The sequence below is a fragment of the Loxodonta africana genome, chromosome 6 (assembly GCF_030014295.1).
Source record: "Loxodonta africana isolate mLoxAfr1 chromosome 6, mLoxAfr1.hap2, whole genome shotgun sequence".
In the NCBI taxonomy this organism is placed as follows: domain Eukaryota; kingdom Metazoa; phylum Chordata; class Mammalia; order Proboscidea; family Elephantidae; genus Loxodonta; species Loxodonta africana.
The window spans coordinates 11,430,605-11,669,377 of record NC_087347.1 but is presented as its reverse complement, the minus strand read 5'-3'; the positions used below and the strand labels follow the sequence as shown (position 1 = coordinate 11,669,377).

The 238,773-nt window shown below is 42.2% G+C and overlaps 4 protein-coding genes and 1 non-coding gene across 7 annotated transcripts; 3 read left to right on the top strand and 2 right to left on the bottom strand.

Moving 5' to 3' along the window:
* Window positions 1-34,062: 34,062 nt before the first annotated feature.
* On the top strand, window positions 34,063-43,277 carry SPATA3 (spermatogenesis associated 3). The gene is made up of 3 exons (XM_023557710.2): window positions 34,063-34,479; window positions 40,643-40,866; window positions 43,141-43,277. Exons 1-3 carry the CDS (start codon window positions 34,099-34,101, stop codon window positions 43,244-43,246), a joined length of 711 nt encoding a protein of 236 aa, XP_023413478.2. The 5' UTR covers window positions 34,063-34,098; the 3' UTR covers window positions 43,247-43,277.
* Window positions 43,278-96,918: 53,641 nt separating this feature from the next.
* C6H2orf72 (chromosome 6 C2orf72 homolog) lies at window positions 96,919-108,219 on the top strand. Its single transcript, XM_064286561.1, has 3 exons — window positions 96,919-97,528; window positions 100,851-100,964; window positions 103,785-108,219. The coding sequence occupies exons 1-3, from the start codon at window positions 96,919-96,921 to the stop codon at window positions 103,919-103,921; spliced, it is 861 nt and encodes a 286-aa protein (XP_064142631.1). The 3' UTR covers window positions 103,922-108,219.
* Window positions 108,220-115,552: 7,333 nt separating this feature from the next.
* Window positions 115,553-228,177, top strand: PSMD1 (proteasome 26S subunit, non-ATPase 1). 2 transcript variants are annotated; one of them, XM_064286559.1, is made up of 25 exons: window positions 115,553-115,684; window positions 121,073-121,116; window positions 122,349-122,422; window positions 122,604-122,773; window positions 126,214-126,419; window positions 128,357-128,500; window positions 131,064-131,290; window positions 138,268-138,328; window positions 139,809-139,937; window positions 141,056-141,144; window positions 141,594-141,672; window positions 142,189-142,362; window positions 144,243-144,354; window positions 144,914-145,110; window positions 149,440-149,535; window positions 150,706-150,770; window positions 189,095-189,209; window positions 192,436-192,552; window positions 201,271-201,373; window positions 208,282-208,451; window positions 216,086-216,178; window positions 217,538-217,624; window positions 218,598-218,744; window positions 225,827-225,982; window positions 227,948-228,177. In XM_064286559.1, the coding sequence occupies exons 1-24, from the start codon at window positions 115,669-115,671 to the stop codon at window positions 225,971-225,973; spliced, it is 2,862 nt and encodes a 953-aa protein (XP_064142629.1). In that variant the 5' UTR covers window positions 115,553-115,668; the 3' UTR covers window positions 225,974-225,982; window positions 227,948-228,177. The 2 variants fall into 2 exon arrangements, with proteins under 2 accessions (XP_064142629.1, XP_064142628.1); XM_064286558.1 differs by having other exon boundaries at window positions 138,202-138,328.
* Window positions 157,433-174,386, bottom strand: HTR2B (5-hydroxytryptamine receptor 2B). Of its 2 annotated transcripts, XM_064286560.1 has the most exons (4): window positions 173,845-174,386; window positions 172,321-173,000; window positions 162,600-162,800; window positions 157,433-158,720 (listed from the first exon to the last, which is right to left on the bottom strand). In XM_064286560.1, the coding sequence occupies exons 2-4, from the start codon at window positions 172,667-172,669 to the stop codon at window positions 157,837-157,839; spliced, it is 1,434 nt and encodes a 477-aa protein (XP_064142630.1). In that variant the 5' UTR covers window positions 172,670-173,000; window positions 173,845-174,386; the 3' UTR covers window positions 157,433-157,836. The 2 variants fall into 2 exon arrangements, with proteins under 2 accessions (XP_064142630.1, XP_023413531.1); XM_023557763.2 differs by having other exon boundaries at window positions 172,321-174,386.
* Window positions 228,178-228,757: 580 nt separating the features above from the next.
* LOC111752766 (U6 spliceosomal RNA) lies at window positions 228,758-228,862 on the bottom strand. Its single transcript, XR_002787682.1, has one exon. It is a non-coding gene; the product is annotated as a U6 spliceosomal RNA (small nuclear RNA).
* Window positions 228,863-238,773: the final 9,911 nt, after the last annotated feature.

Genomic DNA, 238,773 nt, shown 5'->3' with positions numbered 1-238,773 from the left:
TAGTGGACGTACCTGATGGCACAGTGGTTAAGAACTCGGGCTGCCAACCAAAAAGTCAGCAGTTCGAGTCCATCAGCCACTTCTTGGAAACCCTATGGGGCAGTTCTACTATATCCTACAGGGTTGCTATGAGTTGGAATCGACACAACGGCAACGGGTTTGTGGACGAACCTTGCAAGTGACCCTCCTGTCTCCTTGTATGAATGTGTTCATTGTCTCCCAGCAAACGCCAAAAAAATCCTGAACCTCATTCTCCGGGACAAACCCTTTAACACCTTGTCTTAGCTATCTAGTGCTGCTATAACAGAAATACCACAAGTGGATGGCTTTAACAAAGAGGAGTTTATTCTCTCACAGTCAAGGAGGCTAGAAGTCCAAATTCACGTGCCATCTCCAGGGGAGTCTTTCTCTCTCTGTCGGCTCTGGGGGAAGGTCCTTGTCATTAATCTTCCCCTGGTCTAGGAGCTTCTCAGCACAGGGACCCTGAGGCTCCTGGCTCTTGTTTCGTGGTGGTATGAGGTCCCATGTCTCTCTGCTCACTTCTCTCTTTTATATCTCAAAAGAAATTGGCTGAAGACACAACCTAATCTTATAGACTGAAAACCACAGTCTTCAGTATGGATTGCACCTCAACATAAAGAAAACAAAAATCCTCACAACTGGACCAATGAGCAACATCATGATAAACAGAGAAAAGATTGAAGTTGTCAAGGGTTTCATTTTACTTGGATCCACAATCAACACCCATGGAAGCAGGAGTCAAGAAATCAAAAGACACAGTGCACTGGGCAAATCTGCTGCAAAGGACCTTTTTAAAGTGTTGAAGAGCAAAGATGTCACCTTGAAGACTAAGGTGCGCCTGACCCAAGCCATGGTATTTTCAGTTGCATCATATGCATGTGGAAGCTGGACAATGAATAAGGTAGACCGAAGAAGAATTGACACCTTTGAATTGTTGTGTTGGCAAAGAATATTGAATATACCATGGACTGCCAAAAGAACAAACAAATCTGTCTTGGAAGAAGTATAACCAGAATGCTCCTTAGAACCAACAATGGCGAGACTGCGTCTTACATACTTTGGACATGTTGTCAGGAGGGATCAGTCCCTGGAGAAGGACATCATGCTTGGCAGAGTACAGGGTCAGTGGAAAAGAGGAAGACCCTCAACGAGGTGGATTGAAACAGTGGCTGCAGCAATGAGCTCAAGCATAACAACGATTTTAAGGATGGCACAAGACCGGGCAGTGTTTTGTTCTGTTGTGCACAGGGGTCGCTATGAGTCGGAACCGACTCGACGGCACCTGACAACAACAATCTTATAAACTGAGTCCTGCCTCATTAACATAACTACCATTAATCCCACCTCATTCATGCCATAGAGGTGGGATTTACAACACGTAGTAAAATCACATCAGATCACAAAATGGCTGACAGTCACACAATTCTGGGAATCATGGCCTAGCCAAGCTGGTATGCATTTTGGGGGACACAATTCACCCCGTGACACACCACCCCCAACATCTCCATGCCAGCCTTCCCCCTCTGACGGCCACCTCCTCCTGGCTTCCTTCTAGTGCCTGATTCCATCCAACAATTCTTTTTTTGTTGTTAAACAGAAACTCTGTACCCACAAAGTAGTAACTCCCCAACTCCTGGTAAGTAACCCTAATCTATTTTCTGTCTCTATGCATTGGCCTCTTCTAGATATTTCATGTAAGCGGGACCATACTCTATTTGTCCTTTTGTGACTGACTTAGGGAACCCTGGTGGCATAGTGGTTAAGTGCTACAGCTGCTAACTAAAAGGTGGGCAGTTTGAATCTACCAGGTGCTCCTTGGAAGCCCTGTGGGGCAGTTCTACTCTGTCCTAGAGGGTCACTATGAGTTGGAATCGACTCAACAGCAATGGGTTTTTTTGTTTATTTAACTTATTGAATCCCTGGTCAAACCCCAGAAGTCTGGAGGTGAAGGAAAGAAATTTGCTTTCCGAGGGGAGTTGGAGGGGTCTGGAGTCCAGTAAATGTTGCTCATTAGCTCAGAGGGAAATGCAGTCGGAAGCTGCCAGGGCTGCACGCAGGAGACTTAATGTTCACAGTGAAAACAAAAATGCCACGTGTGTGCACCAGGCCCCAGCAATGACTCAGCAATGATGTAATGCTTTTGCCGGAGGTTGGGACACTCTTTCAAGAGAATAAAAAGACTTAATTAAACGCTTCGTCACACACCTACATTGAGCTGTTCATCATGACTCTGCAGGCCCAGGCAGGGTCCCAAAGGTGCTGAGGAAGGCTCACCCCTTCCCTCAGGACACCAGCAGCCCCCACCATTATCGTGTAAGCCCCCCTGCAGATGCAGCGGGGAATTAAGACAATCCCAGCCACAAAGTGCTCTCTGCCTGGAAAGGAAGGCAGGCACCTGACCAGATAAGGATCCCCCATCTCCTCCTGCATAAACAGGAACAAGTATCATTACTGTGTCAGTGGGAGCTGACCTCTCTCCCCCAGCCAGGTGCTAAAGGGAGGGCTTTTTGCCTGCTGGCTGCAGCCTCAGGCTCCCCTTTGTTTTTTTGTTTTGTGTTGTGTATTGTACTTAGGTGAAAGTTTACAGAGCAAATTAGTTTCTCGTTCAATAATTTATCCACAAATTGTTTTCCGACACTGGTTCTAATCCTGCGATGTCAATGCTCTGCCCTTCTCCGCCCTGGGTCCCTCGTTTCCATTTGTCCAATCTTCCTGTCCCTTCCCACCTTCTCGTCTTTGCTTTTGGGTCAGATATTGCCCATTTGGTCTCACTGACATGATTAACAGGCTCCCCTTTGTGATGGCCTATCCCTTTGTGGGCAGAGATGGAAACTAAGGTGATCTATGAAAAAAAGGCAAGGTTGGGGGGTGGTGAGGGGCGAGGAAAGTCCGACTCCGACTCCAAGCGACCCTATAGGGCAGAGTAGAACTGCCCCCATAGTGTTTCCAAGGACCACCCGGTGGATTCAAACTGCTTACTTTTTGGTTAGCACTTAAGCACTACACCACCAAGGTTTCTACCAAAAGGGGAGGGGGTGGGATTGGGTGGTTGTTATGAGAGAAAGAGACTGAGCGAGAGAGAGAGAGAGAGAGAGAGAGAGTTGTGGGAGCAGCTGCCTTCTACAAGAAGCATATTTAGACGGCCAGTGCTGCTGGCTGGGAAGATTCCCACCATGTGCTCTGCATTAAGAAGGCACTCCTGAAGAGCGAGCCAGCTTCTCCAACAAACCACTGACACACAAAGGAGTTCATCCCGACTCATGGTGGTTAAAAAACAGAGGGAGGCCATTGCAGAATGCAGTGCACGGCCTCAGTTGGATCCTGATTCAAACCAACCAGCTGTAAAAAAAATACTTGTGAGACGCTGGGGAAACTCAGACACGGACTGGGTGGTAGATGACACAGAAGACTGACTTGGCTGCGCTCAGGTTGTGCATCTTCCTTCCCTGGTCTGTACCACCATGGCGTTGATGGTTGTGGGACTATGTTACTAAAGTTACTCCTTCCTGTTTTATGAATGTGCGTGGAAAATGGAAAACATAATGTGGCTATGGAACCTGGAACAAGTAGTAGGAAATAAACTTAGCCCAGGTGAGACAAAGATGGAAATCATTAGGCGTGCCAAAGCAGCAAGCCTTGAGCCCCAGGCAGCTGCGCTTGGACTTCAGCAGCCAACCCTGTGTTCAAATGTTTAGGAGAGAACATAACTAAGACGCACACACGAAAGGGTAGACACTGCATCTAAGTTGTAAGGTGTAATTAGGGGTCTGATTATATTTTTAGCTCAAAGGAATAAAACCTGGTCCACACTCTTGAGCCCCTTCCCAATAAAACTAAGTCTCTTAAGGAGCCCTGGTGGTACAACCGCTAAGCGCTCAGCTGCTGTCCAAATGGCTGGCAGTTTGAACCCACCCAGCAGCTCCGCAGGAGAAAGGCCTGGCAATCTGCTCCTGTAAAGATCACAGCCTAGAACACCCTGTGGGGCAGCTTTACTCTGCCACATGGGGTCACTACGAGTTAAAATTGACTTAACAGCACACAATAAAAACAACAACAACAAAAAAACACCCAAGTCTGCTGCTCAACATTATGTTTTGGTGCTGTATTCTACTACCATTGTGTTCAACTTCAACTAGCCTTCCCAGTTCTAGCCCAGACTGGATGCCGCAACCAGTGAAGTCTTCCTAAAATACAAACCTGACCCTGGCCCTGGCCCTGGCCCTGGCCCTGGCCCTGTCCAGGCAGAAAGTCTCTGAATCCATAGTTAGAGTGAAGGAGTCCAGCTTCCCCAAGCCAAGGAAGCTTTGGTGTCTGCTAATCTCCCCATATCAACGTCCATGGAAGTAGCAGTCAAGAAATCAAAGGACACATTGCATTGGGTAAATCTGCTGCAAAAGACCTCTTTAAAGTGTTAAAAAGCAAAGATGTAGTCTTGAGGACTAAGGTGCTCTTGACCCAAGCCATGGTGTTTTCAATTGCCTCATACGCACGTGAAAGCTAGACAATGAATAAGGAAGACCAAAGAAGAATTGATGCCTTTAAGTTATGGTATTCGCAAAGAATATTGAATATACTATGGACTGCCAAAAGAATCAACAAATCTGTCCTGGAAGAAGTACAACCAGAATGTTCCTTAGAAGTGAGGATGGCAAGACTTCCTCCCACATACTTTGGACATGTTATCAGGAGGGATCAGTCCCTGGAGAAGGACCTCATGCTTGGTAGAGTAGAGGGTCAGTGAAAAAGAGGAAGACCCTCAAGGAGATGGATTGACACAGTGGCTGCAACAATGGGCTCAAACATAGCAACGATTGTGAGGATGGCGCAGGACCGGGCAGGGTTTTGTTTTGTCGTACATGGGGTCGCTGTGAGTCGGAACAGACTTGATGGCACCTAACAACAACAAAACTCCCCAAGTCTCAACTCTCATAACAAAAACTACACAAAAAATGAAACCTTCCCTTCTTAATGTGAAATAATGTTTTTCTCACACCTAAGTAGAGATTAAATGACATTCGATAATCTAAGTAGAACAGGATATCCTGTTCTCTGGCATGGGGATGGCCAAAGCCTTCCCAAGTTTTCTATGAATTCCCAGGGCAGGGGTGGCTGACATCCCCAGAGCCCCTCCGCCTGCCAGCCTCTGCTTTTCCCTTGGTACCTCTGGCCACCGTGCTTGTCAGTCTCTTCCCAGATTTCCACAAAGACACCCTGCCCACAAGGCAGTGGTGAGCGCCATGGGCATTTCTGAAGTTGGGGGTTGCAAGGAAACTGGAGGATTCATGGAAACACAAACTGGGGATTGTCAGTCAGGCATCCCCACAGCTGAAATGGCCTTCAGCAACCCCGTCAGTGGGGACAACCTCAGATCCTCCACCTGGCAGGCCCCTCTCACTCCACTGCTTTCCTGGCACCTCCTTCTTTTCTCTCTTGCCTCACACAAAGCAGTCAAAGGCCCTGAGTTGTGGCCAAGGCTCGCATTGACACCCAACGCCTCAAGTCCCATCTTCTGCCCTAACAGTTTTCCAGGTGTTTCACCAGGTAAGAGGACAGGTGCCATTCATTTCAATGACATTATTTCTACTCTGTTTCAACTGGGCCTTGGGGAATTAGGGAGATGGCTGGGCTCACACTTGGGATATAGCGGTTCTGGGGAATGTGTACCCCAGAGAAGCCAGCTACGAGATGGCCAGAGGGGACAAGGGAGAGACAGCTGCCTGAGGTGAGCAGCCACAACCAGGGAGGTTTTGTGACTCCTGGAATGTTCCTCAGGGCTTCTGTGATAGCAGAATAATGGCCTCCAGAGGTGTCCACATCCTAATCCCCAGAACCTGTGAGTACGTTAGGTTACATGCAAAGGAGAATTAAGGTTGCAGATGAAATTAAGGTTGCTAATCATTTGATCTGATCTAAAAATAGGGAGATTATACTGATTATCCAAATGGACCCTGTTATAGATTGAATTGTGTCACCCCAAAATGTGTGTCAACTTGGCTAGGCCACGATTCCCAATATTGTGTGGTTGTCCTCCATTTTGTGATCCGATGTAATTTTCCTGTATGTTGTAAATATTAACCTCTATGATGTTAATGAGTCAGGATTAGAGGCAGTTAAGTTAATGAAGCAGGACGCAATCTACAGGATTAGGTTGTATCTTGAGCCAATTTCTTTTGAAAAACAGGAGAGAGAGAAGTGAGCAGAGAGGAGAGGGACCTCCTACCACCAAGCAAGAAGAGCCAGGAGCGGAGCACATCTTTTGGACCCTGGGTCTCTGGGCTGAGAAGCATCTAGACCAGGGGAAGACTGATGACAAGATCTTCCACCAGAGCCAACGCAGAGAGAAAGCCTTCCCCTGGAGCTGGTGCCCTGAATTAGGACTTCTAGCCCTAGACTATGAGAGAATAAATGTCTGTTTGTTAAAGCCACCTACTTGTGGTATTTCTGTTATAGCAGCACGAGGTAACTAAGACAAAAAACTAAGACAGGCCCCATGTAATGACAAAGGTCCTTAAAAGTGGAAGAGGGAAACAGAAGAAGTCAGAGTGATGTGATGTAAAGGGTTTTCATGCTTTGGAGATGAAGGAGGGGACCACAAGTCAAGGAATGTGGGTGGCCTCTAGAAGCTGGAAAAGACAAGGAAATGATTCACCCCTAGAGCCTCCAGAAAGGAATGCAGCCCTGCCAACAACTTGATTTTAGCCCAGGAAGACCTGTGTCAGACTTCTGACCTATAGAACTCCAAGAGAATAAATTTGTGTTGTTTTAAGCCACAAAGTTTTAGTGATTTGTCAAGGTAGCAACAGGGAACAAATACAGCTCCCCAGACATTACAAAGGAAGAGAACCTGGTAAAGTCTGCATATCCTGGGCTCCTGGGATGGGGCCTCAGATGATTATACTGAAGATATCACCCAGGAAGCTGAAGGATTACTCAGCTGAAGGCATCACCCAGGAAGGACAAGATTATCTAGGAAGCTGCAGAAGCTGGAAACATCCGGGTTACATAGCTGCCCAGCACAGTCCTAATTAAGGACCATGAGTGCGTGTTAAGTGTGAGGTCTGCACGTGGCCAAAAAGAGAGGGCTGTGTTTCCTCAGGTCTCCTGGAGCTATCTTCCTTCAGAGATTTTCCAGGGTAGTTCCTCAGATATAAAGCATTTGGCTGCTGCTAACAAAAGGTCGGTGGTTGAAACTCACCAACCACTCCACGGAAGAAAGATGTGGCAGTCTGCTCCTGTAAAGATTTACAGCCTTGGAACACCTATGGGGCAGTTCTACTCTGTCCTATAGGGTCACTATGAATTGGAATTGACTTGACAGCAGTGGGTTTGGTCAGTGGGTTTATGTATGTGTCCTGGTTATCTAGTGCTGCTACAACAGAAATACCAAAAGCGGATGGCTTCAAGAAACAGAAGTTTATTCTCTCACAATCTAGTAGCCTACGAGTCCAAACTCAGGATGCCAGCTCCAGGAGAAGGTTTTTTCTCTCTGTCGGCTCTGGAGGAAGGTCCTTGTCATCAGTCTTCCCCTGTCAAGGAGCTTCTCAGCACGGGGACCCCGGGTCCAAAGGGCGCACTATTCTCCTGGCTCTTGTTTGTTGGTGGTATGAGGTCCACATGACTCTCTGCTTGCTTCTCTCTTTTATATTTCAAAAGAGTTTGGCTCAAGACACAATCCTATCTTATAGATTGAGTCCTGCCTCACTAACATGACTGCCGCTAATCCCATCTCATCAACATCACAGAGATAGGATTTACAACATGTGGGAATATTACATCAGATGACAAAATGGTGCACAATCACACGATACTGGGAATCATGACCTAGCCAAACTGATACACGTATTTTTTTTGGAAACAATTTACTCCATGACAGTATGTATATACACCCTCTTTTGCTAAACCACTTGAAAGTTGGTTGCAGACACAGGTGACTTTCACCCATAAATAGTTCAGGCTGCATCTCTTAAGATAAAATCTCTTACGTAACCACGATACCATCATCGCACCCAAGAAATTTAACATGGACACAATAATATTATGTAATTGCTTTTTTTGTCATTGTTAGGTGTCATCAAGTCGATTCAATGTTATCTAATAGGCAGTCCTTATCCAAATTTCCTTAAATGTCTCCAAAATGTCAAGTATATTGTTGTTGTTGTTAGGTACTGTCAGATCAGTTCCAACTCTTAGTGACCCTATGTACAACACGATGAAACACTGCCCAGTCCTGTGCCATCCTCGTAATCGTTATGTTTGAGCCCCTTGTTGCAGCCACTGTGTGACTCCATCTCTTCAACGGTCTTCCTCTTTAAACACATGTATACATACATATATATTTTTAAAATTATTATCCTGATACAATCACAGTTCACACATTGTATTTGACTGTTTAATATATTTTTATCTAGAGTTGTCTTTCCTGACACCGGTATTTTTGAAGTCTTATGGGCTGTTCCGCAGTCTCTATTTGCCTAATTACTTGCTAATGACATAATTCAGATTAAATATTTTTAGCAAGAATATTACATTGGTGATGTTGTGTCCTTTCTAATGTATCACATTGGGAGGCATATAATGTTTGTCCCATTATTTGTGATGCTAATTTTGTTTGTTTAGTTAAAGTGATGTCCAAAAGATCTCTCCATTGTAGTTGATACATAATCTTTGAGGTGATACTTCGATACTGTGTAAATAGCCTGTAGCCAACAGCCTTCCCCCAGTGGCTTTAGCATCCATTGAAGATAGCGCCCGAATTGGTTATTTTGGGGTAGAGGAAGGCATCACAAAAAGTGGATTATCTAATTCTGTCATTTCTTCTTTATTTATTAGCTGGCATTCTCCTGCAAAGACAAACTAAAATCTGGATAACTGTCATAAATCACATTTAAAACATCAAGACATCTTCTACTGGAAATATAGCAGTAAATACAATGTACTATGAAAGGATCATAACGTTTCACAAAATAGTAATTATCATGTTTGTGGTCACCACTTCTCTTCCTTGTCTTCACTCGTTTTTCCCACCAATTGCTCCATTTATTGCTTTGTTCCTGGCACTGTGTTAACAGCTTTATGTATATCAGATCATTAATTACTCACAACTTCTTTTTTTTACTCTATGAGGTAGGTGGTATTAGTCCCGTTGCAGATGAGGAAATTGAAACACAGAAAGTTACTGGCACCAAATGGGAAGCTCCTGTCCAAAAGCAGGACGAGAAGGCAGAAAGAGACAAGAACTGGATGAATGGACACAGGGAACCTGGGGTGGAAAGGGGGAGAATGCTGTCATATTGTGGGCATTGGAACCAATGTCACAAAACAACGTGTGTATAAATTTTTGAATGAGAAATTAACTTTAGCTGTGAACTTCCACCTAAAGCACAATTAAAAAGTGTCTGATCTGGGATTTGAACCCAGATTGGTTATGTTCTTGCCCGCTCCATTTCTAAACCACTGTGTTATCCTTTTTGGATACAAATAAAACAGTTACAGTAATAATAATGCTTTATTTTTGTTGATTCCTAGAGAACACTTCGTCCTTGTCCCCAAGTGTGAACAATGCATAGTAAGAAGGCCAGAGGAAGTGCACCAAAATAGTGCCTATGGAATTACCTATTGTTTTTATTTTTTCTCCTTATACTTATCTGTATTTCCCAGACATTTCTACAAGGAACATGTCTGGTTTTGTGATTTAAAAAAAAATTTTTTTTTTTTTTGTGCTTTTTAAAGAGAAAAATATTTAGCAAATATCTAGATGTCAGATTCAGAAAGGCTCTTCCTAGGAGTCGTCTGTCTCTACCAAAGCCGGATCACCGGGACCCATGGCACCAGCCTAAGTGTATGTGCTAGCAAGTGACAATGCAGCAATATCAACCAGACTCCTTCCAAACCAGCCAGGGAAAGGAATCCAATTCAACTGATGGCCCATTTTCCCAGAGTCCTAATCACAGAGGCGGGCTTTGTGCAAGACTCCAGACAGCTATCAAGGACACCAAAGACTGGGCCCTGGGCCTCAAGGAGTTTACAAAGTAACAGCAAGACAAAATACACACAGGAAACAATTTTCGAGAAGTACAAGATAAGAAATGCTTGATGGCAGAATAAGAACAGTGACCATAAATTGAGAAAGTCAGATGGAGTAAAGATTACTGGGCAAGAGGCTTTAAGAAATTTCTAGAAAGGGAAGTCGAATCACAAAGAAGTCATTACTCCAAGAGTTTCATGAAGATTCTGAACCTTTGTAACTTTCTCTGTTTCTTATTTTTGTTACTCCATGCCTGTTTCCCTACAGTCTTCAGCAGAAGGGGGCGTGGGGGTGGATGGGAAATGCATTTAAAAAGGAATAAGAAGAGTTGCTAGGGAAATTGAATCCCAATTCAAAACCACGCATTAATTCAGAATGACAAAAAGCATCATAAGGCAGTTGCAACATGTAAAGAGCTTGGGAGTTGTCACTCCCACGTTCATGAGAAGAAAAAACCTGAGCAAACTGAAAATCAACAGCTTTCTTTAGATCCATCAGAGAATAGAGGTCATAGGGCAAACAGCCACCCCCAAAACTGGAGAAACAGGAAAATACAGAGAATCACAGCTTACCGGGAGCAGAAGCTGCTGCTGCTGCTGGAGCTAGTAACTGGTAGGAACACTTAATCAGGAAATGGATGAATTGCTGGAGGCTGTTAGTGGACTTCCTTGAGAGTTAAAAACTCCTGGGGCCAATCTTAGGGAGGCCTCAACAATTTTGCAGGTTTTACCTCCAGGAGCCTTACCAGGTTCTCACTGTGAAAGACTGGAGAAAAATCCCAGTGCTTAGGGCAGGGGAAGAGGGAAAGTAACTATTTTGAAATACTCCCAGGGGAAAAGTAACCATTTTGAAAGTCCAGAGCCTTCTGTTCTCCTTAATAAAGATCTACCATCAAGAAAAATTACTTTATAAGAGCTTTATCCTATCTAGGGGAAGGATAATTAGACAACTCCAGCCTGTTCTAGACTTCCTGTCTCATGTAATGGGAGGGAGAAAAAAAGGCTAAGGAACGTTTCTGAAGATCACAGCCCAAGGACTCAGTCCTGCTAATACAACTGAGATTTAATCATAAAACTATAGAATGCTTCCCTTCCCCAAAACCTTACCACCACAGGGTTCCAGGGTAATAACAGTGGATTACAACTGAGAAACCTGCAAGATGCGGACTTAATTTAAGAAGAAGCTCTTAGGGAAACCCAAAGACACTGAGTGGGGGGGGAGGGGGAATCAGGAAACTAGAGGACATTGAAGATTCTGCAGCTAGAGCAAACAGTAAAAACAGCTCAGTTCCCAGTCAGATTAACATAAAACCACACTAAAAGCCTGATTACCTCACATCCTATTACCAGATACACTATGTCCGGCGTCAACAAAAAATTATAAGACATGCTAGAAGGCAACAAAAAACACGGTCTGAAAAGACAAAGCCTAAGCATCAGAATCAGATTCAGATAGGACACAGATTTCGGAACTGTCAGAGCAGGAATTTATTAATATGCTAAGGGTGTTAATGGGAAACGTGGACAACCTGTAAGAAAAGAAGAAGAATATAAGCAGAGAGATGGCAACTCTAAGAATCAAAAGGAAATGCTACAAATCAAAAACACTGCAACAGAAGTGAAGGAAGACTTTGATGAGTTCATGTGTAGACTGGATATGGCTGAGGAAAGAATCAGTGAGCTTGAAGATATGTCAATAGACACTTCCAAAACTGAAATACAAAGAGGAAAAATTAATTAAAAAAAAAAACAAAACAGAATACCAAAGAACTGTGGGACAATTACAAAAGGTATAACATGTGTAATGGAGCATTGGTGGTGCAGTGGTTAAGCGTTTCACTGCTGTATTAGCCCTCTATTGCTGCTATGACAGAAATAACACATGTGGATGGCTTTAACAAAGAGAAGTTTATTCTCTCACAGTTTAGCAGGCCAGAAGTTCGAATTCAGGGCACCAGCTTCCGGGGAAGGCTTTCTCTCTCTTTGTTGGCTCTGGAGGAAGGTCTTTGTCATCAATCATCCCTTGGTCTAGGAACTTCTCTGCACAGGAATTCCAGGTCCAAAGGACGCGTTCTGCTCCTGGTGCTGCTTTCTTGGTGGTATGAGGTCTCCCATGTCTCTCTACTCACTTCTCTCTTTTATATCTCAAAGGAAATTGAGATAAAACACAATCTAGTCTTGTAGATTGAGTCCTGCCTCATTAACTTAACCACTGCTAATCCCATCTCATTAACATCATAGAGATAGGATTTACAACACATAGGAAAATCACATCAGATGACAAAATGATGGACAATCACACGATATTCGGAATCATGGACTAGCCAAATGACAGATATTTTGGGGGGACACAATTCAATCCATGACAACTGCTAACCAAAAGGTCAGCAGTTGGAGTCCACCAGCCACTCCTTGGAAACCCTATGGGGCAGTTCTACTCTGACCTATAGGGTTGCTATGAGTTGGAATCGACTTGACAGCAATGGGTTTGGGGTTTTTTGGTTTAATATCAGAAGGAGAAGAAAGAGCGAAAGGTTCAGAAGAAATATTTGCTGTAATAATGGCTGAGAATTTTCCAAAATTAATGACACCAAACCACAGATCCAGGAAACTCAGAGAACACCATGCAGAACACATACCAATTTTTTTTGTTGTTTTTATCTACATTAGTCCTATCATATCAAACTGCAGGAGATCAAAGACAAAGAAAATTACATTGGACTTCTCGTCAGACACTATGTAAGCAAGAAGAGAGTGGAGTGAAATATTTTAAGTGTTGAAGGGAAAAAAAAAAAAACTAGAATTCTGTATCCAATGAAATTGTCCTTCAAAAGTAAAGGAGAAATAAAGCCTCTAAGAGAAACAAAAATTGAAGGAATTTGTCAACAGTAGGTACCACCCATCTGTCAGTTTATCATATTGTGGTTGCTTGCATGTTGCTACAATGCTGGAAGCTATGTCACCAAGACTTCAAAGACCAGTAGGGTCACCTATGGTAAACCCTGGTTTCAGTGGAACTCCCAGACTAAGACAGACTAAGAAGAAAGGCCTGGCAATCTACTTCCAAAAATTATCCAATGAAAACCTTATGAATCACAACGGAGTATTGTCCCACATAGTGTTGGAAGCCACTCAATGTACATAATGGCCACAACAATGGATTTGTGCATCAGGGTTGTATCCTTTCACCATACCTATTCAATTTGTATGCTGAGCAAATAATACGAGAAGCTGGACTATATGAAGAAGAATGGGGCATCAGGATTGGAGGAAGACTCATTAACAACCTGCGTTATGCAGATGACACAACCTTGCTTGCTGGAAATGAAAAGGACTTGAAGCACTTACTGATGAAGATCAAAGACCACAGCCTTCAGTACGGATTGCACCTCAACATAAAGAAAACAAACTCCTCACAACAGGACCAATAAGCAACATCATGCTAAATGGAGAAAAGATTGAAGTTGTCAAGGATTTCATTTTACTTGGATCCACAATCAACACCCATGGAAGCAGGAGTCAAGAAATCAAAAGACACAGTGCATTGGGCAAATCTGCTGCAAAGGACCTCTTTAAAGTGTTGAAAAACAAAGATGTCACCTTGAAGACTAAGGTGAGCCTGACCCAAGCCATGGTATTTTCAATTGCATCATATGCATGTGAAAGCTGGACAATGAATAAGGAAGACTGAAGAAGAATTGACACCTTTGAACTGTGGTGCTGGCGAAGAATATTGAATATACCATGGACTGCCAAAAGAACGAACAAATCTGTCTTGGAAGAAGTGCAACTGGAATTCTCCTTAGAAGCAAGGATGGCGAGACTGCGTCTTACATACTTTGGACATGTTGTCAGGAGGGATCAGTCCCTGGAGAAGAACATCATGCTTGGCAAAGTACAGGGTCAGCGGAAAAGTGGAAGACCCTCAACGAGGTAGACTGGCACAGTGCCTGCAACAATGAGCTCGAGCATAACAATGATTGGGAGGATGGCACAGGACTGGGCAGTGTTTCGTTCTGTTGTGCATAGGGTTGCTGTGAGTGAGAACTGACTTGACAACAGCTAACAACAACAACAACATAACCATGAAGATGGTGCAGGAACAGGCAAAGTTTCATTTTGTTACATATAAGGTCACCAGGAGTTGGAGTCAACTCATTGGCAACTAGAAACAAAAACAAGGGACTGGTTAAAAAAAACTGAGACATCCATGCAACAGATGACTACGCAGCTGTAAGCAAGAATGAGGAAGAACTTTATGAAATACATTATGTGAAATAAAACAAAGTACAGACAAGTGTGTATGGTAGACTATTGTTTATGTGAACATAAAAACAAAAATAAAAGACCATTTATCCTTTTTCCTTGTAGATATATAGACTATCTGCAGAAGAATATCTCTGGAAGAATACATAAGTTGGAAACATAGTTGATTCTAGGAAAAGGAAGCAGGAACCTGGAGGCAGGGATGGGATGGGAGGGACATCTACTCTCAAGGGCATACCTTTTTTGCATCTTCGAGCCTTGTATCAGCAGGGTCTGTGTTAGCTTCTTTCTCACCCTGACCAAGGCTGCAGCAATATCAAGAGCAGGGGTGGAAAGCATCTTGACAAAGGGAGAGATCCTCACAGGCAGGAATCACCTCTGGTGGTGGCCTGGGGGCATCTGTGGGCACACGGGTACTTTTCAAAAGTACCAACACATCTCCTCTGGCTTAAGAGACAGGGAGTCACAAAGGAGAAGGTGACTCATGTGGTCTGGGAGGGAGGGGCTAGACCAAATAGTGACAGCCCCAGGGCCCCACTGAGAACCCACAGTGACACACATGCCACCACACTGGGGGAAGCTGTAACACCCCAGCCCTGCATTCAAGGCTGCCCAGGGCCTGACTCCAGGACACATTTCAAGCACTTCCTGCCTCTGTTCTCCACAGGAGAACTGAAATTTGGCTGTCAGAATTAGACGCTCAATCACATAAAAGGCTCCCGGGTGGTGTCTGTTAGACTTCTAGGGGACTAGCATGGGCTGGACACATGGGCAATCAAACACTGAGCCAAACCCCAGGACCCAGCGGCTCCATGGAAGAAAGGCCCGCTGATCTGCTAAAGATTACAGCCAAGGTCACAACTCTGTGGAGCGGTTCTACTCTGTAACACATTCAGTCGCTATGAGGCTCACAAATATTCAGTATAGTGACTACAACCCACTGCTGTAGAGTCAATTCCGACTCACAGCCACCCTATAGGACAGAGTAGAACTGCCCTATAGGGTTTCCTAGGCTGTCATCTTTAAGGGCGCAGCAATGGCTGGTGCATTTGAACAGCCCGCCTTTTGGTTAGTAGTGAGCGTTTAACCACTGCTCCACCAGGGCTCTTTACAGTGACTATACTGGAAGAATATACTATACTTCCGTTACTGTAGAATATACTACAACATCGAAGAAATCTCCAACAGTACACAGAAATTATCGTTCCAGCTCTATAATGTCAAACTTCTAAAATCTGACTGCTACATTTTTTAAATAAAATTGCCACAATAACTGGATAAATTTTAGATTGATGGCTTTATCCCAGAAGTCAACTTTCGGCCATCTAGCGGTCAACACGTGTGTGTGCGCATGCGCGCGCAGGTGTGGAACACACCTTTACCTTCCTGCCTCCAACCGGACCTTTCCTACCCTGAACCTCTGTCCTCTTCCACCTAAATTCTATCCACCCTTTAAAGTGGTCCTACAAATGCCCCTCCTCTGTCCAGCCTTTCCTGATCCACCAGGAGCAATCTTTCCACTTCCAAACATCTGTGGTGCTTTACGTGGCATAAGGATAACATGAGATAAGACCTAAACTGGTTAATTAATGTTAATATCTGCTTGGCTGCCAACCCCGAAAAATAGCCATAATTAAAATCCGTATGGGAAACTGCTTTGGACCTCTGCATGTGAACTCCGTGGGCAGTGGCTTGGTTTCTTCAGGAGTTGGGAGGGGGCTTGAGGTTGAGGCACGAAGAAAGCATTTGCTTTGATTCTTGGCCATGGTGGAAAATGACATGCATCAAGCACTTTTCATACACAGGAAGTGGTAATTCTCACCCTCTCTGGTCTCTAGCTGTGACTCACTGGGTCCCTCAGCCCCACGCCTCCATGCTACTAGCACCCTGGGCAACATGGTAAGGTACTTGGCCGAAAAATCCCCCAGGGTGTGGTTGTGAGAAGGGCTGCTCTCACCCTGCATGAGGTTTTGTTGTGATGCCTGGATTCCACAGGCCTGGGCCACGTTCCATTGGCCACACACAGATCAATGTAGATTTACAAAGGGCCATACAGGTCCTCAGTCCCATTGACTATTTCACACCCTTCCCCCTGGTTCATAACGCTACTATCTTCCACCTCTGTTTTTCTGTATTTCTCTAGGACATTGTGGGGGCGGTAGTTGTTTAGTGGTAGGATTCTCACCTTCCAAAGAAAGTAAGCCTCTCTTCCAAGATGCCTTTGGGTAGACCTCAACATCCAACCTTTCAGTTAGCAGCCACGGCCATTAACCGTAAAAAAAAAAAAAAAAAAAATTTTTTTTTTTCTCACTCAGGGACCCCATGCATAATAAAGTACAAAGCAAATATGTATTTTTCTCTAAAAGAAAAGATACAAGTAGTAAATAGAAGAGATAAAAGAAACCCTGTAACATTAAATATGAACCGGAAATAGTAGTTTGAACTCATGACTTACAAAAAAAAGAATTAATGTCCTGGTTCTGTCCACTGAAGGGCCTAGAAGCAATGACATGCCTGTAGCAATGAGCACACATAACAAACACTAGGTTCCTGTTTTCTAAATACCCTTCACCATCAAAAGGAAGCAGGGCTCCTTGGAGAAAAGGTTGATTTCTGGGTTTGAGGCTAGAAATGTACATGAATCTGGAACACCTTATTGCACCAGAAAGCAAAAAAGTACTAAAAAGTAAATACGATCACGTCAAAAGAACTCGGAAACTGACCTAAAGGGCTTCCCCTGGTCCAATGTAGGACAAATTGAATATCAAAAGGAACAATGATAGTATAGTTTATAACTTTTTTCTTTTTTTTAATCTGTGAGTCCACAGTGATTTAAAAAGGGGCGGGGGGTGGAATTCTTACAGAAAAATGCCAACCAGTAAATGTAGGGGAAAAATTTTTAAAAACCACCGCTTTGCAATTTCCAATGTAATACTTGATTCAGTCAAGTATCAACAATGATTGCTGACTATGCGACAAATTTAGAAAAAGAAAAACCAAACCAGTTGCCGTCAATTGCGACTCATGGCAACCTCATGTATGTCGAAGTAGAACAGTGCTCCAGAGGGTTTTCAATGACTTGATTTTTTAGAAGTAAATTGCCAGGCCTTTCTTCCAAGGTGCCTCTAAGTGGACTTGAACCGCCAACCTTCCGGTTAGCAGCCAAGTGCTTAACTGTTTGCACCACCCAGGGACTCCACTTAAAGGGGAAATGGAGAGAGGCTTGGTGATCAAACTCAGCATCACCAAGAGTGGGACCACCTGACATTATTTGCCTCCTGATGCGATGTAATGAGAAGGACACAATATCACCTATGTAGTTGTCATGGATTGAACTGTGTCCCACAAAAATATGTGTCAACCTGGTTAGGCCATGATTCCCAGTATTCTGTGGTTGTCCTCCATTTTGTGATTATAACTTTATGTTAAAGAGGATTAGGGTGGGATTGTAAAACCCTTACTAAGGTCACATCCCTGATCCAATGTAAAGGGAGTTTCCCTGAGGTGTGGCCTGCATCACCTTTTATCTTACAAGAGATGAAAGGGAAGCAAGCAGAGAGTAGGAACCTCATACCACCAAGAAAGCCGTGGTGGGAGCAGAGTGCGTGTCCTTTGGACCTGGGGTTATCGCGGGGAGAAGCTCCTAGTCCAGGGGAAGGTTGAAGACAAAGAGCTTCCTCCAGAGCTGACAGAGAGAGAGAAAGCCTTGCCCTAGAGCTGATGCCCTGAATTTGGACTTCTAGCCTGCTAGACTGTGAGAAAATAAATTTCTTTGTTAAAGCCATCCACTTGTGGTATTTGTTATAGCAGCATTAGATAACTAAGACAGCAGTATTCTTGCCAGTAATATGACGCCTGAATGTGGAAACAACCAGACTTGTCTAGTATGTGGACATTCCATAAGACAACTTGGCTGTACTCTTCAAAAAAGCTGTCATGAAAAGAAACAAATAGCAATAACAACAAGGTGAGGAACCATTTTATATTAAAAAAGACTAAAGAGACACAACAAATATTCTACATGAACTTTGGTTGGATACTGGATAGGAAAAAAACACCCAGCTGTAAAAGATGTTTAAAGGAAAATCAAAGAGATCTAAATAGAGATGGTGTATTAGACACTATTAAGGTTGCGATAATGGTATTGTGGTTTTGTTGGAGAATGTCCTTATTAGGAGAATGGTGAGATATCTGACTGAAACGTCTCCATGTCAGCACTTGTTTTCAAATGGGTCAGCAAAATCAATGTGAAAACAGACAGAGGGAGAGGGCAAACATGGCAAGTTGTTAACAGCTGGAGAATTGAGGGGTAGGTGTAGATGGGTTCATTTTCCTCTTCTTTCAACTCTTCTACAGGTTGGAAAATTTCCAAAATAAAACATTTTATAGGGGACGAATGGCAGGGTAGACAGAGAGGGTTGTGATAGAGCCTGCTGCCAGACCCAAGTGGCCTGCCACCCATGCAGGAAATTTAGCATGGCTTCCAAAACCCCAATAGATTATTCACCCCTAAAAAAATAAAAGTTTCTGTCAAGTCGATTCCAGTTCATGACGCTCCATGTGTGTCAGGGTAGAACTGTGCACCACAGGGTTTTCAATGGCTGACTTTTCAGAAATAGATAGCCAGGCCTTTCTTCCGAGATCCCTCCAACCATCCAGTCAGCAGCCAAGTGCCCAACCGTTTGTGCCACCCAGGGAATCTCCCTTTTTAAGTCTCTCTAAAAGGGGGAAGGACTATATTTCACTTTCCTTGACTTCCTTTCCCCAAGTCCCCACTTAGCACCTGGTCAAATCCCTACCACTTGCCAACACTCCGAACCCCACACCCTCTGGAAAGTTGAACGAATGGAAAGCATACCTGGCAAGCACTGAGTCCAATGACAGGTGGGGAGGGACCATCTCCCAAAGCCCCAGGCACGGGGGACCTCCCCCCAAGTTCAGGGCCAATGAGGCCTCAGGCTGGCCCGGTCGGTCATGTACTCTGGTGTGTGTGCTCAGAGGGAAGGAGCCCATCTACTGTGCCTGGGGTTTCTCCATTCTTACCATCTAGGACACCTGGGCTGTTACAAAGGGACTTCAGACCCTTCTAGGGAAGCCTCTCTCTTCCTTTCCAGCATCATCTGGTTCTAAATTGCATTCATTCATTCACTCATTTGCTCAATTACTTGACCGGTATTTCTTGAACATAAGGTAAAGGCAGTTTAGTGGTAAAATTCTCACCTTCCCTGCAGGAGACCCAGGTTCGATTCCTGGCCAATACACTTCATGTGCAGCCACCACCGTCCATGTTGCTGTGATGCTGAACAGGTTTCAATGGAGCTTCCAGACTAAGATGGATTAGGAAGAAAGGCCTGGCAATCTACTTCCAAAAACAAGCCAATGAAAACCCTATGGATCACAATGGAACATCATCCGATCCACAACCGATCATGAGGATGGCACAGGACAGGGCAGTATTTCATTCTGTTGTGCACGGTGAGAATGCTGTGAGTCAGGGCCAACTCGATAGCACCTCACAGCATTATTTCTTGAGCAGCAACAATGCATCAAGCATTTAGGCACTAGGGACAGTGTACCAAACAAGCAGCTACAGTTTCCGTCCTCAGGATGCTCACAGATAAATTGCAACTGTGACAGGTGCCATGAAGGGGAGAGACAAGGTGCCATCAGAGCTGATAATGGGGGAACTGGCTGAAGGGATATCCGAGTGACAAGAGGAAACACAATTGACCGGATTGCTGATGGGTAGATTTGGGGGGTTAGGAGAAGGAGGTGTCAAGGGACATGACCTGGTTCCTGACCTGTGTAACTGGCCCACGGTGGAGGCAGGGGTGGCAAACATCCACACAGGATGCTGGACCTGCTGGCCAGGCACACAGAGGAGAGCCCGCACTGCTCCTGTGAGTTTGAGCAACCTGCAGATCGGTGGTGATGGAGGCCATGTGTGTGCCAGAGCCTGCCTTGTCTTCTGGAAGTTTCCGCAAGGCCCAGAAAGACACACATAAAGGCCTTTAAACCCGAACAGTTCTTTTTTATTTTGTTCTTCTTTGTTCTCAAAAACAGACTCTGGGCAGCATCCCACATCCCTCTGCTTGCTGGCCAGGAGCACTGTATTTTCTTTCTCTCCTGACAGCAAGGTAGGGGGTGGGATGGGGCGGAGGGAGTAGGCCGAGGACACAGTCTCTCACACGCAAGATTCTCTGAATTTGCTACCCGAGAAGCGCCAGAGAGTTCTATAGAGGGCTGGAGTTCATTTCATTTATCCATATTTGGTTAAAGGAAACTGCAGTATTTGCTTGGAAGAAACCATTTGGGAAGCCGATAAGGCTGTGTTTAGAACAAAGAGAAGCATCCATTCACTCCAGGGGAAGAGGTGGTGGAGTTAGACAAGGCACTGGACAATGGGACCTTCTCAGTTACACCCTCATCCCCATCACTCACAGTCTCCTAAAATCAGGAAATTCTTGGTGCAAGGGCATTTTATGTGGAACTTGTCAGTGAGCCCAACTCCTGTTTCCAGGTGGGCATGGAGCAATACAGGCACCTGTAGAAGAAGGGGGTTAGCAGAACACAGGGGTTGAGACGTGCACGCGTGGCCTGTGGCTGTCGTAACAAATTACCACGAATGTGGTCACTTAAAACAACAGCAATTGATTCTCTCCCAGTTCTTCAGGTGAGCAGCTAGAAATTGAGGTGTCAGCAGGGCCGCACTCCCTTTGAAGGATCCAGGGGAGGATCCCTCCTTGCCTCTTCCAACTTGTGGTGTCTTTCAGCAATTCTTAGCTTGCGCCTGCATCTCTCCAATCTCAGCCTCCATCTTCACGTCTCTGCGTCTCTTCCTCCGGGTGCATCTTATAGGGATACTTATCATTGGATTTAGGGTCCATGTGGACAATTCAGGATAATCCCTTCATCCCAAGATCCTTAATGACCTAATGACACCTGCAAAGACCTTTTCTGCAAAAAAGGCCACATTCACAGGTCCCAGGAATTAGGACATGGACATATACCTAGGGGCCCCCACTCAACCCACTAGAGGATGAGGCTTTCATAGACCGTGGGGGTGGGAGGCAGCGGTTAAGTTTTCTTCTCTTCTGACTTGGTGCTGGTGCTTTGCGGTGAGGGCCATTCAGACTGGAACTGGCTCAGAAACCCCTCATTGCCTCAGGCTCTCACTGCCTCAGTGCAGAGCGGCTTGGGGCTGGCTTCTCGAGAAGGGAACAGACTTTCTGGGAAATGCTGGTGGGCCCCAACCCCCCTCCCACCTTTGCAAATGGAAGCCCTCTTCAGGGTCTATTTCTAAGCCCCCTGCTTTGAGATCCCAGGCCCCTTGGTCCTTGACCTTTCTTGTCTAAACCCCACGACAAACATTCACTGGCTGCCCGCTTAGTGCCAGACCCAGGGCTCATGAAAACTTACTTAGCAATTATTCCCACACTACTTCATGATGGTTTGGGCATTCTAGCCTAGGACAGGTTCTGTGAAGTCCCAGATTCCTGGGGGGAGAGTGAGAGGCTCAAAAGTCAGTGTTATTGTTGTTAGCTGCTGTCGAGTTGGCCCCCAACTCATGACAACCCCATGCACAACGGAACAAAATGCTGCCCACTCCCACACCATCCCCACAATTGGTTGTAGACTGGACCATTGTGATCCATAGGGTTTTCATCGGCTGGTTTTTGGAAGTAGATTGCCAGACCTTTCTTCCTAGTCCATCTTAGTCTGGAAAGCTCCACTGAAACTCATTCAGCATCATGCCAACACACAGACCACCACTGACTGATGGGTGGTGGCTATGCGAGGTGCATTGGTCAGGATTTGAACCCAGGACACCAGCATGGAAGGCAAGAATTCCACCACCGAACCACCAATATCCTCCAAAAGTCAGTGTAAAAAGTTAAATCCGTCTAATCAAAATCATCCTCAAAGATCCCTTTGAAACCACCAAGACCCAGGACCTGGAGCTCAGAAGAAAGAACCAGCTTGCTCCCTTGCGTTGCAGCTGGGACCTGGCTTGCCCTGGGGCAGTCTAGTTTGAAGATGGGGAGTTTGAGGGGAAAGGAAGATAGGCTGAAGAGATTTTTCTCTTTTCTTTTTTCACTTCCAGATTTTATAGTTGGTGTTCCTAACCTGGTCACACAGTGGGTAAAAGCTCAACTGCTAACCAAAAGGCCAGCTGCACCTTGGAAACCCTCTGGGGCAGGTCTGTTCTGTCCTATATGGTCGCTATGAGTCAGAATCTACTCAACAGCAAACAGGTTTAGTTTTTTGGTTTGGTTCCTAGGTTAGGGGCATGTGTGCAGTACCTCACTGCCTGTTACCTTCTCCTGGATAGGCCAACCAGGCCACAAGCCTCCTGAAGGCAGGAAGAACCCTCCTCTCCACCCTTCGCTCCCCATGAGTGGGCCACAGAGTAGCCTGTGTGAGACTGGACAGAGCAGGTGCCAGAAAAAGTCACTGTGGGAAGGAGGGAGGCAGGAAGAGTGGTGTCTGACACTGTGGGTCTCACTAGTCCAAGCGACTCGTTAAGGAATTTTCCCAGAGATGGTTCTCACCGAAAGGAATCCTGGGGCCCCCTGTTTGGAGAGGCTGTTCTCACCTCAGTGCCCAGGTCAGGTGCCTTCCCTCTGGGCCAAACATTGATCCAAGCCAGTTGTGGAGTGTCCTGTTACGAACCCCTGGGCTGGTGGTCATGGGTAGAGAGGAACTGTGCCCAGTGCCGGACACGTAGCACACACAGTAAAACACACACTAGGTGCTCATTAAATGCTCCATGTCAGAGAACTCCCAGATCTGCCAATCTCAGTCTGGGCCAAGGATCCCCCACCTCTGCTCCCTCCAAGCCCCTCTTCCTGACCCCTCCCTCCAGGCTCTTTGAAAAGTCGGGTTCTCCACCTGGTTCTCTCTGCCCTCCTCACTTCCAGGCTGGACCCATCTTGAGCCTCTTCCCTGCCCTCTTCTAGCCAGAGGCCCAAGGACTTGAATTCCTTCTTCCCAGACCTTTCTCTGTCCAGGCCTGTGGATCCCATCACTTCCAGGACTCTCAGAATAATTACATTCTCCCCAAGAGCCCCCCCTAGACAGAACCAAGGGAGGTTGGCTTCCCCTGACTCCTCCTTGCCCAGCCCCAGTGCCCAGTGGGTGGGAGTGGGGCTCCCTGTCCCCTCCCACTTTCCCCACCCACCCCCACCCCCATTCCTCAGCCTCCACCCCCCACCGCCCGCCCCCCATCCCATCCCCATTTGCCACCCCCTACCTCCCATTCACCAACCCCCACCCCCACCACCTATCCCCCATCAGGGGCCTAGCTACAGAAAATAGCACCTATGGCAATTAGTTGTAAATTGCTGAATGATCTTTCACAGCTGGTGATGGAAACTGTGATGGCCGATAAAAACTGCTGGTTAGCGCCCCTTCTCACATGGTGCCCAGGGTAGGCGCCCCTGCCTGCTGTGCCTTAGTTCTGCCTCTGCCCCCCCATCCCCCACTCCTGCATTACTGCCAGCCTGGACTGGGGGAAGAAACAAGCCCTGGATTTAGGTCCCATAAAATCAAAAACCAGTTGCCGTAGAATGGATTCCAACTCATGGCGACCCCATGTGTGTCAGAGTAGAACTGTGCTCCGTAGGGTTTTCAGTGGCTGACTTTTCAGGAATAGGTCATCAGGCCTTTCTTCCCAAGTGCCTCTTGGTAGACTTGAACCTCCAACCTTTTGTTTAGCAGCTGAGCACATTAACCTTTGCATCACCCAGGGACTCCAGGGGCTCATAACCCTGCTTTTCTTCCCTTTAGCTTAACGCCCTGTGAAAACATAGTACTGGTCTACCTGCTCATCGTTCCTCCACTAGAACATTAACTCCAGGAGGGCAGGGACTTCATCCTCAGAGCCCAGTCTGGTGCCCGGCACAAGGACCGGCTCAGGATGCATTTGTTGGTTGAATGGAAAGCATCTCCATTGTTTCAGCACACACTGTGACAACGTGTGGATTGTCAAGCTCAGCTAGTAGACAATTTCTGAGCATTCCCACACAACTGCCGGCTACCCTTGGTTTCTCTCTCACTGCTAACCTTCCCTCTGGGGTAGCCCTCCTCACTTTTCCACTCTGTCCTGGCATCTACCCAGAGTTGAGTGTCCGAGAGCAGGCGCTGGGTCCCTCTCAGCCCCTGAGCGAATGTGAGCTGAGTCACGGAGGAGACACCTCGGGTCTACTTGAAGAAAGGAAATGAGGACACAGTGGTGCTCAGGGGACCAGCCCCGAGGACCCACCCAAAGTCACAGCAGTTCTGGCTTTGCAGAGGAAAGGGAAGCGGGGGGTGCTTTGGTTCCAACTTTACACACAGCTCTTTCTGCATGTCTCCCAGCCTCTGAGGCGTGAGGAGAGAAAGGACTCCACAAGGCCACCTGGATCCGAGGGGACTCATTTTTGTTCTGTTCCCTCTCCCCTGGCGCTACGCTCCCTGGCGTCCAGACCTGCAGCCCGGCAGCGCCATCTGGTGGCCCGAGCGTTGCCAGAGTCGGGAGTCGCCCACCAGGCCAGGATAGGGTGGGACGGAAGATCTGACCACCCAGAGGAGTCCAAGGGAACACCATGCACACCTCTAACGAATCCCTCCTGCGTGAGGCAGGACTTCGGTTGGTTTCCCTTTTCTCTTTATTTCAAAAATGTCATAGAAAATACAGGTAAACCAAAAGAAAACAAAAATCCCTCATCTAGATAAAATGCAGGACTCCCAGTTATATTTGAGTTTCAGATTAACAGTGAATAATTGCATGAGATATACTTGTTCTAAAAATGACTTGTTGCAGTGGTTACCAGAGGTGGGAGGAAGGCGGAAGGGGGAGTCACTGCTTAGGGGGTGCTGAGTTTCTGTTAATGGTGGTAGAATAATCTGGAAAAGAATAGTGGTGATGGTTGTACAACACGGTGTATGTAATTAATGCCACTGCATTGCACACGTGAAAATGGTTGAATTGGCAGATGTTTCGTGATACACATATCAGCCTCTAGAAGGGCTGGGCTTCAAAGAACCCCAGGGTATGGCTCGATCTAGCCTGTGTCCCCCTCTCTAAGATCCCAGGGAAGCTGGTCACCCTACCACCTCTCTGCTCCTCTGTCTGTGCTGTGGCTTCAGTGTCCCCAGGGGCCTAACCTGGCCTAGTGGGACCCTTTGTCAATGGCACCTTAGTCCTAACCTTTTTGTGAGAGGGACTGTCCGCTATGTCAGACAAGTAAGTCCAAGACTCCTGAGAATTCTGTCCAACTGTGGGTTGAACTGACGGTGATGAACACAGCTCTGTCCATTGCAGGCCTTGGGCGGCTTTGCCCGCAGTCAATGGGGACAGAGCAGGAGAGGGACACACTTTTCCTCCCTTACCAAAACCCAAACCCATTGCCATCGAGTTGATTCCAACCCATAGCGACCCTATAGGACAGAGTACAACTGCCCTATAGGGTTTCCAAGGAGCAGCTGGTGGATTCGAACTGCTGACCTTTTGGTTAGCAGCCGAGCTTTTAACCACTGTGCTGCCAGGGCTCCTCCTTCCTTACAGTTCAGTGCAAACCTATGTTTGGGGAGTCCAGGACCTGTATCTCTCCCTCCATTCTGGGGAAGTACCCATTACTCCCTGGTTCAAGACTTTTTAGTAAAAGCTGATTTAGAAAGAATAGGTCAGCCATGGTGACCTAAGTCTTGGGACCCACAAACTCAGGTCCACCTGTGGGAAGGCTGACCACTGTGGTGAAGTTGGTGGGTCTGACTCCTGCATGAAGGTCAAGCATCATTCTTCAACACAATGACAGGGACTGCTAGAAAAGGGCCACCTAGCAGCTCCTGGCTCTGACCATTCGGATTTGCCCACTCGTTTGCTTACCAACAGTGTCCAGAGAAGAGGGAGGGGAGTCTCTCTGGGCAAGACTGACGAACCAGGAGAGGGATGAACGATCCCCTCAACGGTCCCTTCTGGTTCTGCAAAGCTAAAACATTCTGCCTTCACCCAGTCTTCCCGAAGCTCCAATGGCCTATGGCTCCTGGAGTTTTTAGCAAGATTCTAGCTCTGAATTTTCTGGTTGACAGCTTGCTTTTTGGAGTCCTTTATTTTTATATTTTTAAAAATAATTTTGAACAATCTGGTAAAGCTTATTTTTCAGAACTCACAAGGGAACAAGGTTCCCCACTGTTCATTTCCCAGTTACTGTAGCTGTGGCTGTGCAGACAGGCCTTACCTCCTGGTACCTCCAATCCACCTCCCCAGGCTATGAGCTCCCCCCTGAGCTGGGTGGCTAAGAAGGTATTTTTGTGGTTTGTTTTTGTTTGGGGATTTTTGTTTTTCTGAGAGCTTTCTTGACATTTCTACAGGCCTCTGGTACCCATAGAAGGCTGGAGAACCAGAAAACATCTCCAGTCACCCTATTAGTTCATAACAGCCCAGGGCATTGGTGCCCAGGTCACCTGGAGATGGGCTAAGCCGAGCCGGCCTGGCTTGCCTCCCTGGCGCAACCACCCAGAAGTGGGTCGCTTCGTCCTGCGCTGCTTTTTAAATGCTAAGGGTTCACAAGCACTCCCACAATTGCACAAAATTCCATTTTACTTAGAGGCTTGAGCATAAAAACCTACCATGGGATAAAAGGATATGCGTCCCGTTGACTTCACAAACATGAAGTGATCGAGAAGCTGAACAGCAGCGGCGTCCCTATGCTGGAAGATACCCAGGGAATCGCGGGGCAGAGGCCCCGGGCGGCAAGAAGAGGTAGGGCGTGTGGGTAGGTATTGTGACATGCTCCGGGGAAGGGCAGCTTGTTCCCTTGGCCAACGGAGGCCTGGGCCCAAAGGGGCAAGAGGGCCAGACCGGGCATGGAGCAGCAGCCCGGGGCCCAGCCCTCCAGGGCCCCGCGGGAGGAGAAAGTCGAGGCACAGCAGGCTGTCCTGGACCAGTCCATCGACGGCCACGGGCACGTGCTGCTGATGAACGAGCTCTGGGAGCAGGAGGAAGACTCCCTGGGGCAGGCGCCAGGCCAGCAGCCGCGACTCGCCGGGCCCTCGTCCATCCGAGCCACCAGCGGCCACAGCAGCTCCGGCGGCCACGCCAGCCGGCGGTCCAAGCGATCGGGCGACAGCTCCGGGTACCGCGCCGACAGCCCGGCCGCCAAGTCCCTGTGCGCGGTGCGTGCCAAGCGCTCCACCAGGAAGCGGGGGCGCGCCCGGAGCAAGGAGGCCGACTCCGCCGGGCGCGAGGTGGCTCCTGCCGTGACACCGACCTCGACCTCCTATGCGCCAGAGTGCGGCGCGGCGCGGCTCCTGGGCCCAATGCAGCTGGCGGCGGGGCCCGAGCGCTGCGCGCAGCTGCTGCTGGTGCTGTGCCGCGCGGCCACGCTGCGCTCTCAGCTGCCGCGTCTGCAGCGCCTCCTGCGGCCGCTGGGCGCCCGGGACCGCCGCCCGCCCGCCGCGCTCCTCGCCATCATCGTACAACCCCGGCGCGACGAGGAGGCCGAGGCGCGCCGCCGCATGGAGACCCTGCTCTGGAGCGTCTTCGCGCCGCACAGACCCGTCGTCGAGGTACACACGGCTGTGTTCTGCCCCGGCCGCCTCGAGGGCACTCTGGAGGTCCAGCGCGCCCCCAGCCTGACGCACGAGGTCGCGGCGCCGGGCTGTGGCCGCCTAGTGAATCGGCAGACCCAGACGGATGGTGAGGGGCCTGAGGGGCGTGCGTCCCCGGGTGGGAAACCCTCCGATACTAGTCCTCTCCCCTCCGCCTGCTCCTCCCCTGAGAGCAGACACATTCCCGCCGCCCCCTTCGCCTGGTGCCTCCACTCACAACGTTTTGGGTGGAGATGAAGTAGATAGCACAACCCTGGGTGTTTTTTTCGGCGGGGGTGGGGGAGGCAATCTCAGCACCAAAAGAGCTTGAATTAATTCATAAACCTACACCCTTGGCCGGCTTAACTTGGATATCGTTGCCAACTACTCCGAATCATGTTTTTGTAAGGGTGCAGATTCTGGAGGCTGTGGGCCGGGGCACACCTCTTCCTCTCCACATCTCTTATTTCTTGCTGGATTCTTCAGCCTTCTCTGCGATAGTAATTATAATAAAAACATGCCTCCTGTGAGCCAGGAACTGTTCTAAGGGCTTTCACGTCTCATCCACACAACCACCCATTGAGGAAGGTACTCCAGAATTCTTGCTTGGAACACTTGAGTTCTTTCCTACCAAGGGAGCCAGGCCTGCAGCCCCGAGGAGGTTTAGACTGTGGATCTAAGGGCCCTGGTCACTGGGGTCTTAAATGAGCAACAACTGGCTCTGTCTCCAGCAGCCCCTTCCCAGCTCCGTCCCTCTGAGCACAGCACTAGGGTAGGAGGAAGTGCTCTAAGCAGGGGAGTCCAAACAGGTTACTTGAGGATCTGCAGCTCTCCTGCTGGGGTCCAGAGCAAGTCGTCCTCTCTATGGACCAGTTTCCCTTCTGACACATGAGGGTGAAGGGCCAGTGGTGTCTGAGCTGCCATCCAGCTCTAAGATACTTAGCTTCAGGACAAATGGTGACATACTTATTCTGGGTGCCCTGGACACATTAGGAGCACCCAAACCATCAGGGGACCTGGTGCATATAGATTTTAAACTACCCCGCTCCCCAAACCTCTATCCTGACCACCTGACTTCACGTTCCCTTCCCCTCATTGCCATCAAGTAGATTCTGAGTCATAGCAGCCCTATAGGACAGAGTGGAACTGCCCCATAGGGTTTCCTGGGCTGTCATCTTTACATTTTGTTCTGCTGCTATTCAAAGACTACAGCCTTCAGTATGGATTACACCTCAACATAAAGAAAACAAAAATCCTCACAACTGGACCAGTGAACAATATCATGATAAATGGAGAAAATACTGAAGTTATCAAGGATTTCATTTTACTTGGATCTACCATCAAAGTCCATGGAAGCAGCAGTCAAGAAATCAAATGGACATATTGCACAGGGCAATTCTGCTGCAAAAGACCTCTTTAAAGTATTCAAAAGCAAAGATGTCACTTTGAGGACTAAGGTGCTCCTGACCTACGCCATGGTATTTTCAGTTGCCTTATATGCATGCAAAAGCTGGACAATGAACAAGGAAGACCACAGAAGAACAGATGCCTTAGAATTATGGTGTTGGTGAAGAACGTTGAATGTACTGTGGACTGCCAGAAGAAGGAACAAATCTTTCTTGGAAGAAGTACAGCCAGAATGCTCCTTAGAAGCAAGGATGACAAGACTTCATCTCACGTACTTTGGACACGTTATCAGAAGGGACCAGTCCTTGGAGAAGGACATCCTACGAGGTAGACGGTCAGCGAAAAAGAGGAAGATCCTCAATGAGATGGATTGACACAATGGCTGCAAGAATGAACTCAAGCATAACAACAATTGTGAGGATAGCGCAGGACTGTTGTACATACAGTCAGAATTGGCTTGACAACATCAAACAAAAACAACAATCTTTAGCACTTGGCTGCTAACCGAAAGATCGGCAGTTCGAACCCACCAGCCGCTCAGAGGGAGAAAAGACCTGGCGATCTGTTCCTGCTAGAAAGTTTCCACTGCTCCTTCTGCCTTCTGACTTGAGCCCAAGATTGCCTTCTGACTTGAGCCCAAGTCTGAATCCTCTAGAATATGGCCCAACCCACTGTCCCGGGCTTGGGGGCCCCACACTGCTGCTGGTGCCCCAGCTCTAGCCAACCACAAGTACCTAGGGCTCGCCTCTCCTCCTTCCCTGCCTTTTCTGCAATTCAAGCAGGTTGTGCTCATCCCTGCTCGGAACTTCCGCCCTCCTTGATCTCGGAAGTCTGGGACGTGGGGAATGGGAGAAGACAAAACCAAATCCATTGCATTCAAGTTGATTCCAACTTATAACACCCCTATAGGGCAGAGTAGAACTGCTCCATAGGGTTTCCAAGGCTATAAATCTTTATGGACACAGACTGCCACGTCTTTCTCCCGTTGAGCAGCTGATGGGTTCAAACCACCAACCTTCTGGTTAGCAGCTGAGCGCTTAACCATTGCATTAGCAGGGCTCTGGAGAGAAGATGAAGATAGACTAATTCTAACACTGCAGAATGTGATAAATGCTTACAGACAGGCACTCTGGGCCTCAGAGCAGGAGCTTCCAGCCAGGGAGCTGACAGGCTTTCAAGGAAATGGATCGATTGAGAGGATTGTGATGATGGGAAATGTTTGGACAGAGATGGGGAGCGAGGCTGGTGGAAGGAAACCACTTGCCAGCCAGTCGATCCTGACTCGTGGTAACCTCATGTGTGTCAGAGCAGTGCTGTGCTCCGTAGGGTTTTCAGTGGTTGATTTTTGTGAAGCAAATCGCCAGGCCTTTCTTCCAAGGCACTCTGGGTGGGTTCAGACTGCCAGCATTTCAGTTAGTAGTGCAATGCTTAACGTTTGCCCCACCCAGGGACTCCCGATGGAGGGGAAGGGCCTCTGCAAAGGTACGGAGGCAGGAGAGTTAGGCGCATTCGCAAGCCCTAGGTACTTGTGGTTGGCTAGAGCTGGGGCACCAGCAGCAGTGTGGGGCCCACAAGCCCGGGACAGTGGGTTGGGCCATATTCTAGAGGATTCAGACTTGGGCTCAAGTCAGAAGGCAGAAGGAGCAGTGGAAACTTTCTAGCAGAGAACTATTGCTGTTCGTTCTTCCTCATTCTTCAGGGGCAACCTCTCACCCACCAGTGCTCTCTCCCCATTGCTTGAGATCACCCTTAGTATAAACCAAAAAACCAAACCCGTTGCCATCAAGTCGATTTCGACTCATAGTGACCCTATGGGACAGAATAAAACTGCCCCATAGGGTTTCCAAGGAGCAAATGGCAGATTCCAACTGCCAACCTTTTGGTTAGCAGCTGAGCTCTTGACTACTGTCCCACCACGGCTCCACCCTGAATATGTTGTTGTTGTTAAGTGCTGTCAAATCAGTTCTGACTCGTAGCGGCCCTGTGCACAACAGAACGAAACACTGCCCAGTCTGTGCCATCCTGACAATCGTTGCTATGCTTGAGCCCATTGTTACAGCCACTGTTTCAGTCCATATCATTGAGGTTCTTCCTCTTTTTCTCTGATCCTCTACCTTACCAAGCATGATGTCCTTCTCTAGGGACTGATCCCTCCTCATAACATGTCCAGAGTATGTGAGACATAGTCTTACCATCCTTGCTGCTAAGGAACATTCTGGCTGTACTTCTTCTAAGACAGATTTGTTCCTTTTTCTGGCAGTCTGTGATATATTCAATATTCTTCGCCAACACCGTAATTCAAAGGCATCAATTCTTCTTCACTCTTCCTTAGTCATTGTCCAGCTTTCACACGCGTATGAGGTGACTGAAAACACCATGGCTTGGGTCAGGCGCACCTTAGTACAGGATCCACAAATAGTGTCTCCACAGCCAGAGGAACCCCCACAGGTCCCCTCACTCCTCCTCCCTAAGCCTGACCCTTGGGCTCTCCATCACTCTTCCAGAGAGCAGGGACCTGTTTTCTGTGCCTTGTTTGATCCCTTGATGTGATATGGGGTGTTTCTTTCATTGCTCTCAGGAAATCTATCAATGTGTGTCTGTCCCTTCTGACTCATTTAAACCAGTGGTTCTCAACAGGGGACAATTGTGCTTGCTCCCCTAGGGGCCACTTGGCAATGTCTGGAGACATTTTTGGGGAGGGTGCTAGGATATCAAGAGATTAGAGGCTATTCAACAGCCCACAATGCACGGGGCAGCCCTCATCCCCCAGCAAAGAATTATCCGGCCCCAAATGTCAGTAGTCTCTTTCGAGAAACCCTGATTTAAACCAAGGTGAGATCCTCAGTCAAAGCCCATTGGTGCCTGAACAAAGAATTTTGCAGAGATGAGTGCTTTAGGTGTTCCAACCTGTCTAATGAATATGGACTGGCTTTCTGGCTTGGGTATCCAGTCTCTTTGATTCTAAGTCAATCCCCACCCTAGCACCCAGGAACCCATTGCTCTTGATTTCAGGGAATTACTAAGATTGGAATACTCACTCCTTGGAGCTCCTTAGGCTAGAAGGTCAACCAAATACAATCCAACTTTATTAATCTGAGTTTCCCTTTACTTCTAATCCTTCGTGCCTTCTTTTCAATCCTCTCACTCAAGGTATTCATTGATTTTAAAGCCTGTAGAATTGTCTTGATTCGCTATTGCCTTGTGGTCAAAAGAACCCTGAACTGGAATTTAGCCCTGTCAATGCCCCCAACCAGCTGTGACTTCAGAAAAATAATTTAACTTTTCCGATTCTCAGTTTCCTCATCTGTGAAAAGATGATGATTAAGGTCTTTCAGGTTCTTGAATCCCTAAAATAACTTGTTGCCGTCAAATTGATTCCGACTCATAGCAACCCTATAGGGAACCGCCCCATAAGTTTCCAAGGAGCTCCTGATGGATTCGAACTGCCAATCTTTGGATAAGCAGCAAACCCTTAACCACTACGCCACCAGGGTTTCCAATCCCTAAAATATATCCTGTCATTTCACAATTGACATCGGGCCTATGGCCTCACTCTGGGGAACTCATCTGAGCCCACTTTGTCTAGCTAAAACTAGTTGCCATGGAGCCAATTCTGACTCACGGTGACCCCGAGTATGTCAGAGTAGCACTGTGCTCCACAGGGTTTTCTTGGCTGCAGTCTTTTATGGAAGCAGGTTGCCAGGCCTTTCTTTTGCAGAGCCACTGGGTGGGTTTGAACCGCCAATCTTTAGCAGACAAGCACAAACTATTCGCGCCACCCAGGGGCCGTCTTCATCTAGCTAGGTGTGTCCTAAAGGTTATTCTGGGGCAGAGGGCATCATCCCAAGGCTGCCGTTCATGGAGTTGGTGTCCTATACTCACCTTCACAGTGAAGCCCGAGTTTTCCAACATGAGCACATTTCATGTGGCAAAGTGTGAAGATTAAGGTTGCCTTTTAAAAATACTTTTTCCTCTTCTGTCCTAAAATACAAAAATCATGTTGTTAACTTAGAGAAAACTTTCTAGTTCCCTGCATAACCCAACCAGCTTGGCATGTGAGAGGGAGTCTATTGTTGTAAATGTAATGAGTTTCAGGTTTTTTTTTTTCTGAACAGCTCTTACATTCTTGGAGAAAATTCATTGTTTAATGCAACAGTTATAAAAGTTGGGACACCCCCCCCCCAAAAAAAAACTCCCCAACCAGAAGGGGGGGATTGTCCAGGTGTTGGAGGAAAGAGGAAACTGCTTAGCACAGGAAAACCTTTCTGGGGGAAGGAAACAGCCCAGATAATAGAAGGCTATAGAAGGTGAGCCCTTCCACGGGCCCCCAAATCTTCAGGAAATTTACCTAAATCTCACAAAGTACACGGTGAACGTAGATTTTGTTGTATGTAGGGACCAGTGACAGAGTTAATACCACATCCAGAGTGTCCTGGAGGGAAACAGATAAAACCATAGAAGTGCCTACAGGTGGGCATTCCAGCTGCAGAATCAGGGGAGGAAAGGGGCCTGGCCTGTCACCCCAGATCTGGGAGGGGCAAGGTGGCAGTGGCTGCCCTCTGCCTATCACAGCAGCTTGGGAGGAAGAAGGACCCAGGTGATGTGTGCAGAGAAGTCTGTCCCCAGAGGCCTGGCATAGGAGCCACCCAGCATTTGTGACCTCACAGGAGGACTATGAGTGACTGCTCTCTGTAGGGCCCGGGTCTAGGGAGGCCAGAGCCTTCCCCCCTAGGGCAGAGGGCGGGCGGCCCCTCTAGGAGGGAGCCAGGAGATTAGGCGGTCCCATGTAGGTCCACATTTAGAGCCATCATGAAGAAGGGCAAGAGGAAGAAGTCAGATACCAGACGCCGTGGTTCCACCTCACAGCATCCCAGCTCCGAGTCCACCCCACCGCAGCATCCCAGCTACGACTCTGCGCCACAGCCGCCCAGCTCAGAATCCACCCCGCCGCATGCTAGCTCGGACACCAACTCACAGCCTACCAGCTCAGAGTCCTGCCCTCAGAATCCTGAGTCCAGCGCTCTTCCAGCTCCCGAGATCAGCCACCCCACTCAGTGCCTTTTACCTTTGGACAACAGCACAAAAGTTGCCTCTCCATCCGGGAAGCCAGGTGGGCTGCCTTCTAGCTTAAGCAGGTGTAGCCTTCCTGTGACGGAGTCCAGGGCCACCCCAGAGACTGGTTCTTGTAGGGTAGTGATGCATGGTTAAGAGTATTCCAGAAATGTGCTTGTGGAGTGTGAGGGTTTTTGTTTTTACGTAAGAGGTCAGGATCCCTGGCCTCTTTCATTCCTCCCCACCCTCAGAGTTATTGAAGAAGGCAGCTGCATGTACATATTAGTATTTAACTTGGCTCCATGGTAAGACTAGCTCGTTAAAAATCAGCAGTGCCATGTGGCTGCTAAAAAAAATTAAAAGCAAGGGTGCATTAATAGGAGTATATGGTTTAGAGCAAAGGAGGTGGTCATAGTGCTTTATTCTGTTTTCGTCAGGCTATCTTCGTGAGCTGAAAAAGATGGCTAACAAAGTAGCCCAAAGAAAACAGCCCAGTCTGTTGGGGGATGAGGGAACAGGGGAGAGGCAAGGACCATTTTGCGTCTGTGAGTTAACTGAAGGATGTCTGTCCGTCAGGGGCAGGTGTGAGTAGACTTGTTCTGTGCTGTCCCCAGAGGTCTGACTAAGGGCTCGTGGATAGGGTTGCCAGATAAAATACAGAACAACAGTTATATCTGAATCCCAACAAATGTTATTTTTTACCACGTCCCCTGCAACATCGGAAAACTTACTGGTTGTTTATCTGAAATTCAAATTTAACTGAGTGTCCCGTGTTTTCATGAGCTACCTCGGACAATCCTACCTCTATCAGACACTACAGGCAGGCAGATTTCTGCTCAACATGAAAAAAAACTTTCCAACACTTAGCTCTTTCTGAAAATGGAATGGCTGTCTGGGAAAAGTGGTTCCCCAACTTCGTGGGTAGCCAAGCAGACTGTGAACAAGCACCAGATGGTGTAGAGGGAATTCAGATGGCGTCCAGAAGGTGGACTGGTGACTATTATTAACAATAGCAATAGCTAACATTTATCACCCAGCGTTTATTATGTACTGAGCATTCAGCTAAGCTGTCTATGTTATTCTTCTCATTTAGCAATCCTATAAAGGAAGTACTATTATCATCTTCAAGAAGCCCTGGTGATGCAGTGGTTAAGCGCTTGGCTGCTACCCGGAAGGTCGGCAGTTCAAACCCACCAGCCGCTGCACAGAGAAAGATGTGGCAGTCTTCCACAAAGATTTACAGCCTTGGAAATCCTATGTGGCAGCTCTACTCTGTCCTATAGGGTCACTATGAGTCAGAATGGACTCAGCAGAAACAAGTTTGTTACCATCTCTATTTTATAGATGTGGAAACTGAGACTCAGAGAAGTCAAACAATTTGCTCAGAAGAGTAGCGCTGAGAGGGGAACTCGGTCTATCCTGACTTCAGCATCCTTGCTCTTAGCCAGGCCCAGACCTTCAGAACCTGAGAGGTCTGGTGGTCTTCCCGAGAGGAAGAACATCCTTCCCTGGGCTTCTCCTGGATCCACCGTGAGCCAGTGCCTGTGGCTGGGTGGCCCTGCACCAGCCACAGTCCCTGGGCCACGGCATCTCCCTCTGGGATGGCGTGAGCATAAAATAAGTGGGAGATGCAAGTGCTAAACCCAAGACATCACTGTGATTGTAGTAATTCTGTGCCTGGGAATCAATTCCTTCTCGACACACGGTAACAGTTTTGAGTGTTATGTATTACATATTTTATATACTATGATCATCTACTGCTGAGATAAGCATTTCTGGGTTACAGCCTTCAGAAATGGTATCTGTAGAAAGTGAATTATTTAATGAATGCATGTGGCTGTCACCCCCTGGAGAAGAGTACAGAGGTGAAAACTAACCATGTTCGGCTTATTGAAGAGGCAAAGCAAGAAACAGTGGCTCATTAGGGGTTCCCGTGAACCCCCGCACCTCTTCCTCTGCCAAAGGACTTTTCCCCCTTTGAGCCGGAGTAGAACGGAATGTTGGAGAAAAAGGAGGAAGGCCTGGAAATGAAGGACTCCATTCGTCTTCCGCAAGAAGTGTTGGCAAGGATGTGGACAGATTGGAACCCTCATACACAACTGGTAGAAATTTTACAATAACACAGCCACTTTGGAAAACAGTCTGGCATGTCTGCTGTTGTTGGGTGCCGTAGAGTCAATTCTGACTCATAGTGACCCCATGTGACAGAGTGAGCTTCCCATAGTGTTTTTTTTTGGCTATAATCTTTATGGCAGCAGATTGCCAGGTCTTCCTCCTACGGAGCCGCTGGGTGGGTTCAAACTGCTAATCTTTTGGTTAGCAGCCAAACGCTTAACCATTATGCCACCAGGGCTCCTTAGAGCTACCATGTGACCTAGTAATTCCACTCCTAGGTATACACCCCAAGAGAAGTGAAGACGCACCCCCACACAAAAACTTGTGCCAGAATGTTCATATTAGCATTATTCAAAAATACCCAAAAAGTAGAAACAACCCAAATGTTCATCGGCTGATGAATAGATAAACAAAATGTGGTCTCTCCGTACATTGGGAGTCCTTGGATGGCACAAATGGCTAAGCACCCAGCTACTAACTGAAAAGTTGGTGGTTCAAACCTACCCAGGGGCACCTTGGAAGAAAGGTCTGGTCATCTGCCTGATGACCTTGAAAACCCCAAGCAGCACAGTTCTGCACTGCAGCACATGGAGTCGCCATGAGTCCGAGTAGCCCTATGGTAACTGGTTGGAATCCATACAGTGGAACGCTACTTGGCAATAAAAAGAAATGAAGTACTGATGCTTGCTGCGACCTAGGGGAACCTGAAACACATTATGCTGAGTGAAAGAAGCCAGTTACCAAAAACACACATGTTACATGATTCTGTTTATGTGAAGCGTCCAGAACAGGCAAATGAATAGAGACAGAAAGTAAGGTTAGTGGTTGCCTAGAGCTGGGTGTAGGGAATGACTGCTTACTGGGTACAGAGTTTCTTTTTGGAGTGATGAACATGTGAAATACGTGGTGGCTGCATAACTTTGTGAATATACTAAAAATGCTGAAATGTACACTTTAAAAGGCTGCATTGGGGTATGCAAATAGTATCTCATCTTTTTTTTAATTTAATTTAAAGGAAACTCTTGCCTTTAAAACCCTCTCCTTCCCTAAAAGAGCACACCTGCCCAGGGGCAAGGACTACAAGGCAGGAAGGAACAGGAAAGCTGGTAACAGGGAACCCAACGTCGAGAAGGGAGAGTGTTGACGTGTTGTGGGGTTGTTAACCAATGTCATAAAACAATATGTGTACTGTTTAATGAGAAACTAGTTTGTTCTGTAAACCTAAAGTACGATTAAAAAAAAAAACCTTCCTTCTACATTGTAAGAAAAGCACCTGGCAAGGGCAGGTCTAAGCAGGAAGTATGCCAAATCTGCTGGGTTGGCCACTGGTTTCGTGGAGCTTAAAAAACCGGTTGCCTTGACTCAGGAAAAGTCATACTCACCCAGTGCCGTCGAGTCGATTCCAACTCATAGCGACACTACAGGACAGAGTAGAACTGCCCCATAGAGTTTCCAAGGAGCACCTGGCAGATTCGAACTGCCACCCTTTGGTTAGCAGCCGTAGCACTTAACCATATGCCACCAGGGTTTCTGGAAAAGTCATAGATGCTGCCTAATCACAGTCAAATACCTTGAGGGACCAAGTTACAGGGGCTGAGGACTGGGGACCATAGTCTCAATTGGCATAACATAGTTCATAAAAAACGTTCTAGATCCTACGTTGTTGAGTACTGTCTGGGGTCTTAAAAGCTTGAGAGTGGCCATCTAAGACACATCCCATCTGGAGCAAAGGAGAATTAAAAAAACCAAAGATGTAAGGAAAATATTAACCCAAAGGATTAATGGACCACACAAACCACAGCCTCCACCAGCCTGAGCCCAGAAGAACTAGATGGTGCCTGGCTACCATCCCCATCCACTCTGACAGGGATCACAATAGAGGGTCCTGGGCAGAGTGGAAGAAAAATGTAGAAGAAAATTCAAATTCACAAAAAAAGACCAGATTTACTGGTCTGACAGAGACTGGAGGAACCCCCAAGACTATGGCCCCTGGACACCCTGCTTACTCAGAACTGAAGCTGCTCCCGAAGTCCACCTTTCAGCCAAAGATTAGACAGGCCTATAAAACAAACAATAACACACACGAGGAACGTGCTTCTTAGTTCAGTCAAGTTTACAAGACCAAATGGACAATACCTGCCCAAAAGCAAAGACAAGAAGGCAGGAAGGGACAGGAAAACTGGACAAATGTACACGGGAAACTCAGGGTATAGGGGAAAGGGGGACAGTGCTGACATATTGCAGAGATTGTAACCAATGTCACAAGACAATTTGTATAAATTTTTGAATGAGAAATTAATTTATGGTATAAAGTTTCACCTAAAGCACAATACAAAAATTTTTTTTAAAAGAAAGTTTTATGGTAATAGTTGGAGACTTCAAGACACCATTTTCAATAATGGGTAGAATATTTATTAAGAAGATCAATAAAAAGAGAGGCTTCTACGACACTATCAGCCAACCAGATGTAACAGACATGCAGAAAACACCCACTGAACAACAGCACAATACCCATTCTTTTCCAGCGGACATGGATTATTTTCGAGGAGAGACCAAATGTTAAGTCACAAAACAAGTCTCGATAAGTTTTAAACTATTGAAATCATACGAAGTGTCTTCTCCAACCACGGTGGCATAAGACCAGAAATCCAGAACGAAAGGAAAACTGAATATTTCACAAATACGTGGAAATTAAACAACTCACTATTAAACAGCCAGTAGGTCAAAGAAGAAACCACATGGAGATTAGAAAATACTTGAAGATGAATGAAAACGAAAGCACGACATATCAAAACTTATAAGATACAGTGAAGGCAGTGCTCAAAGAGAACTATAAATGCCTACATTAAAAAAGATCTCCAATCAATAACCCAGCTTTACACCTTGAGGAACTGGGGGAGAGGGGAACGGTTGCCACTGAGTCGATTCCAAGTCATGAGAGTAGAAGTGGGCTCCGTAGGGTTCTCAATGCTGATTTTTCAGACATAGATCACCAGGCCTTTCTTCCAAGGTGCCTCTGGGTGGACTCACACCTCCAACCTTTCAATTAGCAGCTGAGCACACCACCCAGGGACTCCCTCACAGAGCTTAGAGCTGGAAGAATCTGTAGTTCCATCGAGGATCCAGGACAGAAATAGCTGCATAAGGAGAGAATTATCTGGCCAAAATCCCCTTGCCTAACAGGAGATGGCACCATCTCCCAGTTCTCTGCTTGAATTGATTCCAGAAACCAAAAACCAAACCTGTTGGGGCTGAGTTGATTCCAGTTCATAATCACCCTATAGGATGGAGCAGTACTGCCCCATAGGGTTCCCAAGGAGTGGCTGGTGGATTCAAACTGCCAACATTTTCGTTAGCAGCCAAATGCTTAACCACTGAGCCACATGGGAGATAGGTTTGAGGAAGTATTTCAAGGTATATAAACTAGAGCAGTGCTTGTCTTCTGGGTGAATCAAAGAACACTGGATAAATGGAACAAGGCAGCCCTGAAACAATTTTAGGACTCCCAGGGTGGCGTCTCATGGGATAAGCTGTCACCTGCTACGTCACTTCCTGTGAATTCTGTGGGAAGAGCCATGAACTGAGAGTGAGAAATCCTGAGATGAAGTCTACTTTGGCAGTCTGCTTGCTGTAAGGGAAGCAAATAACAACAAAAAAACGGTTGTCATCCAGTCGACTCCTGAGTCGTGGTGACCCCCATATCTGTCAGAGTAGAACTATGTTCCATAGCGTTTTCAGTGGCCATGGTCTTTCAGGAGCAGATCACCAGGTCTTTCTTCCTCCTGGGTGGACTTGAAGCTCCAGTCTTTCAGTTAGCGGCCAAGAGTTTAATCGTTTGCACCACACCCCTTAGTCTTTGAGCCTCAGTTTCCTTATTTGTAAAGTGAGAATAATAGCTTACTTCACAGGATCGTTCTGACAGTTAAATGAGATTGATAGTGACGTGGATGATGAGCACCAGACACGAGTAAGCTATTACGTTCTTCGTCTTCCCAGGTAGCTCCAGCCCCACAGAACCACCATTTTCCCAGTCAGTCCTCTCTACTGTTCGTTAAGAGAACATTTTGTTGGAGACCTGCCTTCCTTGAGTCCTTGATGGTTCCTTTAACGAGTCCAGGGTTGCCCCGTTAGTCCTATCATTACAACGCCTCAGCCTTCCCTGTCTGTCTTCCTGGCTCTCCCCTAGAGCCTCTGGGAGCCAGGTGGCCGCTCATCTCTCTCCTTTTCTGTCCACCCAGGGCCTCTGACCCATGTGGGCCCGCACACCTGCTTCTGCGTCCCCTGCCCAGGCAGCTCTGCTTGCTGGCGTCGTCTGGGGCAGTGCCACAGCCGCATCTTCGATGTCCTGATGCCTCGGGACTGGCATCTCCTCCCGGGGAGAGGAATCCCAAGCCTCCTCACTTTCTACAGGTTCCAAGCATGTGGGGGGCTGGAGCCTCAGGGTGTACATTTCCACCTTATGAACAGTCGTGTGCAACTTCCTCCTGGGAACCCCAAGCCCAGAAGGAAAGCCTTTGTTCAGAGGGGCCTGCATCCTGGAGTTTGGGAGGCAGAGCCTTTTCTGACAGGGACCCACCGCCCAGGGTGCCCCACCTGCACAGAGAGGTGCTAATTGTCTTCCTTACTTGGGAATCGCTTCTTTTAGGGGTTTCTAATTTCTCTTCTCCATAGGAGCCCCTCCTTTCTTCAGAGCACCCTCCTTCACGGCCCTTGAAAAATTCTCTCTCAGGAGCTTTGTGATTGGATGCCCTGTTTGGCCATTTGCCTCCTTCCACAGAGCACACCATGGCTGAGGGCTTCGGACTCTTGACCTGTGTGACTTCCCCTGAGTCTAGTGTTAAAAAGCCATTATAATGCCCATGCCCGCTCTGCGTCATAGCGAGTCCTCCACTCCTTCAGGGTTTCTCAGGCCATTTCCAGGAGGCCTGTGGAAGCCCCCATCATGTCATCTACAGTATCTGCCCTTCTTTTCCTCTTCCACAAAGCCACCAGTGGCTGCCGTTGGCCTTCCTGAGAAGGCCCCTGTCTAGGCCAGAAAACAGACAGATGTCACTCTGCTCTTCAGTGGTGCTAGGTCTTGTGCAAAGATGAAGCAGGGTCTCTGCTTACCTCCAGTTCTGAGCTCCCCAACTCATCCGGACCCTGAAGCAGCTCCACAGTACTCAGAGCTTCACAAATCTCCACAGAGGAGGCCCTTCCACTTGGGATCTCATACTCCTAACCCAGGAGCAGAACCCACCCTTTCTCCCCATCCTCATCCTCCTCTTCTTCCCTGCCTCTCCCCCACCAAGTGCCCTCTCTCTCACATATATGAAGAGAAGCAAACAGACACCGGGATGTGGCCAGAGTCAAAAATGGTCCATTACCTAGAAAGTCACCCAAATACTCTTATTACCGAGTACATCCCATCAAGGAAGGGCTGCCTGCCCTCACCATTACTGACTTTAACTCGTTCCTCCCACCCACTCTGAATAGGATACTAGGTGAGGCACTATGAGGGAAACCAGAACAGGACACATTTACCCTTAAAATCTGATAGGCTACAAGGTCAGTTAAGACGTGTACATGAGAAACTAAGACGAAGAGCAGAAAATGATATGTGTCCTATAGGAGCTGGTCAAAGACTTTCAGAAAAAGAGAGTGGACACTTCTGAACAGGGGTCTTTGAACCGGTTCATTTGGGTTCAAACCCCTGCTGAGAATTTGCATTTCTAACAAGTTCCCAGGTGATGCTTATGCTGATGGTTAGGGATCAGTTCTGAGAATCACTAGGAAAGCAGTGGTTCTCAGAGTTCATTATACCTAAGAATCACCTGGGGATCTTGTTAAACTGTAGATTCAGTATATCTGGGGTGGAAGGAAATGCCAATTCTGAGCAGAGGTTCAAGCCACCACGAACCAACTTGAAGCCCTGCTTCCGAATGGGCTTGCAGGTAGACTTTGCATCAACGATGGTGCTTGAACTCAGCCTAAAAGGATCCTGGGGTCCTCTATGGCCTAAAAAGAGAGAACATTTTTAGGTGGAGGAAAACTGCAAAAGCAAGGCTCAGAATTGGGCAAGTGAGGAGGAAGGGATAGAGATAAGACATGTAGTCTTATTTCTGTTCAAATTGAAGCACCTGCCTCCAAAGCCTTTACGTTTCTCAGTGGAGTGTAATGTTGGCATTTGGTTTTAAATACATAGCCCCATCAAATGAGAATCCCTACTCTCATAGGATTTTTGTCAAAATGGATATGGCTTTTTTTTTTTTTTTTTCCAAATGCTTTCCTCCCAGTTACTGACACAGTCGTGGATTTCCCTGGCCTGTGTGGTGGGCGTCATACATTAGTCCCTCAGGCTCCTCATCTCTGGAGTCGGACGGTAGGACCTACCTCACAGGGTTGTTGTGAGGGGTCCAACACAGGGCCTGGCACACAGTGGCTGCTCAGGGCCTCACCACTTTCATAACTTGTCCCCCCTCAGAGTGTCTAGGCACGCTGTACCCCAGCTAGCTCATTCAGATCCTGGGGGTCTTGTGGTCAGAGTTTGTCAATAGGGGTGGTGAGAGTGAAAGTACTCCCTTAAGGAGGATGGGTGGAGGAGATGGGTGTCCCTGCAACCCCATGGGGACCCCACAATTCCAGCTTTCCCCTGACCAGAGAACAAGCACTCAGGCCTGATGGGCTTTCTGCTTTGCTTTACAGAAGGTCTGGAAGAAAACATTCAGTCTCTCGCAATTCACGCGCTCCAAGCTCTCGGGACCGCTGCTGTAGCTCTGGGAGCCCTGGGAGCTGCCTACTACACCATTGAATTCTTGTGAGCAAGCCCTGGCCCCTGGTCCGCCAGGTGTGTGCACCCCTCTGTACCCACTGCCCTTTCCAGAAGTAGTCCTTAAGCCCCCTGACATACTGTCCCCATAGCACAAGGCCGAGGAAACATTTGTCCCCTCTCTGAAAGGAGGTGGTCCTTACAGATGGACCAAGCCCCCCCAGCCTCTCAAGGAAAGCGAGGGCCAGTGGGAGCACAGTGACTCACTCCTGACCTCCGGGTCCGTCTAGCATGGCTCTCAGACAATGCCAGACCCATTATTAGGATTGTCAAGGTAGACCCCCTCCTGACCCCCACTGACGCAGTATCCTAGTTACGGGTATACCAGTTGCTGTCAAGTCAACTGCAGCTCAGGGCGACCCCATGTGTCCAGAGTAGAACTGTGCTCCATAGGGTTTTCAATGGTTGATTTTTTGGAAGGAGATCGCCAGGCCTTTCTTCTGAGGTGCATCTGGGTGGACTTGACCCTCCAAACTTTCAGTTAGCAGCTGAGCATGGTAACTGTGTGCACCACGCAGGGACTTGTGAACCTCCTCAACATAGCTTTGTTCTCATCTGGGGAATAACTCCTCTGCCCCCTTAGGGTAGCTCCCTTAAGCCAAGGATTTGACCTTGGTTCCATTCCCTGGGTGCTCAAGGTTTTGGCGCTTAAAATCTGTTCTGAGGCTGTCAGCGGCTTCTTCCAGACTCCTCTCGGACAGTGCCTAGGCTGCAGGGTCCTCTCCCCACACCACTCTTGTATGCTGGAGTCTGAGGGTCTGAGTAAGGCATCACCACTGGGGGACAGGGGAGGCTTCCAGAAGTTTAGACACTGGGGCCTGGGCACAAGTCTCCTAGTGTCTCCCACCCGACTCCCCAACCCCACACACATACCCATGTAGTGAATTGGCATAGCTGTCTCGTTTCGGCACCGACCGTGCGCCCAGCCCCATGCCAGGTGCTGGTAGGGGTACTGGCACAGTGCGGATGGACAGCCATGTCCACCGGCCAGCCAAGGCTGGGTGGGAGTTGAAGATTTGGCAAAGTGTATGGATCTGGGCTGGCAGTTCCCAGGCAAAGGACAATGACAGGTCTTTCAGATGGAGACCCAGGCCAGAGGCAGAGTCCTTTTGGGAAAGTGTCTGTTTATTAAATCACTCATTCATTATGTATTGAGCACCTACTGTGTGCTACAGAAGTTACCAAAGCAGACAAGGGTTTCTCTCCTGAGCAAGCCCACATTCTAGTGGGTACAGGCAATTCCCACGTCAAGAAATAAACAGGATTTTTTGATTTCTGGTAAGGGTTACCAAGGAAATAATGACTGGCCGGTTAAAGAGCAGTCAGGCAGACAGGGGAGGTACGAGAAGCAGTGGAAGCTACTTAGGTAGATAGGTCATGAAGGCCTCTCTGAGGAGGTGGCATTTGTGCTGAGCTCTTAGGGAAGGAGGAGCCAGGCCTGTGAGAATCTGAGGGAAGTGTGTTCTGTGCAGTGGGAACAGCAGATACAATGGCCCTGAGGCAGGAAGGAACCTGACATATGGGAGGGCCAGAGAAGGGGCCAGTATGGCTGGATCTTGGTGAGGGAGGGGTCAAGATGGTGCTAAAGGGGAAGGCAAGGGCCAGGTCAGGCAGGGCTTTGGGGTTTCCATTATGTTCTGGAAGCCATTGAAGCAGGGCAATAGCAGACCCTTATATAGAGCTTCCCATGTGTCGGCCACTGTTCTTGGTGCTTTGTACCATATTAACTCATTCATCCTCCCATCACAGGGAGTCTCTCAAGATGATGATTTAGATTTCAAAATGATCACAACACTTGTTGGGTAGAGAATGGTTGGGGCAGGTGGGGGGAAGTGGCACACAGGTGATGGGAAGGCCAGGAGACCAGGTAGGAGACACTTATTCTAGTCTAGACAGGTGAAGAAGGGGCTTGGGCCAGGGGGATGGCTCTGGAAGGAGAAGTGGACAGGCATATCATGGAGGTAGTATAGAATAATCTATCTTGCTGATAGATTGGTCGGAATGATGAGGGAAAGGGAAGACTCAAGGCCAACTCCAAGGTTAAGATGTCAGTCCCAGAGGAGGAGCTAGTTACAGGAAGGGATGGAAATCAAAGGTTCTGTTTTGTTGTTAATATTGAGGTGTTAGACAAATGGGGGACAGTGGTGGCTTAGTGGTAGAATTCTCGCCTTTGGTGCAGGAGACCCAGGTTCAATTCCAAGCCAGTGCACCTCATGCACAGCTACCACCTGTCTGTCAGTGGAGGCTTGCGTGTTGCTAGGATGCTAAACAGGTTTCAGCAGAGCTTCCAGACTCAGACAGACTAGGAAGAAAGACCTGGCAATCTACTTCCAAGTATTAGCCAATGAAAACCCTATGGATCACACAGTCTGATCCCATTGGGCGTGGGGTCACCATGGGTCAGGGCTGACTCTATGGCACCTAGCAACAGCAGACAACCAAATGGAGATGTCAGGTAGGCAAAAGGATACATGGAGCTCACCAGAAAGGTGGGACCTTAGGTATAAACGTAGGAGTCATTAGCAATACCTGATATTTAAATCCACAGGCCTTGCGTGAGCTGACTTAGGGAGAGAAAGCAGGGATAGAGAAGAGGGTGGGACCAACGCCTGGAAGTTGCCAGCACTTTGGAAGTCTGATAGTGAAGGAAAGTACCCACGAAGACACCTCTGTGGGCCTCCTTTGGGGCTAGGCAAGCATGCAGGGTTCCAGTAAGGTCCCAGAGGTAAGGAGAACAGGCAGGATCCGGTCAGCAAGTGGTGTCCACAGTTAGGGAAAAGGAACAAAGGGCCAGGTCTCTCGGTGGGAGGGGCTGGTAAGCAGGGCTGTGACCTCTGGTCCTAAGGACACAGGTGCTTCCTGCCTCTTTGTCCTTCTGTTCCCTTGAGAGTGGACAGATATGCACGTCCCCACCCTGGGCCAGGACCCAGCTTTTTCTGTAGAGCGGGGTTCCATCCCCATCTCCTCCTGGCTACATGGCCCCCCAGCATGCTCCCCGACTTCCTGCCTCTGGTCTCTCTTGCTCATGTTCCCCCATCTTCAATCACAGCTCTCAGCAAAACCCTTTCAAGTACAAAAATTGTTCACACTCCAAGAAAAATCCCTTAGCAGCCGTAGCTCATAACCAATCACCAGAGTTTCCATTAGCTTGATAAAAAAAAAAAAAGTCAATGAAATTTCCCTACCTGCCCCCCGACCTTGTTGTCAGTGTATGTTAAGGTGCTTTGTAAGCTGGGAAGTGCCTACCAGTGGCTACACTCTGATGTCTCTTTTTGAATTAAGGTTGTAAAGTGAAAGTATGAGTTGGTAGAAGGTTGTCAGATGCCAACTGGACATACTAAGACTTGATTTGATAAGTGTATAAATCAGGCTACTTGAGGCTTCGAATTACAGAAAACCTAATTCCAAATGGTGTAAGGAGGTTATCTCATATCACAGGAACAGTTGGGAGTGCCAGGGCTGGTGAATTCAACAGTGACAACAGGGACTAAGGACTGTTGGAGCTTTCTGCTCTGTCACCCTTGGCAGACGGCGGGCCAGTTTCCCTTGTGGGCAAGATGGCTGGAGGAGCTCCCAGAATTACCTCCTCATACACCCACAGCCAAGGCAGGGAAAAGGCCACCTCTTCCTTGCCTTTCTTCGTAAGAGTTAAGAAATTTTTCCCAGAAGCCCCCTCCCCCAGCAGATTTGCCCTCTGTGTCTCATTGATGTGACATGTCCCCGAATTGGGTCTCATGCCCCTTCTTAAACAAATTACTAGCAAAGGGAGTTGAATTATCAGGAGTAGATTAGACCATCCTTGGAAACCTTATGGGGCAGTTCTACCCTGTCCTATAGGATCGCTATGAGTTGGAATTGACTCGATGGCAGTGGGTTAGATTAGACCAGTCTAGATCTACTTCCAAGATCCCTGGGTGACACAAATAGTTTGTGTTCCACAACTAACCTAAAGGTTGGCAGTTCAAACCTACCCAGTGGCACCACAGAATAAAGGCCTGGCAATGTGTTTCCATAAAGATTACAGCCAAGAAAACCCTACAGAGCAGCTCTTCTCCATAACCTTAGGGTTGCATGAGTTGGAATCAAGCATGGCAACAGGTTTGGTTTTTGGGTTTTTCTTAGATTACCTCCACACTCCACCCCAAGGGCTGGATCTGGGGTAGCTTCCCTCCAGCACAAGGCCAGGCAAAGGAGGGGCACATCCTAACAAAATGGGGCCCCTACTAGCAAGGAAGAAGTGAGAATGGATTAGGGAAAGGGACAACTACGACAGGCAAGAGTATTTCTCAAGGGTGATATGGTAGCTGGGTGCTGGATGAACTTGAATGGACAGACCTTAAGGGCTTAGAGTTCAGGGAAGTGCTGTAGCCATCAGGAGTGCCCTGAAATGGGTGTGAGGGTGTGAGGGAGGTACAATTTGGGGACCACTGAGCCATCCTAAGCTTTATAGACTCAGCTCTTAGTCCCTGTGGAAGGGAAACAAGGGCCGTTTGGTGTCTTGCTCTGTCCAGAGAATGAAGAACCATCTGAGGACAGTGGCAATGCACGCTCCTCTCTGGGGAAAGATGCTTCTAGAATTTTCTTTCCTGTCCCTCACGCTCCACCAGCTGATGGGCTAAGAGCACAGGGCTTCTTCCCCGCTCCATTTGAGCAATGAAGGTAGTGAAACTCTTTGCTATGGCCTAGCTTTTGGTGACGAGGCTCCATCTTAGCTGCTGGGGGCAGGAAAGCAAACAGGGAAGGCGCTAGTATGCCAGGCACTTTGCATAAGCATTACTGCCTGAAGGGAAAGACAAAGTCTCACGTGGCTGTGTGTGGCTGTGTTCAGCTACAAGGAAGAATGGACATGAAGAATAGAAGGTCTTTGAATCTTAAATCATTACTTTTTCTGCAGAAGGCTCTTACGATGACATATCTGCTGACCCCACACCCATGAGGCTGTTAAACGCAAAGCCACCAGAGGTCTCTGGTCATGCAGTATTATCCCAGCTAATGGCTCTGTCCTTGTTTGTCTTACAGATCCAGTGACCATCAAGGATCTAACTTGTCACCAAAATAAAAATTAAAAAAAAAAAAGGAGTTCTGTTTTTTTAGTGTGTTTTACTCAGACTCGAAGTGGGACTTGGGAGATGGGCAGGGAAGCAAATATGGGGCCTGGCGACATTCACCAACAAGTAAACCAGAAGCTGGAGTCTCTCGTTCCTGTCCAAGGCCACAGCCTGAGGTGAGGCAACTTGCTTGGCACACACTGAAAGAGCAAATGATTTGTTTTCAATTTTCGCCACTCTAAAAACAGGAATGATAAAACCGAATTTAATACCTAACGCAATTTGGGAGCCACACTTCCACCGGATGGAAATCACAGTTCACTGGAGCAGGAGGAATGCTCTGGCTGGTTTCCAGACCTGGGCCTGGGAGCACAGAGGCCCGTGCCCAGAGCGCTCTGTCTCGAGGAAATGCCTTCATGGAGCTTAGCTTGTGACGGGAAGGAAGGTCAGAAACAGGACAAGGCAAGTGGCAGGACTTGCAGCCTTGGGGTTAGTCCTAGGGATTTAGCTACAGCCAGCCAGAGCCTGGTTTAGACAGAGGTCCCCAGGCCATGGAAAATTCCACTGCTTCAAGCAGCTTGTTTGACAGTCACCTTAGCTTTACATTAACATCGTGGTTCCCTTGCTTGACACACCTGTAGCTTTACACTAACATCCTGGCTCCCCTTTCCTTAACTACTGCCTGGAACTAAATGAAATTGGCTAAAGCTGGTTTAGGCTCCATACTGACACCCCGGGTGAACTTTCAGCTTTAAGTGCCTAATGCATATTAACTTTCCTGCCTCTGATTGGAGTTTAACTGCCATTTTTGAATATGCGATACAAGAAGTTATATGTAAACCCCACTGCGCCTGCGTGGTATGATTAAGACTGTTGCTAACGTAACTTGTATGAACTTTCTGCTTATAAACCCCATAAACGTAATCTTCCTATCAGCCTCACTGAGCAGTCTTGGAGGCCCCAGCTCTGACTGTTCCTTTCCTTGGCAACGAAATAAAGCTGCCTTTCTGATCTCCCACCTTGGCCCCTTGTATATTAGCTGTGATGAGTTACACCGAGCAGGACCCGGAGTTCCCAGTAACATAGTGGGTTTTTAAATCTAGCTTCTGAGCAACCAAGCATAGGTCTTAGTTCAAAATGATCCCAGGAAACATCAGGAGGGGAGAGAGGGTGAAACAGGGTCAGGAAGACAGCCGATGCAGGGTGCAGTGATCATGGAGGGCAACTGAAGCTCAGTCCTACTGGGAGAACCCTGGGAAGCTGGAACACAGGCCTCAGAGTCATCCCACCTGACGGGGAGAGCTGGTCATTGGTTGGGAGAGCTGGTGACACAATGGTTAAAGCACTCAGCAGCAAACTAAAAGGTCAGCGATTCAACCCCACCAGCCGCTCTGCGGGAGAAAGATGTAGCAGTCTGTTTCCATGAAGGTTTCAGCCTTGGAAACCCTATGGGGCAGTTCTACTCTGTCCTGTAGGGTTGCTATGAGTCGGAATCCACTTGATGGCAGTGAGTTTGGTTTTTCATTGGTTGAGGGCTGCTGGGCAAGTGGTTAAATCCTGCACTAGAGAGGACGCCCTCAGAGAAGATATGCAGATGTTGGTGGTTGGGAGCCAATGAAGCAGTAATACAAGGGAATAAGGGTGGGGTGAGGACAGTCTGAACTGCTGTAAGCCACTGACCCAGGCAACCTGCTATGCCTCCATGGGAGAGCCCTTGGGGAGGTGGGGAGCTGGGATTGAGCAGTAGTCCAGGCCCATTACCAGGAACCCCAGAGCAGGGCCTAGACAGGCAGCAATGAGAACCAGTAACCGGTAACTAGATGGACAGCTGCTGTGGAGTTGATTCTGACTCATGGTGTCTCCATGTATGTCACACTAGAATTGTTACCCATAAGGGATTTTGTTGTTGTGTTTTTGTTTTTTATTGTGGTGAAATACATACACACTGAAACATCCATAGGGTTTTCAATGGCTGATTTTTAGGAAGTAGATCACCAGGCCTTTCTACAGAGGTACCTCTGGGTGGACTCAAACCTCCAACCTTTAGGTTAGCAGCTGAGCGTGTTAACCATTTGCACTACCCAGGGACTCCTCAGCATTTAAAGAGCATGCTAAAAATAAAAATCCTTGTCCCCACCCCATTCCTCCGATTCTGAGTGAAGACCAGCTACCCACCACCTGTCAATCTCAGGATTTCCTGTCCTAAACGGGTACTGCTGGATTGGGGGGCCACCCCTGGGTTGATCAGAACCTTCTCTGGTAAGCCAGCCTCCCGAGGAATGCTGACTTTCGGGTTCGGGTGAGGTGGTGCTGCTGTCTTGTTCTGTAGGTCAGGATGAAGGGACCCAGAGACACGGTGGAGGGGACCAGGGACCCCTTGGTTACTACCTCTGGATGAACTGGCTCCTCTGACGGAAGAGATATGGCTCCTTTTTCTGGTTAATTCATTCCATCTCTTTTGTTTGCAAATGTCAGACAGCCTAACCCAGACTGGCCTACGCAAGAGAATTTATTGGCTCCGTAAAAATCAAGGGAGAGTTCCGGTTCAGATATGGCTTGGTCTAGCTGGCAGGGCAGGTCCCCAGGACCCATTTCTCTTGATTCGTCCTTGCAGCCTTGGTTCCATCCTCAAGCGGGCACCTCCCACAAGGTGGCAAGATGGCGGTGGAACAGCCTCCCTGCTCCTAAGCTCAAGTCTGGAGGGAAGGGGAGCCTGCCTCTCTCTCAGCAGCCCCAGCAAAAGGCAACCTGGTTCCAGTTAGGTCACATTTCCCTCCCGAAGTCCATTGCTATGCCCAGAAAATGCAATGTCCTAATTGGCCAGGCTGCACAGACACCTTCGGAACTGAGGGTAAAGTCCACGGAAAGTGTGAAGTAAAGCACAAATAAGTTCAAGTATACAGGGTTTATTTGGGCAGTTATTCTGTACGCATACAGGAAGGCCGTTTTGTTTCTATAAAACGAATGACTCAATGAAGGCTAGTTACCACGGCGCTTTTAAGACAAAGAGGAGAAACCAGTAAAAATTAACTATTGCCTAGTGACGAAAGAGTTTTAATTCTCCTGGAATCAATTTCTGGCTTTCATGGAGATGGGGGTGACCCACATGGGCTATTGCCCTTGGGTGTCTTTTTGAAACAAGAGCTCTGAGGGAAAAACTGGCTCCCGAAGTCAATTTTGAGTCAAACAACGGTCTAGATAAACTAGTCAGACCGTTTTGCTCTGGACGTTGTGCTTTTTTGAAGAATTTAGTCTGTTTTGGGAAACTGACTCCAAAGATCAGATTGAGAGCTACGTTTCAGGTAAATCAGTAATTATTATTATTATTATTTTATAATTTTTATTGTGCTTTAAGTGAAAGTTTACAAATCAAGTCAGCCTCTCACACAAAAACCCATATACACCTTGCTACACACTCCCAATTACTCTCCCCCAGATGAGACAGCCCGCTCTCTCCCTCCACTCTCTCTTTTCGTGTCCATTTCGCCAGCTTCTAATCCCCTCCACACTCTCATCTCCCCTCCAGGTAGGAGATGCCAACATAGTCTCAAGTGTCCACCTGATCCAAGAAGCTCACTCCTCACCAGCATCCCTCTCCAACCCATTGTCCAGTCCAATCCATGTCTGAAGAGTTGGCTTCAGGAATATTTCCTGTCCTGGGCCAACAGAAGGTCTGGGGGTCATGACGACCGGGGTCCTTCTAGTCTCAGTCAGACCATTAAGTCTGGTCTTATGAGAATTTGGGGTTTGCCTCCCACTGCTCTCCTGCTTCCTCAGGAGTTCTCTGTTGTGTTCCCTGTCAGGGCAGTCATTGGTTGTAGCCAAGCACCATCTAGTTCTTCTGGTCTCAGGCTGATGTAGTCTCTGGTTTATGTGGCCCTTTCTGTCTTTTGGGCTCGTAATCACCTTGTGTCCTTGGTGTTCTTCATTCTCCTTTGATCCAGGTGGCTTGAGACCAATTGATGCATCTTAGATGGCTGCTTGCTAGCGTTTAAGACCCCAGACGCCACTCTTCAAAGTGGGATGCGGAATGTTTTCTTAACAGATTTTATTATGCCAACTGACTTAGTTGTCCCCTGAAACCAAGGTCCCCAGACCCCTGCCCCTGCTACGCTGGCCTTCAAAGCATTCAGTTTCTTCAAGAAACTGCTTTTGGTTTAGTCCAATTGTGGTGACCTCCCCTGTATTGTGTGCTGTCTTTCCCATCACCTAAAGTAGTTCTTATCTACTATCAAGTTAGTGAATGCCCCTCTCCCACCCTCGCCCCTCTCGTAACCACAGAAGAATGTTTTCTTCTCAGTTTAAAGTATTTCTCAAGTTTTTATAATAGTGGTCTTATACAATATTTGTCCTTTTGCAACTGACAAATTTCACTCAGCATACTGCCTTCCAGGTTCCTCCATGTTATGAAATGTTTCACAGATTCCTCACTGTTCTTTATCGATGCATAGTATCCCATTGTGTGAATATACCATAATTTATTTATCCATTCATCCATTGATGGGCATCTTAGTTGCTTCCATCTTTTTGTTATTATAAACAGTGCTGCAATAAACATGGGTGTGCATATATCTGTTTGTGTAGAGGCTCTTATATCTCTAGGATATATTCCAAGGAGTGGGATTGCGGGATCCTATGGCAGTTATACTTCTTTTTAAGGAAGTGCCAAATGGATTTCCAAAGTGGTTGTACCATTTGACATTCCCACCAGCACTGTAAAGTGTTCCAATCTCTCCACAGCCTCTCCAACATTTATTATTTTGTGTTTTTTGGATTAATGCCAGCCTTGTTGGAGTGAGATGAAATCTCATTGTAGTTTTGATCTGTATTTCTCTAATGGCTAATGATCGTGAACATTTCCTCATATATCTGTTAGCTACCTGAATGTCTTCTTTAGTGAAGTGTCTATTCATATCTTTTGCCCATTTTTTAATTGAGTTATTTGTCTTTTTGCAGTTGAGTTTTTGCAGTATCATGTAGATTTTAGAGATCAGGTGCTGATCAGAATTGTCATAGCTAAAAACTTTTTCCCAGTCTGTACGTAGACTTTTTACTCTTTTGGTGAATTCTTTGGATGAGCACAGGTGTTTGATTTTTAGGACCTCCCAGTTATCTAGTTTTTCTTCTACATTCTTAATAATGTTTTGTATACTGTTTATGCCATGTATGAGGGCTCCTAATGTTGTCCCTATTTTTTCTTCCATGATCTTTATCATTTTAGATTTTATTTTTAGGTCTTTGATCCATTTTGAGTTAGTTTTTGTGCATGGAGTGTGGTATGGGTCTTGTTTCATTTTTTTGCAGATGGATATCCAGTTATGCCAGCACCATTTATTAAAAAGGCTGTCTTTTCCCCATTTAACTGTTTTGGGGCTTTTGTCAAATATCAGCTGCTTATATGTGGATGGATTTATGTCTGGATTCTCAATTCTGTTCCATTGGTCCATGTTATCTGTTGTACCAGTACTAGGCTGTTTTGACTACTGTGGCGGTATAATAGGTTCTAAAATCAGGTAAAGTAAGGCCTCCCACTTTGTTCTTCTTTTTCAGTAATGCCTTATTTATCCAGGGCCTCTTTCCCTTCCATATGAAGTTGGTGATTTGTTTCTCCATCTCACTAAAGAATGTCGTTGGGATTTGGATTGAAATTGCATTAAATGTATAGATCGCTTTTGGTAGAATAGACATTTTTATAATGTTAAGTCTTCCTATCCACGAGCAAGGTATGTTCTTTCGCTAATATAAGTCTCTTTTGGTTTCTTGCAGAAGTGTACTGTAGTTTTCCTTGCATAAGTCTTTTACATCTCTGGTAAGATTTTTCCTAAGTATCTTATCTTCTTAGGGGCTACTATAAATGGCATTGATTTGGTGATTTCCTCTTCAATGTTCTTTTTGTTGGTGTAGAGGAATCCAACTGATTTTTGTATGTTTATCTTGTATCCCAATATTCTGCTGAACTCTTCTATTAGTTTCAGTAGTTTTCTGGAGGATTCCTTAGGGTTTTCTGTGTATGAGATCATGTCATCTGCAAATAGAGATACTTTGACTTCTTCCTTGCCAATCTGGATGCCCTTATTTCTTTATCTAGCTTAATTGCTCTGGCTAGGACCTCCAATGCAATGTTGAATAAGAGTGGTGATAAAGGGCATCCTTGTCTGGTTCCCGATCTCAGTGGGAATGTTATCAGGCTCTCTCCATTTAGGGTGATTTTGGCTGTTGGCTTTGTATAGATGCCCCTTATTATGTTGAGGAATTTTCCTTCTGTTCCTATTTTGCTGAGAGTTTTTATCACAAATGAGTGTTGTACTTTGTCAGATGCCTTTTCACAGTAATTATTTTAATTAGTCTTCAAGACAATATCATATGAAATGCCTGTCTAATGTTTGTAGTCAAACCGTCACCCTGTTGCTATGCAGAAAATTATGTATCTTGAAGAAACAAGATTCTCAGAGGAGCTTGACCTCACGCCTTGAGTCAGCCTTTTGGGAAACCAAGAAGTTCCTCCAATGTGGCCTTGCCCTGCACTTACTCTGATTTGAAATCATAGAATCAGAGTGTCTGAGCGGAAGAAGACAAACTTCTAATACTGAATTTGTATGAAAATTTATGAGCAGAAGAAGGAAATATGTGAGGACTCCCTAAAACTGAGGCACATGGCCTGACTAAAATGGCTGACAGAGGTTTAGCTTAGACTCCATTTTGTCTTAGGCTCCACTTCTACTTCTGAAAAAGTGACCCAGGACTGTTAAAAGGTAAACCAGGGAGGGGTAGCTTGCCCTCAGGGAGAACACTTGTTAGGTGCCCTCTAGTAGGATCTGACTCATAGCGACCCTATACACAACGGAACGAAACACTGCACCATTCTTACAATAGTTGTTATGCTTGAGCCTATTGTTGCAGCCACCGTGTCAATCCACCTCGTTGACGGTCTTCCTCTTTTCTGCCGACCCTGTACATTACCAAGGATGATGTCCTTCTCCAGGGACCGATCCCTCCTGACAACACATCCAAAATATGTAAGACGCAGTCTTGCCATCCTTGCTTCTAAGGAGCATTCTGGCTGTACTTCTTCCAAGACAGATTTGTTCGTTCTTTTGGCGGTCCATGCTGTATTCAATATTCTTCACCAACACTACAATTCAAAGACGTCAATTCTTCTTCAGTCTTCCTTATTCCTTGTCCAGCTTTCACATGCATATGATGTGATTGCAAATACCATGGCTTGGGTCAGGCACACCTTAGTTTTCAAGGTGACATCTTTGCTTTTCAACACTTTAAAGAGTTCTTTCACAGCAGATTTACCCAATGCAATGCGTCTTTTGATTTCTTGACTGCTGCTTCTGTGGGTTTTGATTATGGATCCAAGTAAAATGAAATTTTGGACAACTTCAGTCTTTTCTCCCCTTATCACGATGTGGCTTATTGGTCCAGTTGTGAGGATTTTTGTTTTCTTTGTGTTGAGGTTCAATCCATACTGAAGGCTGTGGTCTTGTCTTTGATCTTCATTAATAAGTGTTTCAAGTGCTCTTCAATTTCAGCAGGCAAGGTTGTGTCATCTGCATAACGAAGGTTGTTAAAGAAGTCTTCCAGCAATCCTGATGCCCTGTTCTTTTTCATATAGTTCAGCTTCTCAGACTATTTGCTCAGCATACAATTGCATAGGTGTGGTGAAATGATACAACCCTGACACACACCTTTCCTGACTTTCAACCACCCAGTATGCCCTTGTTCTGTCTGAACAACCGCCTCTTGATCTATGTACAGGTTCTTCATGAGCACAATTAAGTGTTCTGGAATTCCCATTCTTTCCAATGTTATCCATAATTTGTTATGATCCACACAGTCAAATGCCTTTGCATAGTCAATAAAACACAGGTAAACATCCTTCTGGTATTCTCTGCTTCCAGCCAGGATCCATCTGACATCAGCAATGATATCCCTGGTTCCAAGTTCTCTTCTGAATCCAGTCTGAATTTCTGGCAGTTCCCTGTCGATATACTGCTACAGCCGCTTTTGAATGCTCTTCAGTAAAATTTTGCTTGCGTGTGATTTTAATGACATTGTTCGATAATTTCTCCATTCAGTTGGATCACCATTCTAGGCAATAGGCATAAATATGGGTCTTTTCCAGTTAGTTGGCCAGGAAGCTGTCTTCCATATTTCTTGGCATAGACGAGTGAGCACTTGCAGCACTGCCTCCGTTTGTTGAAACATCTCGATTAAACATCTTGATTGATATTCCGCCAACTCCTGGAGCCTTGTTCTTCACAATGCCTTCACTGCAGCTTAGACTCCTTTCTTCAGTACCATCAGTTCCTAATCATATGCTACCTCTTGAAATGGTTGAATGTCAACTAATTCTTTTTGGTATGAGTCTGTGTATTCCTTCCATCTTCTTTTGATGTTTCCTGCATCGTTTAATATTTTCCCCATAGAATACTTCACTATTGCAACTTGAGGCTTGAATTTTTTCTTCAGTTCTTTCAGCTTGAGAAACGCTGAGCCTGTTCTTCCCTTTTTGGTTTTCTATCTCCAGCTCTTTGCACATGTCATTATAATATTTTCCTTTGTCTTCTGGAGCCGCCCTTTGAAATCTTCTGTTCAGTTCCTTTACTTCATCACTTCTTCCTTTTGCTTTAGCTGCTCTACATTCATGAGCAAGTTTCAGAGTCTCCTCTTACATCCGTCTTGGTCTCTTCTTTCTTTCCTGTCTTTTCAATGACCTCTTGCTTTCTTCATGTATGACGTTCTTGATGTCACTTTACAACTCATATGGTCTTCAGTTATTAGTGTTCAACGCATCAAATCTATTCTTGAGATGGTCTCTAAACTCAGGTGCGATATACTCAAGGTCATACTTTGTCTCTCGTGGACTTTCTCTGATTTTCTTCAGTTTCAGCTTGAACTTGCATATGAGCAATTGATGGTCTGTTCCACAGTCAGCCTCTGGCCTTGTTCTGACTGATGATATTGAGCTTTTCCATTATTTCTTTTCACAGATGTAGTTGATTTGATTTCTGTGTGTTCCATCTGGCGAGGTCCGTGTGTATAGTTGTCGTTTATGTTGGTAAAAAAAGGTATTTGCAATGAAGAAGTCATTGGTCTTGCAAAATTCTATCATTCAGTCTTTGACATTGTTTCTATTACCAAGGCCACATTTTCCAACTACCAATCCTTCTTTGTTTCCAACTTTCGTATTCCAATCACCGGTAGTTATCAATGCATCCTGATTGCATGTTCTATCAGTTTTAGACTGCAGAAGCTGGTAAAAAGCTTCAATTTCCTCATCTTTGGCCCTAGTGGTCGGTGCATAAATTTGAATAATAGCTCTTGTAGGCGTATGAAGGAAATCCAGGTGGTGTAGTGGTTAAGTGCTACGGTTGCTAACCAAGAGGTCGGCAGTTCGAATCTGCCAGGTGCTCCTCGGAAACTCTATGGGGCAGTTCTACTCTGTCCTATAGGGTCGCTATGAGTCGGAATGAACTTGACAGCAGTGGTTTTGGGTTTAGTGGAGGCGTATGAATATTATCCTATCACTGACAGCATTGTACTTCAGGATAGATGTTGAAACGTTCTTTTTGATGATGAATGTAACACCATTCCTCTTCAAGCTGTCATCCCCAGCATAGTAGACTATATGATTGTCTGATTCAAAATGGCCAATACAAGTCCATTTCTGCTCACTAATGCCTAGAAGAATGAACAAACCTGTCTTGGAGGAAGTACAACCAGAATGCTCCTTGGAAGCAAGGATGGCGAGAATGCGTCGTACATACTTTGGACATGTTGTCAGGATGGATCAGTCCCTGGAGAAGGACATATGCTTGGCAAAGTACAGGGTCAGCGGAAGAGAGGAATACCCTCAACAAGGTGGATTGACACAGTGGCTGCAACAATGAGCTCAAGCATAACAATGATTGTAAGGATGGCACAGGACCAGGCAGTGTTTTGTTCTCTTGTGCATGGGGTCGCTATTAGTCAGAACTGACATGACGGCATCTAACAACAACAGCAAAAATGCCTAGGATATCAATGTTTATGCATTCTGTTTCACTTTTGACGATTTCCAATTCTCCTAGATTCATACTTCCTACATTCCAGGTTCCAATTATTAATGGATGTTTGCAACTGTTTCTTCTCATTTTGAGTCATGCCACATCAGCAAATGAAGGTCCCAAAAGCTTTAGTCCATTCACGTCATTAAGGTTGACTCTACTTTGAGGAGGCAGCTCTTCCCCAGTCATCTTTTGAGTGCCTCCAACCTGGGGGGCTCATCTTCTGGCACTGTATCTCAGGCAATGTTCTGCTGCTATTCGTAAGGTTTTCACTGGCTAGTGCTTTTCAGTAGACTACCAGGTCCTTCTTCCTACTCTGTCTTAGTCTGGAAGCTCAGCTGAAACCTGTCCTCCATGGGTGACCCTGCTGGTATCTGAATACTGGTGACATAGCTTCCAGCATCACAGCAACACACAAGTCCCCACAGTAAGACAAACTGACAGACACGTGGGAAGAACACTTAATGTGTTTTAAATAGATTTACTGAAGACCTCAACAGGAGGGGTCCATCCTGTATTATCTTGCTAATCATGTATTCTCTAATGGAAACTTGGTTGTCTGCAGTGTGATGAATTGCTTTTGTGTGGCCTTTCTCGCCACTTGGATGGGACTGTGCAATTAAGATAATTGTGGCCCAACGAGGGGGTTGGTCAGTTTTACTACCCTGCTAGGATTAAAAGAGGGCCAGTTCCAGAGCACAGAGAGGATCCCACCACCACTAGGGAGGAAGAGCCGGGAGCAAAGCATGTCCTTTAGACCCAGGATCCCTGTACTGAGAAGCTCCTGGAACCAAGAGACCAAGAGAGAGAAAGAAAGAGAGAGAGAGCTGTAACACTGAAGATGGCAAGAAGCAGTGAGAGAAACGGTGGCAAAGGTTGCAGTGGGTTTCCCAGCCCACTGAGCAAGAAAGCTGACTGCCTTTGGCCAAGAGTAGGATACCTCTGGGCACTTGGTGGAGTTAGGTTTGCCAATCCACAGAGGTAGAGCTGAGCACCTTTGGCCAAGGCTTACTGGCCAAGTGGGGTGCCTTGGGGTACTTATTGGCAGAGCTAAAAGAGCTTTGTAACACTTGCCTGCGCATGGCAGAACCCGAGGGACCAGAGAAAGGTGTGCCCATGGGCATAACTGAAAAGAGGCTGTCCTGATCAAAGAACTGTATCCTGAACGTTCGTGAACCTGAATTATAAGCTGTTACTTAATAATCATCATAACTCTGAGGATTGTCTATGAGTTCTGTGTGGCCATTGCAATGAATTATAAATTATTGAACCCAGCAGAGAAGTAGAGAATGCTGTGGGAAGGATGGTTGGTGTCAGAAATGGTAAAGATGGTAGAGAGAGGAAGCACGTCGGACCTCTGCATCCTGGGAATCAGCCTTGAGCTATTGATCAATCAGCCTTGGGCTGCTGATTTTGATTCTCGTGCCCCCTTGTGAAGTTAGAGGAGGTCAGACACTGCCCCTGTGCCATTTTTATATTGTGACATGTAAATTTTTCTATACCTTCTGTTTCCCATAGACAAAATTTGTGTGCTCTTTATGGATATATGTTTTTGTGTGGTGGATTCAACTATACTAGTTTGAATGATCTCTCTCCAACTGACAGTGAGTTTATGTTGGCAATTTCTTGTTAAGATTCCTGGCAAATGCATGGGCAATGCACTTTGAGAACTTTAAGATTACCTTTAGATTTTCATAGTAATGATGCTGATAAATATTGGAAAGATAATGTTAAATTGTTACACATTGTAAAGCAAGAGTCAGAAGAAAAGTTACTGGTCCAGTACTCAAGGTGGGGTTGATCATATCTAAGAGCTTTAATTCCTGCTTTTTTTTTTTTTTTTTGGTATAGTCAAATTGGAAAAAATCTTTAAGAAATTTATTAATCACTATGGACACAACAGAAACCCTGGTGGCATAGTTTTTAAGTGCTATGGCTGCTAACCAAACTGACTCAACGGCAATGGGTTTTTTATGGGACAAATAGCAGACAAAGTTGCTAATGGGTTGGGAACACAAGAGTGATCTCTGATTTCATTAGTCAAGGTGGCATTAGATAACAGCATATCTTTCGATTTTTTATTAGCCCAAGAAAGCGAAGTCTATGCTTCAGCAAATACCTTTTGCTGCATTTGGATAAATAACACAAGAGAAATAGAACAAGATATACATAGAATTAGACAGCAAGCTACTTAATTACACACTATAACAACCCCACAAATACCAGATTTATTTGGTTGGTTACCATAGTAATAAGTACATGGGCTAGACCACTGTTACGAGGAATAGTAATATTTTTAGTCTGCATCCTGGTAGTATTAAATTAGGCATAATAAAACTTATCTTCTATTGTCTTACTTAAAAGTAAGTTAAAAGAAACGCTCAGGCTAAAATGTTGATGTACATCGATTTTGTTCATTTCTGCAATGTGATTGATGGAAATGTCTCTCTCACTTAAGATCCTGATGAAGAACCAGATGGCATCTAGTAGAAAACTGGCCTGCCATGGCTGCCATCTAGAAGCTTGGCTAAGTTCAGGGTTTGATCATCAATACGTTATCTCCAATCAAAAAGAGAGAGTAACTTAGGAGTTAAAATTAGACCCATTATTCCCTGTCCTTAAGTATAAACAATGTGATCCAGCTGGAGTGATAAGGACTCACAGAACACATCAACTGGGCCCTGAGGTACAAAAACAATAGCTAGGACAATCTTGGAAAACATCTTTTACAAAACCTTTCACGTAAGCAAATTCTTGGAGCACAAAAGGCCCGTATATTTTTGTCTTAGTTATCTAGTGCTGCTATTACAGAAATACCACAAGTGGATGGCTTTAACAAAAATAAATTTATTTCTTCACAGTAAAGTAGGCTAAAAGTCCAAATTCAGGGTGTCAGCTTCAGGGGAAGGCTTTCTCTCTCTGTCAGCTTTCTCATCAATCTTCCCCCAGACTAGGGGCTTCTCCACACAGGGACCCCGGGTCCAAAGGACACGCTCTGCTGCCGGCACTACTTTCCTGGTGGTATGAGGTCCCCAACTCTCTGCTTGCTTCCCTTTCCTTTTATCTCTTGAGAGATAAAAGGTGGTGCAGGCCACATTCCAGGGAAACTCCCTTTACATTGGATCAGGGAGGTGACCTAAGTAAGGGTGATGTTACAATCCCACCCTAATCCTCTTAACATAAAATTATAATCACAGAATGGAGGACAACCACAGAAGCTGGGAATCACAGCCTAATCAAGTTGATACACACATTTTTGGGGGAGACATAATCCAAGCTGTGACAGTTTCCCACTCTTACCTTTGTCTATTAACATTTGGTAAATAACAAGATTTGTTGGACCAATGAAGGCCCTCCTGACTGTCATTAATAAACCTTATACCAATGATTATTAAGAAAGACAATTCAAAACGTAGAATCATGATGATTTAGCAGTTTCTAGCCAATCTGTGGAAAGATGAAGCTTTTAATGATTTTACACATTTGCAATCTCAGTATGGACACAGTGGTTAAAAATTCAGCTGCTAACCAAAAGGTCAGCAGTTCGAATCCACCAGCTGCTCCTTGGAAATGCTACGGGGCAGTTCTACTCTGTCCTATGGTGTCACTGTGAGTCAGAATTGATTCAATGGCAACGGGTTTGGTTTTGGTTGAATGTCAATATTTACTGACAGTTCTATAACATTCTTTAGACTCAGGCAGACATAGCTCTGGCAGCATGCTTGCCCATTTCCCACTTTTGCCTCTTGGAACATATGCAGAATAAAATCTTGCTTTACTATAACTTTGTGGCGATTTTACTCTAGGACACTAATCTCAACATGATTGAAATCATGCCCTCGTTCCCCAGATCAGCTGACATCAGGTCATTAGGTGGTTTCTGTGGCCCCCATTCCCCTCAAATTGCCTAAAGCCAAAGTCTTTGCACAAAATAAACTTCAAACAGCGGCATGGCTATCACAGTCGTCCTATCCCAGAGGGAGTTTGCGACTTTATGGTTACCTGTCTCCACATTATTTTTATCTATTCTTAGATGCATTTCACATTGATCAGGGACCTTTTCAACGTTCCTAGACACTCAGAGGAATTTGTCAGTTTGGGCCTCAGTTTCTGTCTTTTAACAACTGAAAGTGGAGAAGGGTTGGTTCTAAAACAGTAATTTTGGTTACTTGTTATCAGAAAGGAGCTTTGGTGGTGCAGTGGCTAAGAGTTTGGCTGCTAACCAAAAGGTCGGCAGTTCAAATACACCAGCTGCTCCTTGGAAAACCTGTGGGTGACAGTTCTACTCTGTCCTATAGGGTCACTATGAATTGGAATTGACTGGACAGCAACAAGTTTGGTTTGGTTATCAAAAAGAAACAAGAATGGACGCTAGGCAGTTAAAAATGGCAGACACTCACTCCAGGTGGACTGGCCCTGCAGTGGGGGGCCTGATGCTAACCTGTTGCTCATTTTATTACCAGTGATTAAGCACTGGGCTGTTAACCAAAATGTCAGTTGTCCAAACTCACCAGCAGCTCCTAGGGAGGAAGATGTGGCGGTCTGCTTCCATAAAAGATTACAGCCTTGGAAACCCTATGGGGCAGTTCTACTCTGTCCTTCAGGGTCGCTATGAGGTGGAATCCAGTCAACAGCAACAGATTTGGTTTGGTTCAGGTTTTGGTTAATTAATATCAGAAATAAAATCAAGAGTAATAAGACAGAATTTGGTAAAATGTAGAAGTGGTTTTGAAAGTGTGAATGGATAGAAGACTCAGAAGCAAATGAGGAGAGCTGTTACACTGGAGACTGTGGAGATGGCATGACGCAAAAGCAGAGGACTGGCAGCAGCAAAACCAGGAGACTAGCACGAGACAGCACTGGAGCCAACCTGTGGAGTGAGAGAGCTAAGTGCCTTTGCAAAGGAGGCTTCCTGGTGGAGTGGGGTGCCTCCAGGCACTTATCAGTAGAGCTAAAGAGCTTTGGAACACTTGCCCCAGCAGGGAAGAGACAGGCAGTGAGGCCTAAGGGACCGAGAGGCCTAGAAACCAGGAAGCTGAAGAGACAAGAAAAGCAGGAAGCCAAGTTGCCTCAGTCTCAAAGGGTATGGCCACGACCTCTGGGGGCTCAAAGGGTGGAGCTACAGCCTCTGGTGCTTCTAAGGGTGAAGTCGTCGCTACTCAGATGGACCAGGAGAATGGTGTGCCTAAAGCTGAGGTGGACCTGGAAGGCAGAGCTCAAGCCCAGGGGTGAGGGGCCTCCACTCAGAATCCAGAGAGTGTGGCCAATACCTAGAGTCTGGAAGGCAGGGCCACTGTGTAAATTGTTTCAGAGAATTATTGTTGTTGTTGTTAGGTGCCATCGAGTCAGTTCCAACTCAGTGACCCTATGGACCGTGGAACGAAACACTGCCCAGTCCTGTGCCATGCTCAAAATCCTTGTTATGTTTGAACCCATCATAGCAGCCACTGTGTCAATCCATCTCCTTGAGGGTCTTCCTCTTTCTCACTGACCCTCTTCTTTACCAAGCATGATGTCATTCTCCAGGGACTGATCCCTCCTGATAATATGTCCAAAGTATGTGAGATGAAGTCTTGCCAACCTTACTTCTAAGGAGCATTCTGGCTGTACTTCCAAAACGGATTTGTTTGTTCTTTCGGCAGTCCTTGGTATATTCAAGATTCTTTGCCAACGCCACAGTTCAAAGGCATCAATTCTTCTTCAGTCTTCCTTATTCATTGTCTAGTTTTCACATGCATATGATGCAACTGAAAACACTATGGCTTGGGTGAGGTGCATCTAAGTCTTCAAGGTGACATCTTTGTCTCTCAACACTTTAAAGAGGCCCTTTGCAGCAGATTTGCCCAATGCAATGCGTTTTTTGATTTCTTGACTGCTGCTTCCACGGGTGTTGATTGTGGATCCAACTAAAATGAAATCCTTGACAACATCAGTCTTTTCTCCGTTTATCATGATGCGGCTTATTGGTCCAGTTGTGAGGATTTTTGTTTTCTTTATGTTGAGGTTTAATCCATACTGAAGGCTGTGGTCTTTGATCTTCATTAGTAAGTGCTTCAAGTCCTCTTCACTTTCAGCAAGCAATGTTGTGTTATCTGCATAGTGAAGGTTGTTAATGAGTCTTCCTTTCAATCCTAATGCCCCATTCTTCTTCATATAGTCCAGCTTCTTGTATTATTTGCTCAGCATACAGATTGAATAGGTATAGTGAAAGGATACAACCCTGACACACACCTTTCCTGACTTTAAACCACTCAGTATCCCCTTTTTCTGTCGGAACAACTGCCTCTTGAGCTATGTAAAGGTTCCTCTTGAGCACAATTAAGTGTTCTGGAATTCCCATTCTTCCCAATGTTATCCATAATCTGTTATGACCCACACAGTCGAATGCCTTTGCATAGTCAATAAAACACAAGGAAACATCCTTCTGGTATTCTCTGCTTTCAGCCAGGATCCATCTGATATCAGCAACGATATCCCTGGTTCCACGTCCTCTTCTCAATCCAGCCTGAATTTCTGGCAGTTCCCTGTCGATAGGAAACCCTGGTGGCGTAGTGGTTAAGTACTACGGCTGCTAACCAAGAGGTTGGCAGTTCAAATCCACCAGGCGCTCCTTAGAAACTCTATGGCACAGTTCTACTCTGTCCTCTAGGGTCACTATGAGTCGGAATCGACTCGACGGCAGTGGGTTTGGCTTTTGGTTTTCCCTGTCGATATACCGCAGCAGCTGCTTTTGAATGATCTTTAGCAAAATTTTGCTTGCGTGTGATATTAACAATACTGTTCAATAATTTCCACATTTAGTTGACTCACCTTTCTTGGGAATAGGCATAAATATGGGTCTCTCCCAGTTGGTTGGCCAGGTAGCTGTCTTACAAATTTCTTGGCATAGACAAATGAGCACTTCCAGCACTGCGTCCGTTTGTTGAAACATCTCAATTGATATTCCATGAATTCCTGGAGCCTTGTTCTTCACCAATGCTTTCAGTGCAGCTTGGACTTCTTCCTTCAGTACCATCAGTTCCTGATCATATGCTACCTCTTGAAGTGGTTCAACATCGACTAATTCTTTTTGGTATGAGTCTGTGTATTCCTTCCATCTTCTTTTGATGCTTCCTGCATCATTTAATATCTTCCCCATAGAATCCTTCACTATTGCAACTCAAGGCTTGAATTTTTTCTTCAGTTCTTTCACCTTGAGAAACACTGGGCCTGTTCTTCCCTTTTGCTCTCTATCCTCCAGCTCTTTGCACATGTCATTATAATACTTTCCTTTGTCTTCTGGAGCTGCCCTTTGAAATCTTCTCTTCAGTTATTTTACTTCATCATTTCTTCCTTTTGCTTTAGCTGCTTGACATTCGAGAGCAAGTTTCAGAGTCTCCTCTGACATACATCTTGGTCTTTTCTTTCCTGTCATTTCAATGACTTCTTACTTTCTTCATGTATGATGTCCTTGATGTCATTCTACAACTCGTCTGGTCTTCAGTCATTAGTGTTCAACACATCAGCATCAAATCTATTCTTGAGATGGCCTCTAAATTCAGGTTGGATATACTCAAGGTCATACTTTGTCTCTCGTGGACTTTCTCTGATTTTCTTCAGTTTCAATTTGAACTTGGGTATGAGCAATTGATGGTCTGTTCCACAGTCAGCCCTTGGCCTTGTTCTGACTGATGATATTGAGATTTTCCATTGTCTCTTTCCACAGATGTAGTTGATTTGATTCTTGTGTGTTCCATCTGGTGAGGTCCATGTGTGTAGTTGTCATTTATGCTCATGAAAAAAAGTTATTTGCAATGAAGAAGTCATTGACCTTGCAAAATTCTGCTATGTGATTTTCGGCATCATTACTATCACCAAGGACATATTTTCCAAATACCAATCCTTCTTCTTTGTTTCCAACTTTCAAATTCTAGTCACCAGTAATTATCAATGCATCCTGATTGCATGTTTGATCAATTTCAGACTGCAGAAGGTGATAAAAATCTTCAATTTCTTCATCTTTGGCCTTAGTGGTTGGTGAGTAAATTTGAATAATAGTCCTTTAACTGGTCGTCCTTGTAGGCATATGGATATTATCCTATCATTGACAGCATTGTACTTCAGAATAGATCTTGAAATGTTCTTTTTGAGGATGAATGCAACACCATTCCTCTTCAAGTTGCCATTCCCAGCATAGTAGACTATATAATTGTCTGATTCAAAATGCCCAATACCAGTCCATTGCAGCTCAGTAATGCCTAGGATATCGATGTTTATGAGTTTCATTTAATTTTTTGACAATTTCCAATTTTCCTAGGTTCATACTTCATACATTTCAGGTTTCAATTATTAATGGATGTTTGCACCTGTTTCTTCTCATTTTGAGTCGTGCCACATCAGCAAATGAAGGTTCTGAAAGCTATACTCCATCCACATCGTTAAGGTCAAATAGAGGATTATTTTCAAGCCTTGAGGGCTAATGTAACGTGTTTTGCTGACTCGCTTCGTGCCTTTTGTCCTTTCTTTCCCTCTAATTTCTCCCGTTTGTAATGGAAATGTCTAGCTTGTGCCTATTCTGCCACTGTACTTTGGAAGCAGATAACTCGTACTTTAGATTTCACAGATGAAGAGTAATTTTTGGATTTTGGACTTGGAGTTGAATTAAGACATTTATTTCTTATTTTTTTTTATGATATGATGGGGTGAATCTGTTTTACATGTGACAAGGACATTAATTTTGGGGGGCCAAAGGGTAGAATGTCATGGATTGAATTGTGTTCCCCCAAAATATCTGTCAGCTTGTCTAGGTCATGATCCCCGGTATCGTCCACCATTTTGTCATCTGATGGGATTTTCCTAAGTATTATAAATCCTGTCTCTATGGTGTTGATGAAATGAGATTAGTGGCAGTTATGTAAACTCAATCTGCAAGATTAATCTACAATTTAAGCCAATCTCTGCTGAGATATAAAAGAGAAGTGAGCAGAGAGACAGGGGGACCTCATACCACCAAGAAAGCAGTGCTGGGAGCAGAGCATGTCCTTTGGACCCAAGGTTCCTGCAAAGAGAAGCTCCTAGTCCAGGGGAAGATTGATGACAAGGACCTTCCTCCAGAGCTGAGAGAGGGAGAAAGCTTTCACCTGGAGCTGATGCCCTGAGTTTGGACTTCTAGCCTACTGGACTGTGAGAGAATAAATTTCTCTTTTTTAAAGCCACCTACTTTGGGCATTTCTGTTATAGCTGCACTAGATAACTAAGACAGGTAATTTTTTGGTCTAGTTTGTAGGTTGATCTTAGAATAAACTCACCTGAAATGATGTCCCAATGCATAGGAGTAGCTGGGGCGGGGGGCTGCCTGGGGGCTGAAGCTGCACTTCTGGACCACCGGATCTTTGATTCCAGGTGCACTCACAGGACCTGCAGAAGAATTGGGACCCCAACCTCACTGAGTCCTGGGCTTTTCTGATACTCCCTGGTCTTCATCCTCCCAGAACGACACATCTCACTGGTTGCTCAGAGGCCTCGGCCAGATAACAGGGAGAAGGACTAGTGTATGGTTAGGGGTGGCAGCCAGAGAGGGGTGTTGGCCAAACACCCCCTGTCCTTCTCACTGTGACTTCTAGGGGGCACACTCTGCAATGGATGTCTGTACTGGGGGCTGAAGCCTCTGGTGAGCCCCTTGCTTTCTCTCAGCGTTCTCTTCAGAGTAGGAGAGCTAACTAGAGGTGGGACCGAAGGGAATAGGAGCAAACCACATAGGTGAGTGCTTTTGACTGATAGGGCAGCTACAGGTCCCAAACGAGGTAGGAAGGGATGGAAAGGGGAGCCCACCTGGGTGTGGGACCAAATACCATATAAACACTAAGCAGATGCTCCCACCTCAACCCCACCCTTTGGACTACTCTGCCACTCCCCACAAGGCCATATCGCTGAGGCACGGGGAAGCAGAAGAGACTGAAACAGAAGCCCTTGGAACTGGGAATCAGGTTGCCTGTTTACCTCATGCAAACCAGCTCCCTGGAAACCTCCAGGGGAGAGGTGAGTCAACACACACTTCCCAGAATCCTCCATTCTCTTGACCAAGGCGCCTTCTCCACCCCCTCCTCAGGCTGCAGAAGGGGAATGTAAAGTGTGTCTTTTTGTACCCCCCACCCCCAGCACTATTCACACAGAGGGGCAAGCACAGAAAGACTATTCATGGCTTCATCCTTGGCACCCTACTGAAAGCTTCCTGGAAATGCAAATTCATCCAAAGCGGATTCTTCTTTTCAAACACTTTAGAGTTACACATTCCCACTGACCAAGACTTTCTGGGCTGGAGTTTCCTTAAAAATAGTATTTGCCTTTAAAGAAGAAGCTTGAGAAATGAGGGGATGTGGAACATCCAGCTGTGATGTCAGCCCTCAGCCTTGAGGACCAAAGGAGGGAGCCCAGTTGGGGGTGCACAGATGTGAAGCCCCCACTTTTGCTGCCTGTGCCCCACCCCCGCCTTGCCCTTGCATCCTTCATTCTTTCATTCAGTAACCCCCTTCTTAGGCACTGGGTGACTGGGGACTCAACAACAACAGAGTCATCACCCACCAGAAACTCAAATCCAGTGAGCTGAACAGCTTCTAAATGAGCCAACTCCCTCTGCCCACCCCACCCTCATATCTGCGGGGCTCCTAGGCTTCCCTGCTCCTCTCACCTGGCAGGACCAGTTTTCTCACCGTATTGACTCAAGGACTGAGGCCCCCTCCCCAGAGGGGCAGACCCCCACCTGGATGGCTGTTATGTCAGTAAGCATTGGGCACTTTTTCAAGCATCTTATTTCTGTGTAGAAGTCCCTAGGTGGCACAAACAGTTAAGGTGCTCAGCTGCTAACCGAAAAACTGGTGATTCAAGTCTACCCAGAGGCACCTCAGAAGAAAGGCCTGGAGATCTACTTCCAAAAACTCAGCCACTGAAAACCTTATACCCGTTAACCCATTGTCGTTGAGTCGATTCTGACTCATAGCAACCCTGTAGAAAAGAGTAGAGCAGCCCCATAGGGTTTCCAAGGAGCAGCTGGTGGATTTGAACTGCTGACCTTTGTTGTAGGGAAAAAAATCACAAAGTTTAGTAAAGAAAAGTTTCATTCGGCATATATTCAAAAAGGCAAAAGTGGGAAGAGGACAAACATGCTGCTAGAGCCACGTCTGCCTGCGTCTAAGGAAGTTACAGAATAGAGAGAAGTCGGAAAGCTGACAAGTATGCTGCCACAGCCATGTCTGCCCAAGTCCAAGAACATTACAGAATTGTCAGCATATGTTAACATTACAAATAGGCAAACCTTTTCACAGATTGGCTAGAAACTGTGATCCTACATTTTGAATTGCCTTTCTTAACAATCATTGGTAAAGGTTTCGGTAAAGACAGTCAGGAGGGTCTTCACTGGTCCAACAAATTTCTATTCACTAAGTGTTTATAGAAAAAGAAAAAAGTGCAAAGTCTTTTGTGTTCTGTTTGATTGAATTACGTGAGAGGTTCCCTAAAAGATATTTTCCAAGATTATCTTAGCTATTGTCTTTATACCTCAGGGTCTAGTTGATGTGTCCTTGTGAGTCCCTGTGAGCCCAGCTCTAGCCAGGTCACATTCTCCATGATTGAGGACAGGGAATAATGATTCCAATATTTATTTTCTAAATCACCTTTTAGGTAGCAGCTGAGCTCTTAGCTACTGTACCACCAGTGTTATCCGAAACCAGTCCTGCCTGGTGTGGCTCCTTGTCAATAAAGATACACCCAGGTGAGGAGGGAGGAAGAGCGTTTCTTGCAAGCACACAGGCAAGGAGCAAGGAGGTGTATACCTCAAATCAAGCTCCCCGAACAAAGGGAAGCTGAAGCTTTTTTTTTTTTTTTTCTGGTTCAAAAGTATAGATTTTAATTTTTTTTATTGTGCTTTAAGTGAAAAGTTTACAAACCAAGTCAGTCTCTCATATAAAAACTTACCTACACCTTGCATATACTCCTAGTTGCCCTCCCTCTAATGAGGCAGCACACTACTTCCCTCCACTCTATATTTTCGTGTCCATTCAGCCAGCTTCTGTCCCTCTCTTCCCTCTCATCTCTTCTCCAGACAGGAGCTGCCCACATAATCTCATGTGTCTACTTGATCCAAGGAGCTCACTCTTCACCAGTATCATTTTCTATCCCATAGTCCAGTCCAATCCCTGTCTGAATGGTTCCTGTCTTGGGCTAAGAGAAAGTCTGGGGACCATGACCTCTAGGGTCTTTCTGGTCTCAGTTGGACCACTAAGTCTGGTCTTTTTACAAGAATTTGAGGTCTGCATCCCACTGCTCTCCTGCTCCCTCAGGGGTTCTCTGTTGTGTTCCCTTTCTGGGCAGTCATTGGTTGTAGCCACATACCATCTAGTTCTGGTCTCAGGATGATGTAGTCTCTGGTTTATGTGACCCTTTTTGTCTCTTGGGCTCATAATTACCTTGTGTCTTTGGTGTTCTTCATTCTCCTTTGCTCCAGGTGGGTTGAGACCAATTGATGCATCTTAGATGGCCAGGTATGTTCCATTTCATTGGAAATTGTCAAAAATGAAATGGAAGCCATAAACATCAATATCCTAGGTATTGGTGAGTGGAAATGGACTGGTATAGGCCATTTTGAATAGGACAATTATACAGTCTACTATGCTGGGAATGACAACTTGAAGAGGAATGGTGTTGCATTCATCGTCAAAAAGAACGTTTTGAGATCTATCCTGAAGTACAATGCTGTCAGTGATAGGATAATACTCATATGCCTACAAGGAAGACCAGTTAATACGACTACTGTTCAAATTTACTCACCAACCACTAAGGCCAAAGATGAAGAAAATTGAAGATTTTTGTCACCTTCTGCAGTCTGAAGTTGATCGAACACACAATCAGGATGCATTGATAATTACTGGTGATTAGAATGCAAAAGTTGAAACCAAAAAGGAGGATCGGTAGTTGGAAAATATGGCCTTGGTTGTAGAACCAATGCCAGAGATCAAATGATAGAATTTTGCAAGACAAGCAACTTCATTGCAAATACCTTCTTTCACCAACATAAACGGCGACTATACACATGGACCTCGCCAGATAGAACAAAGAGGAATCAAATTGACTACAGCTATGGAAAGAAATGGTGGAAAAGCTCAATATCATCAGTCAGAACAAGGCCAGGGGCCTTGACTGTGGAACAGACCATCAATTGCTCATATGGAAGTTCAAGCTGAAACTGAAGAAAATCACAGCAAGTCCACAAGAGACAAAATATGACCTTGAGTTTAGAGACCTGAATTTAGAGACCATCTGAAGAATAGATTTGCCACATTGAACACTAGTGACTGAAGACCAGACGAGTTGTGGAATGACATCAAGGCCATCATACATGAAGAAAGCAAGAGGTCGTTGAAAAGACAGGAAAGAAAGAAAAGACCAAGGTGGATATCAGAGGAGACTCTGAAACTTGCTCCCATGAATGTCGAGCAGCTAAAGCAAAAGGAAGAAATGATGAAGTAAAAGAACTGAACAGAAGATTTCAAAAGGCAGCTAGAGAAGGCAAAGTTAAGTATTATAATGACATATGCAAAGAGTTGGAGATAGAAAACCAAAAGGGAAGAACACACTCAGCATTTCTCAAGCTGAAAGAACTGAAGAAAAAATTCAAGCCTCGAGTTGCAATAGTGAAGGATTCCATGGGGAAAATATTAAACGACGCAGAAGCATCAAAAGAAGGTGGAAGGAATACACAGAGACATTATACCAAAAAGAATTAGTTGATGTTCAATCATTTCAAGAGGTAGCATATGATCAGGAACTGATGGTACTGAAGGGAGAAGTCCAAGCTGCTCTGAAGGCATGGGGAAAAACAAGGCTCCAGGAATTGAAGAAATATCAATTGAGATATTTCAACAAATGGATGCAGCTCTATGCCAAGAAATATGGAAGACAGCTACCTGCCCAAGTGACTGGAAGAGATCCATGTTTATGCCTATTCCCAAGAAAGTTGATCCAAATGAATGCGGAAATTATAGAGCAATATCATTAATATCACACACAAGCAAAATTTTGCTGAAGATAATTCAAAAATGGTTGCAGCAGTATATCATCAATGAACTTCCAGAAATTCAGGCAGGATTCAGAAGAGGACATGGAACCAGGGATATCATTGCTGATGTCAGATGGATCCTGGCTGAAAGCAGAGAATACCGGAAGGACATTTACCTGTGTTTTATTGACTATGCAAAGCATTCGACTGTGCGGATCATAAAAAACTATGGATAACATTGGAAAGAATGGGAATTCCAGAACACTTAATTGTGCTCATGAGGAACATTTACATAGATCAAGAGGCAGTTGTTTGGACAGAACAAGGGGATACTGGGTGGTTTAAAGTCAGGAAAGGTGTGTGCCAGGGTTGTATCCTTTCACCATGCCTATTCAATCTGTATGCTGAGCAAATAATACGAGAAGCTGGACTATACGAAGAAGAACAGGGCATCAGGATCGGAGGAAGACTCATTAACAACCTGCATTACGCAGATGACAGAACCTTGCTTGCTGAAAGTGAAGACACTTGAAGCACTTACTAATGAAGATCAAAGACCACAGCCTTCAGTATGGATTACACCTCAACATAAAGAAAACAAAAATCCTCACAACTGGACCAATGAGCAACATCACGATAAATGGAGAAAAGATTGAAGTTGTCAAGGATTTCATTTTAGTTGGATCCACAATCAACAGCCATGGAAGCAGCAGTCAAGAAATCAAACGACGCATTGCATCGGGTAAATCTGTTGCAAAAGACCCCTTTAAAGTGTTGAAAAGCAAGATGTCACCTTGAAAACTAAGGTGCACCTGACCCAAGCCATGGTATTTTCAATCACATCATATGCATCTGAAAGCTGGACAAGGAATAAGGAAGACCAAAGAAGAGTTGACGCCTTTGAATTGTGGTGTTGGCGAAGAATATTGAATATACCATGGACTGCCTAAAGAACGAACAAATCTGTCTTGGAAGAAGTATAACCAGAATGCTCCTTAGAAGCAAGGATGGTGAGACTGCGTCTTACATACTTTGGACATGTTGCCAGGAGGGATCAGTCCCTGGAGAAGGACATGTTGTCAGGAGGGATCAGTCCCTGGAGAAGGACATCCCGCTTGGCAAAGTAGAGGGTCAGCAGAAAAGAGGAAGACCATCAAAGAGGTGAATTGACACAGTGGCTGCAACAATGAGCTCAAGCATAACAATTGTAAGGATGGCGCAGGACCGGGCAGTGTTTCGCTCTGGTGTGCATATGGTTGCTCTGAGTCGGAACTGACTCGACAGCACCTCACAACAACTACAACAACTGGTTTTGCTTCTCTAGTGAACCCAGCCTAAGGCAGTCGGTCCGTTGACACAATTAAAATACAGAAAGATGATAGTTAAAAGTAACATTTACTTCAGTAAATGTAATATTTACTTAAGTTGGTAACTATTTTCTGGTTATGTAAGATAATGTTCTTATTCTTTGAAAATACACAGCGAAGTTTTTAGGGATGAAGGGGCCATGGTATATGCCACCTTCCTTCAAAAAAGAGGGAAGGAGGGAGAGAGAGGTGGAGAGTTGACATGATAAGGCCACTACCACCAGTAGTTGATTCTGACTCATGGTGACCCCATTTGTGTCACAGTAGAACTGTGCTCCGTAAGGTTTTTTTTAATTTATGTAAAAATATAGATAATGCAATATTTGCCAATTCAATATTTTCCTAATGTATAATTCAGTAAGATCAATTACATCACTTATGTCGTGCAACCATCACCAATATCCATTGTGGTATTTTCCATCAACGTAAACAAACCCACTGCTTCCTAAACAATGATTTCCACTTCTCCCCTCCCACCCACTAGAAAACTCAGATCTCTATACCCTTGCCTGTTCTAGATATTTCTTATTAATGAGATCATACAATATTTGTTCTTTTGTGATTGATTTATTCCACTCAGCATAATGTTTTCAAGTTTCATCCACGTCATGGCATATATCAGGACTTCATTTCTCTTTATGTCGGGACTTCATTTCTCTTTATAGCAGAGTAATATTCCATTGTATGGATATACCACACTTTGTTTAACCATTCGTCTGTTGGTGGGCATTTGGGTTGTTTGCATCTTTTGGCTATTGTGAATAATGCTGCAATGAACATAGGCTGTGATGGTCGACGAATCCCAAGATCGGCAGGTAAGCTGCTAGCTCAGGTCCCAAGAACCAAAGATCAGAAGAACAAGAGGCAGCTACAGGATCCAGAGAGGGCAAAAGCCAGAACATCCACTTACATTCGGATGCAGGCTACACGCCCAAGGAAACTCCCTTTCAACTGATTGGCTACTCACAGCAGATCCCATCATGGGGGTGATCATATATAAGCCTTGAAAATTATGGCCCAGCCAAGTTGACACACAATCTTAACCATCACAGCCACTAACATCCTTTACAGCATTTTTCCCCTTCAGTACAGGATCTAGTCTAGTACCAGGTATTGTATTTAGTTGTCATTTCTCTTTCTTTCCTTTAATCTAGAACATTTCCACAGCCTTTCTTTTATGAAGCTGATATTTTTGAAGACTACGGGCCCCCTCCTCCCGCTTTTTAAAAATAGATTTGGTTTCTCTGATGTTTCCAATAGTTAAATTGAGATTCTGCATTTCAGCCTGGGCTACTATATGAATGCTATGTCTTTCTCAGGGCATTAGTGGACAAGGCGTCTATCTGCCCTGCACGTGGCCAAGGTATTGTCCAAGTTCTTTGCTGTATAGCTATTTCTCCCTTGAAACAACTAAGCAATCTATGGGGAGACACTTTGTTATTGTTGTTAGTTGCCATCAAGTCAACTCCAACTCATGGCCACCCCATGTACCGGCAGCCCCCGGGTTATGAACGGCCAACTTACATACAACCCGTACGTAGGAACCAACTCCCGGAAAGCCTATTACATTAAAAATTCTAGGTACACACACTGGTTCATAATAACAAACAGGGGCTGCTTTATGACATGCAACAAAACACATTATTATTACTATATTATTATGTTAAAGATGTTTTAGTGTATCCGGAAGTATTTCTTTAACGTTTTTTTATACAGAAAGGTACACTATATACTAAGACAAACATTTGACTGTCATTAGATGTGAACCGTACCTAACTGTTCCACCTTACACACAAATTCGCCTTAAAGACAGAGTTAAGAGTGGAACTCATTTGTAATCCAGGGACCGCCTGTGTAAGAGAAAGAAGCATTGCCTAGTCCTGCACCATTCTCACAGTCGGTAAGTTTGAGCCCATTGTTGCAGCCACCATGTCAATTCATCTCATTGAGGGTTTCCCTCATTTTCACTGACCATCTATTTTACCAAACATGATGTTGTTTTCTAGTAATTGGTCTTTCCTAATGATGCGTCTAAAGTAAGCAAGACGAAGTCTCACCGACCTTGCTTCTAAGGCACGTTCTGGCTGTACTTCCTCCAAGACTGATTTGTTCCTTCTTCTGGGGGTTCACAGTATATTCAATATTCTTCACCAACACCACAATTCAAAGGCTCCAATTCTTCTTCAACCTTCCTTTTTTATTGCCCAACTTTCACATGCATGTGAGACAATTGGAATGACCATGGCTTGGGTTAGGCGAACCCTAGTCATCAAAGGGACATCTTTGCTTTTCAAGAGGTCTTTTGCAACAGATTTTCCCAATGCAATATGTTCTTTGTTTTCATGACTGCTGCTTCCAGGGCCACTGACTGTTGATCCAAATAGAATGAAATCCTTGACACCTTCAACTTCTTTGCCATTTATCATGATGTTATTTATTGGTCCAGTTGTGAGAATTTTTGTTTGGTTTTCTTTTTTTTTTTTTTAATTATACTTTAGATGAAGGTTTTGGAAACCCTGGTGACGTAGTGGTTAAAAGCTACAGATGCTAATCAAAAGGTCAGCAGTTCGAATTCATCAGGTGCTCCTTGGAAACTCCATGGGGCAGTTCTGTTTGTTCAGTTGTATAGGGTTGTTATGAGTCAGAATCAACTAGACGTCAGTGGGTTTGGTTTTTCATTTTTAGACAAAGGTTTACAGAACAAACTAGTTTCTCATCAAACAGTGCACACATTGTTCTCTGACACTGGTTAACAACCCCACAACATGTCAGCACTCTCCCTTCTGAACACCAGGTTCCCTATTACCAGATTTCCTGTTCCCTCCTGCCTTCCAGTCCCTGCCCCAGAGCTGGTACGCCCCTTTAGTCTTGTTTTGTTCCATGGGCCTATTCAATCGGCCCCTGAAGGGTGAACCTCAAGAGTGACCTCATTACTGTGCTGAAAGTGTGTCTGGTGGCCATATTCCCAGGGTTCCTCCAGTCTCTGTCAGGCCAGCAATTCTGGTCTTTCTTTTTGAGTTAGAATTTTGTTCTACATTTTTCTCCAGCTCTGTCTGGGACCCTCTATTGTAGTCCCTGTCAGAGCGGTCAGTGGTGGTAGCCGGGCACCATCTCGTTGTACTGGATTCAGTCTCGTGGAGGCCGTGGCAGATGTGGTCCATTAGTCATTTGGACTAATCTTTCCCTTGTATCGTTGGTTTTCTTCATTCCCCTTCCTCCCAAAGGGGTGAGACCAGTGGAGTATCCCTAGGTGGCCGTTCACAGGCTTTTAAGACCCCAGGCGCTACTCACCACAGTAGAATGTAGAATATATTCTTCATAAACTATGTTATGCCAATAGAGCTAGATATTCCTGAGATCATGGTCCCCACAGCCCTCAGCCCAGCAATTCGGTCCCTCAGGGAGTTTGGATGTGTCTGTGGAGCTACAGTGACCTTGCCCTGTACAGGTCGTGCTAGCTTCCCCAGTATTGTGTACTATCTTACCCTTCTCCAAAGTTTCCACTTATCTATTGTCTATTAAGTGTTTACCATCCCCACCTTTCCCCTCTCTCATAACCATCAAAGATTGTTTCTTTTTGTATGTAAACCTTTTCACGAGTATTTATAGTAGTGGTCTCATACAATATTTGTCCTTTTGTGATTGACTTATTGCACTCAGCATAATGCCCACCAGATTCATCTACGTTATGAGATGCTTCACAGATTCATCATTGTTCTTTATCATTGCATAATACTCCATTCTGTGTATGTGCCGGTTTGTTTAACCATTCATCTGTTGATGGGCATCTAGGTTGTTTCCATTTTTTGCTACTGTGAACAATGCTGCAATGAACATGAGTGTGTATGTGTGTATTCGTGTGACAACTCTTATTTCTCTAGAATATATTCCTAGGAGTGGGATTGCTGGATCATATGGTATTTCTATTTCTAGTTTTCTAAGGAAGTGCCATATCGTTTTCCAAAATGGTTGTATCATTTTGCATTCCAGCCAGCGGTGCATAAGAGTTCCAATCTCCCTGCAGCCTCTCCAACATTTGTTATTTCGGGTTTTATTGATTCACGACAGTAATGCCAGGGCGAGATGGTATGTCATTATGGTTTTGATTTGCCTTTCTCCAACAGCTAGTGATCGTGAGCATTTACTCCAGTGTCTGTTGGCTGCTTGAATGTCTTCTTTGGTGAAGTGTCTGTTAATTTCCTTTGCCCATTTTTTAATTGGATTATTTGTACCAGTACCAGGCTGTTTTGACTGATTTCCTTTTCATCATTCTTTTTATTGGTGTATAGGAATCCAACTGGTTTTTGTATGTTTAGCTTGTATCCTGCTACTCTGCTGAATCGTTCTCTTAGTTCCAATAGTTTTCTCGTGGAGTCTTTTGGGTTTTCTATGTATAGCATCATATCATCCAGAAATAGGGAGAGTTTAACTTCTTCGTTACCAATTTGGATGCCCTTTATTTCTGTTTCCTGCCTTATTGTTCTAGCTAGGACTTCCAACACAATGTTAAATAGGCGTGGTGATAAAGGGCATCCTTGTCTTGTTCCTGTTCTCAAGAGGAATATTTTCAGCCTCTCTCTATTAAGAATGAAGTTTGCCATTGGGTTTTGCATAGATGCCCTTTATTATATTGAGAAATTTCCCTTCTACACCTATTTTATTGAGAGTTTTTATCAGGAATGGGTGTTGTACTTTGTTGAATGTCTTTTCTGAATCAGTTGAGATGATTATGTGATTCTTATCTTTCTTTTTATTTATGTGGTGGATTACGTTGATTGATTTTCTAATGTTGAACCATCCTTGCATACGTGCTATGAATCTCACTTGGTCGTGGTATATTATTTTTTTGATATGATGCTGAATTTTATTGGCTAGAATTTTGTTGAGAATTTTTGCATCTATATTCATGAGAGATATTGGTCTGTAGTTTTCTTTTTTTTGTGGTATCTTTGCCTAGTTTTGGTGTCAAGGTTATGCTGGCTTCATAGAATGAGTTCAGAAGTATGACTTACTTTTCTATCTTGTCGTGGATTGAATTATTAAAAAAAAAAAAAACCCAAAACTGTGTGTATCAACTTGGTTAGGCCATGATTCCCAGTATTGTGTGGTTGTCCTCCATTTTGTGATTGTAATTTTATATTAAGATGATTAGGGTGGGATTGTAACATCACCCTTACTCAGGTCACTTCCCTGATCCAAAGTAAAGGGAGTTTCCCTAGGGTGTGGCCTGCACCACCTTTTATCTCTTAAAAGATAAAAGGAAAGAGAAGCAAGCAAAGAGTTGGGGACCTCATACCACCAAGAAGCACTGGGAGTGGAACACATCCTTTAGACCTGGAGTTCCTACGCAGAGAAGCTCCTGGTCCAGAGGAAGACTGACAAGAAAGGCCTTCCTCCAGAACTGACAGAGAGAGAAAACCTCCCCCTGGAGCTGACACCCAGAATTTGGGCTTCTAGCCTGCTAGACTGTGAGAAAATAAGTTTCTCTTCTTGCAGCCATCCATTTGTGGTATATCTGTTATAGCAACACTAGATGACCAAGACATATGTTCTGAAATAATTTGAGTAGTACTGGTGTAAGCTCTTCTCTGAATGTTTGGTAGAATTCTCTAGTAAAGCCATCTGGGACAGGGCTTTTTTGTTGTTGGGAGTTTTTGGGTTCTTTTTAATTACCTTTTCAATCTCTTCTCTTGTTATGGGTCAGCTCAGATTTTCAATATCATTTTGTGTTAGCTTGGGTAGGTAGTGTGTTCCTAGAAATTTGTCCATTTCCTCTAGGTTTTCAAATTTGTTGGAGTATAGTTTTTCATAATACTCTGTTATGATCCTTTTTATTTCAGTTGGGTCTGTTGTAAAGTTCCCCATTTCATATCTTATTTGGGTTATTTGCATCCTGTCCTGTTTTTCTTTTGTCAATTTGGCCAGTGGTTTGTCAATTTTGTTAATCCTTTCAAAGAACCACCTTTTGGTTTTGTTGATTCTTTCTATTGTTTTTCTATTCTCTGTTTCATTTATTTCTGCTCTGATCTTTATTATTTCCTTTCTTCTCGTGGCTGTGGGCTTCTTTTGTTGTTCTCTATTTGTTCAAGTTATATAGCTATTGTTTTGATTTTGTCCCTTTCTTCTTTTTGATGTGTACATCTATTGCTATAAATTGACCTCTGAGGACTGCCTTTCCTGTGTCCCAAAGGTTTTAGTATGATGTGTTTTCATTCTCGTTTGATTCTGTAAATTTTTTGGTTCCATCTCTCATTTCTTCTATTGCCCAGTGGTTTTTAAGTAGAGTGTTATTCAGTTTCCATATAACTGATTTTTTTTTTCCCTTTCTTTTCCTGTTGTTAATTTCTCCTTTGATGACATTGTGGTCAGAGAAGATGCTTTGTATTATCTCAGTGTTTTGGATTTTGTTGAGGGTTGCCAGGTGGCCTAAGATGTGCTCTGTTCTGGCAAACGTTCCACATGTGTTGGAAACGAATGTGTACTTTGCAGCTGTTGGGTGGAGTCTTCTATATATGTATATAAGGTCAAGTTGGCTGATTGTGCTCTATAGCTGTTCTGTACCTTTGTTGAGTTTCTTCCTAGATGTTCTGTCCTTTACAGAGAGTGATATGTTGAAGTCTCCTACTATTATTGCAGAACTGTCAATTTCTCTTTTCAATGCTGTTATAGTTTGTTTTATGTATTTTGGAGCCCTATCATTGGGTGCGTAGATGTTTATTATGGTTAAGTCTTCATGACAGATTGTCCCTTTAATCGTGATATGGTGCCCTTTTTTGTCTTTTATGGTGGATTTTGTTTTAAAGTCTATTTTATCTGAGATTAGTATTGCCACTCCTGCTCTTTTTTGTTAGTTATTTGCTTGATATATTTTTTCCATTTTTGATTTTTAATAAATTTATGTCTTTGTTTCTGAGGTGTGTCTCTTGTAGACAGCATACTGATGGATCCTGTTTTTTAATCCATTCTGTCACTCTGAGTCTCTTTACGGGTGCGTTTAGGCCATTTACATTCAGTGTAATTATTGATAGGTGTGAGTTTATTGCTTTCATTTTGTAGTGTGTGTGCGTGTTTTTGTTTGTTTGTTTGTTTTTGTGGTGCTAATGTTTTCTTTGTTCCTGTTACTCTCCTGTGCTGAGTACCTTTTGTTTGTGGATTTCGTTTTCATTTCTTTTATTTTTGTATGTTTAGTTTTTATTGAGACTTTATGTTTTTCTTCTTTATTTTGATGAGTAGGTTTGTTAACTTGCTTTGTGGTTACCCTGAAATTTACGCTTATCTTCCTAGGTTTGAACCAGTCTATTATTACTTGGTATCACCTTGCCTTTCTCTCCTTTAGAAAGTTCTATACCTGCACTGTTTATTCCCTCTTTTATTGTTCTGATATTGTTGTCATTACAGATTAACCTCTCTGGTTCCGTTTTGCAATTCTTTTTGTTTTGAATAGTCCTTGAGAGTTAATTTCCTACATTGGTATCTGGCCGGTACAATCTTGCATCCTAGATTCAGGCATTGGTCTGATGTTGTTTGTCCTCAGACCGAAGGACACCCTTTAATAATCCTTGTAGGTTTGATTTGATTTTTACATACTCCCTTAATTTCTTATTTTTTTCTCCCCTGTATGGGGCTTTTTGTTTTTCTTGAATTGCTCTCAGGGTTTTTTCTTTGTCTTTGGTTTTAGCAAGTGTGATTATGATATGCCTTGGTGTTTTTCTTTTGGGGTCTATCCTATATGGGTGTCTTAGGCCTCTAGTGCTGCTATAACAGAAATACCACAAGTGGATGGCTTTAACAAAGAGAAATTTATTTTCTCACAGTAAAGTAGGCTAAAAGTCCAAATTCAAGGCCTCGCCTCCAGAGGAAGGCTTTCTCTCTCTGTTGGCTCTGGAGGAAGGTCCTCGATCTTTCCATGATCAAGGAGCTTGTCAGGCACAGGGACCCCAGGTCCAAAGGACACACTCTGCTCCTGGTGCTGCTTTTTTGGTGGTATGAAGCCCCCAACTCTCTGCTTGCTTCCCTTTCCTTTTATCTCTTGAAAGATACAAGGTGGTACAGGTCACACCCCAGGGAAGCTTTTTCCTTTTACATTGGATCAGGGAAGTGACCTGAGTAAGGGTGGTGTAACTATCCCACTCAAATCCTCTCAGCAGAAAATTACAATCACAAAATGGAAGACAGCCACACAATACTGGGAATCATGGCCTAACCAAGTTGATACACACATTTTTGGGGGGACATAATTCAATCCATGACAATGGGGTTCATCGAGCTTCTTCAACGGTCAGCTTTTCATCATTCATGATATTAGGGAAGTGTTCTGTCAGCAATTTTTCAATGATCCTCTCTGTGTTTTCCATCTTCTCCCCCTGTTCTGGAACTCCAATCACTCGAAAATTTTACTTTTGATTGTATCCCACATAATTCTCAGGGTTTCCTCATTTTTCTTTTTTTTTTTTTTTTACTTTTCCTCAAAGAGAGTTGTATCCAAGTGTTTGTCTTCAATTTCAGTAATCTTTTCCTCCATCATCTCAAACCTGCTCCTTGGCCCTTCTATGACACTGTCCATTTCTGAAATCTTATTGTTTATCTTTTGGATTTCTAATTGTTGTTTTTGTATGATTTCTAGTTGTGAGTTTATTTTGGCATTTTGTTCCCGTATTACTTTCCTGAATTGTTCCATTTTTTTGTCCGTATTTCCCATGAATTTGTCTGCCATTTCCAGAAATTTGTCTTCTTTTTCCTCATTTTTGTCTGCTTTTTGCTTCAACTCTTGGATTGCTCTGAATATTAGAGATTTGAATTCCCTGTCAGGTAGTTCTAGTACCTTTTCTTCTACTGGAAAGTCATCTGGTGTTTTATTTTGGATGCCTACTGGAATGATCCTGTCTTTTTTTTTAATGTATGTTTTGATATTGTTTTTTTTTTCCACTGTCTTTGGGACATTCAGTAGTTATTTTCTTCGTTTCTTGCTTGTAAATTTGTTTATTTCATCCTGGTTTTTTGTTTTATTTGGTTATGTCTGAGCAGGTGGGCCATGCATTCTTTGTTGTTTGCTCATCTGTAATCATAATACTTTTCACCTCATTGTCCAATGGACAGGGCCAGTCACTAGGCTATGATGCAGCAGGGCAGGTCCAGCTGAAGGGGAGGGGCTGGGATAGGTTGTTTGTGGCAAGTGCTAGGGCCAACTGGATGGGCCAGGAATCAGTGCCAGGCAGGTTCTAGTAGGCCATGCCTGTGCTGCTCGGAGGTGTGATGTTCAGTGCATGGTGCAGGTAAGCAGGAAAGAGGGGGGAGGTTGTGATGTATGAAGCTAGTATGGGTATGGGAAAGAGAAACAGGAGCCAAAAACAAAGGAAAACAAAACAAAAGAGTGCAAAGGGACCTTGCCATTGGAGTGGAGAGATGAGAACCTGAGACATGGAGAGAAGCAAAAAGAAAAAAGTAACTAGACAAAAATTCAGAAAAGAAGAAGAAAAAGAAAGCCCCCAGGGGTCCCACCAGTGCAGCCATGAAGACCAGGGAAGTCTCCCAGGTTGCACAGTATAGCCTGGGTAGAGGGGATATAGATGTCACAGAGCATCAGGAGTTCAGGAGATAGGAAAAGAAGGTAAGTACAGACAGGCAAGAACTGAGAAATGGGAAGGGAAAGGGACAGAAAGTGAAAAAGAGGGAAGAAAAAAAAAAAAAGAAATGCCCCCAGGGATCCCATCTATGCAGCTGCACAGGTTGGGAGAGTGGCTCCTAGGCTGTGCAGTGCAGCCTGGCTAGAAGGAGCTCTCAAGTGCAAAAAGAGAAAGATAACAAACAAACAGAACAAAGCAAAACAAAACAAGAAAAAAAAAATCCAGGGATCCCACCGGCATGGCATTGCAGGCCAGAGGAGTGGACCCGCAGTCGACTGGGGCTTCATAGCCTTTCAAGAAGAAGCTAAGATGGCCCAAGGAGCCAGGTGTTCAAAAGAAAGGAGGGGGAGGTGGTGGGAGTCACAGAAGAAGCCAAAAGAGACAGAAAAAACAACACCAGCTCAGGGACCCAGCCAGTGTGGATGGGGCGAATCTAAGAGGCCCAGGGCAGAAGCAGTTGCCTCCTGGCCAAGAGACTGAGGCTGGTGGGCAGCAGAGAAGGCCGAAGGGGGAGGGGAAGAAGGGTAGGGGTTAGGATAGTGTATATTGCTTGTTACCAGGTTCTCTGTCTCCTGCTGGGACCCTTGTGAAGCTGCTTTCTGGTATGCCCTGTTTGCCGATTTGCAGAGTGGGTGGGGCGAGTCCAGGTGGCATGGATGCTGCACTTCCCGGCCAGGGGAGCCACCGCAGCCAGCCAGGAAGCTCAGAGGTAGAGCAGCGGGGAGAGAATGAGAGGTGGGAAAGCATGTATCGCTGGTTACCAGGTACTCTGTCTCCTGCTGGGAGCTCCATGAAACTGCTTTCCCGTGCTCCCTGTCAGCCAGTCTCGGACAGGAGTCCAAGATGGCAAATCTGTGCTGTGTTAGCTGATAAGGAGCCTTGGCACTTATCTCTCCTTGCTATCAGTCCTCTGTCAGTTTCTTATTCCACTCCGTGTTTGGCTGAGTTCTTTATCTCTTCATTTGACACTTCGGGTTCCAGGACTGGTATTTGTCTCTGCTTTAGTTTTTCAGGTCTTTGCTGTGGAGGGACGGCATGGTGCTTCTGTCTATGGCACCATGTTTCCCCGGGATTTTTGTTTTTAGTTCAAGTGTAAGCCATATCGAAACTTTAAGACCACACAAATACCCTGCTTATCATCAAATTTTCCCCTTAAATTTAGTATCCATTGATGATTCTTGCCTGAAACAACCTTTATTATTATGGATGCAAAACGATATTATTTTTTCAACTCCAGTTCTCTCTTTCCATGTTTATTTCCCAGGGCTGCTGGTATGTGGGCACCTTGAGCAAGGGTTCTGAGGGTACCCGCAGTCAGCAGAGAGGTGAGACATGTTGGGAAAATATAATTAAAAATAAAATCTACTCCCAACCCAGAAAACCCCTCCACAAAAATAGAAAAGAAAGAAAAGTTGTATTACTGAATAAGCTTTAAACCAGAATGTGGTGCAACACAGGCAAGCCACTAAAGAGATTAAGACAGAAAAAAAACTCACTCTTTCTATAGCTAAGTGGGTACAACCCATTACATCCATGTTTTCAAAATAAAATTGCTAATTTTCTAGTATATTTATTGCAGGATGCTTGAAGTTATGCTAATCTCCTTCCAGGAAACTGAGAGGTAGGGGTGCGATCTTCCTCGATGATTAAATTTCTGAAGAGATTGTTCCCAGGTCCTTGAGGAAACATCTTGATTTATACAAGACAGAGAAAGACCTTACAAATTGTCTAAAGTGTATGCTGAAAGAAAAGGGGTGGAGGCCGGGAAGATGCCCTTTCCCTTCTCTTATTTTCAATAGGAGGGATTAAGCCTTGTGATGGTTAATATTATGTGTCAGCATAATAAACATAGCTAGGCTATGTTTGGCCAAACACTAGTCTTGTTGCTATCATGGAGTAGTTATATGTGGCTAAATCGTGTGGCCTTGGGTAGAACCAATTACCTTCCATAACATAATGCAATGTATGTAATATAATGTAATCACTTTCCATAATGCAATCTAATGTTATCAGTCCATTGAGAGTATACAGTGTCAGATGGGTCTTAAGCCTGATCACCTATGAGTTATAAAAGACCAGAATTCACATGCACACACACATACACCGGAAAAGACAGATGACATGCGAGCATCCTCTACAAGCAAAGAAACACGAAGGACTGCTGGCAGACACCAGAAACTGGGAAAGAGGCTCACAGAAGGAATCAACACAGCCAAGACCCTGATTTGGACTATTAGCCTCCAGAACTATGAGAAAATAAATTTCTGTTCTTTAGAGCCACCCATTTGTGTTATTTCCGTTACAGAAGCAGTAGGTAAGTAAGTCAAGACTCTTATTTTTCATTTGTATTTGCCCATACACTATGCAGGCATTCTGTATTTTATCTGGCAACCCTGCCCGAAAAGGTAAAATGAGCAAACAATTCTTGAATGAAAAAAGGAAGTCCAATGGATGGGGAAGTTGATCCAAGCCATTGAAATCAAGCCTCCTGTCAAGGATTGAATTATGTTCCCCCAAGTATGTGTGTATTAACTTGGTTAGGCCATGATTCCCAGTGTTCTGTGTTGTCTTCCATTTTGTGATTGTAATTTTATGTTGAGAGGATTAGGGTGGGATTTTAACTCCACTCTTACCCAGGTCACCTCCCTGATCCAATGTAAAGGGAGTTTCCCTGGGGTGTGGCCTGCACCACGTTTTATCTCTCAAAAGGAAAGAAAAGCAAGCAGAGAGTTGGGAACCTCATACCACCAAGGAAGCTGTGCCGGGAGAAGAACACATCCTTTCGACCTGAGGTTCCTATGCTGAGATGCTCCCAGACCAACGGAAGACTGACATCATAAGGACCTTTCTCCAGAGCCAACAGAGGGAGAAAGCCTTCCCTGGAGCTGATACCCTGAATTCGGCCTTCCAGCCCACTGGACTGTAAGAAAACAGATTCATCTTTGTTAAAGCCATCCACTTGTGGCATTTCTGTTACAGCAGCACTAGGTGACTAAGACACCTCCCTACCCTCAACCCTTCATATCAAGTCCTACCTGAGAACTGCCTGACCCTCCCTCACACTGTTTCTCCTGCCCTGGAATCTGTTCATTCATGCATTCACCTATCAGACATGCAAGTCTCAAGCAAAGGTGTAAATAGAAAAGGAGTTGGCTCCTTCCACCACCAGAATGACAAGACAATTCAATCAACACCTAGAAGATCAACTGAGATGATGCTGTCACTGTAGAAAGTAATGTCATTATAAAATAGAAGCCGAAGAGTCTCTTCGATCATCTCATCGTCAGTCCTGGTCAACTAGACCCGAATGGGAGCCAGTCAGGCTCAACACACAGAAAGATAACCAAAGTCATTGACCTAGAAAACCAGCGAGATTATGGGTGACCCGGGACAATTTTCCACACTGGTGCATTTGAGGATGATTTAAGAACATCTTGAAATAATAAGACCGGTGCACAGATCTGACATGCAAGGTTGGGCATAGAAGTGCCTTTTATACTTGCATAAAAGTTCATAAGATTAGGGTACAGATTAAAATCTACTAGCTCTATTTATTTTAATAGTGTCTCCATACTATTCAACCTTTTGAAATAATATCAGTCTATATGTATAAACATGAGAGATGTCCAGAATAGATAGTCCAGTGAGAAGAGCAGGTAACAACACCCCGTACTGTATGATCCCATTTTTATAAGTACAGTGAAAACTGTGAGAGCCAGAACTTGATGGGACTGCCTTGTTTTTCCGGGTCTCACAACTTTTGACAGGGTGTAGTCTTACCACTTTTCTATTGCTCTCTGTTTGTGGAAAATATTTGAGTTTTTCTTCTCTGACAGGTTTCCACCTTACACAGGTTCTGGCTTTTGCAGGTTTTACTGCATTTCATAGGCTCTGAGATCTACAGGAGGAGCTAGAGAGTAGGAACTGCATTTAGCTTTTGAAAACTGCCATATTCCAGGGCAGGACTTAACAATGATTTGCTGTTGATTTTGATTCCAACTCATGGTGACCCCACCAGTGTCAGAGTAGAACTGTGCTCCACAGGGTTTTCAATGGTGAGTTTTTGGAAGTAGATTGAATCAACTCAACGGCAACCGGTAGCAAGGGTAGAAAGCATATGCCCAAGATGCAATATTTAATTCAAAAATAAATGCTAATGAGGACTGGCATTCTTGTGTATGAATGAATGCCTACCTGCCATTCCGGCAAGTCTTTCTAAATCATATTTATTTCAACCAAACTTTTGCTAAGTGTTGGCCGGCAGTGTGGATGTTGTGGCTCTGATCTGATATGGACCCAGCATGCTGATGGGTGGTGTTGCTGGTTAAATGCTGTATCCAACATTTGAACAGGTAGCTGAGCTGGGAGCAGAGTTTACAAGCTCTTGTGAAAGTTAAGGGGCAGGAGCAGAAGCTACCAGAATTCACCGCAGAGGGGGTCCAGGGTAGGCCAATGGTATCCTCAAAAAAAACAACTTCGATTTCACTCTCATACACAAATGACTGATGCCTCGAATTCTTATTCTTTTCAGGTTCAAGAACCATTATTAATGTCCCACCAATATATGTACATAGTTGTACCTTTGGAACTGGTTGGAGCCCTGGTGGCGCAGTGGTTAAGAGCTCGACTGCTAACCAAAAAGTCAGCAGTTCAAATCCACCAGCCACTCCTTGGAAATACTATGGGGTTGATTTAAAACAAAACAAAACAACAAAGTATTTTTTTAAATTGCACATGTAATAAATGTTCCCTGTAGAAAATCCAAGAACAGAGATAAGCAAAAACGTGAAGATAAAAATCACTATCATTTCCACCGCCCAGCATCCAGATGCCTGTTCTATTGAGTGGAAATCTAGAGCAGGCGGGAGACAGAGCTTTACTTCTCTCAATGGAAGCCAAAGGGGATTCAAGCATTCTCTCTCCCAGCTCCTATAACCAGTACATGCTCAGGTAACCTGAGTTCAGCCAATTAGGTGTTTTTGCCAACGACTCTGAATCCTGAAGGAGTGATGCAAAGGCCCAGTGGCCAATCAGAGATTATTCATAGTGGCTACAGCAGAGTTGAGAGGCCAACAGCACCATCCTAAGAAGCCAGCAGCAGCAATGGCGCCAGGGCCAGCGTCTCAAGCCATCCCAAGCGATCCCAAGGCTATTTCTGGGAAGACACTGCTGTCGAAGTGGTCTCCCTGCTTTCAGCAAAAGGCCCCAGAGTGGCAGAGGCCATGTAGTTGCACTTCACCAAAAGCAAGGTGAGCATGGCCACCCCAATAGACAGCAGGGCCAGTTTGGTCACCAGAAAGGCCTCAACTTCAGCAATCCTGGATCGTGACCAGTCCTCTTCTCTGAGTGTGCCAGTTCACAGCCCTTGAATGAAGAGGCCAGGTACCCTCGAGAAAAGATCACGTGGTAATATCCCAAGTATATTCCGTCCCTCTAACCCCTGCCTTTCCCACAGGGCCTGCATGGGTCGGGGAAGCTCTGTGCTGGAGAAAGGGATGAACCAGAAACTTTGGCGGGATTTGGGGTGCTAGTTCTGAACTAACATTAATCCCTGGGACCCAGAGCACCCCTGGAGTCGGGTGATAAATGGAATTAGTTTATTTCTCCTTATTGTGGGTATATATACAACAACAACCCAAAGCCATCCTGACATTTTTAAAATGTACAATTCAGTGACATGAATCACGTTCACCAAAAAATATGACATGAGGAACATATTAATGTCATTGAACAGTACATGTGAAGATGGTTGAAACAACAAATGTTTCGTTACCTATATATTTACTACAATTAAAAAAATATATATATATGGAATACTTCATGAGCTGAGTATCCTCCAAGCCAGTGATCCCGGAAGTTTCCTGACATACAGGACCAAGATCTGGGGTGGGAAAGAAACCTATATTTCCATACACTCACTGAGTCCATCTTTCTTGACTGAATCCACCTCTACGTGCTGAGCAACCCAAGGTTATCATCAGGTTCACTTGTAATGGTCACTTTGTCTTATACCAGGAGTTCCCGGGTAGTATATTTGGTTAAGCGCTGTACTACTAACCCAAAGACGATTCGAAAGAAAGCCATGGCAATCTACTTCCAAAAGGTCACAGCCTTAAAAAGACTATGGAGCACAGTTCTACTCTGCAACACAACACATGGAGTCGTCATGAATTGGAATTGACTTGACAGCAATTCTTTTATTTTTTGGTTTTGACTGATACCAGGTGCAGTGATCTCAAAGTCACTCCCTGGCCATGCCCCCAAAGCAGGTACACTTGCTGCGTCTCATCAGCCAGGGCCTAGGCCTGCAGAAGGCACACAGAAGGGGACATGTAGGCACAGGGGTATCGCCTGTATGGTTAGCACTGGCCTCATAGCCACCCCTTGGACACAACCCAAAGTACATTGGCTGCTCCATCAAGGGGTGCCTGCTTTGAGCCTGGGTGAGGACCCGGGATGCCTCTCGTGACAACTGCTCCAGGATCCTCTGTGACCTCAGGTGCCTGGGTGCCAGCTCAGGGGAGGATAGACTCACAGGGTATCCATTCAGCTCTTAGAGGCCATGGTCACATCCTGGCCAATTTCAGGCAGGGCCATTCTCCTAGAAAGCTGGGTCTAGCTCGAGCGCTGCACAGACACCAGGCTGAGTTTTAAAGGAACCTGAGTTGGTGGCTTCAAGGTCATCATGTGTCCTTCTCTCCACAGTTCAGATGCTGTCCCCACCCCTGCTGGAGCCTGAGGATGCTGCCACATCCCCAGGAAGTCACCTTGAGGCTGGTGCAGACGCCCTCTCTTTGGTGCGTGCTAAGGCTGCACTTGGCCAAGCCTTGCTGAAGGCCTGCAGACCCAACTCCTGGAAACTCATCACAGGCTCCCGAAGCCAAGCAGAGCTGACGGTGTCCCCGCGCCACCCAAATGCCCCTTCTATTGTGACCCTAGGGCTCTCCACCGGTGCCCACCATGGGTGGATGGGGTGGAATGGGGACAATGGCTACAAGCACCATCTGGGGACAGGTATCAGCTGAAATAGGAGTGTCCTCCTTCCAACTCCATCTGCCCATGCAGGTGTATCCTGGAGGGGCCTGCCCCCCCTCTTCCAGATACCACTGCCTTGTCCTGGCCGAGCAGGGACACAGTTGGAACTCAGCCAGGGCCTCTGCGGCACAGAGCTGCCCTCTAGACCTCTTGATTAACCTTCATTAACGTTCAGGTAAAACTGAGATATGTGACCTCCAAACCGACCAGACAACCCCTTGGGGAACTTCCAGACACTCTCCTTCTGCCACTGCTCTTTCCCACAAGCTGGCCTTGTGGTTGGTACACCCCGGCCCATGCAAAGGGGCAGAAGGGACTGCCAGAGGCTGGCAGAGGACCTCTGTTCCTGGTGCCTGGGTAAAGCTAGCCCTGACTGCACACAGGAAGAGACGAAGTCTTAGCACTCTGGCCTGTCAGGTCTCCAGCAGCCAGCATACACCACAGGGCTGTTCTATTGTGGGGCCCACAGCCCCGCTTCAGACCCTGTTTTTTTTTTAACTCCAAAAAAAACACCACACCCAGTGCTGTCAAGTCGATTCCGACTCATTGCAACCCTATAGGACAGTGTAGAACTGCCCCATAGAGTTTCCAAGGAGCGCCTGGTGGATTCGAACTGCCGACCTCTTGGTTAGCACCACGCCACCAGGATTTCCTTAGTTCTAATAGACTTTATTTTTTACAGCAATGCTGTAGACTGCACTGGCTCCCCCCAAAATACGTGTTGTAAATCCTATCCTCTACGCTTGTGGTGGAGCCCTTGTGGTGCAGTGGTTAAGAGCTTGGCTGCTAACCAAAAAGTCTACAGTTCAAATCCACCAGCCACTCCTTGGAAACCCTATGGGGCAGTTCTGCTCTGTCCTATAGGGTAGTTGTAGGGTTTGGTTTTGGTTTAGGCCTGTGGTTACAATCCTATTTAGGAGCGGGTTGTGTTTGTTAGGTTAATGAGGCAGGATTAGTGTAGGGTGTATCTTGAGTCAATCTCTTTTGAGATATAAAAGAGGCTAAGCCCAAGCCAGCAAGCAGAGATGGGGGAAGAGAGACACCAAGCCACATGAAGATCACCCAGGAGTAGAAGCTCAGAAGAGACAAGGACCTTCCTCCAAAACCAACAAAGACAGAAAGCCTTCCCCTGGAGCCGGCACCCTGAATTGGGATTTCTAACCTCTTAAACTGTGAGGAAATAAATTTCCGTTAAAGCCATCCACTTGTGGTATTTCTGTTACAGCAGCACTAGATAACTAAGACACACAGTTTTAGGTTCATAGAAAAATTGTGCAGAAAGGACAGTCTGTTCCCATATGTCCCCGCCCCTCGCCTTGGCCCAGACCCAGTTTTAAAACTTCCTTCCACCCCAACCTCATCCCTCTGTGGTCCTGGGGGCTCACCCAGTTTTCTTCCCCTCCAAAGTCTGTCTTTCATTAAAGGCCTTTCTCTCTCTACCCGGCTTCCTGAGAACTCCATGAAGTCCCCCAGGTCCCACCTTCCCTGCAGCTCCCAAAACAATTGTCTTAGGGAAGAAGAGAGAGAAGAGGGGAGAAGAGAGGAAGGAAAGAGGGATGAGAAGGAAAAAAGATGAGAGAAAGAGAGAGGGAAGGGAGGGAAAGGGAAGGGAACAAGGAAAGGATGAAAGAGAAGGAGGAGAGAGAGGAGGTACCAAGCAGGGAGATCAAGATCACTCTCTTGTCGCCATCAACCCTTTCCTGTCCCTCTTATTTCCTACCAAGCCCTACTTGAGTGAAGACGAAGAGACAAACGGGTTCATCCTAGTTTAACTTTTTTCTCCACTGAAAACCAAAAATGTAAGCATTTGTTTTATGATATTGTCTAGGGCATGGATGGAGAAAAGAGAGAAATATTTTTGGTATCTATCCTGTCTGTCTGCTTTTTGTTTGTTTTTTAAAGGTCTTTTTAGCTTCAAGTTAATTGAATACCTGAACCTTTGCTGTGTAAATAACACAGATAGAGAGTAAACTTCGCTGGCCCTGGACTCCAACCTTTGTTTAACATCCCCCAGGCCCCCACCCTCTGACCTATCCCTGGTCCCCACAAGTGGGAGGTTTGGAATTTGTTACCTGGAAATTTAGAGTCAGAGAATAAATCAAGAGGCAAAGCACGTTGGTTTTAACCTGTTGCCTCCGAGCAGACCGACCCTTTAGGACGGAGTAGAATTACCTCACAGGGTTTCCAATGAGCAGCTGGTGGATTCGAACTGCCAACCTTTTGGTTATCAGCCGAACTTAACAGTGCTAAAAATGCCAGCACATCTGATAGTTCTTCTCTGGCCTCAGCTACTTCTTGCCCTCTCTGTCAAAGTGGTGACCTGTTGTTGTGAGCTGCTGATGAGTTAGCCCATAGCTCCTGGTCACCCCTGACTCATGGCCATCCCATATGCAATGGAACAAAATGCTGTACTCCATAGGGTTTTCATGGCTGATTTTTGGAAATTGCCTGGCCTTTCTTCCTAGTTCCTCTTAGTCTGGAAGCTTTGCTGAAACTGCTTAGCATCATAGCTAGAGGTGGCCTAAAAAAAAAAAAAAAACGTGTTGCCATCAAGTCGATTCCGATTCATAGCAACCCTATAGGACAGAGTAGAACTGCGTCATAGGGTTTCCAAGCAGTGGCTGGTGGATTCAAACTGCCAACTTCTTTGTTAACAGCCGCAGCTCTTAACCACCGCGCCACCAGGGATCCTGAGGTGGCCTATTTATATAAGAGGGGGTCAAATACCCTTTCCAGTCACTTGATGAGCTTGCCCATGCTCTACCACCCTCTCAGCATATATGTGCCCATCGGACATTTATTTTTAGTACATTCAGACAAGAATGCACTTTCTAAGTGATGAAATCCCTCTGATTTCCTATTTATCTCTATATCTTGTTGAGCTTGTCTAGGTTTATTTTTCTTCTTATTGGAGTCTTCTTCTAACAGTGCTTTCAAAGAGGGGCTATTCTGATTCCTTATATGTCAATATTTTAGCTAGATATTGAAATCTAGGTTCAAAATTCTTTCTCTTTGATACTTTCAATATATTATTCCAATTTCTTCTTAAATTCAGTGCTACTGTTAAGAAAATCTGAAGTCAGTCTAATTCTTGTTCCTTCCTCAGCCCTTCCACCATCCAGATGCCTGGGATACAGATGCAATGGCTGGAGCTCTAGCTTCCAACATGGATCATGAGGATGAAGCTGCACCCTTGGGTTAGGGGAGCAGTGACCTGGAAAAAGCCTGAGTCCTCAAAGACCTAGTGAATAGAGTTGCTATATTAGCCATGAACTGTCTACCTCCAAACTTTTATAGAAAAGTAAACAAAAGTTTCATTTTGTTTATGCCATTGTTATTTGGGAGTCTCTGTTACTGGCAGCTGAAACTAATCTTAATTAATGTATCCATTAAATCTACTTTGACTTATATATGCTCTCCAGAAGTTGAGTTATTTTTTTCCCAGTGAGTTCATGTGCCCTTGGCTATCAGCTACCTTGGCTGGTAATGACTATACCTGGAAGACACTAAAGGCTAGGTGGGCACTACCTTGTATCCCTCCTGGGGAGCTCAAAGAGGGTGGGGTCAGGAATTGCCTATAGGATTACAGTGGGGGCTTGGCATACGCATCCCACCAGACAACTCCTCAGGAAACTTCTGGACACTCTCCCCTGGCTACCACTCTTTTCCATGAGCTGGGCCTTGTGATTGGGAGGCCCTGGCTCCTGCAGAGGGAGAGAAGGGACTGCCAGGGGCTGCCAGCTATGGTTGTTCTGAGCTTCTAGCCCCAGCCTGATGTTACTGTCTCTGGCTGGCACTGCTGTTTTCTGCCTCCCAGCATCATGGCAGTGGAGGAGGTGGGGATGGGAGTGAGCAGTGATCTACTCAGACCAATGTGGAGTAGAGAAAAGAGCACAACTATAAGTTTTTCATGCAGACCATGCCCCTTCTGGAGTCCCTAGGTGGTGCAAATGGTTAACATGATTGGAGTTGAGTCCACATGGAGGCACCTCGGAAGAAAGGCCTGGTAATCTACCTCTGAAAAATCAGCCATTGAAAACCCTACAGAGCACAAATATTCTACTCTGACACACATGGGGTCGCCATGAGTTGGAGTCGACTTGATGGCAACAGGCTTTTTCCCCCTGTATTGCACCGGCCCCTCTTCTTCGAGGGGCTGCTCTTTCCTCCAAACACACCTGCTGCCTCAAGAGAGGTTGGTAGCTTCTCATGGTTTTTACTTAGTTTCTCGGAGTTGTCGTTACCCTTTCTTGCTTCTTTGCCATCTTCAGGGATGTAGTCACAGGAGGGAGCCAGCGTCTCAAGTACATGCACTGTCTTGCCAGTCCTGCATTATTTTTTTCTTGGTGTTGATCACCGCCTGAAATTGTTATTTCTGTGTTCCTTGTTTATTGCCCTCTCCCCCAACCTCCTACTAGGACATTAGCTCCATGAGGGCGGGGATGTGTGTGTTCACAGCTGTCTCCACAGAGCGGGCACAGCGCTGGCAGAGATGCTCAATAAACATTGGTTGAGTGAATTGCTGAGCTGCTACTGGAACCCAGGCCCTGGTTCCAACCCAGGGATTCTTGCTCCAAGTTTGGGGCTCCTCCCCACCCACCCAGCTCCGGGAATTCCTCCCTGGGTATTGTGGCACCATTCCAAGGGCATCCCAAAGACAGTTTACAAATGCAAAAGGTCATATGAATCAGGACCCCACAAAGATATGGGGCCCTTCCCTCAAACACTGGCTCAAACAACTGCTGGACAGTGAAAATCAAGGCAAGGCTGTGTGTTCTAAATCCTTGAATCCCAACTCCTTGCACACAGTAGGTGCTCAAGAAATGTGTATTTTATCGAATGAACAAAAACCCTCCAGGAGATGTTTCAGCATAATTGTAGCAGGCAGGAAACAGGGAAACCAGAAGAGGGAATTAGGGGTCATAAGGTGAAGGAGAGGGCTGAGTAATTAACACGTTCTTGAACCAAAGGGGCCTTTGTTACTGTGTGTGTAATAGATAGGGAAGTAAAAGCCTTGACCAGCACAGCCTAATAAGGTCACCAGCCCCAAGGGGGTATTTCAATTTGTTGTTGTTGTTAGCTGCCATCAAGTCGGCCTGACTCATGGCAACCTCCTACACAGCAGAAGAAAACGCTGCCTGGTCTGGCACCATCTGCACGATCGATTGCAGACTGGATCATTGTGATCCCCAGGGTTTTCAGCAGCTGATTTTTGGAAGTAAATCTCTGGGACTTTCTTCCTAGACTGTCTTAGTCTGGAAGCTCTGCTGAAACCTGCCCTGCATCATAGCAACACTCAAGCCCCCATTGACAGATGGGTGGTGGCTATGCATGAGCGCCATTGGCTCTCCACCGTGGAAGGCCAGAATTCTACCACTGAATCACAAATGCCTCATTATTTAAATTTAACCCAGTGCAAAATTAGGTAAAATATAAGTATCACTTCCTCAGACACAGTTGCCACATTTTGAGTGGCAGTGGGTTTATAACAGACACATGTGGCTAGCGCCTACTGCATTGTACAATGCAGATAGCATAGAACATTGCCTGGGTGGCAGAATGTTCTATTGGACAAGGCTGAACTGGACGATTAGAAAGGAAATGCGCGCTGCCCTCTTGGCGTCCTTTTCTGAGACAGTGAGTCCAAGTGGGGGCCCCATCAGCCTTCTCCCTCTGCCCTCTGGACGTTCTGCTGGACGAGGGAACGACACTGCCTGCCTCCTTCGTGTTCAGCAGAGAACATCCCAGGGCTCACAGCAATGCGCGGCAGGTAGTAAGCACTTCTTGAGGTAACTGGTACCTCGATACGTTTTTGTTAAATGCTAAAGGCCCCAAACGGGAGTTGGGGGACAGAAGTAATCCCTGCTGCCCTCCTGTCTCTCAACTCTTTCTGCACTTTCCCACCCACTCCCCGAAAGCAGTGCGGGTCCTCCCAAAGTTCCTTCTTTCAAAACACGGCCGGCTCATCAGATATACCTGCCCCAGGTCTCAAAGCCCTTATCTAATACTGTGCTGGTGTATTCGTTCACGTGATCTTTTTTTTCTGTCTTCCCCCACCCTCCGTAGGCCAGTGCCTGCACCTGGTGAGAACCAAAACCAAACCTGTTGCGGTGGAGTCGATTCTGACTTATGGCGCCCCCATGTGTTACTGGGTAGAACTGCTCTATGGGTTTTCTTGGCCTCTCTGCTGCGGCGCCGCTGGGTGGGTTGGAACGGCCAACCTTTAGGTTAGCAGCTGAGCGCAAATAGTTTGCACCACCCAGGGACCTCGGCACCTAATACGTTCTCAATATTTATTGAACGAAGACTGGCTCAGTTTCTCCGCGTCTCGTCGGCCACTGGGCCAGCGAGAGAAGCCACCCTTGGAGGGCTCGGGGCGATGCGCTGAGGACCCGAGCGGCGGCCGGGGTCTGACCAGCGCGGCCCTGGGGGCGTGTCCTCCGGGTCGGGCGTCCCGGGAGGCGGGCAGCGGGCCTCACACAGCAGAGGGAGGCGGCATGGAGAGCGAGCTGGAGGCGCTGGCGGGTCAGCCCGTGCGCCCTGCCGAGCCGCCCTTCCAGGCGCTGGTGGAGGCGGCCGGGGGCCGCGGGCAGGTGCTGCTGGTAGGCGAGCTGTGGGAGCGCGAGCCCAGCCGCGCGCAGCTGCGGGACTTCGCGCGCGCCCTGTTCCCGTCCGAGCCGGCGCGGGCCAATCCTGGCAGCGACGCGGGCGCGGAGCCGGGGACGGCGCGCGGGGCGCCGGTGGCACGGGGCACGCCCGGGCCGGCCGCCCGCGCCATCCGCTCGCCGCTGGTCTTCGTGCTGTGCCGCGCCGCGTCGCTGGCCGCCCGGGGGCCGCGGCGCCGCCTGCGCGAGATGCTGCGGGACGTGCGCGGTCGGCGGCCGGCCGGCGCGGCGCTAGTAGGGGTGCTGGTGGCCGAGGCCGGGCCGGAGGATGCGGTGGCGCCGGCGCTGCGGCTGCTGGAGGCGCTGCTGCGCGCAGTGTTCGGCCGTCAGACTGGGGGCCCAGTGCAGGCGGCCGCCTACTGCCCCGGCCGCCCGGCCTCCAGCCTGGCTGTCCAGGCGGCTGCCTGCAGGGCCCTGCAAGCCGCTGGGCCCGGGCAACTAGGTGAGGCTGCGGAGGGAACCGGGCAGGGGAGCGGGCGGCGGAGGGTGGGGGGGGTCCCCCAGGTTGAACCTCTTTGGACCGGCCTCCCTCCTGGTGCACGGGAATAAACTGAGATCGGGAGAGGGGAGATGCCTAGCACAGGGCCTCGCACCTGGAGCGGAGTGGACCCTGGGCCCAGAGGTTGGTTCTGTCCTGGAAGAATTGGAGTGCACAGGAGATGCAGGGAGCCCCGGAAGCAGAGGGGGACACGCGCAGGGGGAAGCTGGTGGAGAGAAGGCTTGGACTGGGCGGGCCAACGATACAGAAGAGGGGAAGAAAGGGAAAGGGATGGAAAGGCCTTGGGTTGCACAAAAGTTGCAAGGTTGGGGGAGGGGGCAGAAGTGGGATTAGGCGGTTGGTGGTGCCAGGAACTTCTAGGACGCTGCACAGCTTGGGGTCAGGGAACTCTAGCGCTGTGTGAGAGCCTCGCGGGGTCATAAGAAGAAGGCAGCGGAAGTTATGGGGGAAGGGGGTGAGCGACTGAGCACAGAATTTTCTAACTCTGCCACTCTACTGCCCACCCCCTGTGTGATTCCCTGTGGCCCTCAGGCCTGCTGCTGCCGCCTTTTCCCTGCACCCTCTCCTAAAGTGTTGCAAGGAAAGTGAGGGTCTTCTCCTGCCCTCCCGCAGCCATCAGCTGTGGGGTCAGAATCTCATCCATGCTGGGACTCGAGGTTTTACAGAACTCTCCAGGGTCCTAGGACTAAAATGTGGGCATTGAGTATATCTGGATCTTGCAAAACTGGAAGATGCGGGAAGTTTTCTTTGCACTTCCAGCTCCCTGCACCCCCCTGGAGCGCCAGCAGCCCCCCAAGCCCTCCAGGCTTTCCTCCAGGCTCTGCCAACGCTTCTGCAAAAAGGTTAATGCAAACAGTGGCTGTGTTGTGCCTGGGGGGCCGTCGGTGTGTTAATCAGCAACCGAGATACCAGACTTGGGGGGGAAGGGAAAAAAGGTGCTTTCCTAGCTGGGAGACTAGTACTTACGACATCACAAATGTCCCAAAGCTAGCCTGGTCTGCTTGGGTGAGGGCTGGGTCCCTCTCAACTTCAGAACTGGTCCTAACCTTCCTCCGCCTCCCTAAAAGCCCTGTCTGTTTAGGCCTCAGGGAATCCAGCTCGCTTTGAAGCCCAAGGGCCAGCATTCTGAAAGCACTGGGAATTGTCCCTAGAGGGACTGTTACTCTGATTGTTGATACCCCTTTTGCTCACCTGACATCATGGAAACAAAACATTCAAGACCCTAATGAGCCAGTGCCTTGTCTGTTACCAGCCCTCACCTGTTCCAGAGAAATGACTCTCAGTTCCCCAAAGCCAAGCTTGCTCTGGCCCCCTCTTCACCTAGCCAACCCATCTCGTCCTTCCCAACTGGGCTGCCTCTTCCAGCAAGCCTTCCCGGACCCTTCCCCCTTGCACTTCTGCTCTCTAAGTCCTTACCATGCAGTGCTGTCATTGTTCCCTTTAATCAATTTAATCACTGTCTTCCCATTCCCTGACCCCTGCCTGGCATCTGCAGTGTGTGAATGAATCCTTAGTTTGACGAAGCCTCCTTTTAAACACACTTTTGAAATTTTAACATTTTGCAAGGAAATCATTCTCTACGGTGTTAAACTCTTTTCTGCTTTCATAAAAACATACTGAACACAATAAAATTTTCGGATTTCTTCGCTGCTTTTACAGTGATTAGCACCATTACCCTTACACCAAATGGTTTCATGTTGCTAGCCTTTTGCTTGTGGTATGTTTGTGTTTTAAAAGTTTTCCCGTCTCTTTCCTTGCAGCCTGATGGTGGTTCTTATACTTTTAGGTTGCTTGCCTCTTTCAAGTGTCCCTTTACCCCATTTATGGCACCTAACCCTACTACTACTACAAGGAGCCCTGGTGGCACCACGGTTAAGCACTTAAATGCTAACCAAAGGTTGGCGGTTCAAACCCACTCAGCGGCTCTCTGGGACAAAGACCTGGTGACCTGCTCGCCGAAAGATTACAGCCTAGGAAACCCTATGGGGCAGTTTTACTCTGTCTCCTGGGGTTGCTGTGAGTGGAAATCGAGTCGGCAGCACCTAACAACAATAACCCAACTGCTTTGCATTGAAAACCCAAGGATCCAGTCTTATTAAAATTGGGTCCAAATGCAGGTCCTGAATCAAGATTATGAACAAGGATTTTCTGGTGTGTTTTGGCTGCCTGGAGTGTTTTTTGTTGTTGTTGTTGTTTTTAATTTAGTTCCTGCTGACTCTATTCCAAATAGTTGGAGGATATCAGGTGATCTCCAGATAACCAAAGTGGTTAATGAGGAAACTAGGATCAACTTGTAATTGTTCTATTTGTGATTATCAAAAAGATTACATCTATATTTTTATTTTATACTTGTTAGGAAATAGTTTGAACTGAAAACCAGGGGGTTAATTACTACTCTTGGAGTATGGTCTTAGTCATCTAGTGCTGCTATCACAGAAATACCACAAGTGGATGGCTTTAACAAACAGACATTTATTTCTTCCAGGTAAAGTAGGGTAAAAGTCCAAATTCAGGGTGTCAGCTCCAGGGGAAGGCTTTCTCTCTCTTTCGGCTTTCTCATCAGTCTTCCCCTGGACTAGGAGCTTCTGCATGCAGGGACCTCAGGTGCAAGGACACGCTCTGCTCCTGGCACTGCTTTCTTGGTGGTATGAGGCCCCCAACTCTCTGCTTGCTTCTCTTTCCTTTTTATCTCTTGAGAGAGAAAAGGTGGTGCAGGCCACACCCCAGGGAAACTCCCTTTACATTGGATCAGGGATGTGACCTGAGTAAGTGTGGTGTTACACTCCCACCTTAATCGTTTTTAACATAGAATTACAATCACAAAATAGAGGACAACTACAGAATATTAGGAATCATGGCCTAACCAAGTTGATACACACATTTTTGGGGAGACATAATTCAATCCATGACAAATATCTTTCTCTGGTGCTGTCATTATAATTGATCCCATGCCATTTTTGTTGCTGTAGTAACCCCACCATGAAGCGAACATCTTGGGGTTTTTGTGAGGATGCAGTGAGATGATATATATGTGTGTGTGTGTATATATATATATATATACACACACAAAATAGTAGTTTCTGATTTGCTTTTTAAGTACAAAAGCACACCCACTTTTGCAAATCAGAATCTTTGTTTTTCAATCAGAGGGCTGAAACCAGGGCAGTTGACAGTTGAAGTGCTTGGTTTGCTGAGCAGAAAATCACTCAGTCGTGTCTGGCCAGAACCAGCTGATCTTGCTTGTGGGGCTTTGTGTTTTTCGTAGGTGAGGGAGCCGGAGAGAGACCGGGCCTCCCAGGACTGCTGGCCTGCTTTTCCTGGGGTCCGTGGAGCCGGAGGAAAGACAGGGCTGATGCCTCCTCCAACGACCCAGCTCAGGGTGAGTGTCTTACTTCCCGGCTTCCTGGACCCCACGGGCGAGTGCTTGGAATTATGGGAGTGGTACTGTCAAAATGGGGATCCTAGGGACAGAACTGGACTGACATCCGTAGTGCATGGACCTGAGCAGTACCACACCACCAGGTGGAGGACATACAGGCTGCCAGACTGGGCTCTTGCCCTGGGCAATCTCCGGCTAATGAGCCTGTGTGGGAAGGGCTATGACACAGGGCATGTTGGGGTGCATTGAGCAAAAACACAGTTAAGTCTCCCCCTGAGGGTCCAGATAATATCAGGGAGGAAGTGACCTTTGATCTGGAGACAGAGGGATTTTCACTGGTGGGAAATTGAGGCAGGAGGGTTTTGGAGAGTCATGCTCAGAAAAAGGTCACCAGCCGAGAGTGCCAGGGATGAGGTATAGCAGAAGGGTAAGGCCGAGGCTGGAGAGTTGGCCCACCGGGCCCCTGGACAGAAGGCTGTCAGTAATGTGGGCCCAGGCTGGTGAGTTCTGTGCAGGGGTGACGAGATGGTGGGTGTGTTTAGGGGGTGACTGGGCAGTAGAGGCAGGGAGAGGCCAGAGGCAGAGCCCAGTGGGGAGAGATGGCGGGCAGCCTGGACCAGACCAAGCACTGTTGGGATGGCGATGAGGAAAGTCATCCCGGAGACATTTCCAGGGTCAAATCATCAGGCCACCAAATGGAGGTGAGGAGAGCGGGAAGGGGAAGACAGCTCTGAGGCATCCACACAAGCACTTGGGTGGGTGTTAAAGCTGTTGGTGGTGGAGACAGAAGTACTCAGGGGAGCAGGTCGTAACCAGCTAAATGGCCATGATCTCCAGCCCCAGTGTACAGAAAAGTATAGCTTTGTGATGGAAACAATGCACCGTGTTTTAAAATAAACTTATTTTATCCCTGACTTTAAAAAATCATTAGTTGATAGATACTTTAGCTTGCTATTGCTGTGTAACGAATGACCACAAACTCAATGGCTTGAGACAATACATGTTAATTATCTCACAGTGGCTGTGGGTCTGGGGTCTGGGCACAGGGTAGCTGTTTCTCTGCTCAGGGTCTCACAGGCCCAGTCAAGGTGTCAGCTGTGCTGATTTGCTTTCTGGAGCTTGGAGTCCCCTGGCAAACTCACATGGTTCTGGGCAGATTTCATGTCTTTGCTGCTGTAGGGATGCAGCCTCTGCTTTTTATTTCTTGCTGGCTGTCAGCTGGGCCGCTCTGAGATTTAAGTGGCTCCTGCAGCTCCTTGCCATGTGGGCCCCTCACAGGCCCTCTCCAAGCATGCAGCTCACTTCTTCAAGGTCAGCAGGAGAATCTCTCTTTCCAGTCTACCAAGAAGGAGACTTACCTAATGTGAGGTGATCACAGGAGTAACATCCCCTAATCTCTGGTGGCATGACAGTTAAGTGCTTGGCTGCTAACTGAAAGGCTGGCAGTTCAAACCCACCCAGTGGCTCCACAGAAGACCTGGCGATCTGCTCTCGTAAAGATTACAACCAAGAAAACCCTATGGGGCAGTTCTACTCTGTCACATGGGGTTGCTGTGAGTTGAAACTGATTCAATGGCACCCAACAACAACAACTATCCCCATTATATCCACAGGTCTTGTCCACATTCAAGGGGAGGCAATTGTATGGGGTGTGTACACTGGGGGCAGAGCTCTTGGGGGCCATCTTAGAATTCCACTGACCACAGTTGAAAGTTCAAAAAATACAAAAAAGGAAAACAAATAAATATTTAATTGCAAAAATGATAACTTTCAGCCTCTCCATCATCCTTTTGGATGTATCTGGAAACTGAAAAAATGATAATAAATAAAGCAAGAGTCACGAACAATTTTACACAAATCTTGGATAACTTCCCTTTCTGTTGCATATACCCAATTATTTGACCTCGTATAGAGATAAATTTATTACAATGCAAGTTGCATTTATGGCCTATATATGTGGTGTATATATATATAATAAACAGGGAATATTACACGGATATACATATTATAGTGTTGTAGACTGCTGTCTTCATCGGTTATATAATTGTCATTCCACATCAATAATTATATGTCTGCAGCTTTTATTTCTTTTTTGTTTAGGTAACTGTAGATTTGTATGCCGTTGTGAGAAGTCATACAAAGCAACCTCATGTACACATGCCTAGTTTCCCCCAATGGCGACACCCTGCAACACTATAGTATAACACTGTAGTATAAAATCTCAACCAGGATATTGACATTGATACAATCCACAACCCATGGATCTTACCGGGATTTCCCCAGTTTTACTTGTACTCATTTGTGTGTGTGTAGTTCTGTGGAATTATATACATCATGCCTGAATCCCATCACACGGGGAGCCACAGTTTATTCAACCAACTGCCTTGTTGGACTTTGAATCAGTTAGGGTGCTTTCAGCTGCAAATAAAGAAACCATGACTCAAGCTAGCCTAAACAGCCAGGGAATTTATTATCTCACCTAAAAGACAGGCCAGAGGTGGTGTCAGCTTCAGCGGGGGTTGATGCAGGGGCTCAGTGACCCCACCAAGGACCCAGGCTCTTGCCTGCCCTGCTGGGCCATCCTCAGTGTTGGTTTCATCCATAGGCTGGCACCAAGATGGCTGCACAGTTCTGCTAATGATTCCCAGATAAAATCCTAGAAGTGGAATTGCTGGGTCAAAGGGTTTTAAGGTTTTGATATGTATTTTGTTTTGTCTTTGAAGTAGATTTTTACTGGGGCCGACTTCCTGCCTTCCGTTCCTAGCTTTCTCAGTCATGTACTTTATCTTCTGACTGGTGACTCCCTCTCCTGTGTTCCAGATATCTTCCGGGACCCTGAGGAGGAGCTGGCACTGACGTCCGTATTTCCCAACGGAGACTGCGAGGATGCCGGAACAAAGACCAGACTCTGTGATGGAGTCCACACTCTCGCAGAGTCCTCTGGAGACTCAAGATGAAGGCTGGCTCCTGGGCTGCCCCCAGCTCTGCCCCTACAGACTGCGCAATGTTAAACTCCTCTGAGCTCCATGTTGACCTTGGGATGGCGGTAACTACAAATGCTCTGTCTGCCAAGGGTCTGCCACATTCATGGACTAAGCTGAGCAGGACCTCCGAAAACTTCTCCCCCGGGGACCTGCTCCCCACTTAGTGTTTGCTTGCTCTGTGCCGTTGAGACAGATGGTGGCTCCAAGGTGCCATGGGATCCCATGGCACATAAGTGAGCAGCCATCATTTTCAGTACAACTGGAAGGAACTCTGGACAGGAAGTTGTCATATCTGGGGGTGTGGCCTTGCGCACGTCAGTCAGCCTTTGGGGCTTTTGTTCCCAAAAGCTTGAGGTGGTTACCAGCCCAGTGGTTGTCCTCAGCCAGGGGCCGTGCTGCTCTCCAGACATCATTGGAAAAGAGAGACAGAGAGAGTGTGTGTGTGTTTGTGAGGGAGGGTGTGTGTGTGTGTGTATGTGTGTGAGGGAAAGGGTGTCACCACGACTGTGGGGTACCCTTGAGTTTAGTTCCCCACAACAAAGAATTATTTCCGCTCAAAATGCCAATTGAGGCCCCTTGGGGAAACTACAGGAGCCCTGATGGTATGGTAGTTAAGCAGTCAGCTGCTAACCGAAAGGTTGGCAGTTGGAACGCACCGGCCACTCCCTGGGAAAAAGATGTGGCAGTCTGCTCCTGCAAAGATCACAGCCTTGGAAACTCTATGGGGCAGTCCTGCTCTGTCCTATAGGGTCGCTGGGGGTCAGAATCAACTTGACAGCAGCGGGTTTGGTTTTGGGTTTGGAGAAACTCTGGACAAGCCAATCCCTTCTCCCTGTCAAACTCTAGAATGAGCCCCCCAGACCACAGAGGGTGGAGCTGGGCTTCTGGAACCTGGCTCTCGGAACAAGCCAGAGTAAAGGCCCCACCTTTGCCCTGGAGACCCATCAAGTTGTAGTTGGGTGGGCAGGGAGCCCAAGGAGCTCTGTGTGCTCAGGCCCAGGACAGAAACGGCCACGCAGGCCTGGGAGAAGAAAGGGCCCTCCTGCTTCCTTATGTTGACACAGACTTTCTCTGCCAAGCCCTTTGAGCGTAAGGATGCTGGGAGCTGCCCAGGTCATCACATAGAGGAAAGTTAGGGGCATGGGACACACAGGCTAGGGGTTTGCTATAGATCATAAGTCCTCATCCAAGGTGAAACCAGACCCGTCCAGAGGTACCCTGAGCCCCTGACCTGTGTCTGTGTCAGGCAGGGGCGATGACATTCACTTCCAGAGGGAACACCACCCTATCTTTCTGGCTGCCTCTGGAGAAATCCAGAGCCTTTGGAATGGCAGAGGCAGCTCCTGGTTTACCCTAGCAGGATACACCGTCTAAAGGAAGTCACTGGTGCCATGCATTCACACGCGACACCCTCAGCAGACACAAGTCATGCCTGCTGCCTGCCTGGCGCCCTGCAAGGCGCTGCATAAGTTCGGTGACGTATTTCAGCTCTTTCTGATGGAGCCAAAATGTGGAATGAGAAAACCATGGCAGATGGGCTCTATGATATTGAGCAACACTTCCTGCTCGGTGCCTGGATTTCTTCTGCATACTAAGGAGCTTTGTCCTGTCCCCTCTCTGCCTCATGGCGATAGTGTGAGGATGGGCAGGATGGTGTCCTATTTGGGGTTAGTTGGCACCAGGCGTCATTTTAATAATGTCCAGCAGTCTCACCAATAGATGCATCCAGCCAGCTTCCTTCTGCACAAGAATGAACTCAGTGAATTCCTGTTGGTTTTGTTTCCAAATGGGGAAACTGGTATTTTTTTTTTAAGCTGCTCTATTTTTCTATTCCTCCATTACTTTCTTTGTCTTAATTAGGTTAGGGTTTTATTATTGGGGGGAGCTTTTTTTAAGTTAGGAATTTGTTGAAGGCAAAGGTTACAAGGCCTGGAGATCTGCTTCTGTAGATTACAGCTAAGAAAGCCCTAGGGAGCAGTTCTACTCTGTAACACATGGAGTCACCATGAGTCGGAACCAACTCAACGGCAACAGGTTTGGTTTGTTGCTTTTTTTATCCAAAGGGTGGCGTATACATCTTTCATTACCTTCGTGTTTTCAGTGAATAGCTGAAGAGAGAAGGGCTTTCTTTACTGAGGTTTGGGTTCTGCCTCCCAGCATAACTAACTGGTTAGCACAGACCTGAGATCCTTCCGGGGCCATCTCTGCTTTCTTGAGACTTGGCACCATCTTTTTAGGGATAGTCTAATTGCTGTTTTCTAGCAGACAGAAGAGTTAGATGCTGGAAGGGATGATCTTGGTGGCGGGCCTCTTCCCTGAAGGATGTTCACAAGGCACTGAAGGTTGGGATGAGTTGAGGTGGGCCTGTCTGAGGGCCGAGGCCCCACGATTAGGTCAGTGGTTCCAGGAGCCATCTCCAGGGGCCTCCAGCTGGCCAGTGTCTGGAGTCCATGTCCTAATCTTTATAACGCGGCTGCTTCTGACTTGAATTGATAACCCCTAATACCTAATAAAACCAAACAATACCTCATTGGTATCTTACTGAACAGAATGAAGCTTCTGTTTTCATTCTTGGAAGGTGTTCCTTGTAGGGCCCATGGGTGCTGAGAATCTGGGCAAATGGTTGTTGTTGGGTGCCATGGAGTCTTTTCGACTCATGGCGACTCCTTCAAATAATTTGTGGCCTGAAAGTTTCCTGTCCCTTGCCCTGGTTGACATCACAGCCCTACTGGCTGGGGCTGGACAACATGTAGCTGGAAAGCATAAGCAAATATGACAAGGATTTTTAAAAGGATAACGTGCAGCTTTGTATACAATAGTGCAGGTTTAACTAGAGATAAAATAGCCTTGACTGAGACTCAGAGAACCTTTGTAATATTTGTGTCACAACTTTTCTCCTCTCAAAGGGTTTTTCCCTGGGAGGACTGTACAACCGGAGTCCCTTACTTGTCAAACTGAAAGCTTAAGGCAAAGGGGCCATGGGCTGAGGCGTCCACCCCTGTGATCTCCGTGAGCCCCCATGCCTGGGCAGAGGCCTGAGGACTAAACCCCACTGGGGGAAGGTTAACGATGGCTTTGGTCCCTTTTAAGCAGCCTACATTTTAAGGTGGAGTAGAACAATACTGCACAGAGCATGGGGCCAGGAGGCTGAACTTTGTCCTGTTTGGGAGGCAAACACTGCCAGCCCAAAGGATAAGAGGAGGAAGCAAGCTGCTTTGTACCAAGGGCTGCCTAACCCCCTCCTGACCTGGTTTTGCACGTTAACGTCTCAGGGCTTGGGATTGGGACAGGCGTGGAGTTTGGCTTGGGCAGCTGGCCGCTTGTGCAATCTGGGAGTTCAGGGGGAACGGCACAGGTCAGAATGCACAGTCAAGGCTGACATGCACCCTTCAGATGCCTTTGGGGCTTCCTAAATGGGAGCAGATGGGGGCAGTGGTAGTTCAGTGGTAGAATTCTTGCCTTCCATCAGGAGACCTGGGTTCGATTCCTGGCAGATGCATTTCATGCGCAGCCACCAGACTAAGACAGACTAGGAAGAAAGACCTGGTCATCTATTACCAAAAATTAGCCAATTAAAAATCTCATGGATCACCATGGTCCTAACTGCAGCTGATCGTGGGGATAGCAGAGGACCGGCACAGGTCATGCGGATGGCAAGGACTGGCCGCTAACAGTGATTGGAAGTGGAGATAGAGACTGCCCTGCTGGGCGGGGCTGTGGTTTGCACGGGTACCAGGAATCCCACTCAGGGGACCAGAGTGTTGGGCAGCTCAGGGCCAAAGCGGGGCTGGGCACTGGGACCGGTACGGGGCTGGGGCTCTGGCAAGAGCGAGAAGCTTTCTGGCCTCTTCCCTGTGCCCCCCAGCCCCAGTCAGAGTTCCTGCCACAAATGCAGACCCAGGCCTGCACCACACCAGAACCATCTTGCCTCTTCTGGGACAGCTGAAATTCCGACACCCTCAGTTAGGGACTGAGGCTTACGTATTCAGTCAGGTTGTGGCTCCTGCCCTGGATTTAGTGGGCTTAGTCCTGTGACTGAATCCTCCTTCTGAGTCCTGATTGCAGAAACTGGGTCTCTGTCTCGTTGCTGGAGGCCCTCCTATCGCTGACTGGGTGTCTTAGTTACCTAGTGCTGCTATAACAGAAATACCACAAGTGGATGGCTTTGACAGAGAGAAATTTATTTCTTCACAGTAAAGTAGGCTAAAAGTCCAAATTCAGGGCATCAGCTCCAAGGGAAGGCTTTCTTTCTCTGTCGACCTTCTTATCAGTCTTCCCCTGGACTAGGAGCTTCTCCATGCAGGGACCCCAGGTCCAAAGGACATGCTCTGCTCCTGGCACTGCTTTCTTGGTGGTGTGAGGTCCCCAACTCTCTGCTTGCTTCCCTTTCCTTTTATCTCTTGAGAGAGAAAAGGTGGTACAGGCCACATCCCAGGGAAACTCCCTTTATATTGGATCAGGGATGTGACCTTAGTAAGAGTGTTACAATCCCACCTTAATCTTTTTTAACATAAAATTACAATCACAAAATGGAGGACAACCACACAGTACGGGAAATCATGGCCCAGCCAAATGGATATACACATTTTGGGGGGGGACATAATTCAGTCCATGACACTGGGTAACCAGGTCTTCTCAGCTCAGGGTGCTTACCCTGGATCATTATCCCTCAACCCCAGACAACTCTCACCCTGACTACCTAGGGTCCCATGTGCATCCTGGCTCCAGAGCTGCCTGATGCCAGAGCAGACATGCCCAGCCCCTTCTTTCCTGACAGGAATGGGTCTCCCTGCCCCTACAGCAGAAAGCAGGCAAGATGGAGGAGGCCATTGGGCCAGGCCTGTGTGGGAGAGCAGTTGCCGGTCTATACCAGCACCGCCCAAGAGAAATATAACGCAAGTCCCAGATGTCATTTATATGTCATAACTGCCCCCATAGGGTTTCCAAGGAGAGGATGGTGGATTTGAACTACTGACCTTTTGGTTAGCACCCAAGCTCTTAACCACTATGCCACCAGGGCACCGTGTGTCATTATATGTCATAAATTTTCTAGTCACCACACTAGAAAAGAGACAAGTGAAATTAATTGAAATAATATATTTAGCCCAATACATCCAAAATGTTATCAACTGTAAATATAAAAAAAATTATTACTGAGTTATTTCATTCTCTTTTTGTGCCAAGTCTTTGAAATACTATGAGAATTTTACACTTAGAACTCCCAACTAAATTTTTATCAGAAACACTTGATATTTCTTGAGATTGCATTACATTTATAGCTAAAAAGGTAAACTTACATTCCCAAGTTGTCCCAAATATACTTAGAAGTTTTCCAATAACTGATCTGAGTATTAGTTTTTAAATTCAAATTTAAATGAGTTAAAATTTATTTCCTCAGTCACACTAGTGTCCAAGTGCTCAATAACACATGTGGCTGCCATACTGGACAGTGAGGTTCGAGCCAGAGACCTGTCTTGAGGGTTGGGTTCACATGGTTCCTGAGGCAGGAGCTCCCCCCCCCACCCCCTTGCTCAGAGCTGACCGGTCATCCAAACTCTCAGGCGTGGGGGCGACAGTGGCTCCCAGTAGCTAGCCTGTCCAAAGCAGCCATCTGGTTGCCCAAGAGGAGCTGCCCTCCTGGACACCATCCTCAGAGGAAGAGAATCCTAGCTTCTCCCTGAGGCTTCCGGGGTCCTTGTGTGCTTCCATCTACCCAGACCAAAGACAGCCCTCACCAGGCATCAGGAAAGGCGTGGTGACCGAACACTCCACCCATGGCTGCATCTCACATTCCTACCCCAATGAATAAATGGTTTTTGTCTTAAAGTATGTGACGTCCATGTCGTACCTGCAACAGAACCAGCCTCGTGGTTAAGTCCCTGTCGACATAACAGGAACGGTGGTTTATGCAGGCCCGCTCCATACCCAGTCCTTCATTAGAGCCCTCCTCCCAGCCGTCCTGCTAGGTGGGTGGATCCGATCCTTGCAGCAGAGGCCAGGAGGTGCAGGTCAGGGACACCCACGGCTCAGGGCTTTGACCCAGGTGTGCCAGGTTCCAGTGCTCACTCTTTGCATCTCATCACGCTGCACCTAAACGAGCAGTCAAGCTCGTTTTCTGATAGGAAGACTGATCCAGACCCAGGAAGTGAAATGCCGGCATTCTGGCGCAGGAGGGTCCATAGGCTTCTCGCAGCCTTCCGGAGTTCTCCTGCTTGTAGGGAGAATTGTGACCACCAGAGGGCGCCGCTCCCGTCAGGGAGATGCTCTAGTAACACTTAGAAAGCCACACTTGTTTCGGTGCAGTCCGTTCTGGCTCATGGCGACCCCATGTGTGTGAGAGTTAGAACTGCACTCAGTGGGGTTTTCAATGGCAGTAATCTTACAGAAGAAACCCCGGCGGTGGTGAAGTGCTGCAGCTGCTAACCAAAAGGTCGGCAGTTTGAATCCACCAGGCGCTCCTTGGAAACTCTATGGGGCAGTTCTCCTCTGTCCTATAGGGTCGCTATGAGTCGGAATCGGCTCGACGGCAAGGAATTGTTCTTGTTGCGATCTTAGGGAGGAGTCCTGGTGGTGCAGTGGTTAAGAGCTATATCTACTAACCAAAAATTCAGCAGTTCAAATCCACCAGCTGCTACTTAAAAACCCTATGGGGCAACTCTACTGTGTCCTATAGGGTCGCTATGAGTTGGAATCGACTCGATGGCAATGGGATTGATTGGAGTTTTATGGAAGTAGATTGTCAGGCCTTTCTTCCACTGTGCTGCTCTGTGGATTCAAGCTTCCAACCTTTTGGTTAATAGTCGAGCACAAACCACTGGCGTCACCCAGGAATGCCCAGTGTTCGCGGTGGACCATGCGGAAGAAAGCAGCAGCCCAGCACTAGGCAGGGTCACGGTCACGGGCTTATCCCTTCACTCTGACAGTCGATGTCTACTGAGGACACAGTGGACCTCCTTTGGGCTATGAGACACTTTGTATCACCTCTAAATTTGGAGAGAGATAGTTGTTCATGAACAGAGCCCTGGGTAAAAATTCATTCTGTGATCTCACAATGTCCTGAATCTCCTCTCAACGTACATGGAACTTGTTTTAGAGTCAGAGAGGGCAGGGGTTTCAGAGCCGTAGGTCTGAGTTCTAGCCCCATACTGATAACTAACTGACCCTGGGTGTTTATTTGTTCATCCAACAAATGTTTACTGAGCACCTACTATGTGCCTGATCTCTGGACGGCACAGACCATTTGTGTTCAACTACTAACCTAAAGGTTAGTTCTAATCCACCCAGTAGTGCTGTGGAAGGAAGCCTGGTGATCTGCTTCCACAAAGATTAGCGCCAAGAAAACCCTGTGGAGCAGTTCTACTCTGACACACATGGGGTCCTCATGAGTCAGAATTGACTCAACAGCAGTGAGTTTGGGGTGTGTGTGTGTGTGCCTGGCACTGTGCTAAGGATACCAAAATGAATGAGATGTGGCTTTGCCCTTGAGTAGCTTCTTGTGCGGTTTGCACACAGGCAAGGAGACATGATTAACTGTAGTGTGGAAGGGCTGTAAAGGCTCGCATGATGGAGAGGATCAAGGAAGGCTTCCTGGAGGAGGTGCCAGGTGGCTGGGACTCAAGATGAGTGGTGTTAGCCAAGGGTGTGGGGGAGAGGGCTTTGAAGACAGAGGTAAGAGCAAGCGTCGAGGTCAGAGACAAGGCACAGGGCCTCGCTGGGAGCTGCAGGGGTTCTGGATGGCTGGGGCGTGGGGTGCCAGGCAGTGGGTGGCAGGCAGTGATAAAGGGGTATGCAGGGTGAGAGAGTCCTGACGGTGCTTGTTTAGGACACAGCGTCTGGCGGTGGTGAGCAGTGGGCGGAGACTGAGAGTGTAGCGTGACTTCAAGGCTGCCGGAGACAGCTGCAGCCAGGAAAGGGCGGGTGGTGGAGTGAGGAGGGGAACCTGTGCCAGGTGTGAAGGAGACAAGATCAGTGCTGACTGGGTAGGGGCAAGAGGACAGTCAGGGGCGCCCTCAGGTTTCTGCTTCAGTAACGGACGGACCCCCTTCACCTGCATTGAGACCAAGACAGAAGCGAAAGTGGGGAGGGGGCGGACAGTGTGTGATGCTTAGAGGTTGTGAAGTTGGAGGGTCCCTGAATCACCCAAGCAGAGACGTCCAGTAGCGTGTGAGTCTGGCGCTTGGTAGAGAGAGCGGGGCTGCAGGGGTACCTTTGAGGAGCCCCCAGCTTGCCCACAGCCGTGGAAGGTCTTGCACCCTCCCGGGAAGAACGGGGAAGGAGGAGCCTGCGAGTAGAGCCCAAGGGGGGCCTGAGGGTTTTTAGGAGTCAAGAGGGGAAGGAGTGGAGTGGGAGGAGTCAGAGGCTTGGCGCCAACACCCAGGCCTGAAAGCAGAATCCCTGAGAAGGGAAGACCTGATTCCCCCGCCAAGCCATCTCGCAGGGTTCTCGTGGGGCTACGACGGCGTTGTGACAACAAGGAACACAACGTCCAAGCTGGAGACACATAGAGCCTCATAGAGAACATCTTGTCATTGAAGGACGGAGGTGGCAAACTGGCCGCGTCTTTGTTTTCAAACATTTCCAATTAGTTGCTGTATTAGTTTCACTTCTGTAACAAATTACCAACAACTTAGTGGCTTAAAACAACAGAAAGTTATTTTCTAGCAGTTGTGGAGCTCAGGAGTCTGAAACCAGTCTCACAGGGCTGAAAGCAAGGTGTTGGCAGGGCCATGTTCCCTCTGGAGCTCTGGGGTAGAAGCCATTTCCTTGACTTTTCCAGTATCTAGAGCTGCGTTCCATTTTTCCTTGGCTCCTGGCCTTTTTGTCCATCTTCAAAGCCTGCAGCTTAGCGTCTTCTCTCTCTGGCTCTGCTTCCTTCTGCTTCCCTCACATGGCCCTTCTCCTGTGACAAATTCCCCTCTACTCGCTTGTGTAAGGACATGGTGCTTGACATAGGGCCCCCTCTGATAATCTAAGTGTCTTAGTTATCTAGTGCTGCTATAACAGAAATACCACAAGTGGGTGGCTTTAACGAACAAATTTCTTTTCTCACAGTTTAGGAGGCTAGAAGTCCGAATTCAGGGCATCAGTCTTAGGAGAAGGCTTTCTCTCTCTGTTGGCCATCGGGGAAGGTCCTTGTCTCTTCAGCTCATTTCCTGGTTCACTGGGGACCTCCATGCGGCTTGTCATCTATCTTCTCCCATCTCTGCTTGCTTCCTTGTCCTACCTTTTGGTTAGCAGCCAAGCTCTTAACCACTGTGCTACCAGGACTCCTGCTTATCCTAATCTGTTCTTTGTATGTTTTGTAAGAGGTTGACTCATGACACACTAATCCAGCCTCATTAATATAACAAAGACAAACCATTCCGAAATGGGATTATAACCACAGGCATGGAGGTTAGGATTTATAACACATATTTTTGGCAGACACAGTTCAACCCATAACACTAGGATAATCTTCCCCGCTCAAGATCTTTAAACTTAATCACATCTGCAAAAACATTCTTGCCCTATATAAAGTAATATTCACAAGTTCCATAGGTTAGGACCTGTATATCTTTGGGGGCAAATTATTCCACCTACTACAGTTGCCAACATTTAAAAAACAGAAATTCAGATTTCTGGCTTTTCTTTAAAAAAAAAAAATCATAACCTCTAGCAACAGTAGCCCTGCATTCCTGATTGGCTACACGGCAGAAGCTGAATAGCAGCTGTTTTCCTTACATGCTGCACTCCCTTTTCATTTTGTCACAGTCCTCACCACTCCCTATTGCCTCCCTGACACTAAGCTAGTATTTTCTTACACTAGGCCTATAACTCATAGGTCACTATGAGTCAGAATTGACTCGATGGCAACAGGTTTTGTTTGTTTGTTTTTTGGTTTAGGCCTGTTTCACACATTTCTATTACCTCTTGGCATTTGTTTGTGACCCCTCTGGGCATTTGGGAGCACATAACGTCTTTATGTGAAGGACTGGCTAAAGTACCTCTGTAAAATGTTAACCCCAAGACTCAACTTTTTATTTTTCCTGCACACCTACTGGGACAGTGCCTTCTGTCTGAACCACAGGTTCTTAAAGAATGTTTAATAATTTACTATATCTTAATGGAAACCCTGGTGGTGTAGTGGTTACATGCTATGGCTGCTAACCAAAAGGTTGGAAGTTCGAATCCACCAGGTGCTCCTTGGAGACTCTACGAGGCAGGTCTCCTCTGTACTATAAGGTTGCTATGAGTTAGAATCTACCTGACAGCAATGGGTTCGGTTTTGGTTTTTTTATATCTTAATAACCAAAGTTTAAGAATATTAGTTTTTAGTATTCTAAAATTTGTTTTTTTTAATTATTAAGACATAGTAAATACAATTAAAGAATACACATTTTAATTAAAAATTTTTTTTAATTCATACGTACACACAAATGTGTTATAACCAACTTTTAATTCATTGGCAACCACAAAACACTGACTTGTGCCACTAGATTAGCTTGTTTTGAAAAGGCTTCAGAAATACGCTTTAATCGTGACTGTCTTGTTGAAGAGTAGCCCGATAATGCAAGGCTCCTGGCTTAAAAAATGATAGCATTTGCCACTAATCTTTGTCAGGACTTTCTCAGTATTGACTACTGAAGTAAATTGGCTCTACCAAAAAACAAAAAAACCAGTTGCCATCAAGCCAATTCTGACTCCTGGTGACCCCAAGTGTTTCAGAGTAGAATTGTGCTCCATAGAGCTTTCAATGACTGTGATCTTCCAGAAAAGGATTGCCAGGCCTTTATTCCAAGATCCCGTTGGGTAGATTTGAACCGCCAACCTCTGAGTTAGTAGCCAAGCTCTTATCCATTTGCACCACCCACGGACTCCTAAGTTGGCTATGGAAAATGGAATAAGACCGTAAACGGTAATCCTAACAATCCATTTCAAATTTCTAAAGGTAAGCTACAAACCAAGAACCATTGCTACGGAGGGAGAGGGAACTGGACAGACGCAAGGCAAGAGTGGGAGACTTTTTTTTCCTTTGGAAAACTTTTCACTGTGTATCTTTTTTACTTCTGATTTTTTAATCATGTATTAACTATTCAAAAAAATAAAAATCTTCATTGTTCAACTTTATAATAAACCAATGAGTACTTATGGATTCATTATGCTAATGAATCACTTCTGGGAGGATTTCTTTTGAAAACCGACTGCTGGAAGTCCTGGAGAATCACCTAAGAAAATTGTCTCTGCTCCCCCGAAGGCCTGGCTCAGCGGGGGACTGCACTGAGACCGCCCACGCAGCAGGTGGCGCTGCAGGCGCCACTCGCATTCCCCTCAACACCCTTTCTCTCGGCAATGGGGAGGGGGTGACGGTATGGGGGCCTCTCTTCAGAGATGGCCATTGTAATGCCTTATCCCAAGTGCGGGCGAGTGTCCTGATCGCGCGGGGGCTCTGGCCCCAGAAGGATAGAAGAAACAGCGACGCTCTCTGTGCATCCTTCCTCGCGGGCCAGGGCAGGTGCGGCGGCGCGGAAGACCCAGGCTGGGGTCAAATGCGCGGCGGGCGGCAGGCGGCGCGGCGGGCAGCCCCGGGGCGGGCGGGGTCCTGGCGAGAAGCGAGCCGGCGGCCTGAGGAGGTGACTGACTGGGCAGCTCACCCGGGAGCTAGCAGCGGCGGCGGAGCGAGCGGGCCCTGAGCTGACAGATACACGGCGCTGCCGGGACGGCGGGCGAGTGCGGGCGCAGCCATGATCACCTCAGCCGGTGAGCACGGCCCAGAGCCGGCGGCTAAAGGGAAGAACCGCAGCCGCCGCCGCGCCGGCTTTTAGCTGAGTCAGTGCCGGTGACTGGGCACCTCCCGGCGGAGCGCCGGCCTGCGCCTTCCCTCGTTGCCCAAAGCCCACCCCGGCCCGGGGTCTGGGGTCCTCGCTGTGCCCCTCGGCGGGCCTCGCGGCTGCCTCCGGCTCAGGGGGCAGCGTGCACGGTCGACCGCTCCGGCGTCCCTCTCTGGCCACACCCCCGGGCCCCGACTCGGGGGTCGTTCTGGCCCCCTGCCTACCCCCGGGGGGCTCTCCTTTCTCTTATCCCGCTGGCGCCCAGCAGGTGGTCGGGGCCGGGGTGGGCGCCTGTGCAGCCGGAGAGTAAGGCAGCTCCTGGGCAGACAGCATAACTGCCCCCCAAGTGCTTCTGGACCTGGCCGGGGCACCCCTCTCCTTGGAGCGAAATTTGAAGTTAGGTTTGGGGTGGGTCATGTCTGAGTCCACTCTGAGGGGATTCAGTTAAAGCACCCAGGGAGGTCAGGTGCTTGGCGGCTTCAGTGAGGACAGCACCCAGAAGATCGCATTTTATACTGAGTTTCAACTTACCGTGTGATGCTAGGTGTCCCAGAAATAGTCTGCCTTCAAGAAGGAACGGGTCAAGGAGCAGATGTCATAGTCTTCCCCTGCTCCTCCCAGTTTCAGACTAAAGATCTTATAAATAGGTTCGTGTAATGACTTTTGAAATGGGATAACATAGAAAACAAGTTTTAAGTGGAAATGTTTAAACCCCTCCCTGCAGGGTGACTTGTAAGTAGCTGTCTGCGTCCTTGCATCCGTGGTGCTTTCTTCCCTGTCTGCTTACACACCCCCTTTTCGTCCTGTTTTGCTCTGCACTTTTCTCACAAATATTTTGTTGGCAACAGTTGATCAGAAGAAAGTAACTTGTGTGGTAAGGAGCTCAAAACCATGTTTTTATGAGGACTGGTTAAAGAAATTGGTGGAGATGCTGAGAGACAGAATCCAAAACCAAACCCAATTCCCAGCCCTGGTGGTGAAGTTTAAAAGCTTGACTGCTAACCAAAAGGTCAGCAGTTGGAACCCACCAGCCACTTCCTGGAAACCCTATGGGGCAGCTCTGCTTTGTCCTACACGGTCGCCATCAGTCAGGGAGACATAATAGTTATTTTTAAAGATTTGAAGGGCTGTCACTTGTACATGGAATTATATCTTTGTCCCAAAGGAATACAGATGATTGGAGGATCAATTTTAGGTCAATGTCGATGTTAACCCGTTACTGTCGAGTCATTTCTGACTCATAGTGACAGTATAGGATACAGTAGAACTGTCTCATAGAGTTTCCAAGGCTGTGAACCTTTACGGAAGCAGATTGCCATATCTTTCTGCCATGGAGCAGCTGGTGGGCTCAAACCACTGACCTTTTGGTTAACATCATACTTAACTACTGCAATACCAGGGCTGCTTTTGTTAGTTGCCATCTAGTTGATTCTGACTCCTGGCGACCCCAACTGCTCGACTGGGTTTTCAAGGCTGTGACTTTCTTGGAAGTAGATTGCCAGGCCTGTCTTCAGAGGTGACTCTGGGTGGGTTCCAGCCGCCAGCCTTTCAGCTAGTGGTCAAGCACTTACCCATTCAGGCCATCAAGGGGCCCTTAAGTCACTGTAATGAAGAGCAGTCCCAGTCTGAGCTCTTTAAAGGTAAAATAAGCACTAAGTTTCATGCCACCTGTAAATGTAGGCCCCAGGCTACTTCAAATCTATCCATCATACCTCTTCCAACTGAGCCCATACCACCTTCATCTCTTGTCTGGGTTAACAGCCAGGGCTTTGTTTTTTCCACCATTACTTCCATGCCAAACCAAACCAAACCCAGTGCTGTCGAGTCGACTCCAACTCATAGCGACCCTATAGGATAGAGTAGAATTGCCCCGTAGAGTTTCCAAGGAGCGCCTGGTGGATTCAAACAGCCGACCCTTTGGTTAGCAGCTGTAGCACTTAACCACAACGCGACCAGGGTTTCCTACTTCCTTACAGTCCGTTCTTCTTGTTGTAGCCAGAGTATTCTTTTTAAAACTACTTATTCACATCGTATCATTCCTTTGTTTAAAATTTCTGGTGGCTTTCCATTGTATTTAGAATAAAGTCCAGACTCTTAACCAAAGACTGTTATGATCTAATATCAGCATCATCTTATAGTGCACTCTTTCTGTTTACACCCTAATGAAACTGGCCTTTCTGTTCCTTGAATATGTCATTTTCTTTCTTGCCTCAGGGCCCTTGCACATTCTGTTCCCCCTTTCTAGGCTCCTCTTACTTCAAGGTTTCCCTTGCCTTTTCAGTCCTCAGTGTCTGCTCATATGTTAGTCTTTTCTTGACCACCGTGTTAAAACATGCTGCCTCTGTCCCCCCTAAATACCCCCACCATCACAATCATGTAATTACCCTGTTTATTTGCCTGATTACTGCCTTTCTCTCCTTGAGAGAAATTTTGGGCAGAAAACTTTTCATAATTCCTAGAACACGGAGATTCTATGATGATAGTTTAGCCTGTATTTATTACTGTCATTTGTTAAGTTTACTAGATTAATTGTCAGCTCCCGATCCAAACCTTTGGTCACTTTGTTTCCTGTCCTTTGGCTCACATCAGTCTCCCATGTGGCCCAGGTGCTAAAGAGGCCCATGTAATGCTTCTGGTGTGGATTAGTCAGTTTATTTGTTCATTTATCCACTATTTATTGAGCACTTGTTAGGCACTAAGAACACGATAGTGAATAAGAGGTCAACATGTATTGTTAATTCTTTTAAGAAATTTAGCCATGTTCTCCTATTCATGATCTGTTCTACATCTGTCTTAGTAATCTAGTGTTGCCATAACAGAAATACCACGAGTGGATGGCTTTAACAAACAGAAATTTATTCTTTCACAGTCTAGGAAGCCAGAAGTCCAAATTCAGGGGGTCAGCTCCAGGGGAAGCCTTTCTCTATCGCTCTGGAAGAAGGTCTTTGTCATCAGTCTTCCCATGGGTCTAGGAGTTTCTCAGCATACGAGCCCTGGTTCAAAGAATTGCACTCTGCTCCTCGCTCTCTTTCTTGGTAATAGGAAGTCCCTCTCCTCTCTGCTTGCTTCTCTTTTCTATCTCAAAAGAAATCAACTCAAGATACATACAGCCTTATTTTGTAGATTGAATCCAGCTTCATTAACATAACTGCCTTTCATCCTACCTCGTTAACATCATAGGTTAGGTTTTACAACACGTAGGATAATCACATCAGATCACAGAATGGTGGACAAACACACAGTATTGGAAATCATGGCCTAGCCAAGTTGACACACATTTTTGGTGGACACAGTTCAGTCCATAACAACATCTAAGCATTCTGTCTATTCCATAACACCTGTTTGAGTAGAGGGAGAGAGTTTGCTGGAGAAAAATGTACGATTGATGTTTGTTTTTAAATGTAATATAGGCACATAAAGAAAAATAGTGCTAAATAGTTTATAACAGAAGACTTCTACCATTCTTTCCCCTTCCTGATCCCTAGAGGAAACCACTTTCAACTTTTTAAGCTGTTTCTTCTGGAACATACTTCCATATTTATAATTAATATCCAAATAGTGCTGTAAATTGAGTCAACAATTTTAGATAATTATGTACTGAGTTATTAATGGCATAAGAGGATTTTAGCGTTTTTAAACCTTTTCCACCACCACCACCCCCCCCATCCAAAGGACAGTTTTGCTTTGTTTTTAAGAATGGGAGATATTAGTGTATGAAGTGAGAGTGTTTGATTTAGTTCTCTTCCACTGCCAAGGGCTGAGTTTCTGAGCCAAGACACCCATCTAACAAATTAGTCACAAGAGAAACCAGACAGGAGAGTATAAAAATCTCTCCCCGCTTTTGGTAGCAGTAGTTTGACACACCACTGATGGATGATAGGAAGTCAGCAGCATTTTTAATACTTTGACGAAGTGTCCAGTATTCGTAATCTGTTCCACATCTACGCATTCTGTCATCCATTCCATAACACCTATTTGCTTTTTTTTTTTTTTTTTAGGTGATTGATTCTTTAAAATTTATCTTCTTCATGCTGTCCGTTCAGTAGCTCTGCTCTGGACTTGTCATACCAGCCTAGTCTTTTTATCTGCTTTTAGAACAGTATGCCCTAGCACCATGGGATAGTTCACTGGCAAGTTTTGTATCCTTTTCTTTATGACTCTTTAAAGACTACAGGAAACTTTGGAAAATCTACACTTATCAGTTAGAAACTGCCTTGATACTTTTTAATCAAATCCTAGTTTCTGCTTAGTGTTCCAGAAAGATTTTAAGACCTATATGGGAAGCATTTCTGAGAGACAATTTGGTTTCCTTTATATTCTAAGAACAGTAATTTCCCATATATTTTTTTCCAGGGATCCCTTTGACATATGATTATGTTTCAAGGTTTGTTCTTTTGAGAGGATAGTTGTTTTCTTTACTGTCCTGTGTTAGTGCTGAGACCTTGAAGCTAGGATGAGAGCTTATGGGGAACACCGTGCTTGGGTAATTGAAATTACAGCAAGTAAGACTGTCCGTCATTTACATGTTCTAGGTTACTTGTGATACAAGGAGGTGCCTTAATATTGTTGATGTTGTTAGCTTCCTTTGAGTCAGCCCTGAATTGTGGTGACCCCATGTACAGCTGAACAAAACACAGCCCAGTGCTGCGCCATCCCCATGATCAGTTACAGATTGGGTAGTTGTGATCCATGGGGTTTACGTTGGCAGATTTTTGGATGTAGACTTCGAGGCCTTTCTTCCAGCTTTATTATAGTGACTCGAAATAATCAAAATCTTTTGCCCTGTTGAGTTGATGACTAAATGCTCCTTTTTCTTCCATATAATTTTTATAACTAGGTTTATTTTGTGTGAATAATTTTAAAATTGTGAAAAGTTTTCTAATTTTAGCCTATTTGAGTCAGTAAATTAGGCCAGTGGTTTTCAAACTATAGTGAGCATTAGAATCACAAAGAAGGTGTATTAAAACACACGTTGCTGGGCCTCAACCCAAGAATTTCTAATTCGGTAGGTCTGGGGTGGGGCCGAGAATTTGCATTTCTAACAAGTTCCCAGGTAATGCTGATGCTGTTGGTCCAGGGACCACACTTTGAAAACCATTGAATTAGGCAACTAATATAAATGGTGTCATGGGGATTTGATAATATAGTTAATTGTTGAACTCTGAGATATGATAAACCTTTACAGCATTAAAGAAAATAGTCTTTGCCCTAGTGAAGCCTTTGTGTGTTCCCAGCCACCATGTATTTTTCACCAAGCACTTATTTGCATCTTACTGAGCATATAATTCATAATCATGATATACCGTTTGCCTTACAGCTGGAATTATCTCTCTTCTGGATGAAGAAGAACCACAGCTCAAGGTATGAGTTGAAGAAAAAGTAACTGCATTTAGTATGAATACTCTGAAGCTGTTTGAATTTGGTGATATCTGTATAAAAACAAAGAAAAAAACTCAGAGCCATTGAGTTTATTCTGACTCATAGCAACCCTACAGGACAGAGAAGAACTGCCCCATAGGGTTTCCGGAGAGCATCTGGTGGATTTGAACTGCCGACCTTTTGGTTAGTAGCTGAGCTCTTAACCACTGTGCCACCAGGGCTCCCGATATCTGTAGATCTTCCATCATTTAATGTAACCGTCCTACCCAGCCTTTGCCCCTCCCCCCCCCTTATTTGACTGCTAGCACCAAAAAAAACCCAAAATCAAACCCATATCCATCAGTTGATTCCAACTCATAGCAACCCTATACAACAGAGCAGAACTGCCCCATAGAGTTTCCGAGGAGTGCCTGGTGGATTCAAACTGCTGACCTTTTGGTTAACAGCTGTAGCTCTTAACCACTACGCCACCAGGAAAGTATTTCGGCAATAGTGGTTGGTTTCCCCAGACTTTAACAAGACTAAGGCAAGTAAACCTCAATATGGCACTTGAATAACCTCTAGTTTCTTTATCAACGGAAAGCACAAAAAGTTGTTTCTTTTGTGTTGTGTATTTAAAGTTATTTTCATTTAATGAAAATTTGGAATATACTTCAAGCAGCTCTAAACACCTGAATTCTTCCTGGGGTTGGTCTTGCATATATAAGGAGGAAATGCTCGTTAAGATAAGGAATGACATTATAGGGCTGATCAGATGTTTTATGATTAAAAAGGGAAAGGAAATTATAAACCTAAGAGAAAATATAAGTCTGTTGGTAAGTTTTTATATTTGTTATAGATTAAAAAGGGAGCCCTGGTGGCACAGTGGTGAAGTGCTCAGCTGCTAACCAAAAAAGGTAGGCAGTTCGACGCCACCAGCTGCTCCCTAGGAGAAAGGTGTGTCAGTCTGCTTCTGTAAAGATTACAGCCTTGCAAAGTATGGGGCAGTTCTACTCTGCCCTATAGGGTCACCATGAGTCAGAATCAACTCGACGGCAATGTTTTTTTGTTGTTGTTGTTCATAAATTTTTATATTTGTCATAGATGAAAAGTTTTAGTGATTATTACTGAGGTTTTAGCCATTGATTTGCTGGAAATGTTTTTGTTTTTTTTTTTTAAAGGAAGTATAATGGCAAGTCTATCTCAAAACTGAATTTTGGTTTTATTTTCTACAGGAATTTGCACTTCACAAACTGAATGCAGTCGTCAATGATTTCTGGGCAGAAATTTCTGAGTCTGTAGACAAAATGTAAGAAATTATTTCTATAAATTGAATACGGTAGACCACCTTTATTTACCTGTGGATGTGAGCCTTGCAGCTTATTAACTCATTTAGACATTTGTTGCTACTAACTGCCACTTGAATGTTTAGTCTTGGGTCTTAAGGAAAACCAGTTTGAATTAGGCCTATACTTCCTAATTTCTTTCAGAGAAGTTTTGTATGAAGATGAAGGTTTCCGGAGTCGGCAGTTTGCAGCCTTAGTGGCATCAAAAGTATTTTATCATCTGGGGGCTTTTGAAGAGTCTCTGAATTATGCTCTTGGAGCGGGTGACCTCTTCAATGTCAATGATAACTCGGAATACGTGGAGACTATTATAGGTAATTATCTTCCGTTTGGTAAGGTTTTATCTGCTTGGCTTCTTTCTTGCTCTAGGGCATATTGCATTTTTTTTCTGGATTACGTTTTGAATTTGCCAGATTTTGCTGTGAAGTTTGTGGTCTTTGCAGTCCTTTCATACAGACTGAGCTTTAGGCCTGCCCACCGACTGTGTGCTTCATTATTTTTTGTCATAGTGAGCAGGAGCATCAATACCGGCGATAAAGGAGAAGCTCACCTCACAAAACAGTTAAAGAATGAACCCAAGAAATTATTCAAAAACAACCAACATAACCCATAAAGCTAGTTACCTCAGTCATTATGGTTATCTAACATAAACTTCTTGGACACAGGACTAGGGGATATTTCATGTTTTAGAGTTAGTTCAGAAAATGGTTTTTATAGATAATTGCTCTTTCAGTCTTTACATTGAGAGTTGTAATTTGCTCTAGTTTAATGACCATGTTATTATAAGATTAAAGCAGATTACTGTGAACAAAAATGAAAGATAGCAGTTTATATACTTGTTTTTAAGAAGTCATTATTTAATATGTGCATTGTACTAGGCACAGTGCCTGTCACTCTGCACACCATGGTTTATTCTATACCTACCCTGTGAGGAAGGAACTAGCCCCTTTTACAAATGGGAAAACCCAGGCTCTGAGACTATAAAGGCAGATGGCTGTTAAATAGGAGGGCCAGAATTCAAAACCCAGGTTTACACCCTTCAAAATCCATGCTTTTTCTACTAGTAACCATTGTTATCGCAGTCATCTCTTTATTTTAATATGCTGCCATATTTCAAAAAGAATTTGAAGCGAGAGGGTAGGTGGCAGACAGGTAAGGCTATGGATCCTCTGTCTCATATATCAACCAGAGTAGCTCTACTATTTAAGATTTTGTTCAAAAGTTTTGTAGCTTTAAAAAAAAGTTTGGTAATTCCTGATATAGATGAAAGAAGGGACTGCATACCCTTCAGATGTGTTTCTACAGATATCATTTCTAGCAAACAAGCTTTGGATCATAGTTACAGAGAGGTCAAGTATATGTTCTCTGTCAAGAATGTACAGTATAGATACTCTGCACTGCTGATTGAGAGGAGATTGACATTATTTACCCTAAACCATAAAAGAAGAGAATTAGTGTTCTCTCTCAGAAACTGGGAGATGCTGTGCAAGGGGCTCCAAAGGAAGCGTCTTCAGATGTCCCTGAAGTTCAAAATTAGGATTCTGAACTCACATTTTTAAGGTTTTTGCCATGATGGTAGGAAAACATTGCAAGTTACTTTACTGCTGTAGGGATTTTCATCTTTGGGTCCTCTGGAAAGAACAGATGATTTTAAAGGGTAAACCATATCATTTGAAATCAGAGCACTTTCCCCGTATTAAGTTAGAAGTGAGGAGTAAAATATTTTTATCTCTTTTCTATTATTTGATAGCTTTTTGACAAATGTTGATAGCATTTTCCAACAGTGATCTACAAATTTTTGCTGTGCCACCATTTTATAAATCATTATGCTTTTAAACAGGACTGCTTGCCCATAAAGTGCTATGAGGTGGTAGATGCCTTCCCTATTTCCAAACACTAGATATCATCTTAGCTTATAGAAGGAGATTATTGATCAATAGACCAGCTTTATCTGCTTTTGTTTGTGGAAGTGGGGCTCACCGTTTTCTTCTAACTTTGTAGGGTCTGCTAGAACTGATTTTTAAAAATGTCAATGACATTTGTGAGGGAATATACAAAATAGAATTTGGGGAAAGCTTTCTAGGATCTTATTGAATGTCATACACAGCACTTCTAGAAATTCAAGACTAGAAAGTCATCTCCAGATATAAAAAGACCTCAGCTGGGAATGAGGCTAGATTCTGGTACAGAGTTATGGCTTAAACCTGGTGAGTGAGAGCGTGAATCTTACCTGATGCTTGGTAGGTACATTTTTTCCTCAGTTATATAATTTAAATAAAACTCCCCAAATGTTGTAATTCTGAGCTTCCTCTCCGGTGGAAGGAACTAACTTAACTGCAGTTAGTTTAAAAAAAAAAAAACAAACCCTCATATTAGGGGCCTGGTGAAGATTTTCTACACTAGAAGATTTTCTACAACTAGAATTGTTTAAGATATGTTCTTTGACTGCCACTTGGGTTTTGGTTCTTACCTGGATCTGCGTCGTTCTCTAGGATGGCCCCTGAATAAAGTGTATTCCAATTTATAGAAGTCCTCTGCTTCCCCCCAAGTATAGACCTACTTAGCATGTGTTTTGTAGGCCTGGAATTCTTCATAGAAGTTCAGGTTATTTCTTTTTCCTGGGGCTATAGTTTGTAAGCTATAAAGAGGATAATTAGTGGGTATATCATTCCTGTCAGGTGGCTACTTTATCTTCGTTATGCAGGAGAAAGAGGCTTAGAGAAATTCCCCCCTTTGGTTGTTCCTAGAAAGATTAAGGTGTGATTGCAAAGGTAGTGTTAATAAAGTTGTAAGCAAATTTCTGTGACTTCCAACAGCTGTGCTGTTGACACCCTTTTCTTTAGATTATCTAACCGTACTTCCCAAGTGTCAACTGAGATGCATGCGCTCACTCCTCAGTGCCACCCCACCTCCCCCATCTGGCCGAATCTTTGTGGAATGTGAAAGCCAACTTGTGCACATGCACCGTTGCATGAATTTCCAGGGAGAAATAGGTCCCACCCGCCTCACCTTAAGAAAATGAATATTTCAACTGATTTGCTACAATTGCTGGGAAAGCTTTTGGAAATCTTTTGGAATTACATTTAGAACCTGTGGCACATTTCAAGTCACTATGCCATTGTGTGACAAAGATGATTTAGACAAGGACCATACTCTTAAGGAGTAAATAGTTTTATTGGTGCAAAGAAGGGTAATTATGTATCACCATGTAATGATTGCTGTAATAGGCCTTTTTTCAATGATGGCAAAAATCTGTTTTTTCAAAGTAAAACAGTCAGCAGTTATTTGTAGCCAACTCTGTTGAGTAAACAGCTTAATCAAGTAGAGTAATAGAATTTTGGTCAAAATAAAGTAACAAGACAGAAATGTTTTGAATAATGTATTGATGTCTTAAGAATTATTAGAATTAGAGCATAGCTCTCCAGTATAATTGTTAAGGAGAGAACAATATTAATTTGAATATATAAGTTTTGGAAACTCTGGTGGCGTAATGGTTAAGTGCTATGGCTGCTAACCAAAAGGTCAGCAGTTCGAATTCACCAGGCGCTCCTTGGAAACTCTATGGGGCAGTTCTACTCTGTCCTGTAGGGTCGCTATGAGTTGGAATTGACTCAGTGGCAATGGGTTTGGTTTATATAAGTTTTTGATGCTTTTCAATTTGCTTATTTATAGTCATCCTGTAAGGTTATGTGATTGTAGGTGGTAGTTCAGCCCAATTTACCAGGTGATCAGAGTTATTTTATTTTCTTCATAGCAAAATGCATTGATCACTACACCAAACAGTGTGTGGAAAATGCAGATTTGCCTGAAGGAGAAAAAAAACCTATTGACCAGAGATTGGAAGGCATCGTGAATAAAATGTTCCAGCGGTGCCTGGATGATCACAAGTATAAGCAGGCTGTCGGCATTGCTCTGGAGACGCGGAGGCTGGATGTCTTTGAGAAGACCGTATTGGAGTCGGTAGGTAGATGATGTAAATCTGGAGATTGGCAATGATGGGGAATGAGCAAAGCTAATTATTAAAACTGAAAATCTCATGGATAGTGAAAAGAAAATCTAGAAATAATAGCATGCTCTTGGCCAAATATTTTTATACTTATGTATGACTCTTAGCTGTGTTCCTGTGCCCACAATATCTGCTGTTTCCTACCACGTTTCTTTGATACCTTTGAGGTCTTGTGTGGGACTGCTGTATTAATTATACTACCCTTTTTAAGAAGACTGTGTTAATAAATATATGCATTTACTATTGCTAAAACTACAAACTAGATTTCTGGTCCAGGGGTGTTTCGCAGCAATTATGACAATTGTAAGTTACCAACCAAAGTGGCCAGAAAGTCAAGCGTAGGGCTGAGTTAAATGGACACTGTGCTGCAGGCCCACTTCACTCACCTCCCTGCCTGTCCTTCTCCACGAGCGAGCTCTCTGCATTCTAGCCATTCTGCCCCTTCTCAACGCCTAGAGGTACTCTACCCCCATCTCTCTGCTTTTTGCCAAAAATATTCTTTCCATTCCTTCTTACCTGCTTAATTCCTGTTCATGATTCAGAGCTCAGGTCAACTGTCACTTGTTTACAGAGCCCGCTTTCAGTCGCTACCATTCCTACTCTCCTTAGCCCTACTACAAAGACTAGGTCCAATTCTTCTGTCATCACATGGAACTCTATCCTTTTCTCACAGTGTTTACAACTATAGTAATTAACTAATTGTATTATTAGGTAGGTAATGCCTCTTTTTCCCACCAGATTATAAACTCAATAAGGATAGGTCTTTTGTGCCTTGTCCACCACTCTGTGGACAATCCTAAGGCAATGCTTAACGACAGGAGTAAGATTTTTTAATGAGTAAATTAACGAATGACCCATTGTGATAGAATAGCCCTTGTCCGACCGTTATTTCATTTTTGTACATTCGTAGCCTCTTGCCTGATGGAAATGGAATTAAAATTGCTTTCATTCATTTCAGCAGATATTTTTTGAGTGCCTATTACGTGCCATACTGTTCTAGGCACGGAGATATAGTGTTGAGCTAGACCTAAAGTCCAAGTGTTTGCTTTTAAATAAAGCAGAGGAAGAAGTGCATCTTACTTCGTAGCCTAGAGCACATATGCATATGGGTATAACTTACATTTCATGGAACAATACCTACCCTTACCACTTGTGGTGTACTCTGAATTTTTTTAATTGTTTTTTTTTTTTTTTCTTTTAATGCTGGTCATACCCTGTTAAGTTGATTTCATTACACACCGATGTGCCACAGCTTGCTTTTCGAAAAACACCTTTTTAGCTCTTAAATATGCTTGTTTATGTTGAAGGACTTTACAGAACAGGCTGGTATCCCAAATACAGGGGATGCTTTTGAGAACCACAGAGTGAACACACATAGTCTGGAGTCAGGTTTACTCATAGGAGAGCGCCCGACAGATGCAACAGCACTCAGGCATGGGTTACTCAGAGCTGAGAGCAGTCCTGTCAGGTTGTGTTCACTGGCCTGAGGGAAAACAATGAGTGTAGGCACTGAGTCATGACGGAGTCTAGTAGCAAGGTAAGAGGCAGAAAGACTCTCAGAAACCATTGAAAAACGTAGCCACTTGTTATATGGACAGTTGTATAATAGCTAAAAAGCATCGCTCTGTTGTATTCTACTGTGTTCAAGTAGTGATCGTCCTGGGGCATCACTAAATGATAACTCTTCAGTCCTTTTTTTCATGAAGATATGAAAACATGTAATTCTTTTAAGGTTTTCATCTAAAATTGTTAAAATTTTTGTTGTTCAAGAGGTTTAAATCATTGACTGCCTAGAATGGCTAGCGAACGTAGATTGAAGTAATTCCATTTTTAAATAAATGTAATGCTTCAGGAACCAGATAATGATGTGTTTTTAAATTGTCTCTTTCAGAATGATGTCCCTGGAATGCTAGCTTATAGCCTCAAGCTCTGCATGTCTTTAATGCAGAATAAACAGTTTCGGAATAAAGTACTGAGAGTTCTAGTCAAAATTTATATGAACTTGGAGAAACCCGATTTCATCAATGTTTGTCAGGTAACCACACGATACTACGCTACACTAGAGGGCGGTAGTGGTTCACTGGCAGATTTCTCGTCCTCGGTGCAGGAGACCTGGGTCGGATTCCCAGCCAATGTAAAGCCACCACCATTCCATCAGTGCGGGTTTGTGTATTGCTATGATGCTAAGCGGGTTTCAGCGGAGCTTTCAGACTAAGACAGACTAGGAAAATCAGCCAGTGAAAACCCCGTGGATTGCAGCGATCCAGTCTACAACCGGTCATGGGATGATGGCACAGAATTGGACAGCATGTTGTTCCGTTGTGCATGGGATCACCATGAGTTGGGGGCCACCTACCAGCAGCTAACAGGAACACTACACTACATTATCTACACTACAACTCTGTTACTCTAGTGGTTTTATACAAGTGTCTCAGTTGATCTTTACAACAGTCCTGTGAAGACAGGGTATGTTGTTAATATTCCATTTTACTGATAAGCTGAATCTCAGAAAACAAAAAAGTTGTTTTGTTTAAATGCATTCTTCCTGTGTGCTGTTAAACTTTTTTTCATTTTTAAAATACTCAAAGTTAAGAAAAAACTGGGAAGGTACAAAAAAAGAAGGTAGAAAAGAAAAAACACTGCTTATGTTCTACTTTGTTTCATTTAAAAGAGAATTTGAAGTGTAAAACTCATCTGTTGTGCCTTACCCAAACCATTTTGGTATATTTCTTTATCTCTTTTCACATACGAATTTTCTTGCACATGAAAAAAATTTCAGACAGTACAGGAGCACGTAAAAGGAGAAGTAAGTCTTTCCCTTTACGTGGGCCTTTCCCAAAGGTAAGGCGTAGTGGTTTTCCCCAGCTTATCTGCATGTGTATATTTACCACATTCTTAGTGGCTGAACTTTATTGAATGGAGGTGTGCATAGATTTTTTTAAAGCGTTGCTTTTTAACAAGTATACAACATAAATTTTTGTATTTTGCTTACAATACAGCATTTTATGTATTTTGGTTGTTGCTTTTCACCGTAGTATGTTCTTATTTTATTATCCTCTATACTTTTTTAAAATTTAGACTAATACATGTTTTCTAAAGGAAGTTTGAAACATAGGAAAAGCCGAAAGAAAAAATACCCATATTTATATCACCATTTCAGTTTATATAAATTTTAGGAGTTTTATTTATTTCTAACTAATTGACTAACAATTTTATGTCCTGATTTTTTTAAATATGTATTTTTTTTTAACATATCAAGTCAATGGAATACAAACTTCAAATGATACTGAAAGTCTCATGTAAAAAATAGTATTCTCCTGCAGCCCTCTTCCTCTCTTCATTTCGGTTTTACTCCCCAAAGACAACTTTATCTGTTAGCTGTTTCACTCCTTGTCGTTTTAAAATTAAAATTTTTTTTATCTTACAGTTTTTATGTGACTGTATTACATATATTGTATTTTATGGTTTATATGTAATATATTACATATTATGTAATGTAGTGACTTAATTCAAAATTCAAAAAGGACCAAAGAGTATACAGTGAAAAGTTTTTTTCCTACCCCTTTCTTCTAGCTACCTAGTTCTGTTCCCTGGAGGCAAACAGCATCACTTGTACATGCCCTTTAACATTTCTCCGTGCTGTAACTCTTCGCCCCTGTTTTCTTGATTGTGCAGTAGTCATTCAGTGGATGTACTTTACCTAATTCACTTTACCTTACCAACCATTCTCCTATTGGTCATGTATTCATTGCCCTTGTTTCCTATTCTTAATTTATAATAACCTTGATTAATGTGTTTACTTTAAAATTGAGTTACTTGCTACTAACAGAAAAAGAAAATGTAAATTGAGTTCTTAAAAGGAAAATCCTAACTTTATTGGATAGTAATATTTAAACATACGGCAGATCCTAAGGATACGAAGAAAACTGCTTCAAAAATTGTAATTTTAATACCTCTTATCCTGGCCCAACACAATACAGTGGGTGTTGAATGAATGAATGATTCCTACAATATAAAAATTTATATAATTTTTTAAGGAAACATCTTGAAGAACTTGTTGCCTTTGTTATTCTCAAGATATGGTAGAAGCAGAAAATATAGCTGAAGGAGCATTTAGATATAAGTTACAGATAAGATTTAAAGAAGTCAAGGTTCATTCAGCAACCAAACTGAATACTGCTCATTGCCAGACACAATATTAGGAACTGGGGATGTAATTTGTATAGATTTTCTTACAGAAGGCAGTTGCCATTTTTAAGGAAAATTTTGTCTAGTACCAGAATCAGAAGTAGAGCGCTGGAGTAAAGAGTCTGCCCCAGTTTGCTTGTGTTTGTATTTTAAAGTTTCCTATATTGTTGATTGGGAAACCCTGTGGTTATGTGCTACGGCTGCAAACCAAAAGGTCAGCAGTTCGAATCCACAAGGTGCTCCTTGGAAACTCTATGGGGCAGTTCTACTCTGTCCTATAGGGTCATTATGAGTCAGAATTGACTTGACGGCAGTAAGGTTTTATGGGTATATTGTTGATTGTTTTCTCGCTCTCTGAGTATCTTGTAAACAAAGTTTCGTCTATTATGTAATTGTTATCTCTTTTTCAGTGCTTAATTTTCTTAGATGATCCTCAGGCTGTGAGTGATATCTTGGAGAAACTGGTAAAGGAAGACAACCTCCTGATGGCATATCAGATTTGTTTTGATTTGTATGAAAGTGCTAGCCAGCAGTTTTTGTCATCTGTAATCCAGAATCTTCGCACTGTTGGCACTCCTATCGCTTCTGTTCCTGGATCCACCAATACGGGTACTGTTCCGGGATCAGAGAAAGACAGGTATGAGTGCTTTTTCCTGCATGAGAAGCAACTGAACAATCTTTATTTCACTTTGGGAATAGGTAGAATATTCAATATTCTAAGAATAAATGAATTTCACCATTAGCTTTTATATTAAAAAAAAATCACATTAGGCTGTTGTTCTGTTTTGCACTGTGTAAGGCACAGTAGGGAAAATCAAAGAAATGGACCCTTCTGGACATAAATGGAAATGATTGGTAGGGAGGACCTGCCAGACAGCATGTGTGTTCTCTAATCAAGTAAATTAAAAATCACAGATGGGTAGGTGGTTTAGAGTTCAGATACTTGGGTTAGATATATCTGGGTTAGATACTTGGAAAGAAACATTCTTTGCTCTTTGTGCTTTTATTAGAACTAAGTACATAGCTTGATAGAGTATTTGATTTTATTTTCCTGTATTTCCTTACACATTCAGACCACTTCTTAAAATGTCTAAGTGCCTTAGTCGTGCATGTTTCTTTTCTTTTAAAAGTTGCCTACACAGCAGTGAGTCATCCTTCTGAAATCTAAATAAGCCTCGTAAGTACTGAAAGTGGCTTATGAGGCTATACATGATGTGGCTTTGCATACCTCTTTCTTTATTTCCTACCACTTTTTTCCTTACTGACTTCAAAACTTACTGGCCTAGCTGTTGCTCAGACACACCGAGAGTATTTCTTCCCCTAGGGCCTTTATGTTGGCTGTTCCCCCTGCTTAGAACTCTCTTCCCCAGATCTATACATGGCCGTGCCCTCTCTTAATTTTAGTCTTTTGTAACATTTCTTGCCACTTTATTTCATGTATTTATTTGTTAGTCTTGTTTATTGGAATATAAGCTTCATGTGGGTAAGGACTTTGTCTTGTTCAGTGATAAGTCGCCAGCACAGAGAAGGGCACACATAATATGTTTTGTACATACTGAGATGCTCAAGATATCTGTTGCAGGAATAAATAAAAAAATACTATAACATGAATACAAATTTTAGCTAAAATAGTCTGTAGCTATCTCGGTGTTTTATCTTTGGTCTAACCTCAATTCCATAATTTAATTTTCTGAGGTATTTTTGTTTAGCATGTCTTTGGTATATATTTGTTTTTGGGTAAATCAACTTATTCCTTTTTATTGCTAAATACCATTTTATATATACAGATACACCACACTTTATCCATTTGTCTATTGATGGACATGGGGATTGTTTCCAGTTATTGACTATTATATACAAAGTTGCTGTGAATGTTCTTTTTTTTTTTGTATGCCTTTTATTTAGGTTTTCATTTCTCTTGTGTAATTACCTAGTAGTAGAATAGCAGGAACACAGTAAAGATATCTTTTTAACTTGGTGTGAAACTGCCAAACTGTTTTCCAGCCAGCACTGTGTGAGCAGTCCCGTTTTTCTGCATCCTTGTCAACATTTGATGTTATTAGACTTTTAGTTATTACTCTTTCATTTGGTGTAAAGTGTATTTGATTATGATTCCAGTACAAGTCATTTATCAGATACATGTGTAATGAATATTTTCTCCCATTCTGTGGCTTGCATTTCATTTGGCTTGCCTTATACATATATAATGGTACATATGTGTATACGCAGACACACACACACATACCTTGTGTTTTAGGTGAAAGTTTACACAGCAAATTAGGTTTCCATTTAATAATTTTTATACAGATTGTTCCATGATATATCAGTTACACTTTTCACAGTGTGTCAGCTTTCTCATTATTTCCACTTTTTCTTCTGTTTCCTGATCTAGCTTCCCTTCCCCTCCTTGCCTTCTCATCTTTGCTTTTGGGTAAACCTTGACCATTCGGTCTCATGTAGTTGAGTGTTCAAGGAACTCATTTCTCGCAGGTGATGTTGTTTATTAGTGGTTTCTCTTGTCATGCAAAAGATTTTCATTTTTGATGAAATCCAGTTTTCCTTTTTGAAGTCTAAGAAATTTTTCGCCAACCTTAGGGTTGTAAAAATATTCTGTTATGCTTTCTTCCAGAAACCGTAGTTTTAGGTTTTATGTTTAGTTATGTCTGTGGTAGATCTCAGCTTAACTTTTTGTATATGGTGTAAAATAGGAATAAAGTCTCATTTTTCACCCATATGGATAATCTGGTTGTTCCAACACCATTTCTTTAAAATATCTTTTCCCTATTGAACTGTGTTGTAGCCACTGACAAAAACCAGTTTGCCGTGTATATGTTTTGGTAGATTCTCTCTTTTTTTTCCGCTTATCTATTTGTCTTTCCTTACACCAATACCACACTATCTGTATTGCTATACTTGAAAGTAGGTAACGTAAAACCTACAATTTTGTTTTGCCCTACCCCTAAGATTGTTGGGCTATTCTAGGTCCTTGCATTTCCAAAAGCCTGTGGCGATTTTAATTGGGATTGTGTTGAATCTCTTTCATTCGGGGGCAAATTGAAATCCTAACCAGATTTGAGTCTTCTAATCCATGAACGTGGTCTATTTCTCCATTTATTTAGGTTTTCTTTAATGTTTTTCAGTGGTGTTTTGTAGGTTTCTGTGCATAGTTTTTGCGCATCTTTCCTTAAATTTATTCCTAAGTAGTTCGTCTTTTTTGGTGGTACTCTAAGTGGTATTTTAGCTTTTCAACTTCTAATTGTTTGTTGCTATATATAGAAACTGCCACACATCTATCAGTTTGTCATACTGTGGTGGCTTACATGTTGCTGTGATACTGGAAGCCTTGCCACCAGTATTTCAAATACCAGCAGGGTCACCCATGGAGGACAGGTTTCAGCTGAGCTTCTAGACTGAGACAGACTAGGAAGAGAAGGACCTGGCAGCTACTTCTGAAAGAATTAGCTAATGAAAACATTATGAATAGCAGCAGAATATTGTCTGATATAGTGCCGGAAAATGAGCTCCTCAAGTTGGAAGGCACTCAAAATATGACTGAGGAAGGGCCTCCTCAAAGTAGAGTCAGCCTTAATGACGTGGATAGAGTCAAGCTTTCGGGACCTTCATTTGCTGATGTTGCACAATGCAGAATGAGAAGAGACATCTGCAAACATCTGTTGATAATCGGAATATACAAAGTATGAATCTAGGAAAGTTGGAAATAGTCAAAAATGAAATGGAATGCATAATCATTGATATCCCAGGCATTAGTGAACTGAAGTGGACTGGTGTTGGCCATTTTGAATCAGACAATTATATGGTCTACTATGCTGGGAATGGCATCCTGTTCATCATCAAAAAGAATGTTTCAAGATCTGTCCTGGAGTACAGTGCTGTCCGTGATAGGGTAATATCCATATGCCTACTAGGAAGACCAGTTCATATGACTGTTATTCAAATTTATGCAGCAACCACTGAGGCCAAAGATGAAGAAATTGAAGATTTTTACCAACTTCTGCAGTCTGAAATTGATCACACATGCCATCAAGATGCGTCGATAATTACTGGTGATTGAAATGCAGAAGTTGAAAACAGAGAAGAGGGATTGGTGGTTGAAAGTATGGCCAGAAACAACACTGGAGATCGCATGGTAGAATTTTGCACGACTAGCGACTTCTTTGCAAATACTTTTTTCACCAGCATAATGGCAACTATGCACTTGGAGTACACAGGAATCAGATTGACGACGTGTGGAAAGAGACGATGGAAAAGCTCAATATCATCAGTCAGAACAAGGCAAGGGGTGGACTGTGGAACAGACCATCAGTTGCTTATATGAAAGTTCAAGTTGAAGCTGAAGAAAAGTAGAACAAATCCATGAGAGTCAAACTACGACCTTGAGTATATCCCACCTGAATTTGGAGACCATCTCAAGAATAGATTTGACTCATTGAGCACTGATGACTGAAGACCAGATGAATTGTGGAATGATATCAAGGACGTCGTACGTAAAGAAAGCAACGGATCGTTTAAAAGACAAGAAAGAAGGAAAAGACCAAAACGGATGTCAGAGGTGACTCTGAAACTTGCTCTTGAACATAGAGTGACTAAAGCAAAAGGAAGAAATGATAAAGTAAAAGAGTTGAACAGAAGATTTCAAAGGGTGGCTGGAGAAGACAAAGTACAGTATTGTAATGAAATGTGCAAAGATTTGGAAATAGAAAACCAGAAAGGAAGAACACATTTGGCATTTCTCAAGCTAAAAGAACTGAAGAAAAAATTCAAGCCTCGAGTTGCAGTATTGAAGGATCCTATGGGGAAAATATTAAACGATGCAGGAAGATGAAAGGAATACACAGAATCACTTTACCAAAAAGAATTGGTCAACATTCAGCCATTTCGGGAGGTAGCATATGATCAAGAAACAGTGGTACTGAAGGAAAAGGTCCAAGCTGCACTGAAGTCATTGGTGAAAAACAAGGCTCCAGGAACTGACAGAACACCAACTGAGATGTTTCAACAAATGAATGCAGTACTGGAAGTGCTCACTCATCTATGCCAAAAAATTCAGAAGATAGCTACCTGGTCAACCAGCTGGAAAAGATCCATATTTGTACCCATTCCAAAGAAAGGTGATCCAACAGAATGTGGAAATTATCAAACAATATCATTAATATCACACACAAGCAACATTTTGCTGAAAATCATTCAAAAGTGGCTGCAGCAGTACATGGACAGGGAACTGCCAGAAACTCAAGCTCGATTCAAAAGAGGACATGGAGCAAGGGATATCATTGCTGATATCAGATGGATCATGGATGAAAGCAGAGAATACCAAGAAAGATGTTTACCTGTGTTTTTCTGACTATGCAAAGGCATTAAACTGTGTGGATCATAACAAATTACGGATAACATTGCAGGAATGGGAATTCCAGGACACTTAATTGTGCTCATGAGGAACCTGTACATAGATGAAGAGACAGTTATTTCGAACAGAACGAGGGGATAGTGTGTGGTTAAAGTCAAGAAAGGCGTTCATCAGAATTGTGTGCTTTCACCATACTTATTCAATCTGTATGTTGAGCAGATAGTCCGAGACACTGGACTATATGAAAAAAAAAATATGGCATCAGGATTGGAGGAGGACTCACTCACAACCTGCGATACGCATATGACACAACCTTGCCTGCTGAAAGTGAGGAGGACTTGAAGCGCTTACTGATGAAGATCAAAGATCACAGCCTTCAGCGTGGATTACATCTCAACATAAATCAAAAATCCTCACAACTGGACCAATAAACAGCATTATGATAAATGGAGAAAAGATTGAAGTTTCATGGATTTCATTTTACTTGGATCCGCAATCAATGGCCATGGAAGCAGCAGTCAAGAAATAAACGACTTACTGCATTGGGAAAATCTGCTGCAAAAGATCTCTTTAGAGTGTTAAAAAGCAAAGATGCCACTTTAGAGAATAAAGTGCACCTGACCCAAGCAATGTTGTTTTCAGTTGCCACATATGCATGTGAAAGGTGTACAGTGAATAAGGAAGACCAAAGAAGGATTGATGCCTTTTAATGATGGTGTTGGCGAAGAGTATCGAATATACCATGGACTGTCAGAAGAACAGACAAATCTGTTTTGGAAGAAGTACGGCCAGAATGCTCCTTAGAAGCAAAGGATGTTTAGACTTTGTCTCGCATACTTTGGACATGTCGTGGGGAGGGACCAGTCCCTGGAGAAGGACATCATGCTTGGTAAAGATGAGGGTTAGCAAAAAAGAAAACCCTCCACAGGATGGATTGCACAGTGGCTGCAACAATGGGCTCACACATAGAAAAGATTGTGAGGATGGTGCAGGACGGGACAGTGTTTCGTTCTCTTGTACATAGAGTAGCTATGAATCGGAACCTAACTGGCTGGCACCTAACAACATGTACAGAGATACAGTTGATTTTTGTATATTAACTTTGAATTCTACAACCTTGCCAGCTCATTTATTAGATCTTTTTTTTTTTTAGATTCCTTAGGATTTCCTGCATAGGAACCACGTTATCTGTGAATAGAGAAAATTTTGTTTTCTTTTTCTAACCTTTATACCTTTTGTACTGCATTGGCTGGGATTCTCAGTACATTATTGACTAGAAGTGATGAGTGGGCGTCTTTACCTTGTTTCCGATCTTAGGGGAAAGCGTTTATTTTTTTTCTTTTTGATTTTTAAAATTTTCTTAACATTCTGTTCTTCTGAAGGCATTACATAGTGTTTTTGTTTCCTCTTGTGTTCCTTTTGAGTTAATCTTCATTTCTGAAATAATTATTTTTTTCTTTCTAGTTCTTCCATAAATTCATTAAATTTCATTTCTGAGTTTTTCTAATTCTGATACGTAATATTCTTTTATATCTTGTATCACTTTGTTAATGTCTTTTATAATAATTTTGTGTGGGACTTTACCTTGATACTTCTCTATACCTTGTGTTTACTGAAACTAATTTTCTTGAACTTTTACAAGGGAGGCTCATTTTAAGTTAGTTTTTTCTAATTTCATTACTCTATAGACCTTCCACTTCTGTTGTGTTTGTGAAGTATTCAGCAAAATGGTGACTTACATCCCGAGATCTGCTGTTTCCTTTTCCACTTTTATTTAGACCTTTTTCTTCTGCCTTCATTGTCTCTGTCCTCTTAATTTGATTTCTGTGCCGAGCATTTTGTCCTCATGGTGCTTTGACCTAGAAGAGAGTTCTTAGGGTCCCAGCTGCCTTAGCCCCTTCAGACTGGTCTTGTAGCTGGCAGTGTTTTGTCTCCCTCTGATGGTGGTTTGGAGTTTTGGAGGATACTTTGTCACCTGGCTTGGTTGTATTTTTATCCATGGACTTTTCTATCTTAGTTACTTAGTGTGTTTTTATGAGTATATTGGGGGGAATTTAATAACTGGGTTTGTTTCTATCTTCCTTGGATCTTTTCTGCTTTTCACTAGTAACGTGAAGTAACTAAACATTTTTTCTTTGCAAAATATTTTATTTGGACATGGTTCGGATGTGTGATGTAAACAGATCGCCTACACATTCTGCTCAGAAGAGAGTTGTCAGATTAGTGACTGCTGGTTCTCTTCATTTTAGTGAGTCGATGGAAACAGAAGAAAAGACAGGCAGTGCCCTTGTAGGAAAGACACCAGAAGCGGTGAGTGTGCTTTTTAAAATTGAGATTGCCATTTAACATATATTCCCACAGTACATTGTGAATTTTTGTAAAGTGTTACATGGCTGCCTTTATGAAAGCTTATGTTAAGGTTTGTATCAAAGTCAATTTATAGAAAGGGATTTTCTGTGAAAAGTAAAAATTTTGAAGTTAATCTAAAAAAGTACCTAACCTAGAAGAAATCAAATCCATATATCCTTACTGAAGAATGAACTCTGTCCAGAATAACTCTAAATTATGTGTCATAGGGTGAGAAAAATATATGACTGACAACAAATAAGTGGCAATTTGGATATGGAGGGAAGTTAGCTGTTTTTAATATTCATGGTGTATGGAAGCATAGGCTAATGGTTGCAGGTGTGGTCTAGTGAGTATAAATGTTTCCTGTATAAGAACTTTTGGTTTCTGATGCTTAGGTGTATTTCTATGTAAATTGCAACTGTCTTCACCTGGATGAAGAGTTGCTTCATAAATGTTACCGTAGCTAAGTTATGTTGACAATCTGGTAGTGCTCACCTAAAGTTGACCCTTTGTAAAATCATTTTCCTGTGTATTGTTAAAACCCATTGTCGTCGCATTACTTCCAACTCAGTGACCCTCAGGAAAGAGTAGAACTGCCCCATAGGGTTTCCAGGGAGTGGCTGGTAGGTTTGAACTGCCAACCTTTTGGCCAGTAGCCAAACTCTAAACCACTGTGCCACCAGGGCTCTGGTGCATATTACTAGTAATTAGTTATTCTTTCTCAGTTTGAGTTTTTAAAAAATAATATATGAAAATATTTTACATTTAAAGCTAGTTCAGAATGAATTGCATTAATCCATTAATCTTCTAGCATACCTCAATGGCATCTAATAAAGAAGTAAATAAATTATTCTTCCTTTCTACTGATACGTGAGTTTTTTAGATCCTGTTTTTAAATCTACTGTTAAATCCTGCTCTTAAAAATGCGACTTTTCCTCACAAAAAAAGACCAGACTTACGGGCCTGAGAGGCTGGAGAAACCCTGAGAGGATGGGCCCCACAAACCACTTTAGCTCAGCAATGAAGTCACTCCCAAGGTTCACCCTTCAGCCAAAGATTAGACAGGCCCATAAAACAGAATGAGACTCAAGGGGCATAATAGCCCAGGGGCAAGGACTAGAAGGCAGGAAGGGACAGGAAAGCTGGTAACAGGGAACCGAGGGTCAAGAAGGGAGAGTGTTGACATGTCGTGAGATTGTTAACCAATGTCATAAAACAATACGTATACTAACTGTTTAATGAGAAACTAGTTCTGTAAACTTTCATCTAAAGTGCAATTTTTTTAAAGTGCAAGTGTTCTTTGTAATCTGTACTTCAGTCATGTGTATGGACTGTGTGAATTTCCCTGGCTTAGGGCTCTTGAAATAAAAATGGCTTAATTTTGAATTAGTGTATCTCAGTAATATTCAAATTTAATTCCTTTTTTTTTTTTTTTTACCAGAGCCCAGAGCCCAAGGACCAGACTTTGAAAATGATTAAAATTTTAAGTGGTGAAATGGCTATTGAGTTACACCTGCAGTTTTTAATACGAAACAATAACACAGACCTCATGATTCTAAAAAATACAAAGGTAGGAAATTTATCTATAATGGAATTTTCTTCTTTTTACTTTTCAAATATCATTATTTATTTCTTGTTGAATATTATATTTTATTCCTGATCAAGTAAGTTTTTATAAAAATAACAATGGGTGAAATTCTTGAACTTGTTAGGAAGGAGAGGGAACTAGCATTGACTGAGCTCCTGTTTTTGTGCTAGTGTGCACAAGCTTTGTGCATGTTTTTTTCTTTAATTGATTTTTTATTTATGTGTGTGTGTGTATACGCACGTAGCAGTTAGATGAGTAACAATCAGAATATTAATATAGTTTTTCCTGTGTTTTTTTTTCCCAATGAACTGTAACCTCTTTGAGGGAGGAGACCCTTACCTTATCATATCAACCTTTGTTGAGATAATGATCCTAATAATAATATCAGTTTTAATTTTTAGGCATAATGTATTTGTGTGGTTCAAAAAATATTTTAATATAAAAAACCATATAGCATGAAAAATCTTCTTCCCATCCCCGTCTCTGATTTACCCAGCATCCTTTCCCAATGTCATTTATCCTTTTTTACAGCTGTGTAATATTCCATTATGAAAATGCTGTCTGTAGAACCGTAGGTGATGTTTGTCAAGAAGCATATGTAGTAATGCTTCTTGAGACTTCTAATGCAATTTTTATAAATGGCAAAAAGACACATACGTAATTTTCACATTTACCAATTATTTGAATTCTAGTTTTTATAAAATGGCCTCATTAAAAACAAAATTACTTCGACAACTGCAGAGGTTCAGTGTTAGAAGAGGTGTGGTGTTGCTCTTCAGGTTACCCTAAAACCTGGACGCTTCGGGAAAGAGGCTTAAGTGAAGTGGAAAGTTAAAGTATTCACAATCTAAAGAATAGACCCTGAAGTTAGCTACTATTGACTTCAAGTTAAGACAACAAAGAAAACTCTATATGACTTGCTTGTTTTTGTAAACTAATCAGTATCAAGAAATATTCCAGATCAATATTTTAAATATTAGCTCAATTTATTCATGTTTTCTTCACAAAATAGGGCTCCTAATGTGTATGTATGCATGTGCGTGCATGTATGTGGATGTGGATACTTTGCCAGTGATAAAAATCTGTGTTTATATTTGTAGGATGCTGTACGGAATTCTGTATGTCACACTGCCACTGTTATAGCAAACTCCTTTATGCACTGTGGGACTACCAGTGACCAGTTTCTTAGGTAAATATGCTTGGACGTTTCCACTTTGATTTAAAATAATTTTTAACAGCAATTGTGTTGGCATTGTTACATGGATATGGAGTCTTTAACTCCCCTTGTCCTGAATTAAAAACTTTTTTTTTTTGCTATGTTATACATTTTTCATCACGTGCTGTTTTAAGGTAAAAATTTTTAGTTGGGTTGAAGATAGACTTTTGAAGGAAATGTATTAACCTCTGCAAATTTAACAATTTTGCTTTTGTTCATACTGCAATTATATGTTATACCTAAAGATAACAGTTCTTAAAACTTTAGGGATAATTCAGAAAGTAAAATAGAATCAGTAGTAACTTGAGATCCATAAAGTAAAATGATTTGAGATGGTTCAAGTTAAAATTTTAATGCCTTTAACCAGAGTGTTAAAACCTTTATGGAATTTCATGTTTCAATAAGTTTTTCTTTTCTTACAGAGATAACTTGGAGTGGTTGGCCAGAGCCACTAACTGGGCAAAATTTACTGCTACAGCCAGTTTGGGTGTAATTCATAAGGTAATACACGCTGCCCAGTGTGCAGAGGCATTAACAGAAGCAATTTTTCTGGGGTTAAGAAATAATAAAGGTTTACTAAACTCATTGACATGTACATTTTGTTAAATCAGGTCAATCATTTTACAGGAAAAGATAAATAAGATATTAAAATATGTATCTCTCTGTGTTTGTTTTTTATAAAAGATAGAAGTCCTTTTCCCAGGAAGACTGTCTAAGCCATTTCTCAAAGAATGGGTTAAAATAAATGATTTGCGTAGTCTAGGGAGAATCTGGAAAAATGTTACAAAACAAGGAGAAAAAAAATTGAAGGATTAATGATGTTTTCTAATCCAAGTGTGACTAGGTCTCTTAAAGGCTCTCATAGTTTGAGTGATAAAGCTGTATAGGTGAGAACCCCTCCATTTCTTTCTTCTCTTTCAGGAAGCGAACGTTCTAGAGAAAAGGCAGTAATCGTAGAAACTGTTGTTTCCTTTTTCCTTCTCTTGCTGACACGTTTCATGTGGCTCAAATTCACAGGGTCACGAGAAGGAAGCGTTACAGCTAATGGCAACGTATCTTCCCAAGGACACTTCTCCAGGATCAGCTTATCAGGAAGGTGGAGGCCTTTATGCATTGGGTCTCATCCATGCCAATCATGGTGGCGATATAATCGACTATCTCCTTAACCAGCTTAAGAATGCCAGCAATGACGTAAGTATTAGAATGGAAAACTAAATGTCCATTACAGAAAACATTAAATTCGCCAAATTATTTTAGGGAGTAGAAATTTTATAGGATTTTGGGATACTTAAAATAGTACTACTGTTCTCATAAATTTGAAAAAAAAAAAAAACCAATTTACTTCCCTTTTCTGTAAGCTAAAAAGTGTGCTTTTCAATCTTTTAAAACCTGTGTATGATAGTCAAAACATAGTACCAGGTGTTTGTAAAACGTATTACTGGTTTCCCATACTTAAAAAAGAAAAAAACAAAGCACCCTGCCATCGAGTCAATTCCAAGTCACAGCAACCCTATAAAAAAAAAAAACACTGCCGTCGAGTCGATTCCAACTCATAGCGACCCTACAGAACAGAGTAAAATTGCCCCTTAGGGTTTCTAAGGCTGTAAATCCTTTCAGAAGCAGATCATCGGGTCTTTTTCCCATGGAGTGGCTGGTGGGTTCAAATCACCGACCTTATACTTAGCAGTTAAGTGCTTAACCTCTGTGTCACCAGGACCCCTTTACTTCAGAATCTTGAAATGTTGTAACTATTAAAGTGGCTTTCATGATCGCTTAGTCTAGCCCTATCATTTTAAGGCCCAAAGAGATTATATGTATTCTGGGAAAACAGAATTCTTGGCTTGTTTTGATCTTTGATCATTTTTTAAAATGTAATTTCTTTTGGAAAAACTTACTAAGGAGTTATATCCTTAATTTAAGCAGCATCGGAATATGATTTTACACTTAACTTTTATGTTAGCTTGAACTCTTTTAGAAGGCTATTAGGAGAGTAGTTAAGTGAGCCAGGGAGCCTTGTTCTCCTTCAGTGAAAAGACTGAGGCCAATAGGATGAACTATATCAATTAGTAAGCCTGTCTACAAACCTTATGTACATTTACATACATCTTTTCCTCATTTCCTCTGGTCTCAGGTAAAAATTTTGTTATCAGGTAGGGTTTTTTGGTTACCAGCGGTAAAAACCTGTGACTGACTTAAACAATTGGAAGTAACTTACATAATTGAAAGAAAAGCTGATGAACCTCTTCTCTCAAAGGTAAAGTGCCAGGGCATTTCCAGGGATCCAGATAGTAGTCTCTTGGGGCCCTACTGTCAGGATGACTGAACTGGAAACATTTTTGTCCTTGAGTCAGTCCTTTTAAGAAAGATTAAAATTTCAAAGAAAGAACATCCAATTGACCTATCTGGGGTCACAGGAGAAAATGTGAGCTTATTAAATGACAATCCCACTAAGATTCTAACCAATGGGGGAGGAAATTTCCCCAAAGCAAAGTTAAGGTGCTGTCACCAGTAAAAACAGAATGGATACTGTGCATTCAAAAATGGCGTAACCACTAAGATGTTCCTCTTCAAATTGAAGATCGACTTCCTGTCCTTGACCCCATTTTCTCCCACTTTGCTCTCAACCACATTCTATTGGATAACTCTTTTCTACTGTCTTCGGCCTCTCCTCTATACTGACACTTGCCCCTCTGCCAATGAGCATAACACAGATCTCACCTATCCTAAAAAAAAAAAACACTTCTCTTGACACTTTCATCTCCCTCTAGTTGTCCAGTCTTTCCCCCACTTCTCATGTAAACTTACTGAAAAAGAGTTATACTTTATATCTCCACTTTTCTCCTGTTCACTTCTCACCTCACTATTATTTTGCGTCAGCAAGTACCGTTCATTCTCTTGAAACTGAAATTGCTGAGGTTACCACTGGCCTTCTGTTTATCAAAGCCTTTGATCATTCTCAATGGACCATCCTTTCTGTATATTTAACATCGAAATATATCTTGACATTTGAATACAAGCTTGGACTTTAAGTACAACATCCCAAGTCAATGAAGCCAATACTTTTTCCCTAGATCGTTCGACACGGTGGCAGTCTGGGTCTTGGTTTGGCTGCCATGGGCACTGCGCGCCAGGATGTATATGATTTGCTAAAAACAAATCTTTATCAGGATGATGCTGTGACAGGTAAGTGTTTTTGTTTTTTTTTTTAAAGACAACAAGTTTTGGGAGTAATGTAACCATAATATTTGCTTCTTAGCTATTTACTTTCTAGCTTCTTAAAAATGTAATGGATTTCTCTGCTTGAAGGAGTGGATTTTGCCCTTTTGGTCAAAATCATCTTAAAAACATGTTTTATGATATGTAGACTTATAAAAAGGTACATTGTGTGTGGCTGCCTATATGACTTTTATAAATAGGAATTTATTAGAGTTGTCTGCTTGTATCGTAGAGCTGTCGGTATTGATCAGTAATGTAGATAAAACGTTACAACATTCCTTTTGTAATCACTTAGAATTTGATGATGTGTTCTGTCAGGGTTTAAAAGGAAAACAGCTATAAATGTATGGATATACTTCCACATAAAGTGTTCTCCTTTTTATCAGATGTGTTTGAAAAAATGCTGTCTAAAGCTAGTGGCTGTTTTGACAGTTGATGTGAATTGATGTCATTTCTGATAGAATATGTTTTATTGACTATACACATATTTGACTCATTCTTTACTGGTTTATTTTTTACTCACTAGGGGAAGCAGCTGGTCTGGCCCTCGGCCTGGTTATGCTGGGTTCTAAAAATGCCCAGGCAATTGAGGACATGGTTGGCTATGCACAAGAAACTCAGCATGAGAAGATTCTTCGTGGTCTTGCAGTTGGCATTGCGTTAGTGATGTACGGGAGGATGGAAGAGGCTGATGCTCTCATTGAATCTCTCTGTCGGGATAAGGTGAGACCACATACTATCTCTCCTCTTCTCCCCTGCACACTCTCTGTCCAGTTACCTCCAGCATTTACAGAAAAACTTACCTTTACTGGAAATGAACTTTATTCCTAGCAGAATTCATGGTACATTGTTGATAAAACTTCTTACAAGACACTTGAGTCTAATAGAATTTAGGAATGAAAAACACTGGTTAGAAGAGATGAAAGGGATTTGAGGATTTTGAATTCAGACAAGGCTGCAGACTCGGGATTTTTTTCCTACAGGCAGATCCAGAAAAGTTCTTTAGGAATTTAGAATTAATGTTTTTGGAATGATTTCATAATCATTTAATAAGTTATAAAGTATATTTCTTTTTTTTTTAATCTAAGAACAATACCAGTCTTCATGCCTATTTACTTTGTTGAGGTTTTTTATTCCATTGTCTTTTGTTTTGTTTTTACAGTGGTACTGTGTATGGTAGTCAGTAGTGAGTGATGTTGTTATTAGGTGCTGTTGAGTTAGTTCCAACTCATAGCCACCCTGAGTACAACAGAACAAAACACTGTCTGGCCCTGGAACATCCTCACAATCATGCTATGTTTGAGACAATTGGTGCAGCCACTGTGTCAGTCCATCTCATTGAGGGTCATTCTGTTTTTTGTGGACTCACTACTTTACAAACATGATGTTCTTCTGTGGGGACTGGTCCCTCCTGGTAACACGTCCAAAGTACACGCGACCAACTCTCGCTATCCTTACTTCTAAGGATTAGGCATTCTGGGTGTACTTCTTCCAAGACCGATTTTTTTCATTCCTTTGGCAGTCCATGGTATATTCAATAACCTTTGCCAACACCGTAATTCAAAGGCATCAATTCTTCTTCAATCTTCCTTATTCATTGTCCAGCTTTTGCATGCATATGTTGCAAATGAAAATGCCATGGCCTGGGTCAGGGGCACCTTAGTCCTGAAAGTGACGTCTTTGCTTTTTAACACTTTAAAGAAGTCTTTTGCAGCAGATCTGCCTGATGCAGTACATCATTTAATTTCTCAACTGCTGCTTCCATGGGCTTTATGTTGATACCTGGTTGCTCTGTCCTGTGTTCTAGTCTTGTGTTGTTATTGATTTTGTAGCTGGAGGACTCCTTTAGTATTTCTTGTAATTTTGGTTTGATTTTTACAAATTCCTAAACTTCTGTTTATCTGGAAATGCTCTAATTTCACCATCATATTTGAGAGGCTATTTTGCTGGATATATAATTCTTGGCTGGCAGTTTTTTTCCTTCAGTGCTTTATATATATGTCACCCCTTTGTGTTCTTGCCTGCATGGTTTCTGCTCAGTAGTCAGAGCTTAGTTTTATTGACTCTCCTTTGTAGTGACTTTTTGTTTATGCCTAGCTGCTCTTAAAATTCTCTCTTTACCTTTGGTTTTGGCAAGTTTGATTATAATACGTCTTGGTGACTTCCTTTGGGATCTACTTTCTCTGGGGTTCAGTGAGCTTCTTGGATTGCTATCTTCTCATTTTTCTCGTATCTTCTCATCTTTCACTGTATCGGGGAAGTTTTCTGCCAACAATTCCTCAGCAATTCTCCCTGTATTCTGTTATCCTCTCTTTTTCTGGTACTCCAGCCACTCATAGGTTATTCCTCTTGTTACAGTCCCACATAATTCTTAGGGTTTCTTCATTTTTTGTAATTCCTTCATCTGATTTTTCCTCAAATAAGTTTGTGTCAAGTGCTTTAATCTTCAATGTCACTAATTCTGACTTCCATTGCCTCAATTCTGCTCCTATGACTTTCTGTAGAGTTATCCAACTCTGAAATTTTATTGTCAGTCTTTCGAATTTCTGTTTGCTGTCTCTCTGTGGATTCTTGCAGCCTGTTAAATTTGTCGTTATGCTCTCCTATTATCTTCTTAAGTTCCTCTCTTGCTTTCTCTGTGTGTTCCTTGGCTTGTTCTGTGTTTTGCCTGATCTCCTTCCTGATCTTTTGAAGAGTTCTGTATTTTAGTCTTTTGAGTTCTACCACTAATAATTCTAAGAAGTTATCTACCCCTGGAAGGTTTCTTGATTCTTTGTTTTGGGCACATGCTGAAGCCATCATGGCGTTGTGTGTTCCTTGGTTTGCTCTGTGTTTTGCCTGATCTCCTTCCTGATCTTTTGAAGAGTTCCGTATATTAGTCTTTTGAATTCTACCACTGATAATTCCAAGAAGTTATCTACCCCTGGAAGGTTTCTTGATTCTTTGTTTTGGGCACATGCTGAAGCCATCATGGTCTGCCTCTTCATGTGATTTGATATTGACTGTTGTCTCGGAGCCATCAATTATTTATTTTATGTTTGCTTACTGTGTCCTAGTTTCATGTTTTATTTTGATATGTCCATATAGGCTTGTCATATGAACTAGTTTGATTATTGGTGTCTTTGATGTTCACACATCCTGTCTCCAGGTGGCTACTGTCCTGGGTGGGCAGGGATGATTGGAGTAAGCACAGGTATCTGGCTGCAGTAGGGGATCACACATTGAGCAAATTAGGGGGCTGACAGCTGTCCCTGAGTGTGTGGGTGAAAGGCATGTCCCTTTTTTTTTTCCCAGCACCTGGACTTGGGCACCCAGTGCTGTTGGCTATAAAGACTGGGAGTCTCCACTTATTCTTGGACCCCTGTCATGGGTGGCTAGGTGGAATAGGTGGAGCCACCAGTCCTCAGGCCCCTAATATGGGTAGGTGAGGACCCTGCATAATGGGCAGGGTGGTGTCATATGTCACAAATCTGCTACTCCCCCTTATAGCGGGTGCAGATGAAAATAGGCTTCAGGGGTATACCCTGTTATACTGTGCTAACAAGGGCCTGCACTGCTGAAACGGGCTCACATAGGTCTATGCAGGGGTGAAAGGCATTCAGAGTCTGTGGAACCCTTATGCCTACGTCTGGGCAAAGGGGCTGTGTCTGCCCTGGGTTCCTAGCTTAGGGGAGCTGGCAGATTATTTTTTCCTGTTTGTTAATTTGTTCCCTTTCCAAAGCTGGGAGAATGGCTCAGGGCATGTGACGGGTCCTACTTCCAGCCCAGGGAGCGTAGGAGCCACTAAAGCCGGACTGGGACCTGGAGCAGAGCAAGGAGGGGCCAGGTAAATGGGAGAGAGTTACCTCCCAAACGTGGCAGTTTGATCCGCGTGTGGTAGGTTAGACACTTGTACTTATCTAGTGCCAGTTGAGCGCTGTTTCTCACTAGTTCTGGAGGCTTGAGCAGACTCTCTGCCATTCAGTCTCTCCCGATGTAGAAAATGTGTCCTGAGTGCCACTATTGCCTCACCATGTGTGTGCCAGCCAATCCATCCTGCAGTGTGCCGGTGCCAGCCAGGTCAGGTGGCAACTCCTCGCTGCTTCTGAACTGTCTCTCGATCCCCCTGCTGTTCAGTCCGATTTCTCAACTTTGATGTTCAGGGCTCCTAGATTGTCATATATAATCGATTCACTTGTTTTTTCTGGTCTTTGTTGTAAGAGGGACCACAGGAAGCATCTGACTACTCCACCATCTTGGCCCTGCCTCCCGTGGGAGTTGATTGTGGATCCAAGTAAAATGAAATCCTTGACAACTTCAAAAGTATTTTCTCCAGTTACCATGATGTTGCTTATTGGTCCAGTTGGGAAGATTTTTGTTTTCTTCATGTTGTGGTTCATACTGAATGTGCTAGTCTTTGGTCTTGATCAGTAAGTGCTTCAGGTCTTTGCTTTCAGCAAGCAAGGTCGTATCATCTGCATATCACAGGTTGTTAATGAGCCTTCCTCCAATCCTGGTGCTGTGTTGTTCTTCATACAGTCCAGCTTCCGGATAGTGATACTGTCCTGTATTATCTGGAAAAAAATAACACCCCTGCTATAGTTTATAGCTATAATTACTAATTAGCTTTTTGCGCTATCAGACTCCATATCTCTTCCACTTAGTGCTAGTTCCCAAGAATTAAATTTTGAGGAAAAGGTGAGTTAGATAGGGAATTAGAAGTCAGCTTCTTTCTTGTTTGTTTGGCAAATGAAAATTGAGTGTCATAGAGCTGCGGGCATTGGCATTGACTTGCGTATTTGCTGCCTAAAAAGTGTGAGGCAAGACAGGCATGTTGTATAGGATATTGGGAATTAAGAGCAGTTATTTCGTCCGGTATTAGAGTCGGAACACTTCTCCATTTAAAAAAAAAAAAGAAACCTTTTCTACCAACCACAATATAGTTCTCCTTGAGCTTATTATCCTTTTTTATCTAAAACCAGCTTTCTTGGTAGTGCCACTGTGTCTATTAGACTGTAGAAGTTACTGTTTGAAATAAAAGTTGATGTTTGATGTTGAATTATTCTTTCTTAGGACCCAATTCTTCGACGGTCTGGAATGTATACCGTAGCCATGGCTTATTGTGGCTCGGGTAACAACAAAGCTATTCGACGTCTGCTCCATGTTGCTGTAAGTACCTTGACCTTTCTTGGGGGTACGGGTGAAGGAAAGGTTTGCAGATGGACAATAGTAAATGTCTAGGTGACTGCAGCACTCACACCTCATGACCACCAGCAGAGGTCTCAGGTTCAGATTCTCATTCATTGGACATGATAGACCATAACCTAGCACCAGGGTCACTTGGCTTTTCAGAAGAACATAGAACAGGATAATAGCACATCAGCATGAATGGAAGGCCGTAAGGCACAAGACCATGTGAGTATGTGCAGCCACGCTAGAATAGCCAAACTTAGTATACAGTAGGAACCACTTTTTCCAGCTCATGAATTTAGCTTCCAGGCACCCCTAAGGGATGTGCTCTCTTATAAGAGACTGCATAGGAAAGCCAAAGCCTGTGTTTTCCAACAGGCTGTATCTGTTCATAGCTCTCCCGATCCATATGTAGTTTATCAGTAAAATAAATAATGTTGCCTATTGCCTTAATTTGGAAACCCTGGTGGCACAGTGGTTAAGTACTACTGCGGCTGCCGACCAAAAGTTTGGCAGCTCAAATCCACCCGGCGCTCCTTGGAAACCCTATGGGGCAGTTCTATTCTGTCCTATAGGGTCGCTATGAGTCAGAATTGACTCAAAGGCAGCAGGTTTGGTTTTTGGTTTACCGTCTTAATTCAGTAGGTTTCTAGGGTTATGGTTCTGGGAGACGGTAAACCCAAAGTAATCTTCCCATGGAGAAAAGGGTTAGAACTGTTATTAATTCTTTCTTCCCAGAGATATTCACATCCCACGATAAATTTATTAGTAATTTTTCCTCGATCAGAGCGATGTGTAATGTGTTCTAAAAATGTATATTTTGCTTGAATTTAGGACATACTTTTTGGAAAAAACATCAAAAGAATGGTTAGATTTTCTTTCTATCTCATAAAAACTGTAATCCAGCTGACTAGCCTTTAAAAAATACCCCTGAATCTTAAACCTCACCAAGTTTTAGAGGCTTCTAAGCCCTATTACCAAGAGATTTTCAAATGAGTTTTTCTTAATTGGGAAAAGACATTCCAATATAGGAATAATATACTAATGATGTCTGATTTACGTTTGAGTGATGTAGGCCTCTCATATCAGCTTGGTCTAGTAATAGAAGGAATGGTGTAATGTAATCATCTTGAAACACTTTCCCTCCAGGTAAGCGACGTTAATGACGATGTCAGAAGAGCGGCGGTAGAATCGCTTGGGTTCATTCTGTTCAGGTAATAATTTCTGACTTCAAATTCTGTGTATATTCCGTTTCTTTTTGTAGTCAGTAAATAAACAGAAGCTAAATACCTGAAGAATGTATCTAGGATCAGAGCGAAGACCATTTAATAATAAGATTAATATTCATCTGAAGAACGAAGTAAATCTTGGGGTCTGAGAACTGGTTTGAGGAGTCGTAAAATGATTTAATCATTTTTTTTATTTTTTCTTGACATTCTGCTTATTTGTTTAATTTTTTAAGTTCAAATAACACATTCTCTAGTACTCCCCTTTTCAGGTATATTGATAATTAAAATGGGGTGTTATTTCTTACGTAGGTTTTGTAAAGTTCTTGAAGCTCTTTAATGAGAGTAAAAGATAACAGGCCTTGTTTAAATAAAGAAGGGTGAAATTTTTTCAGATTAAAAAATATTATTTTGAATTTGCAGATTTGGAGTTAAAGTGTATCATAAGAAGTCCTTGGCAGTGTAGTATATTTGTGATGAAGAGGACGCCCTCTGGAACCAGTGTGCCTGGGTTGAATCCTGGCTTAACCACTTACTAGGCTGTGTAACTTTGGGCAAGCTACTTAACAGCCTTGAGCCTCAGTTTCCTTATCTGTAAATGGGAATAATAATAGTACCTGTCTAAGAAGGTTGTTGTGAGGGTTGAGCAATTTAATGTATCTAAACCCCATAGAACAGTGGGGCGCTCGTAAGCACTATTTAAGCATGTGTTAGTAGAGATAGCTATAGTAGCTCTAGTTGTAGTTGCGGTGCTGGTAGAAGTACTGCTACTTCTTCCAGTAGCTCTCCTTACTGTCTCTTTAGCTCCACACTCAAATACCAGTGTTTCTTTCAGTCTGAGGGGCTCTGTCTTAAAATACAGTGAAGGAAATTCAAAGTACTTCTTTTAGCTTTATTTGGACACTAATAGGTTATTTGTGTTATACATTATCTGTGATGAAATTAAGTTCCTAAGAGGCATGTTAAGTGAGTCTAATCTTTTGTCCTTTTAAACCCTATTAGAAATTTTCTACCCCAAGTTCCCTGGGACTGAAGCTCTGTTGTAAACATGGTAATTTGATTCAACAAATATTTATTGAATATCTGTTGTGAACTGGTTGCCGCAATCGCTCTATAACATCCCAGACAGGAAGTCATCCATTTACTGTAAAATGTTTTCTTCTTGTTGTGGATGAAAATGTTGAATACAACAGAGCAAAGCACAGACCATATAGCATGCTGATAGGTTTCTCCATACACTTGCCAGTTCTTTTGAATGAGGTGTTCAACCAAATACTAATCTCCTTCACTGTATTATTTTCCAATCGTTAGTACTTGTTTAGCTTATTCACAAAGACAATGTAGAGTCTTGACTAAGTCCTAGAGATAGATATTATTTACCTAGATCTACAAGTCTGGTACGGCCAAAACAGGAAATGTGATTAGTTGGGTATGATTATTTCTTGGCAATGGCAAGTGTTCCTTGCTTCCTTTTGTAAGATATGACATAGTAGACCTCACACTGTTAATTTTTTGAATCCTCTTTTTTTCCCCTTTGTAAACAAAGGGATAGTTAGTCACATTTACAGTCTTTTTGTACCTTTCTCATTTTTGTTTCTCCTCCAAAGTTCGTCAGCACTGGTTCCATAATTACATCCAGGGAGGTAATTCATTTAGTTTAGAGACTTGAATTCATTTAAGGCATCCAGGCTTAATGTCTCTTCACCTATTTTGCATTTTGATCAGTCTTAACAACATTACTTTTTCTCTTTACAAAAATCATTCTCTCTGAAAGAACAGACGGAAACAGAATAGAAGCTGAGCAGCCGTGTTTCCTTCCTGTCTTTAGCATGCCATTTTAGCCAAGCTGTGACTCTCCTTCCCTGTTGCTCTAGAGTTTAGGCACAGTTGGGTGGTGGGAGGAGGTTTTGTCCTTTCCATCCAGAAGTATGTATTTTTCTTTATCAGGGAACTAGATGATTTGGTACGGGGAGTATATTCTTCCAGATGTAACCTTAGGAACTGTTGAAGTGTGTGAGGAATCCTACTCAGGATGTTTTGTTTTTTCCATGTCTGCTGTTAATTCTTCGTATTGGCTGTGATTTTATATTTCATATTAATACAAATCAACCGCCTGAAGTGTATATTCTGCCACATATAAAGTTAATGGGTTTCATGAAAACTTTTTCTTTTCCTTCTTAACTGACAGTGCTTTTCTTTCTAGTTAACAAAATTAATTTCTGCCCTTAACATCCGTTGTAGCTCATACACGTGCTGAGTGGCCAGCTTTAGCACCAGATGTCTCCCTTGAGCTCTTTAGGCTTCGCTAAGTAAGTTCTCTACTGCCTAGGATACTTTTTTTTTTTCCTGTCCTTTTAAATGGGGTAAAAATGTATATAACAAAGCCTTTGCTTTTTCAACCTAGGATTTTCTTGAAGTCAGCTAATGAGTTTATGTTCTCGTTAGTTCTGAGGGACTAGTCTGAATTCCTTTTTCATGATTCTTATAAGTAGGAACTGAAAACATCTTTAGAGGTGATTTTGTCTAAAACTTACAAAGAAAATTAAATTGAAAAATTAATTAACTTACCCAAGGAGCTAGAGTTAAAACCAAGTTTTCTCTAAATTTTACATTAGTGCCATTTCCCTAGAGTGAGAATTTTTAAAGGTGAAAGCAACTGAAAAATCAATCATTATCCTCATTTTTTTTAAGATAGGGTAATTGAATCCCAGAATAGTTAACAGCATTCCCATTGTCGTAGAGCTGAGACTCAAAACAGATCTCGTGATAGCCGTGGCAGTGCCCTCTCCACCATGCATTTGTGGCATCATTTACCTTTTTTCCCGTTTTATTTTTTCTTTCCCTTTAGATGAATCTTTGTAAATGACTTTGCAGACATTTGGTCTTCTTGAACCATGTTTTAAGGCTTTATTAATTTTTTTAGCTTATTTTTAAGTGTACTTAATGGACAAGAATACTAAAAACATGTCAGTAAGCACTTCAACAACAAAGATGAAGTTGTCTCTGTGGGAAACTAAACAGTTCTCGTATGTATTATCTTCTTTCATCTCAGGGTAGTCCTGTCCTTCTTTTTCCTAATATTTGTGGATTGTTATTTGTTCCTAATATATATGATAAAAATAAATTATTAAATTGAAAACCATTTTTGCTAAATCAAAGTGAACCTAGCACATTAATTTTTTACCTAAAATTTGACATAAATAAATGAATCTTTAATGGATAATCCCTTAAGAAATGGGTGATTATTAGGCTTATTGTTATCAATGTAATGGCAGATTTTACTATTAAACAACTGTGCTTGGCACTGATTGGAACACATTTGGAAGTGTATAGAATCTGAATTCTTTTAACTTGTATTGGAGGAAAATGAAGAAATTAGCCAAAAGAAGCATTAGTCTTTTCATATTGAAATTAAGTTACTGTGATGGTGAACAAGTTGATGATTTAATACAGATGTTTCCCAGAATGAGACCATCTTGGTGGTTCCTGATCATCTTTGCTGTGACTTGGCTATTATAATATGAAACTAGATACTTCTCAGTGTATACATTCATGTATTTTCAGATATTGGTGTATCTGGCAAGGTAAGAGAGAGATTCTTGGTGCAGATATTTTTTAGACCCTAAAAAATTATTTTTTGAATATAAAGATGCAGCAGCATCATAGATCCTTAAAAGTTGAAGGAACCCTAGCTGTCAACCAGTTGCCACTCAGTGTGAATCGTTTTTACTATATCTTTGGTCACAATTTGATATCTTAATTTGATACATATTCTGTGTCCTGTTCTCTGTTTCTGCTTCAGTATCTTTGTGTTTATTATGTTCTGAGTGTTGTGGCTTTTCCTTTGTCTTTTATTATTCTTTTCCTAGACCTTTGTTTTTCCTACTTCGTCAGTCAGCAATAATATGGAATAAAATGAAATTTTCTTTTCAAAATTGTTTAGTAATTTAAAAATAGAGTTTAGAAAGGTACCGAGGTCTGCAGTCATAAATAATTCCAATTTGTCCTGATAAATGAAGAGAAACTGGGCGCCTTCATTGGCTCTGTTGTGTTGTGTTGCTTTGTTGCTACCAGAAGAATGCCAGCGAATTAGAGTGGCCCCTTGAAGTGCTCCAGAAGGCTCCAGTGAGGTAGGAAATTAATACTGGATAACAACTGTGCCTTTTTTCAGGATCTTCAGGTCTAGACGGTTAGAGTTCTGGTGCTTTTAATTCATTTTGTCTTAAAAAGCTGCTGTCCCCTTAATCCAATTAGCATTCTCTAAAAAGGAACTGAGGCTCCGTGCTGGGTAAAATATGCTTTATATCAAGCAGAAGGCATGGTAGACTCTGAAAATCCTTTTGAATTTGTAGGAAAAATACTTTAAAAGAGAAATGGAGTTGTTCAAAGCCTGATGATTTTCTTTTGTTCTTTAAATGCCATATTACTTTATTTAAAAGGCATTGGTATCTGCAGACTTCACGCTCTGTAAACATTTTAATTGCTGAAGTAAGAATGGGTGTGTTGTCAAACTTTCCTATCCCATTCTGGCTACTATTAGAAGCCCAGTTCTTCTAATTCTTTCCTATTGTTTTACTATTTGAGAAATTCTTTGGAAGAGTTAGAGTCTATTCCTTATTTTTAGAAAGTAAGACTATTAGCATCTTTGTTATGACAGGGATATTTAATTGCTGAGATTTTGTGTGTATGTGTATGTGTGCTTTAGATGGCTTACAGAGCAAAGTAGTTTCTCATGAAGCAATTAGTACACATATTGTTTTGTGACATTGGTTGCCAACCCCACAACGTGTCGACACTCTCCCCTTCTCAACCTCGGACTCCCCGTTACCAGCTTTCTTGTCTCCTCCTGCAGTCTTGTCCTTTCCCCTGGGCTGCCATGCCCATTTAGTCTTGATTTGTTTTATGGGCCTGTAACCACTGAGATTTGCTTTAAGAATATAGATTTATTGAAATTGTTTTGAAGGAGGAAATACCAGTTATGTATCAAAGTGATAAGAATTTTGTGCTGTGTTGTACATTTTCAGAATTAGTTGATATTGGAGTTATATTTCATTTTCTAAAATCTTACAGAAATACTAGAATGCTGTCATTAATTATAGAAAGATCTCTGTTAACTGTAAGCAAGGGTTTTTTTTCCCCAGAAATTAAGTAGTTTGTGTATGTGTACTGTCTAAACACACATACACGCTTAGAGGCAGTACAGAGCATGTAAGAAGATAGTGCTTCTGATCTAGGTTGTCTGTGGACGGACCTTTGGGAGTGTGATCGCCAGTACTGGTATTTAGGTTCTCTGAAACATTCGTGTATGCCTTTCAATGGATAAACTGTAGAAGTACTGTTAGAGCGATATCTGAAAACTTAACGATTTTATGTACCTTGGCATGAAGAATGTAAATCGTAACACACGCCAAACCCATCATATTAGAGACTAGAACTAAGAGAAGAATGATTTATGTTTTAGGAACATAAATTATATTGCCTCTTCTCCGAGATAATGCTGTTGAAAAAATCTTAGATTAATAGGGAAAGTTTCTAAAGCTTTGATGATTTAGAAATTAAATTTCCAGTTTATACTCTTCCAGGCAGATGACATAGAGCTCGTATCGACGGCACTGGGTGTGGGTTAGGAAAAGGTTACAAATCAGGATCCGTGTCTAGAACCATGTTTTAGGAAAGGTTTCTGCCATTGGGAGAATATATGCCTGGTTCCCTGATGCTAAGATACTCCATAACCAACACATTCCTTGAGGTAATTTTCCTAGACTGGAAGGGAATAGGTTGAGTCATCAGTGTAGGTCAGCCTGAAAAGGAAGAGCTAATGTATGTATGGGCTGTCTTCACTTCAGACCCCCTCAGTCCTAAAGTTGTTTGCCATTTATAAAAGTAGCATAAAAATAAAATATCAAAAGTAAATAGATGAAAGTGCCTACCATTTGTTGAATGCCTACCATGTACTCATAAGAACCCTAAGAAATGTACACGAGGAAACTGAAGTTGTCTTTCCTAAAGTCAAAGAGCTAGCTAGCAAGTGGCACAGGTTGGATTCATCCCCTGACCTAGCTGACTTCCGGGCCCATTTTCTCTCTACTATTCTTTCTTCAGTATTAAAAAAGTAAAAACAGAATTGGGCATAATGCCAGTATATGTATAATGCAAGATGAAAGGGTGAATAAAAAATTCCTGTGTCAGAATTTCAACCAAGCCTTTGGGCAAGCATCTTCAGGAAGGTATAGACAGGAGTCCACAGGACCAAGGCAGCTACAAAAACAGGCAGGCTTGATCTCGGTTTATGAGGTTTCGGTCTCAGGATTGAGGTTCCATGCCTCCAGTGTATACATGCTCGTTAATACCTTTAAGGTATTAAGATACCCAAGAGTAATTTTATTTCTTTTCTCCTCCTCCTCCTCCAGTAGCCCCACCACTGTAGAATAGATGCCTGGTATCAGCTATTTAACCACCAGTTCTAGTGCTAAGATCTATTTTGTGTGATACCCACTACTGTCTTCCCTACCCCTTCCATCAAGACAACTTCCTGATCAAAAGGAAAATCATGTCTGCATTTAACCAGTCCAAACTGTAAAATGGCAATCTTAACTCACCTCCCAATGTGATCATTGTTTTATGCATTTATTTTTAGTTCTCTGTTCATTATCAGTGTTGTTCTGTACCATGTCTTAGGTTTTTAAGGCCTCGAAGAGCAGGCTACTTGTTTATTTCATTCTTAGCACAGCCTCGTGTTCAGTTAGGAAATTAATAAATTCTTATGATGACTCTTTTTTTTAAAGCTGACATTTATTGATGTATTTTGTTTTATTTGAATACCTTAATGTTTAACCAGAGTGTTAGATTGTTTTCATTTGCAGCTATATAAAATGATTTTTTCATGTAATTTTGCCCAAATAAGGAAAATTGGATAATCTTAATACTTAACTAGTTTAGAGAGATGATTTGATACGTGACACAAGATTCTTTTATGTAACTTTTGATACGTTTACATACGGTTCGTCTTCTTACTGATCATTGTATTATTTAGATGCAAACGGTGCCAGTTCTGCTAAACATAACTGACTTGCTCTTCTGTTTTGTCACCTTCATTTTCGGTGAGAAAAAGTGTATCTAGTAGAATGACTGATGAAGACTGAATGGCTGAACTTCGGAGCCTCACTGGGCTCTGGTACATGACAGGATTAATCCCATTTCTCATTCCGTGTTTTGTGAAAAATTTAGAGTTCTCTGTCATTGGATTCTGGAAGTAGATCTTGCTGGAGCATTTTCTAAGAGCTTTTAATGACTTTGTAGCCTGGTAATTGCAAGTGATGTATCGTCCAAAGGCATCTCGAAATGTCTTGTTGAAGAGGGTATAGACCAAAGGATTTACCCCTGAGGAAACGTAGCCTATCCACACAAATATCTCCAGGAGCTTATTGAGAATAGACTGGTTGCAAGAATCACATAAAACTAAAGTTACATTTGTAATAAAAAAGGGGCTCCACATAAGCAAAAAGAGGGAAAAAACAATCCCTAGAACCTTTGAGGCTCTCTGTTCATTGGAAGTAGTATGCACTGACTTTTTTCCAACTGTGGACATCCTTCGTACGTCATCACTTGAGTTGGGCATAGTTTTGTCCTTGCGAGAACCATCCAGCATTGCCACCTTTTCAGGCGATGAGCAAGGTGTTTCATCTCTTTGGAAAACTGTGGACACGGTCAACCATGTTAGGCGTTGAGGTGGCTTGTTTTTGACCAAGTAAACTTTCTTCTGTAAAGCATGGATGGTGAGAAAGTAGGTGACAATCATGACCGCAAGAGGCATGAAGAAGGCAGCCAGTGAGCCAAAGAGCATGAAGTTGCCGAAGCGGTCCTTTGTCAGCGCACAAGTGATGTTTAGGTTACCCACATCAGCCTCTATACCTTTAATGGGGATTGGAATGGCAATGCCTAAGGAAGAGGTAACAAAATAAGTTGAGTCAGTTTTATGACATATGATTCTTAGTTAGGTCCTTTTAGAGCATATCCTAGTAACTTTATGCTGGTTAGTGCATTGTAATTCCTGGGTTCCCACAGTGTAGAAATCTGTCAAAGTACTCACAATGGAAGACTTAACACATAGCACCTAAGTAAGCAAATCTGCCGTTTTTAAACAACAATGTTGATTAGTGATTTCAGGTTTATAAATAAAGCTTTCCTAAAAATTTTTTTTTTTTTAAAGCTATAGTATGTCGGTGATATAGTAGGAAAGATCTTCATTTATTCTCCATTTCTTCATAATCTATTTTTATGCTTCTTGTTCTTTCCTGAGTCAAGGAAAAGGAATTCAGAAAAGAAACTGCTTTTAATAGCCAATCTCGTTGCCATAAAGAGACATCAGAGTACATTAATGAAATATCTTAATTCTGAATAGATGTCTATTGACATTATTTTTCAACATCTGTGAATGTCCTTTAATCCTTTCCCTTTGGCTTCTTAGGGAAAGCTAAGGGGTTCATTGTTTTTTTTTTTTTTTTTTAATAAATGCTATTTAAAAATTTGAGAGCATGTGAAATTGATTTTCAAGATTTAGAGTTCTAATAGATGAAGAAAAAAATGTACCTCAGGCTGATTTTCTAATACTTTAAATACCATAAACTAGGTATTTAAATATGCTTTTGCTTAGGAAAGTAGCTTATTAGTAAGACAAATAATACAGGAGTTCAGCCTGAATCCTCTCCTTTTGAAACAGTAAATATTTAGAAATAAGTCTGAATTAAGTGATCTTTAGAAACCTCTAGCATGCTTGTCTTGTTTTGTGAATCCAGAAGCACCCTATCGTCTGCGCAGCCTTTTTTGGTAGCTAAAAAGCCCTTCACAAGACTGTTCTCCTCAAGCCCTTTCTAACGGAGGCCACTACTTTTTCTGCAGCACCAGAAAGAGGATTTTGTGTACTTGTTGCTGCACCACCAGGGATCAGCAAACCTTAGCTCACCAAATACAGCCCACATTCTGTTTTTGTAAATAAAGTTTTATTGGAACACAGCCACACCCATTTGGTAATGTATTGTCTACAACTACTTTTGCGCCACCACAGCAGAGTTGAGTGTTTGTGACAGAAACCATATGTGGCCTGCAAAGCCTGAACTATTTACTATCTTACCCTTTACAGGAATAGTTTGCCAACTCCTGCTCTACACTGTTACTTCCAGGTCATCATTCCACTGTCCACCCCTCTGCCCCTTTTGAAGTGTATTTGATCTACTGTACCACTCGCTTCTCCATCCAGGTCATCTGTCAACCTCCAAGACATTTTCCATCCTCAGGGATTTCAGTACCATACAATAGTCCTCCCCTCTACCTGCTGCATCATTTCCTGTGACTTCATCCCACTGATGACACTTCTTACACCTTAGCCTTATATTTCTTGAACTTCTTAACTCTAATTGTTATCATTTGCACCCCTGAAGTCGTCTGTAAGTTCACTTAAAACTATCCTATACCTAAAATGAGGGACTCTGATATTTCCCTTTCTTGCCTTGTTACTTCTTCACTATTTTTAGACTTTTCTTTACCCTTATCTTGACCTCTAGGCCCTTCTTCCTTCTCTGTTTTCAATTTCTGTTAATTCCCCTTTGAGGCTCACATTACCTTCCTGTCCAGCGTGGTGGTCAGTCATTTTAAGTTTTCATTGGATACATTTTATACCCTTAACTTACTATTGCAGGTATTTCAGGGTAACCTTAAATACAGGAGAAGAAAGTGAGCTCTCTTTAGTACTCTATAGGATTTAAGGAATCAGACTAACCTCATCCTCTATTTCTTTTACCAAGTTACTAAATTTTGCTGATGGGTTTTACAGGACAGTACCCAGAAAAACCCAGTGCCGCCAGCAGTGCGACGAAGTAAAAAGAGCCTTGAATTAGAGTTAGATCTCAACCTGGGTGCTGAAAAGCTGTGTGTCCTTGAACCAGCTATTTAAAACCTCTAGATTTCTTTTTTCTCATCTAAAAACGAAGTAGATTTCTAAGATCCCTTTCAAATCTATAAACCTGGAGTCTTTCTGTTATTCTTTATTCTCCTGCATATACTTATCATTTTGTATTAGTGTAATTTGTTAATATATCAGCTTTCCTTGAGTAAAAAGATTTTTTCCCCTTTTTCATCTTTGTCCATCATAAACACTCAATAAAAATTTGATCAACTTACAAATTAATGTTATTCAGCCTTAATTGGGGCAGCATTTCTACCAACAGGCTGTTTACCTTACTGGCCTGATCATATTTCATAGTTTGAAATGTTTTAATTTTTCGTAAGGATTCTTTTCTCCTTTTCTCCCCCGCCTCTGCCATAGTCTCCTTACCCTAACACACACACACACCCCTACTCACCTCACGTCGTCTCTTTTTTCCCTCTTCCTCTTTGCAGTGAGTTTACTAAAAAGATACGGGTGGTTTGACACGAACTGCTTTAGTTTTCCTCCTCTCCACTTCAAAATTGATGATTGTCACCCATCTTCTCCCCCTTCCCTTCCCCTAGACTTGTTTTTTGGACCTTTTCTGCTCTGTTAATCAGACCCTGCCCTCAAAACTGGTCTTTCTCACTGCTTGCAAACCTCTCAGTCCTGAGTAGACTTGCCTTTGACCCTCCTTTCTTCCTAAGCCAGAACAGTAACACTCTATGCCTTTACCTACAAGCTTCTCAGAAGAGGTTTGGTCCTGATATCATTATTTCAGGAGTATAAAGATTCATCTCATTGTCTCACTTTTTGCCTGTGTTCTTCCTGATTAGAGTGAAGGCACGTCTTTTTCTTGCTACATCCTTCCTTTTAGCATTCCAGGTCTCAATTTTTTTTTTTTACTAGGAAGAATTGAATCTGTCAGCTACTAATGATCGTAGTAATTGTTGTGAATCTGTTTTTCTGATACTAACTTAGAAGAGATTTAAGTTATCATTACACTGTGCTTCATGCTGAGATACTCAGTCGTAGCATCTATTTTTGAGTGTTGAAGACGGGCACCAGGACGTAAAGCAACTTAGAGGAAATGTGATTTCTTTTTATAAATCATTTCTGAACATCAATTTAACATGTTTTCTTAACATCTCACTTACTTAAAACTTCTAACTAAACATTTTAAATACTTAAGCAGACGCTTCAGTTCACCGTTTTTAGCCTGTACAGCTATTGAAATGTAGGCTTCTGGGGTGAATTCATGATCTTTGATACCTGCCTACAAAATATATAATTTGTTTTTCATTTTTCTGTTTTCCTATTTGTCTTAGATGTAATTTAAGGTCTGTTTTATTTCTTATTACATTAATGTAATTGCAGAATTCTGATACTAGATAGAGCTTAATGATCTTCTGTTGACAGATATGAAGAGCTACATGTCAATATCGAAGCAGGAAGATGGCTCAGTACAGTCTATGCACATTGTTCTTTTTAAGCTCATGACCTTTTCTACTTTCTCACACTTTTTGCTAGCAGTGTGGCTTGGAAACAATATGGTGGATGTAATGATAGAAGAACCTTGTGTTGATCTCTCAGTAGACTACCTTAACCTCAAGTCCCGAGTTTCATGGCCTGCCAGACCTGGTGTTCTCTTAGGCAAGTGGAAACACCAAACGAAAAAAACCAAACCTGTTAGCATCAAGTCGATTCCTACTCATAGTGACCCTATAGGACAGAGTAGAACTGCCTCATAGGGTTTCCAGGGAGTGGCTGGTGAATTTGAACTGCTGACCTTTTGGCTAGCAGCCGAGCTCTTAACCACTGTGCTACCAGGGCTCCAAAAATGGAACCAAGGGCATGTGTATATACCAGCACACACCCTGGCATTCCCCACATACCTGTTGAAATCAACCACACCACTGTGATCTTGATGAATGCTGTAGCTCGTGAGTTATATTGATTGGCCTGGATTGGCTTTTTGATGGCTATGTAACGATCCACTGAGATGGCACAGAGATGCATGATAGATGCGGTAGAAAAGAGAACATCGAGAAATAACCAAGCAGGGCATAGAATGAGTGGGAGAGGCCACGTTGGCTCTGAAAGAAAGAAAAACAAAACAATAACACTTTCTCCTGAAACATGGTAGTCTTCAGTTCCTTTTTATTTTTCAGCCTTTTCATTATTTATCTGAAATTTTATGACAACTTCCTCAAGATGATGTTTAATTTTGGATAATGGGGACAATAATATTAAATATAATATTTCTGTGGATGGTACTTTTCTAATAGACTTTATTGTGCATGGTAATTGTAACCCTCTTTCTTTCTAAACCAGCAGCAGTTTAGCATAATTTTTAGTGGCATTCAGACTTCTCTTTTTTTGATCATTCCTTTTGTAATCTTTCAAAAATTATACAATATTTCAACTGCAACTTAACCTTGCTATTCAAATAAAATTTATTTTTAAATTGCTATTATGTAGAACTAAAACATTTTACCACAAAGGAGAACAATATAATATGGTAAAAGAGTATTAGGAGTCAGGGAGGCCTGAGTTTTTTGGCTCACTTTTAGCAATAACTAGCAACATGATCTTTGTTGCTGCAGACTCTTATTTGGTGAAATAACTAAGTGGAGTGATTTGAGTTTTCTGTTTGACAGGAGTCGTCCTTAAATCAAGTTTGCAAAAAGAATGGCTTCAGCTTTTCTTGGGGGAAAAAAAAAGAATTGTTACCCCTCCATATTCCATCATTCTCATCAACACTGGAGATGTAATAAGCAACACAGACTTTCAGTTTTAAAAAAATCTCAGAATTAAACATCGTATTTAATTTGTTTAGCAAACTATTTATAGGGTATTTACTGGGTACCTCACAGGCTTAACCACTTTAGAAATATTAACCTTTTTTTGTTTTAATCTTAGGCTTGAGTGTGATATTGAATATTTTACATAGTTATCCAGCAAATTTACTTACACAGGTGTCTGTGCATACATAGGCGTATGTGCGTTATGTTAGATATACACCCAGTGCATACGTGTTTGCAGTTTCAAATCAGCTAAAATTCATTTCAGGGTTCCCCCTAGAATATTTCAGTTAGAATCCATTTTACAAAATATATACACATGAAGCTGTAAAAGCAGATTATTTCCGTGTAGAACAAATGTTGTGGGTAGATTATTTTAAGTCCCCTTCACCATTTAAGGGGAACCCAAGTGGTGCAGTGGTTAAGAGCTCGGCTGCTAACCAGATGATCGGCGGTTGGAATCCACCAGGCGCTCCTTGGAAGCCCTGCGGGGGCAGTTTTACTCTGTCCAGGTAGGGTCACTATGAGTCGGAATCGACTCAGTGACAACAGAGTTACTGTTTAATTGTGTGTCCACTGACAAAATGTAAACTGTTTTTCTTCTGCTGCTTTTTGCAAGTGTACCTGACCTTGATGTGTATAAAGTGAATGAAATAAAGGAAGGAGGGCCAAGATAACCTATGTGTCTGGATTGCAGAGTACCAAGAGACCTTTCATTTGTGCAGTGTTCAAATTCAGGAACCTGGGGAATAGAGTGGGGTTTGCTTACTGGCAGCATCCCAAGCGCAAAAGGAAGGGAGCACAAATTAGGGAACAATAGACTAGAATATGTTATTTTGAAGGGTTCGGTAAGATTTCAGTGAAAAACACTTCACAAAAAAGGTAGCAAGAAAGCCAGCTTCACTTTTTGGTAACTTCTGTTTCCAGTGTTGCTATGTGGTGTCCTTAATAGGAATATTAAAATATTTCTTCTTTGGGATAAAAGTAAATGAAACCTGAATGAGGTTTTATTTTAAAAGGATAAACGATTGCTTAGTACTTGGTTCCATTCTCAGCAGCTTCTTAAAAAGCAATATAAAAGCATCAGGGTGGAAGGAGTTGTTCATACTTGTAAATAAATTACTGAAAGCAAACCTTTCCTACTTCATTTGTTGAATTGAGGGCGGGGTACTGGTGGAGGTGGTAAATCATTGGTTTATTGAACTAGAAAGGACCTTAGAGGTCATACCCCAGATTTTTTCGGATGAGTAAATGCAGGTACAGTTAAGCCTTTGAATATGGAGGGGAATTTATTTACCGAAACCTAGCTTTTAATTGAAAGTGTTCTTTCAAACCAGGTTGCTGGGAGCGCGGTCTTCAGCTCAGCAAGGATTGGCATCACCTGGGTACCTGTTAGGAATGCAGGCTCTTGGGCCTCATCCTAGACCTGCTGAATCAGATAGCATTTTAAAAGATGCCCAGGTGATTTGTACGAGCATTAACATTTGAGAACTACTGATTTGCAAGTATTAAAAGATGCACCTAGGTTTGCTGGTGAAGGATAGATATCTTTAAACTCACCCGTAATGCCTTATGGAAAGAAACTTATGGGAGGCCTTTCAAAATAAAGCATAGCAGAGAAACCTGTGTTTAGAGAGAATCTAATCAATTGGATTTTATCCCTCTCAGCCTTAACATTCAGTTCAGATTTTCTGTCAATTAATGGAAAAGAATCCTGATCAGCCAGAGGCAGCAATGCACTCTTTGACCAAAATTTAAAGACAAACTAGCAGCATAAGCGGAGTGAAAAGAACGTCATAGAATTTGCGAGGTTTGTTGTGAAAATTACTCGAAGTGGTGCAGCATTTTAAACTGAAGTTCTGGATTTAGAACTGTGATTAGGCAAATAGAAAAATACTCAAATCCAGAGCTAAACCAGAGATGATCGTAATTAAAGATTAAAATGGCAAATAATGTGTTGTATCTTAGGCTTCCTTTCTTTAAATGCATGTCTGTTACCATTTTTTTAAATGGCTTATTATTCAAACTTATCTATTGAGCTGTTCTAATTAATTAGGGTTATATTTTTGAAAATCGCGATCTGGAAAATTCTCACCATTAATCTAGTAGACATGAGCAGGAAGCCACAATAGAATTCTCGTGTAAAAAAATACATGTCTTTAGGATTAGACTATCTGACCCACATACTCCTAGTTGCAGGCTATTAGGCAAGGCTCTTTACTGCTGATGAAATTGAGCCTCTGAAGTGTTGATAGCCTTACTTTCCAACAGAATGAATTTATTTTATAACTCCAATTTGGGGGCAGAAAGTAGGAATTAAAATTAATGCATATCAGTAGAATTTTATTAGTTCAGTCAGTGCCTTTTTATTGCTAACAGTAGAAATACGGAGATGTGATACAGAATTTTCTTTAAGACAGAGGGACCATGAGGCTGAGGTTTAGGATTAAAAGAAATGAATCTTTCCATTTAGCCTTTATGATTCTGAATTTCATGAAATACTAGTGAATAGAATGTTCTTATGAAATTAACATAAAAGTACCAGACAACTACGTTAAATTAATAGAAATCTTTTACCTGAAGAAAAAAAAAAAGACTTGTTTAGTTGCCTATTTGAGGTATCCTAAGAATTTATATGGGGTCGCTATGAGTTGGAATCAACTCGATGGCACTGGGTTTGGTTTTTGGTTTGTGTTTAAGGATTTATAAAAATTAAAAATTTACAGAGATTCTCAGTTAAAAAAAGGACTTTCCTAGTCTAGATACTTTACTTCATTCTGAAATTGTCTTTTCAGTTAGTATTAATTTGATAGGCTCAAGGTCAGAACAGTTTCTAACATTCAGAGTAACTGAATAAATGTTAACTTGATGTGGTAAGATATATTAACTATTCCAAAACTTTATGTATTATTTTTATTGGAGTTTAAAAATTTTATAATTAAAAAAATTACATTTTATAATTACTTTTATTATAATGTATTAAAAAAAACAGCTTATTAGCTTGAGACATTACTAAAAATATTAAGTAACAAAGTGTAAGAGTACAGATTTAAATGAAAAGGAAAAAATAGTACACCTCAGAGGCTGTCTAGGGGAGATCAATTATTATCACGTACTTGAACTAAATTATTGCCCTTCTGGGATTCTTAAGTTTGACTCTTCTATAAAAGCTAAGACAGAATGGTGGAAGCATTTAGAATGTATAGTATTTGTTTTCTCACAAAAAGAAAGCATAAAAAATTCTCTGAAAAACAAATCCCATTTTCCACCTCTTTTCCTTATCCCAGATTTAACTCAGAGAGGAATTTAATTTCAGTAATGTTCGAGCAGTGGCATTTCTGTGGGTACCTAACATAATACAGATACTGAATATACAGGAGCAAAACAAGCCTTAGGTAGATCTGGACTTACAGACAGTTCATTATTTAGTTAGCTAAATATTAGTAGCACAGATATTTTGCTGTCTAAAATGACTGTATTTGTGCTGTAAATACTACCGTATATAAGGAAAGATAGAATGGTGGTTTCTCTTTATCTCCAGTACAAGGCCCAGCAACATCATAGGTGTGGGCCTGGACCTGACAGCATCCTCAGAAAAGTAGTCTGATAATCATCTCAAGAGTTCACACAAGTCCTGGTTGAAACTCAAGTATTCTCTATCATTTAACATGAAATATAACTTTAACTGGAAGAAACAGTCAGGTTCTCCTTTGTCCCTAGAGAAAATTCCACGGCCCTCTTATTAGATGGAGTTACTTAAGATACTATAAATATTTGCTCTGTATGCCAAATATCATAGTTTTTGTTGTTATAATTTCTCCTTTGCATTTGGGAAAGGAGAATAATAGAGCTGAGGAGTGGGAATTCTGGAGTCAGTCTTCCTGGATTCAAATTGTGTCTCTGCAACTTATTTAGTAACACTGGACAAATTACTTATCCCCTCTGTTCTGTGTGCTCCCAAGATAGGGGTAATAATAATACCTACTTTGTAGGGTTGCTTTGAGGATTAAGTGCAACAATACCTGTGAAATGTTTAGAACAGTATCTGGCATAGAGGAAACAATAAATGTTAGCTCGTATCACTGTTGTTTGACAGAAACTAGCCAACTGGCCCAGCCATTAAGACAGTCCTACTTAGAAACAGTAAACCATATCATCAGTATAAAATAGTGTGTTTGTCTTTCTGCCTGCTGTAGCAAGAGTGCACGTGTCCCATTGAACTTAAAGTGGGACTTGCAAAAGATAAAAGAAATGGGATGAGAACATGTTTAACTCTGTTTAAATTTGAATTAAATTTGTTATGACAGTATGCCTTTTACCACCGTTGAATTAATTTTAACTGTGCTATTTATTATATATAGAGCCCTGGGGACACAGTGGTTAAGTGACACGGCTGCTAACCAAAAGGTAGGCAGTTAGAATCCATCAACTGCTCCTGGGAAACTATGGGGCAGTTCTGCTCTGTCCTGTAGGGTCCCTATGGCTCGGAATCTACTCAATGGCAAGGGTACTTTCTATGTGACAGAGACATAAATAACCTATATATATTGCATTTGTCCAGCTTGGGCCATGCCTGGGTTTTTTTTTGTTTGTTTGTTTGTTTGTGTGCATGTGTTTCAATTGGTACAAAAACTTTTCAACCAGAAGTTTCGTTTCTTGATGAGACTCATTTTATTTGAAACTTGCCTGCCCTTCGGGCAAGATGTTGGTTTGGAAAACCAAGTTCTGTCATTTGTTCAGGAAATAATTTATATTGCTATATAAGTCTGGAGGAAAATTATTTTTCTTTTGAGGGTTTAAAGGACAGTATTTTTAAAGCTGTTCCAAGAGGGCTGTGCCTGTAGAGTTTACTGAGGTAAGTAATTGATGAAAGTATTAGAGGAACACAAATTCTAACTAGCTCTTATGTCCAAAAAGAATGTAGTTTTCAAACACATTTTTTTAATCGCAGAGATTCTTCTGCTTCTGTCTTTATCTTCCAGAAAAGGGAGACACATAGTTCAGGGCTAAATTATTGTAATGAAGCTTCTGTTTTTGTTTTGTTTTGCTGCTGCTGCTGCTGTTCTTTACTCCTGCATTTGAGTATATGAGCTATCCTGGGGTTAGATACCTAATATGATAGCAATAGTTCAATAATTTAATACTTCATTTAAAAAAATCCTTTTTTAAATTGCTTCTTTTCAAAAATAATGGCTTCCCTCCCTCATTTCAAATTTGGGTAGACAGCAGCATTTCACTGCATAAATGAATAACTGACTTGTTTCTTTTACAGCTGTATATCTTTTTCATCTCTGTTGAGACTAGTATCTAAGCCAAATCATGTGTTTAAGTATATAACCCCTTCACATGCTATAATAACAGCTGCCCTTTGTCACTGCTGGGTCCTCCTTGACAATCTCAAAGATGTCTGCAGTACGAGATTAGCATACCCATTTTACAGACAAGGTGATTGAACTCAAACCTTTATTTTTCTACACACCATTTTTCACTTGTACTACAGATACTGTGTCAACTTACAGATCATGTGTTTCCCCTTTACATTTTTCATCATCGGTTTAATGCAGTGAAGGGAGAAGGAAAGAAAGGAGAGAGAAAAGGAAAAATTTGGACAAGTTTTCAAATTGTGAACACCCTGTCTTTGTGCTACTGACATAGATTCTGTTTTTCTTTGCATTCTATTATTTCTCACCGAGCCTTATGTTGTCAAAGCAAGGGCTATAAAGGTCAGGTCCAGTGCTAACACATAGAAAGAAGTGGCAGAAAAGTTGATAGAGAACTAATCATTTGAAAGACCGGGCTCTGCCAGAGTCATCATAATCTTTGTGAAATAGAAATTCAGATGATACATGATGAAACCCCGGTGGCGTAGTGGTTAAGCGCTATGGCTGCCTACCAAAAGGTCTGCAGTTCAAGTCCACCAGGCGCTTCTTGGAAACTCTATGGGGCAGTTCTACTCTGCCCTGTAGGGTCGCTATGAGTCGGAATTGACTCCATGGCAGTAGGTTTGGTTTTTTTTTTTTTTTTTGCTTCATGATGAAATACACAAATCAACAGTTGAATAAAATATCCTTCAGTATAAGTGCAAAGGGAACACTGTTTTATTTACTGCTCTTTTTTTTTTTTCCCTATATGAATAGAATGAATGAATGAGTAAATAAAGTTTCCGTTCTGTGTTACTTTCATTGTATTTCTGTTAGGTAGCTAAAATCGATCCTGTCGTCGTCGTTGTAGAGTCAATTCAGAGCGGACGCTTTTGTTTGTGTAGACCTCAGCCCTTCTGAAGATAATCCCTGTAATAAGACAAAAATACTGCTCCTGCTTTTCAAAGCTATTAGAAGTTCTTATAGTTTAGAAGGGTCTAGTATTTGTCCATGTATGAAAGGTTATCAAAAAATCTTAGTATTTGAAGTCAAGTCCCTATTTATAATACATGTAGTTTCCAATTTATGAATGCAACCATTGAAGCTTTTTAGAGGGTAGCCTGTGTAGTCTCAAGAACTTTCTTATGGAAATACAATAAATGTTTTAAATAGTGAAATAATGTTTTCAATAATGATTAAATTCCTGGATTAGTTTATGTAAAAAAAAAAAAAATTTTTTTTTCAACTAACCCCACAGTAAGCATAACTACTGATAGTAAAAGTGTTTGGGGCTATGAAAGATTTTATTTTGTAAAACATTTAAACAAATAATATACTGTTGAAAAATCATAATTATTTAAGAATAAGTGCTAAAACATTCCATGTATTTTATATTAAAATATGTTGGATTTTCTGCTTTTGTCGCTAAAAGAATGTTTTAGGCACCAAAATTTTAAATACAGACTTAGTTTTCAACAACTGGATACTATTTTCCTATAGAATACTTGGGATTATCCCTTACCTGTTTTTGCGTTTTGTTTGTGAGCCCATTTTAATACCCTGGAACTTGGCCTTTTCAATTTCCTTGACATTGAGCTGATCATTTTAGTACCTGCGTGTAGTAGGTGTGTGATACTCATTGACTCATGGATTTTAAAGTTAAGGTTGACTTCTACAGAACTTGTTGAATCTTACTTATTCAACTTAATATTAATTAAATCGTATGGTAGTAAAAGATGAGCATTTTAAAGTTTTCTGTGCGTCTAGCAGAGCACACTTTAAAGAATGTGATTTTGTACTTTAAGCTGCTACTGTTTTGCGTGGAGATAAGAGCTTGAATTACACCCCGATTTCCAAGGCTGTGATCTTTACAGAAGCAGACTGCCACATCTTTTTCCTGCGGAGGAACGGCTGGTGGGTTCAAATCGCCAACCTTTCGGGTTAGCAGCCCAGCGTTTAACCACTAAGCCACCAGGGTTCCTTATGATTGTTACCAAATATGCATAAATATTCCTACTTAATCATTTACTTTATTTTTTTTAATTTGATTTAGAATTAAGGTTGTTCTTTAGAGTAAGATTTTTTTCATTATTTCCCATGGCAACAGTATGTAGCATTAGAAAGACAGTGAGTAGACATTCTGATTAAAACGGTAGAACCGTATTCATTATTGCTTGTCCTGCCACGGAATTTTCTTGATTTACTGTAAAGCCCGGGTAAATGTTGATTTAGAATGGGAAATTCAAACCAGTCACCATCTGATTATATTTAGGGGTACAAGTACTTAAGTATAACTTTAAATATTTTTATTCTTACCATATGAAATATAACTCGTCAGGAGCCACATCAGCTACAAATAATAATTTTTCTTAAATGATTTAATGAATCGAAAATCAGTTTATGCCAAGCATTGAATAATGTAAATAGCCTCTTAATGCTGGTTCTGAGAGTCTTGGAGCCCTCATAATTCATCAACAGAATTATTTGTGTTTATCCAGATTCTATAACTAGGGGTGATTATGTGTGAATCAGAAACTACTTATGCCTATTTTAATATCATTATCTTTTTATTATACCTAAGATTTCAGTATCAGACTACATTTTTTATTTCTGTAATAAATCAGGGTTTTGTGTACTTACTTTGTTAACTTAGAGGTCTGAGTCCTCATATGAGAACACACACAAAAACAAACCCATTGCCGTCGAGTTGATTCTGACTCCTAGCAACCCTGTAGGACAGGGTAGAACTGCCCTGTAGGGTTTTCAAGGAGGGGCTGGTGGATTCAAACTGCTGACCTTTTGATTAGCAGCTGAGCTCTTAACCACAGCGCCACCAGAGCTTCATCAAGAACACAGATGGTCAAATATCATGAAAATTAAACAGATGGGTCATCTCTTGGGATGCTCTGAGCCAGACCATTTCCTTCAGTAACTAAACACAGTTTTTCTTCACATGACACGTACGTAAGAATTGTGTTCAAGTCTAAAGTATACAAACTATAAAGAGAGATGACAAGAACTTTATAGAATAATTCAATCTCTAAATGGGCCTACATGATTTTCAAAGACTTCATCATTAATAATTAACACATACTTGTCACATATATGTCCTAGATACTGTTTTGTCAAGAAAAAAATACATTGATAATGGGGAAAGGTTAAAATACAGATCTGTATTTTGCTATAATTAGTGTCATCTTGGGTGACATTTTTAATGATTTCTTTCACTGGTTTGGGAGAGAGTAAAATTGTTTTCAAGAAATTATTTTTCACTCTTTAAAGCTGATTATCAACCGTAGAAAATGATGATAAATGAGGAACTGTTCACTTACTAGATTTTTAAATAGTCTGTCTTTTATTTCAAGGAAAATAGAGATTAAATGAATGGCTAGTTCTCTAATAGTATATGATAGTCTTCTGGTTTGATGAGAGGAACAAAGTGAAATACTTACCAAACATTATTGTCAAGAGAGCAATCGGCATCACAAGCAATCCAACCAGCAAATCAGCCACCGCCAGGGACATTAGAAAATAATTGGTAGCGTACTGCAGCTTTTTCTCCAGTGAAACAGCCAGAATAACAAGAATGTTTCCACCAATTGTGGGTATTATCACCGCGAGGATCAGAAGGGCGGCCCAGCGCGGTTTAGTTCCCTGTTCCTCACCGGTCTGTTTCATTTCCCCTGGCATTGATTCTCTCTGTAATCCAGACTGGTTAGAAGAGATTAAGTGATCAAATGTGCTCTGCAGAATGTGCTCAGGGATTGTGCTTTGTTCGGACATTCTAAAAGAGAGAGCCATTCGCTGTTTTTCTGTGATTTGATCTGACTCCGAACAATGGCCAGCATGGTCAGTAGCTAGACTAGTTATCTGCTTTTTTCAGGCATTGTACCCATGCCAAACACTGAAAGCCAAAGTTGACTCCTTCCTTAGAAAAAAACTTCAGGCCCTCAAAAATGAGAGCATACATGCATCTATCCATGTCTGTAGGAGGTAGATACTCGGATTTCTGAAGGCTAAGTGAAAGAAACCGATGGCTGTGAAAAACAGGCAGTTTATTAATTTCTTCTTCTTTTTTTTTTTTGCTGTAGCAGTAGAGTCGTGCTTGAACTTGAATGCCAGAGATTTTCCCCTAGATATAAAATATGTGGATTATATTAATTCATATCTTTAATTTCAGAAAGCAGTAAAAGCACTTAGATTTACCCTTCCCCTCTGAAAAGGTCTTTTGTGCATTTGTGACAATGCTGCCAATTCCCACAAAAATACTATGTTCCTAATATGCCTCAGTTAATGAAACAGGACATACATTAATGTTTTTCAGTGATTACAATAAAAATGTAGGAGTTTCTTGACCCTTGAATTTATTATTTTTTTTTAACTTTAGTTTAGAAAATGCACAGGAGAATAGAAAAGTCAAAGCACTAAATAATTCCTTTTTTATGGCAATCCGAATAGAACTTACTGTACACACTGGCCATCCTCCTAGAAACCCTCCAAGCCCATCGAAGTTCTTAAAATAAAAAAAAAAAGATTTACCAGATAGGAGTACTTATTTGTAGTTGGGTTTTATCTGATCAAGTCTATGTTAATACAGATATAGATGATATAAGTAGATATACTATTAGGATCCAAATCATTGTTTTAGTGATTTCATCTTTTAAAGCATGTTTCTGCACCAGGCACTTAGATTTATCACTTTATGCCAAGTTTGATCCATTCCTTTTTTCTGTTGTTTATTTTAAATAGTAACTTAACTTTCCAAGTTCCGCTGAGAAGGAAGAGAAGCTAAAAGGAAGATTAGACCATTTATTCATAACATTTACAAATCTCATATTTAAAGTTTCCCCTTTGGTATTAATAAATTTTTCGTTTTGGTTTTTAATACTACTGAATAGAAATGAAAGGTTACGATAACAGAGTTCTTGGGGAAAACAAAAAACTATAGGCTAACTCTATATTTGTTAAATACTTACCTCTTACTAGCGTGTTACTTTCCCCGAACATGTCATCCTATCTGTTCTGTAGACCTCTTGCGGCTGTGACTGAGTCCTCCTCCCATTGACTTACTCTGAGCCTCCAGCACTGGTGCTTGAAAGCAAGGAAACAAATGTGTTGTATAGCTGTAAGCACGCCAAGGAGGTTACTTCCTCTTTGATACGTTCATTTTTAAAGAGTAGCAGCTTTCATTATAGTTTGTAAAACCACTAGTTAAGTGTGTTGAAGCAGTTCATGACTGTTATTGAAGTTAAATTTTTAAGCACTCTCTTTGATATTTAGGGGATTGTAATTAAAGCTTTGTCATTTTAGCTTCAGATGGTTTTTGTTGGGGATTAACCCTGGGCTGTTTTTCCCGTTAGAAAAAATAAGATATATCTTAGAGATTCTAGAGCTTGATTCTGCCTTGTGAGCCTTTATAGTGATTTCTAGAGTTCTGATCTCTAGCAATGAAACAAGATTCTTATCCAGCTCTTTTGCCTTTGCTGTGGAACACAATTAATTTGCTCTGTTTACATCCTTATATAGAAGAGCACAGAAAGGCCTGAGCTCTCCATGTAGACGTAAGTTTTAGCAGGAGCTTTTTCATCGCTCTTAAACGGATGGCTTCTGGATTTGGGAGTTTACTGGCAGTTTTTTAAAAAAGATTTCATGATTTCACATTGAGTAAAGTATTGGGTATATAATGAAAATACGTTTCTTCCTTATTTCAGAAAATTGTGTAAAACTCTTAACAGCTGAACTGTTTAACTTCTTTCTCAAGTATAAGACTAGCTTAATATTAGAACTTCAACAGTCTCAAGTTTTCCTTCTTAAAGCATCATTGTAGATTGCTTGCTTTTTTTATTATTTAATTACTTCTACATCAGTGATGGCATTTGTGCCCTGCTCCCCATTTCTTTATTTGTTTCAAATTTATAATCCTTAACTTGTGTTGAAAGTTATTGGAAAATATTTGGTTCCATTCTTCTGAGCAGGTAAACCTTTGTTTTATACTTCAGATTTTTTTTTTTTAACTTAGAAATCACTATTTCAGAAGAATGTGATCTATTGTACTTAGAATTCTCGATGAAAAAATGGAACAATTATCAAGAACAACTAGATGTATTTTAATATGCCAGAATTTGTATTCAGAAATATGGAAATAATAAAAAATACTGCTTTCATCCTGAATCACAACTTCTGTGTCATTGCAGGCAGGTAGGGGTCTGCAAAACAAATAATGATTGATTGAAAATGCCAGCACTATTATATCCAGTGAAAAGACTTGTATGAAATAAACCTTCCTTGATTTGTGGTTTTAGATAACTGTATAAAATATTTATTGAGTATGTTATAAAAATACCCATCTTACTGTAATGTCTTATCAATACTAACTAAGCATTTCTCCTTAAAACTTGATCTTCTCTTGGCTTCAGAGACACCTCATCCTGGTTCTTTGTCTTTCTTACAGAATCCTTTCTATTATTACATCCCTATATTTAATCACTTTTTTCTTCTTCTTTTAATTGGTTTAATGACTAAGGAACCATAACTAGCAAGAACATCCATTTATTTGGCAACCACAAGGTATTGGAAACAGCTGAGAATCAGAAAGAAAGCAAAATAATATTAAACCAGTAGATGAGCCTCTGAGTTAGCAAATAACTAAACCTGTGCTCTAAAACCCTATATACTTTAGTTGGAAGACAGTCTATAAGTCTCCACACCAAATCTTTACACACACAGACATACACACACCATGCATGCCAGTCTTGCCTCCCTACCTCAACTGTAATGAAAATGACCTTTGCACGTGGTGGTAAATCATAAATAGTACAAACCTTAAGTGATAAATTAACTCTTGAGACAATTTTAACAAACATGTTTCCCTGCCTACCACAAATTAAGAAGTAGACAAAGACTTTGATAATAGCAGTGTCAACTGGGGGGAAAAAAAGACAAGAAATAAAAAGCATAGAAGTGTAGGTCTTCTCAGAATAGAGGCTTGTACTTGTCATTTAACTCAGCCTTCCACACTTCAGTATATAATAGTTGAGCTCATGTTCATTCAACTTTGTTTTGGATAAGTAGAAAATGTGAAATGCATTTTTTAAAAATTTCTACCCAGAATGATTTTAAAAATATGTAAAATGATGATTCTTAATGGTAGGATGGGCTTTCAAATACCTGAAAACTTCATTCATGTGGAATATCTCATTTCCTAAGAACTTCAGATAAATTAATTGAATTTGACCTAATTAGTGATAGATATTTTATCTCTGGTGCCACCTTTATTTACTGAACAGATTATAATTTTAACGTAAGAGGACACCCTAATGTCTTTTATGAAGTCCCTGGGTGGTACAGACAGTTAAGTCTACCCAGAGGCACCTCGGAAGAAAATCCTGTTGGTCTACTTCGGGAACATCAGCCACTGAAGATCCTGTGGGGCACAGTTCTACTCTGACACAGACGGGGTCGCCACGAGTCAGAGTCGACTCACAGGCAACTGGTAAACTGATAGTCTCTTTTATAAGTCTGGCAAGACAGCTAAAATATAATTTTGGGAAATTTTTTATGTCTCAGTTATAATATCTGTCAAACATTAATTTCATTAAGGAATTTAAAAATTATGCAGATTGTGTCCATTACATATTTATTCATTCGTAAAATGTTTATGGAGTAGCCGTATGCTCATGGAGATGTAGTGATGAACAAGATAAACATGTTTTCTACTTTCATGTAGTTTATAGTCTTACGAGGATGCAAATAGGTACACTGATAATTATAATACAGATATGTTAGAGTTGAGACCAGATTACCTGCATGGGGCCCTCTCATGGCTGCTCAGATATTTCTCAGCTTTTTATTCAACCTTTTCATATTCTCTCTGACTAGCTGAGTGAAAGAGGCAAAACCGTAAGAGTAGCCTATTCCAAACTTAATGTGTTCATTTTAGACTTTAACTCGCTCTCCACTGATGACTGACTTTATTTAATGAAAGACTTAGACCAATGTAAGGCAAGCTCTATTGCCTTTCATCTTCTTCCCTCAAAACATTCTTTCATACATCCTGTCCTTCTTTGCAATCGTGTTGCCATTCCTCTTTTCCACAACTGACTTCCATTTAGGTTCTTGATCTCAACTCTTTCCTGTATACTCTACAACCTTTCTGAATATAGGGTATCTTCATTTTCCTTTGCACATAGAATCCATGCCTTGAATTTTCAATCCCTCAGCTCTAACTTCTTTCTTCCAGCATACTCAGGTTTCTGTTGTCGTTGTTACATGGCGTCGAGTCCGTTCAGACTCGTAGGGACCCTATCTATGTACAAGAGAATGAAACACTGCCTGGTCCTGCATCATCCTCAAATTGTAGTTATGCTAGAGCCCATTGCTGCAGCCACTGTGTCAGTCCATCTTGTTGAGGGTCTTTCCCTTTTTCACTGACCCTCTACTTTATCAAGCTTGATGTCCTTCTCCAGGGACTGATCCCTCCTGATAACATGTCCAAAGAAGGAGAGGTTTCCAGTCAATGAAAAATAAAATCTTTCCTTATCCTTCAAGCTGCTGTCATCTCTTTCCTTCATCACCAAACTTTAAAGAATTACCTGTCCTTTTTCTTTTCTTGCCATCCACGCAGTTTTTTTACACAGTTTATAACCCTTATAATCAGGATTTTGTCCCCAATATTCTACTAAACAACTCTTGGAAAATCACTGATTAACACCAGTTATTGATTTTATGTAATATTCAGCATTGTTGATTAAGCATTTCTCCTTAAAACTTGGTCTTCTCTTGGCTTCAGAAACATCCCAGCCTGGTTCTTTGTCTTTCTTAGGGAATCTTTTCTAATGCATATTACATCCATTAATATACAGATTCCCTCCCAGCTGCTGTCCTCAGTTGACTTCATCTTCCTCTTCATTTTCTGCTTCCATTGTTTTCATCAACTTGTGGAAGAAAGTGCCTAAAAACTCTATTCCTAGCCAGTGGCTGTGTTTCTTTGGTCATGAAATGGGACAAGCAGCATACCAAAGGTCAGGAGACCTTCCTTAATTTCTCTCGGTTTTAGTTTCTACATTTGTAAAAAGCAGGTATGGATGTCGTGTTTCAGTTGGGCCTCAAATGACTTCCAAAGGTGAGGTAAAAGCCAGGAGCAAATGCATGTTCAGGACGTTTATGAGACACCAGAATGTGAAGTTTATTAAAGTAGATTAGGCAGTAAAGTTTAAAAGGGTCGTATTGTGGTTATCTTGAAATGCCAAACTAAGTTGAATTTGATGGCATTGGGGGGGGGTCACTTACCTGTCAAAGCACATAATTGGTCTGGCAGCAGTGTGTAAAATCACAGGTCAGGGGAGAGACCTGAGACTGTGAGGGAGATGTGAGCGAGGTGGCAGCACTGGTCCTGCAGAGATGTACTCCTGTCATGCTTCCCTCCCATGTCGCAGAGTTTGTAAAAGAAGGAGGAGCTACTAATACTGTATCTGCTTTTGTCAAGAACAAAAGAAACCGTAGTACAACTTGAGGTCATGCAATGGCAGTGTCCTCTAATCAAAAGAATGCTTACACCTGGAATTACACTTGATGATCATAAAAGACCCGAATATCTGGTGTGGATTTGCTCAACTCTGCAAGGCCGTGGTATTCACTGCACTCAGCTGTTAGACATGGACTTTTATCATCAAAACACTTAAGTATCAGAGATTAATTAAACTTTATGAGAATTCAAGTATATTTGTGTTCATTTTTATAAAACAAGGGAGGAGCAATAAAGTCTTTAATAAACTGCAACAAATTTATGGTAGCTCACTCACACTGTAAGACTTCTCGGTTTACTAATTAGGGAGGAAAAAGTTCTGAAAATGCTATGATTCTTTGAATAAAGCTCAGAAATGGAACACATGTAGGAATCTATTTGGGAAATGTATTTTTGAATACTACAGATTTCTCTAGGTATAGAAATGCAATCTGAGATTTTTAAGAGCCATGTTCCTTGTTATGTGAAATAGCAATTTCTTTGTATAAAGCTTACGAATCTATGTTTTCTGCTCACCTCTTTGAGATTTCCATCCTTTTTTGCAGCACCTTAAACAAATTAATCTGTTTGGAAATAGACCAAGTTAGGAAATGAACTGTCAAGTTGTAAATCAGGGAAGCTTGTATAAAACTAAAAAAAAAAAAAAAATTTTTTTTTTTTTTTTTTTGTATAAAACTACATAATTCTTAGTTTTCTGAAGTTAGGAGGATGATTAAAAAAAACACTAAATTGTAAGGTTTAAGGCAGAATCTGAGTTTTTTGTTTTGTTTTTCTTCTTGGTACTTGACACGTTGTAGATATTCAGCAGATACTAAAGGAAAAGTAAAAAGCTACAACTAGCAGTAATTTAAGGTATGAAGTTACATGGTCAAAAGTGTGTTTGGGAAAGCAACTTTCCGTCTTCCTTTTATGAATCTCTTTTATATTATGATAAATACTGGATTAAAAAAATACATCTCCTTTTTTTAACCTGTAGTAGCATTTTTTTTTTTTATCATTAATTTTATAAACCAGCAAAAAATTAACAAAGAACACAAAGAGTTGCTGGAATTCCCATAATGTGTAGCTCCACTGTTAAAAACAAACGCAGCTCAGAGATTTGTAATTGTCTGGGTAAATACCCTTTTAAATTCAACATATCAAAACAATCATTTAAAAAGCTAAGCACATTCTGTGCTCATAAAATGGCTCCCTAAGTATTGGTTTCCCTGCTTTCTACCACCACCCGTAAAACAAAATCCACCTGTTTTGATTTTTCCATGGCTTGACTCTTTCTGGACATTTCTTTTTCTAAGTTTGTTCATAGAGACATCAAGATGAGCTTCTATTACTGATCAGAGATCAGTCATTTAAATACTTTGTTATAAATGCTGATCCAAGGAGATGCTCACAAACTACTACATGCATGTATGTATTTATGTATATGTATGCTTGTCAGTAAAAATTAATGAACAGAAGTTTTGCCTTCAGTGAATGTTTGCATTCCACTTGTCACTTAGAAAGTTTCCTTTGTCCTATTAGAACTGCCTGCTGAAAAACTGAAGTAAACATGTAAGAATATTATAGTTTTATTTTACTTTTGAAGAGAATGAATGTCTAAGCTAATTTTTAAGGAATTTGTTATTCCTGGTCTTAACAGTTTTTTTTTTCCTAAAGAAAGCATCAGGAACTGATATTAGACTGAAAAACTGACAAGTTTTTATGTGCTTTTGAGTTTATAGCCCTCACAACCTATTTCAGCCTTCATTGCAACCAGCTAGGTAAACCTCTGCATTAGGGTCCCGGTATTTCTGTTCCCAGGCAAAATTTTTCTAAAACTCATGGGATTTTTCTACTAAGAAAAGAACTTGAATTTCGTGATTGGTATATATGATATCTTTTGCTTATTCTAAGTATGATACTTTTTTTTAACAAGTGGGGATCATAAGATAAAAGAAACGTTAAGATACCTTTTAGAATAAGCCCTTTTGTGTGAGTCAGCTAGTTTTTCATGGAATGTCCTGCCCTTTATATAGCTGAGGGGCAAGTAGGTAATTATTCTGTGTACCATTAAAAAAAAAAAAAAAAGCTGTCTAAAAAGTTGGTGAGGCAGTCTGGAGGTAAAACGCTGAATATAACCAGCTTTCTAGGTTTAAATCCCAACTTACTTTATATTATTTTGAATGACTCTTTGAGTATGAATTCCTCCACCTTTTTTAAAAAATAAGAGTGCAAACTCAGCTTATTAGCAGCCAGATTTCTGGTTCTGATCCAAAGCTAATTTCTGATTATGCTTCCAGATTTCAGTGATTAATTATAGTATAGTATTCTACTCTGGAAGGAGCGCTGGTGGTGCAGTGGCTTAGCTCTCAGCTGCTAATAAAAAAGTCAGCAGTTCGAACCCAGCAGCCGCTCTGCGAGAGAAAGATGTGACAGTCTGCTTCCATAAAGATGTACAGCCTTGGAAATCCCATGAGGCAGTTCTGCCCTGTCCTGTAGGGTCACTGTGAGTTGGGATCAACTCAACAGCAACAGGCCTGGAGTTTTTTTTCCTACTCTGGGTGGTATGTATAGCAATACGCTCAACTGCTGACTCAAAGTTTGGAGGTTCAAGTCCACCAAGAAGTGCTTCAGAAGAAAATCCCGTCTATCCACTTCCAAAAAAATAAGCCGTTGAAAACCCTGGCTCTTACTCTGACACACGTGAGGTCGCTGTGAGTTGGAGTCAACTCAACAACAGCTAGGTATTCTACTCCACCACACCGCCACCTCTCCCACTGTGAATAAGGTAGAGCAAATGTAATTTTATGGAGAAAGCAATTAAGGCTCGTAAAAGTTTAGTGATCGGCACCCTCCTGGTCAATGGTGGAAACCCTGGTGGCGTTGTGGTTAAGTGCTACAGCTGCTAACCAAAAGGTTGGCAGTTCACATCCACCAGGCACTCCATGAAAACTCTATTGGGCAGTTCTGCTCTGTCCTATAGGGTCGCTATGAGTCGGAATCAACTCGACAGCAATGAGTTTGGTTTTTTTTTTTTTTTTTTTTTGGTTTTTTGGTAAATGGTTGCACAAAATAGTAATACAGGTCCTTCTGACTCCAAGCTCATGTTCTCTTTACTACAACAAACTGAAGAAAAAGAAAGGAGAGATCATTTAGGGAACTGCTGTATTATTTCCAGTGAGGGATAATCAGGGCCTGAACCAAAGCAGTGGGAAGAGTAACAAGATTGAAGGATTTTATTTGACTTAGTGGCAGACTGGATGCAAGGAGTGAGAGAAGAGAATGATTGAAGACATGAGTTCCTGGGTATGGGAGTGAATGGTCATGACAGGGGAGAAGCAGCTTGAAGAGGGATCCTCTACTGTATTCCTCTTTCTGTCTGGAATTCTGTATGTTTGAGGTGTGGTGGTATATTTGGTTGAATACATCAAGCAAGCACTTATAACCCAGAATGCTGCACAGGCTTTTGGAGTCTGTTGTTAAGGCTACAAAGGAATCAGAGGGTATATCCTTAATTCCTGTATTGTTGTATTAATCCTGTGACCTACCTAATGAGAATTATACATTTGTAATTCTACCAAGGGGCTGTCCTGGGTTTATGGCCCCACTAAATTCCCACTGTGAGGGCCCCCAGATGCTTATAACAGTGTTTCTGTCTGTTTACCTAATATTGCTGTATTTTTCCTCCTTTTTTAGTGAAGGTAGATTTTTTTTAAAGATGCAGTAGTTTTTTTTTCCTTTTTTAAATTTTTATTGCGCTTTATGTGGAAGTTTACAAATGAAGGTCAGCCTCTCATACAAAAATTTATATACACCTTGTTATATACTCCTAGTTGCTCTCCCCGAATGAGACAGCACACTCCTTCTGTCTACCCTTTATTTCTGTGTCCATTCAGCCAGCTTCTGTCCCCCTCTGCCTTCTCATCTCCCCTCCAGACAGGAGCTGCCCACATAGTCTCATGTGTCTACTTGATCCAAGAAGCTCAGTCCTCACCGGTATCATTTTCTGTCCTATAGTCCAGTCCAATCCCTGTCTGAAGAGTTGGCTTTGGGAATGGTTCCAGTCTTGGGCTAACAGAGGGTCTGGGGACCTTGACCCCTGGGGTCTATCAGTTGTAGCAGGGCACCATTTAGTTCTTCTGGTCTCAGGCTGATGTAGTCTCTGGTTTTATGTGGCCCTTTCTGTTTTGGGGGCTCATAATTACCTTGTGTCTTTGGTGTTCTTCGTTCTTTGCTCCAGGTGGGTTGAGACCAATTGATGTATCTTAGATGGCCGCTTGCTAGCATTTAAGATCCCGGATGCCACTCTCTAAAGTGGGATGCAAGATGTTTTCTTAATGGATTTTATTATGCCAGTTGACCTAGATGTGCCCTGAAACCATGGTCCCCAAACCCTCACCCCTGCTACGCTGGCCTTTGAAGCATTTCGTTTATTCAGGAAACTTCTTTGCTTTTGATTTAGTCCAGTTGTGCTGACCTCTCCTGTATTGTGTGTTGTCTTTCCCTTCACCTAAAATAGTTGTTGTCTACTATCGAATTAGTAAATACCCCCTCCCTCCCTCCTTCCCCACTCTCGTAACCATCAAAGAATACTTTCTTCTCTGTTTAAACTATTTCTGGAGTTCTTATGGTAGTGGTCTCATATAATATTTGTCCTTTTGCAGCTGACTAATTTCAGCATAATGCCTTCCAGATTCCTCCATGTTATGAAATGTTTCACGGATTCATCATTGTTCTTTATCGATGCATAGTATTCCATTGTGTGAACATACCATAATTTATTTATCCATTCATCCGTTGATGGACACCTTGGTTGCTTCCATCTTTTCGCTATTGTAACCAGTGCTGCAGTGAACATGGGTATGCATATATCTGTTCGTGTAAAGGCTCTTATTTCTCTAGGATATATTCCAAGGAGTGGGATTGCTGGATCGTATGGTAGTTATATTTCTAGCTTTTTAAGGAAGCGCCAAATTGATTTCCAAAGTGGTTGTACTATTTTACTTTCCCACCAGCAGTCTATAAGTGTTCTAGTCTCTCTACAACCTCTCCAACATTATTTTGTTTTTTTGGATTGATGCCAGCCTTGTTGGAGTGAGATGGAATCTCATTGTAGTTTTGATTTGCATTTCTCTAATGGCTAATGATCGTGAGCCTTTCCTCATGTATCTGTTAGCCACCTGAATGTCTTCTTTAGTGAAGTGTCTGTTCATATCCTTTGCCCATTTTTTAATTGGGTTATTTCTTTTTGTTGCTGAGTTTTTGTGGTATCATGTAGACTTTGGAGATCACACACTGATCAGAAATGTCATAGCTAAAAACTTTTTCCCAATCTGTAGGTAATCTTTTTACTCTTTTGGTGAAGTCTTTGGATGAGCATAGGTGTTTGATTTTTAGGAGCTTCCAGTAAGATGCAGTAGTTTTAAAAGCATCTTGATTTACTCATATGAGTTAATGCTGAGGTTACACAAAATATTCAATAAGGGAATGGTAGTTGTAAGGCAGTATGTTGAAAGAAAGGCATTCATATGTGCAGTTTATGGTTGGGTGATGTGGCAGTGACTTGTGCTTATGCCCTTGCACAGTTCCTGCTCTGTGGAAGGTTTTTATACAGAGTAACATTGGTAAAATGACTGGGAGCTGCAGGCCAAGAAATCTTACTGAAATAACAAATCAGAACTTATTTTGTTTTATTGTGTTTTCATTTTTCTAAAGCAGAAAATTAGAACTTCTTTATTAAAAGCTAGAATTATACACTTGGAATTAAAGTAATATTTTTACTTGTTGCTGCCTGTAATATCATACCTCATGATGAACCACAAGCATAACACTTAAGAGTAAGGTTGTTTTTCATTCTCCTTACATGACACTAATATAAACTATACAGTTATCCCTCAGTATCCTTGGGGGATTGGTTCCAGAATCCCCGCTGGCACCAAAATCCTCAGATGCTCTAGTCCTCTATATAAAGTATTTGCATGTAGCCTACACATCCTCCCGTATACCCTAAATCATCTCTAGATTACTTATTTCTGCATTTGGTTGGAAAGCAGAAATTAGTAACCTAGATTGGAGGAAGACTCGTTAACAACCTGCGTTACGCAGATGACACAATCTTGCTTGCTCAAAGTGAAGAGGACTTGAAGCATTTACTGCTGAAGACCAAAGACCACAGCCTTCAGTACGGATTACACCTCAACATAAAACAAAAATCCTCACAAATAGACCAATAAGCAACATCATGATAAACGGAGAAAAGATTGAAGTTGTCGAGGATTTTGTTTTACTTGGGTCCACAAACAACAGCCATGGAAGCAGCAGTCAAGAAATCAAAAGACACGTTACATTGGGCAAATCTGCTGCAAAGGACCTCTTTAAAGTGTTCAAAAGCAAAGATGTCACCTTGAAGACTAATGTGCGCCTGACCCAAGCCATGGTATTTTGAATCGCATCATATGCGTTTGAAAGCTGGACAATAAATAAGGAAGACCAAAGAAGAATTCACTCCTTTGAATTGTGGTTTTGGCGAAGAGCATTGACTATACCGTGAACTACCAAAAGAACAAATAAATCTCTCTTGGAAGAAGTACAGCCAGAATGCTTCTTAGAAACAAGGATGGTTAAGACTATGTTTCACATACTTAGGACATGTTGTCAGGAGGGATCAGTCCCTGGAGAAGGGCATCATGCTCGGTCAGCAGGAGAGAAAAAGACCCTCAAGGAGATGGATGGATTGACACAGTGTTTCATTCTGTTGTGCATAGGTTTGCTATGAATTGGAACCAACTCAAGGGCACCTAACAATAACAACAACACAGACTACTTATAATACTTAATACAATGTAAATGTTGTGTAAATAGTTGTTATACTACCATATTGTTTAGGGAATAATGGCAAAACATGAGGCAAATGATGCTCAAACAACAAGTGCTGGAGAGAGACTGAGAATCTATGAAATGGTGGGAGGGCACAGCAGAGCATGCCTACACATCAATCGATTCATTTGCGTGGATTCAGTTTAGTGCTTGGTGTGCCGCAAATTCAAATTTTGCTTTTGGAAATAACTTTTTTAATTTTTTTTAAATGTTTTTCAACCACGATTGGTGGAAGCTGCAGAAACAGAGGGCTGATTATATTTTAAAACCTTGAGGGATACTGCCCCTCATTTTTCACTTAGAGATTAGAGTCCCAAAGTTACATGTATCTGCACATTCTTTATGGGAAAAAGGATCCTGGTTTGTTTGTTTTTTTAATAGATTTAGAACCCCTATGCAAATTGCATTGGGCAAATCTGCTATAGAAGACCTCTTTCAAGTTAAAAAGCAAAGATACCACCTTGAGGAATAAGGTGCACCTGACCCAAGCCGTGGAATTTTCAGTTACCTTTTATATGTATGTGAAAGCTGGACAATGAATAAGGAAAACCAAAGAATTGATGCCTTTGGATTATGATGTTGGCAAAGAATACTGAATATGCCATTTACTGCCAGAATAACAAACAAATCTGTCTTGGAAGAAACACAGCCAGAATGCTCCTTAGAAGGAGGATGGTGAGACTTCATCTCACATATGTGGGGCATGTTATCAGGAGGGACCAGTCCCTGGAGAAACACACCATGCTTGGTAAAGTAGAGGGGCAGCAAAAAAAGAGGAAGACCCTCATGAGATGGACTGACACAGTGGCTGCACCAATGCACTCAAACCAAACACAGCAATGATTGTGAGGATGGCACAGGACTGGGCAGTGTTCCATTCTGTTGTACACAGGGTCGCTGTGAGTTGGAACCAACTTGACGACACCTAACGATAACACCATGCAAATGCACTCAGCTGCTCACTGAAAGGTTAGAAGTTCAGGTCCATCCAGAGGTGCTTCGGAAGAAAGGCTTGGTGAGATCTACTTCTAGGAAATCCGCCCTTGAAGCCCTGTGGAGCTAAGTTCTGATCTGACACACGTGGGGTCTCCATGAGTCGGACTCCATTAGACAGCAGCTGGTTTTTATGTCAGATGAGATCGTCACATAACTAAGTCCTGAGGGAGCGTGGACCAGCGCCCGGTTATTCCAAATGTTTGTTACAGTCGAAACCCATTACTGATACATAGTAAGCACTCAGTAAATATGACTACACCCATGTTCATTGCAGCATTGTTCACAGTAGCCAGAAGGTAGAAACAGCCCAAGTGCCCATCGACAGATGAATGAATAAACAAAACATAGTATATGCACACTGAAAACCAAAACCAAACCCATTGCCATTGAGGTGATTCCAACTTATAGCGACCTTACACAGTGGAGTATTATTCAGCGATGAAGAGAAATTAAGTTCTGATATATTCCACCACATGGATGAATCTTGAAAACATTACGCTAAGTGAAATGAACCAGACACACTTATATGAAATGTCTAGAATAGGCAAATACATCAAGACAAAAAAAAAGATTAATGATTACCATGGGCTGAGAGTAGGGAGGAATGGGGAGTTTAAAATAAATTATTATTTTTATTTATAAAGTATTAGTGTGTATGAGTGTGTTTGTGATGACTAGACTCAGTTTCCAGGTCTAAGAAAGATGCCAAGATGGGTCTACGGATAATATACATTTGTCTAGCACTTTTGTCCAGCTTTCAAAGCTATTTCATTTATGTGTTATCTCATTTGTTCTTCACAACAGCTACCCTGTTAGAGCAGATAGACCCCTAAGGCATACCTGGCTGTCATTTGAGCCAGGCCCTTGAATGGATGGGTTTTTAACAGTTCTGGAATTAGGAAGAACACTAAACAGGGTATAGTGCAAGCAAAGGTAGAGAACAGAAAAGGGTAGAACATGGGGAGAATACTGAGTGGTGTGCTGACTGAGGTGGAGGATAAATGAGGAGTAGTGTAGGGAAGGTAGAAAGGGAAGTTGGGCACCATCGTTAGAAAGCTTCGAATATCTACCCTACTCCTAAGTAGTTATTGTGCCAATATTCCTGGTTTTTTATTTCTATTAGTATCTCCCATCGTGCCTGTACAACAAAACCAGCACAGTTCATCTACTAACTTTTCCTCAAGCTCGCCTCTTACCTACAGTGTTCATTCATTTGCTCATGACATTCATCTCTGCTCTGCCTGATTCTATCAGATCTTACTTATCCTTCAAGTCACAGTACAGATAAGACCTGTGAGGCCTTCCCTAGGCCTCTGTGTGTCTCCCTACACTGAACTTCAGAAATACCCACAGGTACTGAATTGTTAACTTTCTGTTTTTGATTATCTAGCGGAATTATAAACTCAAAGGGGGAGTGGAGGCATGGAAGGGCTTTATATTTTACCCAGTGCTTAACTGTTAGGCCTTGAACCTTGTAGAAAAATACTTGTTGGCTAAATCTAAATATGAATTTAGTTGAATTCTCTTTGACTTTTACTAAGTAATAAAAGTTGTCTGCGGTACCCTGCATTGTGCTGTTATTCATGGGAGATAATATATATATATAAGACACAGTTTCAGTCCTTGGCCCTTAAGACATTTGCAGTCTTGTTAAGTGGCTTTATTTACAGTGACTTAGGCGGCAAAATACTTGAGTGCGTCTGTCAGAGGAGTTGGGTGTCAAATTATAGAGAGAGCTCTTAGTTCTTAGCTTAACAGATCCCAGGAGTGAAAATAGAAACTAAACAACAGTGCTGTCAACTGCAGGTTTTGGAATAATTCCCAGTCAGCCTCTTTGGTGTGATATCACTTTAAAATTCACTTTTATTTCATAGGAATATTACTCAATAAAGAAACTTTGCCTGTAATAATGGGCATTGATTTAAAATCCTTGATATTTGGCTCATATTTTAAAGCCATAGAATTATAAAGCCAGAACAGACCTTATTATACTTCTACTCCCACTTTTTTCATTTTTCCGATGAGGAAAGGGCTCCAGAGTGATTGGTTAATTGAGCCTTGTCTAAATTGCCCCAGCTATTTAGAGACAAAATAGGAATTAGAACATGGGTATTGACTTCCTTGCTTCTCTTATATAACTTAAAAAAAAAAAAAATTTTTTTTTTATTTATTTCAATATATTACTATATTTTCAGTTATTTGCTCATTTGTTTTTTATATCATTTCTGCAAAAAATAGTCAAGAAAAGTTATCCATATTTGCAGAGAAGGAAACTTAAGTGACTTGCCTAATGTCACATAAGCAGGACTAGCACCCAGGTCTTCTGTCTCCTAATCGTTGCTGTTTTCACGACCCGTGCTGTTTCTCCGTATTGCTATTAGGATTGCTTCCAAATTATTCATTCTAGGAAGCATATTTGCCAGTTTAATATTCAACTAGAGCAATACTGGGGAATTTGAATCTCTTATGCATCTTTGGAAACATCCTGGAGTCTCTAGAATTGACTGCTTCCAAATCAAAATCAAAAAGTAAGCAGGGAATAGAGACTGGACGGGGAGCAGTGTGCTGCCTCCCTCCACGGCTGTTCCCACTCTCAACAGTGTCTGCAGCAGAGCTGTGGTTGAGCAGTCACTGATGTGTGTGTCTTTCTTTGCATGTATTCTCTGATTATTGAAGGTAGGTTTTTTTTTTTTTTATCAATAATTAGAATTCTGTGGAAGACTTTTAATTCTTTGGCTTCCGTGTTACTCTGTTGTTTCTCGTAACTTAAAAAAATAAAAACATGGTTGAAATTCTTCCTTCTTGATTTAAAATGTGTCACCTCTAACACTGCCTTCAATTTCTCTTATCAGAACCCCTGAACAGTGCCCGAGTGTTGTTTCGTTGTTGTCAGAGAGTTACAACCCTCATGTGCGTTACGGAGCTGCAATGGCCCTGGGGATCTGCTGTGCTGGTACAGGAAACAAGGTAAAGCCCAGTGCCAGTGGGGTCAAGTTCTTTCCTGGCGCCAGACTGTTTTCCCTTGCATAAAAGTTTATGTAACAGCTGTAAAAATACAAGTGTAGTAATTTGTAAGACTTAACTTGCCTCACAGAGCTTCCCAGTACTCCCTCACTTTACTGTGCTGGATGGCCTTAAGCCATTTAAGAACAAACAACCACATTACATGAATAGCTTCTAACTTGAAATAGTGCTAAAGTTATTTTCTTCAAAGAGCTGTTCTGGCTATTCATGGTTATTTTAGCTATTTAATGTGCAGGATTAATGTATGGAAATTGAGGTTCTCTATTAACTTGCCTGGTCTGAGGCCACCAAAATCAACTCAGTTGATAATGCTTTTGTTTTATTTTAAGTGAATCACTTACCTGCTATGTGCCTCTTGTTTTTGTTTTGTTTTGTTTTGTTTTCTCTAACATACTAAGTAAGCTGGTATTTGTTAAGTCCTCAAAAGTGGAGGAGGGAGAGAGAATTTGGGTAGGCAAGGTGATGATTTGAAAACACAGTTCATCCATGGAGCTTTCATAAAGAAATGCACTGTTACTTAAAGAGTAAGTTTTCTTGATCCAGGTTAATGATGCAATCATCAGACCTTGCCTGTCTAGCATACACTTTGGTCACTTCCCCAGAAGATGAATCTTTCTTTAAACAAAGTATGTGTCTATGTCTGTGTGAGAGAGAATTCTCTAGTTTCCTAGAAACCATGGTGTAGCAGTTGAGAGCTACGGCTGCTAACCAAAAGGTTGTGACAGTTCGAATCCACCAGGAGCTCCTTAGGAACCCTATGGGGCAGTTCTACTCTATTCTATAGGGTCACTATGAGGCGGAATCGACTTGACAACAGTGTTTTGTTTTGTTTTTTTCAGTGGGTTTTTCTCTAGTTAAAGGGTGTCAGTATTGGATACAAATAGCTTTTTTTAGTCACATAAATCATGGAAGCTGGGAATAAAAATGGACATTTTTATTCTTAGTTCATTCAAGCTGTTTAAAAAAGAAGAGCTTTAGAATGTGTGGTGAGAATTATGCAAAAATTTATAGCAAAACATTCCCCCTCCTGCCTTCCATCACATTCTGCTGTCTTACCCGACTTTATTTTTCTTCATAGCTCTTACGACCACCTGACATACCTTACACCTATTTACTTATTGCCTCTCTCTCCTCTACTGAAATGTAAGGCCTCTGAAAAAAGAAATTTCACTGCTAGAACCTAAAACCAGATCTGGCGTTTATTCTAAAATATGTTTTTGAGATTATATCACATACCTCAAAGGTCTTTTAATTTATAAATTGGAAATTTGGTTAAGTTTTTGTCATGGCTACTTCATAAAAAATGAAGTAGGCTCTCAGTAAATATTTGTCAGATGTATGTTTGTGGGCAAGATCATTTAAGGATACAGCGATGAACAAGTTGGATGACATGGTCTCTGCCCCCACAGAGCTTTGTTATAAAATATTTTAACTTTTTGGGGGGGGGGATTTCCTACATGAGAATGTATCTTCAATTTTATCAGAGATGTCATTGAGTATACAGTTGTTGTTAGTTGCCTTCAAATCTTTTCCAACTCATTAAGATGCATTTAATTGAAACTTCTCAATTTTTTTTTCTAGGACACATCTGTTCTATGAACAAAGAAAGAATAAATATAGTTAGATGTTTTATTAAGTATTTTTCCCTCTCAAGTCCTTAGTAGGCATTTATGTCAAGCTTCATAAGTTAAATGTAAATTAGATTTTTTTTCATCCCAGATTGTTCTAATATGATATCTAGGAGTAAATGTTCTTTGAGACACAGCACCTGACAAGTTAATTCAATGAAAAATTTTTATTACACATACCTATCTGGCTGACATTTGGTCCTTTAATTATTTTTGTTTCTTAAAAACCTGAAACATTTGTTTATTCTAAAATATTTCTTTGAGGGTACATGATAATACCTCAAAGGTCTTTTAATTTATAAACTGGAAATTCAGTTACATTTTTATCATGGCTACATTATAAATAATATTGACAATATGTGGATAATGTTTGAAAAACTTACTCTACTGCACAGTGTCATTACATTTTTCAGTGAAGTGGGTAGAAAAGATACACATATCTGGGATATGTCTATTTGTAAATAGCTCTGATTAAAAAAAGAAAGTCTGCATGTAAAGAAGTCTAAAGCCCTTTTCCAAAAATGGATTCAATTTATTCTTCCTTACCTTGGCTTTGGAACCAAGTATACTTGATAAATGACATACTCAATTAGGAAATAAGTTTGATAATGCTGTAAATCCATTTCTCTGTTCCTCCCAGATTTATGCCTGCCGAAGAACCTTATCAGGGACATTGTAAAGTGGCATTTCCCAAATGACCTGCAGAGTGTTAATAGGAGTTACATGGGACAAAAGAGTCCTTGGTCAAATACAGTGGACAAACTTTGAGTTGTTTATTATTAGGCTTCCAAGAGCCTTTGATATGAAAACATGCACTTGAATCTACAAGAGGAGTTTATATAGTATGTGGGAATCCCCACAAGGAATCCTTTTTTCATGGAACTGATGGGATAGTGCTGGTAAACATTTTGGAAAATTCCATTTTAGGTAGTCTTATGAAATGTAACTATGAAATCCAATCTAGTCCTTTTTGATTTCTTTTGCCATTCTATTAGCAAATAAAATCATCTATTTTACCCTAGTGTTTAAAGGAGGTTGGCTACATAATGAAAATAATATAGATTTTGGGGTCAGACTGGCCTGGATTTGCTACTTATATATGACTTTGGACAAGTTACTTAATCTTTTCAACTCAGTTTATTTATAAAATGAGGATGATAATGCCTATCTTTTAGAATTGTTGAGAGGATTATATGGAATAATTTATGTAAAATACCTAGTGCTATGCCTAGAAAATAATAGATGCTTATCAAATATTGATCCCATTTTCTCTTAATTTTTATTTCTTTATAACCTCTTTTACCCTAAGACAGGCGTGCACTCGTGAAATCCTATGGTAGAAGATTTCACCTACTACATCAATTATATTTAGAATGCATACTTCTGGTCTGAACTGTTGTGTTCAGATAGTCTGAAATTAACTTTTTACTACTTTGTCGGATGACAATGTCAGTCTTAACTTAGAATAGAGTAACTAATTTGAAAATCCAGCTGTATCAACTTCATCTGAAAGTTACTGTTTTTTTTTTCATTCCTTTCAGGAAGCAATTAATTTGCTAGAACCAATGACAAATGACCCCGTGAATTACGTGAGGCAAGGAGCTCTCATAGCTTCAGCTCTCATCATGATTCAGCAGACCGAAATTACTTGTCCAAAGGTGAGCACACAAAGAAAGCCTGTTGGGCTAAATCTAGGAGAGAGCTGGTTCGGCTCATCTTCTTTTGAAGACTTCAAATTGGTAAACGCTGTAGTCACAGGAAGTGAAGAGAACACTTGTGGGGTAGGGGAATGCAGAAACTTTAAATATGCAATACTCTTTAAATGTCTTTTTTATAGATTAAAAGTCATTTTATTAGTTTAAGTATGTATTTATTACTCAAAAAATGAGGACATATGGAGTGGTGAATTCATAAAGTCAACTTTGTTTTTTGCTGCGCATTGTTCTTTTAAAGTTTATTCATTGGGGTACCATCTTCCTCTGATTCAGAATGAACTCAGGCAGTTCATGACTTTTTTGATCCATCCCTTTTAGGTAATAAAAGTCCTACAATCACTTAGTACAGTACATACAATCTCAGTTCAGAAATGAGTATGTCCAGATTCTCTGTTGGAATGTTTCGCCTCCTGGGCTGTCCTCTTGGGCAGGATTTCAAATGGCTCCAGGATGGCTTTCTTTCCTACTTGATCTATATCTGCTCCACAAAAACACTCCTGCAGATTGTGCACTTCTTGTGGGTATGAGTATAATAGACTACCAGTGTAGCTTTGCCCATCTGTCTGTCCTGTCTCTCTCTCCCTCTTTCTCTCTCCCTCTTACTCATTCAGCTTGTGCTTCTTATTTTATGTGTCAGACATTGCAATCCTCAGTCCTATTAAGCTCTCCAAATGGTTCCTCCAAAGCCCCTTTCTGTAGGCTTAGAGTGAGTGGGGAAGACCCACAGCACAGCTTTCCCTAAAGAATTCTCTTCCTGATCTCCCACAATCCAACTCTCACATACCCACCCTGAGGGTGACCTCATAACAGATTTTCAGACGTCTATTTTAAAATTTCCTCACGGCAGCCTCTTAGACCTCATGTTAGTGTTTGATGTTTAATGTATCTTGGCGCGTCAGCCAGAACTTCTCATTTAACGTCCCGTTAAGAGAAACAAAATGCTTATTATGTGTTATTCGCGTGTACTAAAAATTACCATGTTTGGTATTAAATAGAGGTATATAGCTTATACAATAATTTCAGATCTTTTAATTCTTAAAGTTAGAGCATTTAACAGCCTTTTAAAAATTCTGCTCCTATATGAGAAGCATTCAAAAAATTGACAAGATAAAGCCATTGGCACACCGTTTTCTCCCTCATCAAGCGGATATAGAACACCCTTGTTTTCAGTAGTAGACTGGCAGGAGGGAGTGGAGAACAGAAAAGTTTCTGGAAGTTATTGATTACTCATTCTTATTTTAGGGAACTTTGTTTGGTAAATTTCAGTCTCTAAGCAATCGCTGTCATTTTTGTTTCATTTATCCAGTTCTTTGTTTTAAATCATTTTCAGGACTTTTAAAAATTGAATTATTACAAAGATAGAATTAGACTTCTCATCCTTTTTTTAATGTTACTTAACATATTATATCATCTAGAATATAAATATCTTCCAAGCACAGGCCACTTTTCTTTTTGTTTTTAACTATACCAGCTATAATATGAGTAACTTCTGTGTCTTTTGTCTCTGCTTTTGATTTTCTGCTGTGCTTTTGGAGGTTGTCCAGCTGAGCAATGTCATGATGTCATTAAAGAAGCAAGTTTAGCCACAGAACACACCTCCTGCACCGTAATATGCATATATTTATCTACTTTGACCTCACATGTTGCTTTCACGTTACTTGAATTGTCAGCAAGACAGATGTTTTACCATCTTCCCATCCTCTGCTGTGGAGTTTCATGATTTGACAACCATGAGCTTTGCTCCAGCAATGGGACTGGGGTGGGCTATGGAAGGCTGTGTAGTTTGAAGAAGCATTCAGCTCTTTAATGTGTAGTTTTGCTTTTTACTAGATAGAAATTCAATAATTTAAATGACCTTTTTTTTAATCATTCCAAAAAATATTATTGAACCAAGTCTTAGCTGGTGTGAATACCTAGGGCGCACTCTCAGGGTTGTGTCCGAATCTTGACTGTGGATTAAGACCATTCACATGCAGCTATAGCTGGTAGCCCTTGCCATTAATATAATCTGCATGGGTAGGGTATCTGTGTACTCCACTGACTATGCAGATAAAACTGTGTAAGACCGCGTGAAACTCAAAAGTTCTTTTAGGAAGCCCTGTTCCTTAGAGTAGAAATTTTACTCGGTTCATAAATTCTTAAAGCTTAAACCCCTATTTCATTGTTTTCTGTTACTAAGCAAGTGATAAAGAGCTTCTTGGACTATAGTTTATATCATCTCAGTTTTATCTGATAATTACCAAAAAGACAACATGGATGTTCTTTTGGAATGGTAGATGAGGTGTTGCTGAAAAGAAAAAGCTGTTAGTAAACTCTGAAGAGAAGTGAGTTCCTAAGGTTACAGAATCCTGGTCCTAAGGTTGCAAACTAATACATGAAGTAAAGTAGAAACACCTCGAAAGCAAACATCAGGGTGTTAATTTTTAATTTCATCAAGAATTATAACCCCTTGTCAAAGGAATCCAAAAGGAACATTTCTCAGATATTTTGTGAGATCCACAATGGAAATTTTTTAAGGAAGTGTTTTTATGTAATAATACATGCCACATCCTTTTGCAGAATTCTGTCTTAACACTCAGCTCGCACGTTGTGGTTGGTTAGTTTAAGTAACTCATGTACATCTGTGCTTTGCTTCTGCCAGTTAGAAAAAAAACCTCTCACAAACATAGACAAAAACACATCCCTGGGTGATTATGAGTTGTCTTTTCTGTTCTGTAGTTAATGACAATAATATCATTTTACAGGCCTTTGGAGCTATTTTCTCTCAACAGCCTAACTCTGCTCTTTTTGAAGGATTGATCTTTTGTTCTTGTTAAAGGAAATCCACCTTTAGCAGTCATTTGAACATGTACATGTTACATGTCACATACAAAATGAAATAAAAATATTATATGATATATTACAGAATCTGGCGTTCCTCCTTGCCTAATATCATCTGGCCTAAAGCCTCGTACAGGGAAGCTTCTCCCACCAGTGACAAGCATCCTTTCTGGAACTAGCATCACATTTGGCCAAGCTTGATTGGCTTCTGCATTTCTAAAATAGACCACAGTTTGGGTAGATTAAGCTTTTTTGAGCCATCATGATAACCTAGAAATACTTCTGTAGGGAAATGTGTTCCTAGTTCCAAACAATTGACTTTATAAGGAAACTTTACAGTATAACACATTTGTAAGCATAGTCAGTTTGTATTATCATACCATTGCTTTAAGATAGGGCCTTGGACTCTGACGGCGTTGGGAATAATAAAAAGCAAGGGCCGCAAGCAACTACCATAAACAAAATCATACTAATAAAATTAAAAGGGAACTAATAACATCCTTTGGTATCTTGATAATGGGGAAATCATGATAGCATCAGCAGGAATATCTTGAAAAAAGAGTAAAGATAATTTTCATTTTGGGCATGTTGAGTTTAAGATAACAGCAAGTCAGTTGGAGATAAACTGAGAGCATAGGGAAAAGTCAGAACTAAAGAGAGAGATTCGGGAACTAGCTACAAGGAAATGATACAAGTCCACAGCCCATTAGCTGCAATTGCAAAATCCAAAAAGCTCTGAAACTTAAAGTTGTTTGTTTTTAAGGACTCGTTAGACTTTAAAACCTGACCCAATATGAACTCACTTGTAGGCTTTATTCCATTTAGTGTAAATAGTCATACATTTTGTTACTTCAGAAATTGTTTGTTTGATTATGAGATGTTGCCCCACACTCCACTAAGAATGTTGTATAATATATGGTTTATGCATCATTAGCTTTCTAAATTCAGAATTCCAAAGTAAATCTGGCCTCAAGGATTTCGGGGAAGGATTTAGAGAGCTATAGTTGAATTCTTAAGAACAGATATGTCAGAGAAAGAGAAAAGAATAAATACTCCAAATTGATCCTTAATATGCAGCTGTGTTTTTGTAGTCAGGAAAACACAAAAAATGGAAAGGAAGAAACATACGCAGCTGATAAGTACTAACAGAAATGACTCCAAGGGAATTTATTCCCTGCTCCTCATTCTTTATTTTTCTCCCTGACATCTAAGAGGGGTTTTTTGTTTTCCAATTGTGTAAAGTACAGAATTAAAAACATTGTAAAAGCGTGAATTTAAAGCAGATTCATCGTCTTCTCTATAAGGTTGTCATAAAATAAAATCAGAAGTTAATATGATACTTTCCCCTGCACATTCCACATTTTGTTTTGTGTATGGGATCACTCTAAATACTATACCACTGAAATTGAGTGAGAAAATCATGATTCTGGTTCTGATTGCCAGTAATTGCGTGATCACAGGCAAGTAAGTCGTTTCACCTATTGTAACTTCAGTTTTCACATCTGTAAAACAGATCAGATGACTTCAAAGTTACCTTCCAAATTTAAGATTCTATCTTAATCTATGAAAATAATAATTCATGACCAAGAATTATAATAATGAAAACTAAGTTACTGATACAAAAGCAATAAAATAAAATATGAGGAAAAGAATTACAAATGATAAAAACTCATTTTTTTAAAGTATTTGACCTAACATTAATTGTATAAGGCCGTTATATATTTGCATTGATTTTTAAAAACTCCGTCTTTCATTTCACTGGATGTTTTCCTATTGTTTTGGGTACATTTTTGTATTTAAATTCCTCCCTATAATGTACATACACTACTTTGTCCAGTGTTTCTTTTTTATAAGTTCATGAAACATTTTATAAACCTTTAGCACATAAAATTTCCAACCTATATAAGGCAATGTAAGTGTTCATCTAAAATAAGTTCAGAATCAAAGGAATTTGACCTATTGAACCAAAGTAAAAGCACCAAATCCTAGGATTTTTAGTCTAGAAAGGACTTTTGTGATGACCTAATCATGCTGGTTTTTATAGGTTGGGAAAGTAAAGCATAAAGAAGTGATAGACTTCCTAACAGCCTTATGCTGATCAGTGAGTGGCAGAGATAGTTCATTGTTTTTCCCACTACGTTCTGTTGCTACCTATGAATAAAAAATTGAGAACTGTGTCTAAAGAATATTATTTTGTTAGCAGTACAGTATTTCGGTTACAGAGGTAATAGTCGGTCAGAACTGGTAGGATTCTGCCCCCATGTGTTATTACAGCAATGGTTACTGAACATTTACCAACTGTAAAATACTTTATGTGCATTACCTCATGTAACTCTTGCAACACCCTTGTGAGGTAGGTGTTAATAATCCCTGGAGTGATGAAGAAACTGAGGCTAAGAAAAGCTAGGTAATTTACCCAGACAGCTGCTGAGAGCAGAGTCAGTATTCATAAGCCAGAGCACTCTGATTCCATATTACTCTGCCACTATATCACAGTCTGGCCTCTGAGACCAGGATAAATGAAGAGCAAAAGAGATATTGAAAGAACATATAACACAGATTAAAAAGAAAACCAAACTCATTGCCATCAAGTCGATTCCAACTCATAGCGACCCTATAGGACAGAGTAGAACTGCCCCATAGAGTTTCCAAGGAGCAGCTGGTGGACTCGAGATATATAGATCTTTTGGTTAGCAGCTGTAGCACTTAACCACTATACCACCAGGGCTCCAAAGTCATATTAGGAAACTCAAATTCGGTATTTTCTGCTTTTGGCAGATTTGGGGAGCTCCATGATCATGTCCCCGCACGTCTGTCAGAAGAAACTCTGAAACTTGCACATGAACGTAGAGTAGCTAAAGCAAAAGGAAGAAATGATGAAGTAAAAGAACTGAACAGAAGATTTCAAAGGGTGGCTTGAGAAGACAAAGTATTATAATGGAATGTGCAAAGACCTGAACTTAGAAAACCAAAAGGGAAGAACATGCTCAGCATTTCTCAGCCTGAAATAACTGAAGAAGAAATTCAAGCCTGAGTTGCCATATTGAAGGATTCTATGGGAAAAACATTAAACGACGCAGGAAGTCTCAAAAGAACATGGAAGGGAATATACAGAGTCTGTGTACCAAAAAGAATTGGCTGACATTCAACCATTTCAGGAAGTAACGTGATCAAGAACCAATGGTATCGTAGGAAGAGGCCTAAGCGGCCCTGAAGGAGGCATTGGCGAAAAACAAGGCTCCAGGAATTGACAGAAAAGCAATTGAGATGTTTCAACAAATGAATGCAGTGCTGGAAGTGCTCGCTCACCTATGTCAAGAAATTTGAAAGTCAGTTACCTGGTCAGCCGACTAGAAGAGATCCATATTTGTGCCCATTCCAAAGAACGGTGATCCAACAGAAGGTGGAAATTATCGAAAAATATCATTAATATTAACCACCCATTGCCATTGAGTTGATTCAGAGTAGAACTGCCCCATAGGGTTTCCAAGGAGCACCTGATGGATTTGAAGGGCCAACCTTTTGGTTAGCAGCTATAGCTCTCAACTGCTATGCCATCTGGTTTTCCATCATTAATGTTATACCCAAGTAAAATTTTGCCACAGAGGATTCAAAAGTGGGTATAGCAGTATATCAACAGGAACTGCCAGAAATTCAAGCCAGATTCAGAAGACAGGGAATGAGGGTATCATTGCTGATGTCAGATGGCTCTTGACTGGAAGCAGAGAATACCATAAAGATGTTTACCTGTGTTTTATTAACTATGCGAAGGCATTTGACTGTGTGGATCATGACAAATTATGGATAACATTGCAAAGAGTGGGAATTCCAGAGTAATGAATTGTCCTCACATGTAACCTGTACATAAAACAAGAGGCAGTTGTTTGAACACGAGGGGATATTGCGTGGTTTAAAATCAGGAAAGGTGTACGTCAGGGTTATATCCTTTCACCATATTTATTCAGTCTGTACACTAAGCAAATCTGAGAAGCTGCACTGTGTAAAGAAGAACACAGCATCAGGATTTGAGGAAGACTCATTAACAACCTGTGATATGCAGATGACACAACCTTGCTTGCTGAAAGTGAAGAGGACCCGAAGCACTTATTGATGAAGATCACGAAGACTGCAGCCTTCAGTATGGATCACTCCTTAACATAAAGACAACAGAAATCCTCACACCTGGACCGATAACATCATGACAAAGAGAGCAAAGATTGAAGTTGTTAAGGATTTCATTTTGCTTGGATCCATGATCAATGCCCATGGAAGTGGCACCCAGGAAATCAAACGACCCATTGCACTGGACAAATCTGCTGCAAAAGACCTATTTGAAGGGTTAAAAAGCAAAGATGTCGCTTTAGTGACTAAGGTGCGCCTGACCCAAGCCATGGTGTTTTCAGTTGCCTCATGCTTGCGAAAGCTGGACAATGAATAAAGACGAATGAAGAAAAAATTAATGCCTTTGAATTATGGTATTGGCAAAGAAATTGAATATACCGTGGACTTCAGAAGAACGAGCAAAGTTGGCAAGGATGGCAAGAGTTCGTTGCACATTCTTTGGACAAGTTATCAGGTGGGACCAAGTCCCTGGAGAATGACGTCATGCTTGGTAGAGGTTCAGTGAAAGAGAGGAAGACCCTCAACGAGATGGATTGACATGGTAGCTGCAACAATCAGCTCAAGCATAACAACGATTTTGAGGATGGCGCAGGACCAGGAAGTGTTTCGTTCTGTTGTACATGGGGTCCCTGTGAGTCAGAACTGACTTGACAGCACCTAAGAACAACAAGATCGTGTACTTCCTGAATCAGCACATTTCTTCCTGGGTACCTACCATTTGCAAAGCACTGTTGGGAAAATGGAAGTGTTAAGACATGGACGAAGCATAAAATAGTTTCTTCGTTGTCACCCAAACATTTAAAGGGATCACTTTCTTTATTGATAAGAATATTTTTTATAAATGTGATTCTCTAACTATATAAGTCATGCATATTGATTTTAGAAAATGCAGAAAAGAATAAAGACACAAACAGAAATTACCAGTAGTCCCACCCTAAAAGACAACTCACATTCCGTTTTGTCATGTTTCTTTTGGTAAGAGTACTTATCCTGAGGTGTCCTCAGAAAACTAAGCATATGTGTAATGAAAATCTGTACTGTGTATGTGAGTACAATTAGTCCAAAATATACCTCACACGGATTCAGTGAAGCGTAGTTTACTTTAAGGTAGAACTGAAGGCCTGTGCCTGTTAGGAAATCTGCAAGGTTTATGGTAAGCAAAAGAGCTGTATAATTCAAAGTCCAGTGAAAGCCTTAGTGTTCACGTGGACTGTTTTTAGCCTGCTCACTAACAGTGGTGCAGTAAGAAATCACATTCAACATTCCCTTGAACCTGAATCATCTCCTGTGGAATGAGGATTCAAAACAGAACTGGTACTAACACGCCAGTTATGAAAAGTCATACCAAACCAAACCCGTTGCCGCTGAGTCAATTCCGACTCAAAGCAACCCTGTAGGACAGAGTAGAACTGCCCCATAGGGTTTCCAAGGCTGTAATCTTTACAGGAGCAGACTACCACATCTTTCTCCTGCAGAGTGGCTGATGGATTCGAAATGCCAGCTTTTCAGATAGCTTAACCACTGCGCCACCAGGGCTTCTATGAAAAGTCATAACATCCATGATTTCGGCTGTGAAACTGTTCTGTATTCAAATCCGGTTCATATCCTCTTTTTTAATTTTGTTAAATTTTGAACTAAATTACCACTTGAGTAATCTTTCCAGCTCTAAAATGGCACAGCAAATGTGTAGAATTATAATTCTTTTTCTTGTTCCTTCAGGTGAATCAGTTCAGACAGCTGTATTCCAAAGTCATCAATGATAAACACGATGATGTAATGGCCAAGTTTGGTGCTATTTTGGCCCAGGGTATACTAGATGCAGGTAAATGTTTTAAGTTTTACAGTCTTTTTTTTTTTTTTTTAATGAGAATATTTTATTGTGTTTTTGGTGAAAGTTTATACAGCAAATTAGGGTCCCATTTAGCAACTTCTGTACAAATTATTCAGTGAATTGGTTACATTTTTTGCAGTGTGTCAGCATTCTCATTATTTTCTTTCTAGTTGTCCTGTTTCCAGTAATCTAGTTTCCTGGCTCTCCCCTTACTTTCTCATCTTTACTGTAGAGTACAGACTTATTCTGTAAACTAAATATAATGAAATAACGATCTGTTCTAACTATATGACATAGTGGATACTGAGTCTGGGAGAAATTATTCCCTGAGAAAATTTGGAGCCTGCAGTTCACAGAGGCAATTTGCTAGCATCATTAAGAGCCCCTTTGTATTACTAGCTATAATATGGAGAAGATGCTTTTCCTCCCTCTCTGTCTGTTTTCATATCCTTGTAAAGTCTACCTTATAGTGTTGGGAAAAGTAAAAATTCTTGTGAAGCAGTTAGACCAGTGCTGTCACTTTGTAAGTGCTCAGTGATTGTTAGCTGATTTTTTTCTTAGTATATATGAGTTTTAAACAAGTTGACATTGAAAAATTTGGGAGGGGGAAATTATGTTGTAGACCAATTCTTGTAGCCAAATCACTCCTAAAATAAAACACATGTAACATTTCCCTAATTGCGTAGCACACTCTGCAGTTTGGCTCCAGAATTCACATTCCTCACCACTGTGTTTTATTCCATAAAGCTGGGCTGCCCTTCCAAGGCAGAATTGTGGTTTTTAGTACCTTAGATTTGGGCTTAATTAGACAAGTACCTTAACTATTATTATTGGTGTCATTTCAATAGGGTAGAAGGGAAAAGAGCATACCTATTTCATTGTTCAAGTATGTGAGGATTTCTCTTAACTGTACCCTAGCCACATGGAATAGAATCCTTTTTTGTTCATCTGTTCTCATTTGAAAGGTGAAGCATAATATCTCAAAGTTTATGTTGCAGTTCTGTTGTTAGGTGAACACTTTTTCATATTTATTACCTATCTACGTATTTATTTGTGTACTAGTTGTTTCATTTCTAGTAATCTCATTTCCCTGCCCCCTTACCTTCTTGTCTTTGGTTTAGAGTGCTAGACTTAACTCTTTAAATATAATGAAATAGCTGTCTGCTCTAATTATATGACATAGTGGGAACCTTTCTATATTTCTTCTAATAAAAACACTATCTTCCATATTTGTTGCAGTTACACTTTCCTCAGTTCAACTAAAACGTGTGTATATTCAGAGTAAAAAAGAATCTGGAAAAGAAATTGCACTTGTTTTTTTTTTAGTAACTTTCTTAAATTTTTCATGTTTGTTAATTAATCTCTCCAATTTTTATACTTGCTGCATGTGTCCTAATCATATCATCAAGGTTTTCAAATTCCTTGCTTTATAATTTTAGATAATCTCCCTTACATGTCCTCTCTTTTCTGTCCCCGTCTCTAATTTTGGTTATTTTGTCTTTTTTTTAGACTTGCAAGAGATATTCTTGTTTTGTTTATTTATGTACTAATTATACCTTTTTCCTACAACATAAATGGCAACTATGCACATGGACCTTGCCAGATAGAATACACAGGAATCAAATCAACTGCATCTGTGGAAAAAGAAGATAGAAAAACTCAATAGAATCAGTCAGAACAAGTCCAGAGACTGGTTTCAGGACAGGCCATCAATTGTTCATATGCAAGTCAGCTGAAACTGAAGAAAATCAGAGCAAGTCCACAAGAGCCAAGATATGACCTTGAGTATATCCCACCTGAATTTAGAGACCATCTGATGAATAGATTTGACGCATTGAACACTAGTAACCAAAGACCAGATGAGTTGTGGAATGACATCAAGGACATCATCCATGAAGAAAGCAAGAGGTCATTAAAAAGGCAGGAAAGAAAGAGAAGACCAAAGCAGATGTCAGAAGAGACTCTGAAACTTGCTCTTGAGCATCTAGTAGCTAAAGCGAAAGGAAGGGATGATAAAGTCAAAGAGCTGAATAGAAGATTTCAAAGGGCTGCTCAAGAAGACAAAGTAAAGTATATGATAACACATGCAGAGACCTGGAAGTAGAAAACCAAAAGGGAGGAACACACTCGGCATTTCTAGAGCTGAAAGAACCGAAGAAAAAATTCAAGCCTCAAGTTGCAATATTGAAGGATTCTACAGGTAAAATATTAAACAATGCAAGATGCATCGAAAGCAGATGAAAGGAATACACAGAGCCGGTATACCAAAAAGAATTGTTCGACGTCCAACCATTTCAGGAGGTAGCGGATGATAAGGAACTGGTGGTACTGAAAGAAGCTTCACTAAAGGCATTGGTGATGAACGAGGCCCCAGGAATTGACAGAATACCAGTTGAGATGTTTCAGCAAACAGATGGAGCCCTGGAAGTGCTTACTCATCTATGTCAAGAAATTTAGAAGACAGCTACCTGGCCAGCTGACTGGAAGAGATCCATATTTATGCATATTCCCAAGAAAGGTGATCCAACCTAATGCAGAAATTATTGCACACTATCATTAATATCACACGGAAGTAAAATTTTGCTGAAGATCATTCAAAAGCAGCTGCAGCACTGTATCAACAAGGAACTGTTAGAAATTCAAGCCAGATTTAGAACAGGTTGCAGAACCAGGGATATCATAGCTGATGTCAGATGAATCCTGGCTGAAAGCAAAGAATACCGGGAAGATGTTTACTTGCGTTTTATTGACTATGCAAAGGCATTCAGCTGTGTGGATCATAATAATTATGCATAACATTGTGAAAAATGGGAATTCCAGAACATTTAATTGTGCTTATGTGGAACCTGTACATAGGTCAGGAGGCTGTCATGTGAACAGAACAAGGGGATACTACATGGTTTAAAGTCAGGGAAGGTGTACATCAGGGTTGTATCCTTTCACCGTACTTATTCATTCTGTATGCTGAGCAAATAATCTGAGAAGCTGGACTCTATTAAGAAGAGTGTGGCATTGGGATTGGAGGAAGACTCATTAACAAAGCAATATGTAGATGACACAACTTTGATTGCTGAAAATGAAGAGGACTTGATGCACTTATTGATGAAGATCAAAGACTACAGCTTCAACATAAAGAAAACAAAAATCATCACAACTGGACCAGTAAGCAACGTCGTGATAAATGGAGGAAAAATTGAGGTTGTCAAGGATTTCATTTTACTCGGATCCACAATCAATACCCTTGGAAGCAACAGTCAAGAAATCAAAAGATGCGTTGCATTGGACAAATCTGCTGCAAAAGACCTCTTTACAGGGTTAAAAAGCAAAGATGTCACTTTAAGGACTAACATTCGCCTGACCCAAGCCATGCTGTTTTCAGTCACCTCATATGCATGTGAAAGTTTGTCGATGAATAAGGAAGACTGAAGAAGAATTGATGCCTTTGAACTATGGTGTTTAGACCACCAAAAGAACAAACAAATCTGTCTTGGAAAAAGTACAACCAGAGTACTTCTTAGAAGCAAGGATGGCAATACTTTGTCTCACATACTTTGGACATATTATCAGGAGGGGTCAATCATGCTTGGTAAAGTAGAGGATCAGCAAAAAAGTAGAAGAACCTCAGTGAGATGGATCGACACAGTGGCTGCAACAGTGGGCTCAAGCATAACAACGATTGTGAGAATGGTGCAGGACCGGGTGGTGTTTCCTTCTTTTGTAGGGTTGCTGTGAGTTGGAACCAACTTGACGATATCTAACAACAGCAACAATTATGCTTTTTTCTGAATTCTTTATTTTTGCCTTTGGCTTTATTATTTGCTTTTTGTTTTTACTTAGGACTTTGGTGTCCTTTTTTCATCTATTTGTTTGGTGTGTTTTGGGTTTTTTTTTTTTTTTTAACTTAAGGGTTTTCTGCTTAAACTTAACGTTAAGATTGTTTACTTTTCTCGTTAATTTAAAGACATTTTCTTGCAGCTGTGTATAGATAAGGAAAATATTCCATAGATATTTTAGATAGAGAGTAAATCATTTCAATTAGAGACAGTATTGATCCTCCTATGTATAAACAATACAAACATTGGCATCCCGTGGGTTCTCTCTCCTCATTGTTCACCACCCTCCAGTGTTTTTGTATTATGTCTACATTGTCAAAGTTTGTAACTTTTACATTCTCTTCTAAAGCCATAATTCTCATAGTTGTTTAGCCTTAGTTCCGTATTCAAATGGATTCCGTGCTCACCACCATTTCTTTTACTACTTTTTTCACTCCTGGATTCTGTGTATCCTAAGATTAGAGACTTAAGTGGCTGGATTTTATCTGTGATTAGTTTTTCAAGCAGGATTTAGGAGTAACATTTTAATACTACAGATCTGGTTTTGTTTTTGGTTTTTTATTGACAGTCACTTTCTGAAGTCTGTGATTTTAGACTGACAACTCTTGGTCTTTCACCACTACAATTTTTTGCTGGTTTTTACTATATTAGTGTTATTTCTTAAGAATTGGGGGAGGATAATTCTGTATTTCAGTTTTATTCTTCGTCTTTATGGGAAACCATCTCTCTGTCTTCCTCTCTTTCCTTCCCGTGTCACCCCTTTTTTATGAATGTCTGATTTGTCATGGACCAATTAAATTTTGGTGCTTTTTTTTCCATTTCCCTTTTTATTTATAATGGTGTTTGCCTTGGGTATTTTTCATGTTATTTGGTACATTAAAGTTCTGTTTTGTGCTGTTTACTACTAACTAAGCATAAAATTGTTTTCTCACCCTTTTTCACTCTGTGTTAATACTCTGCCCTCCTGTGCTGCAACTGCATTAGAAACATTTGCAGGCCCGGCCTCTGTCTTAGTGGAGTTAGTGGCACAGGAGAAAATATGGAGAGGACAGCTCCAAAGCAGTGAGTGAAGGGACGTGTATGAGAACTCACTGAATGATTTGGCCTCTTCAAGGGAGAAAAGCCAAAGAATAAGAAGATTTATGAGTAAATTCCATAAAACTATAAACACTATCAATAGAATAAACCCTCCCTTGTTTATTAGATCTCACAGTGTTAGAACAAAAGGCTAGTTCCTAAGTCTGAAGAAGATAGATTTTGTTGAAATAGATGGAGTTCAACTTCAAAACTTAGATCAGATGGCACGTTCTCTGGGCAGCTTTCCCCGTCTTCTACCCTACCCAGCCACCACCCTGGGTTAGGTAGCATGCTTAGGTTTATGTTCCCATTAACACCTGTGTTTATCTCTATCATAATACTTTTATGTCTAAATTCAGTTATCTAATTAGCTGTCTCTCTGGCTTCTTGGGATCTCCAGTAGTTTGTTCAGAACTCTCAGTACATAGGAAACATTTAGTGAATGTAGAAGGAGAAAGTATAAGTAGACCATTAATTTATTAACTCAAATTAAAGTTGACCTGATTTTTTTTTTTCCAGATGAAATCTTAAATGAAAGGTCTGTAGTGAAGTAATAAGAAAATCTGGATTATTTGGCTAACAGTAGAACCCTGGTTCTTACAACAATTACAATACTTTTTGATTTAGTAAAGTCACTATTCACTTCCTGACTCAAGCAGATGTGGCGGCACGTGCAAGATGCTGATATCTGTGGGGAGTGAGATGTGAGCAACAGGAATTCAACACTGGAATTCCAATCAGGATCCTGATTCAGAACAGACAATCCCCAGTTATCATAGTCTGTTATATAAACTAAGAAGATTTGCTTCTCAGAGTTCTGTAGTCCAGCACCATTACCATATAGACTGGAGGTTGCAATATAGCAGCTCATTGGCCAAATCCAGTCCAATGATATTTTTTATTTTGCCTACCAAACAAAACTTGCAACATTAGGGCCTACTTTTAAACGAACTGACCCAATGACCTGAGGTATTGAAGAAAATATATCCATAATAATAGTTCAGGCCTACATCCCTAATAACAGCTACTACATTTAAATAAGGCATGGACTTTCTAGTTTGCTTCAGTCTCCACTGCTCCTAGCCTACTTTTTCTCATTTGTGTTAAATGGCTGTTTCCTAAAGGTATTTGAGTTTCCAATCCTTAATAGCCTCCTAGAATCTCAAGTGCCCAATAAAGATTCAGCTATCCCACCGATGCTTGGATCTTAGATCTAGTTGACTGGTTTAAACTCTTTTTCTATATTCTCTCAAGTAATAGACTAGGGCTCCTGAAAAGATGTGGGCAAACAGGTCAGTTTCTAAGCCATACTTATACTCTGTCAGCAGCCCAAACGTCTGATTAAACAGGATCAGCTCTGATGTCATTATTTCATGTTTTATACGTTCTCAAAAAATTTCAATTAAATCAAGGATTGAAGGTTAAAATTTTTCTTTTGAAAATCACTGCTCAGGTTCCAATACTTGTTTTGCCAATGGGAAAAAAATCTCTTAGAAGTAAGGTGATTGTCCAAGGTCACAAGGCTAGTTAATGTCAGAACTGCCTCCTATCAATTTAAGGGGTTTAATAATTCACAGAGTAACACTCAGTGCTTCTTAGATTTTTCTGTAGCGGCACATAGATCTTCATAACTTGCTCTGGATGTTTCTTATAATTTTAGTAATTTTTATTCTGTCTAGTGCCTAAAAAGCAAGAAACAGTCTTTACTGTTAAACATATTTATAAGTGTGTGATTATGCTATAAATACGTATTTTCCTGCATTTAGGCATATATAGTTAAATCAGAAAGAGGAAAAAACAGCAAATGTAGCACTTTCAATTTTAGAGACCCTGGATAGCTCATTGGCTAACTAGTTCCAAGGACTCCATAGTAGATTGTATGATCTGTGTTCTTAAGATTATCGCCAAATGTTTCTTTTGTGTAGTACTTAGAAATCTTTAGTCTTGCTCTGCTGGATTGATGTTCATGGTGTTTCTCTTTTTCTCCAGGTGGTCATAATGTCACCATCTCCTTACAGTCCAGAACTGGACACACCCATATGCCTTCTGTAGTTGGCGTCCTTGTCTTTACCCAGTTCTGGTTCTGGTTTCCTCTTTCACACTTCCTGTCATTGGCTTATACTCCTACCTGTGTCATTGGCCTTAACAAGGACTTAAAGGTATGTTCTTGAAATCTTAGTTGTGTAGAATATCCTATTCATCATTGACACACAAGGATTTTCATTTAATTTTAAAGACGAATAGTGCTTCTTAGATTTTTCCATAGCTACACATAGATCTGCATAACCTCTTATCAATATTTTCCCTTCACATTGAATCTTCACCTTGTTGAGTGGAGTATGACAGTGGAAGATTTAAAAATCAGGTTCTTTATAGCTGTGTACTATTTGCCATTGTATCAATTCTGATTCATGGTGACCCCATGTGTTTCAGAGTAGAACTGTGCTTCATAGGATTTTTGATGGCTGATTTTTTGGAAGTAGACTACCAGGGCTTTCTTCTGAGGCCCCTCTGAGTCTACTTGAACCTCTAACCTTTTGGTTAGCAGTTGAGTGCATTACCCATTTGAACCACCCAGGAACTCTACTGTGTAGACTTGGGTAAGTTCTTATCTTTTCTTAGCCTCCAGCTCTTTATACAATTGGGAGAGAATATGCTAAATGTATAGGTATGAAGGGGCTTTTAGAACACTGATGAATTCTATTTAATCCTGAAGACTTTGGGAGCTGTTGAAGGACTTCAGACAGCTAAATGACCTGATAAGATTTGCATTTTAGAAAGATCTTTCTGATAGCAAAGGAAACCCATTTCAATGTCATTGCAGTAACCCAGACAAGGAAGAATGAGGACCTCAACTAAGTCTTAATAATGAGGACTGAAGGTTTGAAACAGGGACATGTCTTAGAGTTATGTGATGCTAGAATCATTGATGAAAGAAAAGATAATAATAAAGAGGAGGATCATGCTTGAAAATTCTAAATGTTTTGTCCTTCATGTTTTTTAATAACAAATATATAAAAGGCAAGGATAAAATTATGTTACAGGGCACAGGAAATATAAAGATGTAATTAGTGATAACAGAAAAGGTAGGGAAGAGGAATGGTATAGATACAGAATTTTTTGTATGTTACTAAAGTTAAGTTGGTACCAACTTACCCTAAAAACCCAAAAAAACAACTTCCCCTAGAATGTTGTAAATACAAGCTCTTAAATGTAATATTCATAGTAACCACTAAGAAAATATTTAAAAACATACACAAAAGGGAAAGAGAAAGGAACTAAAAAGTCACTCTACAATAAACTAACAAAATTCAGAAGCAAACAGTCCTAAAGGACAAAGGCAAAGAAGGCATAAGACACACAAAAAAACAACAAAATGGCAGAAGTAAGTCACTTCTTATCAGTGAATGTAAATGGACCGAGTACTCCAATCAAAAGGCAGAGTGGCAGAATGGATTAAAAAAACATGGTCTAACTATATACCATTTACTAGAGACATACCTTAAACCCAAGGACACAAACAAGTTGAAAGTGAAAGGATGGAAAAAAATATTCCATGCAAATGATAACCAAAAGAGAGCTAAGGTAGCAATCTTAATATCAGACAAAGTAGACTTTAAGACAAAATCTATTAGAAGAGATAAAGATGGATGTTACATAGTGATAAAAGGGTCAATTAATCAAGAATGTTTAACAATCCCAAATATATATGCACCCTACATTGGGTACCTAAATACATAAAGCAAATACCAATAGGATAGGAGGGAGAAATATATAGTACTGCAATAATAGATGGAGACTTCAGTACACCACTTTCAATATTGGAAAGAACATCTAGGAAGAAGATCAGTAAGGAAACAGAGGACCTGAATGACACTGTAAACCAACTAGACTTAAGAAACATAAATAGAACACTCCACCCAAAAGCAGCGCAATAAATACTCTACTCCAGTGGACATGGATCATTCTCCAAGATAGACCACATTTCAGGTCAGAAAGCGAGTCCTGATAAATTTTAAAAGACTGAAATCATACAAAGTATTTTTTCTGACCACCACGGAGTGAAGCTAGAAATCAATAACAGAAAAAAAAACTAGAAAATACACAAACATATGGAAATTAAATAGCACACTATTGAACTACCAATGGGTCAAGAAGAAATCAAAAGAGAAATCACGGATTTCTTAGAGTCAAATAAAAATGAAAGCACAGAATGCCAAAATTTATAGGGTGCAGCAAAGGCAGTACTTAGAGGGAAACTTATAGCAATAAATGCCTACATAAAAAAAAGAAGAAAGATCTCAAATTAACAGCTTAACTCAACAACTCTAGGAACTAGAAAGAGAAGAGCAAGCTAAGCCTAAATCTACCAGAAGAAAGGAATTAACAAAGATCAGAGCAAAAAATAAAATTGAAAACAGAAAAATGGTACAGAGAATCAGTAAAACCAGAAGTTAATTGAAAATACCAGTAAAATTGACAAGCCTTTTTTTTTTTTTTTTAGCTAGACTGACAAAGAAAAGGTGAAAATAACCAAAATAAAAAAAAGAGAGGGGACATTATAACTGACCCAGTAGAAATAAAGAGAATTATGACGGAATATTATGAACAACTGTATGGCAACAAACCACGTAACCTAGATGAAATGGACAAATTCTTAGAAGCACACAGCCTACTCAGACTGACTCAAGACAGGATAGAGAGTCTCAACAGACCCATAACAAGTGAAGAGATAAATCAGTGATCAAAAACCTCCCAACAAAAAAAATTCCTGGACCAGATGGCTTCACTTGGGAATTTTACCAAACACCTAGAGAGGAATCGACACCAATACTGTTTAAACTCTTCCAAAATATAGGGAGGGAAGGAATATTCCCTAATTCATTCTGTGAAACAAACATAACCCTCATACCAAAACAAGACAAAAACACCACAAGAAAACTAGAGGCCAATGTCTCTTATTAACATAGATGCAAAAATCCTCAACAAAATACTAGCAAATAGAGAATCCAACAACATATTTAAAAAAGCAACATTCCATGACCAAGTGGGATTTATTTCAGGAATGCAGGGATGCGTCAACATTAGAAAATCAATCAACATAATACACCACATCAGTAGAACAAAGGAAAAGAACTACATGATCATCTCTGGGTGCCGAAAAAGCATTTGATAAAATCTAACACCTTTTCTTGATGAAAAGCCTAAAGAAAATTGGAATAGAAGGGAAATTCCTTAATATGATTCAGAGCCTGTATGAAAAGCCAACAGCCAACATTGTACTTAATGGAGAAAGACTGAGAGCTTTCCACTTAATCGGGAAGAAGACAAGGGTGCCCGCTCTTACCACTTCTGTTCAGTTTTGCATTAGAAGTCCTAGTCAGAGCAATAAGACAGGAAAAAGAAATCAAAGGTATCTGGATTGGAAAAGAAGAAGTAAAATTTATCTCTATTCATGGATAGTATGATCCTGTATTTTAGAAAATCTCAAAGAGTCCATAAGAAAACATCTAGAGTTAACAGAGGAATTTAGCAAAGTTGCAGGGTATGGGTCAAGAGACAAAAATCAGTCGGGTTTCTATACAGCAGCAATGATACATCTGAAAGGAAAATTAGGGAAACAATTCCATTTACAATAGCATCTAAAAGAATGAAATACCTAGGAATAAATCTAACCAGGGACGTGAAAGATTTATACAATGAAAACTATAAAACACTGCTGTAAGAGATTAAAGAAGACTTAAATAAATGGAAAGATTTTCCACGTTCATGGTTTGGAAGACTTAATATTGTTAAGACGTCAGTACTACCCAAAGCGATTTATAGACTCAGTGGAGTCCTCATATGGAATGGCAAGAGGCCCCAAATAGCTAAAACAATGTCAAAAGAGAAGAACAAAGTAGGACGGCTCAGACTTCCTGATTTTAAAACATACTACACAGCTACAGTAATGAAAACAGCCTGCTGCTGGTATAACAACAGACACATAGACCAGCGAAGTAGGATCGAGCGTCCAGAAATAAACGCACACAGCTGTGGTGAACTGATTTTTGACAAGGGTTCTAAGTCTACTTAGTGGGGAAGAGTCTCTTCAATAAAATGGTGCTGGGAAAATTGGATTTCCACATGCAGAAAAATGAAACAATCCATGCCTCACACCATGCACAAAAACAAATTCATATGGATTAAGGACCTAAATGTACAACCTAAACCATGAAATTCCTAGAGGAACAAGCAGGGGCAACGCCATGAGACTTAGCTTTCAACAATGGACTAATATAATAACGAAAGCACAAGCAGCAAAAGACAAAGAAATGGGACTTCATAAAAATTAAAAATTTTTGTTCATCAGAAGACTTTACCAAGAAAATGAAAAGAAGCTGCCGACTGGGAGAATATCTTCGTAAACCATATATCCAACAAGAATCTAATAACCAAAATATATATAAAACTTTAATAACAACAAAAAGACAACCCAATCATAAAGTGGGCAAAGGACTTCAATACTCATTTCACCAAAGAGGACATTCAGATGGCCACCAAACAGCATCATTAGCTATCAAAGAAATACAAACCAAAACCACAGTAAGATACTATTTCACTCCCACTAATATGGCTAAGATAGAAAAAAATAATAACAAATGTTGGCAAGGATATGAGGAAATTCAAACCTTTATCCATTGCTGGTAGGAATGCAAAATGGTATGGCCGTTGTGAAAACAGTGTGGAGGTTCCTCAAAAAACTAAAAATAGAACTACTATATGACTCACCAATTCCACCCCTGGTTACGTATCCAATAGACTTGAAAGCAGAGACTGAAACAGAGACTTGTACACCAGTGTTCATTGCAGCGCTATTCATGATAGCCGAAAGGTGGAAACAACCTAAATGCCCTTCAACAGGTGAATGAATTAAAAAAATATGGTATATACATACAGCGGAATACTATTCAGCCAATGGGAGAAATGAAGCTGTGATACATGCTGCAGTACAGCTGGAGCTTGAAAACATTACATCAAATGAAATAAGCCAATCACAAAAGGACAAATATTGTATGACCTCTCTAATATAAAAAGACAAGAAAGAGCAAATGTATAGAGACCCAAGTTTATTAGTGGTTACCAGGAGCCAGAGGGAGGGAGAAAAAGGGGCAGTAACGGTGATGGAAAAATCACATTAAGTAAGGGTGGGGTTGCAACACCCAGTTACCGTAATTACTGTCAGTTTAAGTAGTACACCTGTAAAAAGTTTATTGGCAAAAGTTGTATCGTAGATATATTTACAACAGCAACAAAAAAAGAGCGAGCGGCTGCTGAGGCAGTTTATGTACAGCCAGACACCTCATGGGATTTGGTTCCCTGGTTTGGAGGTTTAGCGTCCTTATTTCACGGAACATCCGAGTTAATTGGCCTAATTAGGTGTTTAGTGCTTCTGTTTCCTAGTTGGCTTCGTATGGCTGGGGACTTAAAAGCTTGCAAGTGGCCATCCAAGGTACAATAGTTGGTCTTTATTCACCCGGAGCAACAGAGGAAAAAGGAGAGTCAAGAATAGGAGGAGGATACGGAATTTGTGGCTGATTCCCTGCATGAACAACTACCTCCTTTGTCATGAGACCAGAAGAACTGAATGGTGCCCAGCTGCTACTAGGAAACATTTTGATCAAAAAGAAGAATCACGATTGAAAGAGGAAAAATACAGAACAAAATTTCAAATTCTTACGTACTCTAGCCTTCTGGAGCCATAGAGGGTAGATGAACCCCTGAAACTATTGTCCTGAGATAATCTGTAAACCTTAAACCAAAAATATCCCCTGAGGTTGTCTTAAAACCAATCTGTAGTTTAGCTTAACTAGTAAAAAAGGCCTGCCTTGAGCATTATGCTCTTTTAAGAACTATCTATATGGGATCAAATTGACAACAATAACTCGAAAGATTAGATAGGAACCTCAGAGGGCAGTGAATTTATATTAAAGAGGGAGGAACAAGTCAGAAAGGGAGGTGAGAATGGCTGCAGAAGTCGAAGAATGTAATCAGTGTAGCTAAATTGTACGTGTAGAAACTTGAATTGGTGTATTTGTTTTGCTGTATATGTTCTGAACAACAGCAAAATAAATTAAAATTTAGGAAAAAAATAATAAAGTGGGGGCAAGTAGGAGGATGTCCCTTTGGTCATGGCTAGAAGCAAGACCAACAGTGAGGAGCCAGGGAATCTGACAGAATCAAACTAATCACAGAAGTCAAAGCCTTAAGGTTCTACATTCACTGTCATCACATCTTTTTTTTTTTTTAAACGGGGTTGGAGTTCATACTTCGGTCTCCTCAGTCTTGTGGCCTGATGACTCATCTTGTTCTCATCCAGAGGCCTTTGACCTTTAAATAATTCTTACATCTTCTCACTGCTATTGTTAAAATGTTATATTAAATTTTCAGAAGGGAAAAATTTTAGGCCAAAGCTTGGGTAATAAAGATTATTTCATTCTTTTTTTTTTTTTTTTTTCCACTATAGCTGTGTAGCCAGTTATCCCTTGGTTAAGTGTTTCAGTATTAAAACTAATGTTGTCGAGTTGCTTCTCACTCATGGTGGCCCCATGTCTGCAGAGTAGAACTGCTCCATGGGGTTTTCAAGGCTGTAACCTTTATTTATAAATATTGACCAGTTTTATGTCTCAAGTTAAGAATCTTTTGGTTTCCCTATCGCTAACCTTTGTCATTGTAATTAAATGTCCTGCATAATCTTTAGGGGCTTTTCCCCTCTGGAAAACAATTTATCATCTCTGTTTTCATTCTTCACAATGGAAAAGACAAGGTCTTCCTCATTCTAGTAAATGTGATCCTTATTACCATTCTCCACCAATGCAAACTGGGTAAATAAAGAGAAGTTCAAATTAGCTAACTCTAAACCTGGGCAATAAGTAATGTGAAGCTGACTTTTCTGTGAGGCTCATGTTAGACCCTTATAAGGCATGAGTGTATGATGTGGAAACTGTGTACAGACTTGTATAGGTTGTAGGGTGGTACAAGGAAGATAAATCAAAGTAGGTATAAAAAAAAAAAAGGTATGCAGGCTGGATAATCAGGTAACACTTTACAAAGGAGGTAACAGTGGAACTGATGTTCGCACTGTAAGTGGGAATTAACCCGCTGACACAGGGTGGGTCGTTGATACAGATGATGTGAAGGCATGCCTGTTCAAAGAAGAGGGAGCCCTGGTGGCACAGTGGTTAAGAGCCTGGCTGCTAACCAGAAGGTCGGTAGTTCAGATACACCAGCTGCTCCTTGGAAACCCTGTGTGGCAGCCCTACTCCGGAATCAACTCAGTGGCATCGAGTTTGGTTCAAAGGAGCCCTGGTGGTATAGTGGTTAAAGCACTGCTCCGCTAACCGAAAGGTCAGTGGTTCAAAACCACTGGCAGGTCTACAGGAGAGCCATGTGGCAGTCTGCTTCCATAGAGATTTACAGCCTTGGAAACCTTACGGGGTCGTCACTGTAAGTGAGAATGGACTGTACGGCAGTGGGTTTAGGTTTTTTGGTTCAGGGTCACAAATCTTCAGAATAGTGTAAGGGAGCGAGGGGCAGTTCTTTAGAGCACTAAAAACTCGCTCAACAAAAGAAGACAGGTGCCTTCAGAGAAAAATAGTAACATATTTGAATAGCACTGAAATTGACAATGAGTCTGAATTGGAGCTTCTGATCTCCTTTTGCATCTGTATGCTTGTTGAGAGTGTAGAATACTTAAACCCTGATTTTAGTTATTTTAATGAAGGAAGACAAAAAAGTTGTTTTATTTTTCCAGATGCCAAAAGTTCAGTATAAATCCAACTGTAAACCATCCACATTTGCATATCCTGCGCCTCTGGAAGTACCAAAAGAAAAAGAAAAGGAAAAGGTAGGTTCTTTGTTTCCTGTTGACATAGAGGAGCTACTGTTTTATTCAGATTTGTTTCTATTTTTTAAGTTTTAAATTAGTTACCATAAAAGTAATACTTTCTTACTGTAAAATCTAACATTGCACAGGAGAATATTTTCCTTTCCTCCTCATCCAGGTCCCATGTCACAACTTGTGAATCCTTCCTAATGTTTTCTCTGCACATAGGAATATTCTTAAACACAAATAGAATTATCCTGTACATACTGTTCTGCTTCTTGTTGTTTTCACTTTAACGATATTATCGGCATTTTCGATACGTATGTATCTCATTTTTCTTTACATCCTCTTATGGCTGTATAGTTGTTTATTTAACCATTTCTTTATTTGATGTCCATTTTTGGTTATTTCTGATTTTTCACTGGTATAAATGAGGCTGGAACGAAAGACTGTATACACTTATATTTGGGCACTTATGCAAGAATATCTATAGGTTAGAATCCTGGACGTGAAATTGTTTGATCATATAAGTAATATGCATTTATTTTTGTAGGTATAACCAATTTGTACTCCTACCAACTGCATATGAGGACACTGATTGGTGTATGTTAAATTATAGTGAATGAGAGAGGCTGCACTTGCCCCCGAAGTTTTACTCAGTAAAATTATCTTTTCATGTCACCCTATACCTGGGAAAATGGTTCTTTACCTTAGGATAATATTTTTTCTGTGTTAGCCAGTTGTCAATTATTTGCTGTAAATTTTGTGAATAAGGATAATTATGTAATTGACCTAATTTGAAGGTGATGAATCCCCTTTGACAACAGCATCTTGTTTTTTATCATCTGTGTTTCAGAAACAAAGTCAGGCTTTACACCAGTACTGCCCAGCCTTTCAAAATCTCTGTTTCATCTTTCAGTTCCATGAGACCCATCAAGGAGGAATTCCAGGCTAACCGCTCACACACTGTATGTAGTAGGGCACCTAGGACAGTGAGGACATCTCTACCACCAGGGCTGGAGAAAAACTTGTTTTCTCATGCTTTCCCTATAAAGCAAAAAGGAGTGTAGCATCCTTTTCTCTATCTCAGAAGTATACAATAGCAAACCTACATCCAGGATAGGCTACAGATTAAAAGAAGAGGACCGAGTTACACTAGACAGCAGCCGTCAGAAACTAAAGACTCACCTGATGACAAGTAGTAGTACACTGTGCGAATGAATGTCCTGCTTGCTTCTCCCATCGATTTCCTGGCTCTTATTCTTTTTGATACTTGCTGCTGGCAAAAAGAGAAATATTGTACGGCTAAGCCCTCTTTGGGCTTTTATGTTTGTATATAGATAATGGATTGAAACTATCTACCCTATTCACTTCCTTTAGGTTTCTACTGCTGTATTATCTATTACTGCCAAGGCTAAAAAGAAGGAAAAAGAAAAAGAGAAAAAGGAAGAGGAAAAAATGGAAGTGGTAGGTATAACTTGGTGGTCATATGAACTGAGGTTTTGCTTATCTATCTCTGTTGTGGTCCAGATTCTTCCTTAGTTGAACATTATTTTACCTTACTCTTGGATTGTTTTAAATAATTATCCTATTCCAAGTATATAGAATCATAAAATTTTATTAGAAGAGATTTTAATTTATATCCATTTATAGAAAGAACACCCCCCCCCCCAAAAATAAATACCCATTGCCTCAAGTTGATTATCCAGCTCATGAGTACAACTGCCCCATAGGGTTTCCAAGGAGTGGTTGGTGGATTTGAGCTGCCGGCTTTTTGGTTAGCAGCTGAACACTTAGCCACTGCGCCACCAAGGCTCCAAAGAATAAACGAAAACCAAACCTGTTGCTGTCAAGTTGATTCTAACTCATAGCGACCATATAGGACAGAGTAGAATTTCCCCATAGGGTTACCAAGGAGCAGCTGGTGAATTTGAATCACTGACCTTTTGGTTAGCACTGTACCACCAGGGCTCTGTGGGAAGAATAGAAGAATACAGAGCAGAATTGAGTTCCTGGATAAAGTGATAACTGAAATCGGTTTTAAAGGGCAGAGTAGGATTTTCAAAAGATAAAGAGATGATGATGGGAGAAAAGCCCTTTCAGGCAAGATCAGATGTCATCTAGCTTTTCAAGTCTTATTTCCCCATCCACCCCATGCTTCAGCCACAGGGTTTTCTTGCCATGTGCTTAATTAAATAGACTCTCTTTTTCTGAACTCTGCTGGCAGAAAACTTTCACATTCTTTGAAACTAAGTTAAATGCCATACTTACCTCCAGAGTTACCTTTTCCCTCCTCTGAGTCTGATGTCACTTTAGTCGTACTTCCACTATATCTGCCACTACCTTTTGCACCTATTATTTGCTCAGTAAACTTATCAAATATACCCAGTGATGTGGAACAGGCGTGAACCTTATAGGGCTATTTTTTTCTGTTTTCTAGGATGAGGCAGAGAAAAAGGAAGAAAAAGAGAAGAAAAAAGAGCCTGAGCCAAACTTCCAGTTATTGGATAACCCAGCCCGAGTTATGCCTGCCCAGCTTAAGGTCCTAACCATGACAGAGACTTGTAGATACCAACCTTTCAAACCAGTAAGTTACCAATGGCTCTTGCCTATATACCAATGGCATATTAATTCATAGGACAATAGAACCTTGATAGAGAAAGATAAATTTTCAAGGATCCTGAGTCTTGATTCTACCACTTACAGACTATGTGACCTTGGGCCAAGTACCAAACCTCTCTCTGCCTTAGTTTTTCCTCTGCTATAAAATGGAGATTATATCCCTAACTCATTGGAATATAGCAAAGATTAAACAAGTTTATAACATTAATACACAAGCACTTAGAACAAGAGCTGGCATTGTTCAGTAAGTGTTGATCTTCATTGTAATTAGACTGCATTCATAAATTCATTGAATTTTAGACTTAGAAAAAGATCTGAATGTCATTTAATTTATTCCAAAGCAGAAAGTTTCACGTTAGAAACAAATATTGATCTGAAATTTGAGCATGATTATGTCTTTATTTTCCAGGTTCTTGTATCTGGAAAACTAGGGAACCACCAGTAGACATATTTAAGAGATCCAGATCCTGGGTCTGTGGCAGTGTTGTCGACAAGATTTCTAGATCCTTGTAGGAGAATAAACCCATTCTTATCAGCTAAGATCTTGATGGTGGGTGGAAGACATCTCTTATGTACAGTTGTGAGCCAAGGTCTTACTTGATTAGATTATCACCTAAAGAAGACAAGGGCAAGGGATGGAAGATAGCTGTGCATAGTGGTTTAAAGGCTTGAATTGGACGGCACTCAGTTTGTACTCCAGTTCTGCCACTTCTTAGCTGTGTGGCTAAGACAAGTGGTTTAATCTCTTTGAGTTTCAGTTTCTCATCTGTAAAATTAGGTTGATAATATTACCCATCTCCTAGGGGTGTTTTGAAGATTAAACAGGTTGTTACATGTAAAACACCTAAAACTATGTCTGGCACATGGAAAATCATATGTAAACCATATATGGAAATTAAACAGCAATCTTCTAAATAACCAGTGGATCAAAAAAGAAGTCACAAGAGAAATTAGAAAGTACTTTCAGATTAATGAAAATAAGACACTAATACCAAAACTTATGGGATGCAGCAAAAGCAGTGCTTAGAGAAAAATTAATAGCTTTAAACACCTATATTGAAAAAGAAGAAAGCCAGCAAATCAATGATCTAACCTTCAAACTTAAGAAACTAGAAAAAAGAAGAGCAAACAAAACCCAACACAAGCAGAAGGAAAGAAATAATACAGATTAGAGCAGAAATTAATGAAATAGAGGATAGAAAAACAGTAAAGAAAATCAACGAAACCAAAAATTAGTTCTTCAAAAAGACCAACAAAACTGACAAACCTTTAGCTAGACTGATCAAGAAAAAAAAGAAAACTCAAATTATAAAATCAGGACTGAAAGAAGGGGACATTACTACTAACCTTACAAAGATTAAAAGGGTTGTAGGGGAATACTGTGAACAACTGTATACCAACAAATTAGATACCCTAGATGAAATGGACAAATTCTTAGACAGAAATCACTAAAAGTGATTCTAGAAGAAATATAAAATCTGAATAGATCTATAATAAGTAAACAGATTGAATTAGTAATTAAAACCCTCTTACAGAGAAAATCCCAGGCCCAGATGGCTTTGCTTGTGAATTCTACCAAATGTTTAAAGAAAAATTAACAAGCTCTTCTAAAAATTGAAGTAGGGGAAACACTTCTAAGCTCGTTCTGTGAAGCCAGTATTACCCTGGTGGCAAAATCAGACAGGCATCACAAGAAAAGAAAATGACATATGTTCATGGATTGGAAACTTAATATTGTTAAGATGACAGTATACTCAAAAGTGATTTATAGATTCAACATAATCCCTATCAAAATTGCGACAGTCTTTTTTGCAGAAATTGAAAAGCTGGTCCTAAAATTCATATCTAAATGCAGAGAACTCAGAATAGCCAAAACCATCTGGAGAAAATGAGAAAAAAGTTGGCTCAAACTTCCCGATTTCAAACTTTCTACAAAGCTACAGTAATTAAGACTCTGTGGTACTGGTATAAAGAGACATATAGACCAATGGACTAGAATTAAGAGTCTGGAAATCTACCCATACGTTTATGATCAATTGATTTCTGACAAGGTGCCAAGACAGTTTAATGGGGAAAGAAGTCTTTTTAACAAATAGTGCTGAAACAACTAGATGCCTGCATGCAAAAGAACGATTTTGCTCTTCTACCTCACACTACAGACAAAATTTAATTGAAAATCGTTCCTTGTAAGAGCCTAAAACTGTAAAAGAAAACATACATGCAAATCTTTATGACCTTGAATTAGGCAGTAGTTTCTTAGATATGATACCTAAACCACAAGCAAACCCCTACCTCCCCCCGAAAGAAAAAAAAAGACAAATTGGATTTCATCAAAATTAAAAATTGTTATACATTTACTATCAAGAAAGTAAAAAAGACAACCCACAAAATGGGAGAAAATATGTACAGATCCTATATCTAAAAGAGGCTTATATCCAAAATAGGTAAAGAACGCTTATAACTCAACAATAAAAAGACAACCCAGTTTAAAAATGGGCAACGAATTTGCATAGACATTTCTCCAAAGAAGACATACAAATGGCCAGTAAGCACAGGGAAAAATTCTCAATGTCATTAATCACTAGGGGGATGCACATCATCTCAAAGAATGACTATATAATCAAAAAGACAGACAATAAGTGTTGTGAAGAAATTGGAAGCCTCATATACCACTGGTGGAAATTTAAACTGGTGCAGCCACTGTGGAAAACAGTTTGGCAGTTCCTCCAAAAGTTAAATGGAGACTCACCATGTAACCCAGCAGTTTTCAGGTATATGCCTGTCTTAGTTACCTAGTGCTGCTATAACAAAAATACCACAAATGGATGGCTTTAACAAAGAGAAATTTATTCTCTCACAGTTTAGGAGGCTAGAAGTCTGAATTCAGGGCCCCAGCCCCCTCTGTTGGCTCTGGGGGAAGGTCCTTGTCATTAGTCTTCCTCTGATCTACAAGCTTCTCAGCACAGGGACCCTAGGTTTGAAGGACATACTCCCGTCCTGGTTCTTCATTCTTGATGGTAGGGGGTCCACCTGTCTCTCTGCTTGTTTCTTTCTTTTATATCTCAAAAGAGACTCACTCAAGATACAGTATAATCTTGTAGATTGAGTCCTGCCTCATTAACATAAAACTGCCTCTAATCCTGCCTCACTGGCATCATAGAAGTAGGATTTACAACATATAGGCAAATCACATCAGATGAGAAAATAGTGGACAGCCACACAATACTGGGAATCATAGCCAATACTGGGGGGCACAGTTCAACCTATAAGATTGCTCATGGGACTAGAGACTTACATCATCCTGAGACCAGAAGAACTAGACGGTGCCCGGCCACAACTGATGACTGCCCTGACAGGGAGCACAACAGAGAACTCCTGAGGGAGCAGGAGAACAGTGGGATGCAGACCCCGAATTCTCATAAAAAGACCAGACTTAATGGTCTGACTGAGACTGGAAGAATCCTGGCGGTCATGGTCCCCAAACCTTCTGTTAGCCCAGGACAGGAACCATTCCCGAAGACTTCTCATCAGACATGGAAGGGACTGGACGATGGGCTGGAGAGAGATGCTGATGAAGAGTAAGCTACTTGTATCAGGTGGACACTTGAGACTGTGTTGGCATCTCCTGTCTGGAGGGGAGATGGGAGCGTAGAGAGGGTTAGAAACTGACAAAACGGTCACAAAAGGAGAGACTGGAGGAAGGGAGCGGGCTGACTCATTAAGGGGAGAGTAAATGGGAGTATGTAGTAAGGTGTACATAAGCTTATATGTGACAGACTGACTTGATTTGTAAACTTTGACTTAAAGCACAATAAAAATTATTTTAAAAAAAAAAAAGATTGCTCATGGGAAATGAAAACACACGTTCACATAAAAATTTATACGTAAATGTTCATCCAGCATTATTTATAATGGCAAAAAGTACCAGCAGCCCAATGTCCATCAACTGGTAAATGGCTAAAGAAAATGGTAGTCCATCCATTGTTGTTGTTAGGTGCCATTGAGTCTGTTCAGACTCATAGCAACACAGAATAAAATGCTGCCCAGTCCTGTGCCATCTTCACAGTCATGGCTGTGTTTGAGCCCATTATTGCAGCCACTGTGTCAGTCCATCTCATTGAGGGCCTTCCTCTTTTTCACTGACCCTCTTCTTTACCAAGCATGATGTCCTTTTCAAGGGACTGGTCCCTACTGGTAACATGTCTGAAGTACGTGAGACAAAATCTCACCACTCTCGCTTCTGAGGAGAATCCTGGCTGTACATCTTCCAAGACCAATTTGTTCGTTTTTCTGGCAGTCCATGGTATATTCGGTATTCTTCGCCAACACCACAATTCAAATGTGACTGTGTGGATCATAACAAATTAATGGATAATGTTGCAAAGAATGAGAGTTCCAGAATACTTAATTGTGCTCATGAGGAACCTGTACATAGGTCAAAAGGCAGTTGTTCAAACAGAACAAGGGTATACTCTGTGGTTTAAAGTCAGGAAAGGTGTGTGTTGGGGCTGTATCCTTTCACCATACATATTCAATCTGTATGCTGAGCAAATAATCCGAGAAGCTGGACTATATGAAGAACGCAGCATCAGAACCGGTGGAAGACTCATTAACAACCTGTGATATGCAGGTGATACAACCTTACCGGCTGAAAATGAAGAGGACCTGAAGCACTTACTGATGGAGTCAAAGACCACAGCCTTCAGCCATAAAACAGAAGGATGTACTGATACTTGCTATAACACATGTGAACCTTGAAAACATTGTGCTAAGTGAAAAAACCAAACACAAGGACCGCATAGTGTACGATTTCACTTATATAAAATATCCCAAATAGGTAAATCCACAGGGACAGAAGGTGGATTAGAGGTAGAGGGCCTGGGCAGGGGGAGTGGAGAGTGACTGCCAGTGGGTACAGAGTCACCCGTTAGGCTGAGGAGTATGTCCTGGGATTATATAGAGGAGATGGTTGCACATCTTTGTGATTATGCTAAAGACCACTGAACCGTATACTTTAGAAGAGTGGACTTTATTTTATTTGTAATTATATAATTATATCTCAGTTAAAAGGAAAAAATGAAAAGTAATGACTGCAGTGTATGTGCATATGAAGAAAGGGCTGCGTGATGGCTTACTGCTTACCTTCAGTGGCAGGGTCATCAATCCCTCCTCAGACGCTGCACTTGAAAGAAGCAGCTAAAGTTTTAAATATCTGCAACGTCCCTACTCTCGTTTCCTGTTCCTCTTAAAAAAGGCTTTAAAGAGAGAGTGGAGCACTTGGCAGCAGGACATGTTGTGTTGCCTGTGTCTTAAGTTGTTGCTAGCCTTCCCAGAGAACAGAACATCATGTATCTTACTCTCCTTACTGTGAACTTTCTCACTAACACGTGTAACTCTAAAAAGCCCTTTTCATATGTTCATTATATTACAGGATTTGAGTTAGATTATTTCATTTCAGTTAAGCATGATAATATAATCAAAAAACTGGCACCATGTGTTTTAAAAATAAGAAGTTCTCTTGAGGAGCATAGGTATTCTGTTTGGTAGAACATTCATCTCCATTTGGTTCTTTAGACCATGGAGGATTAGGACAGTGGCCAGACACCCTTATTGTTCTTGGGTGTGTATTAGTAGTAAAGGCAGAGTCCATTTATAAAGTGAATCTTCCTCAAGAAAAGCAGGTTTCTTAAGGGAGAGAATTATAGATTAATGTGTGTGTTGAGAGAAATAGTTTAGAATTTCATGAAGTCACACCAGTTTTATAGTGTGGCAGGGCAGAGTTCTGATGAGTAAAAGTCAAATTAGGTTGAACTGTAGTGATGCTTATACTGTGTGAATCATTTGACTAATATGCTGTGCTCCTTTTCCTTCCCAGTAATGTACTTTGGTAGAAATATGCTTTTTCCAGATGTGCCATGCCACTGTTGACTGATTTAATTACAGAGGGCAGCTTTCCATTTCCCTTTACACAGGCAGCAGAGAGAATAAGATTAGCACACCAGAGATGGGGTAATAATTTGGCGTTTGAATTTACCTTCTGCTAATATGTTTGGGAGAGGGCTTAATAGAATTGCTTCTACAGTCTATTTTCCCTTTGTTTCCTATGTGTTTCTTTATTGTCTTGCATCATAACGATTTGTAGTTATGTGCGATATTATTTGGGTCTCTTTGTTTTTCTGAAACTGCGGGAAAAAATTGGCTCATCATTTGTAGATTGTCTTTTGCCCAAAATGATGGTCTTCTCACAAATAATACAGTATGTATTAAATTAGTGTGTTTCTCAAACTTTAATGTGCATAGAAATCATCTGGGCATCTCTTGTAAAATGCAGGTTCTGTAGATCTAGGATGGGGCTAGGTTTTCTGCATTTCTAACTACCTGAGGCTGCTTCAGGTCCAGGGCCATGCCTTGAGCAGCAAGGCATTAGAATATCATTCTTGGATGATAAACATTCTCTCTCTTGTCAGACTGAGACTACTAGTCAGGGCCGTGGCTGGGAAGTAACCCACTGTGGTCAAGTCGATTCCAACTCATAGCGACGTTGTGGAACAGAGTAAAACTGCCCCATAGGGTTTCCAAGGCTCTAAATCTTTACAGACGACAGAGCAGCTGGCGAATTGAACCACCAACCTTTCAGTGAGGCTGGGAAGTACTACTCTTAAACTGGAATGTAGAACAGCACCAGAAGTTCCACTCTCCAGAGCCAGTGGGTTAAGTTTGTAAATACTCCTTATTGATCACAGTGTCTTTATCTTTATGTTCATTGCACAGTGACATTGCTTTCCTCGTTCAGCCCTCAGACTAACCTTAAGGAATAGTCAGGAAGATCCTATCAGCCTCTTCTTGTAGCTGAGCAGTCTGGTTAAGTCGCCCATGTAGGGTCACACAGGCACAGCTGCCCAGGTTTCCTGAGTCCCATCTGGTAAGGTGTAGCCCTCTCAGTTCTTCACTTCCAGACCCTTAGACAAGCATGCACTCTAGGTTCTGGACCAGGCTTGAGGTATGAGTGGACCTCGTGCTTCTTCACTCCCCGGTCTGTGTTTACAGCTCTCCATTGGAGGCATCATCATTCTGAAGGATACCAGTGAAGATACTGAAGAGCTGGTGGAACCTGTGGCAGCCCATGGCCCAAAAATCGAGGAGGAGGAACAAGAGCCAGAACCCCCAGAACCGTTCGAGTATATTGATGACTAAGGGCCAGAGGTGTGTGTGGAACAAGATTACACGTGAAGGGAAATCTCTTCATCAGTACTTCACAAGTGTTGGTGCAAGGACATTGTCTCAGTTTTTCACTTTTTCTTGTTTGTGCCTTTTTGTGCTTAATCCATATTTATATAAACCGTATTAAAATTTCCCTCTTTTTGATCTTTCCGTGTTACATAACCACCAATTCCTTCTTCTTTGACTCTCTCTATCCTTAGCAGTCTACCAATGCTATTCAAAGTGGCTGGTCTGCAAACTGTTTTATAGCTCCGTGAGAAGATAAGGAGCTTGCTGCAGAATGTAAATCTACTCAGTTCTTTCATGGACAAAGTCTTGCTACCAAGGAAAAAAAAAAAGGTCTTCTGAACTGAATAGTTGCTTAGTGACAGAATTGATTTACATTCTAAAGTAAGTTCCTTGTCGTGGATCGGTTGTAGTCTGTGAACAGGCACTGGTCCATTGTCCAGAGATCATACTTTGAGTAGCACAGGATCTCTTCATACTAGAAGTGTTAACATTAACTTACTCAACGAAACTATTAAACATCTGTTGCTGTTGTTATTGTTGGGTGCCACCAACTCAATTCCAACTCTTAGTGACCCCATGTGGCAGAGCAGAACTGCTCTGTAGGGTTTTCTAGGCTGTAATCTTTACAGTAACAGATTGCCAGGTCTTTCTCCAAAATTGAGTCATATGGGGTGCTGCTGGGTGAATTCGAACCTTGAACCTCCAACCTTTCAGGTAGCAGCTGAGCGCTTAACCATTGCACCACCAGGGCTCCTTTTAAACATCTAGTGTGTATAAGACACGGTGCTTATAGCGGGTTTGGGGGTCAGTTAGATTATACCAGACGTCTCTGGGTGGTGCACATGGTTAACACACCCCGTCGCTAACCTAACGGTTGCAAGACCTCCCGGAGAATCGGAAAAATCAGCCGTCGAAAACCCTGTGGAGCACAGTTCTACTCTGACACACGTGGGGTCGCCATGAGTTGGAAGCAACTCAAAAGCAACTGGTTGTGTGTGTGTGTGGTTTTTTTTTAGACTATACCACAAAGCTTTGTCCCATTGAAAAAAGACCACTACTATGCCAGTATTTTAAGAATGTTAAAGGAGTTCTTTAGATACAAAGGATTGAAATAATCTAATTCCACAAAATTTTCTTTCTCATTTCCCATATTTCATATTTTCAATAATCTTCACATATTTGAAGAAGCATATGATCTATGTAACCAAGGTTCTCTAATTCCACCCTAATCCAAATACGTTTTCAGACAAATAGTTTTTTCCTATTCTAAATAAAGAATAAAGGCAGTATCATTTATTACATTATGACACAAGAAAAATACATTTAAAAGAGTCTTGTTGCAACTCTAGCGTGGTGACTGTTACACACTGAATGTCAATTAATGAAAGCTTTTACCGAAATCTCAGATAATAAATATTAAGGCAGGACATCAGTGAGAAATATATTGATGCCTCAGGGAGACTATGACTTTGAACCTTAGAGACGGAGGTTTCTGTTAATGTCCCTGCCATGTAACCTTGCCTTTGAAAATCATCTTTCAGTCCTCCATGGTTCCCTAAGCTTTACCCAACCCCCAGGCAGCATATGGTGGTACTGACACCAGGAGCACTCAGTCTCGCAGAACTGAGTTGTTTCACACTTAACCCCCTCAGCCTTTCACAGTTCCTTTCTGAAGACCCTTACGGAGTTTTTCAAGCCAGTTAACTATAAAGCGGCTTACAAGTTTATAGTTGGAATTTGGATTCTTGTTTTCAAAAAGATAAACATTCAGGGTATTAGGTATTTGGAAACTATAGTCTTTCTTGGCAAATTAGTTCCAAATTAGCAGGACTGGGGCTAGTTTTAGACTTCAACAGCTAGTAGTGGGGAAAAAAAAAAAAAAAAAAGGACATGTTTTTTGAATACAGAATAATCCTAGCTCCCCATCCCCCCTTCTAGTCTCTCCTGTGCTCATCCGAAGAAGATTGTCCAGGCTCGTATTGGAAACGCCTGTGAGGACATTCGAGCTGAGACCTGCTATCCAATGCATGTATCATCGCCTCTGTGCTGACCTGAACAAACTTGTCTCCAAGTCTTTGGTTGAAGAGAAGATATATGACTATTTAGTGTGCTCTTTCACAGAACTTGGTTTTCAAATAAATATATTAAAATCTCCAGATGAACAAAGACTATTTGTTTGTGTTTCAGCATGGGTTTTTAAATAAGTGAGTCTAATAACCTCCCCCCTCAACCTGAAATGCCTAAATCCAAAGAGCTTTAATCCTTGATTTGCAAGAACGAGCATGCATGACTTTTTTATTAATGAAAAAGTTTTAAAATTACAGACCATTTGAAAACAATAAGAATCAGCCCTTACTCATCACCCCAAAAATCCTATGCAGTTTTTTTTTAATGAGATAGAGGCTGGGGTGCCATCGCTTATTCAAAAAGTCCCTTTCATGACCCAAGAAAAATGTAGTCTGTTGGGGCAGCTCAAGCAGTTTTTTGAGTAACCTTTATTTGTTTTCTGCTTCTGATCCTGTTATAGATATAAATTATTTAGCTTCATTTGTCTGTAGTATCAAATAGTATACTTTATTTCTTTCTTCTTATTCACTTTTTAAAAAATTTTTCTTAAAGTATAATTTAAATGCAATAAAATGCAGAAATTTGAAGCATACACAGTTTCACGTTTTTTGACGAATACAATTTTTGATTTTTAGTTTATCAAGCCTCTCTTGGCTGCTAGACTTTTTTTTTATGTGTTTGAAAAATATGGAACGCTTCACAGATTTGTGTGTCATCCTTACACAAGGGCCATGCTAATCTTCTCTATCCTTCCAATTTTAATATATGTGCTGCCAAAGTGAGTGCGATGCTAGACTTTTAGAATAAGCAGGCAGAGTCATTCTTTGGACAAATACCTATTAGCTTTGTATTCTTGGCCTGTGAAGTGGATCTTTCTGATTCAGTGGACTTGAGGGGGTTTTGCGTTGTTTTGTGTTTTGGTCTTCAGCCATGTATAATAAAAGTAGGGAGTTTCCAATAGTTATACATGAATGGACTGGCGCTTTGCTCTACCTTCTTTCACTTTTCTACAGTCTAGTTAGTTTAGGAAATGGCCTTTTGAGTCTGAAAAAAACTATCCTTAGAGGAAACAAACTCCCGGAGAGGTCAGCCTTAGTACATTCATCTACCACAGCCATGCTGGTGGGTCTAGGTCTAAAGGTTACTGATCCCAAAGGATGGCTCAGCTCATTGGTTAATTTCATTGTGTCCCCTCCTTTGTAAATGCCTTGTTTCCTCAATATCAAATGATTCCATAAAAGAGATTATCTCATTTCCTAGCCTCTCATTAGCTGCTCTTCCTGTTGAAGCTCTTCACATGGCTTGCTTATTTCAGACAGAGTTATTTCCTAACATTTCCCTTAATATACGGAATGTTTAAAAACCAGAAGTCCCTGGATGATGTCAGTGCCCAAAACAGTCATATGGAGAGAAGGGGTGCAGTCATTAGCCTCCGGCCAATTACTCCTCTGAAAGAGTACATGGAACATAAGGGTGCAGTCAGCACCCTGTTAGGACGGCACAGTTCAGAATGCATGAGACCCTGTGACAGCTTTAAACGGCGGGTGCTATAAAGTAAAATGGCCACTTGGACTGGAGTATGGTGAGACTATACCTGTCTTTCTGATGGTAGTTTTCCTAGAAGATTTCCCAGGAAATGCATAAGCCCTGCATAAGACAAACCTAGAGTGAAAACCGGGTGGAAGTAAAATATGGAGACAGGATAAGAGCTAGAATTGACATGTTGAACAGAAGAGAGACTGACAGCAGTTAGCTCCTGGATGATGTCGTTGCAGCACACGGCTTCAGAGTTGACGGCAAGTGGGATGTGCAGCGATGAAACCAGATGGAAGTAAATGGCTTCTTAAGCCGGAGCTACTGAGTCCTAGAATCTAGTCTTCCTCCTACCTGTCTGCCCATAAATAACTCTGCTGACTCCTGCCTTTTAAAAATCCTCTTCTCCTGAGCTTCTATTACATGCTCTGATTTTCCTCCTGTCTCTGACCTTCCCTTTATTTAACAAATTGAATATTTTTATTTGAGCATCTATTTGTGCAGGAATTCTTAGTTTCTTGGACAGGATTCACTCCCTCTGCTCTTTAAATACCAGCCTTCAGAGTTTGGTCTTTGGCCTTCTTAGTCTGCGTATTCCCACAGCCTCATCCACCCCATAATCCCACGCCTTCACTCACCGTCTGTGCTGGTGAATCCCAAATGCACATCCTGCCCATACCTTCCATCTGAGCTCCTGACAACCACGAATTAGGCATTCCCATTTCGGCTGCCTCACAGGCACTTAAAACGATATATCGAACACACATTCCATACCCAACCTCTACTTCTTTTCTCTTGGGCTAATGACAAGCCCTCCATCTGGTCGCCCACACCAGAAACCCAGGCTTCACCCTCGACTTAATGAATGACCCGAGCCATGGTATCTTCAACCACCTCATGCATGCGAAAGCTGGACAATGAATAAGGAAGACTGAAGTAGGGTTGATGCCTTTGAATTATGGTGTTGACAAAGAATGTTGAATACCATGGACTTCAGAAGAACGAACAAATCTGTCTTGGAAGAAATACAGCTAGAATGCTCCTTAGAAATAAGGATGGTGAGACTTTGTCTCAGGTACTTTGGACATGTTACTAGGAGGAACCAATCCCTGGAAGGACGTCATGCTTGGTGTCATGGATTGGATTGTGCCCCTCAAAACTATGTGTCAACTTGGCTAGGCAATGATTCCCAGTATTGTGTGATTGTCCACCATTTTGTCATCTGTTGTGGTTTTCCTATGTGTTGTAAATCCTACCTCTATGATGTTAATGAGGTAGGATTAGAGGCAGTTATGTTAATGAGGCAGGACTCCATCTACAAGAATTAGTTATATCTTGAGTCAATCTCTTTTGAGGCATAAAAGACAGAAAGAAACAGAAACATGGGGGGGAACTCATACTACCAAGAAAGCAATGCCAGGAGCAGAGCGTGTCCTTTGGACCTGAGGTTCCTGTGCTGAGAAGCTCGTACACCCAGGGAACATTGATGACAAAGACCTTCTTCCAGAGCCTAGAGCGAGAGAAAGCCATCCCCTCGAGCTTGTGCCCTGAACTTGGACTTTTAGGCTACTAGACTGAAAGAATAAATCTCTGTTAAAGCCACCTGCTTGTGGTATTTCTGTTATAGCAACACTAGGTAACAAAGACACTTGGTCAGTGAAAAAGAGGAAGACCCTCAATGAGATGGATTGGCCCTTGACAGCATGGCTGCAACGATAGGCTCAAACATAACAACAATTGAGAGGATGGTGCAAGACCAGGCAACATTTTGTTCTGTTATACATAAGTTCACTATGAGTCGAAACCAACTCAACGGCAAGATATGCTAGTCCTCTGATTTTTCAGAGGCTCCTTGTTGAATAAAGCTGATTTCTTCCATATGTGTATAATGCTGACAGACTTTAGCTGCTGCTCACCTCACCAGCCTCCCATCCCTACACTCTTCTCCCACCTGACACTCAGAACTGCTTCCACTTCCTCCAGATCTAGGTTTTCCTGTCACCTCCTGGCCTTTGCACATTCTGTTCCCTCTGCCTGAAATTTACCCCCTTTCTTTACCCCTACCCTCTCTCCCTCTAGATCTGATTTTCAAATAGAATAGGTGTCCCTTCATAGAGATTTCCTCCAAGAAGTCCTGCTTTCTCCCACTAAGGCTAGACTTGGTACTTCTCTCTGCTTCCCCAGCACACCTCTTCCTCCCTTATTGTCCTTATCACACCGTATTGTCATACACTGCCTGGTTTACTTGCCTATCATAGTAATCCTAGCATATAGTGTATGATTAGATATCCATTGACTGACAGAATTGAGTATGGTGAGAGCCACAACTGAGCATTAGCAGAACAATTTAAGACAGAGTTCATGAACACATGAGAAGGTGATTAATTCATCTGTCTTGGAGCTGCTTTCCCCAGGGACTTGAAGGTCTCCTCTCACCCCCTCGCAGTGACTAGATGCCCCAGTTAGAAACTATTTCAACTGGTTTTGCTCTGGGCTTTTCTTTGTGTGCATGTCTCTGGAATCTATAACTGGAATGAGATGATGAGAAGAAATGAACTTGGGCCGAGAGGCTTTTGTGGCTTTGTCCCAGTGCCCTCCTAACTCCCTTATCTGCCATAAATGAGACACTTCCACTTTCCACAGAAGAGCCCTTAGAAAGGGCTTTTTGCTGTTTTGAGAGTTCAAGGTCCTCCTCTACCCTCTCATTCTTTACAATCAAAAGCTGTCAGGGACTTACTGGTCTGACAGAGACTGGAGGAACCCCCAAGACTGTGGCCCTCGGACACCCTGCTAACTCAGAACTGAAGCCACTTCCGAAGTCCACCTTTCAGCCAAAGATTAGACAGGCCTACAAAACAAACAATAACACACGTGAGGAACGTGCCTCTTAGCTCAATCAAGCATACCAGACCAAATGGGCACCCCCCGCCAAAAGCAAAGATGACAAGGCAGAAAAACTGGAAGAAGGGGCACAGAGAACCCAGGGTAGAAAGGGAAAGGGGGAGGGTGCTGACACATTGCAGGGATTGCAACCAATGTCACAAAACACTTGGAATGAATGTTTGAGTGAGAAACTAATCTGTGCTGTAACCTCTGACCTAAAACAATAGGAAATGCCAGGAGAAAGTCTAAAGTTCAAAAGAAAAGCTGCCAGGGTCTTTCCAGCCAAACCGCATCATAAGAAGGTCACAGACTCTGGCCTCTGGCTTAGGTTCAGATCCTGATTCTTCCCTTTACTGGTTTTCTCATTTGTGCGGAGGAAGCAATATTCACCTCAGGATTATTATAGAATTAAACAATAATGGCTAATCATTAGAAGCCTTTTACGTACTAGTGTTTGGACTAAGAATCACATGTATTCACTTAAGCATTTCTCACAATCACCCTATTAGGTAGATGCTATTATCTTGTGATAACATATGTTAAGTGGCTAGCATTTAAATACACGTTCACTACATTTCAGCTGAACCAGAGTGGTATGGCCTGTTGTTGTAGTTAGGTACCCTTGAGTCAATTTTGACTCATAGTGACCCGGATTTGACAGAGTGGAACTGCCTCATAGGGCTTTCTTGGCTATAATCTTTACAGAAGCGAATCACCAGGCCTTTCTCTCGCAGAGCCGCTGGGTGGGTTCCAACCACCAACCTTTTGGTTAGCAGCCAAGTGCTTAACCCTTTGCACCACCAGGGCTCTTTTGGTATGATCTAAGCCCTCCTGAGGACACGCAGAAGTTAAGTGACTTGTTCAGCATCAAGAGCCGTTTTTACCATGTGTTTCCAGTTCATCTTTCTATTAAGCTGGTCTCTGACATCTTCATTTTCTGGACTTGTTTGAGCCAAAGGATCAGCAGACCCCTGCAAACAGCCGTTTGTCTATCCATACTCTGCTCCAAGTCTGCATCTTCCTTTGTTCTCCTAAACCGGTATGCCTTTTCCAAAAGTGTTAACAAAAGCAGTATTTCCGAATGCCCAGAGCCTCTATGACACAGCCTGTTGTCAATGGGCATTTCCCATCTGTTCACTGGGATCTGGGCAGTTCCTTTGGTGCATTTGCTCAGTGTTTTCCAAATCAGTGAGTGATTTATTTATAATAAAATTGTATCCGGGAGATAATTACCTTTAAAGATCTGGGGCATTGCACCGAACAGGGACTTGGACAGAGATAAAGAGAGTCTCATTGGGTCTCATTCCCAAGACCTGATACAAGCAGCCTCTGACTCTTGTGCCTGATCTTCTCCCAGAACTCTGATTCATGTTCTAAAGATGAACATGAGTCCAAGACTTCTTGCTTATACTGGGTATGAACCAGCGTTTTCAAAATAAGGAAGGGTGATGAGTCCCTATGCAAAGCTCTTCCTGTGTTCCTGGACAGGGGTGTTCACTTCCACCTCACTGCCAGCCCCAGTAATCTTGCCTCTGCGCCGTTCTCTTGCATGTGTGACACACTGCTGGCCAGGAGATTAATTGTTCTCCAGTGGTTGTATGATTTTTTTTCCCCAGCCAGTTAATCTATCAATAAGCTCCTTAAGGCCAAACCCCACAGTCCCTGTCACAGTATTTGATAAATAATACCTATTGGTTCCAGATCAAATAAGTATTTTAGCTTTGGGGAGTCTGGTGATGCCCTTTATCCTGATTTATTTCTCTCCATGGCACTTACAGGAGTCCCTTAGTGGCACAAATGGTTAAGTGCTCAACTACTAGCCCAAAGGCTGGTAGTTTGAACCCACTTAAAAGGCACCTCTGAAGATAGGCCTAGCAATTTGCTTCCAAAAGATCACAGGCTTGAAAAGCCTGTGGAGCAGTTCTACTCTCTGCACACATAGGGTCTGCAAGAGTCAGAATTCACTCAATGGCAACCATCACCAGCACCACCACCGCCAACTAAACCCAGGATGATTTCATCTCGAGGTCCTTAACCAATTACATCTGCAAAGACCCTATTTCTAAATAAGGTCACTTTCTGAGTTTTTGATGAATTTTGGGGAGGGGAGCAAAATTATTGCACCCACCCTTTGGAGCGAGAGGAGAAGGTCTGAGCTAAGGAGGAGGATATGGAATTGAGAGAAATTTTAGGCAAACTTCACAAAATGTGCTCACTGACCATGACTGTAGGGGCAGAGAGGAGATGAACTTCCTGTGAGGCCTGCTGGGGCCTCTCCGCCCAGGGACGGAGAAAAGCAAAAGGCCCAAGTGGTGACTGTGAACTGTACCCGCATTTGTCTTTATTGGACCAATGCTTCCTGACTCTACCTTATGAGCTCCTGGGGGCTGACTTGGATTAACTCGTTTTCACATCGCCTCCTCCACTCCCATGGCCTAGGGTCAGAGGGAGCGCTACAGCCCATGGGAGGCATTTTGCAAATGGTGGGTGCATTTTTAGTTTCCAGTAAGTTTGGGGACCGTAACTGATGTTACTGGGTGGGAGACCCCCCCATGTTGGCCATCCTGCAGAGTGGGGGCAGGTTAAGACTGAACTTGATTTTGTTCGTAACTTGACCAAGAACTGTTTGTCGTTTTGAAAACTCGTGTCGAATATGGCCACCCTACTTGTTCTCTTGGGTCGCCACCATCACACACCACACCAGTCAGCCTGACAGTGACTCTGACGAAGACCTAGCGCCTGGGACTTCTTTATGTCTTTGGTTCGATCCAGCTCAAGTGCTTACATATTCAAATATAGATATATCTTTATAAATTGCTTTCTTTTTATGTCTCCTTTCTATTATAATTAGGGCATTACAGTGATCATTTTAATATCATGTGGGTGAGAAGGTTATAGTGCCTGCGGACTTTGTTTCAGAGAGGAAAAAGGATATTACAAAACACGTGTTCTTCCAGGGGGCGTCTGGGAGATGGCGATCCCCACCCACATCCCTTGGGCTGCATCCTCAATGGGGTAAGCCTCTGGGGCCTCCCCCATGTCCTTTCCAGTAGGCCTGGCCTCCACCGCACCACTGTCCTCAGCCTCTACCGTATAAGGCCATGTGAACGCTCAGCCACTTGATTAGGCAGAGAAAATGAATGGGCTCGGCCGGCTCTGGTTTTGCAGTGCTCACAGCTTCCCAAAGGAGAGTAGTGGGGGGCTACTGGGGGCCCCTTCCAGGCTTGGGATCTACCGTACCCCCTGCCAAGGGGAGCCCCTGCTTGAAGGGCAGGCTCAAAGTCAGATTCTGGGTGAGCCAGAGTCCCAAGTGTGAAGAGTGAGGAAAAGTGACTGTTCACAACTCCTGTTACCTCCCTCCATGCAGATGCACATGCATTTCTATGGGTTAAGATGGTTCTAGAAAATGTGAGTCAGGATAGTCCTGAGCCCTGAGGGCTCTTGGGGCCAGGATGCAGGGCGGGGAGGGAAATCTGGCCCTTGTCTTGGCTTCTTGCCCAGACATGAGTCCTGGGTTTGGCACCCATGGTGGAGATAGAGAAAGGCCTGCCTGGGCAGTTGTGAGTGTTTTTGGGTTTGGGGGCAGTTGTGAAGCCACAGCTGGTCTGGCCTGAGACACTGCGGGACAGGGGCCACCACAGTGCACCACTGGCCTGGGTCTTTGGACACAGCCGCTGGTCAGTCAGCGCCCCCACCTCCTGGAGGACCAGGGCCACCCCAGGCCCCGGCTCTCCTCCAGCACTTCCGGGCTGGCTCCAGGGAGAAGGCTGGGGACGTGCTTGCCCTGCCCCTCCTACAGCTGTTCTTGGAAGCAAAAATGTTTATTTTTAGCCTTTTAGTGGTTCCTCCAAGGAGAGATCTTCATGGGCAAGGTGAAGGGGAAATAGAGGCACATGGCAGGTGGTGACTCACCTTGGTCATCCTGTGTCTTCCTCCTGCCCGCTGCTTCCCCTCCCAGCCCTGGTCTGTGGGTATCCACCTGGGTCAGATCATGTCAAAGTGAACTGGGTTCCAGCAGTTAGTTGTGACACACACACACAACCAGACCCCCACCTGGCCCCCACCCCCAGGATACCTGGCCCCCAACCCCAGGATGCCTGGCCTTGTGACCACCAGAGAAATAGGGATCTGTGGGTCTTTGCTGGGCCACCTCTGGGACCACCTGCTTTGACCTCAGGTCTGGGCCAAAACTAGGACAGGCAGGGCAGGTAGGCTGTTGGTTCTACCTCCCAGATCAGAAGCACGGTGCTCACCTACAGGTGGAGAGCAGACCATCCCAACCTAATCACATGAGTCCTTTAAAAGCAGAGAGTTTTCTCTGGCTGGTCGCAGAAGGGGAAGTCAGAGAGAGTTGAAGAAGGGAGGCTTTCAGTTGCTTAGAGGGAGGTGGCCACAGACAAGGACCTGAGGCCAGCCTCTAAGAGCTGCGGGCAGTCCCCGACCAAGAGCCAGCAAGGCAAAGGGGACCTCAGTGCTACAGCCCAAAGGAAGCGAATGCTGGCAACAACCTGAAGGTGCTTGGAAGCGGATCCTTCCGTAGTGGAGTATTCAGTAGCGGGGGGACACAGCTAGTCAGCACCTTATTTCAGCCTTGTGAGATAATGAACAGAGAATCCAGCCATGCTGTGCTGGGCCTCTGACCTACAGAACTGTGAGCCAATCAGTGGGGGTTGTTTTAAGCAGCTAAGCTTGTGGTCACTGGTTACACAGCCACAGAAAACTAATACAGCGGGCTGGCATGGAAGGTCCCCCACCTCAGTGTCTGTCCCATTCCTACTCAGAACACTTGAGAGCAGCCCACAGAGGTCCATATACGCTGGGGAGGGAGTGGGTGTGCAGGAGCTCCCTGGGTCCTCCAGTGTGTACACAGGGGCTTCTGGGCCCCCTACATATGTCTTTCTTTCCCATGGTGGTGTGACTATGAAATGTGATTTAAATTAGAGCCACTAGCTTTAGCTGGTCCCTGCTGGGCTAGCTTCCCATGTAGCTCACAAGCACGCTGGAAGCCCCAGGTTATGTTTGAGGTAGATTTGACATGATCGCAGTACCAGATGCCATCACATCTGCACAGTGGTTGCTGTCACAGTCTGACCACCTGCTCACATGCTTTAGAAAACAAGAGGGCCAGAGCCTGTCTTCTCACCATGGTTGGAGTGGAAACTGGTACAGCCTTTCTGGAGGGTGGTTGAGCAATGTTTAGCAAAACGCTTGAACACGTTCAAACCCTTTTTTCTAGCCATTTTCCCCCTAGCAATTTATTCTGAAGAAATATCTAATGTTCACAGGCATTTAAGTGCAAGGAGGCTCATCCCAGCTTTGTTTACAATAACAAAAGAACAGTTGCCTGTTGAGTCAGTTCCCACCCATGGCAACCCCATGTGAGCAGAGTAGAACTGCTCCGTAGGGTTTCAATGGCTGTGGCCTTTTGGAAGCAGATAGCCAGGCCTGTCTTCCAAGGCACGACTGGGTGAGTTCAAACTGTCAGCCTTTCAGTTAGTAGTTGAGTGCTTAACTGTTTACACCATTCAGAGACAAAGAACTAGAAATGACCCAAATATCCCAGAACAGAGGACTGGTTTTGGGGGCACATCCCAACAACCGAATGAACATTCTGCAGTCACAAAACCCATGTTGCAGAGTGACGTTTATTATCAGAAATATAGGCACGACATTTTTCTTAACTTCTCTTTTTTAACTATTTTATTAAAAGATGATATAATAATTATCCAAGAGAGTTTTTTGGGGGAAGTTCATGTCACCTAGTAACGCACCAACTAACACACAGGTGTTTTCACTTTTGACCATGGCCAGTGCTTTGTTCACGTGGGTACCTTTCCACCTAGCCGCTGCAGCCTGTATCGTTTTTTTAAAGCAATAGCAAAGCTGTTGTCAATTCAATTTTAATTTTTTTATAAAATTCATTCAAAAATAATTCCTATAAAGCTAATTTTTTAAATGAAGTAGTTCTAAAAGGCTTATAAGGAAAAATAGGAGTGTTCCTCAACCCACTCCTGAGTCCTGCTTCCCAGAGGCAGCCGCTTTCAGTGATGTTCATTGTTCCGTGACTTACCTCTATATTTCTAAACAATATGCTTATTCTGTTCCTTCTTGCTTTATTAATATTAAACAATATGCAAAAATATTTTAAGTGAGAAAAAATTTAGAGAAGTATTATAGCTTCATCCCATTTGAAAAGAAGACACACACATATTTGTGTATAAAATGTACATAGAAAAAAATCTGGGAGATATGCATTCATCCTGCAAATATTTATTGAGCAC

Excerpts from the sequence above, each read along its gene's own strand:
- SPATA3 (XM_023557710.2), top strand. The coding sequence starts at position 34,099 with ATGAAGAAGGGCAAGAGGAAGAAGTCAGATACCAGACGCCGTGGTTCC. Across the intron at positions 34,480-40,642 it reads CAGAGACTGGTTCTTGTAGG|AGCCTCTGGGAGCCAGGTGG; the intron begins GTAGTGATGCAT and ends GCTCTCCCCTAG. Across the intron at positions 40,867-43,140 it reads AGCCTCCTCACTTTCTACAG|AAGGTCTGGAAGAAAACATT; the intron begins GTTCCAAGCATG and ends TTTGCTTTACAG.
- C6H2orf72 (XM_064286561.1), top strand. The coding sequence starts at position 96,919 with ATGGAGAGCGAGCTGGAGGCGCTGGCGGGTCAGCCCGTGCGCCCTGCC. Across the intron at positions 97,529-100,850 it reads CGCTGGGCCCGGGCAACTAG|GTGAGGGAGCCGGAGAGAGA; the intron begins GTGAGGCTGCGG and ends TGTTTTTCGTAG. Across the intron at positions 100,965-103,784 it reads CTCCAACGACCCAGCTCAGG|ATATCTTCCGGGACCCTGAG; the intron begins GTGAGTGTCTTA and ends CCTGTGTTCCAG.
- PSMD1 (XM_064286558.1), top strand. Across the intron at positions 192,553-201,270 it reads CCGAAATTACTTGTCCAAAG|GTGAATCAGTTCAGACAGCT; the intron begins GTGAGCACACAA and ends TTGTTCCTTCAG. Across the intron at positions 201,374-208,281 it reads CCAGGGTATACTAGATGCAG|GTGGTCATAATGTCACCATC; the intron begins GTAAATGTTTTA and ends CTTTTTCTCCAG.
- HTR2B (XM_023557763.2), bottom strand. The coding sequence starts at position 172,669 with ATGGCTCTCTCTTTTAGAATGTCCGAACAAAGCACAATCCCTGAGCAC. Across the intron at positions 162,801-172,320 it reads TCTCTTGACAATAATGTTTG|AGCCAACGTGGCCTCTCCCA; the intron begins GTAAGTATTTCA and ends TCTTTCTTTCAG. Across the intron at positions 158,721-162,599 it reads GGTGTGGTTGATTTCAACAG|GCATTGCCATTCCAATCCCC; the intron begins GTATGTGGGGAA and ends CCTCTTCCTTAG.